Source organism: Apiospora marii (assembly GCF_038362585.1).
Source record: "Apiospora marii strain CBS 49790 chromosome Unknown utg000004l_segment0_segment1, whole genome shotgun sequence".
NCBI classification, from domain to species: Eukaryota; Fungi; Ascomycota; class Sordariomycetes; order Amphisphaeriales; family Apiosporaceae; genus Apiospora; species Apiospora marii.
The window spans coordinates 1,221,238-1,487,682 of record NW_027117376.1 but is presented as its reverse complement, the minus strand read 5'-3'; the positions used below and the strand labels follow the sequence as shown (position 1 = coordinate 1,487,682).

General features: G+C 54.1%; 90 protein-coding genes across 90 annotated transcripts in view, besides 7 other annotated features; 38 read left to right on the top strand and 52 right to left on the bottom strand.

Moving 5' to 3' along the window:
• PG985_007420 (uncharacterized protein) overlaps positions 1–2,385 on the top strand; it is a gene marked incomplete at both ends in the record, with an annotated part of 3,652 nt that extends 1,267 nt beyond the window's left edge. The window contains 4 exons of the mRNA XM_066827188.1: positions 1–733; positions 825–1,216; positions 1,267–1,989; positions 2,049–2,385. The exon at positions 1–733 is cut by the window's left edge and continues 339 nt beyond it. Of these exons, the coding sequence (XP_066684863.1) occupies positions 1–733; positions 825–1,216; positions 1,267–1,989; positions 2,049–2,385 (2,185 nt within the window). The remainder of the gene's footprint in view (positions 734–824; positions 1,217–1,266; positions 1,990–2,048) is intronic.
• Positions 2,386–4,431: 2,046 nt separating this feature from the next.
• PG985_007419 (autophagy protein 5) lies at positions 4,432–5,547 on the top strand (the record flags this gene model as incomplete). The annotated part of the gene is made up of 4 exons (XM_066827187.1): positions 4,432–4,770; positions 4,890–4,977; positions 5,087–5,272; positions 5,351–5,547. The coding sequence occupies 4 exons, from the start codon at positions 4,432–4,434 to the stop codon at positions 5,545–5,547; spliced, it is 810 nt and encodes a 269-aa protein (XP_066684862.1).
• A 2,334-nt stretch (positions 5,548–7,881) lies between these two features.
• PG985_007418 (uncharacterized protein) lies at positions 7,882–8,397 on the top strand (the record flags this gene model as incomplete). Its single annotated transcript, XM_066827186.1, has 3 exons — positions 7,882–8,004; positions 8,063–8,110; positions 8,176–8,397. The coding sequence occupies 3 exons, from the start codon at positions 7,882–7,884 to the stop codon at positions 8,395–8,397; spliced, it is 393 nt and encodes a 130-aa protein (XP_066684861.1).
• Positions 8,398–9,429: 1,032 nt separating this feature from the next.
• Positions 9,430–9,901, bottom strand: PG985_007417 (uncharacterized protein; the record flags this gene model as incomplete). Its single annotated transcript, XM_066827185.1, has 2 exons — positions 9,430–9,712; positions 9,813–9,901. 2 exons carry the CDS (start codon positions 9,899–9,901, stop codon positions 9,430–9,432), a joined length of 372 nt encoding a protein of 123 aa, XP_066684860.1.
• Positions 9,902–10,926: 1,025 nt separating this feature from the next.
• On the top strand, positions 10,927–11,769 carry PG985_007416 (Snf7-domain-containing protein; the record flags this gene model as incomplete). The annotated part of the gene is made up of 3 exons (XM_066827184.1): positions 10,927–11,110; positions 11,173–11,377; positions 11,439–11,769. The coding sequence occupies 3 exons, from the start codon at positions 10,927–10,929 to the stop codon at positions 11,767–11,769; spliced, it is 720 nt and encodes a 239-aa protein (XP_066684859.1).
• Positions 11,770–17,249: 5,480 nt separating this feature from the next.
• Positions 17,250–19,190, bottom strand: PG985_007415 (uncharacterized protein; the record flags this gene model as incomplete). The annotated part of the gene is made up of 1 exon (XM_066827183.1): positions 17,250–19,190. One exon carries the CDS (start codon positions 19,188–19,190, stop codon positions 17,250–17,252), a length of 1,941 nt encoding a protein of 646 aa, XP_066684858.1.
• Positions 19,191–19,268: 78 nt separating this feature from the next.
• Positions 19,269–20,669, bottom strand: PG985_007414 (uncharacterized protein; the record flags this gene model as incomplete). Its single annotated transcript, XM_066827182.1, has 1 exon — positions 19,269–20,669. The coding sequence occupies one exon, from the start codon at positions 20,667–20,669 to the stop codon at positions 19,269–19,271; it is 1,401 nt and encodes a 466-aa protein (XP_066684857.1).
• Positions 20,670–22,977: 2,308 nt separating this feature from the next.
• Positions 22,978–24,208, bottom strand: PG985_007413 (uncharacterized protein; the record flags this gene model as incomplete). Its single annotated transcript, XM_066827181.1, has 3 exons — positions 22,978–23,309; positions 23,364–23,651; positions 23,698–24,208. The coding sequence occupies 3 exons, from the start codon at positions 24,206–24,208 to the stop codon at positions 22,978–22,980; spliced, it is 1,131 nt and encodes a 376-aa protein (XP_066684856.1).
• A 724-nt stretch (positions 24,209–24,932) lies between these two features.
• On the top strand, positions 24,933–25,361 carry PG985_007412 (uncharacterized protein; the record flags this gene model as incomplete). The annotated part of the gene is made up of 1 exon (XM_066827180.1): positions 24,933–25,361. One exon carries the CDS (start codon positions 24,933–24,935, stop codon positions 25,359–25,361), a length of 429 nt encoding a protein of 142 aa, XP_066684855.1.
• A 547-nt stretch (positions 25,362–25,908) lies between these two features.
• On the bottom strand, positions 25,909–26,598 carry PG985_007411 (uncharacterized protein; the record flags this gene model as incomplete). The annotated part of the gene is made up of 1 exon (XM_066827179.1): positions 25,909–26,598. The coding sequence occupies one exon, from the start codon at positions 26,596–26,598 to the stop codon at positions 25,909–25,911; it is 690 nt and encodes a 229-aa protein (XP_066684854.1).
• Positions 26,599–27,617: 1,019 nt separating this feature from the next.
• PG985_007410 (uncharacterized protein) lies at positions 27,618–28,074 on the top strand (the record flags this gene model as incomplete). Its single annotated transcript, XM_066827178.1, has 2 exons — positions 27,618–27,808; positions 28,029–28,074. The coding sequence occupies 2 exons, from the start codon at positions 27,618–27,620 to the stop codon at positions 28,072–28,074; spliced, it is 237 nt and encodes a 78-aa protein (XP_066684853.1).
• Positions 28,075–33,006: 4,932 nt separating this feature from the next.
• Positions 33,007–33,360, bottom strand: PG985_007409 (uncharacterized protein; the record flags this gene model as incomplete). Its single annotated transcript, XM_066827177.1, has 1 exon — positions 33,007–33,360. One exon carries the CDS (start codon positions 33,358–33,360, stop codon positions 33,007–33,009), a length of 354 nt encoding a protein of 117 aa, XP_066684852.1.
• A 1,567-nt stretch (positions 33,361–34,927) lies between these two features.
• PG985_007408 (uncharacterized protein) lies at positions 34,928–35,544 on the top strand (the record flags this gene model as incomplete). The annotated part of the gene is made up of 2 exons (XM_066827176.1): positions 34,928–35,466; positions 35,529–35,544. The coding sequence occupies 2 exons, from the start codon at positions 34,928–34,930 to the stop codon at positions 35,542–35,544; spliced, it is 555 nt and encodes a 184-aa protein (XP_066684851.1).
• Positions 35,545–36,750: 1,206 nt separating this feature from the next.
• PG985_007407 (DNA-directed RNA polymerase I subunit RPA49) lies at positions 36,751–38,127 on the top strand (the record flags this gene model as incomplete). The annotated part of the gene is made up of 2 exons (XM_066827175.1): positions 36,751–37,206; positions 37,264–38,127. 2 exons carry the CDS (start codon positions 36,751–36,753, stop codon positions 38,125–38,127), a joined length of 1,320 nt encoding a protein of 439 aa, XP_066684850.1.
• Positions 38,128–39,694: 1,567 nt separating this feature from the next.
• PG985_007406 (40S ribosomal protein uS13) lies at positions 39,695–40,410 on the top strand (the record flags this gene model as incomplete). Its single annotated transcript, XM_066827174.1, has 3 exons — positions 39,695–39,733; positions 39,908–40,038; positions 40,110–40,410. The coding sequence occupies 3 exons, from the start codon at positions 39,695–39,697 to the stop codon at positions 40,408–40,410; spliced, it is 471 nt and encodes a 156-aa protein (XP_066684849.1).
• A 367-nt stretch (positions 40,411–40,777) lies between these two features.
• PG985_007405 (uncharacterized protein) lies at positions 40,778–41,710 on the bottom strand (the record flags this gene model as incomplete). Its single annotated transcript, XM_066827173.1, has 1 exon — positions 40,778–41,710. One exon carries the CDS (start codon positions 41,708–41,710, stop codon positions 40,778–40,780), a length of 933 nt encoding a protein of 310 aa, XP_066684848.1.
• A 1,347-nt stretch (positions 41,711–43,057) lies between these two features.
• On the top strand, positions 43,058–44,742 carry PG985_007404 (serine carboxypeptidase; the record flags this gene model as incomplete). The annotated part of the gene is made up of 2 exons (XM_066827172.1): positions 43,058–43,517; positions 43,583–44,742. The coding sequence occupies 2 exons, from the start codon at positions 43,058–43,060 to the stop codon at positions 44,740–44,742; spliced, it is 1,620 nt and encodes a 539-aa protein (XP_066684847.1).
• A 2,033-nt stretch (positions 44,743–46,775) lies between these two features.
• Positions 46,776–48,356, top strand: PG985_007403 (cystathionine beta-synthase; the record flags this gene model as incomplete). Its single annotated transcript, XM_066827171.1, has 1 exon — positions 46,776–48,356. One exon carries the CDS (start codon positions 46,776–46,778, stop codon positions 48,354–48,356), a length of 1,581 nt encoding a protein of 526 aa, XP_066684846.1.
• A 2,145-nt stretch (positions 48,357–50,501) lies between these two features.
• Positions 50,502–50,517: a sequence feature (Protein overlapping with rRNA (PG985_007402, KAK7923331.1) was converted to a misc_feature.).
• A 51-nt stretch (positions 50,518–50,568) lies between these two features.
• Positions 50,569–50,725: a sequence feature (Protein overlapping with rRNA (PG985_007402, KAK7923331.1) was converted to a misc_feature.).
• Positions 50,726–50,895: 170 nt separating this feature from the next.
• Positions 50,896–51,088: a sequence feature (Protein overlapping with rRNA (PG985_007402, KAK7923331.1) was converted to a misc_feature.).
• Positions 51,089–51,149: 61 nt separating this feature from the next.
• Positions 51,150–51,713: a sequence feature (Protein overlapping with rRNA (PG985_007402, KAK7923331.1) was converted to a misc_feature.).
• A 47-nt stretch (positions 51,714–51,760) lies between these two features.
• Positions 51,761–52,202: a sequence feature (Protein overlapping with rRNA (PG985_007402, KAK7923331.1) was converted to a misc_feature.).
• Positions 52,203–52,244: 42 nt separating this feature from the next.
• Positions 52,245–52,717: a sequence feature (Protein overlapping with rRNA (PG985_007402, KAK7923331.1) was converted to a misc_feature.).
• A 95-nt stretch (positions 52,718–52,812) lies between these two features.
• Positions 52,813–52,869: a sequence feature (Protein overlapping with rRNA (PG985_007402, KAK7923331.1) was converted to a misc_feature.).
• A 1,317-nt stretch (positions 52,870–54,186) lies between these two features.
• PG985_007401 (uncharacterized protein) lies at positions 54,187–55,637 on the bottom strand (the record flags this gene model as incomplete). Its single annotated transcript, XM_066827170.1, has 3 exons — positions 54,187–54,861; positions 54,902–55,574; positions 55,597–55,637. The coding sequence occupies 3 exons, from the start codon at positions 55,635–55,637 to the stop codon at positions 54,187–54,189; spliced, it is 1,389 nt and encodes a 462-aa protein (XP_066684845.1).
• Positions 55,638–57,729: 2,092 nt separating this feature from the next.
• On the bottom strand, positions 57,730–58,593 carry PG985_007400 (signal recognition particle receptor beta subunit; the record flags this gene model as incomplete). The annotated part of the gene is made up of 1 exon (XM_066827169.1): positions 57,730–58,593. The coding sequence occupies one exon, from the start codon at positions 58,591–58,593 to the stop codon at positions 57,730–57,732; it is 864 nt and encodes a 287-aa protein (XP_066684844.1).
• Positions 58,594–59,377: 784 nt separating this feature from the next.
• Positions 59,378–61,737, top strand: PG985_007399 (uncharacterized protein; the record flags this gene model as incomplete). Its single annotated transcript, XM_066827168.1, has 4 exons — positions 59,378–59,635; positions 59,694–60,503; positions 60,551–60,623; positions 60,674–61,737. The coding sequence occupies 4 exons, from the start codon at positions 59,378–59,380 to the stop codon at positions 61,735–61,737; spliced, it is 2,205 nt and encodes a 734-aa protein (XP_066684843.1).
• Positions 61,738–62,335: 598 nt separating this feature from the next.
• On the bottom strand, positions 62,336–63,474 carry PG985_007398 (uncharacterized protein; the record flags this gene model as incomplete). The annotated part of the gene is made up of 2 exons (XM_066827167.1): positions 62,336–63,124; positions 63,214–63,474. The coding sequence occupies 2 exons, from the start codon at positions 63,472–63,474 to the stop codon at positions 62,336–62,338; spliced, it is 1,050 nt and encodes a 349-aa protein (XP_066684842.1).
• Positions 63,475–64,633: 1,159 nt separating this feature from the next.
• Positions 64,634–66,421, bottom strand: PG985_007397 (uncharacterized protein; the record flags this gene model as incomplete). The annotated part of the gene is made up of 1 exon (XM_066827166.1): positions 64,634–66,421. The coding sequence occupies one exon, from the start codon at positions 66,419–66,421 to the stop codon at positions 64,634–64,636; it is 1,788 nt and encodes a 595-aa protein (XP_066684841.1).
• Positions 66,422–66,695: 274 nt separating this feature from the next.
• On the bottom strand, positions 66,696–67,958 carry PG985_007396 (uncharacterized protein; the record flags this gene model as incomplete). The annotated part of the gene is made up of 1 exon (XM_066827165.1): positions 66,696–67,958. One exon carries the CDS (start codon positions 67,956–67,958, stop codon positions 66,696–66,698), a length of 1,263 nt encoding a protein of 420 aa, XP_066684840.1.
• Positions 67,959–76,436: 8,478 nt separating this feature from the next.
• PG985_007395 (tyrosine-protein phosphatase pmp1) lies at positions 76,437–78,944 on the top strand (the record flags this gene model as incomplete). The annotated part of the gene is made up of 1 exon (XM_066827164.1): positions 76,437–78,944. One exon carries the CDS (start codon positions 76,437–76,439, stop codon positions 78,942–78,944), a length of 2,508 nt encoding a protein of 835 aa, XP_066684839.1.
• A 1,666-nt stretch (positions 78,945–80,610) lies between these two features.
• PG985_007394 (uncharacterized protein) lies at positions 80,611–82,036 on the bottom strand (the record flags this gene model as incomplete). The annotated part of the gene is made up of 3 exons (XM_066827163.1): positions 80,611–80,843; positions 80,913–81,724; positions 81,798–82,036. 3 exons carry the CDS (start codon positions 82,034–82,036, stop codon positions 80,611–80,613), a joined length of 1,284 nt encoding a protein of 427 aa, XP_066684838.1.
• A 1,673-nt stretch (positions 82,037–83,709) lies between these two features.
• Positions 83,710–84,988, bottom strand: PG985_007393 (uncharacterized protein; the record flags this gene model as incomplete). Its single annotated transcript, XM_066827162.1, has 3 exons — positions 83,710–83,847; positions 83,917–84,521; positions 84,589–84,988. 3 exons carry the CDS (start codon positions 84,986–84,988, stop codon positions 83,710–83,712), a joined length of 1,143 nt encoding a protein of 380 aa, XP_066684837.1.
• A 2,595-nt stretch (positions 84,989–87,583) lies between these two features.
• PG985_007392 (uncharacterized protein) lies at positions 87,584–87,763 on the top strand (the record flags this gene model as incomplete). The annotated part of the gene is made up of 1 exon (XM_066827161.1): positions 87,584–87,763. One exon carries the CDS (start codon positions 87,584–87,586, stop codon positions 87,761–87,763), a length of 180 nt encoding a protein of 59 aa, XP_066684836.1.
• Positions 87,764–90,396: 2,633 nt separating this feature from the next.
• On the bottom strand, positions 90,397–92,184 carry PG985_007391 (uncharacterized protein; the record flags this gene model as incomplete). Its single annotated transcript, XM_066827160.1, has 1 exon — positions 90,397–92,184. The coding sequence occupies one exon, from the start codon at positions 92,182–92,184 to the stop codon at positions 90,397–90,399; it is 1,788 nt and encodes a 595-aa protein (XP_066684835.1).
• An 811-nt stretch (positions 92,185–92,995) lies between these two features.
• On the top strand, positions 92,996–94,211 carry PG985_007390 (PQ loop repeat-domain-containing protein; the record flags this gene model as incomplete). The annotated part of the gene is made up of 2 exons (XM_066827159.1): positions 92,996–93,054; positions 93,185–94,211. 2 exons carry the CDS (start codon positions 92,996–92,998, stop codon positions 94,209–94,211), a joined length of 1,086 nt encoding a protein of 361 aa, XP_066684834.1.
• Positions 94,212–94,523: 312 nt separating this feature from the next.
• Positions 94,524–95,632, bottom strand: PG985_007389 (NADP-dependent oxidoreductase domain-containing protein; the record flags this gene model as incomplete). The annotated part of the gene is made up of 3 exons (XM_066827158.1): positions 94,524–95,340; positions 95,454–95,464; positions 95,558–95,632. The coding sequence occupies 3 exons, from the start codon at positions 95,630–95,632 to the stop codon at positions 94,524–94,526; spliced, it is 903 nt and encodes a 300-aa protein (XP_066684833.1).
• A 592-nt stretch (positions 95,633–96,224) lies between these two features.
• Positions 96,225–97,752, bottom strand: PG985_007388 (uncharacterized protein; the record flags this gene model as incomplete). The annotated part of the gene is given in 4 exon segments (XM_066827157.1): positions 96,225–96,489; positions 96,504–97,324; positions 97,407–97,504; positions 97,563–97,752. 4 exon segments carry the CDS (start codon positions 97,750–97,752, stop codon positions 96,225–96,227), a joined length of 1,374 nt encoding a protein of 457 aa, XP_066684832.1.
• Positions 97,753–98,665: 913 nt separating this feature from the next.
• On the top strand, positions 98,666–99,358 carry PG985_007387 (uncharacterized protein; the record flags this gene model as incomplete). Its single annotated transcript, XM_066827156.1, has 2 exons — positions 98,666–98,753; positions 98,817–99,358. The coding sequence occupies 2 exons, from the start codon at positions 98,666–98,668 to the stop codon at positions 99,356–99,358; spliced, it is 630 nt and encodes a 209-aa protein (XP_066684831.1).
• Positions 99,359–99,920: 562 nt separating this feature from the next.
• Positions 99,921–102,356, top strand: PG985_007386 (uncharacterized protein; the record flags this gene model as incomplete). Its single annotated transcript, XM_066827155.1, has 1 exon — positions 99,921–102,356. The coding sequence occupies one exon, from the start codon at positions 99,921–99,923 to the stop codon at positions 102,354–102,356; it is 2,436 nt and encodes an 811-aa protein (XP_066684830.1).
• Positions 102,357–102,499: 143 nt separating this feature from the next.
• PG985_007385 (isomerase protein) lies at positions 102,500–103,460 on the bottom strand (the record flags this gene model as incomplete). The annotated part of the gene is made up of 2 exons (XM_066827154.1): positions 102,500–103,139; positions 103,267–103,460. The coding sequence occupies 2 exons, from the start codon at positions 103,458–103,460 to the stop codon at positions 102,500–102,502; spliced, it is 834 nt and encodes a 277-aa protein (XP_066684829.1).
• Positions 103,461–105,377: 1,917 nt separating this feature from the next.
• On the top strand, positions 105,378–107,583 carry PG985_007384 (Carboxylic ester hydrolase; the record flags this gene model as incomplete). Its single annotated transcript, XM_066827153.1, has 3 exons — positions 105,378–106,066; positions 106,147–106,313; positions 106,409–107,583. The coding sequence occupies 3 exons, from the start codon at positions 105,378–105,380 to the stop codon at positions 107,581–107,583; spliced, it is 2,031 nt and encodes a 676-aa protein (XP_066684828.1).
• A 216-nt stretch (positions 107,584–107,799) lies between these two features.
• Positions 107,800–108,736, bottom strand: PG985_007383 (uncharacterized protein; the record flags this gene model as incomplete). Its single annotated transcript, XM_066827152.1, has 2 exons — positions 107,800–108,107; positions 108,217–108,736. 2 exons carry the CDS (start codon positions 108,734–108,736, stop codon positions 107,800–107,802), a joined length of 828 nt encoding a protein of 275 aa, XP_066684827.1.
• A 944-nt stretch (positions 108,737–109,680) lies between these two features.
• PG985_007382 (PHD-finger domain-containing protein) lies at positions 109,681–112,482 on the bottom strand (the record flags this gene model as incomplete). Its single annotated transcript, XM_066827151.1, has 1 exon — positions 109,681–112,482. One exon carries the CDS (start codon positions 112,480–112,482, stop codon positions 109,681–109,683), a length of 2,802 nt encoding a protein of 933 aa, XP_066684826.1.
• Positions 112,483–113,895: 1,413 nt separating this feature from the next.
• On the bottom strand, positions 113,896–115,127 carry PG985_007381 (uncharacterized protein; the record flags this gene model as incomplete). Its single annotated transcript, XM_066827150.1, has 3 exons — positions 113,896–114,555; positions 114,615–114,729; positions 114,787–115,127. The coding sequence occupies 3 exons, from the start codon at positions 115,125–115,127 to the stop codon at positions 113,896–113,898; spliced, it is 1,116 nt and encodes a 371-aa protein (XP_066684825.1).
• Positions 115,128–116,708: 1,581 nt separating this feature from the next.
• Positions 116,709–118,278, bottom strand: PG985_007380 (tat pathway signal sequence; the record flags this gene model as incomplete). The annotated part of the gene is made up of 2 exons (XM_066827149.1): positions 116,709–117,510; positions 117,683–118,278. 2 exons carry the CDS (start codon positions 118,276–118,278, stop codon positions 116,709–116,711), a joined length of 1,398 nt encoding a protein of 465 aa, XP_066684824.1.
• Positions 118,279–127,002: 8,724 nt separating this feature from the next.
• PG985_007379 (uncharacterized protein) lies at positions 127,003–127,629 on the top strand (the record flags this gene model as incomplete). Its single annotated transcript, XM_066827148.1, has 1 exon — positions 127,003–127,629. One exon carries the CDS (start codon positions 127,003–127,005, stop codon positions 127,627–127,629), a length of 627 nt encoding a protein of 208 aa, XP_066684823.1.
• Positions 127,630–128,592: 963 nt separating this feature from the next.
• PG985_007378 (ribosomal protein L24e) lies at positions 128,593–129,156 on the bottom strand (the record flags this gene model as incomplete). The annotated part of the gene is made up of 2 exons (XM_066827147.1): positions 128,593–128,992; positions 129,071–129,156. The coding sequence occupies 2 exons, from the start codon at positions 129,154–129,156 to the stop codon at positions 128,593–128,595; spliced, it is 486 nt and encodes a 161-aa protein (XP_066684822.1).
• A 422-nt stretch (positions 129,157–129,578) lies between these two features.
• On the bottom strand, positions 129,579–129,833 carry PG985_007377 (uncharacterized protein; the record flags this gene model as incomplete). Its single annotated transcript, XM_066827146.1, has 1 exon — positions 129,579–129,833. One exon carries the CDS (start codon positions 129,831–129,833, stop codon positions 129,579–129,581), a length of 255 nt encoding a protein of 84 aa, XP_066684821.1.
• A 1,062-nt stretch (positions 129,834–130,895) lies between these two features.
• On the top strand, positions 130,896–131,357 carry PG985_007376 (uncharacterized protein; the record flags this gene model as incomplete). The annotated part of the gene is made up of 3 exons (XM_066827145.1): positions 130,896–130,946; positions 131,029–131,156; positions 131,219–131,357. 3 exons carry the CDS (start codon positions 130,896–130,898, stop codon positions 131,355–131,357), a joined length of 318 nt encoding a protein of 105 aa, XP_066684820.1.
• A 237-nt stretch (positions 131,358–131,594) lies between these two features.
• On the bottom strand, positions 131,595–133,657 carry PG985_007375 (Good for full DBP5 activity protein 2; the record flags this gene model as incomplete). Its single annotated transcript, XM_066827144.1, has 8 exons — positions 131,595–131,695; positions 131,745–131,815; positions 131,869–132,261; positions 132,309–132,585; positions 132,641–133,092; positions 133,153–133,202; positions 133,252–133,406; positions 133,459–133,657. 8 exons carry the CDS (start codon positions 133,655–133,657, stop codon positions 131,595–131,597), a joined length of 1,698 nt encoding a protein of 565 aa, XP_066684819.1.
• An 807-nt stretch (positions 133,658–134,464) lies between these two features.
• On the bottom strand, positions 134,465–136,850 carry PG985_007374 (ATP-dependent DNA helicase II subunit 2; the record flags this gene model as incomplete). Its single annotated transcript, XM_066827143.1, has 5 exons — positions 134,465–134,479; positions 134,541–135,010; positions 135,064–135,278; positions 135,338–136,300; positions 136,357–136,850. 5 exons carry the CDS (start codon positions 136,848–136,850, stop codon positions 134,465–134,467), a joined length of 2,157 nt encoding a protein of 718 aa, XP_066684818.1.
• Positions 136,851–137,643: 793 nt separating this feature from the next.
• Positions 137,644–138,483, top strand: PG985_007373 (uncharacterized protein; the record flags this gene model as incomplete). Its single annotated transcript, XM_066827142.1, has 3 exons — positions 137,644–137,820; positions 137,948–138,239; positions 138,317–138,483. The coding sequence occupies 3 exons, from the start codon at positions 137,644–137,646 to the stop codon at positions 138,481–138,483; spliced, it is 636 nt and encodes a 211-aa protein (XP_066684817.1).
• A 366-nt stretch (positions 138,484–138,849) lies between these two features.
• Positions 138,850–139,311, bottom strand: PG985_007372 (uncharacterized protein; the record flags this gene model as incomplete). The annotated part of the gene is made up of 1 exon (XM_066827141.1): positions 138,850–139,311. The coding sequence occupies one exon, from the start codon at positions 139,309–139,311 to the stop codon at positions 138,850–138,852; it is 462 nt and encodes a 153-aa protein (XP_066684816.1).
• Positions 139,312–141,021: 1,710 nt separating this feature from the next.
• PG985_007371 (Protein of unknown function (DUF1295)) lies at positions 141,022–142,238 on the bottom strand (the record flags this gene model as incomplete). Its single annotated transcript, XM_066827140.1, has 4 exons — positions 141,022–141,428; positions 141,478–141,701; positions 141,760–141,824; positions 141,879–142,238. 4 exons carry the CDS (start codon positions 142,236–142,238, stop codon positions 141,022–141,024), a joined length of 1,056 nt encoding a protein of 351 aa, XP_066684815.1.
• A 695-nt stretch (positions 142,239–142,933) lies between these two features.
• PG985_007370 (DNA topoisomerase) lies at positions 142,934–145,519 on the top strand (the record flags this gene model as incomplete). Its single annotated transcript, XM_066827139.1, has 6 exons — positions 142,934–143,014; positions 143,075–143,188; positions 143,334–143,512; positions 143,564–143,733; positions 143,836–145,118; positions 145,439–145,519. The coding sequence occupies 6 exons, from the start codon at positions 142,934–142,936 to the stop codon at positions 145,517–145,519; spliced, it is 1,908 nt and encodes a 635-aa protein (XP_066684814.1).
• A 5,582-nt stretch (positions 145,520–151,101) lies between these two features.
• Positions 151,102–152,202, top strand: PG985_007369 (uncharacterized protein; the record flags this gene model as incomplete). The annotated part of the gene is made up of 1 exon (XM_066827138.1): positions 151,102–152,202. The coding sequence occupies one exon, from the start codon at positions 151,102–151,104 to the stop codon at positions 152,200–152,202; it is 1,101 nt and encodes a 366-aa protein (XP_066684813.1).
• A 3,213-nt stretch (positions 152,203–155,415) lies between these two features.
• On the bottom strand, positions 155,416–157,872 carry PG985_007368 (uncharacterized protein; the record flags this gene model as incomplete). Its single annotated transcript, XM_066827137.1, has 6 exons — positions 155,416–155,910; positions 156,022–156,608; positions 156,689–156,870; positions 156,992–157,050; positions 157,446–157,517; positions 157,786–157,872. 6 exons carry the CDS (start codon positions 157,870–157,872, stop codon positions 155,416–155,418), a joined length of 1,482 nt encoding a protein of 493 aa, XP_066684812.1.
• Positions 157,873–159,699: 1,827 nt separating this feature from the next.
• On the bottom strand, positions 159,700–161,330 carry PG985_007367 (cAMP-dependent protein kinase type 2; the record flags this gene model as incomplete). The annotated part of the gene is made up of 4 exons (XM_066827136.1): positions 159,700–160,078; positions 160,137–160,390; positions 160,478–160,863; positions 160,940–161,330. The coding sequence occupies 4 exons, from the start codon at positions 161,328–161,330 to the stop codon at positions 159,700–159,702; spliced, it is 1,410 nt and encodes a 469-aa protein (XP_066684811.1).
• Positions 161,331–164,150: 2,820 nt separating this feature from the next.
• Positions 164,151–165,252, bottom strand: PG985_007366 (uncharacterized protein; the record flags this gene model as incomplete). The annotated part of the gene is made up of 3 exons (XM_066827135.1): positions 164,151–164,922; positions 164,984–165,078; positions 165,154–165,252. The coding sequence occupies 3 exons, from the start codon at positions 165,250–165,252 to the stop codon at positions 164,151–164,153; spliced, it is 966 nt and encodes a 321-aa protein (XP_066684810.1).
• Positions 165,253–165,913: 661 nt separating this feature from the next.
• On the bottom strand, positions 165,914–167,272 carry PG985_007365 (uncharacterized protein; the record flags this gene model as incomplete). The annotated part of the gene is made up of 1 exon (XM_066827134.1): positions 165,914–167,272. The coding sequence occupies one exon, from the start codon at positions 167,270–167,272 to the stop codon at positions 165,914–165,916; it is 1,359 nt and encodes a 452-aa protein (XP_066684809.1).
• A 298-nt stretch (positions 167,273–167,570) lies between these two features.
• On the bottom strand, positions 167,571–168,290 carry PG985_007364 (uncharacterized protein; the record flags this gene model as incomplete). Its single annotated transcript, XM_066827133.1, has 1 exon — positions 167,571–168,290. One exon carries the CDS (start codon positions 168,288–168,290, stop codon positions 167,571–167,573), a length of 720 nt encoding a protein of 239 aa, XP_066684808.1.
• A 302-nt stretch (positions 168,291–168,592) lies between these two features.
• Positions 168,593–168,775, top strand: PG985_007363 (uncharacterized protein; the record flags this gene model as incomplete). The annotated part of the gene is made up of 1 exon (XM_066827132.1): positions 168,593–168,775. One exon carries the CDS (start codon positions 168,593–168,595, stop codon positions 168,773–168,775), a length of 183 nt encoding a protein of 60 aa, XP_066684807.1.
• Positions 168,776–169,259: 484 nt separating this feature from the next.
• Positions 169,260–169,573, top strand: PG985_007362 (Mitochondrial import inner membrane translocase subunit TIM13; the record flags this gene model as incomplete). The annotated part of the gene is made up of 2 exons (XM_066827131.1): positions 169,260–169,343; positions 169,409–169,573. 2 exons carry the CDS (start codon positions 169,260–169,262, stop codon positions 169,571–169,573), a joined length of 249 nt encoding a protein of 82 aa, XP_066684806.1.
• A 244-nt stretch (positions 169,574–169,817) lies between these two features.
• Positions 169,818–170,999, bottom strand: PG985_007361 (coiled-coil domain-containing protein 55-domain containing protein; the record flags this gene model as incomplete). The annotated part of the gene is made up of 1 exon (XM_066827130.1): positions 169,818–170,999. One exon carries the CDS (start codon positions 170,997–170,999, stop codon positions 169,818–169,820), a length of 1,182 nt encoding a protein of 393 aa, XP_066684805.1.
• A 336-nt stretch (positions 171,000–171,335) lies between these two features.
• PG985_007360 (uncharacterized protein) lies at positions 171,336–172,565 on the top strand (the record flags this gene model as incomplete). The annotated part of the gene is made up of 1 exon (XM_066827129.1): positions 171,336–172,565. One exon carries the CDS (start codon positions 171,336–171,338, stop codon positions 172,563–172,565), a length of 1,230 nt encoding a protein of 409 aa, XP_066684804.1.
• Positions 172,566–173,206: 641 nt separating this feature from the next.
• On the bottom strand, positions 173,207–174,868 carry PG985_007359 (uncharacterized protein; the record flags this gene model as incomplete). The annotated part of the gene is made up of 1 exon (XM_066827128.1): positions 173,207–174,868. One exon carries the CDS (start codon positions 174,866–174,868, stop codon positions 173,207–173,209), a length of 1,662 nt encoding a protein of 553 aa, XP_066684803.1.
• A 2,534-nt stretch (positions 174,869–177,402) lies between these two features.
• PG985_007358 (uncharacterized protein) lies at positions 177,403–177,776 on the bottom strand (the record flags this gene model as incomplete). The annotated part of the gene is made up of 2 exons (XM_066827127.1): positions 177,403–177,606; positions 177,696–177,776. The coding sequence occupies 2 exons, from the start codon at positions 177,774–177,776 to the stop codon at positions 177,403–177,405; spliced, it is 285 nt and encodes a 94-aa protein (XP_066684802.1).
• Positions 177,777–178,867: 1,091 nt separating this feature from the next.
• PG985_007357 (uncharacterized protein) lies at positions 178,868–179,395 on the top strand (the record flags this gene model as incomplete). The annotated part of the gene is made up of 1 exon (XM_066827126.1): positions 178,868–179,395. The coding sequence occupies one exon, from the start codon at positions 178,868–178,870 to the stop codon at positions 179,393–179,395; it is 528 nt and encodes a 175-aa protein (XP_066684801.1).
• Positions 179,396–180,098: 703 nt separating this feature from the next.
• On the top strand, positions 180,099–181,112 carry PG985_007356 (bucentaur or craniofacial development-domain-containing protein; the record flags this gene model as incomplete). Its single annotated transcript, XM_066827125.1, has 1 exon — positions 180,099–181,112. The coding sequence occupies one exon, from the start codon at positions 180,099–180,101 to the stop codon at positions 181,110–181,112; it is 1,014 nt and encodes a 337-aa protein (XP_066684800.1).
• A 1,177-nt stretch (positions 181,113–182,289) lies between these two features.
• On the top strand, positions 182,290–184,275 carry PG985_007355 (uncharacterized protein; the record flags this gene model as incomplete). Its single annotated transcript, XM_066827124.1, has 1 exon — positions 182,290–184,275. The coding sequence occupies one exon, from the start codon at positions 182,290–182,292 to the stop codon at positions 184,273–184,275; it is 1,986 nt and encodes a 661-aa protein (XP_066684799.1).
• Positions 184,276–185,081: 806 nt separating this feature from the next.
• Positions 185,082–186,120, top strand: PG985_007354 (TIP41-domain-containing protein; the record flags this gene model as incomplete). Its single annotated transcript, XM_066827123.1, has 2 exons — positions 185,082–185,927; positions 185,995–186,120. The coding sequence occupies 2 exons, from the start codon at positions 185,082–185,084 to the stop codon at positions 186,118–186,120; spliced, it is 972 nt and encodes a 323-aa protein (XP_066684798.1).
• Positions 186,121–186,779: 659 nt separating this feature from the next.
• PG985_007353 (uncharacterized protein) lies at positions 186,780–188,666 on the bottom strand (the record flags this gene model as incomplete). Its single annotated transcript, XM_066827122.1, has 1 exon — positions 186,780–188,666. One exon carries the CDS (start codon positions 188,664–188,666, stop codon positions 186,780–186,782), a length of 1,887 nt encoding a protein of 628 aa, XP_066684797.1.
• A 683-nt stretch (positions 188,667–189,349) lies between these two features.
• Positions 189,350–191,212, bottom strand: PG985_007352 (ATP-dependent RNA helicase; the record flags this gene model as incomplete). The annotated part of the gene is made up of 1 exon (XM_066827121.1): positions 189,350–191,212. One exon carries the CDS (start codon positions 191,210–191,212, stop codon positions 189,350–189,352), a length of 1,863 nt encoding a protein of 620 aa, XP_066684796.1.
• Positions 191,213–191,743: 531 nt separating this feature from the next.
• PG985_007351 (uncharacterized protein) lies at positions 191,744–192,304 on the top strand (the record flags this gene model as incomplete). Its single annotated transcript, XM_066827120.1, has 1 exon — positions 191,744–192,304. One exon carries the CDS (start codon positions 191,744–191,746, stop codon positions 192,302–192,304), a length of 561 nt encoding a protein of 186 aa, XP_066684795.1.
• A 948-nt stretch (positions 192,305–193,252) lies between these two features.
• On the bottom strand, positions 193,253–194,607 carry PG985_007350 (uncharacterized protein; the record flags this gene model as incomplete). The annotated part of the gene is made up of 3 exons (XM_066827119.1): positions 193,253–193,352; positions 193,416–194,292; positions 194,355–194,607. The coding sequence occupies 3 exons, from the start codon at positions 194,605–194,607 to the stop codon at positions 193,253–193,255; spliced, it is 1,230 nt and encodes a 409-aa protein (XP_066684794.1).
• A 2,209-nt stretch (positions 194,608–196,816) lies between these two features.
• On the top strand, positions 196,817–198,207 carry PG985_007349 (uncharacterized protein; the record flags this gene model as incomplete). Its single annotated transcript, XM_066827118.1, has 3 exons — positions 196,817–196,886; positions 196,951–197,946; positions 198,011–198,207. 3 exons carry the CDS (start codon positions 196,817–196,819, stop codon positions 198,205–198,207), a joined length of 1,263 nt encoding a protein of 420 aa, XP_066684793.1.
• A 280-nt stretch (positions 198,208–198,487) lies between these two features.
• Positions 198,488–198,703, top strand: PG985_007348 (uncharacterized protein; the record flags this gene model as incomplete). The annotated part of the gene is made up of 1 exon (XM_066827117.1): positions 198,488–198,703. The coding sequence occupies one exon, from the start codon at positions 198,488–198,490 to the stop codon at positions 198,701–198,703; it is 216 nt and encodes a 71-aa protein (XP_066684792.1).
• Positions 198,704–204,906: 6,203 nt separating this feature from the next.
• Positions 204,907–206,355, bottom strand: PG985_007347 (uncharacterized protein; the record flags this gene model as incomplete). Its single annotated transcript, XM_066827116.1, has 2 exons — positions 204,907–205,112; positions 205,170–206,355. 2 exons carry the CDS (start codon positions 206,353–206,355, stop codon positions 204,907–204,909), a joined length of 1,392 nt encoding a protein of 463 aa, XP_066684791.1.
• A 3,937-nt stretch (positions 206,356–210,292) lies between these two features.
• Positions 210,293–211,598, bottom strand: PG985_007346 (Transcription factor tau 55 kDa subunit; the record flags this gene model as incomplete). The annotated part of the gene is made up of 4 exons (XM_066827115.1): positions 210,293–210,449; positions 210,544–210,716; positions 210,838–211,276; positions 211,327–211,598. Coding segments are annotated over 4 exons (1,041 nt in total), but the record flags the coding sequence as incomplete, so codon positions are not given.
• A 1,228-nt stretch (positions 211,599–212,826) lies between these two features.
• Positions 212,827–214,854, bottom strand: PG985_007345 (F-box domain-containing protein; the record flags this gene model as incomplete). The annotated part of the gene is made up of 1 exon (XM_066827114.1): positions 212,827–214,854. One exon carries the CDS (start codon positions 214,852–214,854, stop codon positions 212,827–212,829), a length of 2,028 nt encoding a protein of 675 aa, XP_066684789.1.
• A 6,264-nt stretch (positions 214,855–221,118) lies between these two features.
• PG985_007344 (uncharacterized protein) lies at positions 221,119–225,328 on the top strand (the record flags this gene model as incomplete). Its single annotated transcript, XM_066827113.1, has 4 exons — positions 221,119–221,152; positions 221,294–221,555; positions 221,895–224,742; positions 225,107–225,328. The coding sequence occupies 4 exons, from the start codon at positions 221,119–221,121 to the stop codon at positions 225,326–225,328; spliced, it is 3,366 nt and encodes a 1,121-aa protein (XP_066684788.1).
• An 879-nt stretch (positions 225,329–226,207) lies between these two features.
• On the bottom strand, positions 226,208–227,593 carry PG985_007343 (uncharacterized protein; the record flags this gene model as incomplete). Its single annotated transcript, XM_066827112.1, has 2 exons — positions 226,208–227,277; positions 227,389–227,593. The coding sequence occupies 2 exons, from the start codon at positions 227,591–227,593 to the stop codon at positions 226,208–226,210; spliced, it is 1,275 nt and encodes a 424-aa protein (XP_066684787.1).
• Positions 227,594–228,526: 933 nt separating this feature from the next.
• On the bottom strand, positions 228,527–229,362 carry PG985_007342 (uncharacterized protein; the record flags this gene model as incomplete). The annotated part of the gene is made up of 2 exons (XM_066827111.1): positions 228,527–229,014; positions 229,071–229,362. 2 exons carry the CDS (start codon positions 229,360–229,362, stop codon positions 228,527–228,529), a joined length of 780 nt encoding a protein of 259 aa, XP_066684786.1.
• A 610-nt stretch (positions 229,363–229,972) lies between these two features.
• On the top strand, positions 229,973–233,221 carry PG985_007341 (uncharacterized protein; the record flags this gene model as incomplete). The annotated part of the gene is made up of 3 exons (XM_066827110.1): positions 229,973–230,552; positions 230,609–231,235; positions 231,288–233,221. 3 exons carry the CDS (start codon positions 229,973–229,975, stop codon positions 233,219–233,221), a joined length of 3,141 nt encoding a protein of 1,046 aa, XP_066684785.1.
• A 113-nt stretch (positions 233,222–233,334) lies between these two features.
• Positions 233,335–235,032, bottom strand: PG985_007340 (uncharacterized protein; the record flags this gene model as incomplete). The annotated part of the gene is made up of 2 exons (XM_066827109.1): positions 233,335–233,944; positions 234,032–235,032. The coding sequence occupies 2 exons, from the start codon at positions 235,030–235,032 to the stop codon at positions 233,335–233,337; spliced, it is 1,611 nt and encodes a 536-aa protein (XP_066684784.1).
• Positions 235,033–235,964: 932 nt separating this feature from the next.
• Positions 235,965–236,909, top strand: PG985_007339 (uncharacterized protein; the record flags this gene model as incomplete). Its single annotated transcript, XM_066827108.1, has 1 exon — positions 235,965–236,909. One exon carries the CDS (start codon positions 235,965–235,967, stop codon positions 236,907–236,909), a length of 945 nt encoding a protein of 314 aa, XP_066684783.1.
• Positions 236,910–238,070: 1,161 nt separating this feature from the next.
• PG985_007338 (uncharacterized protein) lies at positions 238,071–239,411 on the top strand (the record flags this gene model as incomplete). Its single annotated transcript, XM_066827107.1, has 1 exon — positions 238,071–239,411. One exon carries the CDS (start codon positions 238,071–238,073, stop codon positions 239,409–239,411), a length of 1,341 nt encoding a protein of 446 aa, XP_066684782.1.
• A 130-nt stretch (positions 239,412–239,541) lies between these two features.
• On the bottom strand, positions 239,542–242,906 carry PG985_007337 (uncharacterized protein; the record flags this gene model as incomplete). Its single annotated transcript, XM_066827106.1, has 4 exons — positions 239,542–239,918; positions 239,957–240,492; positions 240,568–242,506; positions 242,696–242,906. The coding sequence occupies 4 exons, from the start codon at positions 242,904–242,906 to the stop codon at positions 239,542–239,544; spliced, it is 3,063 nt and encodes a 1,020-aa protein (XP_066684781.1).
• A 792-nt stretch (positions 242,907–243,698) lies between these two features.
• Positions 243,699–244,237, bottom strand: PG985_007336 (uncharacterized protein; the record flags this gene model as incomplete). Its single annotated transcript, XM_066827105.1, has 2 exons — positions 243,699–243,916; positions 244,069–244,237. The coding sequence occupies 2 exons, from the start codon at positions 244,235–244,237 to the stop codon at positions 243,699–243,701; spliced, it is 387 nt and encodes a 128-aa protein (XP_066684780.1).
• A 772-nt stretch (positions 244,238–245,009) lies between these two features.
• PG985_007335 (Vacuolar ATP synthase 16 kDa proteolipid subunit) lies at positions 245,010–245,903 on the top strand (the record flags this gene model as incomplete). The annotated part of the gene is made up of 4 exons (XM_066827104.1): positions 245,010–245,044; positions 245,214–245,226; positions 245,378–245,507; positions 245,578–245,903. 4 exons carry the CDS (start codon positions 245,010–245,012, stop codon positions 245,901–245,903), a joined length of 504 nt encoding a protein of 167 aa, XP_066684779.1.
• A 1,258-nt stretch (positions 245,904–247,161) lies between these two features.
• Positions 247,162–249,290, bottom strand: PG985_007334 (Delta(24(24(1)))-sterol reductase; the record flags this gene model as incomplete). Its single annotated transcript, XM_066827103.1, has 3 exons — positions 247,162–247,173; positions 247,256–248,951; positions 249,256–249,290. The coding sequence occupies 3 exons, from the start codon at positions 249,288–249,290 to the stop codon at positions 247,162–247,164; spliced, it is 1,743 nt and encodes a 580-aa protein (XP_066684778.1).
• A 1,457-nt stretch (positions 249,291–250,747) lies between these two features.
• On the bottom strand, positions 250,748–251,440 carry PG985_007333 (uncharacterized protein; the record flags this gene model as incomplete). Its single annotated transcript, XM_066827102.1, has 3 exons — positions 250,748–250,867; positions 250,926–250,973; positions 251,012–251,440. The coding sequence occupies 3 exons, from the start codon at positions 251,438–251,440 to the stop codon at positions 250,748–250,750; spliced, it is 597 nt and encodes a 198-aa protein (XP_066684777.1).
• Positions 251,441–252,286: 846 nt separating this feature from the next.
• Positions 252,287–253,890, bottom strand: PG985_007332 (uncharacterized protein; the record flags this gene model as incomplete). The annotated part of the gene is made up of 3 exons (XM_066827101.1): positions 252,287–252,489; positions 252,533–253,485; positions 253,550–253,890. The coding sequence occupies 3 exons, from the start codon at positions 253,888–253,890 to the stop codon at positions 252,287–252,289; spliced, it is 1,497 nt and encodes a 498-aa protein (XP_066684776.1).
• A 2,334-nt stretch (positions 253,891–256,224) lies between these two features.
• Positions 256,225–258,447, bottom strand: PG985_007331 (uncharacterized protein; the record flags this gene model as incomplete). The annotated part of the gene is made up of 1 exon (XM_066827100.1): positions 256,225–258,447. One exon carries the CDS (start codon positions 258,445–258,447, stop codon positions 256,225–256,227), a length of 2,223 nt encoding a protein of 740 aa, XP_066684775.1.
• A 2,659-nt stretch (positions 258,448–261,106) lies between these two features.
• Positions 261,107–261,378, bottom strand: PG985_007330 (uncharacterized protein; the record flags this gene model as incomplete). Its single annotated transcript, XM_066827099.1, has 2 exons — positions 261,107–261,244; positions 261,325–261,378. The coding sequence occupies 2 exons, from the start codon at positions 261,376–261,378 to the stop codon at positions 261,107–261,109; spliced, it is 192 nt and encodes a 63-aa protein (XP_066684774.1).
• Positions 261,379–266,445: the final 5,067 nt, after the last annotated feature.

Sequence of the window (266,445 nt, the reverse complement as noted above, 5' to 3'; positions counted from 1 at the left end):
CGAGATCGAGATAGAGCAGGAACCAGAACCGCCTGTTGATCCCGGAAAGCCGTCAATGCCCGCCAACCACACGACTCTGGCCGGATTGCTCCTAAAATGGCCCTCAATCGCAAGATTGGTGGATTCCACTCTGCAAAACGAAAAGATCCAGCACGTCAACGAGTTTCCCATCCGGCAAGAGCAACAACGAGGCTTACTTCGTGTTCATGGCAAGGGCGAAGGAACTGATATGGAAGTCAAAAACGTCCTTAAGGAGCCTCACTACAACGACCTCATGACTGACGTGAACGACATGGATGGACAAGGCTCTGATGCCCCAACGCCACCACCCGGCGAGAACTGGGGACAGTGTGCACCTTTGAACGATCCCAACCTGAGCTTGTATAAGGGTGGCCCCTTGAACGTTGACGGCACTCCAGACTTCGACCATTCCAAGGTTAGGAAGTACGTTCAGAGCTTCAAGGATAACATCCTCTGCATGCACCCGATCATTGTCCCCAAAGAGCTGGATGCCCTCGTCGCAAGGTTTCTGTACAGTCTGCCCAGGGATAAGGAGAAGCAGGCTACCAGTGCACCACCGTCTGCAAAGTTTGTAGGATCCGGCAGTGGACCCAGCGCCGCCATGCCAGAGGCGGGCACAAAACGGAAACGGTCTCCCGCAATGGACGATCCAAATCAGCCAGTGTCGCTTCAGAAAGCAAACCTCCCGTTCCGGAGCATCCACAGTGCTCTTGTGCTCTCTGTGCTTGCCCCTTGGCAAGATCTGTCTGCACAAGGGTAAGCTTCCGGATGTTGTCAATGAGCATGACAACGCCCACACCCAGTCCCCATCTGTACGAAATGGCGTCCCCGTCTCGCCCATCCAGGGATCACAGGGGTCACCACCAGGAGCACCGCCTCATCCTCCTCAGTTGTCTGGTCTCCCATCTCCAAAAGAAAACGAGCGGATGCTGGGCAGCCGCCGCTCTTCGCTTCAGGGGGGTACTTCTATGCCCAAGGGTGCACCCACCCTGAAGCGCAACCTCGACGTGATACCGGGACTGGAGTACTTCGCATTGGCCACTGACATTGTGGGCAGCCATATCGGAGGGGCAAATCTAAAACATGTGTATACCTGGATATTCCTCGGTCTGTACCACGGACAGCTGGGCAGGGTTATGGAGAGTTGGGCCTACATCGCGCTTGCAGGCCGAACGCTCCTAGTTTGTCTGCGCCCGTACGTTTTCCATATCTTCCTGGAGAGAAATGCATACTAACTTCACGTAGGAGCATGTCACGGCTTAGCCGATATGCCACACGCGGCGAGAAGATCGGAAAGATGAGGGATAACCAGCTTGCATTTGCATTCTGGACTTGCCTTCAACTCGAAAGCGACATTCTGGCTGAGCTGCGGGTTCCGCAAACAGGAATTTTGCACTACGAAGAGCAAATGCCTTACCCGAATATTAACCTGGCCCTCCAAGGATACAGCAACGCGATCATGTCGAGCTACTCCGCCCAGCTATATCTTCGAAAACAACTGAACCTGATACATGAACTCTTTTACAACCCGACCGCGAGAAACGACAGAACGACGGAGGAAAAGATAGAATACCTACAAACGTCTTTGGAAAATAGCAGGCACCAGTGGGTGCCCGCAGAATTTACGTTCAGTGATACCGACCCCCCTGCCGGAGATATTCTCTCGGCGCGCCTACGGGCAAAATACTGGGGCTCCCAGAACATCCTCTATCGGCCATTTATCGACGCTATTCTACACCCAGAAAGGTCTTCGGAAGGCCTATTCGCCCCTCACCCGCGCCATTTACCTGATGCTCCCGATACCTCACCCTATCCTCTGCCACCTAACATGACAGTCGAGACATTCCCAAGAGCATTGGCATATGCTGCGCGCGGCATCAATGCTCTCATCGAGAGCACCCGCGCCTTCCACGGGCTAGATTCCAAACATCGCCTCCTGGTGACAAACGTGTTCACCACAGCTCATGCGTAAGTCTTTAGGTTTCTACTCTACGCTAGCAACAATATTAACGAGTTTTCTGTTTTAGGCAATGGGGCAACCTTCTCTGCTTAGCTGCCTGCTACCAGCATGATGTTCTCTCAAGTTTCATCCCGCGCGAATTACTCGCGGAGCTACTATCACGAACCGTCGAGTTTTTCCGGTTGACATCATCGCCATCCAGTCCCCTCCAAGCCGACCTCAACATGTTGGTGGCAATATCCGAGAAACTAGGGCTCACGAGAGAGGAGCTGGATCCAGGCACGAGTTCGAGCTTCTCGAGCATGACAAGCACTGGGCCTCAGCAGATGGCGCCACCCTATGGCGATTACTATTCTCCAGGGACCGGACCGCAGTCAATGCCGCCGCCTCATCCGGTTCAATGAGCCCGGTCCTGTTCCGATGGCATTACGTGTTACGACTCACCGGTACAGGAAGGGGCAGGCACTCGCCCAGATGAGGCGACTGTTCTGCCGCTTTCTGGACCTTGTACAAAACAAAACAAAATGTAGGGTTCGCCCACAAGACGCTTGGTATATATTCTCAGCAGGACATGACAGACCATTGAAGTTGGTATAACACGGAATTGTTTTTCTCAAATTTACTCTTCGCATTTGGAGACCATTATTCATTGGCGGCGTTGGTCGAGGAAGTGTTTTTTCATTTACAACAGGCTTTCTGATTAGAGATGGGCAGCGTGCATGCATCCCGCTTACTAGAGCGTGGACAAGTACTTACACATGGCATTGGTGCATTTTACTGGCAATACCCCGCGAGGAGGATTTGACGCCATTCATTTGATTCGGGTTGTTGGTTGCAAGCGAGTTGGTATGGCCTTGAATCGAACTTGACCCATATAGGGGTGTCGAAGACTCTGGAATTCATGGCGCAAGCCAGTCAAGGAGGGAGGGAAATTTTATATCTGGGCTCAGCCGCGAGGGGGTTCACGGATGCATGCGGCTCGATGCATTGGAGATGGGAAGGGAATTGGGTGGGAGCAGTGTCCACTCTACGGATGGGCACTATGGAATTTTGGATACGGTGGTAGGCACACACAGCCGAGTGGCAGGCAGCTTTGATGCTGTTGCAAACAGGGGAAGAGGTGTGTGTATGTGTGTGTGTGTGTGTTGACTGGTTGCTAAGGAGTCATAATGTGTGGACATGGACTTTCCCAGGCTCTGGGAGAAAGTGAGCACGAGTCAGCCAGTGGTTACTGTTAGTGAGTCTGAAAGACATTCAACACACGAGTGTACATAGTAAAACATATGTCTTCCTCCATGCGAGAGGTCCTAGTGCGGTGGTAATCAGAGAAAGAGGGGCCAGTCAGTTATCAGTGTCTCAGCATCCGGACCGAGACATGGTGAAGTGTGCGTTGTCAACGGTGCGTGCGTGCATGTGTCTTTGTCCACTACATAAGTAGTATAGTATAGTGTAGTATAGTCTAGTCTAGTATAGTATACCTAATGCCAGGGTCGTATAGGTCTTAAGCCCCTAGTGAGACGGAGATAGAGAGCTAGCTATACCTCGTCGCCAAGAAAAGGCGGAAGATGATGGCTGCGGAGAGACGAGATGAATCTTGCTGTTTCAGATGGTGTATGTCGTCTTGACAATGGCAGAATCAAGGGGTCCTGCCAGCCTGCCCTTTTTGCCCATTGACTCAAGCCATGGCCGGATTTCCTTTTTGGGCGGAAGCAAGCTTGGTTGCCTGCAGTGGAAGCAGGAAGCTCTCTGTTCCAGCCCCGCAACCCCCCATCCACCATCCCAGCCTCAGCTTGACTTTGCCCCGCAGTCGAATGCGTGGTGTGCATGTGGCATGTGTTGCGTGAGCTTGGGAGAATGTTCCGTTCAATTTCGATTTAAATGTTCTCTCCGGTTCAGGCAAGCAGTTCATCCAAAGTACCGGTACCTCCAACCCAGCTCTGGTACATTTAATACATCGGAGTTTAGACATCCAGTCCATCATTGATGCACCAAATAGCTGGATTGATCATTGCATGTGGCAGCTGCCGCTGATCTGGAGAAACGCCCTCAGCCAAGTTTAAATTACCTTACCTAAGATCAATGTACACGGCATCCATTTGCGGATGCACGCCCAGGCACTCATTTGTTCGATTCATCCACCACTGAAACAAACGTCACAGAGTTTTTCTTCCTTGTATGAGCAAGAAATAGAGAGAGAAGGAGCCAAGGAAAGATGCTTGCCTAGCGGCCGAGGTTGCGTCTGTCTTCTCCAGAAATAATCTGTTGTTGAGACAGGGCCAGGGCCAGACACAGTCCAGACCGACCGACCGCATCAGCAAGGGTTGCGCCTAACCTCCGCGTCTGTGTGTCCGCCGCGCCGCCCACCCACACCCCCTTGTATCATTGAAGATAGCCGCCGCCGCCGCCCACGCGCAACCGCCCGCTCGCCCGCGCGCGCCCGCCTGGCAGCCATGTCGACCACCACGCCGTCTTCTGCTTCTTCGTCCGCACTGATACCGCAGGCCCTCTGGGACCTGCAGATCCCCGTCTACATCACGCACGCCACGGCCCCCAACGCCCCCTTCGTGGCGGCCGTGCCGCGCTTCGGCTACCTGGCGCTGCTGCTGCCGCGCCTCGCCGCCTACTTCGGCCTGCCCTGCTCCAGCTTCCACTACGAGGACGTGCTGCTGCGCAACCTCGCCGCCGGGCTGCTCGTCGACCTCTACCAGCCCACCCTGCCCTGGCGCCTCACCGTCGGGGCGGGCGAGAGCTGGGATATCGGGGATACTTTTCTCAACAGCGCCAAAGAGGTTCGTTATGTCTTGTCTTGTATTGTCTAGCAGTCCATGCACGTGTGAACATAAGTGAAATCGAAGGAGACGAGAGAGAAGTTGCTAAAATGGGATGTGTATGTTACGTATCTATCTAGGCCGACTTTGTGCGGAATGGCAATGCGCAACAGATCATGTCCCTCTCCAAGGAGAACACGACGGCGCTCTGGAATTCCGTCAAGGACAGTACGTTGAAATTGCCCCCATCTCATGTCCTATAGCGATGACTTCTCTCCCCCGCTGCTTATGATCGATCATGTTGCCGATATGCTACTGACTTGGCTTCCCTGTTCAGACGATTACACCGCATTCAACAAAGTGAACACGCGCCTCCTGGACGCGTCACGGGGTCTGAAGAACGTGCCAATTCGCCTGTACATTCCGCAGTCTCCCGATAGCAGCACGATCCCCGAGAACAACACCATGGGAGCGGGCTCGTTCAAGGTCGTGCAGTCGCTCGTCTCGCCACGTGCCAACGAACGTAAGTTTGATGCCCCCCTTCCCCTGAGTGCAAACCCGCCCTTTAAAGATGTGCATTGTATTGACTAGACTCGAATAGGGGCACCTCAAATGCTGGGAGTCGCCCTCCGAACGCTCCTGCCGAAGCTGTTCCCCAGCAGTCGGGACCCCGTGCTGGCCAACGTGATCCTCCATGGCGCGCACGTGCCGTTCACGGCGCCGCTCGAGGAGTTGATGCGGGAGGCGGCCTACCCGGATGGTTGGCTCTGCTTCGTCGTTGTGCCGCTTGATGCGTAGAAGGGGATTGCGATCAGTTCTTCTTCTCACCATCTATAGTCCTGCAGTCTCGCCTTTCTCACCATACGGAAACTCGCAAGACTGGCGGCGCCATGATACATGTTAGGGACTTGGAGTCTTTCAGGGGCTGGATAGGGGCGATACGAAATTGGGGGCCATTGAGGAAACCCTTACGGATCATCGCAACACACGAAAGGGCCGTTTAGATGCCCATAGGAGCATCGTCACATTGCCTCAGGCGATGACAGTTCAAGACAACAAGAGTTGTATACACCATTGTGGCAAGGGGTGGCCACAGGATAGGGGGACTGAGCGTATCCGGCCTTGGTCCCAAGGAAGTCCGTTTTCTGGTTCGATCTGCGCAGTGAAGTGGACATTGGCTGGGCATGCCTGCGGAGATCATACGAGGATTGCAGAATCTAGTTCCTTCTTCATGCCTGCTTGGCGGAAACAATGCCGATGCTGCTGCTGCTGCTTCCCGATACCCGTCTACGCATCGGCAATATCGATATCTATCCCACTCAACCCCCCCTTCACGGTTTCATATTGATAGATCGGCGGCGGACTTCAATAGAGTTCACATGTGATGTGATTACTGACAAAGTTCTTTTGGTCTTTCGGCTAAATGGTTATGAATTATTGTATGTTACACGGTGCACCAGGACGGCTATGTTCCGGGGTCATTCTGGTGGCGGCATTGATGCTGTTACTATTGTCCCCGAACAGAGGATCCATCAGTGTCTGTCTGCCCACGTAGAATGTTTCTCTCCCACATCCGAACAGCAGATGGAGGGATGGATGTCAGTTTCCGGGACTACTGGAACTACATACAGGACCACACACCCTTACCACGAAAACCGCCAACGCGGTTCAACGATACACACACATGTCGTTGGGTATCAGCCAAGAAGATATATCGAAAAGAAAGCCAGAATTCAGATGCTTCAAAAGGTTCTTGCTAACCGGTCATCTCATTCGTGGGCGCGGGCGTGATGTCCACTTAGGTTCCAACGCGAACTTCCTGCCAGGAAGAAACGGCCCACAATGACAAGTGTTCCTGTCCTATGAGAGGCATATCGCTGAAGAAAGAGCCCGTTTAGATCCCGGGCGCAGGAGGCCATGGATGCCTTGGACGTCGCCTGCGCATTCGGACCTCTTCTCCTGGATTCGTGGTGGGGTGGTTGGTTCGACTTGCTGCGCATGTGTGTATGTGTTCTGGTCGCATACTAGCACCTCGACGCCTGTTCATCAAGAGAAAAATCAGGCAAGGCATGCTGATGCGGTGATAATAACCCGTGTGTTGTGATACCAGTGCGTCTCCGCCGGAACCGACTGGTGGGGAGAAATGACTCAACGCCAACACCAACGACAACGATGGTGTATAAACAATCATCTGGTTGGATGTGACATGAAACCCCGAGGTTTCTCGGGAGTTTCCATTTGACCACGACACTCCGGGTGTGGTGTGGCGTGTAAGCTGAACAGGCCGCGGTTACATCTTAAGCAGTGCGATATTGATAGTACATGTATATGACACTGCTGCTGACTGTACTCGTTCGGGAGATGCAGACCGCCGGCCCAGCCATCCGACGAAATTCACCTTACCCACGAACTACTTACTGCACTTGCTTTTTTTTTCTGTCTTCAAGCATTCATGCGACGGGACGAGCCGCAACGTCGCAAATTAATTAGGTGTTGTTGTCTGTCGTGAGGGAGCACAAGCCGTCACAAAGTGACATAGATCGTGCAATTCCGAGATAAAGTGTCACCGCACCTTCGCCCAGATTGGTGGTGGCGGGTTCTCATAAAGCGAGAGGACGAAAATAAAGATCCTTTTTTGCCCAATAGAACGCACCCAAAACGCTCAAAGGGGCGGTATGGTGATAATGAAGCTGGAGGGGAGTTTCCTGCTTGTAGGGAGTGAAGGGGGAGCTGGGCTGCCATTCGTCTTGGTTAAAACGGGGCGGCGTAAGTGAGGCGGACAAGGCAGATAGATACTGCAGTACCCGTACATACGCTTACCAGACCAGGGGGGCTTGTAGTATTCCCGGGGTACATCCTTAATAAACAAACTGACAGATGCAGCTGACCCATGCCCCGGTTGTCTTGGGTAGCAGACGCCCTCTGCAGAGGGAGGTATCTGTAGAAGAGTGGGCTGCATATATATGGTCCAGGCTGCGAGAAGAGGAAGTGTGTGTGTCTCTGTTGGCTCGCTTGTCCGAAAACAACGATATATATATGATAGATGGCCAAGCTGCTCTTCGAAACCACTGAATCAGTCTCCGCTGGTTCTCTTGCTGGATCTATCCACGGGCGATTCTGACGGGAGTGAACATGTCAAGTCCTGTGGTTAACAAGTACTGGATTCCCCGACACGACATCCACAAGAAGGTGATCACCCAGGAGTTGCAGTATTATCTGGGGCCAGATGCGACCGTCAGGACATACACCCGAGATGTACGCTGATCACTTGTCGATCTTCACGGCCCGTTTCCGCTTGCTAACACAAATCCAGGGAGAAGATGGGTTCCTCATCACGACAGCAGGCAACTGTTTGACAGATGTAAGCCTTTCTCCCCAATCATTGTCTCTTGCGTGCGCATCTTCATTGACGTCTTGCACACAAAGGAACAAATCGACGACATTTGTATCAAGTCGCGAGAGATCTGGGAGAAACAGGCTGCCGCCAAGTTGGACCCGGACAAACCGCTGAAGCGACCGTTGCACCAGCCCGTCCTGATATCGCAGACTCCCGCCGAAGGGTCCAAATGGAGAACCGGCGACCGAAAGACTCACGATTCGCAGAAGCCCTACACCGACAGACGGAGGGGTGAGGGACCTCGCAGATAAAGGCGCATATGGAGACGGAAACACCGCCCTATCATGAGGGCGGACAGAGACAGCGCCTCAAGCCACTCGATAGGTTGCGAGACATGGCGCCCTGCCCGAGCAGAAGAAGTGTCGGGGATTTGTCGAGGCCGGTGACACCTCCTCGAGTGTGCAAATTGCGAACGGAATTTGACCGTCCAGCGACGAGCTGCCATCTGGCAGTGCTGATACCCTGGTGGATACCTCGAAAGATGCGACGAGGTTAATGGCTGGATTGCACAAGCGCTGGACTCTCTGCAAAGGACTGGCAACTAAGCGGTTTTGGGGTGACACCTATTCCTCATTGGGCTTGCAGGGCATAGTTATCGATATTTTCCCTTGTCTGGCAAATTCGTAAATCCTCAATTGGACTCGATGCTCCGAAAACGGACATATTTGATTAGGGAAACGCAGATTAAGCCAAGATTCTGACCTGATTGTCCTTGCATGTCCAGCAAGGCAGCCCAAATACTGACCTGATCCGCGCGGAAGAGGTACCATTGATGCGCCCGTAGAGAAGTAAACTCCCACTGGCTCCTGGTCACCATGCATCGGTAACAATCACAGGCCAAGGATAAGCTTGCGGGTCCGTGAACTGCGATCGACATTGGGGAATGAACTCCATGGTAACTGTGTCCGCCTAGAATCATGCGTCTGTGACCGTGGCAGCCAGAGCCCCGGATATGTTCCCGAGTTCTTGCTTGGCGGATGAGGACCAGCAGTCGTGCCAGCGACAGTGCATAATCAAGATAATTCCCACCCCCAAAACCGTCACATCATCCGAGTGATCAAATAGATACGGTTCTTTTGTTACCATGGTGAAATGGAACCCAGTGGACGTTGAGATATGCGCAGGGTTGGTGAACTTCTGCGATGAGATGTATGGGCTGCTTCTCAGCCTAAGGATAGGCATGCTTCGGGCAGCGATGCCACCAATACATCCATAACAGTGGTGTGAAGCAAGGCTCACCGATAGCATGAGGCATGTAAGCCCCTGTGCCTGCATATAACATCTCAGAAGGATGCCTCATACGCTGCGAGATCCAATTCCTCGGCTTTCCATAAGACAAGAGCTTGGACGCCGACACTCCAACAACTAGGGCCTGGAGCTTTTCTGGATGGCTTTTGGACTGACGTGACATAGCCAATCACGTGGAGCCACTGGCCGACATCTGTCTGTTCGCAGTTGAGGCTTTGAAGAAGGAGCTTGACGTCCAGGTGCACTTTCACGTGACTGTCCTGGGGATACGAATGCTCTAGAGTGAGGGTCCCAGTAGTGGTTGAGTATGAGGTGATGCTTCTGATACGTCAGTAAAGGTGGTCGGACCAGTCAACCGCGTGGGTTGTTGTAATGGGAGGCTGCTGTGTAAACCAAAGCGAAACCGAGATCTACTTACCAGCCTAGGAATCTGACCTTGTCTCGAAGTTCATGTCGTGGCAGCTGTGAGAGGAGGCATCTTCGTGAAGGTACAGGGCCATACGACATGATTGAGGTGATTGCTTATCACAATCTGGAATCGGCGACTCTCCCTGATGAATCGTGGGTGGCTCCGGATAGGGGTGTCGGCGAGCCTACACACAAGAAGTGCAACTAGTTCTCAATCCACACATAAGCTATGGCATCCATTCCAAGCCAAAGATATAAGGATGCCTGTGTTAGATAAGCATCACGACCATGCTTAAGTAGGTAGGTTCCTTTGAACGTTCTCATGACTTGGTCACTGGCCTGGTAAGTTGGTTCGGGAAAACGCCGGATGGATTGGAAAGAGGTACATAGTCTGCTGATACCTTTTGGTTGGAGTCTAAAAACAGCGCCGATGCACTTTCCCCAGAGGTATCCTTCACCCATGGCTAATTCAGACAGCTCTTAAACCAGAAAAAAAAAATCCCTTTTTGCTACATTCCCCCAGAATAATATACTTCAACATTTATGGAAAGAAAGTAATTTGTGAATTGTTCTAAATAGCCTCTACCCTTTCGTTTTCTCAAAGGCAACTGCGTGCACATACGGGTATCAGTGCTTAAGTCTGGCATATGCCTACTACGTACAGGAGCAATTGATCGATAAGGCTGATAAGAAAACGCTCTTAGTCAGCTGGCCCCTCTGGTCACGCAGCTGTCCGATAAGGCCGCGACTAAGCTTGGCACCTGCTGTTGCATCATACCGAAACCACTGCGAATCTGGAGCGCCAGGCTTCTATTCTTTGACCCTCGATCGCAAAGATTGACTAGCTAATTTGCGCGCGCCCATTACGAACCCTCGATCCCATCCTCCGGAATCCTGTAGCCTAATTTTCCTATCTCAACACAGCGACCTTCATTTGCACTTTGATTCAGGCGCGATATTGCCTCGTCGATTGTACCCCGCCATCGTCATCGTGTCACTCAACCCTCAGTTGCGCCTCAAGTCGAAGCAAACGATAGCCGGGCCACCGAATCGGTCATTCTGCCGATAGCCCGATATACATCCCTCGTCATCTCTCCCGTGTTCGCCTCATCAAAACCATCACAATGTCGGGCGTATGGGGCTGGTTTGGTGGTGGAGCGGCCCAGAAGAAGAAGGACAGTCCCAAGAATGCCATCCTCGGCCTACGACAGCAGCTCGACATGCTGCAGAAGCGCGAGAAGCACCTGATGACACAGATGGACGACCAAGATGCCATTGCCCGGAAAAATGTGAACACAAATAAGAACGGTGGGTGGTCTAGTTGCTTATCTGTTCCGGGCAAGCAGGTACTGATACTACTGTCAAAACAGCGGCAAAGGCTGCCTTGAAGCGGAAGAAGGCGCACGAGAACAGCCTCGACCAAACGATAGCGCAGATCGGCACGTTAGAGCAACAAATCAACGCCATCGAGTCGGCCAATATCAACAGAGAGACCCTTGCAGCGATGCAGAAGGCTGGCGAGGCCATGAAACAAATCCATGGCAAGCTCACGCCAGAGAAGGTGGACGAGACTATGTGCGTCATGACTACTTCCATTCACTTGCCTCTTGGTCGTCTTATTAACTGTGCTATTCAGGGAGGAGATCCGAGTACAGAACGACCTCAGCAAAGAAATCGTCGACGCTATCACCGGAAACCAGATCGGAGATCCTATCGACGACGAGGAGCTGGAGGCTGAGCTGGAGAACATGCAACAAGAGCAACTGGATGAGCAGATGCTCAAGTCTGGAACAGTGCCCGTTGCAGATGAAATTCACAGGATGCCCAATGCACCAAAGAGTAAGATACCAGAATACCCGGTTCTGGAGAACATGGCTAATCCAATCTCTGCAGCCGAGAAGAAGGCACCAGTCGAGGACGACGAGGAAGAGGAGCTCAGGAAGTTGCAGGCCGAGATGGCGATGTAGGCGCTTCCTCACTGTGCACTCTCGCTCTTTAAGTGTGGACCAAGACATAGAATGGTCGGTTAAGGAAGTCAGACGTCGATACATGAGGATGGCATGTGAATACCATGGCGGTTATCTGACCCAAGCACGTTTCTTGGCGGCTGTCAGGGCTTGTACATGGGCTGCTAGGTGTCTTGGGAACCGAGCCCGCCGCTTAGCCCTATCTTTTCGTTGCTTTGGTCTTATTTGGTTTTCACCGGGGCGTAGGAGTTCGTGCATACGCCTGTTTGCAGAAGCAGTTCTGAGACTTCTTGTGATCTACGGAGGGTTATTGTCTAGGTTAGACGTTAGGTTAGGCCACCTGGGCTCACCGACAAATCATTGCTTAGTAAACTAGTCACCCGAGGAGGTGGTTGGGGGCGCCATAGTCCGATACTCTCCCCTCCATCTGCTAGATGATCTTGATTTGAGAGATCCGGCTCCAAAATGAACAGTGAAGAAGGCGTTACACCGCTTCCTCTGCCTCGAGAGTGGAGTCTTGGCTTGTATCATTCTCGAGACAAACCTTCGTAAGTCAAGGAATGCCAAGATGGTCCATGTATGCTCAAGACAAATGCAACGGCCATAACACATCAAATAAGAAAAAAAGATCACGTGGGAAGCAAAAACAAATTGTAGTTGCCGGGAGTGAACCTGAAATAGATTATAGATTTTCTGACAACGGTAGATTCTTTATTTCTAAATGCCATTGAGGACTATGCAAGTTACTATCGACGTCATCCCGTAATGTCTGCCTAGTATGTTTTATTTTATATTTGAAGGAGAGAAACAGCATAGCGTTCAGGCAAATTATCGAAGGTGACTATACCATTCTCATGAGGAAATGAGGTCTGTGTTAGCGTTTATGCGGGATAGCCGGGCCCTCAAAGTCCCTTATATCTCCTAAAAACCCAAACACTCTTGGCCAGGGCGCTAGTAAGAAAGGATGAGTTTGCTATAAATCAATAGACAGGCCATTAGCAAGTGTGCATATGGAACACAGTAAGTGCTAAGAAGAGCCGGTGACTTCGTCCATGTCTTTCGGTGAAAGACGACTTTTCGGGGCGTAAGGTAAGACAAGACAGGCAGCTCAAGACGGCAGCGGCGCTTCTGAGTTACCACAGCAGAATGACTCGTCTTCAAGAGGTATCCTGGAGGGTCGAGGGGTATTTGTAAGGCAAGCCATAGTTGTGTTACATTGCCAACGTAAACAACTCTCACAAAATTCCAGGGATGGGATGGGTTTGAAAAGCAATGTTCCCTGTTGTGGCATCAATATGTGATCGCCCCAATGGACCTGGAGCGAGGCACTTAGAATCCTCGAGGCCCTATGGGCGGAGTGCCTACAGACGACCCCTCTGGTAATCTTGGTCGATCGTTACCACCGGACACGTGCCGGACTCCACGATCCGGGCGGCTTATTACTGTGAGAATGGCCCGAGTGCTGGACCTTTGTGTGTTGTGCTTTGTGGCGAGTGCCCATAATACCATAAGCTATGTGTGTTGGCAGTTTCGACCGTATTAATCCATTAACAGTTCAAAGCCGTACATTTATTATTAGGGCGTTTTGAATTTCTGTACATGTCCCAATTAACCTGGTATTAATGCATCCGACATATGATAATTTCAGTATGAACAGCTTGATACTGGTATATGACATGGAAAGGTTTTGCAATACAACCTGGCGTCGACCATCTCGAGAATGGCTAGCGTCAAGCGTCTGGGCCAAATAGCTGCCCTACTACGAGATTGTTAGGCAGTTCAATTTGAGCTTCCAGGGCCCGGTCTTTCCCGCCGCTGCCCGGCCCACATGGGCATTCGCAGCAAGCAGTCAGGCATTGGGTGGCTGGCAATTCAAGGTTGCAAGGATAAGGATTGTTTCCGTCAAGCGAAGGAAACAAACTCGACCACGTAGCAGTCGTCAATCACAAGCAAAACAACCTCTCTTGTTGCGTCTTTTTCCTCGACATCTAATGTACTCTGTCGATCTCCAAGGGTCGGCTAGCGGTACGTTTCCGGCACAGTCCGGGCCAATCCACTGTGCGCGCATGACTGTAGTTCCTGCCATGTTCTTCTTCGGCTTGCCTTTATGCGCATTGGCGGTTGCGGCCTCACCCGGAAGCGCCCAATTCAGGAACCAATTGGCCTGGATTACTACTCCTGGCGAAAGCTCGTCGCTATGCGCATACAGTATACTAGGTCACTATCTCTCTTGAAACAAGACGGAGGGCAGATTGAGGCCCAATTATCCCCCCAACTTTTGGTTGCGTGGTTCGTCTCTTTACTCGTCCAAGTGAGTCTGTCCCTCCCTCTCGGAGGGGCAGGTAGAGGCAAGAGGGGTCGCTATCCAAACGAACTGCATGATTAGCCAGCATAACCCTCAATCAACGACCATTTCGTCCAACCGATCACTGTCAGCCCTCCATTCGCAACGCTTCGATGCGCGTGGGGCCCAGGCAGGGACCCATATTGTTTGGATCGGATGGCAGGGCTTACACACAGTCTACGTCTACCTACCGCAGAAAGAATTGGGCCGCTATTCCCAAGCTGCATTGCTTGTCTCTCGTCAGTGCCGTCTGGGAAAGCATGTATGTACCATACGGCGCTTGCCCCCCGTTGCGTTTCGTTTGCGACGTGGCGCCAGTCCTGCCCATCCCGGCCAATAATTCCCGCGCACGATAGTGATCACAAGAACTCCCACCTCGCGGAAACTTGACTTGGCCCAAGCCATGGGGCATCAGCGACGCTGCAAGGGTAGCTGATCTTGTTTACGTAGAAGAGATCGGACTGGGTGGAGCAAGCACGCAAGTATAGTCTCGACCAAAGCCGGCAACCAGATCCCAACCGCCGCTCACTCATGCTTTGTGTCATACCTTACAGATGGGAACCCTACCTTAACTGGAGAGGTACTGTGATACTTATTTTCTCCATATTGCCCAGTGATTTTCCAGTCAATCGGAATCTTTTCTTTATACAACTTTCCACGAGTCTCCAAGCGATCCATTGGCTGGAGTGACGTGCCCATATCTTTTCGTGTACGTCTGATTGTCAGGCAAACATACTTTTTTTTCTCCCTACTGCAACCGTCCCACGCGGCCACAACCTTGATACCCATATCGTGAGACCATCCCACACTCGGGGGGACCAATAGCCGTGCCAGACTACTGCACCCGTCCGCACGCCTAATCAGTCATCTTGCATATGGCGAAGAAGAATAAGAACAACGGCCGGAGCGCTTCTCAAGATCTGTCTTGGGAGGAAGAGCCAGCAGCGGTCCAGGACCAACAGGTCGAAGATCAGACAGTATGAACAGCCCAGAAGGCATCACCTATTGTCCCGCGCGGGTCGACCCCTACTCACACGTACAGGTCGCCGACTTCACCAAAGTCCAGTTCCTGGAGATCAACAACTCAGATGACGAGGCCGAGGATGGTAAGTCGCCGCCTAATAAATAAGAAAAGAAAAGCGGCTCTTCTGCAAGAGAAACGTGGCCGTACATGCTAACTCCCGTTATAGCCAAGGAGGCAGAGGCCACAGAGGGGCCTGTAGAGCCTCAGGCGGAGCCCGAGTCAGAAATACCACAGACGCCTTCGAAAAAGAGCAAAAAGAGTAAGAAGGGGAAGAAGGACAAGGCGCCTTCCGAACCCACTTCCCCGGCGCCTGTGGAAACCCCCATGTCCCCCCATGTCTCCTCTTTCGCCGAAATCTGGGGTAGAGGCCGATCCCGAAGAGGATTGGCCAGAAGACCCCAAGAAGAAGCGGAAAGCGAAGCAAAAGTCCAAGAAAAAGGCCGAAAAGGAAAAGGCCGAGAAGGACAAGGGTAAGGGAACCAAAGAGGCGCCTCAAGAAGCGACGTCCAGTAGATCAGTAAAGGAGGAGACACCAAGTGCCGCCCCGCCAGTTGTTGCGGCAGCGGCAGCGGCACCAGCAGCAGACGTGGCAGCTCCTCCACCGTCAACAGAAGAGGGGACTCCCCAAACGGAAACCCCGGAGACGAAAGAAGCGGAGTCAGAAGCTTCCCCGGAACAACCAGCCGCGCCAGCTGAGGCTGAAGCGGCGGCTGCGGCTGAGCCGGAAACGAAAGTCGAGCCCGCGGCTGAGGCAGAAAGTGCGGATGCGCCAGCTCCCGCTGAAGCAGCACCAGAAGCTCAGGAGGAAACAAAACCGGCAGAAGAGTCTGCTGCGCCTGCTCCGGAAACGAAGGAGGAGGAAACGGCGGCTAAAGCTGAAGATTCACCAGCTGAAGCCCCAACAGAAGCCTCAGCGCCCGAACCCCAACCTGATGCTGCAGACAACGCGGCAGAGGCTCAAGATCCACCTGCCGCTGAGGTTACGAGCGAGAGCGCGCCAGCAGAAGCTGCAGCGGAGGCGCCAGCTGAGCCAGCCGCTGAGCCCACCGAGACGCCAGAGTCAACAGCCGCCGGTGCCGCGGCAGTCCCCGCTGAAGATATCCCCGCAGAAGCAACCACAGAATCACCATCTTCGGTAGAAGATGCCCCCACAGAAACAGCCCCAGCAAAGGAAGCCCCTCAGGAAGCAGCACCTGCAGAGGAAACCGCTCCTGAAACATCAGCAGCGACTGAGCCTGTAGAACAAGATGCTAGTACCACTCCGGAAGCTGATGAGTCATCAGAAAAGCCGGCTGCGGAGGATGCACCTGCGAAAGAGGCTGAGGTTGTAGAGGAGGCTGCCAAGGACCCCGCCGAGGAGCCGGCAGCTGAGGCTAAGGAGGAGCTCAAGGAGGAGACCAAGGATGATGTCAAAGACTCCACCGCGGATGAAGCAGCTCCTTCCGAACCCCCGGTTGACTCGGGCAAAGCAGTAGAGGAAGTCGCCAAAGAACCTGAGACCTCATCCCAAGAACCCGAACCCGCTCAGGACGACGTCAAGGCGGAAGAAACTGCACCCGAGCAAGTAGCACCGGAAACCACGGAAGCCGTGGAACCGGCCAAAGAACCCGAAGAGGCCGCTCCCGCACCGACTGTCGAAGAACCGAAGGTCGAAGAATCAACGCCAGCCGAGGAAGCAACAAAGGAGGTCGCTTCTGAGGACACGACAGCACCTTCTGATGCTCAACCTGCTGATGCTAAACCTTCTGATGATGCCGCCGACGCCCCTGCTTCGACTGATGAGCCCGTCGAGGCTGCTGCAGCCCCGGCCGAGGCCAAGGAAGAGGCAATGTCGGACGTAGCTGCGAAGCCGGACGAGGAAGAACCAGCCGCAGCAGTCGACCCGAGCCCAGCTCCCGAGATCAAGGAAAGCGAGCCTGCAACAGCTGTTGAGGAGAGCAGTAGCAGCAAGGATGGTCCCGCCGGCGATGACAAGGTTGAAAAGGCGGCTCCGGTCGACCCAACGCCTGCTCCTGAGCCAGTCAAAGAGGACAAGGCTGCCGAAGAGAGTGCACCAGCTGCTGCTGACGAATCGACGCCAGAGGCCCCGGCTGAAGAAAAGGCTCCTGAAGCTCAGCAGGAAGAGACGCCAGCTGAAAGTGCTCCCGAGCCCGAGAAGGCTGTCGCAGACTCCACAAGTCCGGTCGAGGAACCCGCTCCCCAGCCTGCTAGTGAGAGCGTTGCTGCTGAACAGCCATCAGCTGATGAGGCGCCCACAGTCGACGAAAAGCCTGCTGTTGAGGATGCCCCTGCTGTCCAAGAGCCTGCTGCTGAACCTGCTGCTGAGCCTGCGGCTGAGCCCGTCGCCGAGAAGCCTGCTGCTAAGCCCGTCGTCGAACCCGTCGCCGAAGAGCCTGTGGCGCCTGTTGCTCCTGTGACCGAGGAGTCTGCAAAAGAGCCTGCTAAAGAGCCTGTTGCTAAGACTTCTGAGGAACCTGCCACTGAGCCTGTCGCAGAATCTACTCCTGAGCCTGCCGCTGAACCTACTCCTGAGCCCGCCGCTGAGCCTGCTGCTGAGCCCGCCGCTGAGCCTGCTGCCGAACCTGTCGCCGAGGAGTCTGTTGCCCCTGTTGCCGAGGAGTCTGCCAAAGAGCCTGCCGCTAAGACTTCTGAAGAGCCAGCTGCTGCTGAGCCGGTTACTGAGCCTACTACCGAGCCTGTTCCCGAGCCTGTTGCTGAGCCAGTGACCGAAGAGCCCGCTGCCTCCGTTGCCGAAGAGCCTGCCGCCACTGTTGTCGAAGAACCTGCTGCTTCTGTTGCTGCTGCTACCGAGGAGCCCGCTTCCGTCGAAGAGCCAGCAGCCGATGTAGCCAAAGCTGAAGAAGCCGCGCCTGCGGAAACTAAAGCCGAGGAACCTGTGGCCGAAGAGAAGCCTTCTGCGGAGGACTCGCCCGCTAAGGAAGAGGCACTGGCGGCCGAGGATAAGCCAGTTGCCGAAGATACCCCGGCTGATAAGGATTCCGCCGCTGCTGACGAACCTGCCGCCAGTGAGGCTCCTGTGGAAGAGCCTTCCTCTGACAAAGATGCCGCCGTTGTCGAGGAACCCACTGTAGAAAAGCCTGCCGTCGAGGAGCCTGCCGTTAAGGAAGCTGTTGCAGAGGACGCGGTTCCTGAAGACTCATCTGCCCCAGATGTTACTCCTGCAGAGCCGCCTGCTCCAGAAGCACCTGCTGAGGAGGTGCCCGCTGCCAAGGAGGCCGAGATTGCTCCCGCTGCCGAAGAGACTCCCATTGCCGAGGAGGTTCCTGCTGTCAAGGAGCCAGCTGTCGAGGAGGCTCCCGCCGCTCCTCCTGCTGCAGATGAGGTTGCTGCAGAAAAGGCCCCCGCCGTTGCTGAGGAACCCATTGTTGAGGAGCCCGCTATCAAGGAAGCAGTTGCGGAGGCACCAGCTTCGGAGACACCTGGTCCAGATACTACTGCTACGGATGTACCCCCAGCGGCGGAACCTGCCGAAGAGACACCCGCTGCCGAAGCTGCCGCTACAGAAGCGCCTGCTGCTGAGGCCACCCCCGCGGTCGAAGAAAAGCCTGCCAAAACCACAGAAAGCCCCGAGACCAAGGAGGTTCCTTCAGTGCCTGTCGAGGCTTCAGGAGACGCTGCAGACCCCACTGAGCAGAAACCTGCGGAGACTGAAGATTCCTCAGCACCTGCGGAAACCGTCGTGGATACTCCAGCTGAGACCAGCGACGTGAAGCCGAGCCAAGAACCTGAGGCAGCCCCTGAGACTACTGCCGAGTCGAAAGACGCCGAGACAAAGGAGGCTCCAGAAGCAACAGAGACGGCGCTTGCTGCTGAGGCCGCACCCGCAGAGTCAAGCGAGAGCGGTGAAACCAAGCCGACAGAGGAAGAGGCTGCACCTGCTGAAGCCGAAGCCCCTGTCGCCGAAGCTACCCCCGAGGAGCCCCAGGTTGCTACTGAAGAAGCCAAAGAGGAAGCTCCCAAGGAAGCTGCAACTGAAGCAGCTAAACCTGAGGTGGTTACTGAAGCCCCTGAAGAGGTAAGCAATATTTCCATGACGATTCCCGGACTTTCCTTCCGTATCACGTTTTACTGATCCGCTTCTTAGGCCAAGGGTGTAGCCGCAGCTGATAGTCAACCGGCCGAAGAGAATGCCCCGGCCACGGAAGCTGTACCAGCACCAATAGAAGAGGCCGACGTAGCTAAGGAGGCTTTTCCTGCTGCCGAAGAGCCGGCTGCTCCAGAGGAACCTGCCGCTTCTGAAGAGCCTGCTAACGCTGCCGCTGAGGAGCCTGTTCCGGCCCCTGCCGAAGAGCCTGTTTCGGTCCCTGCGGAGGAAACTGTTCCGGCTCCTGTTGAAGAACCTGCTCCTGTCGAAAAGCCGTCAGCAGCCCCTGCAGAGGAGCCAGCAGCTGTGACCGAGGAGGCTGCCGCTCCAGTTACCGAAGAGCCTACTCCCGCCGAGGAACCCGCCGCATCTGAAGCGCCTGCTGCGGTCGAAGAGCCCAGTGCTCCTGCTCCCGAAGAGGCTGCTCCTACTGAGGAGCCTGCCGCTTCTACCGAAGACGTTGCTGCTCCTGTTACGGAGGAGCCTGCTGCCGTTGTTACCGAAGAGCCGGTAGCTCCCGCCCCGGAGGAGCCGGCTGCTGCTGAAGAACCTGTCGCAGAGAAGGAGCCGCTTACTGCCGAAGAGCCTGCTGCTGCTGTTGTTGTCGAAGAAGCTGCTCCTGCTGAGGCTGCTCCTGCTGAGGCTACTCCTGTTGAGGAACCTGCCCCAGCTGCTACCGAGGAGCCCGCTCCCGCTGCTACCGAAGAAGCAGCTGTTCCTGCTGCTGAAGAAACTGCCGCCGAGGAACCTCCCGCACCAGAGGAAGCACCAGCGCCTAAGGAGGCTGAAGTAGTGGAGGAGCCTGCTGCCGAGTCTGTCGAGCCTAAGGAAGCTATTGTGACAGGGGAGGCTGTTGCCCCAGCCGAGGAGCCTGCCGCGCCCGAGGAGTCCGTTGCCACAGAAGAGCCTGCTGCACCTGAGGAACCTCCTGCGCCCAAGGAAGCCGATCCAGTAGAAGAGACTGCCGCCGCTGCCGTCGAGGAACCTGCTGCTCCTGTTGTTGAGGAAACTGCCGCTGAGGAGCCTCCAGCACCAAAAGAGGCTGCTGTCGAGGAGCCTGCCGCAGCAGAAGACGCTCCGGCACCTAAGGAAGCTGAAGTGGTAGAGGCGCCTGCTGCCGCTGAAGAACCTGCTGCCGCTGAAGAACCTGCTGCCGCTGAAGAACCTGCCGCAGTAGAGGAAGTTCCAGCGCCCAAGGAGACCGAGGTGGTAGAAGAGGCTGTTGCCGCTGTCGTCGAGGAACCTGCTGCTCCTGCTGCTCCTGCTGCCGATGAACCACCCGCTGAAGAGGTTCCCGCACCAAAGGAGGTTGTCGAAGAACCTGCTGTGGTAGAGGAGCCTGCAGCCGAGCATGCAGCCGAGCCTGAGCCAGCCCAGGAAGCAGAGGCTCCCGCAGTTGCCGAGGCGGAGACTACCAGAGAAGCCATAGTTGTTGGTGCAACCGAGGCATCACCTGCCGAGGAGCCCGCGAAGACAGCTGAGCCTGTAGTCGAGAAGGTAAAAGAGGAGGAAGAGAGCAAAGACACAGTCGGTCCCATCCCTGAGTCGAAGACTAGGGATCTGAAAGGTGAGTCCCCTCCCCCGAGTAGCCCTTTAGCCACCCCTGGTGCACTGGCTCTTGATATTGGTGGGAGCAGCCCTGAGATTGGTTTAGAGGAGGAAATCACCCCGGAAGATAGAGTAGTTCAGGAGGAAGGTATTGGAAATGCTGTTGAAGCCCAGGAGGATACAAAGCCGGAGGAGATTGCCGTGGCTGCCGAGCCCCCGACCAGCGTGGTCGCTGAAGAGACTGTTCCCGCCGCCGCCGCCGCCGCCGCCGATCCATCTGCACCCTCGTCCGATGACGTCAAGGAAGCTCAGCCGGAGGAGCCTCTTTCTGGCGCCCAGAAAGGTGGTTTGGCCGCCCTTGGGGTCGGATCCGTGGCTGCGGCTATCGCCAGGTATAACCGAGCCAGCCGCCCTAAGTCAAAGTCCAAGGCGGAACCAACCGCTGCTAAGCGGTCGCTGCCTCCTATCGTTGAGTCTGAGGCCGAACCTGTGAAAGACAAGCTTGCGCCGCCCGCCGAACAGGAACAAGCCTCCAAGCCTGAGCAAGCTGCCGCTGCACCCGAGGTTGAGCGCCAGAATGTCGTCGAAAAGGAACCTGTCACGGCATCCGCAGCCGAAGTGGCAGAGGTCCAAAATCGAGCAGCTCAGGAGGCCGAGGCTGAACCGATCGCAAAGGGGCCTGCTGTCATCGAGCGACCTGTCGCCGCTGATGAGTCCGTCGCCGTTCAAGAACCTGTTGCAGCAGCAGAGCCTCCTGTGTCCAGCGAGCCTGCTGTTGTCGAAAAGCCTGCCACGATCGAAGAGCCTGCCCCGGTAGAAGAACCTGTTTCAACTCAAGAGCCTGACGCCGATGAACCCGCTGCCACCAAAGAGCTTGCTACGGTCGAGGAGCCTGTCACGGTGGAGGCTGTCCCAGCTGAGGTATCTGCTCCGGCGGATGTGCCTGCTACCGCCGAGGCTACCGAAGAGCCTGTTGCCGAAGAGAAGCCAGCTGTTGCCGAAGAGCCTATTGTCGTTGAAGAGCCTGCCCCAGTTGAAGAGCCTGCCCCAGTTGAAGAGCCTACTCCGGTTGTCGAGCCTACTGTCACTGCAGTCGAAAAACCCATTCCTATCGAAGAACCCGTTGCATCAGATGAGCGTGTTGCAGTCAAAGAGCATATCTCGGTCGCACAGCCTACCGTCGTCGACGTCGAAAAGCCTGCTGCCGCTGAAGAGGCCGAAGCACCACAGGTCAAGGAAGAGCAGCAAGCTACACGCGATATCCCAGATGAGGTTGACAACTCAGACCTCATTGCTGGAGGTGCAGCTGGCTTAGCCGGGGTCGCTGCCGCCGGTGGTGCTGCGCTTTCTCACAAGCCTTCGATAACCAGTATCAAGTCGCTTCGACACCAATCTTCGCGGAGCTCTCTCCGGCATCAGTCATCCAAGAGCACACTTCGCCAACAGTCTTCAAGGAATCTTCTTCGCACCGTTGCGCATCAAAACTCACGACAAGCTTTGCGCGATTCTGTATATAGCACAGAGGGCGATCGTGGACCTTCGGGTGAAAGCTCAGCAGGGCCATCGGACTATGACTATGGCAGACCTTCATGGCCTTCCAAGGACCATCTGCGGCGGAGCTTACGAAGAGACAAGCTCTCCACCGAGAGTGCTTTCGAGAAAGCCCGACGTGACTTCATTAGTGAGTTGACCCAGGAATCGCAGCCTCATCGGGTGTGTCCATGCGAATTGCCATTATTAGAGCGGTTTACTAACTTTGAACAGAATCACGCAGCCAGGACAAACGTAGAGTCTACCAGTCCAACTTCGGATCCTTTTGGCACTCCAACAGAGGTCGACTTGTCAACAGCACATCCGCAGATGAATAAGTCCGATCCGTCTTCTTTACTGGACGCGCGAGCAGAAACCCCGGTAGTGGTCCTTCCAGATCTATCGGACCCCAAAGCAAAGGCATTGGGTCGTGCACGAAGTTTAAGAAGGCAACACAGGAAGAGGACCAAAAGGGCAGAGGAGGAAGTGGCTGCCGCAGTAGTTATATATGCCGCGGCGCGGGAACTGAGCCCGCGTCGGGACACCGACGAGCCGGGTAGTTCCCGTATCGCGACAGCACTGCACCACCACCAGTCTATAGCGTCTGACGAGAGTGTCACGGCACCCGGGGTGGCAGGGAATCACACCGTTGATTTTTCAAACGTTTCGGTGCCTGTTACTGACCTCCTCTCCACAGACGATGAAGGCAAGTCCCCTCACAGCAGTGACCGTCGCAGCTCCCGCCGCCACAGCCACCGCTCTTCCCGTTCGTCGGAGAGCAAGAGCGGCGAGAGCGGCGGCACTCAGCATCGCCACAGGCATAGCCGGTCTGGTAGCGATGGCGCTCCTCCGGAGTCTGAGCTGGTCGCCCAGCGCAGCACTCGGAAGAGACAGGACAGCGGTGTTTCGTTTGAGAACACCCGGGATCACCACTCTAGCAGAGATCATGCCAGCAGGGATCACACTACCAGAGATCGCACTAGCAAAGACTACTCCAGCAGAGACCACTCAAGCAAAGACCACTCCAGGAGAAAGGAGCGAACCCCTGAGGAGCAGGAGGCGCATGAGAAGCGTAAAGAGGAGCATGAGAAGCGAAAGGAGGAGCGGCGAGCTAGGGAAGCCGCCGCTCAGCGGGCTGCTGAAGAACAAACCGACCATGAAAGAAGCCGGGACGAACGGCGGAGCAGAAAGGAGCGAACCCCCGAAGAGCAAGAAGCCCACGAGCGACGCAAAAACGAGCGCCGCGCCAAGGAGAGGAGCAACAGGGAGCGAGATGCGAAGACCAACGACCCGGAAGCTCCCACGAGCGACCGGACCCATTCTCATCGCAGCTCGAGGAGACACAGTCACTCACACAGCCACTCCTCGAAGTCTGACCGCCCGCCAACCAGGGAAGATGCCGGCGCTGTTCCGGCCACTCCCCCCAGAAGAGTTTCTTCAGCAGATTAACAGGGGAGAGCAACGTGACGCCGCCCGCGGTCTCGCGTTCTGTCGACCCGGCGCCTCTTTCGCGCTCTTCGAAGGACTCGCCCCGCTCGGAACATTCAAAGCGGTCGAGCATGCCACCACGCGACAGCGCTCCGCCCAAGACGGACGGGGTTTCCCGTTCGAGATCCCATCGGCACCGTGAGCCTTCCTCGGGTTCGCCCCGGAGGCACCACCACCGCCGGTCCTCGCCGCCTGAAGAAGCTGCGGCAGCGCCGCCGCCACCACCCCCCGAGGACTCGCGGCCGACGCATGAAGAGCGACATCGGAGACGCGAGGCACCGCCACCGCAAGAGGACTCGCGGCCACCGCCGCCGCAAGAGGAGCGGCATCGGCGGCGCGAGGAACGCCTGAGGCACAGAGAGTCCGAGGCGAAGAAGAAGCAGGCCCCTGCGGGCGGCATCCGGGGTGTTTTCAAGAAGATTTTCGCTTGAGGGAGGACTAGTGGGCAGATTGGACTTGTGTCGGAATGACGAGGGGGGATACAAGGTTGAGGTGGATGGATACTGTTTATGATACTGGATGAAGCTTATGGAGGAACGGAAAGGACATGGAGGACGGCGATGTCTTGTACGAATTTTATGTCAGATTATTATGAGATCATGTAAACAATTTGCGGCTCTGATGGAATTGAAGAGTGTTCTGATTTGACTGGAATGGCTAAAGCGGTGGTGCTTCACTTGCGATATGCGTGCTCTTCGCCTTCTCTGCTGCCCCGGGCACAACCATGTCCATTTTTGGGTGTCTACAAATTCGTGTAAAATGAAGTCTCATTGTTAAAGTGTGCTTAGGTGTTGCCTTCACGTTGCGTGTGAGTGAGTGCCAGGCCTTTGTTGTGTATGATAATTCATTCGCAGTTTTACGTCATAGTCCAGTGTATGGCCTTGTCACGGTTTCCCTGTGATTAAGCCCCCCTTTGTAGAGTCAGCATCGATCCTTGATAACAATAATGAACCGTCGGACACAAATCATAACAATGAGACTATGCGAACAAGACGTTGTTCGGATCTATAAATTAGGAACGCCTGTTTGCTGTCACCCCTGTCTGAAACCCAAAAACCAAAAGCACATCGACTCTGCTTCACTCGGACACCTCCAAAGACTCTCGAAGACGCTGTACCGTGAATATGGCGTCTACCATCTCCGCCTTCAAAGCCGCCGGCTGCGACGTGCTCGTGGGCCACGTGGCCTACCCCTGCGACCACGAGTTCGGCTACGTCCGCGACTACACCCTCGACCGGACGGACGACGGGCGATGGGATTGCCCCAAATGTCCTGTTCAGGGCGAGGGAAAGGCAGAGACAGGAGGTAAGTGTCTGGTGTGTCTGCAGCCGTGGGATGCCAACGCCACGGCGAGCTGCCCTCATTGCGATTCCTTCTTTTGCAGCGGGCTGCTGGAGGAGCGGGTGGCGGCGATCGAGGCCAAGGGGCTCAAGTGGGCGAGGGACTCGGTGGGACACGTCGTCTCGCGGAGTATGCAGTTGAAGTGGAAGGAGACTCGGAAGGAGCGGCTGTTGGCCTTGTCGGCGGCTGCCAAATCGGAGACTGAGAAATAGGTAGGTTGATGGTTGTTTGGAGAGTGAGAATAGGTGCACATAAGGTGTTGGAGATGGTTTTGGTAAGTACTAGGTTATAGAGAGGTAGGTTCTCATAAAATAAAAGCCCCGGTGGCTTCTTAAATACGTACATTGTACGTGCTATCCCAAGTCATCCGTTACATAGTTATAGATATGATAATCGAATGAGGGAGGAAATATGAGATCTGTATCGGTAATGTTAAGGACCTAATATATATACTACCTTATCCATATACAGCATTATTCGTACATCATGTTTCCGAAGCAAGAGAACCACTAATCCTCTGTCGCCGGACGCTTCGCTTCCAGCGCCTCAGTCAGGTGAGTCCGTCGCATCTGGTAGTGCTTGAGCTTCGCCCTCAAGATGGCGCTTTCCGCCGTCTCTAGCTCCGGCTTCTCTTCCGGGGAGGGAGGCCGGAGGTCATGCGCTTCGAATTCGGCACAGAGCGCATCCCACTCGAGATCATGCTGAGCACGTTTAGCCGCGACAGTCTGTTGCAGTATCGGGATCTGGGTCTTACTCTTGTTAATCCGGGCGGGCAACACCTTCCCCCAGCTCTGGGCCGCGCTTTCGGCCCAGTCTCCCACATTTCTCTCCCCTGGGGGTTAGCTTCTTACGTCGTTCCTCGCGCTGTTTCCGCAGCTGCTCTCCGCTTGGCGGAGCAGCGGACGCTGGGTCTCCTTTCGTGGGCGTGACAGGCTCAGTCTCCTCCTCCGCTTCCGCCTTCTCCTCGAGCTTGTCGAACCGGGCAAACCGGTCGGCCTTGGGATGCGCCGGAAGGGCCCAGCCATGGACGTCCCTGGCCCGGATCGGAGTACCGCCGAACGTGGACTTCTGAGGGCCTTGCCACAAGTCGTCGATCATGGCGAGGACCTCCTCCCGGTCGTAGTCGCCGTCGCCGATCCGGGGGTCGATGTACATGGTGCGTCCTTCGCCGCACCCGGGCCGCGGGAGCCGCTGCTTGATGCAGAACTTGGCTCCGGCCCGCACGCAGCGCGAGCACATGGGGTCCAGGTCCTGCCCGACCGCGAACTTGGTGAAGCCGCACCTCATGCCCTTGGCCTCGCAGCGGAGGCAGGAGAACTCGGGGTTCGAGATCTGACGTCCACGTGCGGCTACGTCTGCGGCTGGCTGCTGGTCCTCACTGAACTCTTGCTCGAATTCCGCTCGAGTAGGTTCGGGCGAACCGGGGGTGGAGGAGGAGGCAATCGACATCCTGTTTTCGAACAACGACTTCTACGATGAAAATGATGCCTTTTTCGAACCCCAATCTCGACGAGGTTGGTTCTAGCTGCTTCGCCTACATCTTCTCGGGACAAGGGCTCACCGGGCGACGCAATATATGCGCAGTACGCAAGCAGTCCCGATGAATGGCGTCAAAGGGGGTACTGCTCACAAAGGACGCCATGACGGGCTAAGACAACAGCCGTTTTCGCGCATTTCGTGATGTGGCTGCATCGACAAAGACGGCAGTACCCTATGCACAATGGGTTCAAAGGCGGGCAAAGCTCTCAACAATTGCTCGGCCACCAACTTGAGGCCAGTACTAAGTACGTTTCCATTGGCAGCTCGGGAACCAAACGACCGGGAATCCCAGACTGGTCACTTATGGAATCCTACTCGGCCATGAAGATGCCGTGAAAGCTGGCAGACAATTGATGGTGTCCACTGGGAGACCACTCTGGCGTACACGGCTGTTAGCCGCCTAATCCATGTATCAAGCATACTAGGTATAAATTCAGAGGGCACCTGGGCTACCATGGAATTTGCAACATTGAACTTTGCGATGAATGTGTAACCCCTATTCGCAATATCATGAAAATGAATGTTGATTTCAGCGACTTGCTGGCAAGAGCGAGCTAGAGCTCCTAACCTACCTACCTAAAGCGCATGTAAGGCAGGAACGAGCGATGACGTTGATCAACAACGACCATTGCTGCCGCGACACTAATATGAAGCTTCTACACCACTTCCAATTGACCTGCCTGCCTCCTAAAAATTGGTAGTCGACGTAACTTACGTATGAAATGCGAAATACAGGTCACGAGCGCCTCGGGCCATTGGACTGGCCAATTATCCGACGATATGCCGTTTTGCATGAAACGTTGTGCTTGCCTAGGAGCTGCTTGACGTTTCGGCAGGTTGGCATGTACGTAATGCGCAGTACCTGTGCTACCTCAAGTTGCCTAAGATTGAGGTCATTGGGGTTGGTTTACAGGGAAGGAGCTCCCAGCATGCACAAAAGCCCCGCACGAAGTCCAGATTCGCAACCCTACCTGTGCCCGGCCAAAACTTTTGCCGGACCCCACCACCCACGAAAGCCCGGCGCATTTGGATTTTGGACCTACATAGGTAATTCTTGCCCGCTCTCGAAGCACGAAATTTGGTCTTTCCTCCTCATCACCAACCTTCATCGTAAACTACAGTAAGTACGATCCCTTCACCGGCCATTGGCCTATGGTCAATCCAATGCCCTCAATGCCTTTGCTGCATTGCATCCTCATCGCTACGGGAATTGGCCTCGCACAATTCCCTGGGTGATTGCAGCTTGCGCCCCTCCACAAACGCCAATTCCGCACTACACCAAAAACCCGACGTCATCTGTCCCGCCCAGAGCTCGAGCTAACCATCATCACCTTCTGCAGTCAAGTCGTTCACGATGAGAGCCAAGTGGAGAAAGAAGCGCGTTAGACGCCTCAAGCGTAAGAGAAGAAAGATGAGAGCCAGATCGTAAGTCACCAAAACAACCACGCCATCGCTTGCCTGTATCAGGCCGCTAACAACCTCCGCAGCAAGTAAACGCCTCGTCACTACTCGATCACAGTCGTCTCTCCCACCACAAATGAACGGCATCCATGATTGATCCATTTCCACAACATTCTCTCGCCAATTAGGTCTTGTCGACCAAACCACCAGTCAACGAATATGACGTCATCTTCACGCACCACAAGATCGATGCATCACCTGGAATGGGAAGCTGTCAGGACTTGGAATTGAGGGAAGGAATTGAAGCGATTATGGATAGAGCTTGTATGGAAGGGCAACTGGTCAAGCATCATCGGGCAGTCACCAGAGTGTTACGACACGATTCTCGGAAGCAATATCTGCTGAGATTTCACGACCATGACGGAACCGGAAAATGGAATGGGTTCTATTAAGCAGTCAATTGACAATGCTTGCTTCTGATGACAAACACAAAACCACTAGTCTTTTCTTCCTGCTCCCGTGATAATTATTGTTCGTGATTCGAAAATGTTGGTTTGGTGGTCGCGTGCCACAGAAGGCACGAGGCTCCCACCTAAAGCTTGTCTGGACGACATAACAGAACGAAAGTGCCACCGTTCTGGCCCCGGATTAACGCCATAAACGCCAAATAACGCTCGTACAACTCTAGAATAATCACTGAAATAATCATGAAGAGTGACATGATTTTATGGATGGCCGTCTCTGGACGTTGACGACTGTTGGGTAGAGGCTTGGCAATTGGCCTGTCCCGTGTGATGTCGATGTCTCTACATTGTATACCAAATCGCCAGTACTGACTGGCGACTGAATCATGCCCGGCCGACTTGCCTCACTCCGAATCAATTACTCTGGCCTTTGCCCTGTGATATTGGACTATTTTGCACACCCTCCACCTGCCAGTCCGGCAAAATGTCCCATTTGTGCATCATTATCAATCACCACCTACTCTCCACCTGCCCCTCCCCCTCCGTGGAGCATGGCGGATATACGTGCATGTAAATATGCAAACGGGGATGGGGAACGGACTGGGTTTATCTCAATTTGTGCAGATTACGGCAACCCATCAAATAGTCAAGCTTTTCCACATCTTGACTTGCTATGGAAGCTGTTCGCAATCCGTCCAGATTGGTTGGTTCTACCTGGAAATGGGGTTTGTTTCCCGTTAGCTATTATGGGATAATTCACGAGTACGAGCACTGTATGACTGCCATCAACATACCATTGCTAGGTTAATGATCTGAGGCTACGGAGAGGGATAGAACTTGTTGACATCTTTCCCTCGCCTAACAGTAGGCTCGCTTATTACAGTCGCAGTACGAGGAACATTAGATTTGGCATCTGATATTCTGGAAGGCAACAAATAGGATGAACATGAGCCCAGGCCAAGAACCACACGCTGTGGCTAGTAGTCCTGTCTGTCTTGTCGAGACGGTACCTATTGTTGACCGTCATAAGCCGAAGATTGCTCTCGAGTCGCATGGCCTGCGCAACGAAGCGCTCTCGGGCCGTTCTTGCAACTACCACCAGACAATGCATGTACTCGAGTTGCATGTGAACAGCAAAATCCCGGGCTGCTATCTATATCATCGGGTCCTGGTTCTTGGGCAGTCTGCCTGTACTTGGAACTTGTTTCATTTGATTGTATTAAAGCTAGGTAGGTAGCATGCCTAGAGAAAGGTAGCCCAAAATCCTCCATCACAACTTTGAAATTGCAACCCGTAACCGCCAATACCAAGAAAGACGCCGAGAAATGCTGAGATGCTCTAAGTGAGCCCAGAAGAAAATATGTATAATGAAGTAAATGGACGAAAAAAGCGTCCTTCAGAAGGGAAATGGCATGGGGTAGCCTGCGTGGGTGGAATATAGGGACGCTTCCATGCGTGCTGTGTTACGGAAAGTGGGAATGAGTGGCACTTGGAAGTAGGTGTGTTTCCTGGTGGTAGGCTTTTCTGGCCTCAGAAAGGGTCGGGACGATGGGAGCTTAAGCTCCTTATACGCCCGAAGAAGAATAGAAAGTGAGAGAGTGTGTGATACGTTGCATTTGGTTTCCCAACACCAGTCAAGTCGAAAAGACTTGAGTAACGAATGTGTTGACGATCCCCGATGGCCAGGATTTCCATGCTGGTTCGAAGATGAGCGAGCGTGGTTATTGTCCTGAAGAATAGGAGGCAGAAAAGAATGGATGGGACTGAGGTGCCAGTCCCGTAGCCGTGGGGGAAAAAAGGTAAATGAAGAATTGAAAGAATAAAGTAAGCTGCCATTGGTATGGCAGCGTGGAGAAGTGAAAGAGAGTGTTAGAACTGCGGTATGCTACAGTTCTAGGGCAGCGTGTGCTGGCTTTGTGTGGTGTCGAGCGAGAGAAACGTCCCCTAAGGAACTGGGAAAAGAAAGTAATGCCTGGGGACCAGACGGTTGAACGAAGGGCGTCTGGGCCTTTTGATATCCCGAAACGAGTCGAAGGATAGCGAATGTGGGTGTGTCCCTGTGAGGGAACAACAGTAAAGAACGTGGTGATCTCAGTCAGGCGAGATCGAAGTGGGGAGCGGATTGGCTTAATAGCAGGTAGCGAAAGTGGTGGCGATGCATAGGAACACCGTTTGGGGTAGTGAATGTGATGGTACTGGTCCCAAAGATCAGGTGACGTTTGGTAGAGAGCGTGATCTTTTCGAAAACGAGTGTAGTAGAGCGCCCCTCGTGATAGGGGCGAAAAAAGGAGTGGGCGACTGTACTGCCCGAAACGAGAGAGGCAGGCCATGTCGATGTGCAATAGCGACAGAAGGCCCAGATCGGGGCTGGAAGTTGGTGTTGTCTAGCGAGAGTGTGTGACCAGAGAGGTGGTCCGTTGGCATGAAAACGAATGTCGTTTGAAATGAGTGTTTTGAAAGCGAGTGTGTTGTTGAAACGAGTGTTGTTGAAGCGGGGTTGTGGAAGCGAAGGTGGTAGCACGAATGGCTGGGCTGTATAAGCGAATGTGATACTGAAGCGAATGACGTCGAGGTGAATGTTGTAGAAGTAAACTTCGTGGGAGCGAATGTAGCGTTAAAGGAGTGTCGAATAAGCGAGCGTATCAGTGAAGGCAATGTTGAAGAAACCAATATTCAAGAAGTGAGCGTTGCGAACTGGTTTGTACTTCGTGTAAGTGGGTGCCTTGTTGAAGCGAGTGTCATGATAGCAAGCGCTATAGGAGTAAGCTGGTGCATAAACGAGTGTATTGCGTAAGCGAGCGTGAGATTGAAGTGAGTGTGTGCTTGTAGCAAGTGCTTGGTTAAAGACGTGTAGTGAGTGTGTTGAAATGGCAAATGCGTTGAAGTAGCAAATGTCTGGTTGGTATGAATGAGCGTCGTCGTAGCAGGTCTGTTGATGTAGCGAATGTCTGTTGATGTAGCGAGTGTCTATTTCACAGCGAACGCATGTTGTGTAGCGAATGTGAGTCGGTAACGAATGTGAGTTGATGTAGCGAATGTGTATTGCATAGCGAATGCCTATCGTTGTAGCAAATGTGTGATGTAGCGAGTGTGTAGTAGCGAATGTGTGTCGTTGTAGCGAGTGTTATAGCGAGTGTCTGTTGATGTAACGAATGACTACTGATGTAGCGAGTGTGTGTTATAGCGAGCGTCTTTTATTGTAGCGAGTGTCGTAAGTGATTGTTGTAATGCCAGTGAGCATGGTGGAAGAGTGATTCCAGCATTGGATCTCACTGTAAACGAGCGTGGTTGAGCTTGACCCAGGGTCGGGAAGCTTCGAGGACGATAAAAAACGAGTGTCGGGTTGCTTCTGGCATATGGAGAACTCTGTAATGCATAGCCATGTTCAGAGGCCACGAATGAGAGTATGATAAACGGGTGGTGTATGCAAAATTGCATTAGAGAATGTGGTGCGCCTATGGTAGATCTGGCGGAGGAGAAAGTGGACATCCATGATGGAGTCGATGAGTGAGCGTAGGACAATAAATGATATCAGCCAGGCATAACATTGTAGCTATGCGACGATGTGACGAAATAGAAAGACCCCATCGCGAACAATACGATAGAAATCGGAGCTGTTGTGCTCCAGCAGGTGGCAGCAGTGGTATCTCTGGATAATCCGGAGACTCGAGCTATGTCCAAGTCCGATCCGAACCCCTAGGCGGCGGATGAGCTCGACGGGCAGAGATATTGCAGGTCCGTGAATGATTTGGGATTGATCCACCTCGGCTTTCTCATGGTGGTATTGCGGAAGGCCCAGGGTCTTCTTGATGATATGCCGGTCGACGGACAAGGTGGCCACCAGCCGCCCCCGGATAGACTAACGAGACCAGATTCAGCAAGACTAGGCTTGTATATGACGGTGGATGCCGGCATACACCGTCAGATAGAGCCTTTTGTTGGGGAGAGCACATAGTGTATGGTTGGCCTCAAGATCGACTGAGACGGTGTCAAAAGCAGAGAAGAAGTTGAGAGAGCACTGAGCTGTGAGCCTGATAGAATGGATGGAGTGAGATGTGATGCCGAGTAGAGATAATGTTTATTGGAGAGGCTGACTGCCCTGCATCTATATACCAGAAGAAAAGTGTCATGTAGAGCCGCGGCTGAACGTCAGAAGAGCGTTGCGATGATGCCTTCGGCCGCGTTAGATGCGTTCATCGGATGCCCAGTCGCCGTGAAGCAGCAGTGAACCACGGCTCTGAGTAGCAACACAAACCAAAAGCCGCTCCGTTTCCCTTTTGGTAGGCCCGCCGTGCCAAATGAAATACTTTCAAAACAGACTTGACGTTGCCGATGACTAGTATCCTTTGCCAAGCATGGCTCGGCGGACTTAAATCGTGCTGGCATAACAGTGTACCGGACGCAAAATTCCCCAGTCGCCGTTGACGTAGCCCACTATGCGTCTTCGGATGATTCAGTCTCCTTCCCATGTCATGTAAACAAGACGAACCTGGGCGCACGGCGCATACTCCCCGGCATATGCAGCCAGGCCGAGGAAACTCCAGCCAACCACAGCGGCAGAAGAGTGTTTGATTCGTGTCGAGGGACGACAAATACCGTTGGATGGTGTGACTCGAGCGAGACGAACTTGGTCTGAGAGCCACGAGGAGCCGTGTTCTTTGTTCTCTCGGGGGAAGAAACCCATCCAAACCATGCATAACGTCATCTGAGCGTGCTGGGCAGTGGCTATGACTATTGCTCGACTATTCGCCTTGGGAGAGCGCAGGTCTGCGTAGGGTGAGGCGGAAGCATGGGATGAATTTGGCATTGTTTAGTGCTGATACTCCCCTATCTCCTCAGCCGCCGAGGAACACTGCCGTAGCGTATCGGTGTGAGCGACGCGGTGCGGGCGCATTTTGCAACAGCTCGCGGGTGCTTCATACCCGCGTGGGCAAAAAGGACGTTCAAAGCCATGAGCATGTATCTATCTGCTCGACAGTTGCGAGAAAGGGGGCTGACCCGAGTAAGGACCGGGCGCCAACGGGCCATGGTTTGGCTTCTCTGTCGGGGGCTAGTCAACGTGATTGTCGCTGTACTACACCACGTGAAGGCATCTAACACCAGCCTAGACATGTATGGCGTTCAGCCCTACAATACAGTAGTTTTTTCTTGGTGGTGGTGAGGCGAATGACCGGCCAGTGACTATGGTGAGATTGGTCCGGCGTCGCAAAGGGCCCAAAGGGGGCAGAACCAGAACGAAGCAAGAAACCCGAAACTCCAAGCAGGTGCATAACGGTTCGAACCATATACCAACTAGCTTCGGAAAGTCAATATATCGTGTCTCCCCAGCGACGTACGTACAACTTTTTAGAGAAACTGTCACAGAAGTAACTTTAAGCCGGCCCATACTAACAACCTCAACAGCACGTACCCGAGTTGCCCAGACTCCCCCGTTGCGAGGTCAAGAAGATAGTTCAGACAAGTTCAACGGTCAGAAGCAATGACAATGATAATGACTTGTTGTTTTGGTGAACCGATCCCGTCCAAAATGATTACATGTGTTTAGAACAATCACGACGGTGATGTTCTGCTCCTTTCTGTAGGCGCCAAGTATCCATACTACGTACGGCCGAGTTATGGACCGGAATATGGGTTTGTCATCCGAAAACCCCCGAGGAAGTTCGCTTCATAGTTCAACGCCGTTCCATTCCAACACCTTGGGAAACCATTTACCGACAACGGAGACGCACTGGTGGGAACGGGCGGCCGTCGACCTCAGAACCGTACGTAATACTAGCACCACCACAACGCGATTCTACAGTAGTCACGCCAGCTCGGCTCTGGCAACCACCCCGACCCCTCGTTAGCATCTAGACTACAAGAACCTTGGCTGTTGGAGTGGCTGTCGGCCAACAGCTGACCGTAAGCGGACGGGGAAATGCTCGGTTGCTGATTCGCCCGGGCAGATAGGGCAATTGGGGGTCCAATAGGAGTGACGCCATCGTGCATGACTGTGACCCCGAACCCCCGTAAACCTTCCCCGCGACCTTACGTAGTACGGTAGTACGAACCCCATACACACTGGAAGTATGCTTGAAGAGAGCGCACACGTCTGGCAGATGTCAATCCCTCTGTTGCTGCTGCTGGGGAGGGAGTAAAACTTAACTTCTTCACTCTCCCCCCGTTTCGCTTTTAACAATCAATGTCTTCGACCTACACTCGCCTGCCGAGGCGTGCAACGGCTCGCAAACAAACATCACCAGACTGAACGTCGTTCTGTGAATCGAACATATCGAACCAAATTCGGCCTCGGTTTCGAACCAAAACCTTCCTCCATTACTCGTTGCTTTCGTCTCATCCTTTAACCAGCTACTTCTCTGCATATCTTCCCTATCATGGCCAAGAGCAAATGGTGGAGCCATGGACGGAAACCGTCCACGAGTTCCGGCGAGAATGAAACGTCAGCAGGCACAGGCACCGTCACCCCCGACAGCGAGGGCCAAGAGCCAGGCTCCAAGTCGCCGTCGCGCTTCATACGAACTCTAACGGGATTTCGGTCCTCCAAGAAGGACAAGACATCCTCCTCCAGGGGCGGTGGCGGCAACTACGCCCACCTGGACCGGCCCTTTACGCAGCAAAACCTGGAGCACCAGAAGATCCTCAACGCCTTCGCCTTCAGCTTTGGCAGCAGCAGGCGGCCGCGCCGGACGAGCCACGGCGCTCATAGCCATTTGAGCGGGATTAGCCCTTGCGCGTCGCGCAATACTAGCGTCGACGGCGCCTCCTTGTCTGCCACCCGCTCGCACGGCAGCGACCGCCGCGAGACGCATCCGCGCTTCAGCAGTTCGCTGACCCGTGATGCGCCGCGGGAGGTGCCTGGGAGGAGTCGGATCAGGAGGGAGGTCCTGTGCAGGCGCTCCCGAACGCCCCCAAGGTTGCTCGAGTGGTGTCAAACCATTTTTGAGAACATCTATCTCGCTTTAACCCTGGCCTTAGAAAAAAGGCGGGCTGACAAAAGCATACTACCTATCATATTGACTTGGAAATCGCATGGCGTTAGAGGGAAACGGGTTTGTTGTTGCGCAAGAGTTCTCACTGGCTGCTGATAAGCGCCGGAGTTTGGGGACTAGAGTGCTTGTCCCCTTCGTATCTGATATTGAGTGCAGAATTGTACGATCTTAGGAGCTCTGGATCCATTTACATGGCCTGAATGCTATATGGCATATTGCCGTCGAAACTGTATTTATAAGCGAGAAGAAATACTAGGCAGTGTAAGAGCGACAGAAACGGGCTATCTTCTTGACAGCAATGAATATGTATCATTACCAAGCTGTTTTCTCATGACCACTTAAACTTGTATACCGAATTGACGGCTGGAGCACTTATGAACTGACCATTGCGGCTTCGCCGTGACCGAGTTCACCGGCCTGAAGTCGAATATCAGTCCCAAGTCACCATTCTCCTTGGTCGGGAACCTCGAGTATGCCGCCCACTCGGATATCCCGGTCTTCATCAGTTCTGTTTTCTCCATCTGCGGGAGAATGCAATTCGCGAACTCACTCTCCTTCGGCGTAGACCATGGTTGCCTTAGGCGGTAGGATATTATATACAACTTCAACTGTACGATTAACGAGAAACCAAGCAGGCGTTTTGTTATTTTCAACGTTCGCTCGGGTATTCGATTCCTGGTGCACCGTCTGCTAGTACTGCTCCGCATGCTTCACTACTGGATATGGTTTTTGCAGGCCGTTCAGTTAACTCGTTGCCAACCATTGCATTGCCAGCTATTCCGCCGCAGCTAGAATGTCAACGCTGCGGGTGCCAGTAGCTACATACATGCAGTTATTCCAGCTGCCCTTGAGCCAGTTACTCTAGACTAAGCGAGATTACTCCAGGTTACACGGCGAAAAAATGTTTAAACGAATAATAACGCGTTCTCCCTAGGTGCCCATGAGGTACAGTGAGCAATACTGACATGACTGACCTAGAAGTTTTACAGCTCAAAGTAAAGAAAGCAATTGGCACATACATACTGCCCCACACATCCCACCATCTGCAGCCACCCCACAGAAGAACTCACCGCCGACAGGGGTGCATTGCCAATTGAAGGCGGCAGGCGGCAGAATTTGTTGCTCCAAAAATTATTTTTTGAAGTACAGTTACTGATTGACCTGACAATTCCGCATCCTAATACGACGACGTCAGTCAAACCGCCGACATGGGAAGCAAGCGCAAGATAGACGAGGGCGCTCCCTCCAGCAAAGAGAAGAAGGTGAAGAAGTCTCGTCAAGCACCAGCAGCAGCGCCGCAGATCGTCAAGGTCAACTCTGTACGAACTGCCCGCGAGTGCGCACCCGTTGTCGCATCGATCCCCGGCCTCACGAAATTGCCCAACCTCAGCTTCCAGGCATACACCAAACCCGCGCCGAGCCAGAAGAAGTCGAAGAAGGCATCGCCGCCGGAGTTAATGCTGCATGCAAGCACCGACCGGGTCGACTACACTGCGAAAGAAGATGGAGATGGTGGGGTTGACTCGCATCTTGCCCATTACATCGGCGTCTTCGATCCTGCTACAGGAAAGCTCGATGTGATTCAGGCGAAGAAAATGACGATGCGCGTAACGCCCAAGGCACAGAAGGCTCCAGAGGAGAGTGCGGAAGACGCTGCATTCAGGGTATGCTTCCCCCACGCCGGCCCCCTTCTCTCTTGCTGCTGACTAACCGCCTTGTAGACTATGACAGAGCAGCGAAACACCCTCGGCATGGAGTTCGGTACCAAGAAAGCGAAGAAAGCGATCGCCTCTATTACAGAAAATGCTATTGGACCGGGCAGATCGAATGTGGAAGGCGTCACTACGCTTGATTCTTCTTCCATGGCCCTTATGGATTCGATATCGGATGCCGCACGAGGTATTGCGTCAAGAGAGCAGCTCCAGGCAACCGCCGACCAGTCCAAACCGGTACCTCCCGGAAACTTCGACGCCACTGAGATTCAGGACGTCTACAAGCCCGAAGAGCTCATCGGTGCCGATCTTCTCTCCTCGATCCCTGTCAAAGATTGGCAAGATATTGCCAAGAAGCAGAGCCCCCTTACGAACCCGAACAAATATGTTTCCGAGAGCTTCTGGAATGTTGCCAGAAGTCTTCACCCAGTCCGGAATCTGCGTATACTGCGCTACCTGAGCTGTCTCCTTACCATTTCCAAGAACATGCGGAAAGGAAAAGACCGAGGCTCTTTCAAGCTCCCAGACCGAAAGAAGCTGCAGGAGCTCCTGGACCCGGCCCCGGTGCAGCTCATCGACAGTATCCGACGGAAATTCTCGGAGGGCGGCGAAGTACGCAAGTTTCACACGGATCTGTTGAAGACTTACTGCTGCGCTCTCGTCTCCATTCTGGAAAACTACGAATTCGATACTGAGGCTATCCGTTTCGATCTTAGTATGACCGAGAAGGAATTCACCCAGTACTTCAAGCAAATAGGCGGCAAAATGATGATTCGGAAGGATCCAGCTGGAGGCAAAGGAAAGGTGCAAGTGGCCAAATTGGCACTTCCCCTGGAATTTCCTACAATTCGCTTTGCCAGGGCCCGCCGATAGAAGTACTACCGAGGGGCGAGGGCATGAGACGACTGGCGCATGGATTGGGCATCCACGTGATTGATGATATTCCAACTGGCTTAAAAAATCATTGCTTAGGCGTTTAAGAGGATATCGCCATCAACGAGAGAACCGTTAGGTCAATAGTGATGGCAGGAGTAATGAATTTTAGCACTTGCATTTGATAACAGAGCCGCTGACTTTGTTACTATTGGTCATCCTATTGCCAGCTACTCCGTGTACGTTCCCACATGTGCTTTGTATCATGTTGCCATATATCCAATTGTCCATTCGCCATCTGATTGTACCAATTTATCCCGTTGCCAGTCATCCCACTGCCTGTCTCATTGCTGACTATTTCGTTGTGGACAGTCACCTAATACAGGGGGTGTACGGAAAGATGCCATGGTACTACGCTGGCAGTTCTGCAGACGGACTTACCTGTCGCTCTAGTAATGTGCGATCATCAAATGTAGCGATACTTTGCACTGCTACGGAAGACACTGATGGCTAGGTCCGACTCTGGCACCAATGACCAAATTCGCCATTCCATTAAGCCAGCTGTACGTTTGTAATTTCGAGTCTTCGTGACAACTGTACGTTGAATACTTGTTGAGGAGTGACACTGTACAATGTCTTCAACCTAGAGGCCGACTTGAACAACCTCAGTTTATATGGATGTATTCACCTACAGTACTCCAAATCATATCTACAGACACATATAATATAGGAGACTGGACACGGCCAGGAGTTCTTATTACAATATTCGTATTACTTCAAGAGCTAGCTTTCTATCAAGGTTCAGCGTGTTAAACACGATTTGAACAAACCCCCAGGTAGTCCAACAGGCCTCAGAATTTTCAGTGTATGAATCTCACATAGAATATAATCTAATCAAGAGTTTTGATTTCTTTCATCATAGGCCGCCCAGTGTTCGTCCGGGCTTGTCAAGAACTTTCTTGGAAGGGGTAAGGATACAAGGAAAGAAGAGCAAAGAAGAGCCAGCCCTCAGGTAGTTGGAGATCCATATCCGCCGATACAGGACCAAGAAACCCGGCTGGCTAGAAGCCTGGTATACCTACATGTACCACCTGCCTGGATGAAGCATCTGCTTTACAGGCAAGCGCATACTGCGCGGCATCATGATGCTTTCCACCGATCTCGTAGTAAGCAAGAAGCTTGTAGCAGATCCGGAGTGTGTTTTTCTTCAGCTTCTGGCGGGCGATGGCCCGACAATTGTAGCAACCATAGTACCGAAAATAGTGTTGATAGGGAGTAGAAGGCTCTGCACCTGCTAACAGAGAGAAGTTTGCAGGTGGTCGCAGCAAGGACCGGTTTAGTAGTCGACCCTAGGCAGGTTTTCGGTGGGTCTGGCTGCGGGCGGCCCCACCCAACTTTGGGCGCACAAAAATTGCGAAGGGTTTTTCCGGGGCCGGGGCAGCGCACCACACTTTCTGGCAATTGCGAAAATTAGACCCAGTCCGGATTTTAACACACCTTTTCTGTGACTTGTGATTCTCTCGACAGTCAAGAATCAAAGGCAACTCACCACCAACAGTTGCCCATCATGTCGCTCGTCTCGGGAGAGAAGACGAACTTCCAGTTCGTAAGTCTAGCCTCCATTCCATTGCCCGCAATCAGTTTCCCATCAGCGCCGCCTCGTGCGCGCTGGCGGCACTCGATGGAACTTTTTCTCGACACCCAATCCCAAGCACTTTACGCGGCCGAGCAATGCGAGATATCATGGAAGAAGTGGATTGGCTAACACGAACACCCACAGATCTTGCGTCTCCTCAACACCAATGTCAAGGGTGAAGAGAAGGTAATGTACGCCCTCACCCGCATCAAGGGTGTCGGTCGTCGTTACTCCAACTTGGTCTGCAAGAAGGCCGATGTCGACCTGAACAAGCGGTACGAATGAATCCAATCAACCGAGCAGCAGCAGCGGATTAGGAAATGCAGGGACTAATACAATTTCACAGCGCCGGTGAGCTCACCTCCGAAGAGCTCGAGCGTATCGTCACCATCATCCAGAACCCTACCCAGTACAAGATCCCCACCTGGTTCCTCAACAGACAGCGCGATATCGTCGATGGCAAGGACTACCAGGTCCTGGCCAACGGTGTCGACTCCAAGCTCCGTGAAGATCTCGAGCGCCTCAAGAAGATCCGCGCTCACCGTGGTCTCCGTCACTACTGGGGTCTCCGTGTCCGTGGTCAGCACACCAAGACGACTGGTCGTCGCGGCCGGACTGTCGGTGTCTCCAAGAAGAAGGGTGGTTAAACGGTTACGAATGCTATGGCAAAAAGGGTGGTTTCATGGTCTCTGGTCATTCATTGCGCAGAGAATATTGGCGTGAAGGCTGGACTGGAATTACACGTGCATCATTGGTGTCGTATGGTCATGAATTCATGCGACTTTGCTTTACGGAAAGGGTTCGGTCAGTGATGGATGTACTCTACAAAAATAAGAGACATCGTCTTCCCAAAAGCCATGATATAACGATGCACGTTTGTGATGTTGATAATCGATGAAACTGGATGGTGGTATCTAAGCCCTATGCCAAATAAATTCGTTAAGATCAAATAGTGTCTGCCATGAAGTCATTAAACGCCGAGCCATGCTATATCTACCGCAAAAGGATCCAGCTCTATTCGTCTTCGTGAGTTACTGCCATATCCAGCACCTCGACTCGCCCTTGGCCTCTTGTTTCGTTGCCCAAGAAGTCCGAGAGGGCCTTGAAGGCACCGGGCTCAACGAAACCAACTACTTCCCACTCTGACCCCATCACGTCTTGTGACTCGACCTGCTCGACGTAGCCCAATATCTTGTCCTTGACTGTCCCTGGTGCCACCTTTTGCTCTCCTTCTGCTGCCTCGGTCGCCTTGGGTGCTTTGACAGCCTGCTTTAATACGTTTGTGGAGCATGTGATTCTGAGTCGCATGCGCGCTCTCGAAACGGGGATGGGCTGGTTCGCAATTAGGGCCTTCATGGCTTCGAGAGCCTGACTCTTTGCGCTCTTGGTAGTGACAACGCCGGTCCACACATGTTCCTTGGCTCTCGGTTTCGCCTCGGCATCGTCGCCGGTGGCCGGTGTGCCCGTCCCGCTGGCCGTGGCGCTCTTGTCGCCGGTACCCTGATGCGCCTGCGAGCTGAGCATGTCGAGCGCCTTGTCGATCATGCCCGTGGTGTAGACCCGTTTGGTGCGCGGGTCGACGAGCTTGCTGGCGACGATGCTGATGACTTCGGTGTGGGTGCGCTCGAGCTGGGCGGCGCGCTCCTTCTCGCCGACCTGCAGCTCGCCCTTGTTGAGGATGTCGAGGATGATGTCGTCGACGGGCTTGTCCTTGCCGAAGGCCTTGGCCAGGTCCTCCTTGGGGGCCGTCTGGCCCTTGGACACGTTGAGGAAGACGTTGGGGATCTGCAGCACCTCGTCCAGGTCCGTCTCGATGCCCTGGCGCCACTCCATGACCTTGTTCTTGTAGCAGGCGATCTCGAAGCGCTTCTTGCCCTTCTTCAGGCGCACCAGGCTCACGTTGGTGAGCTTGATCTGGTTGCTGGGCTGGTTTATTTGGCGCGACATGGTGGCGGTTAGGAGTTGTTCTGCTCGCTAGGGTGCTGCTGGGTTGGCAGAGTGTCGCTCGTTGTCTCTGTCTGTCGCTTTTGTCTTCCTCTTTTTTTTTCCCTCCCTTGGGTCGCAGATAATGGATAGAATATCTGGGTTTTGAATGGAGGGGCAGGTTGGTATGGAGGGGTCTATCGGGCACGCACTGCACTAGACGCCGGGTTTCACTTCACATATTTTTATTCGAGGCAGCATACCTCATTGCGGGTCGAGACTGCACAGCCACATGTGGCTTGACCTACTTACGGGCTTTAGCTGCATCATCACGGACTCCCGGATTGCCTGGCCATCAAGGTAGTGCTGATCCTGCATGTCCCAGGCCAGTTCTGCCAGGCCATGGAGACCTGTAGGCATCGATGCGTGAGGTTTAAATGATGGAATTACTTTGCTAAAAAGGGGCAATTCGATTAGTGTTGGCTGCAGGGAAGGACGGATGCAACCGTTTATTATTGTTGTTGGTATCTGCTTTCCTCATTACGACCGACTGGGGGTTGCTATCGAAACGAACGATGATGACATGGCCCTGAAGCCAGGTCCAGCCCGTACCAGCCGTGAAACGTAAGAGGGCAAGGCTCTGAACTATTGGTGGGACTTTACCGCTAGCCACGTTGGTCGGGTGACAAGGCACCACGCAGGAGATAGGGAGGCGGGAGGCAGGCAGAAGCTGAGGTGGGTGTTTGTGGCACAGGCGTTGGTGCAGATCAATGATGTTGGGGTACCTGACTTATGTACCTCCTTAAGCTTGCATGCGACCTGCCTTGTAGAGAGCTTCCTCTCCTACGAGCTGGGCTTTCGTTTTTGAAGGGCTGTCTTTTGAATACATGTAGGCATCCATGCTTGCATATAGATGTGATATAGGTTGCGATACATATACTGCATAATTGCAAAGCGGATTCTTCAATGCGACTTGTGAGCATGTTTTGACACTGATTCGTCAAACAGCTGCTGCCTTCAAATGGATGATCGGTGGTCGGTAGATGGGAAGCAGCTAGGCGAGTCTCCGGATTTGTGATCCGCCCCCGTAGTGTATGGGCCTTGGCTGTTGTCACAAGATCCATCTCCTGGGCTTATCTCCAGGAACCTAGACGCTAGAGCTAAGGCAGGAGCTCCAGCACCCTCCCTCCGAAACGCGCAACCCACGTACTTAGTCAAGCATTCATTGATAAAACCCGCATTCCCATTCCCATTCCATCTCATCCAGTACTTCCGACTTTACATCTATCTATCTACCCATCCATCGTCTGTATTGGGTAGTCATCAAATCATCGTTTGCTTCTCCATTTCCCAATACGTCACGCGGCCAACATGGGGATCTCCAAGACCTTAGCCGCCGTGCTCGCCTCGTCGGCAGCACTTTCATCGGTGGCTGCCCAGGAGCAGCAAGTCCTCGGAGGCATCCAGGACACCATCCACCAGGTCGTCGACGATGTCCTTCAGATTCCCACCGAGGCCAAGGGCCTCTGGGATGAGCTGAGCCTGCTGGTTCCGGGCTTCATGGACAAGGCCCAGGACATGATCGCCCAGACGAAGCCCAAGCCTCACAAGCGCAAGCCCGACAGCGAGTGGGATCACGTCGTCAAGGGCGCTGATGTCCAGGGCATGTGGGTCGAGAAGAACGGCGTCAACCAACGCAAGGTTGATGGCAGTCTCGAGGCCTACAACCTCCGAGCCAAGAAGGTTGACCCCAAGGCTCTGGGCGTCGACAAGGTCAAGCAGTACAGTGGATACCTCGATGACGAGGCCAACGACAAGCACCTGTTCTACTGTAAGCCTCTCTTTCCGATGATGCCGCACGCTCTGATCGTATACTGACCATAAACTCGCAAACAGGGTTCTTCGAGTCCCGAAACGATCCCAAGAACGACCCCGTCGTCCTCTGGCTGAACGGCGGCCCCGGCTGCTCCTCCATGATGGGTCTTTTCATGGAGCTCGGCCCCTCCAGCGTCGACTCCAAGCTCAAGTTGGTGTACAACGACTACTCGTGGAACAGCAACGCCTCGGTCATCTTCATTGACCAGCCCGTCAACACTGGCTACTCATACAGCGGCGGTTCCGTCTCCAGCACCGTCGCTGCCAGCAAGGACATCTACGCCCTGCTGACCCTCTTCTTCCACAACTTCCCCGAATACGCTGAGCAGCCATTCCACATCACTGGTGAATCGTACGCTGGCCACTACATTCCCGTCTTTGCCTCCGAGATCCTGTCCCACAAGAACCGTAACATCAACCTCCAGAGCGTTGCCATCGGCAACGGTCTGACCGACCCCAAGACTCAATACGCGGAGTACCGACCCATGGCATGTGGTGACGACGGTAGCCATTACGGTCCTATCCTGGATGAGGGCGAATGCCAGTCCATGGACAACGCCCTGCCTCGATGCCAGTCTCTTATCCAGGGCTGCTACGATTCCCAGAGCGTCTGGAACTGCGTTCCCAGTGCCATCTACTGTAACAACGCCCTGATCGGACCCTTCCAGCGATCTGGATACAACGTTTACGATATCCGTGAGAAGTGCAAGGACCCCGAGAACCTCTGCTACAGCCAGTCTGCCTGGATCGCCTCGTACCTTAACCAGCCTGAGGTCATGAAGGCTCTTGGCGCCGAGGTTACTGGTTACGAGAGCTGCAACAGCGAGCTCAACCGCAACTTCCTCTTCAACGGTGACTGGTCCAAGCCATTCCACCTCCTCGTCCCCGATCTGCTCAAGCAAATTCCCGTCCTCATCTACGCCGGTGATGCTGATTACATCTGCAACTGGCTCGGCAACCAGGCTTGGACCGAGGCTCTTGTCTGGAACGGCAAGAAGGATTTCAACTCCGCCGAGATGTCCGACCTGACTGTTGATGACAAGGCCTACGGCCAGGTCAAGACCAGCGGCAACTTCACCTTTATGCGCATCTATGAAGCTGGGCACATGGTTCCTTTCAACCAGCCCAAGGGATCTCTGGATTTCTTCAACCGATGGATCGGTGGCGAGTGGAAGGCCTAAATCACATCTTCCCTAAGTGTTGGACACCCTGTATGAAGACGTAGAATTATTAAATTCACAACACACAATGATGATGGAAGAACCTCGAAGAGGTATAAGGGAACTCGAATTGCTGTTTTGATAGAACCCTACATAACCAATGTTGGAGGTAATTGATATTGATATTCTATATGTTTCAAGACTTTTGGATATATATTGTGAAATGTGACAACAGAATAATTGCGAATTCCTCGACGCTGGTGCCAGGAGGTTCCGCACTCAAAGAACGTTGCACGGGTTTGCTCTTGTCTTGTACACTCGAGATGAGGTATCCAGCTCAAGATCAGAAGTGGAAAACTAACACTGACCGAGCATGGCAGAAGACGGGTTGATTCATCGTATCACAGGCAATGTTTTGTCTTTACTAGGAGGGACCATAGTCAACGCCTCTCCTGGGCTGTGTTCTGTGCCTACCTTCGCGAAAGTCCATTGGCTTTACTGACTCGAGGATGGGATTAACAACAATCCTTTCCATCGCCAGCTAGGACTGTGTTCCTGAAGAGATATGTCCTCTGCAATAAGAGATGCACTCGGGGTCTGCGGGTTGCGCCATCGTAGCTTGTGAAAACATAGAGAATCCAATTGAGTAGGATGTTGGTCGGGATAAAAGAAATCGATTTGCGCGAGAAGGAAAACTCGGTGCAAGAAATGGAGTTGTGGCTTAGTGGGACCACCAGCCAGCCACTTTTCTTCCCAAGGCGAGAGAGGTCCACTCTACTGGGCTCGAGTCTGGATCAGTTGGCCTGTTGGGTTAGGTAATTGCCCATCTTCCAATATATTATGTACATCCCACATGTACGGTGGAACTTTCCCGGCCAAATGCAATGGCACGAAGCACAAGTCATTCACGAAAAGCATGTTTACCATGTGTTGCTGCTTGGTGTTGGTAACGCAGAGCCTGGCAACGCGGAGGTTTGGTAACACCTGCTTGGGTAGCTAGGTACTGTTAGATTCCTGTCCAGGTGATGCGTCAACCTGGAGGGAGCTTGAGCAAGAGCCTTACACCATCGTATTCGTATAGTCAATGACATACTTGATTCAGGCATTACAAACGGTTTGGTGAGTTGCATATTTGGATCGGTATTGTGCAGCTCACAAGAAATACTAAGCAGGTATGGAGGAAAAGGCCGCTCCCCCGTTTACATTTGTAAGTCTTACATAAATGACACCTCGGTACATCTTATAATGGTGTTGAGGAAGTGGCCCCGGCCTTACACCGACCGAATTGAAGCACATTGTAGCATGTTCATCGATGTATTTGGAAGATCACCCATGGGTGGTTGGTTATGGCGTGATATACCGTGAAAATGAGTTGGAGTAGGATTTGCGGTTGCTTGGAAGTCGGTCAGAGGGACGGCCCTTCTGCGAGGTAATACAGGTAGTTCGTGTTGGTGGTGTGTCTAAGTGTCGTTGTCAGGGTCTTCAGCGGAGTATGTGTTGGTCTTTAGCGCCCGATTTCACAAACACGTTTCTACCGAAGGCAAATAGGTGGGCTGCAATTATGCACGTGTATGAAGCCCGACCTCAGATTCCTGGCGATGATGGCTCTGTCGCCGGTTGAAAGGGTGAGGTATGTATGTCTTTGTTCGTTGGTAGACTTTGCCCGGCTTCTACGACTTTACAGCGGACGTCGGCTTTCATATCGGATTCGATCGGTTCCTGTGCAACGCTGACGGCCCAGCAGACTGGCCAGGAAGCATACGGGCTGAATTGGACAGGGATGACCCACCAAGTGGCATGTGTATACCCTTCTAGACCCTGGGTGATCACCTCCTCGCATAAAGTCGGCTTTGGCGGGGCGAAAAACAAAAAGTCGACTGATTCTCGATTCCTTTCTTCTTTGCTCCCCAGCTGTGCTCACCTCAGAGAATACCACCAACTGTCTGTCTGCCTTTTTACCACCTGCTCAACCACTTTGTCCTCTCTTTACTCGCCCGGAGAAAATAAGTAAAACAACCAACCAACTGTCCACGACTGTCCTCTCTCTTCTCACCATGGCCACCACCAACGGCGCCAACGGCGCAACCTCGCTCCCCCATCGCCCCCCTCCTCCCGCCACCGCTCTCTCGGCCACCGAACTCATTGGCAACACGCCGCTCGTCCGACTCAACAAGATCCCCCAGTCGCTGGGCCTCGAGTGCGAGGTCTACGCCAAGGTCGAGCTCTTCAATGCCGGCGGCTCCGTCAAGGACCGCATCGCCCTACGCATGATTGAGGAGGCCGAGCGCTCCGGCCGCATCAAGCCCGGCGACACCCTCATCGAGCCCACCAGCGGCAACACGGGCATCGGCCTGGCCCTCGTCGGCGCCATCAAGGGCTACAAGACCATCATCACCCTGCCCGAGAAGATGAGCGCCGAGAAGGTCAGCGTCCTGCGCGCCCTCGGCGCCACCATCATCCGCACCCCGACCCAGGCCGCCTGGGACGCCCCCGAGAGCCACATCGGCGTCGCCCGCCGCCTCGTCAAGGAGCTGCCCAACGCCCACATCCTCGACCAGTACTCGAACCAGGACAACCCGCTCGCCCACGAGCACGGCACCGCCGAGGAGATCTGGAAGCAGACGGGCGGCCGCGTCACCTGCTTGGTCGCCGGCGCCGGCACGGGAGGCACCATCACCGGTCTCTCCAAGGGCCTGAAGAAGCACAACAAGGACGTCAAGATCGTGGCGGCCGACCCTCAGGGCAGTATCCTGGCCCTGCCCGAGAGCCTGAACGAGGAGCACCGGGATCAGCCCTACAAGGTCGAGGGTATCGGCTACGACTTCCTTCCCGACGTCCTGGTGCGCGAGGCCGTCGACAAGTGGTACAAGACCGAGGACGTGGAGAGTTTCAAGTTGGCCCGCCGGCTCATTGCCGAGGAGGGTCTCCTGGTTGGAGGCAGCTCCGGCAGTGCCATGGCCGCCATGATCCAGGCCGCCAAGGACATGAAGCTCACCAAGGACGACGTCGTGGTCGTGGTCCTGCCCGATAGCATCCGGAGCTACCTCAGCAAGTTCGCCGACGACGACTGGCTGTCCGCCAACGACCTGCTCCCCGAGACCGACAAGGCCGCCAAGGAGACCGTGGCCAAGGAGAGCGTCGCCGACCAGAAGGACCCCTACGCCGGCGCCACCGTCAGCGCCCTGCGCCTCAAGCCCGTGACCTCGGTCATCTCGACCAGCCTCTGCTCCGAGGCCATCGAGACGATGCGCGAGAAGGGCTTCGATCAGCTGCCCGTGCTGGCGGGCCCCGGCGGCAAGCTGGTCGGCCTCGTCACCCTGGGCAACCTGCTGAGCTACATCTCGCGCGGCCGCGCCACCGGCCAGACCCCCGTCAAGGACGTCATGTTCGACTTTGGCCGCATGGACGAGGTCGTGACGGACCTCCGCGAGGGCAAGGGCGGCAAGCGCCGGAAGTTTGTCGAGATCACCATGAACACGCCCCTCACCGAGCTCAGCAAGTTCTTCGAGTGGAACAGCGCCGCCGTCGTGACGGAGCCCGCCAGCGCCAACGGCGCCGAGAAGGTCCTGAGCAAGCCCCTGGCCGTCGTCACCAAGGTGGATCTGCTTACCTGGATGGTGAAGCAGAAGGCATAGGTTATGAAAGTGAAACTAAAGACGAGAAGAGAGAATTCATGAGGATATCCATATACATATATACACGCATATGATTCACGGGCGTTTTTGGGGGGTGGTGGTGCGGTATCATGCCAGCTTTTGACGTAGATTAGATCAACTCGCGTATTCTAGACGAGAGGGCTTCTGAAAGCAGAGCGGATGGACTCAACGTCATCAGGGGTTAATGATGGTACGGGACCGGCTGAGCGCTGTAATGCATTTTATTGGATACTGACATGTATCAAACCCCTAGCTTGAGTCTTCTTTCTTGTGAAATGAGTGTCCAACCAGGAAGGATTGCCAGAATGACAAACCTGGGCGATTAGCATTTTGGCAACTCTTCATCCTTACATCTATTTGCTTCTTATTCCCTGACGATGCGTGTCACAGCCGAGCAAAGTTTGGACGTCACGTCTCCACCTCCAGCGCAATTTGCGTGTGCAAATGCCGGTATATGGGGAAGCGTACGTCGAGTGACCCAGCTTCGACGCCGCGGCGTCCGTGGAAGCCCTAGAGGTATGCATGCACCAGCTCGTGCAGAAGGGCCAAGAACAGAATGTCCAACGTGACGCCGCCGCCGGGCACAAGCTTCATATTCGAGAAGGGCTCGTCGTACTTGGTAGGGCGCCGCGGCGGCGGCTGCACCAACGTCGTGCCAGGACAGGCAGGGTGGCCGTTGGTTCGTGTTGTGCCTTCGGCTTATACGTGTGGGTTACGAGTGTTGACACTACGTCTCATGATTACATGGTGTTGGCTGCGGATGGAAGTGCGCCACAAGCCTGATTGAGTCTACGATGCTATACAGGTAGGCAGAGGACTACATTCAAAGCTGGTTTCCAACCGTGTGAGGTTGGGAAAGGTCGTGAGCTTGTGTATGTGCCTTTCCGGTCACACCATGACCATGATCTCTCAGCAGGCGCTTCGTTACGCATGAGGCTGATTTTATATATCAGTCTCTATTCCCTATATATACCGAGTTGGGTGCTTCATCATGACGTCGACGCCAAATCACCAATACGAATAGAAGTCATGACAAACAGTTGCTTATTTCCGCTAAGCACCGAGCGAGGCATATAAACAGAGAAGCTTATTCTGTAATGTCTCGTAAAGTATACTCAGTGCATGTATCCTGAGAACTGCGTCTACAGTTGATCAGGAGAAGTTTACACTAGGAGATCACATGAGCCTTCCAAAGGGTTGAGGATTCTTGATGGCGGGTAATCTCCTTCATATGTGTGTTGCAAGGAGCAAATAAATTGTGTGGTATATACTGGGGGCCATACGTAGAGATACGGAGGAACTGGTCTGGATAGTGAAGGGAGGAAAGGGGGAAGGGTGCAACACAGACAGACCCACAACAACCCCGTCTTGAGGTGGGCTGATTGGCCTAGAACTGACAGCTGCTACAGCCACAAAAATTGATTCCTTGGATGGGAAAACTCCAGGGCAAGATCTCACGATTTTGGAGTTGAATAAAGAACCAAAAAGAGCAAAATTAAACGGACATTGGTTCGAATTGCACTAGCCGCGAATCGAACGCGGGGCCCATCGATGGCAACGATGGATTTTACCACTAAACCACTAGTGCTTATGAGACCTTAATGCTTGGCGATATGAAGTTGTCGAATATTACAAACTATACGGATAAAACCTCATAAGCCAAAAACTGCATTGAGGAAAGCGGTGGTCACCGAGGTGGTGACATTATCGTGCTGTCCTTTGACTATACAACGTCTCCGGGACCGAGTGAGAGCGGCTGGAAGCATGGTCAAGGTTAAGGTCAAGGTACGAGAGGAACGACATTGCCGAGCATCTTATTTCACCTCAACACTTTTATTTAGACCAATACAAGACGATTGCCGGGGATGGTGCCCAAAGTATCTTCGATCAGGGTGGTCCCTTTCCTCTTCTGGGGAGTCGGGGTTGGTGTTTTTGTCAGACTACCTGCAGGAGTAACCTTAGCCTGATAGCAATACTTATAATGTTCCGTGCCAGTTCAGTTGACGAGATATCACAGAGATAGATAGCAGCACATGTTTAACGAAGTCCACGAGTAGTATCAGGGGCAGGTTGGTAACCAAATTGAGATGTACTGATCCTCCTTTCGTATGAATCAGATTTATTTCATCGCATTTCGCATCTGTCTAAATGCATGCGGTAGCACTGTATTGTTGCCGTCTCAACCACTTACTCCTCCGTAACCAGGCGGAAACTTGCGGTGTCTCGCTCAGCTGGCTTCATGCAGATAAAATCGCGAAAAAGAGTAACCAGCGATATAATCTCTTCCACGCACACGAGCCACAGCGGGAATAGCTTCTGAGGATCATTGATTGGGTCGCCCAGCGCGTCTGCTTTCGCAAGGAACTCGTGCAAAGCAGTAGGACAGGGTTCGAGCGCTCCCGCACAAGTCCGGCCATGTATGCCGACGAATTCGACCTTCGAGCGGTAGATAGTGGAAAGTTGAAACAGCGGCTAGCGGCTATTCTCCGAAGAGAATATGTATCCGTTTCGATCATACCATGCTCGCGTGCCAGGCGTTGGATCTCTGTCTTGTTTCCAGCCGAAACGAGGCCGTGTGTGCGAAGGTCCTCATCGACCGTGGCATCCATCATACCTTGCTCGCGCGCCAGACGTCTGATTGAGCGCTCGTCCGTTTCGGCAATCAAGCCCTTGGAAGTGAGATCTTCCTCGCATGAGCCATCGATCATGTTCTGCTCACGCGCCAAACGAACATTTCCAGCATGGTTCGTCTTCCACGTAGCCCTCCATTACCTCGGGGTAGAGGAAATAGTCTCCTTTGAGCGATGGCATAATCACTTGCGAGACGTCCTGGTAGTCTTGGACGGTATAGAAGACATCCGAAGCCTTGATTAGACCTTGTGTACGTGCGATCAGGTCGTCGAAGATCCCCTGTGCTCGACGTGCCACCTCCTCAGCCACTAGCTTGTGGATAAGATCAGACGAGATTCCAAAAGAGTCTGTCGAATGGCTGCGTGCGCTAGAGGCCGTACTGGACCCAGAGGGTGCGCGACGTTCCTTCGGTATGAGAGAAGGCAAGGCTGCGTGCTCGGGCACGAGGAGCTTGCGGCCGCCCCCGGATTCGAATTGCCGCTTGAGTGCGTGGATCTCAAGAGGATCATTGTATGTTTCCTCCACAATATCGAAAGGCCGCTTCACGGACACGGGCACGAGCTCAAAGATGATGTCTTTCCGTGGGGCATGGTCAAACCGTGCGCGCGTGGGGTAGATGTCGTCCAGTGTGCCCAGGATGGCCACAGTTTCGGAAACATTATTCGAATTGCATGGCCTTGCGCCGGCGAGGGTTCGTTCAAATTCCTGCCCTATCAACTTTCGATGGCAGGGTCTTGGCCTGCCATGGTGACAACGGGTAACGGAGGGTTAGGGCTTGATCCTGGAGGAGGAGCCTGAGAAACGGCTACTACATCCAAAGGAGCGCCTGCACGTTGTTCATGTGCGTTTTTTCCTTGGGCTATGAACCGGGGGTGCGTGTTCAATTTTGCAGCTTCGAAGGAAGGAGCGTCCCAACCTGGCAGATCCTGTGGCAGAAGCTCGCTTGTGGGCGTGGCCCAGGCCTGCATGATGGCAGCATGGGAAATGGGAGGAGAAGGTGTGGCTTCTTTATAGTCGGGATGGTTCATTTCGCCCGAAAGGTATGCACGGGCGTACACGGCTCGAAAAAGGTTGGGGAAGAACGCCAGATGATCTTCGGCAGCGCTGCGCAAGACCAGTGGGACGTATGCCAGGAACGTGATGACGTCTGGTTTCGGGACTTCCACTGGTTCATCCTCGAAGGTCTCGCGATATCTGGTTGGGTGCGCGTAGTACATGCAGTACTAGTGCACGTACAAGCGGCACTGCGCCCTCGTGAAGAAATCACATGGCATGTGTGTATATAAACGTGTGACGATGCGATCAAATTCAGGAGGGTATTTTCCCAGATTCTTGAGGGCTGGTACGCGGGCGTATGGCAGTTCTTGATCGAGGCGGAACTTGGGCAATTTGAGGCTGGGACCTTTACCCTCTTCAGCATGTCTCAGTAGCTGTTCGCGAATACCCCATGGACCACCGTTTTTGGCCCGTTGTATGCGCGACTCCTTGGTTTCGTCAGCAACATCTTCCTTGATGATGCCTTTTGTCTGGTCGCTCACGTGCATTTTGAACGCCTGAAGGACTCCGGGGATGCAGGTGTGGATGTAGGGAATCAGCATCCACTGGTTGCGATCGTGGGAGGTGCAAGAGAGGCCCTGTTTTGTGCCCAAACGCGGCCCTTCCAGCTGCTTGTTGTTGTCTCCGACGTTTAGGTAGATTTCGGAGCCAAGCTACTGATGGACCGCAAGCAGATCATTAAGTCAGCTCCCCAGTATGACTTGCAGTACAGAGCGAAGTACCGCGAAGATAAGATGCAATAACATACCATGGACATCTCTGGGAGTAGATGCCACATGCAGGACAGAGGGCCGTGTTGCTTCATTGGGCGCTGCCATGAAGGATAGGCCCAAGAGGGAGATCGAGAACCTAGACGAGCTTTGGTTGTTTCAAGAAAAAATGGATTAGGCAGGATGTTGAGAATAAAATACTGATGGACAGAGAGCGGTGCAGCCGTATCGAGCTTTTTGATGGAGAACAAGTACTCGGCGAGGTCTGAAATCGATTGTTCGGAAAAACAAACCCCACCAAATAAACGGCAACGCAACCTTGGGTCTGGGCCGTGGGAGCTGCTGGGTTATATCTCACGTTTTAGACACGGTGTAGTCACCTCTCCTTCACCTCTCCTACACCCCCCGAGATAGGACAGGCGGAAGCAGATGGATCTTGTAGATGGGCAGCACGGCTTCTTGCTGGGCAGGGGAGACTGTCTTCGGTGTACCAGGGACGAAGATCAAGACGCTTGTTCTTGCCGTTGGGTTCGGCGCCAGTCATCCCAGGGTAGTCCTGGGCGGCGTCATCTTGGTGAGAGGAGATCCGTCAGAGTCGTCGCCCATGCTATCATGAAAAAAGATGCTTTCAATGACACCACGATAACCGTCTCTGCCCGGAACATGGATAGGCAATACCATCCCTCTTGCAGCCAGACCTTGGCTAGGCTCTTAACCTTATCTTCCCTGCATGCTTTTAGACAGATGCGAAATGCGATGAAATAGATCTGATTCATACGAAACAATGCCATTTTACATGCCAGTGATGCGGTGTTTACCGAGGGCTCTAAGTCCTTCTTCTAGTAAACAGACAGAAATCTCGAGCGACCAAATGCAACAAGAGCAAGCAGTGCGAGCCCCTGGCTCAACGGAGTGGAGGATATTGTCCAGCGCTGGAGCAAGTTTTGCTATTACTTCCAATTACCTTTGAAACATTTATATAGGACGTGTTGGTTCATTGCACCGGGAGGTTGAGGCTAAGCGAAAGAGAGACTTGGAAAGGAGGATCAGGACATCTAGAATTGGTTTCTGACTTGCTCATGGTATTAGTTGTGGTCTTTGCGAAACATGTGCCATATATCTCTGTGATATCTCATCAGCCGAACTAGCACGCAACACTGTAACTATGCTGTTAGGTGAGCGTTACTCCAAGTAGTCCTAATAAATCTGAATATACAAGCTTGGTGAAATGGTGCCGCAGATAATACAACTCAAGTTCAGCATGACAACGAACCCTTCAACATATCTGTTCAGCTAACGACAAGCCATCGCGCATGAACCGCTGAAGAAACCGATGAGCTACGATCAAAACCATACGAGAGGTAAAGGATACACATACTCATAAATGACCACCCTTTCCCCCCCGCCGCCGCCTACGCCCCGCTGACGCCAGCCCGATACCTATCCCCAACCATCCAAAGCCCGCCCGCCTTCTCAAACGCCGCCGCGAACCCCGGCAGTATCTCCTCAACGTCCCGGGCAGGCTGGTTCTCAAAGTCGACGCAGTAGACCGGCATCTCCGTCCGGTTCGCACCCAGGGGCTCCGGGTCCGGGCCCGGCAGGACCTCGTACATGTACGAAGCGTTGAGCCAGGCGACGCGCACCGCGTGCTCGACCCGGCCCCAGTCCTCGTCGACGCCGGACCGTTTGTAGTACTTGTACACCAAGTTCTCGACCTTGCCCTTGTCCGTGATCCGCAGTCGCTGCAGCAGCGGCCCCCCGTAGCTCTTGAGCGCGCCGCCGTGCACAAAGGCCACCGCGCCCGTGTCCGGGTGGTGCTGGGCGAAGCTGTGCCCGCAGAACCGCTCGACGGGCGTGCGGTCCGTCTCCGAGCGCGGGCGGGGCAGCATGGTGCCGACCAGCGCGACCCATTTCCGGGGCCGGCCGTACTGCGTCCGGAGGGCGCCCCAGGCGAAGCGGAACGTGTCCTTGTCGCCGAGGAGGTACCGTCCGAACAGGGAAGGCTGCGCGAGGAACCAGTCGGCCAGCTGCAGGTGGTACCAGAAGCGGCGCTTGTCGACGAGGAGCTGGCCGCTCTCGAGCTCGTACTCATCGCGGCGGCAGGGCGTGTTAAGTCGCCGCGTAGACAGGGTTCTCGCGGTGGGCCCGCTGGATGTCGGGCCAGACGACGGTGCCGTACTCCCGGTAGGTCGCCGAGTCCCAGAGCGCAGCCGGGTCGGCGGCGGGGGCGGGCACGTTGTCCGAGTCCAGGAGCAGCGGCTCGGCGAACCGCGAGTTCAGGAGGGCCGCGATCTTGAGCTGGTAGTTGATCCGCGACATCTCGTTGTACTGCACTCGACTGTAGTAGAGGTTGTGGGGTCCGGACAGGTCGTTGATGGTGAAGTTCGCGCCGAGCTCTTCGATCAGACCCAGCTTGGTTGTCGCATTCATCTCGCCGGCCCAATGGTGCAGCTCGACAGGCAATGTACTGCCGAGGTTGCGCAGAGCGCGGACGAGGACCCTCACACGCTTCAGGCTCTGGGGATGGCCCCCAACAACCACGATACCACGTCCCCAGAAAGGGGCGTTGTTGGTGATACGGTAGGGCAAGAGGCTTTCTTTGACGAACGCCTGCCACCTCGAACGCATCAACTCGACCTCGTGGCCAGTCGGCGGGCTGACTATGCAGTCCTCAAGGCGGCCGTACGGATACTGGAGGAGCTCCTCGTCCGTCCAGCTGCAGTTCACTGCCGCTGAATGGAGGGTGAGGTTTTGGACGCCAGACACACCTCGAATCAGCGGCAGGAATGCGTCGGCCGACCTGTAACGATGTGGCGGCTCACTCACATTGGTCAAACTCGACAGGTCGCCGCCAGGTCTCCATGGTGTCGGAAACTGTACGACCGTATTCTGCTGGGTATCGGCGGACAGACGGCCGACGCTAAAGAAAATGAAGGTAGACAAGAGCGCTGCCACGCCTAATGCCGACCTCGGGGAATCTCTTATAGGGCCGATGATACTCATGGTACGGATTGTATGGAAACAGCACTCAAGCGTTAATAATTGCCATTGCAGTAGAGGCGATTTGTTGGATCAGAAGCAAATCAAGGGTCAACATGGAGACGTGAAGCGAGGGGAGTTACGGTATTGGCGTTTACATCGTCAGTCTCAGACTGGCATTTCCGCCAAATTAGAGATAAGAGCTGTGTTCTCCATTGGCATCGTTCGTTGACTTTGTGTTTAGATTTGGGCGGGGTTTCGCCTTCGACAAATAGTACGGGGTCATTGTGAATAGTGAAGACAAAATGGATGGTGTATCTGACGAGGCAGGATCTGATCACATCCACTAAGCTGTAAGTCAACAGGGGAGGTTACAAGCTTCGGAGATCTCCTCTCGGTAGAGATACGGGTTCGTAACCTGGGCCTGGCAAAGGAAAGTTGGTGTTTTGTTTCGTATGAGCGTCACGATAGGGGGTTAAATGCATCTACCGACAAGTTCGAGGTCCGTGTTCGCAACTCAAAAATCGTCTGAAAGCTTGAGGGGGGCAAGGCCCGATTGCATCCAGGGCCGAGACCGTTCGACGCATATTGCAATTTTTGAGCGAAGACTAGAAACTAGAAAGGGGTTGCGCATCGAGAGCACCATCGTTGAAGCTACTCGCACTTCCCTTGGATTCCTGTTGTATCTTAAGAAATTGATGCTTGCCGCACCTCAGACCGTCTCAGCGAAGCAGCTGAGATTCTCACGAGCCGTATAAACGGGAACTGGGTGAGATCACACGATATCTGGTCAGTTGCGTGACAGGAAAAGTGCGAGGCGAAAAAATAAAAAAGAATTGACCGCAGAGGGAATTGAACCCTCTTGCCTTTAAGTATAATATGATAAGAATACTACCGCTAGGCTACACCAGCCCGGTCAAGGGAGATCTGTGTCATTGCGGTATATGAGCCCAATGGTAAGGCGCTTTTGCGTGGGTTTCTTGTTGACTCCTTTCGGAGAGTTCTGGTTGAGGATAAACTCAAATACAGGGGGCCAAGATGGGCGCTGCAAGACGGTCCTGATTGCACCACATCGAATCTGCCATCTCGTGCAGGGCAAAATCACTATGACAACTATGTCCACCAGTGGTGCTCTCTTGTTGTCGAGAATTTCTCGACTTTTTTTGGTTCAAGTAAGGGGGATCCGGAGAAGCTTGCGCGCTGTCATGGCTAACTCCCCTGCGTGGTGTGAGACATCGTGTGAATTTCTTGGTGTATAAGAGGGCAAATAATTGTCGAAATCATCGTAACGCAAGCTCCCTCGAGTCAACCCGCTGCTTTTCAGCAAAACGCACTTCTCAACTATCTCGGCACTGCTAGCTGGCTTCCTAATTGGCCAGGCCACCGTTTGCACGCCTGAAAAGTGTCAATATGCTCCCTATGGCTAGCAAGACGATGATGCCTGATATTGATAACTAGTAAGCCCCTGGTTTTCTAATTTGATGAATCCCGCCGGATACCGGCATCTGAACACGAGACACTGGAAGTTCGTAATAATGGTGGGAACTGGCACAAGATGCACAACTGCCCCAGTCAGGAGTTCAGTATATGGTGCCATCAGTCGGGTGGCAGCTTCTGGTGCGGCTGAGATTCGATACTCGGCTTGTTACGTAGTTGAACCGGGCTGGCTGTAGCAATCGAGATAACTAGGCGGTTTCCACCGCTCTCCATATTTGATATTCTGTGATTGTCGAGTATAGTGTGTCACGAAGTCACGGTTGAAGTCAAATAACATTCCATCACAGGGTGGTCCAAGGCCGATAGCTAAACGGGACCGAAAAGCGTCGAAGAACACGTGCGAAGAGGGCATCGTTGGCGACACTAACACCTGGTCGGCAGTCCATTGCATTATGTATTAGGTAAGTTGATCGAGGCCGAGTCGACTGCGGTCCAGCGGCGAGAGCCCTGGTAGTTTGATGCATACGTATGCCCGAAAACTATAGGCGCTCGGAGACCCAGTGCCACCACTTGTCGACCTTGGCTTCCGCGACACTGCCGCCGACGATATCCACCTCGAGGTTGAACTCCTGCATCTGGCCGAACGTGAACTTCTCGGACCCATACTCGCCCAGCCAGTCGTCGTTCTCCTCGTTGTCCACATCGTCGATGCCGACGCCGGAGGCGAGCAGGCCCTTGCTCCGGCTCTTGCGTATCCGGCCCAGCTCGGCCTCCAAGTTGCTCTTGACCAGGGTGGAGGGCAGCGCCGTGAAGAGGTCCGACTTGTTGGCCGCGATCAGGACGTTGATGACGCTGGGCGTCTTGGACGTCTTCCCCTTCATCACGCGCTTCTGCAGGGCCAGCAGCACCTCGTACAGGTAGTTCGCCGTGGCGGCCAGGTTCTCGTCCAGCGTGGCGGCGTCGAGCATGAAGACGATTCCCTTGAGACCTTCTCGCGCGACCAGGCTGTCCATGGCGAAGTTGCGCAGCTTGCCGTGACCGGGGGTGTCGACGAGCAGGAATTTCTTGTGCTCACCGGGGGCGTCGTCTTTCACGGCCTCGCGGAAGGACAGGTGCTGGTCGACCGAGACGGTCAACTCGATCGACTGGGGAACCTGCGAGGTGTGGGTGGAGGTGGCGGCATCTCCGCGCTCGAGCAGGGTCAACAAGGACGTCTTGCCAGCACCGGGGGGTCCTACGAGGACGACAGAGGGGAGATTCGTGTAGGGTGTCGCTCGGGTCACAAGGATGTGAACAATAATGGGGACGAGAAAGACGATGAGGGTGCCAACGACGAAGACGGCGGTCGAAGGTGTCAAGATGTACTCGATGTACTCGACTAATTGGTCCATGGGGGACGACATGTCGGCGTGGCAAAGTGATCAATGCCTTTGAGGGAGAAGCAACAGTAACGGTTTTGCTTCTGTCGGTGCAGGTATTAAATAGGGCGACAAGGCCAAAGGCTAGAGAAGTACAGGTGGTGTTTCTCGAAAGATTGTGGCCTTATAGTCGGAGCCTTGCACTATGGCGATCCTTGCTACCAATGACGGTAATAGTTTGGCTTGGGCTGGCTCTTGCTCGCTGGCAGGTCGAGGCTCCCAATCCGACGATGTACACCATTCAAAGACCCTGGTCTGCCGGGGGGTTTTTTTGGGCCAATGGCGGGTCGCGATTCGGATGCCAGCGGCAAGCACTAGCCGTGGCTCAGACGCCCTGGATTCGTGGATTAAGTTAAGGGACTGGGCAACTTGTTGAAGAGCTGACCAACTCTCTCGCCTGCCTGTGGGAAAGCAGAAGAAGAAAAGTAGTAATTGAATACCCCTTCATGTATTGTACTGTCTGTTTCTTCATACGTGATACTCTTTGAGTCCTTTATTTTAGCCCGGCGCAGAACGACCCCCGATCTTCTTTATTCTGCAGCACGGATTCAGAGCTCCAGTGGGTGCGTGTGCTGTGTGTCATCCGATCTTGCTTGCTGCAGTAGCCACGCGACAGAGAGACTCCGTTTCAACGCCTTGCTGCTGGAACGGCTATCCCTAACACCGCCTCCCTCACTCTCGCCAACCACTTCTTTGCTGCCCGATCGGAAAGCCTGCGACCAATCCTGCCCATACAACACATCGAGGCACCAACAGACAGACGGCGCTCATGTCGCAATCCAAAGCCAATACGGCCGGTGGCATGCCGATACAGCCGGCGGCCAAGGCCACGGCCGCGACTCCCAAGGTCAACGCAGAAGGCGTCGAAATGGGGAGCATGCAGCAGGGCAATGCGAACACGCCCCCGTCAGAGCCCCAGATCATGCAATTAGCAAGAGTGGGAGACATACCTGCCATGGAGAAGCTGTTTGAGCAGAAGGATTTCGATGCTACCTTTACCGACGACGAAGGTATTACGCCGTTACACGTGAGCGCACCCAGAGCCGAGGAATTGAGGTAACAACGACATGCTGACTTCTACACAGTGGGCTGCCATCAACAACCAGTATGGAATGGTCAAGTTCCTCATCGACAAGGGAGCCGACATCAACAAGAAGGGCGGCGAATCCGTCGCAACACCCCTGCAATGGGCCGCCCAGCGCTCCAACTACTACACCGTGAACCTTCTCCTGCAGCATGGCGCCGACCCTCTCATCACCGATTCGCAAGGCTACAACACCCTCCATATCTCGACTTTTGGTGGAAACATATTATTGATCACGCTTCTGCTCCACCAGGGCATCCCCGTCGATGTCGTCGACAGCTATGGTCACACAGCGCTCATGTGGGCTGCATATAAGGGATTCCCCCTTTGCGTGGACCTGTTCCTCCGATGGGGCGCGAGCGTGCACGCGAAAGACGAGCAGGGATTCACGGCGCTACACTGGGCGCTGGTTAAGGGGTCGCCGCCCTGCATCCTCAAGATTATCGAGTACGGCGCCGATCGCTTTGCCAAGACCGACACGGGCAAGACGCCCGCGATTACGGCTCAGGACCTTAACACCGTCAACGCCTGGCATCGCGCCCTCAAGGAGTGCGGCTACACCGAAGACGGCCATGCCGCGATACCCTGGTGGCCCGGCGCATCCTACTTCCTCCAGGACAAGCGCAGCTTTATGAACCGGTTCCTCTTCGTACTACCCACTGCCATGCTCTGGTCCGAGTTGCTGGTGTTGTCCTACTTGCCCGTCATCTTGTCTATACCAATCGCAATTGCTGCGGGCTTTGGGTACCAATGGGTTACTAACCAGGTCATCGAATTTGGACCGCCAGATATGAGACATCTTCATAAGACAGTATGTGGTTCCCCCAGTCCTATATCAACGTTACTAACATGTCGCAGCCTTGGCTGGCGGGCATCTTTGCTGCGTCGCTCTTCTTGGTCGGCACCAGCTGGCTGTGGTCTGTACTGCCAAGTGAGTATCGCAGACCCGAATCCGTGGCGCTGCTGCTAACATCCCACCAGGCACATTCTCCGATAGCTTCTTCCTCAACGTCACGTTTGCCGCTTTCTTCGGCATGACTGTGTACTTCTACGCCCTGTGCATGGTATTCGATCCTGGCTATGTGCCGAAACTGAATGGGATCGCTGAGCAAAAGGCCGTAATCGACGAGCTTTTGAGCTTGTGGAAGTTTGACGAAGCCAACTTCTGCGTGTCTTGCATGATCCGGACACCTCTGCGTAGCAAGCATTGCAAGAAGTGCCAACGCTGTGTTGCTAAGCATGACCACCACTGCCCTTGGGTCAACAACTGCGTCGGCGTCAACAACCATCGACACTTCTTCCTCTACCTCGTGTGCTTGACCTTCGGCATCCTGTCGTTTGATTGGTTGCTGTACAGCTATTTCTCGACGTTGACCTCGTCCTCTTCGGACAAATGCACGTTCTTCTCGGAGAGCGTGTGCAAGGTCCTCAACGCTGATCCTTATCTGGTTTTGCTGGGGATCTGGGCCACTCTGCAGCTGACATGGGTCGGCATGCTCCTCTTTGTGCAGTTCGTGCAGGTCGCCCGCGCCATGACGACGTACGAGAACATGTACGGCATCAGCGACGGCGCCGCGGTCAACCAGGCCCAGGGCTTCACGTCGACGGGCGCGCCGCTGGACCCCAGCCACCCGGACGCCGCGGCGCCGCCCAGCGCGGCCGACGACCCGCTCGGCGCCCGCCCGCACGGCGCGCCGGGCCACCGCCACAAGCAGGGCTTCCTGAAGCAGTGGGGCCGCATCCTGGGCGTCGACACCTTCATCGAGACGGCGACGGGCCGGGGCGCCGCGACGGGCGCCGGCAAGAACAAGCGCAAGAACAAGAAGAACCCCTACTCCAAGGGCTACGTGCAGAACTGCAAGGACTTCTGGTGCGACCCGGCCCCCATGTTCGGCCGCCGCGAGACGGGCGAGGCCATGATTGGCGGCCGCCGCATCAACTGGACCGACGTCTACGAGAGCCCGGCCCTGATGGACTCGGGGATTGCCTCCTCCGGCAGGAGGCGCGGCGGGTACGAGTCCGTTGCTGGGGACGACCAGGTTTAGGTTTAGTTCGCATGAAATGATGATTACGGTGTGTGCCTTAGAAGGAACAGAATGGGGTACTCGGATTTTCTTTTAACATTTAGATAGAAAGATGGGGAAGCAGATCATGACTTCAACTAGCAGCGGCATCGGGGTTTTCCATCATGGACGACGACGGCGGGTTGGGAGAAACCAACGACAACAAGCGCTTCTTTAATGCTTTTCGGAGCCAGCGGGTATGATGTGTGTGTGTGTATCGAATTGCTGAACTGATTATCATCAAGTGGCAAGTGGTGTTATCTGGAGAGGCGGAACTGAGTTACGCCTGTATGAGTACTTTTATGTCTGACATTAGCCTGTACGTATTCGTTCATGTGGAAGGATGGAGACTAGACAGCCTGGCGTATAATGAGAACACAAATTTCTATATTCCTCTGGGTCCTCATGGTGTCTGCGTGTTTGGGCCATTCACATTGTTGATCAGGAGTTGACGCGTTCGTACAGCTTCTTGATTTAGCAATATCCGTCGGAAGTCAGCGACCTGACAGGGTAAAGAGAGCCCTCGGCAGACCTGGACAACACCAGTTATTCATCGTGAGATGTACAAGGCGGCAACATCTCACCTGCCCCGGCCCCGACCTCGACCTCCGCCTCTACCGCCCCGGCCACCACCGCCACCTTGACGGTCCTTGCCGTGCGGGGTCCGGATCGTGAGGCCCTCGGGCAGATCGGCGGCCTTTTCGCCGTCCTTCCACAGCAGTCCCACCCCCTGCCGCCGGCCGCGCACCTCCTTGAAGTACTTGAGCGGCACGCAGCCGTTCTCGTCGCCCTCGGTCAGCACGACGCCGTTGGAGCTCAGCCACCACTTCATGTCCCCGGCGCGCAGGCTGGCCTCGATATCGACGAACATGAGGATCTCGGCGTCGGCGCGCATGCCGCTGATCACCTTGGGCTTGCCGCCACCGCTTGCTGCTTTCTCCTCCTTTGCCGCTGCTTCGTCGCCGGCCTCGTGGACCTGCGGTTGCGGCTCTTTGCTGCTGCTGCTATTGTCGTTGGTGGTCGGGTTACCGTCCTCAGGCAGTCCGGTGCCAAAGTGGACGTGGGTGCGCCCCATCTTCCTGAGCCCGCCGCTCTCGACGATGACGGGCCAGAAGGCGAAGTAGGTGCCGTGGACGACGACGTCGGGCACGTTGCCGGCCTCGAGCGTGACGGGTGCGTGCAGGGCCTCGCTGGCCAGCTCGATGCTGTGGCCCTGGTTGGCGCGGATGAGCCAGTTGCGGGGCTCCGTCGAGTCGGCGTCCGCCTCCGTGGCCGGCTTTAAGGTGAAGCGCTTCTTGGCGTTGTCCCGCTCGACCTTTTGGATCTCGGCCAGGGTCGGCTTGAGGGAGCGGAGGCGCGGCCATTGGAACTGGGAAGTATCATGTCTCAGGTCAACAGCCCACAAACAAAATATGATATATGGATGAGCTTTCGGGCGTGAGGAAGAAAGGAACTTACCACTTGATCTAACCGGGCGTAGCCCTCCCCGTTCAGCTCAATGCCGGCCTCGCCAGCCTTGTGTCTCAGCAAAGTCGAGAGCGCCTTGCTGAGCAAGAACTCGCGATCCGCTTCCTGGCCACCTCCGCCTCCACCACCTCCTCGTTTGCCTCGCTTGCCTCCTTTGCCACCACCACCGCCGCCGCCACGTCGACCTCCTCCCACGGCGAGGTTTTCAAACCTCTCGGCAGCGGCATCGTCAATGTAACCGTCGTCAGCCATGGTCACCACGTGACTCCTCAAGCTGCTGCTGCTGCTGCTCCACTGACGGCTAAATAGTGATGATGAGCTTGAAAAGGACGAGACCCGCGCAATATCGCTGTTATAGCAGAGACCGGGGGCTGTGGGGGAGTTATTGCACAGTTGCTGTCGTGGTGGTGTTGAGTTGTTGCCGTAGTGGCTGCTGCTGCTGCCTCGGAGGTGGATGCTGCGTCCGGTGTTGTTGGTGATGATGCCCTTGCTAGACTGATGTGGACCGGGCAGAAATGCAACAGTCCTGGCACGATTGATGAGCGCCACTTTATTGGTTCTTATTTGGCCTGTCCTGACAACTGGTTTGGGAAAGAGAGGTGCTTTGGAAATCAACAAGCAGATGCACTTATGGAGGCTCACTTCGTGTGGTGTTGCTCAGAACTGGTGGGGCACTGGCAAGACTTCTGGAAGGTTAACTGACGTTCGGCCTGAGTCACTGGCGAAGGCCCGCTCACCATACTAGCTAATAGTAAGTAGGTACGTCCTAGGTGTTAGATATCAGCCACAAGACTCACAAGCAACAGACAGCAGTACTATTCTACCTGGACGATAACCATACAACACAAGCATTTAAAATAGCATCACATGGCATCAACAACCCCCGAAAAATTGTTGAGTCGGCTCACGAAAATCCAAATATTGATACATTATTGTCGGTCCTTAAGACACATATCTACATGGTACATTCGTGAATGTCCTTCCTCGGCTTCTGGCCGAGGTTATCCAGAGACGGATGAGTTGCTTCTTCCCCCTTCCCCCCTTTTTTTAGAAACGCCTTTTTTTGGTTTGCATGACTTGGTAGACAATCCATGGCCAACTTTTTTTTCCATGCCGAACCCCTTCCTTCCCCCCTAATGAATCAAAATCTTTCCTATGCCCTCGCTAAAATGATGTACAAGAGAAAATCGTGTGGTGCAGGCCAAAAATCCGCTTTGGCAAGTTCCTGTAAGGACAGGGTAATAACGCTCCGGTGACAATGTATGGGGGTATTATGAAGTGAAAAACGGGTTTCCAGCAAACCACTTCCCATGCCATGTCCTCGCGTAGAGCAAACGCCTTCGTCAGAATAATTCAAATGGCAGGTCTATAGGTACAAAGATCATGAGCGTAACATATCGTAGCAATCGTCTCACCGAGCCCCTCCATATTGCGCCGTCGTCGGGCTGTTCGCCGCCATGCTGTCCCGGCTGCGGCCCTTGGTGTGCAGGCTTCCAGCTCGGCCAATCCGCGAGATGGTGGATCCCAAAGAGAAGGGCCTCTGTCCGCGGTCTTCCGCCAGCTTGTCGGATAGGCTGTTCGTCGTCTCACGGTCAGGTGTCACCCGATCGTAATTATAGTATCGTCGGGTTGTCAACCCGCTCGCGCTCGACGGCTGCGAGAGCCGCGAACTGAGTGTTGCAGGTGTCGTTCGCTTCCTAGGCAAGGGTGTGGTGCCCAAGGGGCTTATCTCAGTTGAGGCCAACGGAATATTGGAGTTGTGATTTGTCTCGATCGAAGGTAGCGGAACGCTGGACCTATATTCTCGGCCCTCTCGGCCTTCCCGGCCCTCTCGACTGTCTCGGGCACCTCTCGAGACAGCGACTTCGGTAATAGCGCGAGACGGTGCTCTCATTCGAGGTGATTCATCCTCGTACTCCACATTACGCCGCGTCCGAAGTAACGAGGTGGACCGCATTGGTGTCTCCTCGGGCTCTTCTGTCCCTGCGCGACGCGTTCGGAGCAATGTCGACTTGCGTCCATTCTGCTCCTCGGGTTCCTCTGTCACAGCTCTACGAGTACGAGGAATCAGAAGCGATGTCCTGCGGCCGCTTGCCTCGTTGGCATTGGGCGTCGGCGGTATGTTTGTCGAAGAGTACCTGCTAGGGCTTGAAACATTGCTCGCTTGTAACATGGTGCTGCGTCTCTCTTCAAGGCGAGACATGGCTCTCGGGCTCGTGACCAGGGAATGAGGACTCCGGTCGGCAATGGGCCCACTCGGTCGACGCTGGGCGGAAACACCCGTAAATTTGGGGATGGAGGGGCTCGACATGCCGGTGAATCTAATGGTGGGACTCGAAGGGGGCTCGGGCTCCGCAGGTGGCGTGGTTGTGGGTGGTTGTGGTATTTGCAATTGCAATTGCTGTTTGGACGGTGCTTGCCCTTCGCTAAGAGCCAGGCACAGTTCTGTAAGGCTCCGGCAGATGCTGTCCGCTTTCCGCCTCAGCTGGCGATTGGTGACAGCCGTGCCAGCGCCCGTGTTGGACGCGCCGCTCGATATGGGGCCCGGTTGGCCAGCAGCGCCGATCATGGTCGACAGTAATAGCGCATCACTTGCGGCAGTCTCTAGGGCGCTGTAGACATCGAAATTCAGAAACGCCTTCGATTTGCCCAAGGCCGACTGAAGCAATGGGTGGCCTTCTCTTTGCGACGTGGAAATAGTGCTGGAAGCATCATTTTGCTGCACTCCGCTGGCCGAGCCGCGCTTGGGCGATGCGGACATGGTAGTTGCGTTTGTAGTGGCAGTCGGTGGCCTGTCGTCCGAGGTACGCGACATAGCTGCCCCGGATGTTGGAGGGATCTTGCCAGTCAGCTCGAGGCGGTGGATGCGGGACTTGAGCTCGTCAAGTTCGTCCCATACAGTTGACGGTGCTGCGGTTGATGTTGATGATTCGGTTTGGATATCGCCCGGTTGGGGTTCTTGCTTCTGAGGCACGAGCGGTGATGAGTTGTACGTACGGCCAGCACCGTAAGAGGACAAGCCAGGTTGTTTAAGAGAAGACGCGAGAGAAGACGAAGACGTGCGTGCAGGGTTGCCACCAGCAGCGGGCTCTGCTACGGACTGCCTCCTACGACCGTACGCAGAGCCGGCCTCCGAGACGAGGTCTTGGGTTGGTATTGTTCGTGGCGTTAGAGGCGGCCGCGACGTGGCGCCGTTCATTCTTGGCTTGGGGCTGTCTGAACTCTGATCCTGACGATATGTCAAAATCCGCTTTGGTGAAGCCCTCTCCACCATTTGGTCCATGCCATAAGCCCTATTCTTCGAACTCTCCTGCTCTGACATTCGCCTAGTGAACTGAGGGGGGGGAGAGAGGTAAATAGGAGGGAACAGCCGCGGATAGCGGCCGACGATGTGATCGTATGACTCGCGACTAAGAACAAGTTAGTAATGCGTGCTACACCCGGGGTTTCCAAAATCCATATATCACGCATAGTTATGAAAAGACTAGTGAAGGCATGCGTGCACTCACCACCGTGTTCGACTCTGGTTCCTCCCGTGCCATTTTAAGAAAGACGTCACCACTGTCGTCGTCGGTTTCTGCTGCGGAATCCCGCGGCGCCCAGCGAACCGTATCGTCGTCCTGCCGTCCCTCCAAAGCCCTGAGTGTTCTGTCGCGGTGATTAGAATCGGCCCCTTTGGCGTCTTCGTAGCGAGGTGATGTGAAATTCATGTCGATTCCGAAACTCCGCCTTGACCCTGATGACCGAAATGAACGAATGGGCGGGATGGATGTCGAGCCTCCCGGGGATGATTTGCTGGCTGAGCCCGGCGGCTTGTAGGATACAGGCGGTCGTCTGGAGTTAGACGTCCTCTTGTCGTCCGTCGATTTTCTCTTGACGGATTTGGGGAGTACGAGCTCCCTCTGGCCTTGCGCGCTGTCTTGCGCAAGGTCGCCCGCAGCACTCCGGCTGCCCTCTGCTGAATTAAATCGTTGGTGAGCGCCCAGCGCCTGGCGCGGTCCAGATGCGAAATCAAAGACGCTGGTGCTGCTGGACGTTGGCGCGCGACGTTTTGGCGGTTGGGAAGCCACGACAGTTTCGGTGGAGTCAGTAGTAGTAGTCAATGGTGATTTGATATCGTCGGTATTCGACGGCTGCAGTGTTGTGGTGGTGGTCAATTGGGCAGCATGTGCAGGTTCAGGCTCAGTTGGAGACACCGGATCCGGCAACTCAGTGTGTCGCGCGTCAGTGTTGGTTGTCGCGCCCTGTTCAGTGGAGTTGGTCCCAGGCGCCTGGAATGCTGAAGTCCGTGAATCTTCGGGATCCGCGTCTGGGGAAGCGGGCGATTGTTCGGGTGAGACAGGAGCGGTCACAGAAGGGTTGTCTCGTCCGCTATCAAACGCGTTGGAAGACGATTGAATCTGAGTCTCTGTCTCGGTATCGCCCGGAGTGACAGGTGACGGGATGCCGTGCAACAGGGATGGGTGACCCAGGTTTTCCTTTTTTAGGTCGGTGAAACGAAAAGCTGGCAACTTGGAAGAGCTGTGGCTTTGCCGATGATCATGATAGTTGTTGCGATTATTTGGCGCGTCCGACGAGGTCGTTGGTGATATGGCCAAGGTGGATTTGGTGGTGGTGGGCAATGATGAAAACGGGGGTTCTTCTTCGCTGTCCGCCGACGGATTGGCAGGAGTGGTATTGCTGCTGGGCGAGGGCGACGGAGCTGATGCTCTAGCGGTTACAGGTGTCTCTGCCATGATTCTGCGTGCACTGTTCCCCCAATTCGCCTTCTCAATGCAATGCACCCCTGGTCCTCTTTTTTTGCTGGCCTGTTGCCCTTTTGCCCTTCTCTTTTTCTGCTCATCCGAACCCTCTAATGAGCTCGAATTTACTGCGCGTGGATTCCTAATAACGTCCCCTAGGATTTTGATTATTATTCGGGGGATTAGTGGAGTTTGCGGTTCTCTGGCATTGCTCGAGCTTTGGGGATTTGGGTGGTTGCGGCCAGGCCATCCATGGAAAATGGGGGGGCTCAGGCCAGCCTCTGTGGTAAGTGCTTCCAGCAGATGGGTAATATAGGCGTTCTCGGTGTGGGTATTTGCACGGAGAAGCGGGCGACGAGATTTCAAGAGAGCAGAATAAGAAAGTTTGTCGACACTGTCACCACCCAATAACCATACACGGGAAGAGGGGAAGTGAGAAAAAAGAACAAATGACAAGACGGTTTACACACGTCTGGAAAGTAGTGGTTTTTTCTTCTTCTTCTGTTCGTCTTGTCGACGCGAGTAAAGATAGGTAGGAGATATTTGATCACACAAGCGAGCGTGCCTGATCAAATTATCCCATTCGACAGGAAAGCCCCGATATGCAGCAGTGTCGTAACGACTAGGTAGGATTGGGGGTCTGTTCGTTGACAAGGGCAGTCAAAATGTCACGGTCATGACATGGGGACGACGACGTGAAAGTGACAGGCTTTCTCTCTCCTTTGCTGCGCTGCGCTCAGGTCGTTCGATCAAAAAGAGGTTTTTTGAGGAATGATCTCGCCCTCTCTCCTCTCTGTCGGCGATCTACGATGTAGGTTGGACTGGCAAGAGAGAGAGGGAGGGGTTCTCTACAACCGTCGCATTTTCCCTTTCGGCTTCTCTTCTCGACTAAACTCTTTTTAACCTTTAGGCAAGGGCTATCTTGGCTACGAAGCTGGTGTGGGAGTGGTACGTTGAAAGTATGATGTATCTCTCTCGCGTCAAATGTACATTCATGCCTCTGTTTGATTGTGAGCATGCAAGGTTGGGTTTCCGACTCATGACGAGAGTTGACTGGACATCCCGTTAATCTCCCCCGGTCGACGGCTGCCACTCAGCATCTGCCAGTCTGGGTGCTATGGGGATGGCACCACTTAACTTGTAAGTAGGCGGGCAGCTACTCGTACCCAATTGAGCCTAAGAGGTGACTAAAAGAGCCTGGCCTCGATGAAGATGTCGCTTCACACTCCACTTGGCATCGGGACTGGGGAGCATGGCGTGGCCCGGATGGAGACTTTTTTGCGCACACGATCAATGCCTTTTGCGATGCAGTTGTGGTGTTATTATAGGCCGGCAATGCTGCATTGGTGACTTGTCGCCCAACCCTCTGTTTGTTGATCTCGGATTCTTATTAGGATATCGAGATAAACATCCCACCCCCCGTCCAGTGAGAGGCCTGTATGCCCCCCTGCTGGGCGGCTGCTTGCGTAATATCGGGCCTCTCGGGCAGTGCGCCGGACACACTCGTGCAGAGGCCGGTCCAAGTCAAACGCCTCGTTCAAGGTGCATCGTGCGAGTTGCACCGCTTCTAAGGGCAAGAGGGTCGGAAAAGCAAGTCGGAGGGCGCGCTGGCGTGGGGTTGAGCTCGGATATCGCCCTGCACATAGACATATGCACAGCATTGGCCAACCAGACAGCTGCTCACACACACCAAGCACAGTATGTAGGGCAAAAGGGTGCCACTACTCCGTACAAATCCTCATCTGCTCTCAGGAGGAGGCGGAGGGCGGGCAAGATTGGGTTTCCTCATGGGGATCTTGGGAAGGACGATCAGGTTTCAAACCCACTTCTTCCCACTAGCCACAATGCCATGTAAATAAGGATGCAAAAGATCTGCCACAGTAATAACTTAACCGACAATAAAGATGCAGCCCCGACAACCGAGAATATATATAGCCTTGTACGTGATAGAATACCAAGCACCCAACGTCAAAGGTTCCGGGGTATAGATGGGTTCCACTAATAAGAGATGAAGCGCATCCTCAGCCGAGACGCCACTGAGCCCGCGGCAGCAGAACCCAGGATTCAGCTGATAAGTCTATCTCTACGTCCACAACACCACGCTGAGCTCTGATTCGAGTTGCAAGCGTTTCTCGATACTGCTTGTACTCGTGGTACTTCTCGCGGGCCAAGGAAAATGCGTGCAGTCAACAGTGGACCGGCAGGTAGGCCGGTTTATCGGCATAAATCCCCGATCACCAACATCACACTGGACTCTGTCTGAACATCGCCTTTCGAGTTCGATGTACCCCTTGCAACCAAGTCAAGAGAATAGCAGAACCGCCGTACCGGTATTGGCTCCCCATGCAGCCATCATCCAGACAGTGCTAGCGCACGCGGCTTTAACTCCCCAGGGCCCTGAAGCAGCTCCGCAATCTTGGGTATACTCGACGTCTCCCTTCATTTAGATCAGCGCAAACGCATCAAGCGGCTACAGGAATAAACCGTTCTTCCTCCATTGATACACCTGTCTGAATTATTCCGCTTACTGCAGGCTTCAGCAGTGGAATAAACGGGTATACTACTGTAATAATATATAAGAGACTTGACCAGTTCGTTCTCGCAGGGGCTTGCCATCATCAGCCTGCCAGCCGCGCCGACTGCAGGGAGTCGTCTTCCTCGCTTTGAGTGGCTGCGCGCTACGGATCTGACCCCTACTGCCAGCAAGGAGTGACAGTTTCTGTCCAATTGCACGGCCTCGGGACTAGGCCTGGCCTGGCGAAGATCAAACGCCATCGCCATGCCGTTGGGAGCCTGGCAACCTGGATATCCCTTTTAATATAAAATATGTAGGACCCCTGAGGCGAGCAAGTTGTAATACCACCAGTTGGATGTGATAGGATCGAAACAGGCTAGTTCACCTGCACAATATCTGAATGTTTCGAAGGGAAGATGATGAGTATTTTTAGCTGTCAGTGTGACCTTGGAGTAACCAGTACATATGGGCGGCGAATATCGGACCTGTCATATTCAGTCCGCATAGGCAAGCACCAAGCGACGCGAACCCGTTTCCATCATTCCCGAGTTTCCTCGCCCGTCTACGTTCGAGTTGTCACCAATATGTAGATATTCATTCAGTTTCAGCGATCAGGGCTTCCGAAAAGTGACATTGGGTGTTGGAGAGGGAAGGAGTCGGCGGATTCTGCAACAGAAACAACTGGAAGAAACATGACTCGGGTGTCGTCGTCTATTTGTACCGCGTTACTCCGTACTGGTCAAGAGAAACCTGCTAGCTAGCGTGACCAAATCTCACGCGAATAGAATCCTCGGGTTTACATCGAATCTCTGTGATAGCAACGACGATGGGAAACCTGGCAGGAGTTGGTAAATGGTACCAAGTACTCGGAAGGGGCAGAGGAGCCGTGGGGTATTTACTACAAGAGCATCCAAGAACAGCATCGCCGAGAATCCAGATTAGTGGTCGGTTTGTCCCGAAAGCCGGCCATCACCGTCCGTGTCCAGGTTGGAGGCAGCTCGCAACCAAGATTTGATCCTAGACCACGGAGGAAAGACCGATACAGTTACAATCTTGCAACCAACGTAGCATTTCGCAGCAATTAAGTGAGGTTTATGCCTTGAACGTACGCCGGAACCGGCCATGGTCGCGAACACGATGTGACTTGGTTGCGATGTTACCCCGGAAGAGGCGGACTACCTGTTGCTAGTCAAGGCAAAAAAGCATGGAGGCCTTGGCCACCAACGGCGGCTCAGGTGGACCGGACTATGGCAAGTGGGAACCCAACCCGCCGTGCACGGAGCTCCGGTGCGTGAGACTTGTGGGTGTTCCGATTCTCGATCCACGAGCTAATGAAGCCGTTTCCTACTTCGGCCAAGTTTACAGTCAGTTCGTCGATGGCTACGACCTTTTCTCTCCAAGATCCGTTGCCCAAGCTGCCGGGTTGCGGTACGAATATTAGACCACGCGGAAGGCGGGACTGGCCACGCAGACGCAGTGGATGCCGAGCTGGAGGCAATAAAGCACACCAGCTTGAAAGACACGCGCCCCTAATGATACCTATTATGATCGGGTTGAGGGTTTCGACACCCTGTCACGAATTGCCCGTAAATATTTGCTGGCTGATCAGAACAATAATGTTGACTGGGTCACCAAAAGTTCGTAAGCTTAGGTCTGGCCAGCCCTAGGACACGTACGCCGCTGGATACGCTGAAAAGTCAACTCGACCCGATCAATGAAGCGCCCCTAGGCCTTGATTTGCTGCAGTGGTTGTTCGCGGTGAATGCTAAAAAGAGCTGTGATCGGTGATCGGCTCGCATAATCGAGGCAGATCCATCCTTTGATCAGCAGAATACGCGAAGATGAGTGCCCCTCAGCGTTATCATGCAAAAATGGGCAAGCTACAAATGTGCGGATGGTGGGCAGATCATCTGGGCCGGTGGCCGCATGAGCATTTCGTTTTTGGAGCATCGCCCACACCTGTTGTGATGCGCGAGTATTTCCATCACACGCATATGTGCGCTGTGGGTGTTTAGCTTATTCTCCTTTCCCGAGCATGGATGGACGTTGGAGCCATATTGCGGTCAGGGCCGCTCGAGAGTCGAGAGGAGGGAGGGGTTGCTGGGAGGGAGGGTGAAAAGTGAGTGTGCTGCAACTGCTGCTGGCTGCAGCTGCAAAGCCAACTCGCCAAGGGGGAGGGGATGAGCAACCAACTCCCTCGTCCGTGTTTCAGAATCCGCCAAGCACCGGCGCCAGAATAGCCTACGGCCCACTTCCAAACGACCATGTCATTTTGAATGCGACCGTACAGCACGAGTACAGACTTTCATCTCCACCTCGGAGGAATCGTCGAGTGGGTATTGTGTGGTAGGCCCCGAGTAGCAAGCCAACGAGGCTTAGCACCGCGCAAATTCGAGGAAGGCTCAATGCTCAAAGCCGTTGTTTTTCCCCATCAGTGGCATAGTTTACAGAGGCAGGCGGCTGACGTACTCAGTGCTGGTTGACAGTGCATCGCAAAAGGCTGTGTACGCTTGTGTCAAAACTTCAAAAGAGGAGAAGTGATTGTCAGGAGAAGGTTGACGTGGATTTGATGACAGGACCTGACGGGAAGCTGAAACATCCCGCACGCTGGTATTGCCCTGATAGGCAACAACAGACGGGCAGCGACGAAATGCTGGCGAGAAGCGTTTTTTCTTTCCTGCAGTGGCTTGCGGATACTGTTGACTGAACTGCATTTCGCAGATGGTTTGTTGTTGCTCAACAGGATATCAACGTAGTTTTGGTGCAGGGGGTTAAGTTGGAAATGCGGCTCCTACAATCTGAATTTGAGACACGACTGCCATGGAGGTAAAACAACCCAGTTGCCAGCCTACCTGACGATGTCACTTGAGCGACCAAGCGGATCTCCACGTGAACATTGTCCACGGGGCAACATCACCACTTTCGAAGCTGACGATATCGAGTAGCCACAATTAGACGCGGACAACAGGTTTAAGAGATCGTGCACCTAGCTGCCGGGAGGGTGGTTGGCGTCTATCGAGCCCGTAGAGTTGTTGCCGTTGCGCTCAATCAAGCATGCCCTCGCGGCTCATTGGAGAAACTGACTAGCGGCCGTTTCAAACAACCCACGCCGATGGCAATGGAACAATGAGGCTGAAAAGAAACGGAAGAGGATACGAGCCCGCCCTGATTGACCAAGAGGATCGATTCCTTGAACGGCTCCTGTTTGGTTTCACCCCATAGGCAGAGAGTGTGCCCAGAACGCCCTGAGTCGTGCCATTAGAGAAGCGCGTGTGCATATGTTGGTCGCTTGCGACCGTCCTGGGGTCCCTGGCCCGGCGCAAACGAGAGTTGGGCGGCCAGGAAGCAATAGGCTTGAGCTGACGTGAACATGCTTCGAGAATAAGGTAATAGCAGGATGCATATAGACAGCCAAACAAACAAATACCAATTGGCCGGGTGAACTGGGAACTGGGAAGACCAATCTGCGATGCGATGGGGAATCTGTAGCCAAACACGACAGCAACAGTTGCTCTTGCTACGTGTATATGTATGTAGTACGGAGTAGCGCACGACTACATCAGCGCACAGGACGAATAGCGACACCCAGCTGGTGCTGTTGACAAGTGTCGAGCCGGCTGCACGTTAAACAGTCCCCAAAGCCGACTTATTTGGCGGCGAGCAAGGAAGCTAGACGCACTGGCACTGCCTCCAACGGCGGCGATGGGCTGGGAGGCTGGCTGTACAATCATCTAGATGCGAGTGCGTGCTGGATTCGTACGCAGAAGTGTTCCATCTGGACAGCCGTACTTCCATACCACTTTAAGTTACCAACTGCTGGACTTTTCTGGATCATGAGGCTCAGCGAAGAGAATATTGCCACCAGCTTCGAGCCGAGGAGTTCAGGAGTCCATATCCGCATCCCAATACATCCAATTCGCCGCCCGCCGTACGAATACCAAGCCGGCGCATCCACGGCGGCGGCGAAGATGATTGGCATTTGCGAAATTATCAGCTGCAGAGTCCAAATTTGGGTGACGGGCTGTGATTCGTCAGCGGTAGCGCCGTCCTTTTTAAAAATAGAAACTTGCAGGTTTCGCAAAACGCAACCTGGGCTAGCGGACAGGGGGGAAGGGTTTATTCTTGCTTGCTGGGTGGCATCTGCCTGTACTTCCCATCCGCTAATTTAGTCTGGGTTGCAGCGGTACAGTTCATGTATCTCCATGAACAGCGGCAGCCCAAATTAGGCCTCCTCCAGTCTAGAGTCCTTGGTTGATTTCCTCCCAGGCCTTGGTGCCTGCTTACTTGTAGGGGAGAGGAGGATTTCCCCGGAGAGGCAAGACTTGCGTAATTGCCAGTAGCCCTTGTACCTCGAGGGTATGTCTCGTCCTAACGGCACTGGCCGTCGTCGTCTCTCTGGGAAGTAGGTAGGTATTCTGTCATTCGGCTCTGGCAGGTAACCAGGGCTGGCATTGCCGAGAGTGTTGAGATGAAGACAATCATAATCTGTAGAATCTTGGGAGAAAACCACTACCGGCTACCGCCTAATCAGATCCGCAAGAGCCAAGAAGCCCATTTGATCTTGTGGGCGTGCATACCCTGAAACCAGCGAAGTCATAGGTTGTGTACCGTTCGCACGTCCAGCCTGGCCAAACGGTGTCGAAGGCGACGGGTTACCTAAAGAACCAGCTAATACCTAACCTTGAAATCTGACCGAACTCTCTCTGTCTTTCTCTCTTCCCCCTTTGTAGAGTCTCGAATCTTGGGCGGATAGAGTTGGCAGGAGGAATCGTGTTGATCAGGAATGGGTAGGCGGTCGAGAATCTAATAATAATCGCCTTGAGCAGAAGGAATCCTTGGGTTGTCTTGCCAAAATGATTCAATACCGAACAGCAGTCATCAAACGGTGGGTGGCTGTACTCGAGGGGTACCTGAGACCCGCCATTGTCGCTAAGACGATCCTTGTACTTCTCCTTCTTACAAAGTGGTAGCAATGGGCCTAAATTCAATCCCATTCTTCTAGTTCCCTCGGTCTTTCATTGGAATACTACTAAAAGTGACTTGAAGCGCAGGACAATTGGTTGGACTGGATTGGATATCGTTGATTCGGTACCGCGACACCAAACTGGAAAAGCCGCCCGCCCGCTTTCCCTTCCTTGTTCCTCCCGCGCTGTTGTCTTCTTTTCCCAGACTTTACTTTCCTTACCCAGACACAGACACACACGCAGATACACTTCGCACAGAGATTGCCCTGTGTCAGGCCTGTACTGCACGTACTGTCACCGTCTGCCGGTTTTCTGTTTCTCTACCGCCTCCCCTACAAACCTCTCTTTCTTCCTGTCAAACCTGTCAGAACCCAAACGATCTTCCTTTCAATCCACCCGCATTTTACTTGTAAGCGACAAGACTCTCGGACGCTTCGTCTCGTCCATAACCGCCCGCACCCCCCTTCCTGAGTCTTCTTCATTACTTGTGCTGTATCTATTATGGTACTTGCGGTTTCTGGTTCAAGGTGCTGACAGCCAATTGCTGCCATGCGATAGTGGTTGCGTGGAAACGACAACAATCAACCCCCCGTCACGTCCGCCCCCCAACTTTGCAACCATCCATTCTCACTTCTATTTACGCCAACTTCTCGCCCTCTTCTCTTTCCTCCGCTTTTAGTAATTTTCATCAACGCCCGAGTCGAACGAGAGCGGGGCCACTCGAGAGGAAGAAGACGGACGAAAGAAGAACAACAAACACAGGATTCAGCAGCGCTGTCCACAGTCAGGCTATCGCCCTTGTCTAACCACCACTACATTCATTGGATAGCATTTCTTTTACAACACATTTAATCCAGGTTGCGAGGGCCTGCGCGCTTCGTCTGGCAGACAACGCCAGTTCAACAACAAGGTTCTAGCAAAAGAAACGATTTAGCGACCACCCGAGCGTGCAATCGCGGTGACCAACTGAGACCACTAATAGAGAGACCAAACATGCCGTCGGCTGCGGCTCGCAGAGTATACGAGGACCAAATCCCCTCATTCATGTCCATTCTGGACCCCGAAGCCGAAGCGTACGACGGAAGTGGAAGTGGAATGGTCACTATGGTGGACTCGAAGATGATGGACATGGAGCCGGCTTGTGCACCCCAGGTTCCAGCTCAGCTCCAACAACAACAACAGCAGCAGCAGCAGCATTTGCGACCGCTGGCAGATCACTTACAGCGTCAACATGACAGCACCTCCGCACAAAACTCAGAATCGGCCGACTCTTCGCCCACCACAACGCTGACGACGGATACGTCTTCTCTTTCTGACCCATCACCGTCTTCCTCACCTGATTCGCCTGTCAACTTAATACCCCTCAACTCTTTCCCGGCGACCACGTTTGGCGGGCTTTCTGGTATGTCATCGGGCCTATCATCTAACATGAACACCCTCACGGTTACCGACCGCGTCTCCGACCTGCCGCGGCCAATGACATCTCCGTCCCCAAGAAGAGCACGCAACATGAAGGGCCTGTCCATCCAGCCACCATTCCAGGCGCTATCCTCGAATCTGGTTTCCGAACCCTCTTCCCCTTCATTCATAAAGCCGGCCATCCCCGCTATGAAGCGTAAGCCAAGCCAGCTCAGCCTCAAGACGGATTCCCAAGGTTTAAATGCCGGGCTAAGCATCCGCCCTACCCTGCTCGAGGTGCCGGCCTCTCCTGCACTGCCCATGTTGCAGCGACGGGCACTCAAGCATTCGACGTCTTCGCCTCACATGCTCTCTGGCATGAAATCTGCTACCTTTGGTCCCGCTGGCGGTATGACTTTCCCTACAGTTTTAGAGAGAGGAGAGTCGGGCCTATCAGAATTGCTGCGCCCCTCGACCAAGCATTCCATCCCCAAAGCCACCTTTGACGAACCGATCCCAGAGGAAGAGTCTTCTTCGCCCATCAGATCTCAAGTTGCCAACCGTATGGACATGGAGCCATTCCGCGATGAGAGCGAAGGGAACGAGGACCAGAAATCCCCCGGCTACCCCGATGGTCCAATCGCCATCTATGATGATAACATTTATCTTTATCTGGAGCCGACTGCAACTGAGGCCGCCAAGTTCGACGTTGTGATCAACGTTGCACGTGAAGTAACCAACCCCTTCGCGGGATCGAAGTCAGCGAAGGAAGAGCCGAGGGCGGAGTCGCCAATTCCTGATACTGCTGTCTCGACCGCCAGTTTCGCAACCGCCTTTGAATACCCGATGGAGGATCGTATGGATACGCCCACTACCCCCAAAGCAACGGATGCGCCCAACGAGCCCGAATACATTCACATGCCATGGGACCACAACACCGATATCGCCACCGACCTAATGACGCTTTGCGAAATGATTGAGAAGCGGACAAAGGAGGGCAAGAAAGTGCTCATCCACTGCCAGCAAGGTGCCAGCCGCTCTGCCAGTCTCATTATTGCCTACGGTCTCTACCAGAACCCCGGCATGAGCGTCAATGATGCCTACTATGCTGCGCAGTCTAAAAGCCGATGGATCAGCCCCAACATGCGTCTCATGTACTGCTTGCAGGACTTCCAGAAGGAAGTTGCCAAGAAGAGGCTCCCGCCTCGGTCTGCAGCTGGGGTCAAGAATGGCCGGAGTCCGACCAAACACAGACTCACACTTTCGGCTGATGCTATCGAGATTACCCCCAAAGAGCCTCTCAGCGCACCTCTTCCAGATGAAAGCCCGGAGTCGGGGCGTCCCAAAAGCCCGGAGAAGAGCCCGGTTCATGGTCGGGTGAAGTCTACACCGACCTCCTTGGAAGCCATATCACCTGGCCCATCTTCGGCTCCATCCAGCTTCTCCTGGTCCGAGAAAGAAGACGAGAACGACCGCGGGAAGTTTGGGCGGTTCCCGGTGGACAACGAAAGGGTACTCAAGCCACCGAAGCTATTGGAGCCAGAGAGCGATTCCTCTTTCCCGCCACGAAATTCATCCTTCTTTCAGCCACCACCATCGCCAGGCTTTCCGCCCTCGAACGATGCCTTCAGACCGCCACCTTCTCCTGGCTTTCCACCTTCTGATGCATCGAAGCCTCCACCCTCTCCAGGTTTCGCAACGCACCGCTTTCCGCAAGGGATTCAAAGTTTCGGGTTCTCTCGTCTACATTTCGGTGAAAGTGAGGAACCCATGTCGCTGAACCGACATGGCGAAGCATCGACCGATGAAGACACGTACATGTCACAAGGTCTGCCTGACGATGATGCTCTGTTGTCGCCTAGAGCTGAGACAATGACGAACAATCCATTGCACGACTCGTTCGGTGAGATAGGAGGGATGAAGTTTGTGGAAGTACCGCCAACTCCCAAGGAGCCCAGCGACGGCCTCTTCTCCCCGAGGGCACAAACGTTTCCACGGGATCCATTCGACCCGTACTTGCGGCCTGCTGAAGCTGTCGACCCCAGAAGCCCTCCCACGAAGGGAGAAACGCCGATCGTGCGATCTATTGATGAGGTGTTATAGAGCAGGCCAATAGTGAACTCGACATCCAAAATCTAAGATCTGTATTCTATGTGGCACACATAATGATCGACGACTTACGACTCATACGTCCCGACATAACCGCGAGACGTGTAACTACCCAATACATTCAACCCAATTTGCCAAATCGATTTAGTTCGTTTTGCAAAGCGTCTGTTGTACGGCATACACTGGCGTTCTTACCACATCCTTAGCCTCGGCATATGAATAGGCAGCACCTAGTTCATGGATTCTTGGACATGGCTTGACCTAGCACCCAACGAATTTTTATAAACAGCATTGCCACGGAAATCCTACCGGGCAAACTGCAATCTTCTTTGTCATACACTTGCAACCCCAGTCATACCATACCATACGTTCGTTCGTTCCACAGCAGAATCAGGAGTTCTCTTATTTTCTTCATCATGCAAAAGGACGGCATAGCGCAGCAACTGGCGGTCATGGGCGAATCCCGGATATACCCGGAAACGCGTTATCATTTCATTTTTCTTGTTCACTACCAAAACCAGCCGGGCGGTGTCCTTGGGCCGTTTTGCGGTGACAGAGGCGTCTATGTGGTTGGGCCATGCGACCTGCTTTTTTTAGTCGCCAAGAGGGACTACTCCTCAACCAAATGCCCGTTCACTTTTGAGCGGCAAGGTCTAATCCAGGAGTTTGATGGGGGAGGTGTTGGTATGGACCGGATGGAAAGGCAAGGGGAAATCAAGGCGAAATACGCTGCGGCGGCTGATGGAAAAACGCGCGTGTGCCGAGGAGGGATTGTCGGGAAATACACACTCACACCCATTATACCTGCACACGCCGGCAAGGAGGGCAAGGGGTAGTAGCTCGCGAGGGAAAACGCACGCACGCAGGGAGGAGGGGGAGGAGAAGGGGAGAGGTTGTTGAGAGGGGGCGGTGGTGTTTGGGGAAACGGGAGGATTTTTTTCTTTCTCGCTTTCTCGGAATCCAGGCGATGACCGACGAGGACAAACCTGTTTGTGTCCGTTTATCGCCAAGGAGGCCGTTCTACCTACTTCTCTCCACAATCTGCTCTTCTTTTTTCTTCCTTTCTTTTCCTGTGGGCTTAGTCGCGTCTCGAGTGCTTCCTTTCCTTCAGCAGAATAAAGCCAAATCAATAATTGTATATAGTCTCCTCGTAGGACGAAACCAAATCTACGAAAAAAATTCAAACACATACCAAAACACTCTATTCTCTTCTGCAATATGTGACCAGCGGCCCTTGGGAAAGCGGTAGAAGTTTTGCTTTAAGTGACATGGATATCTTGTCCGTACTCAAATTTGAAGCTACGAGTTTGTCCCTAAAAGGACCAGGTCGGGTAAATATGTACTGTGTGAGTGGAAATATAAATCACGGGCTTCCCGTTACCAATTGTGTAAATAGTTATCACTGGCTCTATTTCTATGTACTGACCGGTGATCGACCGACCTTTGCAAGTTCGGTAGTATCGTCTGTATGAGGGTATCCATCTTAACTGAAAATCAAAAGCCCACCTACCCATCCGTCACGGCTTCTGATGTCGTCTCTCGTCTCTCCCCGTCTCTAAGAACTAATAACGCGTATGTCTTCATCGCGTCCTCGTTATACGTATACATGAGTATGCCTTCTCTCTATATGAAGCTTCGAGAAAAGGAAAGAAAGAAAAGATTATTGCGCCTTGGCCGCCTTGGCCTTGCGCTTGGCCTCCTCCTTAGCCATCTTCTCCTGGCGCGCAATGGCGGCCTCGACGCCGATGCCGCCAAAGACGAGGCCGACGCCCAGGACCTGCATCTGGGTCAGGCGGTGGCCGAAGGCGACGACGGACAGGATCATGGTGAACATTTTGCGCGTGACGGTGACGGTGACGAGCAGGACCGAGGAGAAGGTGGAAAGCGTATAGACTGTTTGGTTTGACCATTAGTAAGGGGGAGCCCAATGAAAAAAAGAAAAAGAGAAGAAAAGATACTCACAGATAAACACCTGTCCCACCGCGCCACAAGCCGCGAACCCCAGCACGTCGGCCCAGACGGACGGGTTGCGCGCCATGAACTGGAGGGCCTCGCCCAGCTCGCCGGCGCTGCCGGCCACGTCCATGCCGAGCCACTCGCCAACGCCGGTCTGGACGAGCCAGGGGCTGAGGACGAGGTACGAGGCGGTGACGGCGGTGCTCATGAGGTTGTTGGCGCACATCATCTGGGGCCCCGTGTAGGGCTGGAAGGCGCCGAAGATGTAGTCCTGGGTGCTGTTGGTGAGGCCGTCGAACAGCAGGTTGATGGACAGCAGCAGCAGGCCCCAGGGCATGTTGCGCTCCTCGTCCGACGTCGACGACGACGCGTGCTTCTTGCCGCCGCCCTTCTTGCCCGAGTGCAGCGTGAAGACGGCGACGCCCGCCGTCACGGCCGCCACCACCAGGTACTTGTACAGCGGGTAGCGCTTGCGGAAGACGGTGATGTGCAGGAACATGACGGGCAGCAGCTTGCACGACTTGGCGAGCAGGAAGGTGATGTAGTCGATGTGGGCGAGGCTGGCGTAGCCGAAGGGCGAGGCGAGGGAGCTGGTGATGGCGACGAGCAGCAGCGGCCACACGATGCGCTGCGACGGGAAGATGGCCGGCAGGGGCGCGCCCCGCGGGGTGCTGAAGTACAGGTAGATGGCGCCCGTGGTCGCGGCGAACAGGGACTGGATCGTGTTCAGGAAGACGGGGTATTTGAAGACCTCGGTCGCGCCCGGGGGCCCGTGGGGTGTCGTCGTGAGCTTCTCCTGCAGGTATGCCCATGTCAAGCTGCCGGGCGCAAAAAGGGGTAATGGTCAGTCACAGCAACTCTTCTCGATAAAACAGGGACAGGTGTTCGTACAAGGAACCGTAGATACCTGCAACGGCAATCACCAATTGCAGCACGCCAGCATCGGCTTGCTCAGCGGCGGCGGCGGCGACGGGGACGGCCCTGGTGGATGTGCTCAATGCGCCGTTGGACTTGCCGGAATGCGACATGGCCGGATCAACATGCTGCTTGCCCGAAGTCGAATTCTGTCCACCCACGTATTCGGAAGAGGGCTGGCGCTCAATGGGCTTGACTTGCTTGGTACGCGCCATTGTCGGTGGGTTGCGCGGCTCGTCCCCAAGCGGCCGACAATCTGGTGGATAAAAAAGATGTAAATAGAGAACGAGTGGAAGGGGCAACGACAAGGGTGAAGACGAGTCAGGCGCCCGGTTGCTTTGCACTCGCGGGAATAGTTGAAAGGGAAGGAATGGAGGAAACAATAAGACACAGTTCAGAAGATCAAATCATAAGACAGGCAGTTAACGAGAGAGAGAGAAAAAACCGAGCCTGGACCCTGAAATGGATCTGGGCTTGTGATAAAATTATCGGGCTCATCGTCCGTGAGTTGATGACAGATTGGCAGAATTAAGGGACAAGTGAGTGGAATACCCGTGGGTACATATTTTTAGCACCTGGTGCCTGCCCAAACGTGGGGTGCATAAGTACTGCTGGAGACAATCTAGGTACAGCCAGCGCCTAGCGGAGGGGTCCGTCCAGTGGAGGGGAGGCTCGGTCCGTCTTATTGTTGGCGGCATGGCAGTAAGCTTGGCATCAGAGCTCGAGACAAACATTCGACCTCACCTCACGGTTTCTTTTTGGCCCTCCAGAAATCGAATGGACCGGTCTTAGTTTGGTCACCTCGTGAACATTGTGACGTCTGTTGACACTTGTTGGCGATTCCATTGACTACAGCATAAGTCACAATATGCCTATCTACATGTAGTCACGTCTCACAACTGATTGATGCTTGATTTTTGGGCCGCCCCAGGGGCTATTTGTATTTTTTGGCGTACTTGACATCCCAATTTCCCACCTCATCGAAGGCTTAATCCTAGAGTGCTATTGCCCATGCCTCCAAAAGTGAACATAATATGCAACCCAGTGCGTCGAGGGGACCGCCACGAGGTCCGCTCTTGATTCTCTGATGCTGGAAACGGGGCAAGAGTTCCTAACCCAAGCCTCCGAAGGTGCGCATGGATGGGAAGTAGAAATGGTGATAGCGAGGGAGGGGGTCGCGGTGAAGGGATGTACGCGATATGACGAGATTGGGGCGATTCTCGTCCAGGACAAAACGGGAATCTTGGTACATGAGAGTGAGGTCGATTACGTAGGCGCATGCTCACCATCGTCGATTCATCTCCGCTGGCGTCAAAGCCTGTCCTCCAATCGAGATAGGGGACTGGCTGCTGGTTCCATGCCAAAGGCGCCTCGTAGATGATGGCCTAGAACTGCGCAAAGGAAAGTCGGGGGAAGTGGTGTTTATGTGAGACTCTCTCTGTTGGGTGTGAGGTGTGGGATATCAGAAATAAGAAGAAAGGAAAATAGACATGGAGAGTACAGCCGATCACATCGGCCGATTCGTCGAGGAGGAAATAGATGGGGGAAGTAGTTGTCGTTACGTCGTATCGTTATGACCCCCAGCATTGGTAGAGGTCAGCCTCGCGGCAAGTCAGATCTGGAATCGCCCCGCCTTACAACCAGGGTTCCTTCGCCAAATCCAACCAACATTAGAAATACTCCAGACAAATATATCAATCCGTGTCCTTGGCAAGGGCGGGCGTGCAAGGCACCCGCCAGTAAGCCTAAACCAGCGCCAGTGCTAGGCTTGATGTACAAGAACATGAGAAATCGCAACAATAAGCTCGAGGATCAGTCCTCGCAGAGGTCTCCATCCTTCTCATTTTGGTGGGTTGAAGAGAACTCTACCATCCATAGAGTCTCAGACTTATTCCTGGCCCTGCGTCTGACTCCGACGCATCTTCTCGGCCTCCAGGTTCTCATAGAGCAAGAACAGCGCCGTCTCGTTGGCCTTGGCGGTACCCATGATAGTGAACATCCTCTCACCAGTCTCGTCATGAGGTGCCTACCAGATACTGTTAGCACGTTACCCTCATACCGTGGAGAGGGTTGTAAATGGTGGACATTATCATACCTTGGCAATAGAAATGCGGGCACCGGACGTCTTCCGGATCTCACTGATCTTGGTTCCAGCCCGGCCAATGATGCAGCCCACCATGTCAGCAGGGATGCTGATGTTCTGGGTCTGGATCTCCTCGCCGTTCTCGTCGTGCGTAGGAGGGCCTTGGCGATCCCGGGTGCCTGCATCGGAATCGGAGCGGCGGTATGGGCGACCTCCACCGTTGCTGAAATCGGCACCATTGCCTGTTCTCGTCACACGGGGACCACCATAGTCTCTGGTGGGAGCAGCACCATAGCTGCCCACCCCGCTAACAGGTGCGCCAGCAGCATTGGGCAGAGACCCCGCACCGCCCGGTTGGGTACGGACCACAGGGTTATACAGCACGGTGCCAGTGCCACGCTGCCAATCATCAACCAGACATTTGCAGATTTCCCAGATGGCTTGCTGGATCCCCTCGGGAGTTCCCTGGACCTCCACAATTCGCTCGGTCGACTGAGGTAACATCTCCTTCTGTGCCACCATGCGAACGCCTGACACATCCTGAATATGTTTGATCTTCAAGCCCTGTCTACCGATGATGGTGCCCATCTGGTTGTGCGAGATGAGAAGCTTGATGGCTAGATTATGTCAGCAAATTCGACCGAAGCAGCGTAAGGTTTGGGGGTTCGGGGATAAGTCGCATACGATGTGTTCCATTGTTCTGGACAACGCCGCCCATGCCCATTGCTGGTGCACCCTCGAGCAGCGCGCGCGCAACTATCGAGTAGGCTCTAGAAATGGCATCGCAGCCTCCGGTAATCGTCAAAACGCGATCATGCACGCCTTGTACCACCTTGCTGACACCGGCCTTCACGCCAGTCTCGTCACGGAGATCGGCAACATTCTTGCCGCCTTTTCCAATGATGACGCCGGCCTCCTTGGAGGAGACAATGGCGCGCAGCGTGATGCTAGTAGCGGCATACTCCTCGTCGGTCTTGGGGGCAGGTTGGCCATCTGGGCCGAGATCTCCCTCAAGCTTCAGGCTGTCCATGCCTTGTTCCAGCATGTCGCCATTGGGCGGGATGACGTCTTGGGAGACAGACATGATGAAGAACGGCAAGCAACAAAAAGTAAATGAACTGCCGAGCTTGGAACCAGAAGAAAAAGCCTCAGGCTTCCCGTGTAGCGCGCGATGCAGGTATACAGAAGCAACGCACTATGCGAAACGGTGATGCTGGTTGCTGATGCTGATTTGCGCAAATGAGCTGCCCTTTTTACTGTTGGCGAATGGTGGGCAAAAGCAGAGCTCTGGGCCTAGCTAGTTGAGTCGCGGCGTTAGCTAGCTCTGATAAGCTCGCACTTTGCAGTAGACAAGATGTAGATCAGGTCGGGTGGTGGAGATGATGGTATGGGAAACGGGTTATTTCATGTGACATTCACAAATAAGGGTGAGCGGGTGTAGGGACAGGCTATGACCAAGGCGACTATATTTGACCAGCGGTGGGCTTTCTGTGCATCTGCGCTGCACGATCCAGCATGTGGTAGTAGAAAATAGAAACAGTGACAACGGCGGGCAGCAGTGGAGAGGGAGAGGGGAAGGGAAAGGCAGGGTGATTGAGTAGTGAGTGAGTGAGCGAGTGCGTGGGTGAGCGAGGGATCAAGACCAAAGCGGGGCATCGCCGGCCATTCCACCAACTTACCTTGTCCGTTGCTTGACGCAGAGTAAATCGCGGGAGTTTTTTTCGTGTCTTGCTTCTTTTCTTTCCCTTGGGGAAGAGAGTGGGATGGATTGGCAGTGGGGTTGACGATTGTTGCGTCTGGTTGGTCGCAGGAGTAAACGAACCGAGCTCAAGCTGTCTGCTGCTTGTTGTTGCTTTACGTACGTCCAGTAGTGTGCAAGGTAGTACGTGGGTGTGTGGTACCTTGGAGGTAGGTATTATGATGGAGACTAACCCGGAGGAGGACCTGGCAGGTATGGTATGTAGGTCGATGCAGACCACTAACTAGCCGCGTGGGCAAGCTTGAACAAGGGGGACTGACTGGCTGCGCCGCCGTTGGGGGACAGTGTGGGAAGATCGATCTCTGGATGTCGAGCAGATAGACAGATAGCTTCGCACGCCTTGCACCAGGTGGGTTATGCGGCCGTATGTGCGATCAAGCGGGCAGTGATGGCATCCAGCGTTGTAAGACGGTAGGAATGAAACCGATATGCCAGCAACAAGAAAGGCCGGATGCGGGAGAGAAGTGCGGGTCAACCTTAGGTGACAGGGGAGGTCTGAGTCTTGGTGGCGGGCGGCTGGGGGAGGGGTAGAGAGGGCGAGAGTGGTGAGTGAGGGAGAGATAGCGAGGAGGGGGGGAGAGTTAAAAGGGGGGAAGGGGCGCGGTTATTGGCGAAGAGCAGAGAAGAAAAAAAGGACGGTAGCGGTGGTGATGGAGGTGGTGAGGAGGAGGAAGAGGAAATAGAGGAGGTTGATGTGGCTCCCGTTCGTTTCTTTGTATTGTGTGCGCGCGCGTGTGTGTGTTGTGTTCTTGTGTTTCTTGTGTTCAAGTTCCCAAGCTCAATTGTGAGAGTCGAAGAATTGTGGGGGCGGAAAGCGTGGGAAAGCGTCTTGGTGGGAAAAGTCGATCGCCCGTTCGTTTCAATCAATCTGCGATTTGATTGTTTGTTCGCTCGTTCCAGCCCTCTGAATTTTGGGAGAAACAAGAACACCTGCTTGCATATGGACGCATGTGCTTGCAGAGTTCCAATTGGAGAAGGAGGTTGAGAGTTGGGAATGGCATGTACCTCCCGTGGACAATTGATATTTGTAGTCCTTCCTCGATGCCAGTTCTTCAGGGCCCGGGAGTAAGAGTAAGTAAGGTACGATCAAGCTGTCCTGGGATAGCTCAAGAGGTGCATCAACTACTCAACCGAGCACCTACGCTTTTCGACGACAAATCTAACCAGTCAATATGACTTGCCCTTGCGTGTTCGACGTGGAAACTGACTTCCATTTGGGCAGGAGGACTCTTGCATCGATGACAATCATGTACCTGCTCACTTGCAGTCAAACAACATCAATGGGAGTCGTGATAGATTCACAGTGACTAAATTGCCAAGAAGCATGGCGAAGAAACCGTAACAAACGGTAGCGAGTTCACGTGTAATACCTATATAAAATGAATGAACGTATTTACCAACATCGAATCAAACACATCCGTATGTATTTCCATACCTTGGAATGAAGTGCAGTATAATTAAATGGATGGGTACAGGCCTTCTTATATTTTGTCTGTGCTGTGTTGATTGCGGGTTGCTAGCAACCTCTTACATCATACTTCTGGGAGTACTGTGTGCCATATATCGGGACGTTTATTTGGCAATCAAGTGACGCCCATGCGTTATTACGCTCATTCGAATGCAGATATATTGTTCAATATTCAAAGTTCTTATTGCACCTAATATTTGGCACCGGACAGCTGGTCTGTTAAACGGGTACTCTCCAGGTTATTACCCGTCGTGTAGGGCCGTCTGCATTCTACCCATTCCGTTTTTCTATTCTTCCCTGCCTTATATCTAGAATACACCTGACCAGCCGGGAGTATGGTTGTGTCATGGGCGACGAGATAGATGGAGATCATATGAATCCGTTCCGAGACCATGTGTGTATACGCCAGGTTTTTGGCATGCTCGAAGAAGTGCTAGGTCGTCATCCCCGCCATGTGGTCCCGACGCAAAGTCTTCGAGGGCTGCTTTTTCTTCGACCGCGAAAGGACGCATATCATCATCGTCATCAGCGGCGGCTCGTCTCTGGTGCTCTGCCAAGGCCTTGTTGCGGACGCCGGGGTCGACCTGCCGCGGATCCGCGCCTTGCCTGATGAGATGGAAGGCGATATGTAGGGAGGCCATATACTGCTGCTGCTGTTCGTGGCTCTTCCCGCCGAGATCGACCGAAACGAAATGGTCAATGGCGTCGGGAGGCTCTTGGTGTTGTTCCAGTGGAAGGCGCGTAAGTTATTGCGTGTCTTAGGCTGGTCTTCTCGATTCATTAACAATGCGATATTGTCCATGTAGGTCTGCATCGGGCTGTTGTTTATCTGGCTAGAGAGGTCCTTGTAGCCCGATTCCATCAAACGAGCTTCCCCAAACACGCCGCTCTCCCGGCGTTGTCGTTGTGGGCCCGGGTTGCCCCCATACTACTCCCACCCTCTCCAGGAGCCACCCGAATAGAGCCGTGAAAAGATGAGCATCTCCGACAGCTTTGCATCATCGGGGATAGTTCGGTTGGCCGAGGAGTTGCTCCAAGATCCCGATGTTATCTCGTTCGTGGGCCAATGTCGCATACAGCATGTAGGCTCTTATCGTTTCGGGATGGCTGTCACCCATGAGGAACTTGCAACCTTCCTGGGTTCTGTATTCGCTCAGATCGTCGTTGGAGCTCTCGAGTCTGACTAACGCGTTGAAATAGTACTGGAAGATCGGTAGGCCTAGATCCGGGCTTTCTTCATCAAGGTCGAGTATCGCCGTGATGTATATGTCGTATCTGGCAAGGAATCTTCCAAAGATGCGATGGCTTGTGCTAGCCTCCTTGTCTATTACCAGGATATCCAGTTCGCACATTTTACTTTTAACAGTTTTATAGAGGAAGCCTCTCTCCAACTGACCGGTTGAGAGGTTTTCAATATTGTCCTCGCGAATCAAACGACAAAGTATGTCTTCCTGCCACTGATGAAGGTCATAGCAATTACTGTATTTCTTCGCACGGTTATATATTCCCCAGATTCTCGCTAATTTATCACCGGCAGGCGCAAGTACGATATACGCGGGTATCGGAGCCGCAACACTCCGGCAGTGGCCAGGAACGGGGATGGTGAACCTCGCCAGGCACCTTGTCATGGGTTGGCCCGTGGCATTGACTGGGATGTCCAGAGATTCCAGCTAACGGCGGGAGATCTGGGCCAAGCTCGTCGACGCCTCATGGGAAAAAGGTAGCGGCAACCACCCTTTCGACGAAGGGGGGTGTTCCACCCATCACCCGCCGGTTACGGAACCAGCAATTTCGAAGCCGAAAGGCCTTGTCCACAAAGAAAGAGGAATCAAGGGAGCGGAATACGTATATCCGCCTGCGTAATTCCGGCATAGCTGACATACGCGTCTTCAGCAAGAGTAATATACATATATTCGCATATTGGGAGACACTCCACGTACATGTGCTATATATTGGCGTCCAGGAAATTGACCCGTCCCCAAACCGGGGTTTGCCACCACCGGCCTGCTCTCCGATTGTCCGGATACCGAAATGATAGGTGCCCGGACAGCCAATTGTGGTCCCGGTAGTTGCTGTCCGCCGCCCCGTAAACCACTAGGCTACCAAAGTCGGTATGTGTGGCTCGTGTTGAGCCTGTCTGTGGGTTCTTCCCCCTTAAGCGGGAGATCCTATTACTGTACATATCGATGTTCTTCTCCAGGCCAGAACTTATGTAATTACGCCCTTCTTTGGGGATTACCCAACACTGCCCCATCTGCGTTTGTATGTACTGGTGGTTGAAGAAAGGTGATTTGGACTATGCACCTACCAACCACCCACCCCTCTTTAGGGATCCAAATGACGCCCACGGAGAAAGAAGGTCCAGCATATCTGCAAGGTCCGCGTCCGGGGAGCCCATTGGAGCGTTCCCGACCAATAAACACCTATACACCCTCTGATGTGCGGCATTTCTGGCAGTGCGGAGAGAGCTGTGCCCGTGAGGTAGTGACGGCGAGTATGTACAGCCATAGACCAAAGAGGTAGGAATACAGGCGGGCGTTCCGTGCCCATTGGCCACCACCAAAGACGAGGGCAAAATACAACAATCACACCACATGTTGGAACACCACGAGCTGCAGAGCTGATTGGCGACAGAGAGGCGGGTTTTCGCGGGACGATTGGGGAATACCCCTGTCCTCCCAGTGACACTTGGTCCCGACGGCACGAAACCTCGACGTGCCCAATCGGGAAAAACAAGAGCCCATATATGCAAGCCCAGTGTCATCCCTGACACTTATGTGCTCGAGACAATGGTAAGGGTAAATGTCTTGATTGGTTAAATTTTCTAGCAACTGGGCTGTATGAGAGAACGAATCACAGCGGGTATATCATGTGGGATGATGAATGATCCTTTACAAGTACGAGGACAATATGCACAAGAGAGGAGCCCACCCCATGCAGTAGTCTAGTTTTCGACACTTCGAATGCGGCCATTGGGCCAACGAGGCATCCATCTTTCGTTAGTAAGAGCTGTAAATTCACAGGCATGCAAGCTATCCATGTGACCGGAATGGAACGGGCGAATTGGCGACAATGGCGTCGGAAGCTACAACGGCTGCATCTTCACCGGAAAGGCTGATCCAGCCAATGGCCTGGCCCCTGCTTCGTGCCAAACTCTTCCGTCCTAAATCGGGGAGGCTGGCTGACTACGATCTATCTGTCCCGAAGGAGGAGTACGAAAAAGAATTCGGTGCTACACTTGAAATGGTAGCCCTCGAGATCGCTCTCACCGTTGGCGCAACGCGTTCTCATGCTTCAACCAAAACCGCTTGCAGGCCACATGACCCCAATGCTCTGCCCACCATTCGCCGAAGCTGTCCTCAACTTCAATATCAACTCTTGCCACTCGCTCGTCTCGCCGGAGTCCACAGATTATGCAGGCCTTGCTAGATGTAGGAACACCTTTGGCCGTCTGGACTTGCATATTGTCTCTTAACTCCGGTATCTTGAGATGCTGGTCCTTTAGTGCTGAATTCGCAGTAGCGATTGCCGAACGGAGGCGGCCAACATGCTCCTTCCACACATCCAAGATATCGCCTGCTTCGCGATCTTCGCGAGCGGCTTGGGTTTTGTCGATACCCGCAAGCTTCATCCCCTTGCTACCAGCCGCCGAAATAGACATGGATTGTGCTAAGAATTTGTCTCGGTGCCAACGCTGTTTCCGACCGGCTATGATACGGGCGCCAACCGTCGCAAGTGATAGATATCCCTTAAGAAACTCCAGCGTCCTTGGATCGGACATTACACGGTTCTTGATAGAAAATGGCTGCCCGCCGACGGGTTTGTAGAGTGATGTGTTGGCCATTCCGAGAAGCTGGGGAAATATCGATAATAAAACAGACGGAGGAGGGATATTGCTAGGAGGGATCTGAAAGCCGTCGTCCTTAGCGTCATCAATTATTGGGTCGGCATCACCCCAACCCCAGTCCGCAGCGGTATCTTGCGAAACCGTGTTGACTTTCTCAGGCTTCTTCGAGGTAGGCTTTGAGACAGGTTTCGATGCGGGCTTCCTCGAGGCAGGCTTTGGGGTAGGCTTCGTGACAGGCTTACTCCTGTCGAAAGAGTCCCAATCTCCCCAACCATCATCCATCGTATTGCTGCCCGCCGAATTCATCTTATCCAGCGTTGGCCAAGCGGTGATGGGCGACGTTATGGGGTCGTCCTTGGAAGCAGCGGGGGCTGGTGTAGGCTTCTTGAGAGCGAGCCCAGGAAAGGGGTTCCGTTCCTGGAAGGATGGAGATTTGGGGGCCTGCGGGTAGTTTGAGGCAGGTTCCTGCAAACTCAGAGTGGCCAACAGTTGTGAAGCGGATTCCTTGGGCTGCACATTCCGTGTCGCCGCTGGCGCCGGCGGCGGTGTGGAAAAGCTCTCAAAGTCTCCAAAGTCGTCATCGTCCTCATTGTCGCCGCCAAAATCATCCGCATCAAACAGAACATTAGGATCTGGTTTGGGTGGATTGCGCGTGCTCTTCTTCTGACTGATTGTTTCGAGCTTCGGCTTTGGCTTCGGTTGCTGGGCCGTTGGGGCTTTTCGCGACTGGTTGTTGTTGTTGCGACCTGGGATATCGATGAGGCTGTTCGACAGTAGATCTATCGTCGGCGCCCGCACTATCCTTGTCCTTGCAACAGTGTCTGGCGACGGCGATGGTTTTGGCGCGTTGGCCGCAGGAACAGGGGGCGGCGCGTTGGAGATTGACGTTGACCTTGTATTCTCCGCCACCTCAAAGTCACCCCAGCCTTCGTCGTCGTCATCGTCATCGATATTATTGCCTGCGGTATTCGTGCCAAGTGGCACTGGTGCCGTCGTTGTGCTGGTCGCGAATGTCGCCCACGGATCCGGGGTGGACTGGAATGCCGGCCATGGTTGGTTCTGCTGCGGTGGCGGCGCCGAGGCCGTCTGCCTGTTGGTTGTGAAACTGGAGAAGTCGAACGGGTCTGAGGAGGGTTTGGCAGGTTGGGGTGTTTGCGACGCCGGCGGCGGCGTCTCGACGAATTCGGCGAAGAGGTCGGCAGACATTATTACTACTTTGCCCGGCGAACCAGCCAGTCATGCCACCTTCGAACCAAAACTCTGTCCTGTCAACTGCGCTTTTCGCTTTGGGCACAAAGGCTATTGGGACCGGGCAGGACTCGTCAAAGAAAAGTATCAACGACGACCAAGCTTGTGTCAATCACGAACGAAGGGCGAAGCTATCGTTATCGCCGCGACGATCATCCGTCCCAAACCCCCTAATCCCGGAAGGTATGTCGTGGACGTTGGGTGTGGTGGATTGAGTGGCGGCTGAAAAGGATGGGCTTAAGGGCTTGGCGTGCCATACCGTCGCCCGTGCAAGCAGGCAAGCGGAAAGCCCCCTAACCCAGCGCATGGAGGGGCTAGCACGCACTAGCTCCTTGCTAAGCCCCCCTACAATTGGCCGTACCCCCCGCAAAACTGCTTCTAGCGTCATCGAGTCCATCCATCCTGCCGGACGTAAATCCTTCAAAGGCACGTGGGACTGCAGTGGTCCCGGCTGAGTTACGCGATGAAAACTGTGGATGAAATCCCAGTCAGAAAATTCCATTGATGCTCAATGACGACGGGCTTCTCATATTCTTCTTCGGTACTTGCCTTCGCTCATTATCAAGAACTGGGCCTCAATCTATTGGGTTTTCTATCAATCGCTCATTCAGCAGAGTTCTGTTGTATATTTCACCAATAGACATTTGACACTCGCTTGCGAATTACAAGCTAGCATTCGTATTGGCTGTCACTCTCGGGCAGTGTCTGACAGCATAGCCTATCTCTGGTGGCCGTTTTGTGCTACATCTGACACCACCCACCCACCACCATGGCCCCTCCGACTGGCCCATTGAATTTGGACATTGAAGCGATATCTGGGATCTGTGGGTAAGTTATTCTACCAAGCCCAGGCTTCAATCGCTTTGGGACTGTATTTCACAGATCCAAGATGAAGTCGTCACGGCTTTACTCATGAAGCACAGCCAAGAACACACCAGCTAACACTCTTACCCCAAAGGTCTATATCCATTGCAGCATGGATTGTCGTCTTCAGCCCGCAGATTGCGGAAAACTTCAGGCGCAGCTCCGCCGAAGGTCTTTCATTGCAGTTCATCATCATATGGCTAGTTGGTGATGTCTTCAACATCCTCGGCGCCATCCTGCAAGGCGTGCTGCCCACTATGCTCATTCTTGCTATTTACTACACCATAGCTGACATGGTCTTGCTGGGCCAATGTTTCTACTACAAGGGCTTCACCTGGAAGGACGAGGTCCCTCCGCCCAAGCCAAAGACCCCTCGCGTCAGAGCAACCGGCGAGGCCGACGAAAGGACAGGTCTGCTCGACGCACGCGTGGTCAACAGCAGGGAGCGCAGAGGCAGCACCCACAGCTGGCACAGCTGGGAGCATCTCTCCCCCGCCGTGCCCATGATCCCCGGAGCCCCCACCACGCCCCCACCGCCGCCTACGAAGCTGCGCACCCTCTTCACCCATACGACGGCCATCCTCATGGTATGCGTCGCTGGTGTGGCTGGTTGGTACTTGAGCCGCCACGCCGCAGGCGAGCATGGGCCTGAGCCCTCGGACGGAGGCCCCCAGTTCAACCTCTGGGGCCAGATCTTCGGCTGGATGTGCGCGCTGTTGTACCTCGGATCGCGCCTGCCGCAGCTGCTGCTCAACTGGCGGCGCAAGTCGGTCGAAGGCATCTCGATGCTCTTCTTCCTCTTCTCGTGCCTGGGCAACCTGACCTACGTCCTCTCCATCTTCGCCTACGAGCCGACCTGCGCTCACCCTGGACACTGCCAGCCCGGTGAGGCCGGCGATATTTACGGACGCTATATTCTGGTCAATGCCTCGTGGATCGCCGGTAGTCTCGGCACACTGTTCCTCGACCTGGGAATCTTCGTTCAGTTCTTCATCTACAGCGATGTCGATTCCGACGAGGATGACGACACGTACGTCGAGGATGCCGAGTTCAGCAGCGTCGACGAAGAACGCTGGGACCAGAGACCGGTTCTGGAGCGGGCCGGATCCGGAGCAGCTTAACTAGAACAAACTTGTATTTCTATACTGGATATATACTAAGTAGCGAAAAAAGAAGGGACACAGCGATAACAGAAAAGAGGGTCACTCTGGGTACAACCCGCGAGGGTAACGAGACCAGGAGCGCGTATAGTTGGAATGTTTTGCTTTTCAGTCGGGTCGGAGTTCTGGGAAAATGGAAAATTAAAACATCAGGCGGGCGTTTGATCAAACATGATAGTTTGCACCAAGAGTTCTGCAGTTTCTATGGATACATGCTTGTTGCTTCTTCGAAGTTTCCCTCCCCTGAATCTATTTCCCATACCTGCTCGTTCGCTACTTGCCATTGTCCAGAGGCGACGTCGTGGGATCCCAAGCGCACGGGCTGTACTCCTTGGTCTCCAGCCGCGCCATGTCCTCCGCGCTGATCTCGAAGTCGTACACGTCGGCGTTCTCGCGGATGCGCGACGGCGTCACGCTCTTGGGCAGCGGCACGTGGCCCTTCTGCAGGCTCCAGCGGATCAGCACCTGCGCCCACGTCTTGTGATACTTGGCCGCCAGCTCCTGTAGGATCGCCTCGCCCGCCCGCTCCCCGCGCACGACGGGGCAGTACGCCTCGACGGCGACGCCGCGCGCGCGGCACCAGTCGACGATGTCGAGGCGCGGCAGCCAGGGGTGCACCTCCCACTGGCCCACGGAAATCATACCGCCGTTGCCGCCGCGCTCGGCGGCGAGCTCGTGCGTGTACGCTTCCAGCTCGTCCAGGTGGTGCACGCCGTAGTTGCTGATGCCGATGGAGCGCACTTTGCCGGCGTCGACGGCTTCGACCAGCGCCTTCCAGGCGCCCTTGCGCGCGGCGGGGCCGCCGTAGGGGGCGTGGATCAGCATTAGGTCGATGTAGCCCAGGCCCGTCTCCGACAGGGTGGCGTCGACTTGGGTTTTGGCGCTTTCGTAGGAGAGGTTCAGGGGGCGGACCTTGGAGGTGAAGAAGATCTGCTCCCGCGGGGTGACATTACCACCTGCGGACGATGAGGCGAACTCCCGGATCGCCTTGCCGCAGGGGGCCTCGTTTCTGTATCCCACGGCCGAGTCGACGTGCCGGTAGCCCGTGGTGAGGGCCTCGCGGACGCAGGACTCGGCTTGGTCGATGGGGCTGGTGAAGGGGGGTGTTAGCGGACTGCTTCTTTTGATCGCGGTCTGTAGAAAATTTCCCCCAGTGTGGCGGTTGGTTAGCCTTATTGAAGAAATAAGAAAAAAGTCACTTACACCTGGTAGACCTGGTGTTTTTGATCCCGGGGTTAGCGGGTGGGCTCTCGAACCATTGACCCTTATATATGAAGTTGCAACGCGGAGGGTGTGGGACTACTTACGCCGAAGCCAAGGCGGGGGATTTCGTAGCCGCTGTTCAGCTTGACGGTCGACTGGATTGTCAAGTTTGACGTCATCTTGGTGGCCGCTCTGAGAATTCTCTGCATCAGGGTTCTTTGGTCTTGGTAATATGCAGATTGATACACCCAGAAAGAACGGGAGGTGCAACGTACCTATTTTATCTGCTGGCGGGCTGTTGAGGGAATCACGTCACAGCTGCTGCGCATATCTTAAAACCGAGCGGAGGCCGAAGACTCTGGGACCCACCTAGGAGGCCCGGTACGCAAGCCGTCGGCCACCCATGGTAGCAATATTCGACGAATGCGACGGACACTATTTAGGAGAAAGCCTAACAGTCAGAAAAGCCATATTGATGGGCCATGCTCGGCGATATGCCTACAGTGCGTCCGACTCTCGCGAATATGTTTCTGGGTAGCCAAGAGATGAAACTAGGCCACTTGGTGTTTACTTCTATCAGGGAGTTACCACCACAAATACAGCCTCAGACCGGCGCTGGGCGTCAACCTTCATTTCACATAGTTGATTACATTACCGACATGCTGACCTTCTTGTGGACGTTAAAATGAGCCTACCTTGGAAAAGAAAACGAAAAAGAAAACACACAGCAGGTTCAGCCTGCACAGGCGAGCCCTCAGAATAACGAGACTATCAAAGTATCCCCAAGCGCTTCCACACGAAGCTCGTCCCGCTCAAAAGCCCGGTCACGCCAGTGTAGACGATCAAGCTGCCATACCCACTGCCATAGCCCGCGCCCGCCAGACCCTGCCAAGGCATCCCCTTGAGCAAGGACTCGCTAAGCGGACCCGAGATGACGTTGCCGACGCCGCGGCCGACGCAGAGCCAGCCAAAGACCATGATGGGATCGACATTCCCCTGGCCCTGGCCCTCGCTGCTGGCGGCGCTCTCGGTCGCCCTCTGCGCCGCCACCTCGCGCATGATGCCCGGCCACATGGACGTCCACCCCCCGCGAACAGCCCGTACGCGACGCAGAACAGGTACAGCACCCCCAGCGACGACGAGAGCCCCCAGATCAGCAGCACCGCCGTCGTGCCGCCGAGCGCCGAGAAGACGACGCACGTCGTCACGTGCAGCCGGTCGGACAGCGAGCCCATCAGGACGGACCCGACGGTGGCCGCGATGTTGACGAGGAGGACCGTCAGGGCCGCGAGGAAGCCCGAGGCCCCGAACTGCGCGCGCGCGTACGCGGGCAGGTAGATGCCCGGGAGGAAGTAGCCGGTGGCCTGGATCACATTGGCGAGCTGGTGCAGCGCGAACAGCCTGGTCTTGACGTAGGCCAAGTCGAAAGTCCGGACGCGCGAGCTGGCGCTGGGCGAGTGCGGCAGCCGCGGCTTGATGAAGAGGGCCAGCGGCGCCGCGGCCGCGAACAGGATGCCCGACCAGATGCGCATGGCGGTCGCGAAGCCGAACCGGCCCAGCAGGCTTTCCAGCAACAAAGGGAGGACGACGCCGCCGAAGCCGCCGGCGCTCCACATGATGCCGTAGGCCATGCCCTTGCGGCGCACGAACCACTCGTCGATGTACAGGACGCAGGGCGAGTAGGCGAAGCAGCCGGCGGCGCCGAAGAGGACGCCCTGGACCCCGATCAGCTGCGGGACGGTGCGGCAGAGGGAGCTCAGGGCCATGGCGAGCGAGGCGACGGAGAGGCCCGCCAGGGTGAACCAGCGGGCCCGGCGCGGGAAGAGCCGGCAGAGCGCGATGACGACGGAAGTGCCGATATACATGACGCCCTGTGTTATTATGTCAACAGGGAGCCGCTCAGAGATTGATCATCGGTGGGGGGAAGCAGGGTTGGCGAAGTTTCCGACATACCATGGTACTCGTCCCAATGGAGGCGATGTTTCCAGAGCCACTGAACGGCTCATGGGAGCTGTAATAGTCCTGGAAGACTCCAAAGGAGAAGCTGAATCCTTTGTATTTGTATATGTGTAAGCCGACTGCAGGAGCATAGATGTCGCGCGAACTTACCCCAAACGAGTGCTTCAACGGCCCAGCAAGCTGCGAGGAAGCACCACGCATCTTTACCCGTATCCACTGGAGGCAGCGAGAACTCCTGCCTAGCATTCCCAGATTGTGTCCGACCAGATTGGATCTGCTGCATGGGTATGTCCAGCGTCGATCCTCTGTTAGTGTTGGGATCCTGTGAGTTTTCGTCCATGGCGCCACGAATTGCTCGGTTTATGCAACCCAGATGTTGCTAAATAAGACAAGCAGATTTAACCTGACAATACTCTACCATATTTACATGCACTTATACATCTAGATGACAACTCGCGCCCTGCGACTCCATTCCCCACTCAAGTCGCCGATGAAAGCCGAGCTCGGAGCTGTTGGTACCGGCGTATCAAATGATACATAGAGCCGACGGCTTAGCCCTAGTACTGGCTTGAGCCTAAATGATTGCGTATGTGTAGTAGGTAGTCATATCTTGGGATTTCCAAGGCAAAACCAGCATATAGCTGATTTCAGCTATCGAGTCGACAAGTACCCTCCCAGTAACTCGGAACCGGAAGAGTCCCGAGTGGTTTTGTTACGGACAGAGTCTAGGTCCTTGGCATACGGGGCCCCGTCAAGTGGCCCCCATCTCCAGGTATTCGGGATTGGACAAGCATCAGGAGACTGAGGGGTGTCCCGTACAATGCGAAGTGCCACGTTGCGATTCGATAATTGATGAGGCCCAGCTGTTCTAGTCGCGGATCACATTCACAGGCCGGACGGCTCATCATCGGGCTACCCGGGTCATCACCGGATCTCGAGGACTTGGCGGATGCATGGCCTTGGTCCTTTACGTCTTTCGGCAGCATCTGATTGGCCAGGGGCGAGGCGGGGTGGTTTATATAGCAGCGAGCAATACGACGCAATTCAGCCAGAAGCATCGCTGATCTTTGGACACCGTGACTAATACCAAAGATGCCAGATGAGCTTCTCGCTATCAGCTTGTTGCATAAAAGCCAGCTGATGCCTCGATCTAGAGTCACTGTCTGTCCGGTGTGATATCTACTCCTCGCGGCAGCTCCAAAGTCAAAACGTACCTCATCTTTTCCCTACCTTTCGTATATCGGATGAACAACATGGACACCACCAAAGACTCCTTCATCCTCGAAGCCGGCCCAGATACTGATATCTGGAGAAAGCCCCCGACCAAGGATGTCTGGAACGGTATGCATAAACCACCACCCGCTGACTTAGGCGAAGTCAACAACTAACAGGGTCGGACACCAGCCCCCATCTCGCGCACCTCGTCAGGCCAGCTCAAGAAGTTCCAGTCCGCCCGCGTGACCTTCTGGGCCGACTGGACGGAGCGCTACGACCAGGGCGGCCTGCTGCTGGCCCTGAAGCGCGTGTCGGCGCCGCCGGCCGCGCCGGGCCAGTCGTCCGAGAAGTGGATCAAGACGGGCGTCGAGTTCTACCAGGGCGCGCCGATGCTGAGCACCGTGGCCACGGACCGGTGGGCGGACTGGAGCGTCGGGCCCCTGGGCGCGCCCGCCGTCGACCCGGCCCGGGGCGTCACGCTGGAAATAATCCGCGAGGGCGACGAGAACGGCAAGAGCGCCTGGGTCTACCGGCTCGTGCTGGACGCGGCGGGCAACGTCCAGGAGAAGGTCCCGCTGAGGGAGATCTGCTGGATCTTTGCCGACGAGAATGACAAGGACGGCGAGGAGTGGCTTTTGGACGTTAGCCCGCTGGTGGCGAGACCGGCCAAGACGTCCCCGGATCCGTTGAAGGTCAACTTCTTTGAGTTTGAGGTCAAGTGGTCATCGTAGTTTTGTAAAAGTCGGGCTTGTTTTGCTCCATGTTGTCGATCAAGATGTTTTTAGCTGTATCAGAAAAGCCAGTCGTGCCGCCTCATCTTGAGCAATGGAAACAAATGGGCAAGTTTGTTGCACTGTATGACCTAGCTCTCTGCCCGAGCTTTAAAAAATAAATAAACAAATAAAGTCCATATCCAATTGCTTCTACAGTGGAAATGAATGAGTTGATATCGAGGGTGCTCTTCGTATAAGTGTGTTGGAAAGGAATCAAATATGCTTACTTGCATGTATCCCATTAGTGAATAATATCGTACCCGCTAGCCGTCAGTGCTGCCACATGTTATTTCCCAAGCAGCAACAATCCCGCCAATGCTCATCCAACCAAACTGCCATAATTGCATAAGCAATTGTGCATCGCAACGACTTGCCTACCTACCTAAGGTAGAGATGCGTGTGTTTCGTTATTAAAGCGCCTACATTCGTTTAGTCGTTGTTGTTGCTGTCGTCTTTTCCTGCATCTTTCGAAAACCAACCCGTTCGTCGGGCAAGACTCTCCCACCCGCTACCACCCACCATGGCGACCCCCGACACCTCGACCCTGACCTCGTCGACCCAGGTCTTCACCACCTACACGCTCCCGCAAATCCGCCAGATCCACAAGAGCCTCCATGCCCAGATCGACGACAAGGCCGCCCGCCTGCGCACCCAGGTCGGCAACAGCTACCGCGAGCTGCTCGGCACCGCCGACACCATCGTGCAGATGCGGCAGGACATGACCCGCACCCAGGCCATCCTGGGCGAGATGGGCGGCCGCTGCGGCCGCACCGTCGTCGGCGGCAAGATCACGGGACTCGCGCGGTTCCAGGGCCTCGACGACGCCGAGGCCGACATGGGCCGCGTCGCGCGCGTCAAGCTGCTCGAGGCCTGCGGGCTCGCCGTCGGCAAGCTCCTGCGCGGAGGGGCAGGAGGGGAGAAACGAGGTGAGCGGCTGGTCCTCGCGGCCAAGGTGCTGGTGCTGAGCCGCCTGCTCATCTCCAGCTTCGGCGACCTGTCGGGCGAGCAACTGAACGAGGAGCTCCGCGCCGCCGTCGAGGCGGCCAAGAAGAACCTGGGCAGCCTGCGGCGACGGCTCCTGCGCGGTGTCGAGAAGGTGCTGGGCCGGGTCCGCGGCGACGGACCCAACGAACAGGCGGACCTGCTCCAGGCGCTGTGCGCGTACAGCCTCGCGTCCAGCTCGGGCTCCCGCGACGCCCTGCGCCACTTCCTCAACGTCCGCGGCGAGGCCATGGCCTTCGAGTTCGACGTCGAGGAGTACGAGAAGACGCGCGGGACCGAGAACGTCCTCCAGGGCCTGGACCTGTACACCCGGACGCTGTTGGATGTGCAGGCCATCGTGCCGGCCAAGCTGGCGGACGCGCTGGCAGCCCTGAAGAAGAAGCCGCTTCTCGCGGACGAATCGCTGCGAACGCTGGAGGGCCTGAAGCTCGACATCTACGAGAGGTGGTGTGGCGACGAGGTCCAGTACTTCACACCGTTTATTCGACACGACGATCTGGACGGTAAACAGGCCAAGGAGATGTTGACCAACTGGGCCAGGAAAGGGGGCGAGGCTTTGTTGGAAGGCATGAAGAAGATCCTGGAGCACATGAACGAGTTCAAGGCCATTGTCGATCTACGGACCAACGTGCTGCAGCACTGGATCAAGGACGGCGGCAAAGCGCGAGGCTTCGACCCTTCTATCATGCTCGACGGGCTCCGCGACACCATCAACAACCGGCTCCTGGGCGTCCTCGACGTCAAGGTCTCCAAGCTCCGCCTCGTGGGCTCCGAAGTGGGCGCCACGCTGGACGGATGGCAGGCGGGCACGTCGGACCAGTACCACAGCCTCTGGTCCGACGAGATGCTGGAGCTGGACATGAGCGCCGGGTCGACGGCGCAGGTGACGCACGAGCTGCTTTCGCGCCTGCACGGCCAGAACAACACGGTCGCCAAGGCGGTCACGGGCTACGAGACGTGGTACCGCCTCATCGACGACGTCAACGAGGTGGTCGGCCAGCTGCAGCGCCAGCGCTGGGACAACGACGTCGACGAGATCGAGGACGAGGAGACGATCGAGGCCCGCCAGCAGCGGCTGAGCCGCGACGACCCGGCCAAGATCAACGCGCGCCTGCACACGGCGCTCGAGCAGTCGTTCCGCCACCTCGACGAGGAGCTCGGCGCGCTGTGGCGGAAGCACAGGGGCGGCGCCGACAGCGGCCCCATCGCCATGTACCTGCTCCGCGTGCTGCGCGCCATCCGCAGCCGGCTGCCGAAGCTGGACAGCACCAAGTCCTTTGGCCTGGCGAGCGTCCCGTCGCTGCAGGAGAAGCTCGCCGTCGAGGTCGGGCTTGCGCCGCTCGAGGAGTTTTCTTCGGGCGCGTTGGCGAGGACCCGGGTTACCGGCCGGAGCCTCTGGGAGGGTGAGCCTGCGTTGCCCACCCTGCCGTCGCCTGGCGTTTTCAAGCTGCTGCGGGACTTGGTCAAGTCTATGGGGGATGCCGGGTTGGACCTTTGGAGCCCCTCGGCTGTGAGCTTGTTGAAGAAGACGTTTGGCAAGCAGCTTGGCGATGCTTGGCGTGCCGCGTTGGAATCGGAAAGCGTCACACCGAGTGTCAAGGATGAGAAGGTGGAGAAGGATGAAGAGAAGAGTGAGGATGCTGAACAGAGTGATGGCGACAAACCTGCCGAAAAGGAGAATGAAGAAGGATCTGACGAATCGTCTTCTGGTGCTGCGACTAAGGAAACCTCTAGCGCGGACCAACGACGAGATCTGCTTATCCAGTGGTTGTATGACATATACATCCTCAAGATCTACCTGGGCACCAGCGAAAATCCAAATGAGGAGTTGAAGAAGCTCGCGGACGAGGTGTTCCAGAAAACCGGTCTGGACTCCGGAGCCAGGGAGAGACTCAGCAAGGGGACACAAGAGTACTGGAAGAGGACGAGCCTGCTATTTGGGCTTCTCGTATAAGATATATATTATTATACCCCAAGAGTCAATTGATTGAATTTCATACATGCGCTTGCTTGCAATTTTGCTGCTGCTGCTGCTATATTATCTGTACAAGATGAACCCATGGTGAACGACGCTTTCTCAATCATCCGTCCATCCACTCATAGCTTGTGACGCTTCTCGCCGGAAGCAAGCTTGGCGAATTCCGCCTGCGGGATCCCCGTCATGAACCGGTCCAGCCCGGCAAACACCTCGGCCACGTTCTGCCGGTCCAGGATCTCCGTCTCGGGCTTCCGGATGAGCGCCTTGATGCCGGTCAGGCTGTCGCCGACGAGGTGGGCGCCGAGGCGGTCGTCGATCTCCCGGAGCGCGGCGGCGCGGAACTTGGCGTCGGCGCCCTCACCGACACCGACATCGGTAAAGATCTTGTTGACGAAGCCCGTCTGCAGCAGCTCGTCGCTGGGGATGCGCCGGCTCATGAGCAGGGCCTCGTTGGCCTTGCTCTGGCCGAGGCGGGCGACGAGGGCGCGCGAGGCGCCGCCCTCGGCCACGAGGCCCAGCGACGAGAAGGGCGTCAGCAGGAAGGTCGAGGGCACGCAGTAGACGAAGTCGGCGAAGGCCACCAGGGCCGCCGAGAGGCCCACCACGGGCCCGTTGAGGCCCACGACTAGGACCTTGGGGTGCGTGTAGAAGGCCTGCGTCGTGTTGAGGTTGTTGGCGACGAAGCTGCGCAGCCAGAGCTGGTAGGCGTCCGAGGAGTCGTCTTCGGGCTTGGCGCGCGAGATGGACACGTCGGCGCCGCTTTTGGGGGTGGGTTAGTTGGGTGGTTATGTTTGGGGATGTGGGGGGTGATATTGCAAGCTAGCAGTAGTAGATAATGATTTTGATGAAGGTACAAGACACAGAGACTGGAAGAGTAAAAACTTACGCGGAGAAGAAGCGCCCCTTGGCTGTGAGAAAGGTAATGTAGACCTCGTCGTGCGTGGCAATCTCGCGCAGGATCTGGGAGAGCTCGTAGTACTGGCTCTGGTTCATGGCGTTGAGCTTCTTCTCGTTGCAGATGGTGACAATGGCGACACGGCCGGTGTATTCGACCGTGAAGAAGCCTGAACGTTCCGTCATGATGGCGGGTGGTGAGAGCCTGCGTATAAACGAATGCAATGGAGGTCTTCTTCGTCTTCAATGACTCTCGATAATAAATGGGGGGGGGGGGTTTTTTCTGAAGACTCAGATGGATTTCTATATGATTGATGAACTGAAGGGACGCCTCCAGTAAACGAGATGTACAGCAACGGCAGGTTACACGCCTAGGATCCATCTTCAATTGTGCCTCGGTTTCTCCATAGTGGGGTGCTACTAGTATTCCCTGCACCCCGCGATTGATCTGCCGAGAACTCCAGTCCTAACCAAGCATCATCCAGCGTATGTATGATTGTATTCCATGACCCGCGGCGGGGATAATATGGTTCCGATGAAAGTATTTGATGAAGGAGCAAGTCAAAGACTCGCGTATTCCTATGTCTCGACCACCGATTCATCAGTCTCGTCTGCCACTAGATATTTGAAGAGCCACCAGTTCAGGACTATTGCTGGATACACAAGAATACCCGTTGGTATCTCGGTACGTTCTTTTAGTAAGCCTGTATAACACGCGATGCCTCTGTACGTAGTCGGACAGCTTGACGACGGAGCTTTGCCCCCATTGGAATACCCATGATATTTTTGGCAATAGCTAGATTACTGTCCACGTCTCTGATCAGCCGGTCCTTGGGTATCTAAAAGGCCGCCATTTTTTCTCAGTCGGGCTAACGAACACCGCCCGTGTCCATCTATCTCTCCCCGTGGCAGATCTACAGATGCGCAGTCCTCTTTCCGGCATTCGGCCAATAGATTAGTATTGTGCTTCCGCAGCAGCTCAACCGTGCTGCAAGAACTAACGGCATGTACTACTGCAGAATTCATGACGTCAAGAGAAGAGGAGGGAGGCCATTGGTTCTTTTCACGGCTCAGGTAACAACTAGCCATGTAAGCCATGTAGATGTGAATCAGATAAGCTCCAATCAACAATGACACCCTTGGGACTTCTTCATCGCCAAGATTCGACCCGACTGGTGGAAGGGGAAAGATACCGAGGCGCAGCAGCCTACCTACCTTGTTATTTATAGACCTTCACTGCCCGCCTCCTCTCACGTGTAGATAGCAGCCAACGAGGAGGGTGTCCGAGTCCGGAGATCCGCTAGTTTTATTGCTTTTTGCAGCTGATTTAGTGGTGTTTGCTAGAGCTTGCAGATGTCAACTGCCAACAAGCAATTGCCAACAAGGGTATTATTGATGGATGCGAGGGATCGAGGTGGGAGCTTCTGGTGGGAGGTTCATCAGGGTGAAGGATCCGGGCCCAGCGAGTCGGTAAGTGTGCAAGCCCTAGAAACCTTCTAGACAGAGATTAGCTTTCATCCTACCACGCCAGCCACGGTCCCTGAGGAACCAAACCAGCGCACTTGGCAGAACTCAATCCCGCCGTTGATCAATCTGAAGGGCAATCAATGTTTGATTATCCACTCTGGCCCCGAAGTATACAGGCAAGAGGAGAAAACAGAGACCCTCACTTGCCGCCCCAAGCGATGCTGCCACCGTTCAATGATACGGAGGGGAGCAATATTCTGGATCGGCATACCGACATGCGGTTGGTTCTTGCAGAAAGAAGGCTGAAGCCCACCACCGACGCACCATCCGGGCCTTCTGTCTCCAAATCTCACCGCATGCAGCAGCGTCGAAAAATTTCCTGTTCTAGAAAAAGGTCCGACCAACCACAGAGCCTCAACGTATCGTTGGTGCGCCATGGCTGTTCAGCAGGCTAGCACCATCAACGGCAGGAAGGGGTCCAGGCCCCGGTCAGGATGATAGACTAGAGACTAGGTAGGTATGGACTATACACTTACATGTGTGTAAGTACATGTATATGAGCCTTACGGGTGCCAGCATGCTCGTGGAAAGTGCTCGTGGGACAAGCGTCTGTCTTTTCTTAGATATCTCTCCATTATGTCTTACGCGCCTATCCAAAACTTCAGCTACGAGAGCCAACTCTCGCCCAGAAATAGCGCCCCTGAGTATCAGGAGGAGCACCACTCCGCGGATGTGGGTGACGCATCCATCATACACCACCACCATTCAGAGGAGGGGACCCGCGCCAGTGATGACCGGGATACCACAGTAAGCATCGAGCTCGAGGAAGTGGAGCGCTCATGGAACGATGCGGCCTTACTGACTGCCAAGTCGTCCCCCAAGCCCCGCGTACACAGCGGCAGCACCCTGGGCAAGGGGGATAATACCACCAATCCCTTCATCGGGGTCTCGGCCCTCAACCTGACGCCGTCCCACGAAGAGAAACAGACGCCGCGGCCGTGGAACAAGGACGGCACGTGGACGGTCGAGATCGTCACCATGTTCGTCTCGCTGGCGGCGCTGGCGGCCATCATCGGGCTCATCGCGCACTACGACCGGCGGGCCCTGCACGAGTGGCCGTACCGCATCACGCTCAACGCCGTCATCGCGGTGCTGGCCACCATGTCGGTGACGACGCTGGGCATCTCGCTGCAGAACGGCCTGTCGCAGATGAAGTGGATCCGCTTCAAGGAGTCCAAGGTGCCGCTGGCCGACATGGAGACGTTCGACGAGGCGAGCCGCGGCGTCCTGGGCGCCATCAAGCTGCTCGCCTCTCGGCGGGGAGGGTGCGTCTCCTATGTTACCTACTTGCTGTTCCTGTCGAGATCCAGAAGTCTAGCTAACACGTGTGGGTGGTGTCTTTCAGATTACTCGGCTCCGTCGGCGCTGTCATCGCCATCCTGACTCTGGCGTTTAGCCCCTTTTCGCAGCAGATCGTGACCTATGAGACGAGGGCGGTCAACCACCCCCAAAACGCCACAATCCCCCGAGCCCTGAATTTCACCGGCGCCTTGCCCGGAACGACCTCACCGAGTGAGTTTTCTTTTGTCATTGCCTCCCTGTTCAAAGAGGATCCAGCTAGTAGACCACATATGACTAACCAAAACCCCCTTCTTTCTACCAACCAGCCGGCTACGTCCCCGTCCTCCCACTCAAGTCCGCCGTCTACAACGGCCTCTTCGCCGAGAACGGCCGGCCCGCCGCCTCGCTGAAGTTCGACTGCCCGACGGGCAACTGCACCTGGCCTGCCTTCGAGACGCTGGGCGTGTGCTACGAGTGCACCTCGCTGACCTCGGTGATGACCAAGTACTGCGGCGGCAACCCGTCCAACGCGAGCGACTGCGGCTGGCAGGTGCCCCAGGGCGCCAAGCTCAACACGAGCCACCAGGTCTTCAGCATGACCCCTTACATCCCCACGGCGGCGGGCGACATGCCCTACTCGACCATCCTGCGGCTCATCTTCCTGGGCAACGAGGCCGCCGACGGCCCCGCCGGCAACAACAACCCCTGGGCCAAGCAGTGCTCCCTCTCGGCCTGCCTGCAGACCATCAACGCCACCGTCGCCGTCGGCGCCCTGACCGAGAACGTGACGCACACCGTCGTGAACCAGACCGTCGTCGACACCACCACGCAGCCCAACAACACCGACCTGGGCGTCTACGTGACCGACACGAACAAAACTTCTTTACCCTCCTACTACCTGCTCGGCCAGGACTCCATGCTCAGCCTGCGCGGCTGGTTCGCCTCCCTCTTCGCCGCCGGCGGCGCCGTCCGCACGGCCAACAACTCGACCCTGACCATCAACGACCGGACCGTGGCCGTGAACCTGACGGTCGGCATCTCCAGCGGCAGCACCTTCTTCGACTCGGACATCGTGACGGCCTTCTACTGGAATTACTACGAGTACGCCGCGCCCAGCCAAGACGGCCTGGCCATGCTCATGGCCGACGTGGCGACCTCGGTCACGACGGCGTTCCGGTCGCTCTGGGGCGCCGAGCCCGTGGCCGGCCCCGCCGTCTCGACCGAGTCCTACATCCACGTGCGCTGGGGCTTCCTGGTGCTGCCCGTGCTCGTCGTGCTGGGCGCCGACCTGTTCCTCGTCGGCGCCATCTACCGCACCCACACGACGCGCACCCGGCCCCTCAAGAGCAGCGCCCTCGCCATGCTCTTCCACGGGCTCGAGGACGACACCCGCGCCCGCTTCGGCAGCACCGACAGCCTCCAGGAGAAGAAGCGGCAGGCTAAGACGGTTCGGGTGCAGCTCGATGAGAGCAACGATCGGGGGAGTCTACTCAGGGGTTGATAAGGGTAGAGTATATTCACGTCGTAAAGGGGCGCTGGAAGGGGAGGGAGCTCCTCTATTCTTTTTTAATTCGGCATTTAATATGTAAAACTGAATTTTGTATTGGCACAACCCTTAGGGGTTGGAATCTCGTTCCTGTACCTAGTTCTAGTATAATATTTTTCTTCTTCCAACCTCTCAGCGGGCACCTTGTACACCAGCCGATAGTGATAACAATCATTTCTTCGGTTCCTTACTGCCGTCATTGTCATCATCGTCATCCACTTTGATCGGTAAACCGTCATGACCCCCCGCCTGTACCCCCTTAGCGCTCTCGACCGCCTCCGGGCCGCCGCCTACTTCTTCGACCCTGTACAGCCAGTCAGCGTCCGGCTCCGGCTGTCCGATCCACATCGTGTGGACCTCCCGGATCAGGCAGTCGGGGTGCGTACACGCAAACCAGAACTCCTCCTTGAACGGCGCCAGCGCCGCGTGGTCCGGGTACTTGCGTCGCAGTCTCTGCAGCCACAGCATCTGGTCGAACCCTGGTGGGGGCGAAGAAGCGAGTGAGTGAGTGATTTAGTACAACAGGAAAGGAAAGGAAAAAGAGCTCGCTGGTTGGTTGATTGTTAATGATAGATATCTTGGGCTTACCAAAGGTCTCGGGCTGTGGGTGGGGGACCATCACGTCGAGGTCCTGCACGTTGACTGTAATGGTCTTGACCGCACACAGAGGGTCGTCCCGCTCGTCCATGGCGCGGATCCAGATCTTCCAGCTCGAGCCTGGGCGGGAGATGGCCAAGTCGGTCCAGACGGCGTAGCCGAACCCGTTGCCCTCCTCGTCGGCGTCGTAGTAGCGCTCGGACGGCGTGTCGTACCCATCCGGGATTGGGGTGGAGCGGACACCGACCTGCAACTGCTGAGGGTGCACCACGGGCCGGTTCTCGTTGTCGGTATTGGTCTGGAACAGCTCGGCCGTCTCGCCGGTTCGGGTGTCCACGGCATCCACGAGGTAGTAGGAAGCGTCGAGGGGGCCGAGAACGACGAGCGGCCGGTTGAACCACTCGCCGCAGATAATGTGCGTTGGGGGCTGGACCACGACGCGCATCTGGCGCACTGGCTCCGGAGTGTGAGCCCTGCTGCCTGTGCCGTTGGACAATCCGTTGGTGGCCATCTTGTCCTTGTTATCAGTGGCGGCAGGTGAAATAAGAGGTTCGTGACTGTCAGGTGCTGCAGTAACAGGAACGTCGTTCGGCGAAGATGAGGAAGCTGGATCGGTATCGACTGACGGAGAGTCAGCCGACGGGGCAGGTTCCAATCCATGTTCCATCTTCTGTCATCCATCCATGATCCCAGCATGCAAATGGAAGCAGCATAGGAGCTGAGGGGACAGAGATAGAGAGAGCACCTGCCACTTCCCATCGTGCGAATGGAATAACCTCGAGTCCATTGTGTCCGCCAGATTTTTTCCCTTCTTTGTTACCTGAAATGTGCAAGGCGTTGCTTCCTGGGTGCACAGATTGCAGCCAGGAATGGTCGGCTTTGTTTTATCGTGACTAGCTGGGCCAGCATACAGCATGGCTCTTACTTCAAAAGGGTCGACAGGTCTGCTTCCGGTCAGCAAGTCGCTCATGCCCAAAGCTGGCATCAACAACTAAACAGGCACATCCCGCATCATGTCTCCATAGCAGTCGCGTCTGGTGAAAGATCAAGATAAAAGACAGAAGGGGCCTGGAGCCCGGAGCCTTCGAGTGAACAAAACAAGGTAGAATAAGCTTCGTAATTTAGGCATAATTGTAGTTGCAATTCCCTATTGACCAGGGCGCTCGCTTGGTGTCGCGAATACCATCCGTCTTAATCCTACAAACCTTGGTTCTCTCATTGTTGCTGGGCTTACCACACTAGCTGGTATCTCGTTCCGATGCTGTCAAATGGAACCGCATTGCCACAATCACAGACCTCAGTTCTCCAGCTACCTGACCTCCCAAGTTCCAAAGTTGCTTTGCTCTCTTGCCATCGTAGTAAAATACATCCACTCGGGGAGTGGTCCCGATATGTTTAAGAAACCCTCATGTGATCGCTCTGAATCTCGTTTGTTGATACCTACCTACGCCTCCATCACAGCTTCACGCCTCTGGAAGTAACCTCGCCACGTCCGCCAATGTTCAGTGCTACCCGGCATTCGGGACAGTACCATTTCGTCGTGCGGGCCGGGATGGCGCTAAGTCCGACGCATTCAAGATGGAACCACTCTTGCTTGCAGTTCTGTGTACGGGGGCCTGTCAGTTTGTGACTCTTCTCATGCATGACTTTGCGACGCTTGTTGCTGCGAGTGCTGTGACTGTGACTTGCTGGGGCTGCAGTCGGGTTTGGAGATGTAGAATAAGAAGGATCACTCGAAGTGCTTTCGGTGCGGCTCACATCTACGTTATCGCACTGTATCATAGTGCCAAAGCTGACCCTGTTGCACAGGCAATACCTCGGCTCCTCGGGGTCGATGACATTACCATCTTCGTCCAACTCCACTTCGGCTTCCGCTTCGACTTGTTTATTCGAGGTTGTCTTGTTCGGTCCGCGAGGGCGCTTTTTCGGCGGCACCTTTCTGCTGCCAACAGCGCTCTTACCCCCTGAAGCCGAGGTAACAACGCCTGGTGCTGGTCGTTTCGTCCGCTTGCTTGGCTGCCGAGGTTCCGGGGGCACCGGCGTGTTGCGAGCCGTGCTTGCGCGTCGAGGTCGTTCTACTGTAAGAGTAACAGGCGGCTCTTGACTGCCCGCTTTTCCACGGGAGACCGGCCGGCGGCTGGACGCTGACTGCGGCTCAGGGACAGGCGTGGTGACTGGGGTGTTGCCACGAGATGACGGCTGCTTCGGTGTCGATGTAGTTGCGATGGGCTGCAGGCTCTTGTGGTCCTTTCTCGTCTCCCGCTTGCCCAGATCCCGAGCCGGCGGTAGGATAGGTGTAGTTGATGTTTTAGCGGGCGGCAGAATAGGCGTCTCTGCCGGCGGTTTCGTAGGCACTGTAGTGGTAGTGCTGGCAGGGGTGTTGCTGTTTGATGGGGTAGGGACATTCGTCGGGGCAGGGACAGGTGTAGCTGAGCGCATAGGCATAGACACAGGGGCCGGGCTGGTTCCCATGGTAGGCGAGATGGCGGGTTTGGCAACCGAGGCGGTCGGTGATGGCTGTACTGATGGCTGTACCGGGAGAGGCACAGGCGTTGTAGATACGACCGGGGTAGACTGCACGACCTGCGGTGGCGGCACGGGGGTTTCAACTGGAGGTGGTAGTGAAGTAGGCCTGGGAATCTGAGGCGGCGGGACTGGCGTTTCGGTCTTGGTGCGCTTCACCTGCGGCTTGATAGACTGCTGGACACCAGTGCCATTCTCAATGGCCTCGGCTTTGACCTTGGTAGGAAGTTCAGATTCGGAATCTCGCTTCCGTTTCTTTTCCCGCGGCTTCTTGGGTGCTTTGCCTTGTGATTGAGAGGATGACTGCGATGGACCGGCTTCGGAGCCTCTCTCTTGCATGCTTCCAGCAACAGAGGGGCTGGCCTCGTTGTTGAGGAGCTGGCGTGCGGCTTCAACCATCTTCCGGGTAGACTCTTCTGCGTCGTCGCCAGCTAACTTGGACATTGCCTCCCTCTTAAGCTTCTTTGCCTCGTTAAGCTTCATACCACGGTTGCTTAGTTGAACTTCCTCCGCGCCCAGAGCCTCTGCACTGATGGCACCTTCAGGGGGGTGCTGAACACCCGAGTCCGAATCTACAACAGGCGCGGGAAGGGAAGGCTCGAATGGCTTGCCCTCATCCTTGGCCTTCCTCTCAGCCGCTCTGTATGCCTCGATGCCACGACCCAGGTTCTTCAACTCCCGTGCTATCATGGTGTCGCTCGGGCTCCAGACGGCATTCTTCTTCATGCGCTTCCTGAGCCTGGCAAGCTCGTACGCAGTAAGCTGAAGCCATGGGGCATCGTGGGACCCTGGCACTGCGTTCTCTGGTGGGGGTTGCAGCTTTGCCAGTGCCGTGCTCGTAGAGAGCATTGGCATGCCTGATGCGCCATGTTGTCGGGGTTGACGCGGTGCTTTGGGGACTTTATCCTTGGGCACCTTGGGAGTCTTGACCAGCTTGATGCGAGGTGCGGGGCTTGCTCTGGCTGGCGACACCGAAATCTCGTCCTCATCAGAGCTTTCGTCACTAAACGACGAATAGTCGTTGAAGTCGACATCATACGGAGCCAGAACTTCGCCGGGGACCGTTATCCTAGGAGGTCCGCGCACCCTCTGGCCGTCTTTGTCTAAGCGGAGAGTGACCTTGGGCGTCCGGCTCATCTGAGGGGATCTTGTCTGCACAGGGCTTCTCTGTTCGTCCGTAGGATAGTTCTCTCGCATTGTCTGGAGCTTGGCGAGAATGGTTTTCGCACGGTTGACGTGTCGGTTAACATAGTCAGACATGCGACAAGCCTCCGCATAGGACGATGTGCGTGAGCTGACAGCGCGGTTCAGGTTCTCGGATATGTCAGCGCGAAGCTGAGCAGGCAGGGGCCGCTGGTCTGCAGGGAGCGTGGGGAGCTTGCTCCAGGTCGAGGTGAGCTTATTGACATTAACCGAGCTGTCGGCGTAGGTCTGATCGAGTTTTCCGATCAGCGTCAAAGAGCGACGGATGTCGGAAGGCAGGTGGTCGACAAAATCGATGTAGTCGGACACCGTGGCTTGCGCATCAGGATCGGCGCGCATGTTGAACGAGTCGAGTGCGTTGCTTGTGGCGCGGGTCTCGATGGGCTGGGCTGGCATTGCCGCCTCTGTCTTGTTTGTTGGCGACATCGGTTCTTCTTCGACAATGTCCATGTCGTCGCTATTGCGCTCGGCAGCAGCGGCAGGCACTGGGTCGGCCATGGAAGGACTGCTTGCTTCGACCACAGACGCCATGTTGCGGTGCAGCAGAAAAGTCAAGTTCTTGCGACAACTTTTATCAATTGTGAAATACCATCATTAAGAGAAAGGGCATGCGATCGAATGCGCGCGAAAAGAATGAAGTGAGCGCTTGGTGATGGCTCACAGGATGTGCGACAGCATGTAAACGATTGAAGTCAGCGTCGCAGTTGGTCAACTTAGGGAAGCTGTAACGCGAAGAAGCCCCCCGTCATTCAATCGCGTAAGTCGTGCCTGCAGCTAATAATCCTAGCTCAGCACCCATCGGTCGGCAAAATTTCGGGTCTTTGTAGGCGTGGGGCCCAAGCTTCCTGGGGGTGGGGGCCTAGGCAAGGTTCCAGCTTCTGCTTGAATGATCAAACCTGTGACACAAAGGTGAGTGAGGCATCAGCAACAATTGAACCACTGCGGCGAATCGTCAATCTTGCTGGCGCGAGATGGCTTGTGCTTTGCTAGAAGGTGCATATCTTGTTAATAGTGGGGCTGGATGATCTGAATTCTGTTAAAAGCGTCGGCAATTCTTCTAGAAACCTTCCATCTCATGTGCATTCGGAGATTCATTGGACAACCAAAAGAGGCATTCTGTTCACCATGGTTAATATGAACGGTAATGGCACCTTATTCTGTTAGTATAAAGGTAGCGGTAGGTGACTCGGTTATAACTTATATTGTCGCCTGTCATATGCTCTGGCTCCCATCAGAAAAACACTCTCTTCAAGAGGATCGTAAGATCTGCAAGATCCGATAGTGCGAAACGAGTGATAAAAAAAGAAGAAGAGGCTCGGAAAGTGGCTGATTGGAAGTTGGTCCGTAGCCCAGGCACTGTCTGCTAAATTGGACCTGCAATGCTTGGAATGATGTTAAATCTGATATTACCCCAGATTATGATCATGTAGCTATCCTCCCGCCGAGGTCCACCAGCTGCTACTATATTAAGACGTAGCTTGGGGGTGGAGCTCCTATATGCAATTGATGAGCTCACACCGTAGGGCTGAAAGGTGGGCTGGCCAGATGGGAACATGGAATGTAGAATATGTTGCAGGGAGTCTGGGTCACTTGTTCAATAGGCATTTCACATTTCTCTCCTAATCGCTCAACTGCTCGATCCATATTAAATATTCGGTTTTTGTCTTCCTCTTCTGAACCGGTGTCAGGTAAACCATAGACAGCCAACCAAATAGGCTCCCATACCGTAGGCACCCTATCATCAAGACCATCCTGGCATTCATCGAGCTACTCAGAGCCCTTCCAAGGAATTGCATATCGTATTTCCAATCATCCAGAATGTGGAAACCCAGTCAACCCATGGGCGAGAATCATACGAGTCAAACTTACCAATCTTGCCCATCCTTCTGTTAACTCCTTGACCAACGGTCACCAGGGAAGAACACACGATGTCCGAAAGCATCTCTACTCGCTTCCGACAGCACCCAGAGCCACACCAGTGACAGCAGAAGCGACAACCCAGACCGACGACCAAGCGAGCGCGCCAGGCACCTCAGCGCCTTCAACGGTGAGTGCAGTCTGGAGGGTAGTGTTGATGCCAGTCATCGCCATGAGCAAAGCAGTCCTCTTCATCACCATCTTGGTTCGGTTGCTCCATCCCCAGAAGTTGTATCGCACCGTCTCCTTCAATGATGCCTCCACGGGATCGAAGTTTCCACTCTCGGGTACCTTGGGCTCCTCCTCAGCCTCGGCGGGTGCGAAGATGAACGAGGTGGCGGCGAATCCGAGCGGCAGAGTGACGGGCAGCAGGTGGAGGTAATAGACCTCGTGCGCGGCAGTGATAGAAGGCAGGTTGTTCAAGTACACGACCATGAATCGGGGCAGGTAGGTCGCATACGCCGAAAACAAGCTGATGGTGAAAATGGCACCAGATAGCAGGCTAGTCAGCACCGCGATGGGCTTGTCGGTAAGAAGCTCAGCGTTGTGCACTTTCGAGGGGTCGGCATGCACAGGCGACAGCGCGCGGAGAAGACGGAATGGGAGATACGTCGAAAGCGTTTCGACGCCGAGTGCAATGAGCAGCGCCTGGGCCGGTGTGTTGTAGAACGCCGACAGCAGGTAGAGCTAGAGAAGCTTGGGTCAGCGAGAAATACCATCAGGGGCTTGCGATTTCGGATTCTTACCGGAGGACCATGGGACAGCAAAGTCAACGATACCAGGTCGTTGCTATCGTACTCGCCATACCAGCCTAAAGCGAGTTCGAAACTGAGCCGCGCGGTGGTTAGCAATGCTGAGCTCCTAACACGAGATGTATGCCGAACGCGCGCGCTCGGCGCGCGATTGGCGTAGACTTACATTCTCCAGCCGGTAAGAAGCGCGACCTCGCTCCAGGAGTCTAGAACACGCGCATGCTGGGCCAATACGCCCTTGGTCCAAGGGTAGACGAGCGAATAGCCCACGGACGAGAAGGCGAGACTCAGGATGACCACCAGGGGAAACTGGAGAGCCTTGGGCAGCTTGGACTCGCGGCGCGTCGTCATCTCGGCCATCGGAGCCTGGACGGGGCTGTCAATTTTGGCGATGGTGTCAACAGTGGGCGAAGCCGGTGCCGATGATGAGGTTTCTGGCTCTGAAGCTGAAGGGTACTCCGCAGCGGCGGCGGCCATCTTGTTCTGTGCTTGTCGTCGCGTGCGCATGGTGGTGGGCTGGGGCTTGGATTCCTTGCTAAGGTACGGGCGGGATGCTGTTTTCCGATGGGGGGAAGTAGGAAAAGATGGGCGCTGTGATCAATCAAGCGAGATTGGCTGACTGGTTGGAGAAGTGAAGAAGACAAGGAAGGGTTAATTCTGGTGATCGTCAGATTTGCAAGCTCAGCATCGAGATGGAGATGCGGAAATTGTGGGGAGAAGAAGAGCAGTTCGCCAGTGTCGTTGGATGACGTCGAGCCAGAGATAGCTTAGCTTGGCTATTTTTTTTCTCTTCCTCCTCCCGCTTCCAGTGACAAGAGTCCCTCGTTCGTCAGTCGCCCGGTCGGTCGCTACGCCAACTAACCTAGCGGTTCTGATTGACCCAACCACTGCTAAAAATTGATTGCAAGGAAAAGGAAAGTCTTCAACCTCAGGCCCGCTGCCTCTCGATCTGCGATCGCCAACACTTACTACCAACACTAGAAGGTCGTCTATTGATGTGCACTCAGCCCTTCCATCCAGGGTGCCAGCTGCTTCCTTCATATATATTTCCATGGCCCCCCATCAATACCAACCCTTTGATTCTTTGATGTTGTTTGTTGCAAGGTCCAGCAAATTTTCTCCCTTTACCTGGTGTCCAAGACTATACCAAACCAACAACAAATACATCCATCCACCAATGCCTGGCACCTCTTTTTGGCGCCCTTCATCCAACCTTGTCTGTTTCTGCCTGCTGACTGACATCTGACAGTGCTGGATGCTCCAATCCAAGCCTGCTTTGAGTCCAGGAAAGTTCGGCTGCAGCCTTGAGTGGCGTAGATGAGCAAGTATGATGGCTCATCCAAACAACCCTATATCAACAGCCTCCAAGAGGTGCTGTACATACATACATAACCAGTGCCCTCAAGGTCCATTCGCATCTATGCCATGTCCCAACCTCTCTCCTACAATAAAGCTGGTGAACTGCGAACGACGATTTGCATAAAGTCCCCTATCCTCTTCCCAGTGGAACAAAGCATTAGAACATGGCATCCCGCCGTTGACTTCCATCGCAGGGCTTCTGGGCCTCACGTTTGTAGATACCGCAAGTATCCCATCCCTTTCTCCAACTATACACTGCCTGCATCTCTTTTTTCTGTTTTGCGACACCCGTTTCGCAACCTCAGCCCCTAGAAATCACTTCCGTTGCATTTCACGTGGTGCATGGAAGTCGGATGCTTTCATTTGACTTTATTGTTTGATACAGAGAACATTCGAGTTTGTCTTGGTCCTGGTATTAGACATTCTACTCTCTGCCTCGAGAGATCCTCCAAGGATCTGTTTAGGTCGAATATGTTATTCGGTGTTCACTCGACGCACCTCCCGATCCTCACTTTAACCTCGTGGAGTGTACCGCGAAGGGCCCTCCTCTCTTCGGTGCTGAGGTTCGGTGGCGGAGCGAACCACCACTTTTACAACATGTGGTGAATATACGTTTATGTGGTACACAAAGGAAACAACAAAAGCCATAATGGTGTCATGTCATCCCCACAGGAGTCAGCGTACTGCGCCGGTTTCTCCAGGGTGCTGCATGTGCAGGCTTTCCTTCTCTTATTCCTCCATGCGCCCGAAGACTCCCTCGTCGTCTTCCTCGCTGTTGCGAGCCCTGGAGCGACGGTCGTCTTCGTCATCCATGCTGCCGCCATCGCTGTCTTCCATCTTCACATCTTCGTCATGACGAGTGAAGCGGGATTCGCCACGCGTGAAGCTCTCGGGCATCTGCCGGGCCGAATAGCTGTTGGCGAATGGGGAAAAGCTGTCCAGGAAACTTGAGCTCGTGGTCGCCCGGTCGAGGTATTGGGCCGGCAACGGTGGCACGGGGGGAGCATCGCTGGGCAACCTGCTGTCCCGACCTCCATTGCTGTTGAAGCTGCAACTCAGCAGCTCCACGGCGGCAGCAAGGTCGCGGTCCTCTTGACCAGTGTTGTTCATACCCGAAGACGGAGGGCGACGGTCCGTGCTGCCCTGGCGGTTGTGTCCGAACCCGGATCCACTTGGGATACTTCCAGAGAGGAATCCATTCGAGGTGGTCGACTGGTAGGACCGCGCATACCCGCTGCCGCTGCTGTACCTCTTGGACAAGCTTCGGAACGGGTCGGCTTGGGGCGGGGGTGTGGTGTCGGCTGAGCTATGGCCGTCGTGTTGCTCGGAATAGCCAGAGGCGGTAGGGGATGCAGACCCGGCCTCGCTGCCAAAGTCCCTAGCCGAGTCGGGTGGGGTGGTCGCGTCCATGTCGTTGCCCATGACGGTGTTCATCTGCACGAGCACCGAGGCGGCCTCGAGAAGCTGGACTTGTTGGTGTTTGGAAATGAGAAGCTTCGATGTGTATGACCACTCGGGAGTGTGCTCCCACCTAGCCAGGGAAATTGTCAACACATTTGTCCATCAATCATAGTCCGGGACTCAGGGGAGGAGGGCATATCCGGTAGCGGGTCCTTGACCTCAACTTTCTGACACGACTCTAGCCGGCAACCGTAACAGGGGACTGCGGGGAGGAGAATACGGGCAAGAAAATGGGCACGAACAAATGCTTGGTCAGGCAACTGCTATGCTTGTATCCTTTGCCGCACTTTTCGCAGCGGAGGTCAGGGCGGCTGCTCTTCTTGCCATCTTTGGACAGTGGCTGGCCGTCACTAGCACGCCGAACCTTGCCCGCCTGCGATCCGTTTTCTCCGAGGTCCTCGCCCGACATATCGTTGGAGTCATCGTCGATGGCACTCTCTTGACCCTCGGGCTTTCCAGACATCATGAATTTGTGGGTGGGGAGGCTGCCGGGCGGAGACGGAAGGCTGCTGGGCATGGTCGACCGGACGAGGGCGGGCTTCGAGACGGTACCGCGGCGGGAGGAGTTGGAGTTAATGGGAAGAGCAGTCATCATGTCACCGGCCTCGCTGAGAGCGGCTGCTACTGCCGCCACGTTGGCTCCTGAGCTGGTCATGCTCTTGCGGCGTGTCACACGATGGGCAGCGTTGAAGGCACCGGAGAGGGCCGAGTGGGCGTGGGTGTGGGAGCCGTTGCGTGAGTGGGAGGGTAATCGGGTGTTGGCTAGAGGGTTCGTAGAGCCCGACGTCAGCGACTGACGGTGTTGGTTCAATGGCCTCGTTACTGTTGCTGTCGACATATCCTGTTGTGGCACACAAAGGTGATCAGCATCGGGTCACCTGTTCCGGGCAGGCCAGCTCCCCTTTGGATAAGTGGGATTGTGTATATATACCTTAGAGGAGGCCATTGCCGCGTAATAGGAGTAGTTATCACTTCAGATCGACAAGAGAAGTAGCATAGATACAGGACTTATGCGGTCGTTGTAGAGTGCGAGTGAGCAAAAGCAAAGAAGTAAGGTGAGCAAGCAAGAAGATCAACTTGTGGTGGTGAGATTCAAGGGCGAGGGTTGGGTGGATGCATTGGTTGGAGAGGGTGGTAGCAGCAAGTGGTCTGGTGCGAGTGCGGTTTGGATGATTGGACGTAGGTAAGTAAGGTATTGTTGTGTGTGTGTGTGGGTGGGAATGAAGGCAAGCCAGTAAGTCGAAGCCAAGAAGAAGTGGTGGAATAAAGCCAGGCCTAATTTGTCCTTTGCTGGATAGAAATAATTGTCGTAGTAATAATTTAATTATTTTTTTTTGTCGGAGAGGGAGAGAGGGAGACAAAGGTCAGGCTCGAGTGGTAAGTTAGTGGTGGTGGTAGTGGTGGTGGTGGTTGAAGGGCATGGACAAGTTCCAGGACCGGACTACGCCTTGGTAATAATGGTATGCCTTGGAAGCGTGGAATGGGAATGAGGGAGAGGGAGGTACTGAATGTGTACAAAGCGGCAGCTGCCATGCGCCGGGCTTTGGGCGCGCTTCTCAGAGTAGCGATAGTGCCCGTCTGTCCCTCCAACACACACACACGTATCGATGGGTGGTTGATTGATGTACATCCCTCCCGGTACATACGTACCTAACGTACATAATCAACCCATCGCTACCTGGATTACTTATTGTTATTACCCCAAAGCCCAATGCTGGCCCAGGCAGAGGGGAGAAGGGGGGAGGGGGGTGGGCAGGACGAGAGAGGGGGGGAAATCCACCCGACAGACGGACGTATCAGTCCATCACTGATCGGTACGCAACAAGCGCCGCCGTTGTCTGCAGTAATCAACTGTGAGCGAAAGAGAGCCCGTGTCTAGCCTGAGCTAACTACTACCTACCTGGACTAGGCAGGTAGGCTGCAAGTACCTTCCCCCCAGCACACATCTACCTACCTACACTGAAGTAGGCATGGCATGATTACTGTGTCTGTAGTAGGTCGGGGAAGAGGGGGGACTCAGAGGGAGGTAGGTTACTGAACACCTGAGCATGCGCAGCCCAGCAGACGCAGCAGCAGCAGCACAGTGTATGGAGCTAACTTCACCACTTCTATTTCCGTTTCTGAAGGGGGAAGGGAGAAGGGGGTGTGCGGTAAATGATTTGGTTGCGTGTCCTTAGCTATCCCATCCATACCTAGCCCAAACTTTCGGTCCGGGTTCAGTTGTTCAGTTCAGGTCCTCTGGCTGCCCCACCCTTTTCCACAGCCCTCTTTCAGACTCCACCGGACACTTGGAAGCTCGCTGGGCAGGTACTTTAATCTTGTCAGGATTATCTCAGCGCGAGCCCATACCGTAACTGTGCCTTGGAATTTGGAACTCATGTAAGATAGCTCTACGGTACGTGCTCAAAAAGGAGAAGGAGCGACAAAAGGGGAGTGAGTGCGGGAATGGTTCTGGAAGGAAATCGGGCCAGGTTGTATCTCGTGTCTTGGCTTGTGTGCATGTGCGTACTATATTTATATACTCGTATATATGCCTACATAAACGCATATGTAGTATAGTGCTGTGCTTACCTATGTCAAGCTGTTGGCATTGTGCGATAGGTAGGTAGGTACTACTATGCATCATTGCAGCGCGCGCTGGGACTCTTGGACCGGCGAAACCCCTCCAAGATTGAAACGGTTCGTTCACTGGACTCCAGGTAGCGGCACTGCTACCTCAGCATAGAATTACCGCTCGAGACGCCGAATGTTTTGCACCGGATAGGCAAGGAATGGCTCCCGGAAACAAAACATCGAGATAAGATAGGGTTTAACACGATATTTCAAATTTTATTTTTCCCAGGCTCATCCGTTTCGAATGATTTCAAGTTCCAAGGAGGTAAATAAATGTGGGCTCGAATGAGATCGTGATTCGATTCGACTTTCTCAGTGCTATGCATGGATAAGGTACAGCAGTGATCGAGACCATTCGATTCGATTGGCAGCCATGCTGTGCCTGGCTCACAATTACCAATTACATACTCGTAGACCTACCCACTGGATTCGGAACATTATTCCCAAGTGTTACACGTATGGCCGGCGTTATGATTGGAGGGTGCCCGGCGCTGTACAACAAGGGCAGGGCATTATCAAAGTCTCGCCCTTTTGACCTAATTAGTTGTTATTAATGCTCGCACACTCTGTCTGGGTTGGAGACAAGACCTCGAACTTGACCAGGAATGAACACTAAGCAATGCGTCGGCTGGCCGGGAAAGGACAAGCTTCCTTCGTCCACTTGACTACCTACCTACATACTTACGCATACACGTCGGCGATTCATATTACCGAGGCTGGCTTTCGTACGAGGCGGGACACGGGGAGAAGCTACATGCTAGACTGGTGAGTATATCTCTCCCTGTGCAGCAACTAGCTAGTCCTCCTGATGCATCATGTAAGTATTCCACTCCATGTCGTGATAGGCGAGAGAAAGTGCTCTTCCGCTTTTCGGGATGCCAGCTCACCTTTCTGCTCGCGGGCTTATGGATTCTGATTCACCTGTCTGTATCTCCCTTGAATCCTTGCTTTTAGCACTTTCTACATCAGCTCAGTGTCTCGCCTAATCGCGGTTAGCCCAGGTACGTGAGCAACCACGTAATGTCGGGCGCCATAAGCCAGAGACAATCCGTAGCGATGGCGATGCGATGCGAGCAATTGCTTAGCGATGCCACGCCTTCGCCTGGTGGCTATGATTGGTGGGCGCTTGAAATAGATAGAAGGTAGGGGGTCGGCTTAGGGGGCGGGCGGGGGTGAAGCGAATAAAGTAACTGGCCATGGAAGGATGGCCCCGCCCTCGAGAGATTCCGGGCACTGTTATTTGATAAGGGCAAGCAAGCAAGCTCAAGCTGCCCGGAACATCAGCCCTTTGTTTTAGCCATCTTCCCTGATCGGATATGTAGATAGCGCTTCCATTATATATTGGCTCTGCTCTTTCCATGTTTGATCTGCAGCGATAGTGTAAAGACGATTCCCTACTACTCCGGGGAACAACGCCTTATGATATGTAGATATGATATGGCCGTGGTGACGAGAGCTCCAAAAAGTTGTCCGCACGAGATTCCTCCTGTAACCGGCCCAAGTCAGAAACTCCGATCAAAAGTATCGATCGTGCTGCCATTCCAAGATTACACACGGCTACCAGTACAGTACATACAGGATTGGACTCAGAAACCGACCATGGAAACCCTGTCCATGCCACGGGTGACGCTGATCCTTACCATGCCAGTCAGCGACCTGGGACAACAACAACAAAAAAAAAGTTTCCAAGAATCAACTGCGCAAGATTCAACAACGCAAAATCAAAACGCTTGCGACTGGGACTTTCCTTCCATCGTCAACCAATTCCTACATACGCAACTTGTCGAGTTTCGCAACGCGCATATATATCTAGCCCCGTATCACAGCCTCCTCTCCGTGCTCGCAGATAGGTGGTTGCGCGCAATCTAGGACGGTACATCCGATTCGGGTCAAAAGATCACGACTAGGATAATGCGCACTAGGACTAGGATACTTGAATCTCAAGGAGGGGTAGTGCGGCTTTCAGATGCAACTTGAGGACTTGGGTGCAACGATATCTCTCCACATTTCGGAGGTCGAGTCGTTACGAGCTGTGGAGCGTCCCTCAGCAATCAGCTGGCAATTCCGGGGCCGAGCGAGCCATGGGACCTGAATGATCGCCGCTATCGTGACTGAGCTTCTTCCGAGCCCTGGTAATTTGGAAACATGGAACGGGACGAACGACTAATGAGCCCTCCCACGAGGGAGGGGCTTTTCATGTCATGGCTCAGGAAGATGTTTTGACGAGGTCAGAATAATGAATAAAGCTGACGCAGAACTGCCAGACCGGCGTCGATCGTCGCGAATATGCCTCGACAGCCAGCTCTCAACTCTGCAGGTGCAACAACGCGACCAGGGGGTGGGAAGTGATCAGCAAGCGGATTTGACTCTTTGGGACGCAGGTACTATTTAAACGTGGCCTCCCTCTCTCAAAGTGTCCGAACCTTTTTATCATGCATGGGGAACTAGACCCATGATCCATCCATACATACAGCCATCCCCTCCGATGCTATCAACACGGACAGACACTCTTTCCACTCATTGGCTGCTGGCCATCCCGGAAGCCATCAAACTGCTGCTGGTAATGCTCCAGTTTCCATATGTGCGAGCCATTGCTTCTGTCAGGAACCGCATACGAGCCCGTCTTCTTGAGACAAAAAGCAGCATACTCACGGTGCTCAAAAGTTCTTGGCTACGTCGGCACAATTCGCATCTGACGTTTGAGGAAAAGAAAGGAAGCAGAAAGAACGAAAAATGCCCAGAAACCAGGGCTGGTGAATCCAAAAGCAAAACTTCTTTCCTACTGGGCGACTACATAATCGATACATGATCTAAGAGGATGACAGCTAGTGTGGTAAGTAAACTGAATACGGACAAGGTGATGTACGGCTTTCACACCACCCAGAAGTTCCAACATTGGCACCCATCTCTCTACCCAGTAGTCGGTCATGGGGCTTTTCCATAATTTTCGCGATTGGCTTGCTGTCCAGGAGGGGGATGGATTCTAGGCCTCGGGTAGTAGTAGGGTTGGAAAGCTGCCCACGGGGTTGGCGGCGGCGCTCAACTTCTATCGAGTAATAATTACCCTCATCGGCCTTGCGCTAAGCATCCGTTTTTCTGGCCCGTTGGGGAGGAGACTTGAAAACTTTATTGTATCCTGCGCTGAGAGGTCATGACTTGCCTCTCTTTTCTGTCCCGTACTGGCCCCAGTAATAGCAGTGTTCAATATGGGAGTTGTCACAGTAGAAAGAGACAATGCAGCAGGTTGGCAATTTTACAGCGCTGCATCAGAAATGGAACATGCCCTAAAACTAAGACCGCCGTTCGCTGCCACATTGTTGACAGTCGGGTGATCCCGCAGCCTAGGTGCTGATCAGATACCTGTGTGAGTATAGCATGCACATGTAGCTCAACACTACAGATTCTATAGACACCACAGGACTATTCAATCGTGAAAATGGATTACATTGACAATATTCGGACTCAAGTTACATACAAATTGCCATGAAACAGACACGCAATACAATACGTAAAACGTTGGGCAATAGCAGGCCGCCGTGGCTATACTGACGAAGTTGCGCCGTTTCAGTTGTATACTTGTTGGAAATTTTTCCCAATGGCGCTTGCAGCCCAAATTCCAAGATCGCGATCGTAGATCAGGTTTATTGTGGGCTGTGTGGTGAATGGGACCACAAGAATTACCGTTAGTGACGGTAGGGAGGCTAATAAGCAGAAGGTGAAGTCCGTCAGTAGTCATAAGATCAGTTCAGGTCATCAGTCGAGGCTGGCCAGACTTGGATCAAGTGACACACACTCTCGCAACTCTCTCCACCGAGCCTGGAACCTGCACAGTACGTATGTACGTGCGGGAAACACCAAACACTCCCACCTCCTACCGTAATTATTCTTGGCAACAAGCAAGTGCTGCATCTCTGGCTTGCCTGCCCAGAAATCAGCCAGACAGGTACATCATACATCCATCCATCAGTAAAATGTACATCTCATCACTCGTTGAGCCGGCTGCTTGCTGCTTTCCAATGCTGCTCTTTGCTGCTCCGCTGCTTGATTCACACCCCAAATTGACCGACACAGCCGGATTGTCACTAAAACCTTCCCGTCCTGATAGTTGACAGCCTGTCACATCTCCACCACGGTCTGTCTCATTGGCATCTCGGACAATATATTTTTCTGGACTTGGTAGTCTCGCAGTTCCCCCAGCTTGCCAGCCAGCCATATTACCAGCCTATCTGTACAAGTACCCCTTCCGTCCGTCGCGCAGAACGGTCGCATGTGTACAGTACTGTGTGTGCGGGTTAATATAACACTTTACCCAAGTGAGCTTTGTTCGGGTTCCTGGCAGCGAGCGAACGAACACTTGACGCCCCGAAATAGTCAAAGGATCAGCGTTGGCCCTATGTTGCTACCCGCTCGATCCAATCCGTTCTATCGTTCGTCAATATCCGGGCGCAAGCAACCATTAGCCTAACCAAAGGGTCGGGAAAAGCAAGCCTACTGTACCTATGAAACGCACACCTCGGTATGTTATTTAGTTCTGTACCTGCTTTTTTGCCCACCACCTTTTCCGATATGTAGTGCAAGGTGTAGTATGTAGAGTGAAGGTAAGATCTATTGAAGTAGATGACTGCGTGGCATGCTGATGGAAGTGGCGGTGGTGGTGGTGGTGATGATGACGATGATGATGTTGTTGTTAGCGGTGATACGCTGACTGCTTCACGCAGGTCAAAGATCTGACTGACTGACTGGTGGTCTTGGCCCGCCACCATCGCGAGTCGTCTCTTTTGGCTGCTTTTCCAGTGCGACAATAGATCTTCCCAACATACATTCCTACCACAGATCTCTATCTTTCTGTGTGTGTCGGGGCCTTTGTTGGGAATGGCTGACCTGGCCATCGGGCCCTTCGGAGAGTTCACGTCGTTCGAGATGCTGCAGGTACACACCAAAAGTCGGACGACGGACCCCTACTCGCTCTCCCACCATCGCGAGATTACCATGCGCTGTACGCTATTGAATGGGAAAGTTGCGCGACTCCCATGTGAGAAATCCCACACACACAGACACACGCACACACGACATTTCTTTTCTCAAGGAGCCCACTACGCTATATGCTTTGCTCGATCCGAACTCGATCATCTTTACCGTCTATCCCGAGATCTGCTTGACCCCTAACCTAGTGGCTAGGCCAGCAGTCTACTACTACTAAGATCTTACAAGTGCTGATGAATACATAGTGAAGTGAGTGAACAACGCTGCAATGCTGCAGCCAACACTACGAACTACGCATAAGAGCGTTCATGCATTAGTGAATAGCTTCTTATGCTCTCTGCTCCATTTACTCCGCTCCCGTCAATTCCAATACGGAATTTCGAATTTGTCTAAATACGATGGCTGGTATTGAGAGCTTCAATCGAAAGTGTGACTCACGACCATCTTCACCGTTATTTGCGAGGTGGATCTTGGCCAAAGTAGGCCCCAAAACCAATTTCCCCTCAATGACGTCGCTCTTCCAACAGATAACGGCCAAAAAAAAAAAAAAAAAAAAAAGTTAAGCAACCAGTCATTATTTCGGTCTTCTTGGTCGCACGCTGAGCGGCGCTGTCCGAAGAATTACTTGCTTGCTGGAATAGCGCGGGAGACTATTTTCCCCCTCCTGTTAGCAAGGTCAACCTTGCCTCTTCCGTCGGGATCAACAGGTACAAACATTTCAGTTACGTTTCCCGCATCCAAAAATTATTATTATGACTATCGTCGTCGTCGTCCTTCTTTCGTGGCTCCTTAGGCCCCCCGGTGTCATCATCACGCCTGACGAATTATTGAAATGTGTTGCAGATAGCCCCATCCGCCCATCCGCACCCACAGTCGAAAGAGGGTCCCTTACCAAAATATCCCCCTTGGACGCGGCCGCGTATAGTGACAACCCGTACCCGATGCCTGCCACGCGTGCGAAGCCAATTCCCATCCGGACCCATACATCCACGGCATGAACGCTGTTTCGAATTGGACGATGGCTTCCATGAGTTCCATTCAGGGGGGCAGCTCCAGCACTAAGAATAAAATGTACCTGACCCGAACCAAACGAAGGGGGCTGGATGGTGGAAATCAAGCAGTCAATAGTTCATGAATGCTTGGAACCATTAACCATCCATTATTAGCAGCCCATGGCCACGATGTTTTGTGCAGCTGCAGCAGCAACATTGGCTGCCCCGCACACCGCCCACGCCTGTAACGCAAGTCAGGAACCGAGCTGACTGCTCAAGCCTTTGATTGAAACAACCTAATAAATCCAGAAGTGCAACCTTGGTGCTTGGAAAAATGCCACCTCATACATGATACTTTTATTACAGTCCCGTGGGCTGCTTGCGTTGATGTTTCGTAGTGTTATGTAATGCACAAACTCGCTCAACCACACAACCCACCCCTGCACACTGCCTACTGTACATTAGGAAACGAAACCACGGGCGAGCAGATTATATGTACATACATACATTATTTCCCCAACTGCCGAAGAAATCCCTACCCACCCATGAGCACACCACCTACCCACAAACATCCCACAATCTTCCGCCTCGGGACAGGTCCGCGCCCAACCGTTTGCGATACGTTCGTTTCCACATCCCCTTCTTTTCCGGGTGCAGTAGTCTGTCTGGTTACATACCGCTGAATAGGAGGCGGCCGAGGCCCTACGCCCAGAACCCAATCCAATCCAATCGTCCATCCGAAGCGGAGCGTGTACCTCCATAGTACGGATTGAAGAAATACGATACAGTACAAAATACGAGGGTAGAGGCAGACGGAGGGAAATAAAGGGGAAGAAGAAGAAGGAAGGAAGGAAAGGAAAGGAGAGTGTGAGAGGGGCGCCCCCCAAAAAGAAGAACAAAAAGAACAAAAGAAAGGGGCCACCTACCCTTACTGTAAGGCTACTCCGCCAAGCCAAGCGCAACCAGGAAAGAAAATGGACGCCTACAAACGTGCCGGCCGAGGCGGCGCCGGCAACTACTACAGCCCCCAGCAGATCGAGGAGGCGACCAGCAAGGGGAACAAGGGGGGACCAGAGCAGCAGGAGGACCTCGAAGCCCAAAACCCCGCTGTCGACGTCGACCCGCCTCCCTCCGATCCCGCCGCCGCCGCGGTTTCTGCTCCTCCCCCCTCCTCCGCCGGTGGATATGCGCGATCGGGCCGAGGCGGCGCCGGGAACTTCGTCACCAACGCCGAGGCCGCCGACGCCGAGCACCACCAAGCCCAAGCCGCGATGGCCTCTTCGCGAGCGGCCTCCTACGCCAACGCCCACGCGCCCTCGCCGTCCCATCAGCATCAGCAGCAGCAGCAGCAGCAGTTAAGGTACTCGGGCCGCGGCGGGGCGGGCAACTGGACCTCGGACCCGGCCCAGGTAGAGTACGACGAGGAGAACCGGCGGAAGCGCCAGGCCGCGCTCGACGCCAAGGTGTTCGACGAGGTGAACACGGTCCTCGCGGAGCCCAAGAAGGCCTACCAGCTCCATCCGGCGGGCCACATCGGGCGGGGCCGGGTCGGGGTGGCAGGCCAAGGGGGCGGGGGTGATGTGGATGGCACAGATATATGAGCATATATATATAAAAGAAACCTTTAACTTTACCTTACCTAACCCAGGTAGTCAGAGAAATAGACAGACAGACAGACCTTCATGGCATGACTTTGAACGGCGTTTAGGGGGGGCAGAGGGAATGGGGATGGGGGACCAAAGGGAAAGGGGTTGACTATGCCGCGCAGCCATGGTCCTCTGCAAACACATACGCATACAGATATATACAAGCACTGCTCAGAGCAATACATGGGATTGGGGAAATCATATATACGGGGCGTTTTTGACCAATAAGGCTACCTAGCAGGCATAGATTTAGTCCGATCAGGTTGATTTGGAAGGAAGACTTGAGAAACTTAGAGTACGAGGCAGGTCCTTTTTACCATATAAGTAGAGCATTCATTCATTGTGTTTATAGACCAAAGATACCCCTTTTCCATTGTACTTTTCTGGTGGTTCATTTCTGGGCAAAACGTGGGAGTCATATACTTGCATTTAGGTTATATAACCCATATCACTGGCGTTGCTCCTGTGCTATAAGATCTTCACGTCCGCCGGATGAGTTTCGCATCTGCAAGGAGTGCCACGGGTATCGCTAATACGATCTGGGAGAGGCGAGCACTCAGCGACCCTAACACCACAAGCATTTGCCCCGATGCGTGGTTACTGGATTGAGCTCGCCATCTCACACCAAATATTCCCAAGTATGATTTCACCATGAAGGACACTAACGGAATTGAGCATGTTTTTCGCTCAACATGGAGTATCATCGCAGGGAAATCAATCGTCCATGAATTTTGGTTCCAGCAGGGAAGCCCACCAACGCCTTGACACATGCCCGGGAAGATACGAAAGCAGCAATCGCAGTAAACGCCATGGTGAATAATACCGTTATTCTTGGCAGCCAGTCCTCCACATTTCTGTGCAAAGTCATAAGCACCCCCGGTTTCTTTGGCCAATAACACCCGGTCCAGCACAAACGCTCTATTCGGAATCGATGTCCATGTCGTTGTCCGGAGCCTCCTCCTCCACTCCACCGTCGATGCGAACCTTCTGGCGAATCTTCTCCTTGCCGAAGGGCTTGTTGGTCTTGACGGGCAACACGTTCTCCTCTTCGAGTCGGTTGATCTCTTCTTGGGCCAGACCCTGTTCGATAGCGAGGCGACGCTTCTCGCTGCCGCGCATGCGGGGCAGCAGGTGGGAGTGCGTCTGAACGAGCTTGCGGTCCCGTGCCAACTCTCTCTCGCGCTTGCCGGCCATACGCTTCTTGTAGAATACCCTCTCGCGCTTGCTGCGAATCTCGTTGATGCGGGACATGGCCTGCATCGTCTTCTGCCACAGGTCGCGGTTGTAGCGGACAGGTACGTTGCGGCGTGCGGCGAATCTGTAACAAAGAGGAGCCTGTCAGCAACGCGTCTTGATACAGAATGAGTCCACGGGGTTGGTGTTTTCTGAAACTTACTGAAGTGTAGAATCGACCGTCATCTCCTTGCCAGCAGCCTTGCGATACGCTTTAGTCCACTGAAGCTTGCGCGGGTTACGCTTCATCTTGAACTATTTTTGGTGTTTTTGTCAGCGATTTATACGAAAATCGTGAACCTCGTCGTCGCGGGTGGAATCAAGATGCATGTGCATTCCTTTCACTCAAGCACGCCAAGCCCAGCCATTCGAGGTGCCTTGCGGCCGCTGGTCTTATCGCGAACCGACTCTCCAGGTATATGCATCTTAATTCGACTCGCGCGAGCTGCGCCGGGGGATGTTCCTAACTTACGTTCTTATGGCACTGTAAGAAACGACTCAATTGTTAGCAAATGGACGCCTCTCTTAGGGAAGGGGCCAGTCAAGTTCGTAGCCATCTAGGGGGGGCTGACCTTGGATCGACAAAATCGGAACTGTTTCGCGTCATTCCGAACAAAGGCTGCGAAATTGAGTGTCAGTCAGCCAGTGTTATGGAGGCAAAATGTTGTGATTTAACGTTCGCCGTCATCGCAGGCGACGTTCACCTCTGTCGGGATAAACGAAGTGTCGAGCCCTGCCCCCGCATGCCAACCTTCGTCGAATGCCTTGAGAAAGGCAGCCTCGTTGTATACACCGCCAAGCGCAAGATTCAAGACTCGAGCAGTCTTCTTCATCTTCATCAACTCTTCCTCGACCAACAGATCCAGCGTGCTGGCGAGCAGTGGCGTGTGGATGGTCAAGACCACCTTGCCCTCGGGCAGGATCATCGCGGGGCAAGCTACCTTCCTTCACCGAGTCTTCTTCCTGCTCATGTGGGATGCTGCCTTCCAAGCAAGCACCGTCGCCTGCACGCTGGTCTGCTCCATCGCCATTGTGTCGTACAACGAGGGCGGCCTGACCGAGTTCGCGGTGCCATAGTCTGCTACCGAGTCCACTGGAGCACGTTGGCCTAGTGTACGCTCGACCGGGGCAATATCGTTTCTTCTTCTTCTTCTTCGAAAGGGCTCGACTCCTTCCATCCACCCTTCTTGGTGATATGAAGGCAAAGTGACCGAAAAGAACAACTTACTGATTCCCTTGCTGGGATAAGCCTATCGCGATAAACAAGTCAGTCATCGTATCCTATGCGATGCAGCACGCATAACAGCTGGAGGATCACTTACAGGTCTGCTGCAAAAATGGCATGTCTCCACCCTGGTTACTAGTTAGTGAGAGATCTCAAGACGGCGAAACTGAGACGAAATCGAAGCAGGTGATCCGGTGTCATGGTGTTTCTCCAGGACGGTAGCGTGGGGTGCCGTGTGCCGTGTGCCGTGTGCCGTAGGCGAGGACAGCGGGAACGCTCATGAGCACCGGGCTGGGCTTGGCGCTAATGGACATACCTCATGTTTGCGATTGACCACGCGTCGTGGTACTGTCGTGGAAGGGTGTTATGGTATGGTAATTGCGATTCGGATCTGGAGTTGTAGATGTTCACGATGGGAGCCGCCGAACTTTTTTACTGCCAAAAGCATTTGATAAGGAATAAGCGGGTCATGTTAGTTTTTATCGAGGGGTCCAATTGGCTGGGCGGGAAAAAAGCGTGCTGGGAGAGGCTAATTTTTGACAGGGGTCGTCCCCGTCGGAGCGGGGCGGGCGCCAAGCAAAACCATCAAAACCTGAGCGTCTAAACTCCGGCGGCGACAGCTTTGCGACGACGGCACATAATCTACCACCACCACTCCTCCCGTCCAGCAGGAAAACGAAGACCATCTTCTCTTCTCTCCCAGCTCCCATCGAGAGTCCGCACGAATTGTTTTTCATCCGAATCAAACACACCGACAGACACCATGGCTTCTATGCTTGCCCTCGGAGGCGGCGTCGCCGTCGCGGCTTTTCTGGTACGTGCTGAACACCGTCATCGCCCCGGAGCCGACTGAGCAAACGACGATCCCGAGCTAACATACTTCTTTTTCTTTACAGGGACGCGCAGGACTTGTCGCATGGAGGCGATCGCGAGGCGGTGTCGGGGCTATGGGCAAGGCTTTCTACAAGGGCGGCTTCGAGTCGCGGATGACGAAGCGGGAGGCATCCTTGATCCTCTCTCTCAAGTAAGACTGATCTCTGCGGACGGAAAGGAAGACTCCAATGATCATGAACTAACACTATATAGCGAGCGTGCCGTGACAAAAGACAAGGTCCGAAAAGCACACCGAACTCTTATGCTGCTCAACCACCCCGACAGAGGTGGCAGTCCCTACCTTGCCACCAAGGTCAACGAGGCCAAGGAGTTCCTCGAGAAGAACCCCTAATGTGGATTGGAACGACACATGTATAGAAATAATGTACAAAATCACCACGGCATGTACAAAGCGACGGCGTTTGGGAATAGGTTTTGGCATTTTCGGTAGGCCATGGCATTCGGTTGGTTCGGGGCCTGTGTTCTATGAAATACAGCCACGAACGGCCCCTAGAGGGCTCATCTCTCCTCTGATCCGAGTTGACGTAGAAGAAGAAAAAAGCAATATGTTACAGAGAGGAACATCTCCTCAATCGACCGTATGTTGGTGAACATGCACACACCCACGGCCGGCATCACCACAGTGGCTGCCGCTTCGCTGCCGGTACCGGAGGGGCTCGTCGTTCTGGTCTTGATTAGAAGAGTCATTGTCATACAAGATTCGAGTCGATTCACTTACCGTCTTCGGGCTCCACTGTTCTGCACCAGGAACCACCATCTGCGCCTTCCCCGTCGGTCCATTCGGATTCGCTATATGGCATCAGTATTGGGAGACCCGCCGTTCACATTGTGTGGAACCGTACCTTGGGATTTCTCGTGGATTGTCCGTGGTCGAGACGACCTCAGGATATCCCGTCTTTCTCAGCACAGCCATGGTTATCATTGCTCTGAGGGTGTATACCGCATCGTTCCCGGCATTGTGGAAATTGCGGCCCGGGATCCCCAACTCATTGCATATGACTGTTAACTTGCGGCCGCTGGTGTCTCTCCGAACTCGCTGGAACATTTCCTTGGTGTCTGCTTCGTCGAGGAACAGAGGGGAATTCCAGAGGTTGAAACCAAGGTCCCTAAGGTATTTCAGGTCGGCAAAAAGTTCATGACCAACCATGACAACGGAACTTTCGTTGTTTCTACCAGTGCCGATGATGCTCTCGATTCTGCTGACAATGTGCTTGCGAGGAATGATCTCACTCTTACTACAATGATGTTAGCTGGTATAGATTTGGCTTCCCGGAGACCTTACCCAAAGTTGAAGTCGCCAGGACAGCCCTGCACGAACCGAGTGTTCACCACATGAGCCACCTCTGCTACACGGAGGTGATGCGCTTGGATCTCGTCGAACCAGTTTCTTCCGCTTTCACCGGGAGCCAGGTCGACTGTATCCTGCGTATCCAGTATGGCAATGCCGACCTCTGTGACCGTTTTGTTGTCTGCTTCGTGAGCTTCCGCATCGATGCATACGAACCGCACATCAAACTCGGTCCGGAATGGGGGCGGCATTGATGTGTTCCAGTCCTTATCTGTTTGAAACCACAATCAGTTCAGGAAACTATTCTGAGAAGAGGGTATCCTCACCTTGGCCAACCGAATACGCAGTACGGGTACGCAGACCAAGATAACGCTGCACGCGCTTCGTAGTTTGACCAAATCTCTTCTGCTTTGCCATGATCTTGGCTCGCTGGACTGCGGGATCCTTCTTTTTTGGCTTCTTGACGGATTCATAGATCTTGTCTATCTCGTCCTTGAAGGAACCCAGAGCTGCAGGGTGGAGGTTGGAGTAGTTGGGGCTGGACTGGGCGAGCTTGCTCTTCAGAGCATCGTATGCATCTTTGCTTCCTACTTTGCCCGCAAACTGCGGGCGCGTGCAACCCGGAAACCGAAGGCTGAAGTTCTCGGAATCTTTCCCAGTAGGTACCGTGAGCAGAACACGAAGTTCTCGATTCACGTACTGGAGGAACTCCTCGAACTCAGCGGTAGGCACCAGCAACAGAGGTGCCCGACTGGAGGAGGGATCGTGAAGGTAAAACCTTGGAACACATGTGTAAGTGACTATAGCTCAACAACGGCAAGCAAATGAGTTAACCCACATGTTCCACTCTTCACTCTCGAAGACGCACTCCATGAAGAAGTCTTGCACCTAGTAGCCGGGTCAGAGAATTAGCATCAATGTTGATCAACATACATACCTTCTGTCGGTTTATAGATCCAACATGTTTGTATGGGAACTGCCTGACGAGCTTGAAGGGGCATAGGAGCAGGCCCTCTGGAGCAATGTCATCTGTCTTCAGAGTTGAGGTCGCCGAAAATGCTTGAACCAAGGCAGTTGCAGCTTGGGCGGAAGCTACTACAGTTAGCAGTTGATAGGGTGCAGTGAGTTCGGGACCATTTTGTACCTGGTTCTTGGCGACGACGCTTCGGTCTCTTCTTCTTTGGCTTCTGCTGCTGCTGAGGCTTGCAAATGAAGATCCTGTCATCCTCGTCGTCGCTGTTCATGTATGCAAGCTGACCAGAAAATTGCGCTGCGTCTGAGCTAGTAGGCCAGGTGATACTGGCACCACCTGCATGGACGACGGGAGGCTCAGGGGAGTCCATGATGTTGACCTCATGAGACTCGGAAGTTGAACTCAAGTTGGTACCGCCTTTTGGAATTATCGCCGATGGAAACGAAATTTAACGTTGGCTGCAGCACTGGCTGATTCGATGTGCATTCAATGTGTAACGAATTGAATTGTGGCACAACGTCGTGACTGCCATTAGTCGAGAAAATCCATTCAATGTTCGGCGAAATGCAAACGGGAAGTTGTGTATGGAAATTTTCAGACTTCATTTTGCAGGAGCCAGAGTGCCACATTTCTTGCCGAAAATCCACCCGGACCAGTTCAATCTTCACTTCCGGCCTTGATCTGGACTTGCCATTCAGAAAACTGGTCTAAATATTATTGTGCAGTTGTTTATAACACCATTCAGCAAGCCGTGGAAGTGTTAGTAAATCCAACTATTCACCTCAGTAACTACTCGTTAAACCCTTTTTGCTGTATATTTGATCACCATCACGGGTGTTCTGGGACAAGGAACATAACTCAGGGTGACTATGCAAGCGGTAAAAGAATATACTTGCATCATTTGGTGCGCTGCTACACTTGGCCATATATTATGGCCTGTCGTATTACACCGGCCCTGCTTACATTGCATGGGCTCTAGCCGACAGTGACTTCGATGTGGCACCTATTCCTAAACTACTCATACACCGAGTACCCGGGGAGCAGGTATAATGAACAATGATCCAGTGATGGGGTTTGGTTGCTAAACCGCTTCATGACGAGGTCTATCCAGCACTCCAGGTGCTACCAGTTCTATTGCCTTCGAATGGAGTGCAGGCAGTGGTTTCTACTCGAAACGCTACTTCTTGTAGAACTGTAAAGGGGGTCAGCTAGAGCCAGCATATCAGGCAGGGTTAAAATAGGGTATTGCTCACCTCAGCAGCCTCTTCAGGCGTCACGTTGGACGATTCGACAGCAACGTTATCGATCAAACCAAGACCCTTTCCTTTCAACATCCACCACAACTCGCGCCGGTCACCGCCCAGTTCACCAGAGAGGATTTTCTTCTTCAGGTCGAGCAGGAAGGTGTTAAACAAGGCTGCAAACTCGAAGTCTACCATGCCTTCGCGGAGCACGCCAAGGTCCTCTATGGCACGTTCATAGTTGAGATCACCCATACTGTCGCTAATGAGATCTCGTATGATCTGGCCCATCTGCTTCGCAGCGTCCTTAACAACATCTTCATCGTCACTCATGTTGAAGATCTGGCGGAATTCTGGGATGGCGTTATTGGGGTCGATCTTAGCGCGTTTGTGCTCCGGTTGCTTGAGCAGCGCGTCGATATCAAGTCCAGAACGTGGCATGACTTTGTCCCTCTGTCGTTTACCAGTCGCTTTGGGTGGCACTAGCATAATCAAGTTAGTATAACGCAGGTTAGGATAGGTGAAGACAACCCACCTTTCTTGACCTCTGCAGTTTCAATCAGGTCGTCGAGTCTTGTCTTGGCCGCCTCCTCTAACTTCTCATCCGGCTTTGCATATTTGACGAGGATGGGGGGAATGGGCGGCACTGGCTGATCGGGATAGATAGCACGATGACGAACAGCTTGGTTTATGCGATGCAATGTCGGGCAGTATAAGTCGTCCACGGAGGCATATTCTTGTGTGCGCTCCCTACACCATTGTTAGCATTTCGATTGCAGAGATGTAGCATAGTCAGACAAATCTCATACCCGTTGTCATCCACTTCGTACGTCGATATGTCCATTGCATCCACATACTCGCTCATGGTCTCCAAGAGATCATGCGATGGTAGCTGCCGATGCTCGTTCAAGACCTTGCCTGTCAACGTGACAACTTTGTCCAAAGGAGGGAATCTATAGCTGCGAACATCTTCCGCAAATGGCAAGGGGACATCGTACAGACATTCGAACTCCAAGTCGATATGAGGTGCCAAAATGACAAGGAGAGGCTCTTTGCCGTCTTTCATGACCAGCCGCGCAATGGCGTAGGACTCAAGTTCATGAAGGGAGTGAATAAAGGAGGATAGTTTTATCGCAGCCTCGTCGTTGAACTTCTGAGGTACGATCATGCAGCTATCCCCCATGTTGACGAATGGTTCAAAATTTTCTTGGGGAATAAAACCAACGATTGCAAAGCCCTTTGTAGTTTCGATTTTGGTGATGTTGTGCTCGGAGTCGCTGATGTGGACAGCAGTTCGCCCATATTCGTAGCCTTTGGCTAGTTCTTCGTAGAGAACTTCCCGTTTGCCTTTTGGTTTCGTGGGATCATTGACTGTGTATGTTCGCTCATTACTCACTGCAGCGAAGTTCCCACCGCTCGATTGAATTTCTTCCAACCCATTGCCATCCCCAGATCGTTTAGCGTGGTTCTGTTGCAGGACCACATTGCTTGCTGGTGGGATGGTGGCTTTGTGCGTCTTGAAGTATCTTTCGACATCAATACTCATGGCACCCTGCTGAGGGTCTCCGAGGGTCAATGGGCCCTCGTATGTCTTGTAGGGCTTGACTGGTTTCAGGCGTGGGAAGCTGAGCTCTGCGATAGCCTCAGCAATGGTCCCAAATTGGCCGTCGCATGCATCGGTGAGCTGCTTGAGCAAACCCTCGTTGGTAGCCTTCTGCTCCGTCTTGTCCTCTTCCTTAAAGCCGAACTCAGAATCGTCGAAGTCTACACCCCTGTAATTTCATTAGCTTTGCTTTTTCCAGGAAGGGGCGTGTACCATGTCACCCACAGCACTGTCAGTTCGATGCCTAGCTCTTTAATCCGTGTGGCAATCTCAGAAACGGCCTCTTCATCATCGTCAATGTGAGATTCTCCATTTGTGATGAGAAAGATCCTGCGATTGTACTTGAGCTTCTTGGTGAACGTCTGGATCATCTCCATCGCAATGACAATAGCAGACAAGCAATCCCCCACATCTGTCGAACTTGGTTGGATCTTCTCTTGCAGGGTTCGAAGTCCGGCCATGCCCATGGGGCCAAGTTCTCGCAGGACAGATATGTTGCTATAGCCATCCTCCTCGGCCATGGGGTTATCTGTCCCATCCGTTTTTAGGCCAACGACACCTATATTCCATGTTTTCCTGTTGGCAGCAACGGTGGTAGATATCCGGTCCCACACATATTGCATGCTCCAGTTCATGTCGGGCTCAATCCGGCCATTGTGGCAGTCGGCCATGGATGACCCAAGGTCAACAATGTAGACGGTAGCCTCCTTGTCCGCCATGTTGTGTCCAGTGCCGTGCAGTTGCAGGATCTAAGGGGTGGCTGATGTCAAGAGGTCTCTGTGATGATTACTGGAGAGGATTAAACTGGGCAGGCATTGGGCGAGCTCCCAAAGTCCAGTCAGTGTCTTTGCCTTTTATTTTGTAAGTGATGTGCCTTAGAAACAGGCAAGGAATGATTAGGCAGTCGCGGCACGGTTCACGTCCATAGGCGCGACTAGACGTCAAGGGAGGCAGCTAGAGTGGGTCCACTCTACGCGAACTACGATCGGAATCACGGGCTATGAGCCTGGCACCTGGAGCTCTGCAGAGGAGCCAGGGCTGTCAGTAGACGCCAAGTCATGCACCTACATACTTCAAATAGGACATAGGTATCAAGAGACATATCGCCACTTATAACTAATGGACCTATTATACGCAGTAGTTACATCTTTTACACTGGCTGAAGCCCTTAAATATCCGACCATTGCAGGATTGGCACTCGCCCTACCCCACCAAAATCAGACCACAGCACTATCGAGCTGCATGAAGCTAGTAACGCCTGCGAATGAATGGGGAAGCTTCAAAGATGGGGGGCCCAAGCTCCCACGGCCCATCGTAGCGTCATGGAGATCAAGAATTGATGCGACTTACAAGTGCATACCTAGGTATCCTAGGGGTCCAGTATTGATGTTCAAAGAGGCATATATCAACAGCCAAGGACCCGCTCAATCCTGCGTCTAATCCAACTTCCTCTCTTCCTTCCAACCCGATAACAACACCTACGTAGCGAATACAGTCACTGCACAACCAAACATGGCGTCTCCTCTGTGGCAGCCAGGCCCGTATCATATCATATCGTACGTTTCACGCTTCTCCAAGTTCTTGGAGCCTACTTCCACTCAGGAAAAGGAGATCTTGGATATTGTATATACTGACTACTCTGTCTTACTTATTAGCTATGGAACCCTCCTAGGAACAACCGTATTTCACGTAAGCCATCCTCACTCTATACCTACCTATCCGCTAAACAATGGCCTACGATAAACCCCTCGTTGCCACTACTCACTGGACCCGACATATGTACTGACTAACATGCGCTGTTTTCAACCATGCGCAGTCCTTTATCAACGCCACAGCCTCGTTCAAGGTCCTCGAGCGCCCGCAGTTCGCCATCCTGCAGCGCGCCTTGTTCCCCGCCTACTTCGGCATCCAGACCATCTTCCCCGCCGTGCTGGCCCTGACGTACCCGGGCAGCCGGGTCTGCGCGAGCGGCCTGCGCGGCGTGCTGGACGAGTACAACCGCTGGGGCGTGCTGGCGCCGCTGGCTACTGCGTGTGCGACAGGGTTGGTGAACTGGGCCTACTACCTGCCGGCGACAAATGCGGTGACCGCGAAGCGTCGGGACCAGGGTAAGTTCCAGGAGAACCACCCATTTAGCCACAAGCTACTTGGTGATTGGCTCGCTAATCCAGAGACCAAAACACAGAGACAAAGGACGGCAAGAGAAGCTGGGACGCCCCGCCGCACTCCCAGGAGATGGCCGCCTTGAACAAGCAGTTCGGCCAGCTGCACGGCATCTCCTCCCTTCTCAACATGATCACATTCGGCGCGATCCTCGCATACGGTTTCAACCTGGGCTCGAGGATCCAGTAAGGATCGGATAAGACATGGAAACGGCAAATGCGACTGGAGGCTGCAAGAACGAAGCAAGGTGGACATGGTGTATCAATTTTCGATGAACGAAGAGAACAGCTGCAGCCAGAGCCGTATGGTGAGGAATTATACAAAGATACTACCCCAAACCCCGATAATCAAACAAGTCAAAACGCCGTTCTACCGTCTATGTGTCAAAAGAGCACCGAATCGCTCCTCTTTTGTATTGTCAGTGACGAAACTCCAATGCGCCCGCCAATTTTTGCCCAGTTCGCCCGCTTCCCATGGGTATAGTGCCGGGGCCCTCAAGTTGAACCCCTAGGGTGCTGTTCTTCCAGATATGGGTTATGTGTTTTTTGTTTTGTCCTAGTGGTGTCCGGCCAAAGCCAGCATGTCCCGCTTGGCCGCCGCGAGCTTCCGGGCCTTGGTCGCGGCGCTGTCGGCTCTGGGCCGGCGCGGCTCCACGGTCGCGGCGCGGCGCAGGGAGTCGTGGAGCGAGCGCTTGGGGGGCGCGCGCGCCAGCTGCGACGCGATGTCGAGGTCCTCCTTGGGCGCGGGGAAGTCCTGCAGCGAGGGCGGGAGCGGGTTGGTGCCCGTGTAGGAGCGCGCCAGGGCCGGCGGCTGCGGCGGCGCTGGGGACGAGTCGGCGCTCGTCTGGGTCGAGGTCGACGAGATGGACGAGCGCCGCGAGGAAAGGGCGGACTTGGGGAAGTAGCTCGTGCCCTCCTCCGTGGGCTGCTTGGGCGCGGCGCCAGTAGAGGGAGAAGCGACGAAGGGGGAGGCCAGGAGGCCGGTTATGTAGGTGAGGGCGTCGCCGATGTAAGACATTGTGCTTTATTTGTGGGTGCAATAGTATAAGGGAATGAGAAATCGGCTCCGACGCTGTCGTGATCCAGGAGGAATTCTTCGTGATATGGGGTACTTTTAATGGGTATATTGAGATGAATGAAGTGAAAGTATGTACGTGTGAGTTAACGACAAAACGGCCGGCAGCCACTTAAGAGAATGGTAGACTTAAAAGAAAAAGGTCAGGTGTATGTTCCCGTGTTTCGGAGAAAGGATGAGGACTTCTTCTCCGACTTTGGTCCAGTATTATCAGAAAGTCAGAAAGGCAAAGTTGAGTGGAAGTGAATAAATGGAACTGATGAGTGGAGACGGGTATCGGACAAGCATGAAATGAGAAAAGGTCTAGAAGGTCTTGTAGCCCCAGGGGGAAATGGAGAGAGAGACGGGAAAGGGTGGTCGAGAGGGTATTTATTAATTTCTCACGATAGCCTCAACGCATTGGGACAGGTGGGACTGGCAAACTAGGGACGGAGCGCTTTGCGTTACGAACTGCGGCTATTTACAGGCCCAGGACCCCACTCAACTGATTGATTACCCGTCTGGCAATTCAAGAGGATCAACAGATGCAACTCAGAAGCATCCATCCTGCATAAGCTTCCGTCGTCCAGACGTAATAAGTGTAATAGTGTAAGCAAGTCTTGTTCCGAGTCGCACAGGACCGGCTGGTTTGTCTGTTGTTGAGTGAAGCGGTTGTTGAGACGGACGCAGGACGGGCAAGTTCGCATGGTAGGGAGACAGGCAGAGAGGTAGAGGTAGGGTTTGGGATCTGCACATGCTAGCTAGCAATGCGGCTGCAGGTAGGGTCCTGGGTCCTCGAGTCCTGCTTGTCCCCTTGTCTTGTCCTGTTTGGTGAACGGACCACCGACATCGCAACTTGGTACAGGCGGCACATCTGTGAGATGGTTGCTCTCTCACCAATCGGATATCTGTACCCCATGTCCCGTTCGCCCAAGTCCAGGGGCCGCGACATCAAATTAAAGCGAGCTTTAATATGACAGTCCACAAAGGGCAATAGTCCAACCTCGCGTGCTCACGGCTTCCAGCATCAATCAAGGCGACAGACAGCCCCAGGTGGTGTTGAAACGAAAATATGTCTATGTGGTATTCGTAAACGACCATTGATCGGCGAGGGGTCATGCAAAACGCCTAGTGAATGACAGACGCATACATTTGACGTCTTCGTTAGCATAGGAAGCCACAGCAAGCCATAGGCCTCACCCAAATATGCTCTCTAATCTAATGCTATGCCGGCCAAACCCATAACGTTGTACAAAGGCTTGTCAAAGGTCGGTTAACGTTGTTCGACTCGGATAACACACCCTCTGTTACATCCTATAAGCCCAGCATCACGAAACACAACACACGCCTCTTCCGTCTTTCGTTCGTCACCGGTTTCTGTTCCGCAACCAATCGAGTCATTGAGTTCGTTCGTTTGTATATCCATCCGAGATAAGGCGAATCTGTTTTCACTTCAAGCGGCTCAAAAGTCATTTAAACCAGTTTTCCTTGGAATCAGATCTCGTTTGGATCGGGCAACTAGAGCATCTTTGTGATCGCCCGCCAGGTCGGTCAACTAGGCTCACTCCGCATCAGGGTATGCGTGAAATGCACAACTGCGTCATTGCGCATTGCGATCACGAATACCTTCCCAAGATGAGCGCTGACATTCTGGCCACTTCGTGGGCATCATTGCTACTTCTCTTTCGCCGTCTGCTTCTTGGCCAGCTCGCTAGTCCGGATAACCTTGGGCGGGGGTGACTTGTACCCAGTCAAGCTGGGAATATGTGCGCCGACTTGTCGCTGATAATGTTTGTACTCGGGGTACTTGCCCGCCGAGATGAGCTCGGTGAGCCACGTCGATCCTTGGAAAAGCATGACCAAGAACAGGGCACCTAGCCCAGTCCAGTTGTAAAGCGTCTTGCTTGCGTAGCAGCTCCACTGGTAAAGCATGAACCAAATAGTCTGCTCTGCCGCGAAATTTGGGTGACGTGAGTACGCCCAAAGGCCAGATGTGATGAAGCCTCTTTCGAGCTCTTGTTGTGTGTATCCCTGAGACACCACACCCGACTCCTTATACTCCTGCTTCGCTGATTGGAAGTCTGGAATTGTTAGCCCAATTTCTGAACCAAGGTGGGCGGGTAGGCTTACCCCATTGCTGTTGATCACTAAACCACTCAGATATCACGAGAAGTAGCTGCACAGACGTGAAGAACTTGTCCGCGGTGGTCAGGTCGGGCTCATGCTGAGTCGCCAACAGGATGACATAGGTTGGAGCCGCCAGCATGAATAGTAAGACACTCTGTATGAAGGAAATGAACGTCACGTTGAAGATGAAGAACAATGCAGGGTGAACCTGCTTTCGAATGATCTCCCTATTCCGAGCGTCAGCCAAGTTTCGGTGAGGTGCTGCTGTGACAAGGGCAACCTTACCATCTATAATCCTCGGAACCAACAGTATAGCCGCCTTTTCTCCAGTAATTGAAGGTCAAACGTGCCTAGATACCAACTTTTAGTACGCAAGTCTCGACTATTGATGGGGCCCGGCTTACACTCCATATGGCGCTCCAAAGCAGGATAATGTCGACGCGTTGAGTGGGCAACTTGTTCAGATGAGCCCACGCGGCAAAGTGGGCGTTGTAGATGGTCGGCAGCAAACTCCATAGGCGATCTACTTGGGAGTAGTTCCTGTTGAATTCTGACACGGCAAGGAAGATACAGCCCAAGAAGATGGAGAACGCAAAGCCCGAGACAAGAGGATTCGTGTTCTTGTAGATTGCAAGCAGAGCATCTGGATTAGTTGCGCTCTGGGCCACTTTGGCTGGCAACTCATACAGCTGAGAAAGATATGGCTCGACTGTTTTTGAGTAGTCGGCGCACTCTTCAAGTGTCCGGAGAAGAGGAACACCCATTGTCAAGCCAGTAGCTCTGTAGGAAACCAAATGAAAGATCGTTGTTCTATCTTGAAAGGGGTAGCCAGACCGTCTTCATGCGCAATATGATGTTGTCGTGAGAGTTATGTATGGTTGCGACTGATTGTAGGACGTCATTGATACGTCGGGACACGGGTTCCCGTCTAGACCCTGGGCTAATTCATTTCAAGTAAGAGGTGCACAGGCCCCATTGCCTAGCCGCGTCGCAATTCAATATTGACTTTACAACGGGCAGGAGCCACTAAAAATCACCATTTTAGGTGCCTGCCACCTGCCTGGCTACTAAATCCATTTGATATCACCGCCGAGCTTCATCTGCGCGTAGTGGAAACGTTGAAGGTGGCCTTATAGCAAATGCTGCCTTGTAGGAAACAGGACGTTTTTCAGAATAACCAGGAAAATCGCGGGGTAGAGACCACTGGAAACACTCTTGCACACGGTCGTCAAGCTTTAAAGCAGATTTTGGCCATCATCATCTCAATTCGGATCAATGCCCGGCTTGCCTTGACAGACATGGGCTGCAAGACCTCTTTTCACTTTCGCCGCTCTATACGACCCTTCAAGCTACCTTTCCTTCAATGACCAGATTTGTCTTTTTTCTGTCTCCCACGCGACAGCACGTTGCGATAGCCCGACAGGGATTGTACACGGCCCAGCGGCGTTTCATTTCCAAGATGAAGATTCTTTGTGTGGCTGAGAAGCCGTCCATTGCCAAAGCTGTTGCTGAACATCTTTCTGGCGGTCGTTCAGAAACGGTAAGTTTGTATCCCAGGTCTGCATGGTCTATCTGAAACCCCTTGCTGAGAGCTGGCTAGCGCAACACGCGGAACAAGTATATAAAAAACTATGTCTTCGACTACGATTTCGGCGGGCAGCCCTGGGGCAACTGCCAAGTCACCATGACCTCGGTCCTTGGGCATATCACCGCGGTCGAGTTCCCTTCCGAGTACAAAGACTGGAGGCACCCACCCCGGAACGCCTATTTGACGCCCCTGTCAATACTGTCATCGCCGATGTAAGCTACCAGTGCCACTGTCTTGTTGCAATCATTGTGGCTTACCTGACCCCCCTTAGGACAAGAAAGACATCGCGCAAAATATCGAGACGCAAGCTCGGTACTCTCAGGGCTTGTGTATCTGGACCGATTGTGATAGAGAAGGCGAGCATATTGGGCATGAGATCCGCGAGGCTGCCCGGAAGGGGAATGCTGCTCTTACCGTGAAGAGGGCCAGATTTAGCAACATTGAGCGGGCGTAAGTGAAAGATAGATATTCTCTATGGAACGGCCTGCTAACCCCTTATAGGCACATATTACAGGCAGCTCGACACCTGATCATGCTTGACGACAAGCAGGTCAATGCCGTTGCTGCAAGAATCGAATTGGACCTGAGGATAGGCTATGCCTTGACACGCTTCTTATCTAACAACCTCAAAAGCCTGGGTGGCCCCTTGGCAAATCTGGTCATCAGCTATGGTAGGTACAAATCTGACCCTAGATCTATAAGGCATGAGTCTGACGAAACAGGATCTTGCCAATTTCCCACCTTGGGATTCGTTGTTGACCGATACTTCCGAGTCAAAAACTTCAAACCAGAAACCTTTTGGAGTATCAAGGTGAAACACAAAAAGGACGGTATTGACGTTAACTTTTCATGGGCGCGCAACCGACTTTTTGACCGGGCCTCGGTCATCGTCTTGTACGAGCGGTGCCTGGCGGCGAAGACGGCTGTGGTTACCAAAGTGCAGGAGAAGCCTACCAAAAAGTGGAAGCCCCTGCCATTGACTACGGTAGAGTTGCAGAAGATGTCAACACGCTTTCTTCGCATGACTGGTCAGCAGGCTATGACTGCCGCCGAGAGTCTCTACAACAAGGGTTTCATAAGCTATCCTAGAACAGAAACGGACAGATTCGACAAAGGGATGAACTTGCGGGCTTTGGTTCAAAAACAGGGCCAAGACAACCGATGGGGAGCATTTGCCCAGAACTTGATAAACGGCGGGTTTCAGCAGCCAAGGGACGGCCGACACGACGATAAGGCCCATCCTCCCATCCATCCCATCACATACGCTGCGCCTTCGGCAGCGCTGAACGAGAATGAGAGGAAGATCTACGAATTTGTGGTCCGACGGTTCCTGGCGTGCTGCTCCGAGGATGCAAAAGGAGTGGCTACGGATGTAGACATACAATACGGCGAAGAGAGCTTCCATGCTCATGGCGTCATTGTCCTTGAACGCAACTACTTGGATGTTTATGTCTATGAGAAGTGGACAGGGACTGCGGAACTGCCAAAGTTCACATTGGGTGAGCGCTTCGAGCCTCATGAGGCCATGATGACAGAAGGAAAGACAGCTGCCCCAAGTTATCTAACTGAAGCTGACCTGATCGCCTTAATGGACGCGAACGGTATCGGTACGGACGCTACTATGGCGGAGCATATTCAAAAGATACAAGACCGTGACTATGTGCGCACAGTACCGCGGTCTGGCCGGCAGGGGGGCGGAGATGACGATGCAGAGGATGCCGATGAGGTGCCAGCGGCTCGAGGGGGCCGTGGCGGTCGCGGCAGCCGCGGTGGTGCCCGTGGGCGCGGAGGTCGTGGAGGGGGTGCAGCACCGCAAGCGAGGGGAGGGGTAATGGAGTTCATCCCAACTCGCCTGGGGGTGGCCCTAATCGAAGGCTTCGACCGGATGAACTTCGAGACCAGTCTGGGCAAGCCTTTCCTGAGGAAAGAAATGGAACTCAAGATGAAGGCCATATGTGACGGGCAGACCACCAAGCAGGTTGTATTGCAGGAGAGCATCGGCCAGTACCGACGTGTCTACCACCAATCACAAGAGAACCTCCATGTTCTCAAAGCAGTAAGAGCGCATTCCCATCACAACCTCACCCTGTTGTATGACCTACGAGAGACTAACTGTTTGCTTAAGGCCTGTAGACAATACATATTCGATAACGCTGCTGGTTGATCCTGAGCCTCGTACGGATCATCCTTTCCGTTTCGAAAAGGTCGTGCAGCAGGAAAGCTACGAGAAATCACGCGATTGGTGCTTCGCGAAGGGGGCGTTGCTTCAGGTCCTGTTGGGCTAGATCCCACCACTGATAACAGGTGTGTATGAACAGAAGCCGCGGTCTCGGCCTCGTCTTTAGCAGCCACATGGCAGCAGCTAACTTGGGGGAGTCCAACAACATCCGCCGGGGCGTGTACCAGTATGAGAAGCATTCGACACATTGTCTCCTTGGCATCCGCTGTACGGTGTAGTTGCAGGATGATTGATGTCTTAGGACTCGCCGTAACATTAGGGCAAGCCCTACTGGGATGCAGTATACGGCACTATTCTGGTTTACTCGGCAGGCACATTCTTCTTACGGTAAAACTCGGGCTGACTGAAATTCACATCATGACGACGCATCCTTTCAAATGAGGGATTAAGCACATCTTGAGGCAGCTGGTTGGGCGTGCTATGCTAGAGGCCGACCAGGCTCCCGAACGGAAAGAAACGGGAGCCGTTGAGCCGCCATCGGGGTTAGTTATCTACGCTATCTTGGCAGAGGGCACATGCGGAGCTGCCATGCCGTGAACATGGCTGGGGATTTCGGACCAATCGCGAGAAATACGACGCAACCGGGTGTTATCACATCGCATGGTTGGGCAACGTGGGGGATCCGGTAGGCGATAGGGTGTCGCCCAGCAGCAGCGGGGTAGATAGTCGAGCCGCGCCTTGAGTTTCGGGCTTATGTACGGGAAAGCTGGGGATGGAGACGCGAAACCCCTCAATGTGGCACCCCAGCCTAGCAGCTTTATACTACATGCTACGGCTAGTACCACTCGGTACAACGGGATGATGTTTCTTTCTCTGGTAATTCGTGATGGGGCACACATTTCAGGTCCACCAAGCACAAGGTCGCATACACAGCCCGGCTGCGGCTTCTCAGCAACACAGTATCACATACTGGGACTGATCATGTCCTCTCGGCCTTCCGTATTGGGCTGCAAGTGTCGGGCGACAACATGGGCATTGGTTCCCTAGTGTATCCGAGGGCATGTTTGTCGGCGTGGTCGCAAAATGCCTATATATAAAACCCCACATCTCTATAGTACTCGGTTGCTACGTCATACGATACTTGGCAGGTAGCCTGCTTGCTTATTAAAGCAGAGAGCACTTCATCTCGGCGAAATGTATTGGCAATAAGGCTAAGCGAGGCTGTTTCAAGTGCTCGAGTATACTGGACACATGGTGTGTGTACAAGCTGTGGGACGATGCTCGTTGTTCTAGGCACCTCGAGGATCGGCACACATCGAGGAGAACCCGGTATAACTGCGGGCTGGAGTTTGTTGCCCAGACAGATATCACGAACATGCGCCTGGAGCTCTACGTGTCGCACAGCCATGGCAAAGGTGTTGGCCATTCCATATGCCAACTTAGGGCAATGCCCTCCATGTTGGAAAGGTGCAAGTCAAGGATGGGATGCCTTCAATATTCTGCCAAGTGGGAATCTCGAGATGTGTGAATACCGATATCCCAGTAACCACCGGCCCCCGGTGGAGCTAGTGAGTTTGGCAGCCAAACGGTCATCCGCAGATCCGGGTGATCTAGGTAGTTGAGTAAGTAACCTACATATGTACAGGCACACGCGTGCGTATACGCCAAACATGAGTGGATAGGCGTCTCCCCAGGACCCGACCCTGTATTATTTCCTTGTCCGAGCCAAAGGGATAGACCACTAAACACTCTAACGAAGCTGCGTATAAGTCGCACCCGAAGCTGTCTGTGCCTGTCTCCTTACTACCTGTTGCTACTTTTACCCACTGGTTCAAACAAGGTTGTCGTGTGCCCCCAGACCGGCCGCTGATTGGCTCGCTCGCTCGACTATCTGAGTTTCGAGGAGACCTGAGACGAGACCGTCTCAATCCACTTGGACGGAAACTCAAGCAAGCTGAACTCTATTCTCCCTCCTCAGCGATTGCCTTGCCCATCATCCCACGCACTACGCTCCACGCTCCACGCTCCACGCAACCACGCGCCAACTCTAGCAGGAGAGGCGAGAAAAGGTTAGGTAATTATAGCAGGTCGCGGGATCAACTCCCAGCGTATGGTCGAGGCCACATGTTCACCCTTCCGCTGTTTTTGCCTTTCAGTATGTAATTACTCTACAACGCGGGGGTCTTTGGCTTCCAAGCTCTTGCATGATCCAGTATGTCGCATGTGCATACGTTATGCACTTAGATTTCTGCAATTAGTCTTTTCTTGGATCTGCAGTGGATGATGGCTGGCAGCAACAGCGACCAACGACGCGCGACCAATCAGACCGGCGCGTTCCCCAAACGTGCAAGTTGCTTCTTCAATCCGACCGAACACGCAGACACCACGCGCGCATCGGCCGAGAAAGCATATCGCGCTGACAGGTACCCAGCTACGTCGTACTTACACGCCTAGCTCGACTAGCACCTCGACCTGTGCATGCGACGAGCGATCGGCATGAAGCAAGGTACGAGTAAGTCCCAATGCAGCGAAACAAGATAATAATCTGTAAGAGGCGCAATTAAATATATCGCAATTCAATTAGGGTAGCGAAGTTGTGCGACGCAGCCCAGGGATAGATAACGTGTCCCCTTCTGGCTACCTGACTGTGAGTCGATGAGGCTGCCCGGTTGCGACATCGGCATCCTCTATACGATATCGTATCGTGGAGTCTGACCACACGTCTGGCCCCTGAATCAATATGCCGCGCTATCTAGAGTTCAGGTGGTTTGAGGGTGATGTGAGATCACCTAGCTTGCCTCGCCATGCCTAATGCTGCTGATGCCACGCCTGACTCTTTCACTACCCACGCACTATCAGACACAGGCCGTCATGGTAAAAATAATAATAAGGTACGAGCAAAACCGTTTTTTTTTGTTTTGGTTTGGTGCGGCCCATGGTAAACCCTAGATATCAACGACGGTGTCGCGTCGTGGGGGCATACTTTCGCCTGGCCATAGCACTCGCTCCCTAACCTAGTAAGGAGAAGGCTTAATACTAACCACTTCCTGGACGCTGATATACCCTCTAATACACTTACACGCACCAAAGGGGCAAGACCGAAATTGGCTGGGTGGATATTCGCACTTATTTTCATTTCACACAACGGCGCAAACAGCAAAAAAAAAGAAAAACAAAAAGAATTTCGCGAAATTCACCCCTCCTCCCACGGCCCTGATGGCGGGCAATGGGTATGTTGTCTCGTGGTGCAACGACGATGAGTCTTTGTTGTTCGTTCCGATGCGCTGTTGTACAGTAATCCAAGTCAGTCGGATCCTCCAAAATGGAGAATGACTACCCTGCAAGTACATGAACTGAGGGTCATGGGATTCCAGTCGGAAGACAGTTCCAAACACACTGTACGGTACGGTGAGTCGCTTAGTAGACTCGCGCCCCTTGGCGCATTAGATGCACGCCAGCCAGCCCTTCGGGTTGGTTCATGTTGGTAGGCAGCGTGTGAGAGTACATTGTAGCTTCAAGTTGGGATTTAGGATTGGGGATTGTAGTGCTGCTGCCGCTTGCGGGAATGTGTGGGAAAGTGTGCGGCCGAAACAAGTCCAACACCTTACATGCCTGCACGTGTAGGATCTCTAGCTCTCAAACAAACCGGCAGCAAGCTGTCTGTCTGGTGTTTGGACGTCTTTGACGCAGTAGACTACAATGCGAATGGAGACGCGCGTACGTCATAAAAGTCCACTTGCCGCAGTTACCATTAGTAGCTACATGTACATACATACTTGCACATACACACACAATCGAGAGCTGCCAGCCATGGACCAACCAGCTATACACAGAGAGCCACAGTCTGGGGAAACGTACGATTCCTATTGACTGGAGGGAAGGGAGAGAGAGCGCCGCAGCGAGACAGAAAGAGGAGTCATTTCCTAGCAAGCCAATTGTTGGTTGTAACAGCCTACATGCTTATCTCGCAACCATGACGCAATCCAATGCTGCCAGTGCAAGTGTCATCCCGTAGAGAAGGGACAGGCAATGAAAGGGTTGCTTGACGATGGATGAGGCTTGCTTGCTGAAGAAGAGGGGTTGCGGCGACGGAAACAGATTACATATCAACAAAAAGGTTGGCAGCGACACACACAAGCGCGGGCGCGCACACACACATACGCATACAAGTGGCTCAGGCAATTGTAATTGTCATACATATGAGGGACGGTATTGGCGAAAGGTTGTGTGTGGCCCTCCCTGTGGCCTTAGCTGGCAGCGGACGCACTCCCGGTTTCTCCCTAACCAAACTCCGGCCGTCTCGCTCTGTAGGATTGGATTGCGACAGAGGCTGAGAAGATCAATCCCAGGTCCGCCATCCGCCGTCCCGACTGATTAAAGGGATACCAAACGCACAGTGTGCACTGTACAGACCGCCTACGGCTGCTATTCCCAGCGCATCAATCCATTACCCATCTCAGCTCCATCCATCTCGCCGGCCCCCCATTCCTCTGGCCCGTCGCGCAGAATCGAGGGAATCTGCCAGGGCCAGTCGAGCCCGTGGGATTGGTCCATGTGCGCCCGCTGCCACTCCAACCCATTATTCGTCCATTCATGGCGCACCACACGGCCTTTGCTAGGCCAACGCCCCGGTTTTCCTCTAATTGGGAATCTGGCCAGGCTCCGTGTAAGTGCTTCAGAAGCTCCTGCGCACAGCGACCTCAGCGACCTCTGCGCCCGAAGAGGAGCAGCAAAGAAGGAAAGAAGGAAAAGAAGCCACCGCCCTTTACAACGCACACACACAAGGGCTCCTCCTTTTTCGTTGTTACCCAATACCGGTACCTACACTGTGAAAATTCTGACCGATAGTCTTTTTGCGCGTCTTTGTTGAGTTTCGACGGGATAATATGCTGGAAATGGTTCGTACTGTGCTCGCCATGGACAGAAATGGTGTGTGTGTTGGGTGTTGATTGGGTGTGGTGTGGTGTGAGGTGCATCAGCGCAGTCACAAACCACTTCCGAGCCAGAAACATAAGTCCAGTAGCGGGACTCGCATACTGTACGGTATGCAGATTGATCAAATGCAGGTGTGTGTGTGTGTGTACATGGCAATTATGTACAGGCATCCATTATACCAGCACAATGTGTGTTGCAGGCATGGAGCATGGAAGGCATCTAAGTAGCAGCAGCCAGGCCGCTTAGTTCCCAGGTAGGTACCTCCCACTGGGTTCTGGGATCGCCTTCTTCCACAGTGACAATAGCACCACCCCGGGCTATTATTACCTACTCTACTACGACGCACTACCTACCCCAAGTACCTCCCTGGATGTACCTCGCTCTCCCTCCTACCAGACTTATCTCACACCTGGGCTTGGGTTCGGGCTTGGGCTTGCACAGTCAGGCAGGCAGTCCGTCATTCAGTCCATCCCGTCCATCCAGTCAGTCAGTCCAGTCACACATGCAATACATTAGACCCGACTGTCGCTCACTTCCACCTTCGGGCTGATCCCTCCTTCCCCCTTCCTCAAGCACAACCACCAACTACTAACAACACCACGCATTTCTTTGCAAATCAAGAGTCATCTTCTTGTCACGGCCAAGATAATCGCGCCAGCGCTGAACATCTCGCCATAATCTCGTTCTTTTGTTTTCCTTCACCAGAAAGCAAAGACAGCCCACGTCGCTCATCTGCCTGTATACTTCCGGACCTGTCGCTTTGTAAGTCGTATCGCTCCTTCGCCTCTCTCTGACTCAACCCAACCCAACCCTCCCTCCACGCGTCGCACACAACAGCAAACCTCCCCTCTGCATCGCCCAAACATGCTAATTTCGTGTCGCGACACCATCTAGACTCGTCTCGAAGCACGTATACATTCCCAACATGGCGTCCCCGGCATCAGCTGCTGCTCGCGATATCCCCAAGACCTCCGCCCCCCGAGACAACTTAACTGCTGTAGCGGCTGGACGGAGTGTCCCTGTGACACGAAACCATCCTCTCCCGACTCCCCCCAACTCCATATCCCCTGCGCTGCCCCCCCATGGGCTCAAGGCTCAGCTGCAGACGGCCCACAAACATCACCAGCCCCTCGAGCCCATCGACTCAGATCTGGATCTGCACGATGGAACCGAGACCGACTCTGTAGGCTCTTCCCCAACCTTCGAGTCGGCCGGCGCCATCACTCCGGCTCTGCTCTCCAAGTACCATCTCCCCGAGATTGTGCTGAACCACGGCCCGCTGGCCATCCGTCACATCATGGGCTACCTGACAACATCAGTACCTGGCTTTGCTGGCATCCCGCCACCCAAGGCCCGGAGGCTGGTGGTCGCGGCGCTGGAGGGACGAGGACATGGACATGGGCACGGAGCCCCAGGAGGAGGAGGTGTGAACGGTGACGTGATATTTGAGAAGGTCGGTTGGGGGCGATGGAACGCGAGACGACGAGGTCAGCCTTGCCGGTCTCGCATGTCCCCCGAAGTTAGCGGCCCGACCTCTTACCCTGCTGCGGGGATTCCCATCCACAAGGCACCTCGACGCAACGACCGGGCTAGATTGAACGCTCGTGCCACTAGTGTTGGCAACTCGGCAATCTTCTCGCACGATGATCATGACGCCAACATGATGGAGAACGAGGCGGACAAGATGTCCCTCGACTCCATGGGTAGTCCCGCCTCGGCCTCTTGCTCCGAAGCTGGCGACGACGACATGACCATGAACGACGACCCGGAAGATGCCACTGATGACGAAGACTGGGCCGCGGTGGGAGCCGCTGCGTTGCGCGCAAACTCCTACAAGAGCCCAGCCGACGCTCATCGCGACTTTGCATCCCGTATGAACACCACTGGAGCCTACCGCAGCTTCTCTGGGACTGGCATGCTCCGCGAGCCACGACTGGATAACATCGACTTGGCTGCATTGGCCGCCTCGCCCAACACGCAGGAGCGGGAGGCCATTCAAGCACTTTTGCAACTTGGTTCTGTATAATTCTGCATTGCATCGGCGGCGTTTTATTTTGAGGCGGGGATAACCTCCGGCTTGGACGGTTGGTTTGGTTTTTCGGTTTCGGTTGGCTGGCTGGCTGGAATGGTTTTGCGCGGCAAGGGGCATGATCGAGGCGGCGTTCCTCTTGATCGGCATTCTATTTGGTGTTCTCATTCGACACATGGCGTCTTGTGGTTCTTCTAGCGGAAGCCCTTCTCCGATTTTCTTCGTTGCGGCAATCTCCCCTTTTTGCGACAACAACACGGCATTGCATATGCCCACGGCCCTGGAGGTTTCTGGTCAACCAAAGCCGCTTCCCCGGGCAGCGGGCCTCTTTGGACTTTTAGCGACATTTTTCTTTTTCTTTTTCTCATCATCACCACACGACATTACGAGGTTGCACGTTGAACGGATCCATACGGGACTCCTGCTATGGACAGAGAGGGTTTTTGGCGACTTTGAGCCGGTAGTCCTAATGCTACTGCATGCGCTCGGTCTCTGGACAGTCTCGGCCAGCAGTTTTTCTTTCAACTTTATACCCCTTTGCAACATACCCCCACCCATACTTTGCAGCAAACCACGTTCTGCTGTAGGTAGGGTTGATCTCCACTTCAACATCCTGGAGGAACACTATACTTTTTTTTGGTTTTAAACATGCTACATACAACCTGCTCAGATCGGAGAGATCTCGATGGGCTTAGCAACCGTTTGGCAGCCACCACCCAATATACAACAAACCTAATAGGCACGTCTTGGACGAAAGAGCTAGGACCTGACAAAGAAACAAACAAATCAAACAAACAAAGAGAAATGGCAATCAAGATTGGCATTCTGAAATACTACCGACCTACCTACACTGTGCTGGATATGATAGGCAGACACCCACGATATACACATGGTATACCTAGGTTCTAAAGACCAGTAGCGGAATGGATCGGCAAGGCACGCGTTGATGTCACTGTACATGCATGGGCATCAATGGGGGAACTAACAGCTAGGTTATCTGGCTGTATCGTCCACAACCAAGATCCACCCTCGGCACTGGGAATAAAGAAATAAGGGAAAAAAAGACCAAATACTTCTTTTTTTTGTTCGGACTTTAGATAGTTTTGTTCTTAGTTGTGTGCGGCTCGAGAGCAGTCTCATTCACCCCCCACGCTGGAGAATAATATATATCACTTGGTTGTTCGACAAGCATGTTTCGTTTCTTCTTCGCACGTTGTGCCTGCATGCGTATTGCATGAACGGCTAGCTGGAGGTGCTCTCCGGTAGTTCATGATAGATGATAAGAGACTATACCTTATTACTGATACTGTACTGTAGGTCCCACCCAACTAACAAGCTCATCGGGCTGTTTTTCCTGCTTTGGACTATCCACATGAGCTTAATGCCTGAGCTGTCGTCCAGAAGTCGTCGTCCCCAGCCGGGCTCATCCTAGTCGATGCCCCATCTTCTTTGTTCCCTCTATTCTCCCCGGCAGCTGCCGTGATTTGTAAACATTTCCACCCCTCTCCTCTGCCCCCTCCACCCCTCGTGTTGTTGTGCTGTGTGTGGGTAAAAAGTAAATAAATATACAAAATGGGAAAAGTTCTGGTTTGCCAAAGTGGGTGCGTGTGGATGTAGGGTTTCGCGTCACGGAAACCCTATATTTACGATCGTCCTCGTTGTTTCCGATGCAGACTACCTACTATTGAGGTATCGTGAGGAGGGGCAAGGGGGGCATGGCATTTGCTTCGTGTTCCGGAATATGGAAATAGATGAGGCTTGCGTGGGTGTGCGTGCGTGGCCCTCCTGGCTGGGTTTGGTCAGGGATACGATGGATGGAAGCCCTAACTCTCAAGGAGAGGGAGAGGGATAGATAGAGGGAAGGGGAAAACACATGGGGACTTCACTTTGCGTTTCGATGGTAGTATGTGAATGTGTATGATATGGCTCCAATCCGCACACAGGTCATATGTGAGCGCCGACGTGGGCAGACGACATCTACTATTAGCAGCAGGATGGATGATCGACAGGTACATACGGGGAGACCAGGTGACCGATAGTAACGTAAGTATGTAGTAGTCGCTCGCGCGTTAACGACTACCTACCTCCAAGCTCCTGTCGTGGCCAACAAACAACATCTACCTAATGAAACACCTACCTCATTAGGTAGGTGGGCTACCAAAAGAACTTCTTGGAATGTTCTCTGGAATACCCATCTTCGTGATCACGATCCTGTCGGCCTGCTCTCTTGCCTGTTGTTCGTCGTCGTTCGTCGTCGTCGTTGCCGCCAAGAAAAGCAAGGAAGAAAGTGGCATGCATATATGCACGAGTTGTTCGTGGGTTCGTTCCATAACCCACCACCAACTAAGTATGCAGATGCAGATGCAGGGGAACCTGCCCAGCCAGCCAGCCAGCTTCCGTGAGGTGGGTGGGTGGCACCGTTCGTGCCAAACCGTCAAACCTGCATGTGCCACATGTGCCACAGACTTACACACAAGGGACCACCACGCTGCTCAACGACCCTCTCTCCTGTCAAGCCAGGAGAGGCGGTCAGCAGGCCAGGAGGGGGTTTTCTTGGTGATATGGAAACACGACCGCTTGCTTGGCCCTCCGCCTGTGTTGGCCAAGCTCATGTCCAAGTCTACCACAACCACTAACGGCTTCCCATGGACTCGGCGGTTATATACCCTTATTCAAAGCCAACAAGAACGTAGTCACTAAACGGAAAGACAGATAAATGGTAGTACCGTAAGTATATTGTCACTATATCCAAGCAAATCCGTATTACAAATATTTCGTCGCGACCAAGTGTCTTTCCTCTCTCTCTATGTCGATAATATGTTCGATGTCGATGATTCTTTCTTGGTTTCGTACCAGTCGTTCGTGAGGGTCGTAAGTGTCGTTAAGATCTTACCCAGATTTAACGGAGATCTGGTTTTCGTCTCTCTCCTTTCCCCTCCTCTTTTAGAGTTCCCCGTGCTGGCAAGTAGGTCTCTTGCGGGGTTATGCCTTTTTTTCTTCTTCTCCTTTTCTTGACTGGTTTTATCTTCTCGTAGCATTCCGTAGCGTTCTCATCCCAATCATTGAGGCGCAAAAAGCATAGCATCCCTTCTTCCGGGCCAGCAGTCCTCCCCTATGCCTATCACCAGCAAACGGGGTCTTAAACCAGCCCGGCTTCCCCCCTCTCCCTGATGTATGAGAGAGAGAGAAAGATAGATGGAAGTCAAGTCATCACGACTCAGCCTTCTTGATCAGCTGAATCGCCGGCGACGTCCCCGAGTTCCACGTCGTCGCCTTGCTCATCGTCTTCTTGCGCATGACGGCCATGATCTCCGTCTCCATGCGGCCGATCCCTTCCTCGATGTCGATGTCCTCGAGGGCGTACATCTTCTGCCGCCGGTGGTCGAGGTACCACCAGGCGCCGACAATGGCCAGCGTGAGCGGGATCGTCACGACAAAGTACAGCCACAGGTACTCGGACACCTGCGCGCCCTTGCCCGAGTAGTCGTCCGGGTCCATGCCGGGGAACTCGGGGCCGACGTTGAAGTCGAAGAAGCTCATGCTGAAGAGCGACGCCAGGAAGGTCCCCGGCAGGAACAGGGCACCGAGCAGGGAGAGCGTCTTCATGGCCGTGCTGTCGCGCTTGCTGGCGTGGGCCAGGCGTCGCTGCTGGGCGGCCATCTCCAAGTTCAACTTGGACTCTTTCTGTGCAATAATATTGTACAGCTACAATGAGTCGGTCAGGTCAGCATGGTTTTCTACAGCGCATCGGTACAGTGACCAAGCTGCACGTGTACATCGCAGAGAGGCGATGGTGGGGAAAGGGGCACAACTCACAGCTTGCCGCTGAATGTTCAACCTCTCGAGGGTCGTGTGCACGTAGTGCTCGATGCCCGTCAGCTTGATGCGGTAAAAGTCGAGCCGGCTGATGAGGCTGTCGTGGAGGGCCGAGATGTCGGGCCGGTTGTGGTCCGTCATCTGCCAGTACTTGTCCATGCCGGCGTGGACCTCCTTGATGATCTCCTGGTAGGCCTGCGGCCGCCGCCACAGCACCTGCGAGTGGCACTCGACCAGGTCCCGGTTGATGGCGTCGAGGTCGAAGTCCATGTAGCCCTCCTTCTCGTCGATCTCGTTGCGCATCGTCACGGCGTTCTCGAGCCGCCGCAGCCAGGCCCGCGCCTCGCGCTGCTTCTGGTCTGAGCGCGACGACAGGTCGTGCGACAGGATGATGATGGGCAGGAGCATTGGGTGCGCCACCTGGGCGGCGCACGACTTGAGGTGGTCGATGGCATCGTTGATGTCCGACGAGGGCGTTCCCTTGACATATCCAGTGGTGATGTTGGTGTGGAAGGAATGGGAGAGCATGAGCTCCCAGCCACGGGTCTTGCCCTTCTTACGCACATCCGACTTTCGATGGATGATTTCTAGACGCTAAGGTTAGCCGACTGTGTTCAACGCTGTTTGATAGGGACGCATAGAAGAACGCAAAGGGGCAAAATCTTACGTAGATGAGGGTCGTTCGCATCATGGTCATACGAAGCCCAGAAGAAGGGTCCAACCACACTGGTGCCCTCTATGGCACGGAAGGGCAGACGCAAGGTCCTCGCCATGGAGGCATATTCGTGTTGCTCCAGGGAGATGTGATGAGGAGAGAATGTCTCGGGATGCTTGGCATTCTTCTGGAGTCTGTTGGCGCACGTCTCGGTCAGTCTTTGGTGACGTCTTTTATATGCATTCTACACAGAGAGGCGGTGGCATGGTATACGTATATATATGTATATATAGTATGACAGCTGATCTCACTTACATTAAACGGATTCCGCTGAGAAGTTTAGAGTCGTGTTTCTTGGGTGGCGCAAAGGCGCCCTATACATGGAGGAAAGCATGTGTCAATTTCAGTCAGGCCTTCTTTGGGTGTATGTCATCGAACTCATGGTGTCTTAGCCGTAGACAGAAGGCCTCTGGAATACTGGATCTAGATCTCAGACATGGCTGGGCTGGGGGCTAGGCTAGGCTAGGGCGAGATGAAATGAGAGATGAGATGAGATGCGATGGGATGAGATGAGATGTGGTGTGAATAAGGGTGTGGAAGGGGAAGCTCCACTGCCGGCAATCCGGCACCGGTTCGATTTGCGCAGAGCCAACGAACGTCCAAACAAGATTTGGACCGGTCCCGTAGCGATCGAGAGCCAAGACCAAGAGACCGGGTCGATGGGACGGACGGACGGACGGGGGAAGACGGAGAAGCACACACTACTTACATTGCGATTTAGGAAGTTCTCAAACTCGGTTGTCTCCAGCGGGTGTTCCTCTATCGTGTTCTTGGTCGGATCCTGTACATGGCGAATCTCGTGGTCAGTACGTAATAAGCCCAGTCCAGTCCAGTCTGTCAGTTGTCGTCGTCATGGCTTTTGTTCCCAAACAAATACTCACTCCCCTGGCCATTGCCAAAACGAGAAGCGGTGTGAGAACGAAAAGCACAACGATGGCCCCGAAGCTTGCTGCAGAAGAACGAGGCAAGGAACGCTGCGCCACCACCACCAGATTATAGTCGAAGGCAAGACAGGGCAAAAAAGGAGAGAGGGGAACGAATGGGCGTACAGTATAGTTGTAGATTTCCAGGTAGCTCGTCGCCTCGCTGACAACCTTGGTCTGGTTGACATGGGCGGTGAACATATAATCATCCATCTTGGGCGGCTTGGCTTTGACTTTTTCCTTTCTTCTTGCTCCGTGCCAAACAAAAAGGAGGCGTCGTTGATACAAAAAATATCAAAAAGCAGGCGGATTATATGTATACCCAAACAGTGACAAATAAGTCCCAGTAGGAAAACGCGGATCAATTGGAACCAATTGAGGGCCAAGAAAGCTTGGGGAGTCCAGCAAGCAGATCAAGCAATCATTCGCTCTAGTACGACCACCAAACGCTCCGCTTCTTCGAGATCCAAGTGTATATGCAAATGTATGTATACCGCCGATGGACTGGGGAATGGATCAATGGATGCTATGCAGATTTTGGACGAATGGGCAAAAGCAACGAAGAAAATCAGTATAGTATAAAAAAGCTTGAACAACTTTCCAGCGGACCAAAAAAGAAAAGGACTCAGTTATTCGCTTTGCCAAGAGCAGCAGTTGTGAGGATCAAAGGTTTGATGGGAAAGGTTGAAACGAGGATTTCTTCTGCTTTCGCTTCCCTCCTTTCGCCCTTCCCAGTTCCCAGTCCAGTCCAGTCCAGTCCCCCGTCCCAAGAAAGCAGAATAAGCGGGAAGCCAATAATGCACGAGGCGGGTCGACGAGTTGGAAGCGAAAAGAGCCACCCCCAGTGGCATGGGTAAGAGTGGGGACCGAGGGAGACGAGCGAGAGAGAGCCGCCGTTTGGCCCCTTCGGTATATTCCTTTTGTCATGTACGGTAACGGTATGTACAAACTACTGTATGAATGTATGTATGCACGTACTTTAGTAGCCCGTTTCTGCAAGCAAGCCAGCAAGCCAGCAAGTGAGAGGTGAGCGAGTGACAAGTGACAAGTGACAAGCGAGGGGGTGGCCCTGGGCGGTCGGTAAGCAAGTCGGTCAGTCGGTGACGGACATGATACAGGACTGGAACGAACCGGCCGCCGCGCTGCAAGCAATACCTACCTAATAACTCGATCGAGGCCAGCCCCCCAAGCCCCCAGTGGCCGGCCCTAGTTGACGTGTTTACACCACCCCAATCTCGTTATACTTCGATTCGATCCAGTAAGCAAACGATCGCAACGCACCTCCTAATATAAAACCGCACGATGCAGAGATGGCTCGCATCCTCGGCCCCCGACCCGTCCATCGGAATTGGCTGCTGCGGAAAACGTTGGTCCACTGCCCATGTGGGGGGCAAACCGACCCTGATTAACATAACAAGCCTATGCAACGTAACCTCGCTTGCTTTTACCTGAAGCTTCTTTCGACCGTTCCAATTTAAACACGTCCCTTAACTCCCTTCCGTCCGTCCAATTCAATCACATTAGGGGCTTCGTTTCGTTTCATTAAACAAGACAATGAACGGATGGCCTGGTCCAATCCACAACGTGAGTAACGAAACCAGCAGAGGCATAGACATGTATTGAACAATTGCCTTCATTATTTGCTATTCGAAAGCAAACACTTGCAAGGTAAAGCGCTATCCATAGTCGTAGCAGCCAAATACCCCCCTCGTACGGATACCTAGCGTATGTTTGAACTCCGTCCCATAATAGAGCATAAGAGTATAATGCAGCCTCCGATGAAAACTCACCCTTTGGTCCTTTTTGTACCTGCCGGGCCAAACTGACCTTCCAGAATCTCTATTCCTAGTCCACGTCGCTTTTGCTCTCGTATACTCCGTCGCCATCCATCCTACACTACACCATACCACACCACACCACACCGCCTCCCCTTCACCACCCAGGATACCGACTTAGAAGTCGGGGAACAAGTGACCGAATCTACAATGGATTGGTTAGCGCACGCCACTCTGCTGGTCGAGCCATCATGAGTCTCCAAACTTACTCGTCGTTGCCATCCTGGCCATACTTCTCCTGCTCTTCGGGATACCGATCGAACTGGCTTGCGTCTCCTGCCCCGGCCTTGACCGGCGGCGTGTAAGGAGCATCTATATCCTTCCTGAGCAGCCGGTCCCACGTGACTTCAGCAAACCATGGGTGGTTCTTGACGTCCTGCGGCCCACCGTACAGGTTGCCGAGGCGCTTCGTCAAGTCGGGCGTGATGAGACTCTGAAGCAGGTTGTGCGCATCCGGGTTGATGTATTGTGGGTATTTGACCTTGCCCCTCAAAATGTTCTCGTAAATCTTCATGGGTGACCCACTGTCCCAGAAAGGGGTGTAACCACAGAGCATTTCGTAGATGAGAATGCCCAAAGACCACCTGCCAACCCGGTCATTAGCTGCGCGCCATCCACGGAACCACCGATCTCTCGACTTACCAATCGACCGATTTGTTGTAACCCTTGTTGCTAACCACTTCAGGAGCCAGGTAGTCAGGCGTACCACACAACGTCCACGTCTTGTCTGGAACCCGCTTGGCAAATCCGAAATCCGTTATTTTCAGATGCCCGTGTCGGTCCAGCAGCAAGTTCTCAGGCTTCAGATCACGGTAGATAATGTTCTTCGCGTGCAGGTACTCGAGCGCCAGAGTCACCTCGGCCGCATAGAACTTGGCCACCGGGTTGGGGAATCGCTTTGGACGGATTTAGTCAGCCATACAGCCTAGCCAGCGCTTGACCAGAGCCAATCAACGAGGATGAGGAGGAGGGGGGCAACTCACGCCAGACTTCCTCAATAATGAGAATAGCTCGCCGCCTTCGACAAAGTCCATGACCATGTAGATGTTCTTGCAGTCAAAAAACGTGCCCCACAACGTGATTAGGAAAGGATGTTTAACCTCGCTCAGCATTCTCCGCTCATCGTTGGTGTGTTCGACTTGCTTCATCTTGACAACCTGGGCCTTCTTCAAGACCTTGATGGCGTAATACCGCTGGTTATGCTTCGACTGCACCAAGTGGACGCGCCCAAAGCTACCAGTGCCCAATGTCCGTAGCATGTCGAAGTCGCCCAAGGAGTATTTACCCTTTGTTACTCTCGCTTCCGACAGCGTAGACTGGTGATGCGGTACGCGTGGGGCCGGACCATGAGGCGCGCCATTGTTATTACCTGGGCCTTTTTGGCTCATTTGTTAGCACGATTGATGCCCTCGGGAATTGGGGAGCCTGGTATACTCAGTTCGTACCATCAGTCTGGTGATTAGGATGTATCAGGTTGTTGATGCTAGGCAGGCTCTGTGGTGTCCCGGCATGGCCAGGGCTTGGGGTGTGCTGAATCCCAAAGGGAGTTTGCTGTTGCTGACCTGATATGGAGGAATTCATCGGCGACCCTACCCCAGCCGAAGCTGGAGATTGTGTTTCGTTGAGCCCTGAATAGCTCCCGGACGTGGATTTGGTGTGCGAGTGGGAGAGGGAGCTGCTCGTAGTCGTGCGGGTAGAGGTGTGCGAGAGCGAATTATCGAACGGCCTCGCAGATGTTGGCGTGATGGGAGTGACCGGACTTGTGGGTTGGCTGGTGGAGGGTTCTGACTTGTCCTCCCTCGTCCGTTTCTTCTTAAGAAATCCTAGACTCGGCATGTGTTTTGCTGGCAAAGGTAACAGAGGGTCAGAACCTCGGTGTATATGGTCGGTGGAGACGACTGCCAAGCTAAGCAGCTATGTACGCAAAGGCAACCGTGTCGGGTCAATGTCAATTGGGAAGCTGGGCGGGCAGCGTCGTGGGAGTGGCTGGCAGGAAGCAGGAATTGGCGCCCAGGTTGTGGTTGGAAGGTGACGTTCGCAAGCGACAGTGTGGGTAAGAGCGGTGGGTTCGACTCGGGTAAGAGGCACTACATATGTCGCCAATGTGCCAATGTGACAGATCGTAGCTCCGATCAAGAACCAGCCGGGCGGATGCGCTGGGAGCCGAGGGCAGGCGCGGGAGTCAAGTAAGCAGTCTAGATCTGGCGGGCGACCGCTGCGACCGAGATGTCACAGTCTAGAGTTTTTGTAATGGCTATGGGCACGCCCCGATATACTTGGCGAAGATGTTCGACGGCAGGTATGTTTTTTTTTTTTTCGATGCTGAGTGAGTAGGCAGGTAGAGTCGAGCTATGGTACAGCTGCTGCTTTAGCCTTTGGGTGCAGCGGTAAGAAGCTTCAACGGCCCGGAAGGCGAGAATGTGGCGCAGGTTGGTTGTTTTCAGCAGCAAGAGCGGATGGTCCAAGAAAGAAGTTGGAATACAGAGACAAAGAGGTGTCGCAGATTCGGTATATAGGGAAGGTAGGTAGGTGGTAGGTGGTTGTGTGGGCTGCTAATGAGGTAGGTCCAAAGGTTGTGCTCCTTGTTCGTACAAAGCCTTTCCCCGCAGAGTACCTAAGTGGGCGGGCGGTTGCCAGTGCAATTGGAATCCAGAGTTATATTTGGAGAACTAAAAAGGAGTCCGTCCAGGAGGGGAGATTGGGAGTAGGTAAGTATATAGCGGCTCCTGTTGTTTACTTGGTCGACTGAGGACGAACACGCTCCAGGGTATAGAGGCAGTATAATGCTCGATATGTGTTTGCAATTGGATCTGATGGAGGCAGTCAAGCAGAAGCGGCCGGGACTGGTGGAAAGAAGAAAGAAGCGAGCAATTGGCAAGGTGTCTTGAAACGACGCAACTCCCGGATTCTGACAGGCTTTTCCCTTGTCTGCCGATCGGTATAGGCAGACAGACCAATAGGCTCTGACGACAGAGACTCTTAAGGTTAAGAAAGGCAGTAATCAACTAGTCAGCTCAACCCAATTAAGGTTTCATGGTTGAAGAGAAGCCTCAAAGACGGCGAGCATGGGCTACGAGAGTGACGAGATGGTTAGAGAATTGGCTGAGTGGACAGGCAAGGTCAAGGTGGGGTTTTTCGGGGGGCGGGGGGGGGGGTGAGCAGCTGCTAGCTAGAGTCTCAGCTCTCGGCCAAGTGATTGAGCTAGCATACATCAATACAGTAACACGGATAATACTGATCGAAAACAACTCTCATATTTCAGCTTATCCATCGGCCATTGGCCATTGAGGATAGAGAGAGGGGGCGGAGGAGAAGAAAGAGGAGAGAAGGGAGGCTGAAAGAAAATTGAATTGGCGTAAATGGAAGGAAGGGAAAGAAAGAAACCGCAAGAAGAGGTAGAGAAAGGCCGCCCAATGACCTAACCTGTACGAGCCTCTTCTGACCAGTAGTTCTGACCAAATGCCTGCCTACACAACAACAACAACCAGATCCTGCCAATATCCTATCGTAGATTGGCATGCAGTCAAGATAGGATACGGAAGCGAATGCTCGCTTGATAGGCGCGGAAATATAGCGCTGATAGGAACCAACGGACATGCAGACGGATGAGCAGCGATCTTGCCTCCAAATCGACCTCGTGGGCTTGCTAATCCCGCATCGGCTTGCTTGCTCTACTTATCCCCGGGCTGCTGCTGCTGCCACTGCAACCTCACCTCGCCGTAACCTCGGGTCAGTGCCCCGTCTACCTGGGCAATTGCCCATCCACGTTAAGTATGCACAGCAGCAGGGATGCAATCCGCTGCACCCTCCATAATAAACTGAACCATCGACATGGTCCATCATCATGGCAATGCTTGGACCGGAATGGTACGCATGACTGACTGAAGAAGATGTGGGTGAATGTGGGGTACAGAAGATGTAGGTACCATATAGCCGTTTTGCCTTGTAACCCTCAACCCTGCGTCATTGGGAAGTTGGAGGTTGGGGTTAGCCGAATGTGTTCTATATTAAGGATTCGACATCTGCAGCATAGCGATCCAGGCGGGCCTATAGCCAAAACACCCATGCGAATAATTACGCATGGCAGCAATACCGCAAGGCTTTCTTGCAAACCGTCTAACATCGCAGAAGAAGTCACGTACATATTCAATGCGTTTCCATAGTGTTGAACGAGACTCGGGTGAATATACCTGATGTTTGGGGTTGGCCATTTTGTTTCATGGTCATCTGAAATCTAGAGCGCAATACGACGCTCTCACGTTGAAACTTGAGCCAGCGAAAGGAGGTACCAAATTCAATCAGCTACGATATTCAAAACTTTACATCAGCCGAGTTCTGAAGTAACCCTGTTTCGTTTCATTCACCATTTCGATGGCCAATTTCTGGCAATGGTCTCCAGTGTGTGTGTGTGTGCACTAGCAAGCTTTCGATTTTGATTCATCCCGGTGGCCTGGTCCAGGTTACATACGGTTGAGTCTGTACCCAATGCCCTACAACACATAGGATACACAGACTGCATCTTCACTACATCTCGAGACCCATAACTTGAATGATGTGGAATGGTATATACGATACGTCTCGTGTAGTAACAACTGAAGAAAAGCCTCCCCTTTTTCGTCGTAACTCGTTTTCGCCTTGTCCCGTCATATCCAGAATCTAGAAACGATGAGACCGGCTCTTGGTTCGGTAAACAGTGTAGCCAACGTAGCCGCCTCCGAGCACCACACCGACCATGACAATCTTGAACAGGAACCAGCCCCAGCCGCCGCCCTCCTTCTCGGCCTTGTTGGTGTGCTTGCCCTTGCGGCCTCCAGCTCCGGGAGACGACTTGCTGCCGGTTTGCCCGCCGGACGTGTACAGGTTCCTGGCGTTGACCGCGATGATGTCATGGTTGTCGCTGAGTTCGCCAGTCTCGGCACTGAAGCCAAGGTAGGTGACCGAGGGGATGGCCGGGGGCTCGGCCGTCTCGAAGCACAGGGTCCACTCATCCTCCGACTTGTACTGCAGCTCGAGTTTCAGCTGTTTGTCCTGGAAGTAGGTCAACTTGAGCTTGGTCGGGACGCTGGCATGTCGAATGCCACGGGCCGAGCAGCCGGCGAATTCCTGGTCCTTTCCGTCGTTATCCTTGTTGTAGCTTGTCTTGCCGTCGCCGTACATGGCCATCACGTAGGGGAAGACGACACCGGGGCGGTTGTTCTTGTAGGTATCGACGAAGAGGCCGAGACCCTCGAAGTTGTCGGAATGTCCAAACACGGAGCCCATCTTTCCGCGCTCCTTGGTAAGCCACATGGCGAATCCATCGCCGTAGAGCTGGTGCTGTCCATGAATCTTGAACTCGACTTCGATTTCCCAGTTCGTGGCCGTCAGGGGTACGCGGGAGAACAGCCAGCCGTTTTGCGAGGGACGGTCTGACACCAAGCGAACGTATCTAGCCTTGGGTTAGCCTTGCGTCGGAATATTCGGTGTGCAATCGGAACCGGGTTGCATACGAATCTGTCCTGATGATGGTGTCACCTCCGAACTCATACCACCGACTGGCCATATCCGAGTCGAGGTACGGTTGTACTAGTGTGTGCGTTCGCAGCTGTGCGGGGAGCAAGCCATGTTAGCTCGATGCTACTAAAGGTGTCAGAGGTTGCAGATGGGCAACAGAACTGACCGAAATGCTGCGAATGTTTCCATCTTCATCGTGGCTCACTGCACCGCGAGCAGTTGCAGCCAGCCCCAAGGCCGACGACAACCAAGTGAGCCACCTCATTGTGGACTGAGCCGAGGGAGAGAGCTGGTAAGGAGGAGCCGTAAGCAAGGAGGAACAAGAGGACGGGAAAGAATGGTGAGCAGAGGTGAGAATGCTGTTACGCGTCTGCCGCACAAGAAGGCCCCAAGGAGAAATGTGCTATGCGACGATGGGCAGCTTGGTGTCGTGGTCGTGTGCGGACTGGAAACAAAACCAATTCGACCAATTCTATCAATCGTTAGCTGGCCTCTTTCTTGCCCATCCTCCATCAAAGCAGCAGTAGCTGCAAATAAAATTGGGTCTTTGGAAAGAACGTGCGACTGTCAATGGTCAGAAGTCCAAGCTTGTCTCAAACTCTCCCGTATTCCGTACCCCGTCCCCTAATGCCTAACCGTGCTGGGTACAGCTGTACTTGCTTGAGCGCCGAGGCACCTGAAGTCGGCTGCTAACTGAAGCTCAAACTGGAGCCCAACAGGGTCCAACTGAGCTCTTTGGTCTACCTTAGTGTGGCTTAAGTGGCGTCTAGCCCCTGCACCTTATACTATCCAGGTAGGCCAGCTATTTATATATTCAATGTTGATAGAGGGGGTCAATTGAGCACACTTATTATATACTGGTAGCGGAAAGAGGTAATCGTTTACATATATTATGAAGCTGTATAATGCCTAACCTGGCTCTGCTATTATATAGTCTCCCTGTCCAGTAATACTTCCCACAAATTCGGCACCTCTCCCCGTTCCCAGCCGACATACCCACAACTATTGATAACCAGCTGCACCAACTCCCTATCCACCTCATCCATCTCGCCTTCCGATCCGTCAAGCATGCGCTCGGCAACAATCTGGTACGCCAGCTTCTGAGCGCGGTGCTTAATGGTGTTCCGGACCTCAAAGTACATCCAGCCACGAGACGCCGCCAGGTACCGGATCCTGTCCGCGGCGCCGCCCATCGCCTCGAGCACATCCCTCTCGTCGTCCGCCGGCCCGCCGCGCGTCATCACCCGCTGCTCGATCTCCGACGCCGTCAGCTCGTAGGCCTTGTTCTGGACGAGCACCGCGAGCTGCTCGGGCGTGATGGGGTCTTCCATCATGAGCAGGGCGCCGGTGGTGCCGTGCCGCAGCGCGCGCCGCTGCAGTAGGTAGTCCGCCAGCGACTCGGCGAGGCGGTTGGTCAGCGAGGCGTAGGTATGCTGCGTTTCTTGCTGTCGTCCCCCGGCGATGATGACGGCGCCCCCCACCTCGTCCTCGAACAAGGGTGTTAGCAATTCGCTGAAGATCACGCCGTCGGAGCAGAGGGGTTTCGGCTTGGCCGTATTCATGGCACGGCTTCGTATGAGGGCCGTGAGTCGGGGAGGAAGGTCGATCAGGTGGGAGAAGTACTTGCTGCCGTACAGGACCGGCGACAGGGCGGCGGCGACATGATGTGCAAAGTCGTGGAGGTCCCAGAGCGCCTCGCTCGCGCCGAGCAAGCTCACGCTGTCGCCTTCCACGTCCTGGGATCTGACAGCAATATGATGGAGGTCAATGGAAGAAATGGCGTAAGCCGGCACCAGCATGCCCGGACGTTCCACCTTCGAGTTCTTCGTTGTAATCCAGCGGTGGACGCCATAGTTGATGACGCGAATCGCGTTTCGTTCTGAGCATAAGAATGAGTCAACTGCGGCAAAAAGTTCCTCGTTCGATTCTAGCACGGGCAAAAAGTCGTATCGGCAGTCTGTTCTACTTCCTAAGTAGACGACGCCAAACTTGTGCATCGATACGGCTGCACGCCAGACCTGGGTGTCATGTTCAAACGTCTGAAGCAGATTTTGGGCGTCGTGGCGCTGAAGTAGGATCCGGCATCCTTCAAAGATGCAATCTAATAGATCCCCTTTGATGGCCCCTACAAGGTCCTGGATTCTCTCTGCCTCGTTGAAGTGTGGGTGCTGCGGTGAGTCTCCATCGAGCCATTGTGTCGATGGGTCGAAATCCAAGGGCAGGTCTTGAAAGACCATCAAGGAATTTCCCTCGTAAGCCTCGCACGATACAGTTTCTGGCGCCATTTCGCTAATGGATCAATGCGTGATCACAAACAGAGACTGAGCTAACTCGATATCCCATAAAGTAGCCAAGGTATACATATATAAGCAATATTCATGCTGGAGCGAGCAAATGTGGCTTACATACAAGAAAACAATCCCCTTTATATTGCAAGATACCTTTATATTGCGAGAAGAATGCATTGTCAATGTAGCTTTCAGGTCATCAAAGCGAACGGGCGATTGCACAAAGATGACCGTATATGACAGACGTTGTAAGGACGTGAATAGTCAACACCTGCATCAGCAACCGTCCAGCCTGTCACGACAGACGATTGACGATCCCCTCTATCTCCCCCAGAGAATTCACCGTGAACCCCGGCCCCAGCTTCTCACACGCAGCCTTGTCACCGTATCCATACCGACACCAGACCGACACGGCGGCTGCGCCGATATTGGCCGCAAACCGGATATCCGCCTCCGTATCGCCAACGACCAGCACACTCGACCCATCATCGCTAGCCTCGGCCCACCCAAGCGCCGGGAGCAGCACGTCAGTATAGCTGCCCGGGTCCGGCTTCCTCGTAGCGCCGGGCGTCTTGTCCCCCACAATCAACTCCTCCCTCACGCACTCGCCCAGTCCGTTATTCCGGAGCGCCGTCACGACGGCCGCCACGCCCTTGTTGCTGACGATAGCCGCCGGGATACCGCGAGCCCGCAGCGCGGCCAGAAGCTCCGCGGCCCCGGGGAACGGGGTGATGAGGGGTTGGCCGTGCTCCGCGTACAGCGAGCGGTAGGTGGCCGTCCATCTCTCTTCGTCGAAGGAGTCATCATGGCTTGCGTCAGTGGTGGCGGACGGATGCAGTGCCTTGAACGTGTCCTGTAGTCCGGCGCCGCTGGAGATCAGCCGGTGCACCTCGGCCTCGGACGGTGCCTGGGCCGGAAGCAGCGCGTCGAAGGTCAGCTTGATGCAGTGGGAGATGGAACGATGTGTGTCGAACAACGTTCCGTCAAAATCAAAGATAACGAGTTTGATCGGCATGTCGGCTTTGGGATTGGTATTGCTGTATGGCAAAGCCTCCTCAGCGGCTTTACTATGGTTATGTGGTGTGTGGGACGAAGTTTTTCTGTCTAGCTGCAGGTTGCGGCAATACTTCAAGTGTCTGTCTATGAGTGAGAAGGTTTCACGAGAGAGTTTCTCGTCGTTTAACGCCGCCCATCCAGCCTGCCAGAAAACACCAGTCAATTGACTTACACAAACGGGCAGTCAACCATGAACAGGCCAGCCAGGTCATCCACATCATGATGGCTGAAACGACAGATTTCAATCAATTATACCACACCATGAATGGAATAATCATGTCTTACTACGCTGCACCAGCTGCCTCGCAGAGGCTCGCGTCGCATCCAGTCGTCGAATACATAGTTGTGGCAAAGGAGGCCGAGCGGTGCGATGACAGTGGTTACCTGATCCCTTCCACCAACGGAGACATCAGAGACAACATCTACGGAAGCCGCCAAAGGTGAGAAGAAGTGACATACGAAAGAACCAACGTCCACAACTTGTCGGACGTGTGCAATATTTACCTGCGGATGGTTGCGGCATACCCCAGCTCCCTACAAGACAAGAGAAAGCTTCAGCCACCTCCCCCACTATAGCTGGAACGCAAAGCCACATTTTAGCTTGCTTCTGGGTTACAGTGGGACGGTTAGGTACATCAGCTCGACGGCTCATTCACTCGGGACCTGCCTGCCTGGCTTGGCCGCTTGGCCCTGCGGATGCCGCTAAGAGGAATAAATATCTTAGCCCCGAAGATGCATCATTGATAGCCGCAACTACTCTAAAATACCGTCACATTTTGAGCCCTCCAATTGCATCAATTGCTTCTAGGCTTCGTTCCCGTCGACCCCAATCCCTCCTTTTAGACTTGCTTGGAGAAAGTACAAAAAGAACCCGAAGAATTCGGCCGTTATAGAATATCACCACAACAAACCCCCAACGTCCGCCACCATGGATTCCGAGAGCGTCAAGCAAGAAGTCATCAAGCAGGTTCAGACGCAATATGCCATGAACAATGCGCGCGAGCTGATTGAGGTATGTGGCTGTCATGCCGGCCGGTTCCCAGGTGTACCAGAGACTAATTGGGCCACCTTGCGTAGAAAATCAACGAGCACTGCTTCCAGAAGTGCGTCCCGAAGCCCGGTTCTTCCCTATCGAGCGGCGAGCAGGCCTGCTTCACCCAGTGCATGGAAAAGTACATGTCGGCATGGAACCAGGTCAGCACCACATACATCACCCGATTAAGGCGGGAGGGAGGACAATAGAGGCCGAAATCGAGAACAACAATACCATTGGGTGCGCCGCGCTATACTGTATATTATGGCTGCAGTTCTTGCAGTGCAAGGGGAGGTTATCGGCTGGGTATCAGGACTTGCCATTGAGCATTTCCGGGCATCGGACTCCCCACACATAGATCGCCATGTACTATCACATTCGTCTCGGGCGGCAACATGAATAATATGGCATTGCCTGGGTAACGGCTTCTGAGTATCTTGATTTGGTGCACGTTTACGTCTCCTTCGCAGCCGCGGCGGCGGCAGCTTTTCGAGCAAGGTATCTCTCCTTTGCGCTCGAGATCTCGCCTTCCGTTTTCCTGCTCTTGGCAGCACGCTCGACCTTCTCCCTCTCTTCGGCCTCGTGCTCCCTGGACCGTTTGAGCGACTCCTCGAGCTGCGCCTCCATCATGCGTGATTGTCGCTCGCGCATGCTCTGTTTGCCCCCCGCGCCGACGAAACCACTAGATGCGCGGTCTTGTCTGCGTTCGGGTTCACGCTGGTCTCTGCGAACTTCGGGTTTCTTCACTGTGCCCAGGTTGAGCCCGCCCTTGAGCAATTCGCGCTTGTCGACGACCTGGCCATCATCGTTGATAGCCACGGAGCCTCCCTTCGAATTGAGTTCCCTTGCCATATCGGCCTCGGTCTTTGCTTTTTCTTGGTCTTTGGATTGGTCCTCGGCAGCTTGCGGGCCCAACTTCGCCTTGTCTTCCGCCGCCTTCATGACTTCGGCATGTCGTTGGTCGCCTCGATTTAAGAGGTCCTTGTAAAACGCCGTCATGCCGCCGCCCTTGTTCTTTTTGGCCTCCTCTTCCTCTTTCACGCGCTCCTCAGCTTCTATGCGCCGATTCTCCTCTTGCTGCTTCTTATAGGCTTCCGTGACGAACTTCTCCTTGTCCGCGTACTCCTCGCCCTCCTCCTCCCTCTCCCGGGCGACCTTCTTCTCCTCGGCAATCAGCGCATCCCTCTTGCGCACCGCAGCCGATTGCAGAAGGCTCTTCATGTACTTGGGCCGCCGGTCGACATCCTCGGGCGCGACCACCTTCTCCGGCTTGAGCGAATCGTAGACGCCATCGTAGTCGTAGATTGAGGGATCCAACTCTTCGGCAGCCTCTTGGTGTTTGCGCGACTCCAGTGAGCTCGACAAATCGCCAAACATGGAGTTCGGCTGCGGCTTCTTCTTGAGCGTTGGTTTGCTCAAAATTTTGGAACCCTTTTTGTTCGACGCCGATGGCTTGGACGAAAAGTCGTCATCGTCCAGTTCGGTGATTTTGGTGGCCTGGGGGCCATTGCTGTTGGCACCATCGTCGTCTGAATCGTCATCGCCTCCAAAGATGGGTTTCCTCTTGGGTGGCGCAGGTTTGCCGTTTGTTGCTTTTTTGAGATTTAAACCGTATGATAAACCCGGTTTACTCATTTTGGCGAGAGGGAAACAAGACGGTGGGAATAAAACGTGCGACAGTGGCTGCGATGTGATGCAGATGATGTAGAGGAGGGTAGGGTCAAGTTACTTGCTGCTTGCCGTGGTATTGTTTAACCTGGGTGCTGGGAGCGCCAAAAAAAGAGACCCACAGCCATGACAGGCAGTGACAGGGGTGGTTTGGCCTGATAAAGCTTATCGGAGTTACTGCTAGCAGGGGTCCCGCCATCCGTTTAACAACATTTCGATACTTGTTTTACGTACCTACGTACGCCTCCGGTCGTCGCATTGCCAAATAATATCCGGCAAAAGACCCAGAATGAACGAACCGCGATGACCACCGAACCGTCGTCTCCCAGGAGGCGACACATCCTGTCGTCCATCAATCCGGATCTACCTCGTTTGTCGCCCGAACAGGAGGATCGCGCCGATAGCCACACTGCCCCGCCAAAAAGCGACTTGCATCACGTTCCAGTTGATGCCAGCGACGAAAGAGCGCACTCCAAAGACCCCGAGAGCGGCAACAACGACAGCAAGAGACATGGCGATCGCAAAACCACCAAATTCCGCTTCAAGTCAAAACACTCTAGTTCACATCGCTCGTCGCGCCGCCGCGAACGAGACTACGATAACGACGATGATCGCCGCCACCGGGACCGGGGACGCTCTGAGCGAAGCAAAGACCATGTAGAGGGAGGTGAAGTGAAAGACGACGACGACGCAGACCGCGAGTCAAGACGAAGTCACCGCAGGAGCCACCACAGCGAACACCACAAACACCGGCGGCGGCGACACCGCCACCGCACCCGCACCCGCACCCGCTCGCCCACCCCGCCGAACCCGCACGAGCCGCCGCCCCTGGACCCCGAAGCCGCGTTCCGCGAGTCGCTTTTCGACGCCATGGCGGACGACGAGGGCGCGGCGTACTGGGAGGGGGTGTACGGGCAGCCGATCCACGTGTACGCCAACGCGCGGAACACCGGCGGCGGCGGCGAGGGCGGCGAGCTGGAGCAGATGACGGACGACGAGTACGCCGCGTACGTGCGGCAGAAGATGTGGGAGAAGACGCACCAGGGCCTGCTGGAGGAGCGCGCGCGGCGCGAGGAGGCCAAGCGGGCCAAGGACGACAAGGAGGCCGAGGCACGCCGGCTCACCCGCCAGATGGAGGAGAGCCTGCGGCGCGGCGAGGAGAGGCGGCGCCGGCGGACCTGGCGGGACAAGTATGAAGAGTACGCTGCGGCCTGGGCCGACTGGGACGGCACTCTCGAGGGCATGAGCTGGCCGGTTGCCAGAAGCAGCGGCGACAACAGTGGAGACCGAGCCGAGATCAGTTCCGAGACCGTACGAGACTTCTTCGTTAACGGCCTAGACCCGATCGAGATTGGCGAGTCGGTCTTCCTCGCAAAGCTGAAGGAGGAGCGGGTCCGATGGCATCCGGACAAGATCCAGCAAAGGCTCGGGCCCGGGTTCGACGAGGCCGTGCGACGAGATGTCACGGCCGTCTTCCAAATCATCGACAAGTTGTGGTCAGATATCCGCGCGAAGGCAAAAGCAAAGGCATAATCATGATACCCCTCAGAATAGACAATCATAGATCAAATTCCATGTAATGTGGCACCAGCAGGCAACAATAGCTCGTCTTGATCTCTCTAGTGATGACCCTGCATGCGATGCATGCACAATATAAGTGTTGACGCCCAGTAGGGTGCAAACACCAACAAAAAGGTCTGTAACTGGTAATCAAAAGCCTACCTTACCGAGAACATCATCCTCCATTTCTTCACAGGCATAGGATGGAATAGCTTACGAATTGCCAAGATTGATACCGATCTCTTATCACAAGATCAAATCCCGCGATCGGAACGACATCTAGTGATATTGCGTGATGTTTGTTGTTGTTACTATCTTTGTTGCTAATGCATTTCTTTCGGCGAGATGGTGTTAATATCTGCCGCGTTTCCTGGGTCTCGTCTCGTATATGCCTCTGCTTTACAGCGTCACCCGCATATCAAAAAGCCTATGTAAAGATTGGGTATCGTGTACGGAAGGAAATTTGGCTTGGTGAATAAATCGGAGCGCTGTCCTCCAAACGCTTCCTCATTGCGTCCTTCTCCTGCATGGGCCTACTGCGGATACAGTCCTTGCATGCGTATGGGCTCTGCAACCTTGCCGATGCCACAAGGGGGGGTGGGCAGTGGTATAGTTTATTGTGAGACGAGACCGTTAGAAATGGTTTCGGCCGCCTCTCTTCTACACCGTTCACACATGCACCAGCCCCCTAGACTACCAGAGGCCCACTCCCTACGGTCGCGAACGGGGAGTGTGACATCACAGTAGTGGTTCAGAATCTCCTCGCCGCGCTTGATTCCGCCTGGGCGATCACCGACTACGCGCTCTTCTCTGGCAGAGAGCACCATGCGCCCGCCCCACTCCCAAGTAACATTCGGGTCGCAATCATGGTTGGCTAAACACCAGAATGGGTGCACGGCTGCAACATCCGGTCGGCCGTCGCGGGGGTTCTTGCGGGCTGAAGCGGTTCCACGAGTCTTACTGTAGAGCGTATTTAAAACCCACAGATCGTGTTCTGCCAGGGTGGAGTAGATGTCAATATCCATCTTCTCGAGGATGTGTAGAGGTGTCTCGATGTTGAAGCTAAATGAAAATGGCAGAGTCCAGTCTGGCGGTGGACCAGCATTCGGCGACAGATCGATCTCATTCCATTTAGTGGGAACAAAGTCGCCCCAGATGTACTTTATTTGGCTGACTTCCAGAGGGTGGATTTCTTGATGGGCAGCCATGGCGAGCACTCTGGCAAGAAGCAACAAATGGAGAGACTCGTCGGCGTCTTTGGCATCGGTGTCCTTTGCAATGGCATCCACATCCTTTTCGCATACCGCGGGGTGGTACAGCTCTTGTGCTTGATCGAAACAGTATTGACTGCAAAAAACCGTGTCATAGCATTCGGGGCAGTTTACGGCCTCCGAGTCGCAGCCAAGTGGAGGAAGTTCTCCACTGCATGCATCACAGACAGTGTCTTTCAGACGGTTGTTTGCAGTGATAAGAGAATATTCCTCAAGCACCGTCTCCCCCGGAGCAATGTCCTCTGTAGCGAAAACGCCGAGCTGCTTACAAGTTGGAATTACTTCGTAGCCGTCCGTGTTGCTGGCGTTCTCGAGCAACACGGGAAGAGTTGCAACCCGCACCGCACATTTAGGGGCCATGGCCGATAGTCTTTCATTTAGAAAGCTCAAGGAGTCCTGGGAGTGGCGGTCGGGCTCGTAGTTGTTCCAGGGATATACTTCTCTTCGGACCATGCCCCAGTCGGGCAGGTCGTGCACGCTGTTGATGTCGCGGCGTATCCTCCGCTTGGCAACAGTTTCTATGTAGCCGTGGATGTGGCGGAGCTCCGAATTTGTGGGCGCAGCTTCGAGGCCGCGCTCGCAGAACTTGTAGGCGCTCTGCAGACTACCACAGAGCAGCAGACCCATCGCCAGGATTTGATAACTCCGAACCGCACCTAGGTTGGCCAGCAGCGTCGGGCCGTGCGCAACATCCTGGGCCAGATCCAACAGCAGGCCGTGGTCGAAGACTTCGGGCAGCTTTTCTGTGCCATATTTTTGCAGAGCCTCGAGGACTTGCTCATGGTACTCAAAACTCTCATCGCGCGCCTCGTCCGTCAGCATCAATGCCCTATAAGCATCGCCAGCTGCCAGATCTGGGTAAGCCAGGTTCGTGTAGCAAACCGCGCGTTTAAGATAGAGGATGAAATCATAGGGTTCGCGCACAAGTTCGTCAGTCAACTGCTGGCGTTCCTCAAGCAGCAACTCAATTCGGGAGTCGCTTTCCTGAATGCTTTCGCTATCCATCATGCAGGGGTCTGATTCGGGTGGGCTGGTGCTATGACTGGGGACATCGACCGTATTGAATGGAGCCTCTGCCGTATGGACTGGTCGGTTCCTTTGGTGGGGGTCGGAAACACGCGAGCACGAAATCTTCCTCCCCAAGGGAATATTATAATGTTAGTTTTGCTGAGTTGTTGTAGAAGCTCGGGAAACCCCGATTGGGACAAGTTTTTCTTCGTACCGGAGTGGTTTGAGTGCCCGCAGACATGGAAACCAAACAAGTGAAAATCCCAAGGCGCCTAGAAGCGGACGAAGTCTTGATGTAGCATTCAAGGGGTCCTGTTGTCCTCCCCGCAAAAGGAGGGGCTAAGTATCGCCGTGTGTGTCGAGGAGCGTTTCGTGGAACAGGCGAGCCTGGAACAGAGCGAATGAACTCGCCCTGCGCGCCGGGAATGGTCTGATGTTGATCACAGAGGTGGTAGGGTGCTATAAGAAAGCGTAGGATAAGACACCATGGCAAAAATAGGGCATCGAAATTGGAGGGAGAGAGAGCGGCTCTCCGAGGGTTGATAAACTAGAGCAGGAGCTAAAAATGTCTAGAGCCTATGACGTGCGCCAGAAAAAGGGTATTCATCCAACTAGCAGGTAGTGCAGGCATGTAAGTACATGTAGTATTGGGGAGTTGGTAGTGTGCAGAGGGATCAGGAGAGTGACTGGGTAGTTGTTAGGCGGCGTTCGGACGCCCAGGATGGGATTTCAAGGAAGGGGGGGCGTGCAAGATATGGGGGGCGGCCACAAGAAGGGGGGTGATGGGATGGGATGGGATATGCGGGTTTGAAAATCGCAGTGTCGTGTTGCCCGCACCTGCCCATCCCAGCATCGGATTTTTCTTTAGGGGTCTTCTGGGAAAAAAAGACCCTTGTGCGGGCGACCCTGAAATCCGACTCCCCACGTGACGAGCAGGAGGGGCCCAAAAGAGGCTACCAGCTACTTTTTACCAGGTCCCAGTCGTCCCGGGGGGGTCTTTTCTGGTCCTGACAGGTATTGTCGGCGCGCCTTTACTGGGTAAATGCCATGAAACTCATGATGATGACGTTGTTGTCGTCGCGGATAGCTCTGCGCATTCCACTCCATTGCAGCAGCCCAGAGAGACAAACTTTGCACCCGACCTGTTTTTTGTGGCTATCGTATCTCTCGTAGCATAGCAACTACCTCATTTGTGTCATTGCTTTTCTTTTGGTTTCTTCTTCCAGCGGCAACGTGGCTCTTGTAGACACAGCTATCGCTGATCGCTGCTGCTTGTGTTTGGAGCGAGCAAGGGCACACTAGATCTGCCTAGCGCCATCTGCCACTAAGAAAGGCGAGGTGGTGATCCGATATAATCAAGCACGCTCCTACCGTAACAGACGGGAGAGAGACATGCACCGGCCACATGGATCCGAGTAGTAGCACTCCGCATATGGGAAGGAAAAGCCGATCCCTCTTGACTATCTGACTTGCTGACCTGTCAGCTAGCCTTTACACCAGCCGAATGGCTGAAGTCTGAAGAGCCAGCCGCGGTCTGCACTGGTCCTACAGTACTGTAGGACTGCGCTCCTTTGTCCATAGTAATTACACCAGCAAGTGAGCTATCTAACGGGTACTGCATTGACTTGATGACTCGGCTAGGTTCAAGTTGTTGTTTTCAGCCAGCCCGCGGATTTGTCGTAGTCTATGCCAGAGATTCCATCGAGAATTGAGTTCAGCTAACGGAAAGCTTGGCGGTACCGTCTGCGGGTCATCACAGCCATTGCCTACTAGGAGGTCAATGGTTGTGTCCACTGGGCCATGAAAACTACGTGGTACTGGGATCTTCTTTTTTTCTGGGACTTTTCCGACTTCTCGATTCGGTATCTGCTTCCCATCACGAATCAGGGTTCTGATTATTAACGAGTGCCAGAATCATAGTCCACCCAGTCACGATACCTTCTTCGGCCTTCTCAAACCCGCATCGAGGTTGGGAAATGTTCCGCGTTGCCGTGACCTGTGACCATGGCGTTGCATGTGGTGGGCTAAAATGCGAACTTTGCAGTGCATGTAGGTCAGTGACTGGCAAGCCGGCATCGTGTATTTGGGTAAACCCTTTGTGCCTCTTGGCAGTGGGTAACACCCCCATACCAGTACGTAAGTCGTCCCTGTTGTGTGTATTGGCCAGCACGGGTCCGAATCTCCAGTGGCACCTGACAGTACAGGCCATCCATGCCATGCGACAGGGCAGCCTGGATGTTTGATATTGAGACTTGGCCGCAATAAGTTTGTATCGGAATGCGTCCGATTTCAATGATACCCACTGGGCGTGCTTGTGGTTGTATTGAAGAGGAAAAAAAAAATTAAAATTTCCTATCTCGTGGCTCATTAAAATATCCGCCCGTAGTAAATACATACACTGTCTTGAACTCTTGGACACGCTGACGAGTCAGTCAGTCTCTCCGGGACCGCAACCGCAGTCACAAGGACAAGGTGCGGCATAGCATTTCCGATGTCGTCGAGGTCCATTCCGAGGGCCATTGAGGAGGCACTTATTCCGGTTTCTTGCTCGCCGCGCCCTCCTGTTGCATGCCCTCGCATCCTGTGACCTTGCCCGCTGTTTCCTCGACTTTGCCGTAGCCCTGCGTCGGATCGCGACCCTCGCTCGCTGCTTTCATGACGCCGACCGCGTGGGCCTTGGCCTGTTCACCTGAGCTCTGCCAGGCGGTGGAGCCGGTCGCGCTCCCAATGGTGGACTGTTCGTCAGGGCCCGTCAGCAAACTGAGTTTGGATGTATATCACCCCAGGTTTTTTTCTGGATGTTGCCGAAGAGTGGCGGACTTACTTCGGCGGCGCCCTTGACGTACTCGGCATGGCCAGCGACAAGGCCGGGTTGCGCGTTGTTGGTGTTCTCGTTGGAAGACATGACGTTCAGGTTACCTGATTGATGTGAAGTTGTTTTGGTTTAGATGTTGGGCAATTCAAGCCAATGCTACTGGGAATCTGGGTCTGTACGAGTCGTTTGATGGTCGGACGGTTGGGGTAATGCAATACGACTCCGGGGCAAGCGACTCGTTGTCGAGTTGCTTTGCGACTCCCAAGGGGTCATGACGTAGGTATATACGCTGACGTCATATACTGGCCGCATATGCTGACGGTAACTCAGCGGGGTCGATTTCAGAAACAGATGAGCGGGAGTCGCTCGGCATCCTACTCGCCTAGTGACAGGCTGCAGTCCAAGATCCTTATTTCTATCTTTAGCACTGCAGTGATACCATCAAATCGCTTGAGTCAATCGTAATACTGCTCTTTTGGTGTCATTCATTGGATGTTGCTGCTGCTACGTGCTACATCGACAGGCAATGTTATTCGCTACAAGTCGCTCTCCGAACGGAGTAAATATATATATATATATATATATATATACTGCGGATATTGACTGTGTAAAGCTGTCACATGCGCGACCAGTGGCATCCGTCAATGAATGTATGCATGTAGTATTCGGAATGACTACAAGGACGATCTCATTCGGAAGCTTCCATTAGTTCCAGCAATTGGTCGATCTCGAAGTTGGTCGATCTCGGAGGAGGCTCTACCAGCCTCTCTGACTTGATCTACTACCTAATATCGGGTCTCAATGTCATAGCTTCCCAAATGTCATAGCTTAAGCCACGACACGCTGCAGGGGGACTGTAGGTCTTCAGAATGATGTCAGGTTGGATGTTCGTTAGGCATCGTTTTCCGAATTCGTGAGGGAAGCAAGCTCATGTGGATTCCTCGACGTTCTAGTGTCATCATCGCGGCTCTCGACCGTATGATGAAATTCATGGCGGCCCAAAAGGCGGGAACAATATTGTGCCGACAGAGGACCACATTTGGAAGCATGGACGTTTCCAGGACTTGCTCACCGCGTAATCTAAGGTCTACCACAATAAACAAAGATCAATTGACAGTCTCAGCACAGCTACCAATCAATCGTACCATACTCCAGACATACTCCAGAGAAATCATTACATCATGTCTTTCAAGTTCGGCCTCAACAACCCGGTCCTCGTGCCGCTGCTGCCGATCACCGGCAGCTTCGCCGTGCCCTTCACGGCCTACTTCACCTTCCTGAGCGCCCGCGTGGTCAAGCACCGCCTCGACGGCAAGCAGCCGCTGGGCGACGGCTCCCAGAAGAGCAAGAGCTCCTCTTCCTCGAGCAGCTCCAGAAGCTCCACCTCCTCGAGGGGCTCCTCGCGGGGCGAGCAGCTGTCCGACAGCAAGCTCTTCGTGGCCTCGCGGGCCCACCAGAACTTCGCCGAGAACGTCCCGCTGGCCTTTGCCCTCGCCGCCGTCGTCGAGCTCAACGGCGGCAACCGCAAGATCCTCACCGGCGCCATGGGCGCCCTCTTCGCCTTCCGCGTCCTCCACGCCGAGCTCGGCATGCAGCGCGAGGACGCCCTCGGTGTCGGCCGCCCCGTCGGCTACTACGGCACCCTGGCCTCCATGCTCGGCCTCGCCGGCTACGCCGCCTTCCTCGTCAAGGGCTTCTGGGGATTCTAAACAAAAAGTCGCGCACAACAACAACAACGCCAGCAGAAGGCCTGCGCCGCTTGAGGCTGCATTTAAAAGCCTCACGAAGTCTACGAAGAAAATGAGAATTGAGCAATAGACAGCCCCCGAGCGACCGGAGTTACTCGGGGTGCTATCCCCGAGAAGCAATGTCAATCAATTGGAAGCTATATAAAGATACTCGGCACCGTGGTCCTCTCGAACTGTAATTTATGTCACCACTATGTATATGTTGCAGAAATATCCAGCCTGAGCTCCGACCGATGGGGGATATTGCAATTGGGAAATAACGAAAGGCCATAAAACCGTTAGAAATGAAATTACGTCGTCTAAGAGAAAGATTTTCCCTATCAGCTGTTATCGCCAGCCTCACTTGACTTGTCTTCGTAATGTCTCCCCGCCGTACCACCATTGGGCGAGCGGGAGTAAGCAGTAAGCAGTAAGCTCGGAGGTTTTTTGAAGCCCCCGACCTTGATTGGATGGGTCTCATCCAAGCTTGCTGCCCGTCGTCTTAAGGTGCTGGGCCTGTTCTTGGGCCTGCCCATCAGTGTTCCCCAAGGAGCCGCTAAGCACTAAAAGCACCTGTAGATTGATCCCTGCATCAATTTGATTGTCGCATTCCAACGTCCCGAATGCTAGCGAAAGCTCATATTTTATTTTGCTAGCCCATCCATTCTTCAATAAATACAAAGTCATGTCTGCAGAGCCATTTTTAGACGAGGACTACGCCTCCGAGGAGGATTCGGACTTCTCCCCCGATGCTGTGGCGGCAGACGAGAAGGAAGAAGGCGAGGAAGCCTCAGAGTCCGAAGACGACAGCACGGAACCCGCTGCGACAACGAAGCGGAAGCGCGACGCGACTGAGCCCGACAATGGAGAGGGCGACTACGAAAACTCCGGCGACGAACTCATCATATCGAAGGGGAAGAAACGGCATAAGAAGCACAAGGCAAAAGATGGAGCTGCGAACGATGACGAAGGTGGTGAGGGCGGCCTCATCAAGACCCGGAGCATGCGAGCCACCGAGAAGGCGGAGCGCAAATCCCACGCCGTGACAGGCCCCGTTACTGTGGACGTCAATGATCTATGGGCGCAGATGATGGCCGGCCCGGTCGTGCCTTCGAAGACTGCCGCCGAGGAGGCCACCAACGACAAACAACTGGGCGACAGCGCCAAAGAGACCGCCGAGCCCACCGAGGCCTCGAAGAGCGCGGCTGAGTCGGAGGCTCCAACAATGATCAAAATCAAGAGAACCTACAACTTCGCCGGCAAGGTGCACACGGAAGAGAAGATGGTGCCGCGAGATTCGGCGGAAGCCAAGGTCTACCTCGACTCGCTAGGGCCCGGTGCCGACGAGGCTCTCGCTCTCAATGAGGACGAGGACGAGCCGTCGAAGCGGCAGCCACGGAAAGCGTTCCGATCCGTCTTCGAGCCGGTCATTGAAGGCCTAACGGCGCGGGGCGACTTGAACCTCGGCGTGGCAGCTCGCTTGCAGCTGCGCGAGCAGGCCAAGGCCAAGAAGCTCAACGTGGTCGAGAAGAGCCGCATGGACTGGGCCGGCTTCGTCGACAAGGCCGGTATCAAGGACGAGCTCCAGCTGGCGGGGAAGTCGAAACAGTCGTATACTTCGCGGCAAGACTTCTTGGCCAGAGTCGATGCCAAGAGAGACGACGACGCGCGCAAGGCGCGCATGGCCCAACGTGTGTGAGAGTGTTAAGGATATCCAATCACCATCACATCCGTTCATTTTGGGGATTTGGTCGGAGTCCACCAAATTTGCATGGCCGGTCATCTGGGGATGTCACATTGCCTAGCAGCCGAAAGCAAGTCTTTCTATGGCATCCTTCGGCATGCCTACCCGACAAACGCAGCGTGAGATGCTCATCCGCTGGAACTCGCAACTTTGCCGTTCAGCAAAGCATGCTACAAGTTGCACTATCTCTGACTGCTTGCCGAAAGTACCAAGCAGCAAGTCGCTGCAAAACATGGAAAGGGGACGCGATCAATCCAATCGTTACCTGCCTGTACCAACTGAATCAAGGTATACCCTAACCGATTAGTTTAAGATTCGGCGATATGATGTTTTTAGGGATGCAAGACATTACGCCTGGTTTGCCAACGCCAACGCTCGATAGATTATCATGCCCATTGGGACTCGGTCTTAGGTTGCGTATGACTGGATGGCGTCTACATGAAGCACCGAGCCAACCACGTGGTCGAGGATCTTGTAATAGATCGAAGTCTTGATCGCCAGTATTGCTATGCCACTCAACAAACCGGCTCCTGCCCCTTGGTCCTCGAGGAATTTTCCTCGGACTAACACTGGGAGCTTCAGGTATACCAACGCAACAATACGCTCGCCAACACAGCATTACAAGCGTCAAGTTATGCATAGCTATTTGGCGTCTATGGCAATATATGTTGTTACCATGAAAGTTACAGCGTGCCGTGGACCTGGATGTGGGCATTGTAGAGTCTATTCTCCATGCTTTTTGAATTATCTGCACAAGACCTTTGGCAGCTGTGACCAGGCATACTTGCTTCCTACTTAATCCACCGAGCAACTTCCTATATTTTTATTTTCCGTATGGGAAGGAACCTCCGATACCATTTCGCCGTGATACCATTTCCCGCATCCAGGTCGAGACGGCCACGCATCTCCGAAACCATGGCCTCCTCTAATCAGTAGAACTCACCGGAGACGAGACCCAACTTCACAGCTATATATTCTACCAGAACGACGCCGACACAGTACCTAAATAATTACAATACACATCGCTCCTGTCAATACCGAGCTTCACCCACCTTCATTAATCACTTCCTTGGAATACACCCTTTTTGTTTTTCAATAGACGTAAATCGAGCGTCACTCGGTTACCAATACAATGGCATTATTTGGAGCGGGTTGCCTAGCAGGCGCAAGCACCACAAACCCCGTATCGAGTTTCCAGCTACAACTTCACAGCACAGAGGCATCAACGAGCTCTTCTAATCGCCCAACACTATATGGTAGGGAACGGCAGTGGAGAGACTTGACTGCTCCTTGGAGATATGTACCTGAGACCCAGCAAGACAAACCAGAGAGCGCAGGCAACTCCCCACCACAGAGCTCAGGGGTCGGGGTCCGGTCGACGCCGAAGATCGAAGACAAGTTGCCGGAGACGCTGAAGATCGCCACTCGGCTTGGCCGTCTGGATGCAGGGCGACGGTTCGCGCCATTACGCAACGCGAGAGGCGCACGATGGGATATCGTACGACACCACCTCGAGACGACCTTCGACGTGCGGCTCCCGCCCAACCGCAAAGTCGCCTGGGTCGCTGTGCAAGCTGCCATGGGCCTCAAAGGGTTGCGATTCTTACACAACAACATCAACGTCCAATACCAACACCTAACCACCCAAGAAGCCCTCGGCCTCGGGAGACTGGACTGCGGCATGGAACGGTCCTTTGAGTCTGCCAAGAAAGCGCGATTCTCGATCAATTTTCTGTACCAGCCCGATGACAACTACCCGCAAGACATTACATCGCTGTTCCGCTTTCTCATCCAACGATGCGCCACACCCGGCCCTCCGGACTTGAATCCGAGGTTACTGGTGAATTGGCGTCAGTGGCAGCCGATATTCTGGCCCACCGGCGTCGTCAATTTCGTCGATAGGGGGAGACTGGTGCAAATGCTCGAAGCCTATCGAGTCATGTCGGAAAGGGAGAACAAGGGGGTTGCTTTGATGCTGCCCATCCTACAATTCGTATCGGAGATACTGTGGCGCTGCTGCTACATCTTCGAGAGCTTCCGAGCCATGGCGCCCAGTGGAGGACTGGGACTGAACCTGCTGGGCGAGCCCGTGGAAGGTCTGATCGACTTTGCCCGGAAGGGTCGTTGCTACTGGCCCTGGCTGGGCCCCAACATCGCGCTGGACGCTTTTATATTCGAACAAGGCATACTGCGCGAGAACGAACCGTTCGACCCGCAGGCTAGCTATCTGGTGCGCATGTATGGTATGGGAATTCGCGACCTGCGATTTCTTCAGAGGAACCCGAACGAGCTGGAGCGGAGGGAACAGCTCGACACCCTCCACCGCTGCCACTTGCTCAGGTCCTGGCTCGGCCAGGAGAGCTCAGCAGACTTGACGGAGCAACTCGAGTTCTGCTACTTCTCCATGGCCGCCTCGATGAAGTACCATATCGATGGACCGCAACGGTTGTTCCCGCCGGGGATGGAGGACCACACGCAGAGGGTCAAGGCGCGCCAGCGCGAGTTCAAAATCCTCAAGATCATGGTCGACCGGATCTGGCAGGAAACCGAGCGCAACGAGGGCCGCCGCCGTACCCCCATCTTGCTGCGGCGGAAATGCTACGCCGGCACCGGCGAGGTGATCCGCGAGGGCGACTGGCACCTGCTCGAGACGGAGGAGAAGCGCCTCCTCCTGGGAGGGCGATCCCAATACCATGCCCAGCACCCGGAGCACACCCGGCTTCTGCGCCAATGGCTCCCAACATCAGTCGGCTCGAACCCCAACTGCCTCCTCAAATCCGATAAAAACCTCTACTATGACCTTCCGCTGGCGCCGGCTACCCCACCACCACCATGCTGTGGCTCCTGCACTTGCCGCGGGAGCGGGAAAAACACTGCGCCAGACTCGGCTCTGACCACATGGATGCGCGTGGAGCCGTTCATCAACAGCAAGTGCAGTGGCGCGATCTACCATGCCCCGAATGGCCTGGAGGAATTCATGGAGGTTTGCAATCCTTCGGTGCTGGAGAAGAAGGACCCTTCCCCGGCCGAGGTGCAGCAGGCCGAGCTTTTTTCACCGAGGCCAAAAACGGCTTTCGACAAATTGGTGGAGCAGGAAAAACAACAGATGGGCCTGTGAATCGCTTTGGAAAGACCTTGTGGGAGCAGGAGTGCAGTGATGGATCAGGGGGGATACCCGGTGGACGGAGGGGGAAAGCGGACTGACTAGGGGGCTTTTCAGCGCGATACATATTTTCTTCAGTACCAACTATTCACAAAACTAGAGGAAATATTAATTGAAGCGATTCAGACTTTAACCAATCTCCCGCAAGCGACCGCAGGAACGAACAAAGCAACTGCAGGAATAAACCTCCACCGACACTCTTGATTATTCCGTTTATTCCATATTGCGACAGTGGAATAAACGAGCACTGCAGTAATGATCTTCTGTTGGAATTATAATTATAGAAAAGACTTAGCCAGTTTATTCTTATAAGGACTGGCCCAGTGACTTAATGTGCAGGCAGGCATTCACAGATTGTGACAAGAAAGTGAGACCGTAAAAGAAAGAATATTAATCAAAATACGGAGCTACTGTCCCAGATCAGTAGTCCCCCAATATCCGGTGCTTGACACGCAAATAGATCAACAGATGGGCCAGTGGGCCGAACTTTTCGGTGGGCCCGGCCTAAAAACGGAGCCCAGCTACCCCTCCGCCCTCCACATCAGCTTTCTTGGAGCTCCGGTTGCCGGTTTCCAACTTCATCCCACTTTCAACTCTTTGCGGCCTTCCTCCGGATCACAACAAACAAACCTCCGATCCTTCTTTTCCATCCCATCCCATACCGCCGCATCACTCTAACAACGGCATCTCCTTCCATCTCGTCACGGCCCAAAGTCCATAGACCCTCACCCTCACCCGTACCCTAACGCACACCAAACACCATGTCCGAGAACCCAGCCTCCACCACCGTTCCCGCCTCCGGCATGGGTCCGCCCGGCCACGTCACGTCGGCCCAGGAGCCGTACCCGTCCGCCGCGCACCTGGACGCCGCGACGAGCAGCCACACCCAGGGCAACTTCACCATCACGACCCGCAAGCTGCCCATCTCCAAGGCCGGCCCCATCTCTGCCATGGAGCTCCGGCTCGGCATCCCCGTCCCCGAGATGATCTTTGGCGACAACGTCGTGGCCGTCGCGCACCGGCCCACGGGCTGGCGCATCGAGTTCAACGCCTACGACGCCCTCGACGCCGTCGATAAGACCGACAAGAACATGCTCCAGGTCGCCTACGCCCAGTCGTGGAGCGCCAGCCGCGAGCAGACGAGCGCCGGCATCAAGGAGGTCGTCAAGCCCTACGACTGGTCCTACAGCACTATGTACAAGGGCAGCACCCAGGACGACCCGGCTCCCGCCCCCCACTCGTCCTCGCCCGAGGCCAACGCCGCGGCCCAGCTGGTCCCGAAGCTGGCCATGGTAGGTCCCCACCCCGACGACGAGACCCGCCCCGCCGCTTCGATTCCGATCGAGCTGCTTAAGCGCCGCGATCCGATCCTGTTCTTTGACGACGTGGTCCTCTACGAGTCGGAGCTGGATGACAATGGCATTAGCATGCTCAGCGTTAAGACCCGCGTTCATGAAAAGCGCATGCTGCTTCTCTGCCGTCTCTTCATGCGCCTCGACCACGTCATTGCCCGCGTTCGTGACACACGCATCTACGTGGACTTTGAGACGGACGAGGTCATTCGCGAGTACACCATGAAGGAGGACAGCTACGAGGAGCTGAAGAAGGTGATTTTTGTTCTTCTTCGTCCTCTTTATCACTGCGCTGCTGGCCGCTAACCATGATCTCCAATAGGCCTTCCTCATGTCCGGCGAGACTCCCGATGGCGTCACCGTAGCCCTGCGCGACGGTAACAAGGTCGCCGAGGTCCTGCCCATCATCGACCAGACCATCGAGAGCGTCAACCTGAAGCAGCCATGAACGAGTGGTGACTGACTGCGAAACCGAAACCGAAAACAAGCCCTTACCCAGAAACCAAAGGCCGCCCTGGATTTAGTGGCTATGGTCCCTCTATGGTATAGAACGGCGAACTTGCATGTATGATACAGAGGACGGCACCTGATGTTGCCATTTACAGTGGGCGATCATGACGCATAAGTGGATGCGTGATATCAAGAAGACTTGCTATGGGGATCAACAGGAAGGATAAGAGGGGAAAAGGATATCAGAGGCCCAGGGGAGGGGGGGCCTCAATTTGTCAAGACGCCGTATTGTAGCTTTTGCATTGAACATGGCACAGGCATGCAAATGCATGACCAGGTTAAACCATAAGAAGGTATGTTGAACTCCCCCAACTCCGCGACACCCCCCTCCGTGCATACCGTATCATAATGCTAACCAGAGAACAGAACTGAACAGGAGACTGGTTGATTTGACCGAAGGGACTACTAGATAGACCCAGGAATCATACATGAGGAAATTTTGGCACTCCCAGGAAACAAAGGATAACAAGAAGGACATGAATCATCAAAAACTGTGCCCAACCTTCCGACCAACTGTGTATGCCGCTGTGGTTTGTTTTGCTCGTGAACACCTTTTTCGCCACCAGAGAAGAGTATAGAGACACCGTCGGACGTAGATCACCGACCACCGCCCGGAGAGCTACTCATTGTCATCTCCTCGTAAGCCAGCTCCCACTTGTCCACCTCCTTGAACTTGCGGGACGCGTCCTTCAGCTCTGGTCCCACGCGCGCCAACAACTCGTCGCTATTCTCCGTAGTCTGCTCCTCCCGGAACGGGTCTTCGCTCTCGTTTTCGTTCTCGTTTTCCTCTTGATCTTCTCCCTCGTTCTCCTTGTCCGAATTCCTTCCGTACGTCCGCCGCCTCGTCTGCCTCTTGTTGGTGGGCTCAGCCGGCTGCTTGCCCTTGCGCTGAGCCGCCGCCGCCGTCTTGGCTTTGCTAGCGGCTGCCGCCTTCTCGTTCTGGCTCTTGCTGGCGGCACGAGCTAAGGGCTGTGCAGGGCGCCGCCGCGAGGACCGAACCGCCAGGTGAAGCTCGTCATTATCGACGCCCAGTCCTGTGGTATCGATCTCCTCTTCAGTGTCGCCGACCGCAAAGGGGTCGGCTCTGTTGCTCCTGTGACGACGACGTGGCAGAAGTCCGGTGAGGTCCGCAGTCGTGAGCTTGGCTTCCGCCTTCGCAGCCTTGCGCGTCTTGACAGTAGGCTGCGGTGGCGGCGGTGACGGCTCGTCGTAGTTGGGAGAATAGGTGAGAGAGGGGGGCGATGACATGTCAGACAGATTGTCGCCGCCAATGTCCCGTACGGGAGTCCTCCGCTGGGCAGAGGGGGCTCGTCTCGTGCGTCCTTTAGCCAGAGATTTCAATGGCGGCCATATTTCAGCCTCTTCCTCTGAAGAACTGCTTAGTGGCGGAGCAACCTCTTCTTCGTCCATAATAGGGGTTGATGGTCGGACATCCAGTGGCGGCAGGCTGCGAGGCTGTGATTCGGTCTCATCCTCAGACTCTTCCGCAGCCAGAGGATTGTCCGCGTAGGGAGAAGATCGAGGCCTGTGCTCGTGCAACTCAGTAGACTTGCGCTTACGCGGATTCACGCTCGACGAGACCTCAGGGGAGGATTCTTGGGCCTGTGCAAGTGCCGCAGAGCGCCTCGAGGAGCGCCTCCGGGGAGGCGTTGCGTCCAGCTCGGGCATTTGCAGGCCCTCGTCATCCTCACTCTGCAAGTCGTCGTCCTCATCATCAGGCTTCTCACCACTGTCGCTCTCAGGCTCCGGTCTCTGCGGACGTTCCTTTTGGGCCGTGCCCAGAATACTGGGCTCCCGCACGCGTCTCTTGAAGTTGGTGATGTCGAAAGTTGAGTTGAAAGCCGGCGTGTTGGGACCAGCGCGACTGCTGGGCCGGATAGGCCCGTCGTTTCTGCTCAAGAAGCTGTTGCCGCGCGGGCGTCGCTTGTAGTGACTGGCCGTCAGCGTCGACATGTCCAGCGATCGCTGCGCACTAGCAGGACCCGCCGTGTTGATCGTCGTGTTCAGGTCGTCGAACATGCTATCGTCCAGATCCAAGCCCGAGAAGTCGGCGGTCCGCCGTCCGCCACCGACAGCGCGAGGAGGCGTCGCATCGGCACGCCGGCCCACCTCGACCTCGATATCGGCCGAGATCTCCAAGTCTACCGCTTCCACCTCATCTTCTGTGCTGCTCGTCGTCCCCGTGGCGGTCGAGGTGATGTTTTCCAGGCGGTGCATGGCGGAGTCGCGGTTCTTTCTCGAAGCGTTGAGAGCGGCCGTCTGTCGCGGGTTAGACGGTGCAACAACACTGGTCCTGGTCGCCGCCGCTGCGCTGGAACGCGTTGATCGCCTCCCCTGCTTCTCGCGGTCGCTTACGTCGTAGATGTCGGTGCTGGAGCTGGAAGGCGGCTGCGCGACGGGAAGCGGTGCAGGGCTTGGTTCTTTCTGGGCGACGGGCGCGGCGCTGCGCGTCGACGCGACCCGAGTGCGTTTCGGACGCGGCATTGTGTTTGGTGTATGTGATAGATGGTCGTGGTAGGTCTCTCTTTCGCCCTCTCTCAATTGACAAAAACAACAAGATTGCAAAATTTATTTGACCAGAATATACTGCGATGGCGCAAGGCTACGCATGCATCTAGATAGGACCCGAGCTGTATGTACTGTAAGTCGCAGGATTATTATTGTTGCTCGGTCGGGGTTTAGGGCGGGTGGGCTGTCGAGACACAAAAAGGTGGGAGAAACACGCAAAGGAAGTGCAAGCAAGTCGCGTCACGCGTGCCAGGAACCTCCAAGCTACTGAGGAGTTGAGACCGCTACCACCCCCAAGCTAAGCTACTGGCTGGCTACCCTGGCCCTGGCTAGGCCCCCCACATTTAAGCTATGATCCCCAACGATCGACGATACCTTCATGTTTGATGAAGTCACCACCATGTCAACGCCATCAAAAACCCTAAATAGATTGCGCCGTGACAAAACAAATCTGCTGATTGGTCTTATTTCACGATTACTTCTGGCGGTTGGAGGAGTGAAAGTGGTGTGGTTTGTGGTAGTACAATCATCATAAGGTACATATCTACATAGCTGGAGGGTGGTATCGCATTTCTCGTACACTTTTCGTACAAACATACAGTACAGGAGAGGCATCAAACACCTCAATCTCTCTCACTTCTGTCTCTCTCTCTTTTGTTCTAAATCAGCGCTTGTCCCATGTACATGCTCTCACGGACTTCGGCAACAATGTCCCGTCTATCGTCCTTTCCAACAAGCACAACGCCTCGTCCACGGCGGCCCATACGGCCAGCACGCCCGAGACGGTGGATGAAATCAATAGTGGTGTGAGGCACATCGTACAAGATGACGTGTCGGACGGCCAAGGTGTCGATACCTCGCGACGCCAAGTCCGTTGCGACCATGACTTTGGTGTTGGGCAGAGAGCGTTTTCCTAGACCAGCCGATGTCGACAGCGGCTTGGCGTCCGTCTTGAGCGGGTCCTTGGTGGTGAAAGAGTCCATCATCTCGGATTGACGTTGCTCGGAAGTGTCGCGATGCATAGCTACCGCGTCAATGCCCTTGGTGACCAGGTAGTCGGCGACTTCCTGTGTCTTTTCTCGCTCGTTCACGAAGACCATGATGCGCTTGACGTCCATCTCCCCTGCGACAGCACCCTCGTGGCGTGCGGCGTCCTTGCCGATAGACCAGATCGCATCGGCACAGGCGAGGTTCTTGTTGTTTCTGTAGGGGTCCTTAGACACATCCACAACACCGAGCTGAACACGACGTGGGATGGCATGCAAGTTGGGTGTCGTAATGCGGACCATGTCGGGGAACTGGGTCGCCATGTAGTTGTCTAGTCGCTTCGGGATCGTGGCGGAGCAAAGGATCAGCTGCTTGATAGATGGCAAAGCACGATCTAAGATAGACGTAGTCACTGGCGAAAAGCTGCGGTCCAGAAGAGAATCCGCCTCGTCGATGACCAAGTGCGTAACTCGAGACAAGATATTGGGGTCCTGGTCGGCCATCGATGACAGTAAATGCGGTGTCGAGACGATCAAATCGATGCCTCCGGGCGAATACATGTTCCTCTGGATGATCCTGGCCGCCACGTTGGCTGAGAAGAGATCCGTCTTGAACTTGACTGTGTGCGACAGCTTCTTGGCCACCACGCCGACCTGATCGACCAGCTCCGCCGTAGGAACCAACACAATAACTCGGGGACGGGCAGCGGTCGGGTGAGGGTCAAACTCTCGCGGCCCTGTGTAGTCCGGCTCCTGCATAGCTGCTTTTTGCTTGTCAAAGTACGCACGATACTTCTGGATCGCTGGGTCGGCAGCTTCTGCCTCCTTCATAGCGTTCACGATGGGAACGAGGTAGGCCAGAGTCTTGCCGGAACCTGTTTCAGCCGCCAGCAGGAACTCCTCCCGCCCACCCGTCGTGTTCTTCTTCTTGGTCCGCCCGATCTCCTGCCCTATCAAGGCAGGGATGGCAAGCCGCTGCACCGGCGTGGGCTTGATGTCCACCATACCCTGGAGCACCTCGTCGGTAATGGCCGTCTTGACGGACGGGAGAAGGTCCAGTTGGTCAAACGACTCGATCCCGCTGATGTTCTCCTTCATTCGCGTCCGGTGGCCGTACGAGACCGGGGTCAACGAGCTCTGCATCTTCATGGCTTTCGTCCTGCGATCCTGCTTCTTGCCGCTACCACTGCTACTATTCCCCCACGACGGTCTGCTCGAGTTCGGCAATGCGCCCTCCCTGCTGCCGCGGAAGCTGGTCTGGTTCATGGCGGCAAAGGGCCCGTCGATCTTGCGCCGGGGCTTTTCGCTGTCGCGCCCGCGCCCGAAGCGCGAGCTCGGGGATCTCGATACGTCGTCGGAAAGGACCATGCGGGACGGGCTCGAGGACCGCCGGCTATTACTTCGTCCTCCTCCGCCGCTCATGGCTTTGTAGGACCTCGCCGGCGCCAGCCAGGGTCGGCCCAGAGCTTGCGCGGACCTCGCGGCCGTGCTGAACATGCATAGCGGGCATATCCGCGCTGTGGCGATAGACTGCATCCTGTATAAAAAATGAATGGACTGTGAAGTTGTCACAAAATATATAAAAATCGATTCCTTTCCCGTCGCCCGCAGCCCGCAGAACGGCTAAGAAAAAAAAGTTGGGGGAGCCATATGACGTTACGGGGGCGCTTGTGGGTCTGTGCAAGGATTATTTGCGCCGCCGTTCTCTTCAAGTACATAGATTTCTACCTATATGTATCTACCCGCCAGTGGCGTACTCAGTTCTTCAATGTTGACTTTTCTAGATCGCTTCTGTTTCTTCGTGTAATCTTTATTCGATTTAACGTAAGTCATGTACTCGTTACTATGATGCTTGTTGCTGGTAAGCGTGGTGACACAGCAAGATGTGACGTATGGTGGCGTCTGAAGAGACGGTGAGGAGAGTCTGGCCGTCCACAAGCTCAACTTGGATGAGCAGTAGTCGCAGCTGCAGTTGCCGTTGCAATAGGGGCAGTGGGAGGAATTCCGTGGGCTTCCCAGACTCGTACATCTTCAACTGCCCCGTTCATTGGATATGACGCAGGCAATATGATCCAGCAGCCCGTCGTCGGCTTCCGCAAACGAAGTCGGCAGCAGGCTCAAGAGCGTGACCTCGAGCCCGTACTCCGTGATGCCCTTCTCCATCAGCGCGTCCCGGACCGCCTCAAAGATCTCCGTCAGCGACTGGTGGTTGGCCAGGTAGGCGCTGTACTTGCTGCCGGACGGCACGCTGTCGAATCCCACCCCGATGACCACCGTGGGTATCATGACCTCCGTCCTGCTGCTGCCGAACCGCGCGCCTCCTCCTCCCCGGCTGCGGCGCCAGACCACCCGCGCCACCGCCTTGCAGCCCAAGATCAAGACGTTCCCGCGTCGGGGCTGCGGCGGGCGCTTTTGCCGGCGTTGCTGGAAGACCGGCCTCAGCCGTTTCAAGTGCACCGCACCCTCGACAGGCCGCAAGGTCTCGGAGCTCTTCACGGGCCTGATGTCCGGCCAGTATACGCGGCAGCGCGAGGTGTACACGTTGCAGCGGTCAGCGAACACCAGGCCGCCGAGGCCTGTCTGGTTTGTCGGGCACCGGGAGGGGTCATTCGCAGGAACCCGTCTTAAGAACATTCTGGAATTGGGGGTTCAGGTGATAAGTATAAAATATGGACACTCGCATTAAGTAGAGTAACCCGAAAGCTATTACACACTGACCTGGAAGTGGAAATACTGAGGTAGGCGCCGTGATACTCGCGGGGCAAACAGATATATTACCACGAAAGGCTCATGGATCAGATTTCATATGATTTTTGTCTAGTCATATCTCTCACAAAGAGGAGCGGCGAAGGACCAAATGACGAGCAGTCGTTCGTCGGCTGTGGCGTCAAGAGAACAAAGAAATCACGATACACCAGGTGAACGAACCCCTATGCATCCAGAGTTAGACATATGCCAAAACATACCGACACAGGTGCTTAGTGCTATGAAAACTCCTCCAGAGATGCACGGCACCTTCCTAAGAGCGACGAACGCGAGAAGAATTCGACGGTCAAGCGGTGGGCTCAGAAGCATGGACTATATGTCGTGCATATCCCCTCAAAAAAGGGCAAAACCTCAAGACATACCGCTTCAATCACAATTTGGCTCGATACTCAAAACCTCAAAATCGTGGAAAATGCATAAAATGTTACTCATACTAGGTAGGTCGTATGCTTTTGTACTAATACAGTGTAGGTGGCTTTATACAGTCAAGCAACACTACGCCGCCGGCGCGACGGTGACCATCCATTCCGCGCGCGTTCCCGTAGCAACATGATCAGGAAAACAAGAAGAGAAGCGATCGAGTGTAGGTATGGAAAGTTACATTGAGCTCTTCAACCGATGCCACCACGAACCAGCCAATTTCAGTATGCGCTCCTTCGATAGCGTCCCTACAAGTAACCCAGCCGTGCCAACAGCCAGCACGCTGCGATATCAAAGTTAACCACCAACCCGGACTTATTTTCTGCATGTGACTAAGGGACACAGGGCAGGACGCAGGGCAGGATGCAGTTGTTCGCACTGGGCTTTTCCTTACGTCTGTCCTGTCTTTCCGCGCAAGAATCGGTTCCAGAAATGGATAAAGAAACCTCCCACCCAATCCACGAAAACCACGTGGAGGAATGTTTGTAGCCTGGGTAAAGATCGTAGCAATCAGTCACGGCCCTGTACATCGTTTGTGAAACTCTTCACGTACCAGTTACCGTTGTTGTTGTTGTTGTTTTTGCTGCTGGCTCCGTGCATAGAGTGTACACTAGAAGGCGCCTTAGACCGACTGTTGGTGGGAGTCTCCGCTTTGTTCCGGTGTCGCAGACCAGTCGTGTCGTTCTCCTTGGTCTCCTTGCGGGTCGGTGCCATTGAAATACCCTCATCCTCACTGCTGGCAGAATCACGAGACTCAAGTGGGGCTGGGGCCACTACTGGGCCTTTGATCGTCTGGGTGCCTCCCAAGCTTGGCGACACATTGTCGCTTTGACGCCTGTCCTGCAGCACGGATTCCTCGGGGCCGTTTCCAGCTATCCTGCCCTCGATAGTGTCGCTTGGCTCTTCTTCGAGGGTCTCCTCTATCGACTGAAGAGAAGCCATCGAACGTGGTGAGCGCGGAATATCCAGTGTGTGGTCACTTGGCGGGTCCAACCTATAGCTCCGCCGTTGGCTCTTAGGCGATGAGGACGGGTCTGGGGTCATTGGGGAGATCTGCGGCGAAAGTGGATGGCCGTGGGAAGCCAAGTCATCCGTGATAGAAGTGCCATCCTCTGACACGCTGCCCTCTATCTTTCTTAGAGCGGCGATGATCGAGTGGCGGTTCTCAGAGGGGAAATGCTCAAAGCGTGGGTCATTTTGGTCGATCTCCTCTTCGCCTTTCCGCGAACTGCCGAACACTTCCTGATCAGTAGTCGGAAAGTTGATGGGCCATTCCTCGATGTCGTCAGGCTTGTAGCTCTCATGAGACAGCATGGGGGGATCTGCTGTGTCCTCATCGGCGAGATCATCTAACTCATCGTCAACGTTTCCACCGCCGTTTGAAGCAGGGGCCGTCATGACGTTGTTCAAATTCCCAAGATTATCCGATACTGCGAGTTTATATATCAGATGTTGCCGACATTGAGTAGGGTGCATTGTTTGCTCAACTGACCTGTGTTTGCTGTCTCGTCCAGAACCCACCAGTCACCGGGGCCGAGTCTGAACTTATACTCAACCTTGGACCCTGCAGGAACAGATGTCTTCAGTTGGAATATGTGGTTGCTGTCGTTATCAACCACACATGACATCTCTTGAGGCTGCCATGGGGGGTCGCTGAAAGTGCCTGATATAAAGACAGGCGGGTTGGTGCCGGGCTTGCGGTACGTGATGGTGACTGGGACTTGCGTTGAAGCCATGGCGGACATCTTGATCAAATCGCGATTACTACGCACTCATGACAGATGGAACAGGTGCTTCGACAAGGTTTCCGCCCTGCCAACTCGAAGGTAGGCTTTCAAGGTTTTGAGCACTTGACTGAGTTGGAGAAAGTGGCAGTAGTCGTACGTTGGCGGTTGCTCGAGGACTGCATGTGAACCTTCTTCAAAAGGTCCCCCAAAGCAGGTGGATATGGGATGACGAAAGGATACAGACGTGTTGTTGAAAGAAGTAGACTTTCAGCGGACGAGGCGGGTTCGCCGGGAAAACTAGTCCGTCGTCTGGAATTCGGAAGATGCGACTAACGGTTGACTTCGGGTAGCCTGGTTTCCAGGGCAAATGACGAGATCGAATGAAATGAGCCAAAGATACCAGGTGTGTTTCAGGAGAGTGTATTAAATAAGTGCGGGCAATCTACTCCTTCCGCCCAAAAAAGTATTGGCGATCTGGTTCCTACTTGGTATGTGCTTCGGACTGCGTACCGAAGATGTAAGCTACGAGGAAGAGCGTGTTGGGAAATGTCGGCGGGAGCTTCCCTTTTATTACAGTACGACTGGGCATGGAAGGCCTGCGGCTAGAGACAAATCGAGATTGAGTGAATAAAATCTACACCCGGGTATCTACGAGCAAGACAGGGTTATGAATGTAGATATATGTCACGTCTGCAGCAGTTCCCCAACTAGCTTACGTTTAGAGCTCCAGTACATAACGCCACTATGAAACGACGGCGGGGCCCGAGGATGACGGCATGGGACCATTTCTAGCCTGTATGATTCCGGAGCTTTTTGAGCCTCTTCAGTGGTACTGAGTCCAGGTTATTGGAATCCGTGAATCAGTCGAGCGACGTCTGGAAGCTATATAGTCTTGTCCCATCAGATACTACTTGTCACGACACGTCCTCCCCCTGAAGATTGTACGAAAAGATCGGCCACGAAATGGACAGTTCCTGGGGATCCTGATGGACAGCCAGCGTGCAATCCTTCCCCACATACCTATGAACTTCCGGCCAGCCGGGGGTTGTTGAGTTGCAAAAAAAGAAGTGGCCCAGAGTCCACACACCCCGCGTCCTGGCTCCCTGGCAAACCTGGGCACTGAAGCCTGTCCACCAGTACCCGCCTTTTCCCAGCCAGTATCTCGCGCTGTTCGACTGTTCAAGATGCATGCTGCATGCTCTAGCCAAAGTTAGATATGAACATTGACGTTTAGTGGAAACGCCCACTCCGACCACCACGCAATTGCAGCTATCGGCCGCTGCAGTAGAGAGCTGGCAACTGTTCAGGCATCTGTGAAAAATCCATCAAGACTATGGCGACCTTTGCGCAACTATCGCGGTTGAAACCCGATATACTGTTGCTTGCTCTGTTCCATTGCCTGTCGAACTTGCAGTTACACTGCTTCGGCTCAAATCGGATCTCTGCAGGGAGGATCATCAGCTCCAACGTTCCCCCGCACGACGCTTCCTCTACCCCACAGTTAGCCTTAGGTAGGTACCCGGGGTGCACAACGGCCCAAACACGTTGGGAGATGCATAAGCCGATGATAGACGATCAACGTCGGTTATTAATAGCACAAGGACTCGCCTGATTCAATCTGCACAGAATATATAGTCTCGAGATGATGCTACGTATTACAACTTCCTAGATACGTCCCTATCTACTTCTTTATCTACTGAAAACTGAGCAAGGTCTCATGAGATGCTGGCAGCCAACGACTGGCGTACACATTAAGTTCCAACCCCACCAAACTGGATGCTGGGGTCTAGGCGGTGCTCAACGGCAAAATTCATTATTATCCAGGGAGGGACAGGAACTGCAAGGGCTTCGATAAGCGCAAAGGCGCTATCAAGCGAACTGTTGATTCAACTCCGTCCCTATGGCACCAGTCAAACTTTGGAATAACCAGGTTAACAGTTAGGAATATAAGTTATTATCTCCAGTGGTATCACGGAGTAATCAAATGTTTATTCTACACAAGTCCATAATAGAAATAAAATGCTGGCTCGCGCCAGGGTGGTTATTCGACTGAACAACCGTTGGCTCGTGCGTGGATAATTAATTGATCTACCTAGCCTATTGGCATAGTGCCTACCATTGAACGATTGCATCACTCTAATAAACCTCCATTCAGGCCAGTCAGTCACATTGTTTCCAGTTAACCTGATAACCTCAATCATTCACTGTGCAGCCGCATACAACCACCATGTCGGTCCCTCCACAGACGATTCGCGTGAAGCGAAAGGCTACTGAAAATGAGCCAGTCTCGTACCTACGTAAGTTCACCTGTCGTATGGACTAATAGACAATCCAAATTACTGACAAATATCCATTGATCAGGCCTTCAAGATACCAAGCGACACAGGAGCGAGAGTTACGTCTACCAGCGCCAACGCCAGGAGCCAGTGTTCGCCGAGATCCCCGCGGCCTTGCAGAAACCCGTCATCCACAGCTCGAAGCCAGCAAACGATGCCGCATTCCAGCGAGGAGCGTCAAACAACAAGCGCAAGAATGGACAAGATGAGGACCTGCCTGCCCCCGATACGGCACCCAACGACGCTGTTGGTGCCTCGCCCAGCTCCGAACCTCGACGCTTTCATATGTCAAAGCGAGAGATGATGCTGGCTGCTTCGCAATACCCTTCTTCCCGCAACAATGGCGGGAGCTCAAGAAAGCGCCCTGCGCCGCCCGCCCTCTTCGTCGAGCGTAGAATCAAGCGGTTGCCGTCTAAGAGTCTTGCTTCCACGATCCAACAACCGATCAACCAAGCCCCGGCGGACGTGGACATGGACATGGACACGGATGAGGCAGAACCCCGGAAGTTCAAGAAGCCCGGGGTGAACAAGCTCGCACAGAAGACGGGGAATCAGAAGGTTGGGAGCGTGACCACCAAGCCTGAACTGCCGCCCTCGATGCTGGACAGGCGGAATGTCGAATTCGACAAGTTCACCGACGACATGAATGCCTGGACAATGCAACAAATCGGCCTAAATCTCCAGCAAGCCGAGCAAGAAAAGGCAGCGACGGCGAAACGGTCTCAACAACTCAAATATAAGCCCAAGGTGCCCGCGAAGCGCTACACGGAACGGCATCCAGAAACAGCAGTGAAGGACGAGGCCATGCCGGACGCCAAGACCGAATACAGCGATACGGACGACGACGACTACATTATTGAGACGTATATCCGCGTCCCGCTCAGCTCTATGGAGAAACAGAACGTGGCCCCAGGAAGCATTGGCCTTCTAGTGTTCGACGATGAGCCCGACTCCGAGCTGTTCTACGGCGAGGGCTCCGATAGCGAGAACGAGTGGGCGGAGGACGACGAGGACGAGAATGGTGAGTTAAACCCCCATCTCCGAGGATACCAGCACTCGGGGAACTACTGCTGACTGATGATTAGCGGAAAACTACTATACGGCAGACTACCCTGATGATGAGGTAGCTTCGGACGACGAGTTCGGCCTGAATCCGTATTCGTTCAGAAACAACGCCTCGGACGTTGAGGAGTATGACCTGGATGATGATGAGTCCGAAGCCGACAAGGATGGCTTCAAGGCGTTCAGGGGTCCAGATGGTCTGTTGTCAAAGCATTTGTAAGTTGAAGGGCAGGAGCCACGTTGATGGTCTTACAGCGTACATGATACTCTAACGTGCTACTCTACATGAGGTCACTACCTAAATATTAATAATACATGATGCCAGTTGCTGCATCATTAAGTAAGCAACAGCTATCCCACCATTGCCATCCTGTATGCCATGACTGTTTATCCCGTTGCCGAAATACATGTTATCAGTTATGCCGCCAGCTATTACAATGGACCCGTCACCAGCTGCCTACTCTGTCAAGTCTATCCTCTCGTTGTTTCTCGTCTAGGCGATGCCCGAGGGCCAAACGCCGGACAGACGCCCGCCTGTTGCAGAACCGGATTTGCAGCCGCCGACCCTCGCCGCCTCGCCGCAACAGCCCAACTCTACCGACTGCGGCGTGTATGCCATCCGGACCGCCTTCTACTTAGTCGCCGAGGTCGAGGTCATGCTGTACCATCAGGCCGGAGAGTCACCTGCCTCTTCCTCGTCGTCATCGTCGCACTAGCAGATTGACGGCATGCTCTGGCGAAGAATACCGCCTCGCTTTGCATCGCTTACTCTTGACGCGATGCGGTCCGAGCGGACAGCAATGCCAAAGGTGCTGCTCAAAGTAAAGGAGGGGCAAGACCATGGCGGCGGAGCTTCGACCCGTGACGGGGAAACGAATACAAAGGCCCGCGGCGCATCCTTTACCGAGAATCAGAACACCGAGATGGCATTATGCGTACGGCTTAGTTATGGCATCTCAGACTAGTACCATACCAGCCCAGTGAGGCTCTGGTCTATACTTGGGCATTCCCAGACTGTCCCGAGGTTCTTTAGAGCGTTGTTGTGTGGCTCCTTGTCCCAGTCTTGGCTCACGACGGTCATGACTACAATAAGGCATCACTTGACATTTCTCTTCTACGATGGCGACGTTGGAACTAGAACATTTTGTTCAAGTCATGGGCACGGGCACAGGCGACGGACGAGCGCCAAGGAGTCTAAACCATGTCCCCCAGTTCCCCCGCCGGAGGGTCTCGTTAGCAGCCCCCCTGGCTGGCGACGATGATTCTGTACGTGGCCTCCTTCCTTCGGGCTCAGGGGTCAACCAACCCATCGGTAAAGGGCACGCACGGTCTGGGGGCACATGAAGAGGCAAGTTGGTTCTTCAAAAGAGACGAGGGGGGCTCGGTAGAGGTAGGCCTGGGGTTTTTTTGTTCCCGGCCCGACCACAAATTTCGATCGAGGTCACGGGGACGAAAACGCATGCGGTTGGTTTGGGGTTTGAGACGATACCCCCATCTATTTCTTGCATGGAAATCTATCTGCCATTCACTTGTGATCCTTGGTGGGCGAAGCTGCTGATGTCGCATTTTAGGTGTGTGTATGGGTGTTGATGCATTGGAAAAGCTTGAGGTCAGGGGTGAGTTGGTTGGCGGAGTTCATAGATGGTAAAGCAGATGTGTATTTTCCCATCTGTCCCTTGCGGGATCTTTCAAATGCAATGACGATCCTAATGGTAACAGCAAGGTCACGGATTCCTTTAGTTTGATCTGAAGATGGTATGGGCCAATAGATAGGTAGGTATGTTGGTCTTTCGTCGAAGGACAAAATAGATGTAATGTGCCTCGTCAGTGTTGGAAGTATGCCCCCGGGGGGCTTTGCTCATTCGATATTAGAGTACGCGAGATTGGGACAACGGCGGTAGCACCGCGTCTCTCGTCGTGCCATCCTTCCCAGTCGGTTAGCCTTACGGGAGTATTATTGATTGGCGAGAGTGCCGCGGTTGTTCATGTGTGTCTTCAACAAGGCTCATCGACTTCTCCCCATTGGAGGTTGCCTCTTCTTTCCACCCTCCTCTCCTATCCCTTGCTTGCTTCGACCACTATTGGAGCGCCTGTGTCCATGCGCCAGATTGCCCGTATCCCTGGCTGGGCTGCCTGCTCTATGGTGCCCCCCCCCCCCCCCTATGGTATCTGTCACCCCTTTCTCTCTTTCTGTGTGTGTATGTCCTCCTCACCGATGTCTGCTTTTACGAACTCCTTATGACTACATACACTTTCAGCCTAAAGATGCATTTGGTGGCACCTACCTGTAGAAGAACAGCGTAGGTGAAAGATGACATCTAGACAGCTGGACGCAGTGTCAGCGATGCGGTTGTCCTGCCTCGGTTGGCGGCGTCACGGGCCGACTTCTCGCTGTCTTAGTTGCCACTGTGCCCGGATAGTCTCAGCACCTGATACACATCACCCAGGGTCCCGGATGGCGATGAGGGGATCGTCGCCACATGATTGCCTGTGCCCCAAAACAACGCGACATGGTGTATGCGTGCGTGATGAAGGAGGCAGAAACAACAAAATGAGCTTTTGCTTTTCTTTTCCAGCTTCTCGGATAGGGATTGGCAAGTCACTTTCATGTTTTGGATGCAAGAACAACACTCTCGGCAGGCAAACACATACACACATACCTTGTAAGCCGAAGGACTTGGGTACTTATGTATGTATGCCCACCGATATTTCGGGAGAGGAGAGTAAGGAGAACAGGTGAGCGGGCTAATTAACAGCGCGCTGCCACCGTATTGTGCCAATTTCTATTTGCCCGAGTATTTAGTCTACTACTCTCCATCCCGAAGGACCCCCTTGTCTAGCGTAAAGCTCGAACAGAGGATGGAAGATGCCACCGAGGCGACGAAGGGTCCCTTGAAGAAGCACAAGTACCGGGTAAAACGACGTGCCATCTTCGGGAGCTAATGTCCATATCGAACCATTTTTCGGCTGGGCCTGAATGACATGACGAGGCATAGGTAGTTGGAGGAGAAAGCTTTATAGCAGCGACATCGTCACCGCACTTGTTGCATACATATATGCATGACCTGTCTAGATATAAATGGCTTATGCTAGAGCATTAAGTCGAAGAACAAGCAATATGTCGGGAAAAGGCCGTTCTACATCTCGCATGGCGCTATGCAGTTCCGGGACGGCAGTGCAGGATCGCGGGCTAATCGATACGTGGAAGCAGCCAAAAGCAATCATATGTCGTAAGTCCTCTCTTTTCTTCTTTTCCGCCAGCCAGGGAGCGGACCGGAAACTAGGTAATTGGCAAACCACACTACATGACAATCCCCGGATTCCAAGACCCCCCAATGCCCCCGCCCCCCAACCTTGGACATCGAGGAGGATTGGTCGAGAGACCCTTGACTCTGCCTTGCCCATCATTGACACACTGGTTTCTTCTTCCCACTCAATACTGACCTGTCTATTTGTTGCGTGATCCTCCCGGGATGCCTGGCAGATCGGACCAATGAGCAGGCGTTTCTCATAGAAGCCATCCTATACGCCTGAGCGAATGGAATTGCAAAGAGTGTCGGTGCTACGCAAACATGCTTCACTCCCTCTGACTCTCCTCCGCCAAGCCGAAATTCAAAGAGGCACAGGCGGTAGTTTTTTTTTTTTTTTTTTTTTTTTTCACTTTGCTGCTTTTTTCCTTTCTTCTTCGTCTTCCAACTCTTGTTACTCGCTCGTATGGACGGTAGGGGTTTCCGTGTTATTTATTACTGATCATGCTTACTTACCTCTTAACCCCCATCCAACAACAATAAACCAGAAGCGGTGAAGCCTGTATTTGCTGTATTGGGGAGGCACGACAGGCTGAGTGAGCGAGAGAAGAGAGAGATAGAGAGAGGCTGCTTCGCCCCCTCCACCACCTCGGCCACCAAAAATAACTCGATATGTTTTATGTTTTGTAGAGACGCCGCCGTACCTGCGTTGGTCCTGTCGCTTGTTATGGCGGCTGTAAGACTGTGCAAGTACGTAGTTTGCTCCTTAGGCTTGCTTACCCTCTCGCGCACAACACAGCCCAGCCTGCCTACCGGCTAGCCAGCCAGCCAGCCACAGCCTTGGTGGTGATGGACGTTGTTGTTGTTGTTGTCATTTTGGCATGATCTGCAAAAGCCTGCCGCGAACGTGGAAAACAAGGTACGCGCATGCATAAGCATTACGTACTATAGGTGTGTAGGACGAAAAGAAATATTACATCCAGCCTGCATCTTTCTGTATGACCAATACTGAGGATAGCCGATATTGTCGTTGGTTCTGTTGCGAAACTCCTATTTCGTTACTGTGTTTGGTGAAGGAGGAGGAAGGCAAATTTGGCTAACAAAGTCAGTCATGAGAAGAAGTCTTGGGGTGGTGGCCCCCCTCCCCTCCCCGACGGGCCGCATGGGGCAGCACACGAGAGAAAGAAGGATCAGAAACGGATGGCGAAACAAGCGAGCGGGTGGGAGAAGGAGACAGCGCTTGCGCAAGCAAATGGGAAGCCGTCTGTGGTCATATCATACCAGACGCCTTTGGAGAAAATGGATCTCGTTCCATAGGGCCTCGCCAGGCCACGACCGCCTGCATTGTGTACATATGCATTCTTACGGGTTGAAGTCAAGTCATGTCATATCATGTCATGCGGCCCCGTTGGCGGCCGAAAAGACGACGGCAGCGACGACCGTTCGCTGTATTCCGTAGCAGTGCAGCAGAAACAGAAGCAGAAGACACAAATTTGTATGCGCGCGTGAGTGTGGATGAATGTATGCGCGTGCTCTACTCTGAGAGTGCCAGAGAGCCGGCCTCTTGGGGTTGCATTGAGAGGGGGTGTCGCATGGTACATAGCCCCAGCATTGCATTTCCGAACCACGACGGTGGAACAACTCTGTTGTCTTCTTCTTCTGTGATGAACCTGTGACGAAAAATGCCATCTAACTTCGCTTCCATGCATTGACTCGGGTCGATGGGTTGGATGGGGAGCCTTGGATGGCGGTGCGTGAGCCCGGGCCGAAGGCGAGCCCAGACGGACGGGCCAACTCCCTCTTTCACAATGCACAATGCGCAGCAGTTTGCGAATGGGCAATTTGCCCCGAAGAAGGGTTGCTCCGGGCGCGGCCCTATGGGAGCGTCGTGTTGGTTCTGGTTCGAAGCCTGTGCTTGCAGAAGGATGGGTGGATGGGCTGCTTCGCTCGCTTCTGACTTACCTACTTTTCATAGTTCCCAGGGGGGTGTTTCTCCATCGGGTCAAATCAAATTCAAAGGAATTGGATCTTTTTTTCTTTCGTGCTTGGTTGGGCGTGTGTGGTCAGTCGGTCGGTCACGTCCTGGCATCAATGCCATGGGATCGTTGAAAAAGTCCAGAGGTAGTCACTGGGAGACTGGTAGGCAGGCAGGCATAGGGCAGGACAGGGGTACGTGATAGGTAGCGATAGGCAGGTGAAGAAAGGGAGCTGCAACCTCACATCCTTGCTCATCCTTTTGTCTGCTGTCTGTCTATGGGTAGGGCAGTACAGGCAGAGTTGAGCATAGTTTGCTATAATCATCCTTCGACCCAGCTGCAAGGATGAAGGATGCGCATGTGTCGCAAATGTCAAGTTGGTTTTCCCGTTTGGCAGTGGAAGGGGGGCGCGGACAGACGATTGTATCTGCATTTCTTCTACCTATTTGCCCTCCTTCACTCCGCTCGGGGTCTATGCCTATCTGGGCGTGGGACCCTCAGGCCCAGAGGACTTGGCGGTGCTCTATTCGCCTATTATTTGCTTTGAGGAATAACTCCCCCAGCGGTGGAGAAAACTGGAGGAAACTCCTTGCTTCAGGAAAACGGTCCAACAGCTTGCTCCCGTTCACCCATATATCGGCACTCCTTTATGGGGTCCTCCAGGTTTCCCTGGATCGTCTCAAGGCTCGACACGAACCAGGGGGGGCGGGGCGTAGGGCAGAACATACCCCCCGGGAAGGGTCAGGACTGGCGATTTGCCGCCTGCTCACTTACTCATGAGTGACTGCTTTGTTTGCTGACTCTCTGCCATGCCATGCCCTGCCCGTGCGTTCTGGGACCAGCTAAGGTAGGTAGGCATGGTCGACTGGATTGCTAACCGCTGCAGAGGCGCTCGTGCGGGCAGTAATGCGGGTAAGATTTTGGTTCTCTTGGTACACACGTTCACAGTGCGTGCCCTCTACTGGCTGGGATGTGTTGAAGGTTTTGTTTGCCAGTCTTCTCGCTAGCTAGCCTAGCTCGTGGAGGAGACGATCCATGTACGTTGGCTGTTGTTTTCTTGTGATGGTAATATTTCCACGTATTTTGATTGAATATGACAAGTCAACTATATGTTCCTTTCACACACACAATCACCATTTTTCCCCGTGTCAACTAGTTCGTAAATTTGAAGGGGGCCGGCCGTGATTTCCCTGTTCCCCTGGACCAACGACGCCATGCTAGAAACCACACGAGAAATACCCGTTTGCTCTTTGACGTTTTCTTCCTCACGCATTCGAGTCAATATCTTGCTGTAAAGACTCCAGACTGAAAACCGGACAAAAAATCAAATGAAGAAGACATGTACCCGTAAAACCAATAAATAGCCAACCCCAATAATACCCAAGCGCTTGCCATAATCCAGCCCCCGAGTCTCTACCTAGTAGTACAAGAAGTTCATCATTATCCATGAGAAATAAATTCCAAGTTCCGTTCATAAGCTCGGGTTCGTCGTTGTGATAAAATGTAATAGTGTGTGAGAGAAAGCAGCCATCTCTGTCCTGGACAGGGCGGACGGATGTCTGCGGTGGTGTAATTATATATAGACTCGAGTGTGCTTAGCAACAGCCATATATGGTAGTAGAATCGAATAAGAATAAGTAGTGAAGAAGAGTAATATTGGAACGGGTGTGATTCCGATGGTGTGATGATGGACTCCTAGAGACTTTGTCGACGAGTAGGAGTGACAGATTGCGTTCGATGGTGCGACTCGTCCTTGGACAGCCACTTCATTGGAGCGCAGCAGGAGCATTCGTCCTTGCCCAGGTTCTCGACGTATAGGCCAGCGTCCACGGCCTTCTGCTTGATCGTTTCGCGGTCGCGCGTCCTCTGGTCCACTGGAGAAATAACCCAGGTTAGTTCAGCTGGCCCGGATGTCATAACCCGACAATGACGCTAAAAAGGGGAGTGAAAATACTTACGAAGCCGCAATGCATCTTGCCGGTGCTCCTCAGATACCCAAGGATAGACCACAGCCCACTCGGGATACAAGTTGACAAAGTTGAAGAACCCTTCCCTCCGGTGCTTCTGCTCCCGCTTCTTGACGACCTCGAGCGCGACGTGCCCATTTGGCATGCCGATGTACCGCTCCGTCTCTTGGTCGAGGTGCGGCAACATCTTGTTCTGGCGGTAAAAGGAGCCCTGCAGCCCTTGTCTAGTGCGGTCAAAGTCCGGGTCGGGAAAGGTGATGTCGAAGAGTTCCTCGATCACGTTCCAAGGCTTCCTCAGGTCTTCGAACTGGTAGCGTATCCAGCACGTCTGTTCCCATGGGTACGGCTTGTTGCAGTGGCCCTGGTTCTTCGACTTTCGTCCGCCGCAGCTGCCGCCCCCTCGTTGAGGCGATAATGGCGCGAGTCTCTCCTTTTTGATGTGCCCGCCAACTACGTGTCGTAGCACATGGTAGCGGCCATACTCAGAGGGATAGCTGCTGTAGCTCTCCCTCTTGATAAAGCGGGATGGATGATGTTCTATCGAGCTCAAGGCCAAACTGCGGCGGCCGAAGAGCCCACGGTTGTATACACGATGCCTGGGCTTCTGATGAAGAGTGCCGCTTAGTGAAAGCCTCGACAAGGCCTCAGCTGCGATGGGGTCCGCAGACTGGTCCGGGGTGGAAGTTCCAGTGGCATTCTCGGCTACCGACACATCTGTTGAGCTCCTGCGCCGGTCAAGCTGGGCTTCCAACCCGGGCGACGAACAGGGCGTCGGTCTCGCAGATGAACTGAGGAGCTGGGCCGGGCCAGGCAGGGAGGTCCTCCGTTGCTCCGAGGAAACCGGCTGTAGTAGCCCTAACGGCCCGGGACTGGAATACATCTGGCCGGACGGCGGTGATGACTTGTGGTGGGCAGGCTCTAATGGCAGGGCGTAGAAGTTCAACTCCGGGAGTTCTGACCTTCGGCGTGGTGTGCGAGGCGACGAGGGCGCTGTCGATGCGGCGTCCGATTCTGTGTAGCACGACTGTGCCGAGCCTGGGGTGGTGGACGAGCTATCCGAGAAGTCGTGGGAGAGCGTGGAGTCACGCCTGTACTTCCATTCCTGCACGGCGCTGGATTCGTCGACCTTCTGCATAGCCTGGAGAGCCAGCGGGCGAAGAGAGGAAGCTGAGTGCATTGGCAAGCTCTGTATATGCGGCTCCGTGCTCATCTTTGCTGAGCTGCTGTGGCGCACAATCCCCATGTCGCAGGGATATGGGTAGGAAAACTGGCAAAGGGGACAATGCAATATGAGAAAAGGCTTGGATAGCAAAACGACATCAACACCGATGGTTGAGGTGATGGATGACGAGGAATCGGGGGATCTTATAAACGAACTAGTGTGGTATGGCACGGAAGAGGGACAGAAGCGGAACAAATGGGGTTGGCAGACCCCAGTGTCTAATATAGACTGCCAACAGTGTTACCGACAGGAAGGTTCGCCTATAGAGGGTGTGTGTGTGTGTGAGTGACTCGATTTGGAGGGCAATGTCTGTCGAATCCGACCAGGCCCCAGGGAAATAAAAGATGGACGCCCCGGGGGGTGCTGACAGCGCAAATGACAGCGGCATTGTCTCTCCGCACTCTCAGGTCCAAGTTCGAACCAGGAAGAAAAGAAAAAGAAAAGGCACATAGGCCTCACCTGTTTTTCCTAATACTTGGAAACATATAGCTAGCCATGATCCAGAAATGTCGCAGCCTCTTTTCTGGATAGGTTGAGCCACTTTCTGCACCAGCACCCAAAGATGGGAGGATGGCGCTGGAGAGCGAAGTTGCTGCGCGGAGGAATTGCAAGTAAAAGCAGCCCGCTGTCGTGGATACACCCCAGTATAGAGGAAGCGAGTAAGCATGTGCCAGATCCATGTATCTTTACGCAAGGGGGGAAGACTTGGGCCGAAGGAGACCCTTGTCTCTGAATGGTACCGGTAGACATGATACATCCCACCCCATGCAAGATATCGATAGCAGCGCACATTTGGGGCATGCTTATCAACGACGCCTCCCCATGTACGTGACAGCCATGAGCATGGGCAAGTACGGTTATTGTTGTTTGCATGATCCTTACCTTACCGTTGTCCGTAGCGTGTGCCACTGCGGCCACGATACCTACCTGGCACGGCTCCCCCCTCGTTTTTGTTTTCTTTCTTTCTTTCGCAGCCAAATGCGTGCGAGAGAAGACGAGGTCGTTGCAGCATTGTTATGCCATGGCCGATCATGCCATGTCCGCATTTTGACTGTCAGACAGGAACAGCTTACACTGTGCAGATGTGTCCTGGCACCTGCGATGTGATGGGCGAGGATGGGCCTGTAGAAATCCTGCCCGTGTTGGCGGTAACCAATGAGGTTGCGCGTGAGCACGGCGCAGCCCTGGAAACATGTCCCAAAGGGGGAGCAGTCGTATGCGGGTTATATGTGTGCGCGTCTTTAATGAGTAAAAAAAAAAGACGGGCCGGAGTTTCTCTGCGACCTTGCAACTTGCACTTGGGGTTGCAAGAAAATATGCAGTTGGTTCGAAGCCCGAGCACGAGATAGGGCAGCCAGCTCACGGGTCCCTGACGAGCCTTGCTGCCAGCCCCCGCGACGAAGCGACCCGGGCGGCAAGTCATTCCAAACCGGACCGTGGCTCATTTGGCAAATCTCTTGCTGGCCGAACAGGCGTCTAAGTCTAAGCCCTGAAGGATGAATGCGCAAAACCAACAGCAACAACAACAAACTGAACCCCCAACGTCGTTCGACCACGTAGGTCAGGTTCAAAGGCGCGCGGCAAAGGCGCCCGTAAGCGCAGCCGACGGCAGCCCATTGGCCAGCCGAAGTGAGGAGGTCTGGACTGGGTCGAGACTCGGCCCGGGCTGGCGGGAGGTGACGGGAGGTTGGACAATTTCGGTTCATCCCCCCGTCCCTCGACCTCGACCCCCATGTCGCCCTTTTTTTCTTTTCTGTTGTCGCGCTCATGCACTCCCCCCTCCTCTGGCACACCCTACCCCATTCCAATGAAGATTACCTAGGTATCTGCAGCCAAGCAGGATCTGGTTAGGCATGATTTGCCCGGGCTGTGACGCCCACTGACCAATTTCTGACAAGTCGTAGAATTTTAATCACCCATCATCGCCTTCTCCCCCCGCCAAGTACAAGAGGGAATGTACCTGACCAAGGCACTTACTTACATTGTGCTCGTGACGATGCGTCGATCGTCCAAATCCCGCCAGAGCCCAGCGGGGAAAAGCAATGATCAATGTTCCCAAGATCGTGACGGACCAGCGACCGGTGAATGCATCCCCACGCCTTTGTAGTCTAGATGCGGAGACTTGGACCCAAGCCATGTGTGCATCAATATTGGGGTAAGCATAATACTTCGTGCATCTATCGTGGACGGACTTTTAGCAAAGCGCGAGGCCAACAGCAACGTGGCGCGGATCGTGGATCTTGAATTGTGTAACTTAACCAGTGTAAGCACTTCCCACTGATCGGGTAGTCGGCAAAGGCCAAAGAAGCCGTTTGTTGCTCACTCTGAGAAAAGGTGGGCAAAATAGAAGACCGAGAAAAGGAAGGAACGGGTGGACAAAAAGCCCCCAATTTCCCAGATCTCCCGTTTGACAAGCTATCAATAGACATAATGGGGTAGCACTAGGACACAAAGTTTAACTGACGAAACGCTGCTGCACGTTATACAAAACGTTGCCGCCACCGAGAGCCCAGAGGTCCACCCCGAGCCTCATCCATCTCCCATCATCATCTCCACAAAGATCTCGATGTGTATCTCTGGTGTTCAACGTCTCCAGATAGCTGGATACTTTTTCAGCTAGTCAAGTGTAGCTTCTTCCATGGCATTCACCCATACGACCTTAGATCCCCAACCCGTTAAATCTTGTCACCACAAGACTATTGCCCGGTGGCAACCAAGTTGCAGAGGGGAACAAATAGAAGAAAAGAAAAACGCCGTCGATGGATCAGTATTAGTAGTTAGTAATCGCTATTCAAGTCCTCAGTATGCCTATCGGACCAGAAACCAGGTAGTCAATGACAGCCTTGGCTTGCGGCCCATGGTTGCTTTTTCCCACCAGATCTCATTAGATCGACAAATCGACGCCCTCTTCTCACCTTAGCACACCGAAAAAGGCCCCTGCTCTGGGCCTTTGCCTGCCCCTCGACAAGAGAGCTGAAACAAAGCCGTCAAGGATGGGGGATTGGTGCCTCAGCAAGAAAAGCCGAGACAGCCTGCGTGTACTACGCAAGGCAGCTTCTTGGTAATGGTGAAATGACCTGCAGCTGGGAGTGCCGGATCGACAGCCACACACGCGCTGTTTCCCACGCAATCGGTCAAGCCAGTCACTTACCCCCCGACTAGCGTCATGCCACGAGAGAAGAAAAAAAGGAGACCGACCGACCGCCTCCTGTACATGTGGGGGGAAACCAGGCTGAGGTCGTCAACTGTGTCGTCGCCGGCGACGGCACATCGATGGTATCATATGATTTCATCCACCGATGTGTGAGAGGAAACAAAAACAAAAGCGAGAAACCAGACAGATGATCTGATGAAGCCCATCACTGACAACGGCTATTGCAGTATCGGACTTAAGGAAAACTACCTGCTGCTTTATGACCTTACCATTTAGTCCCCCTGGGTTCTAGTGCTTTGTCTGTCTCATCCTTAGCTTCGAAAAGCAGGCCGGGATGCTGCTGTATGCATAAGGATTGAAGAAGATATCCTTCAGCTGAGACTAGCCTCTGCTGGCTGCCCCATCTGCGACATGTCATATACACATAACATGATCGAATATTGTGGCAAGCTATCGATCGACGACTAGATTCGCGAGATCTTGGATCTTGGGGATCTGACAATGAAACCAGCAAGAAGAGGGGCGCATGTATTACGCACTTCTACTCCTACAGATCCCAGAAAATCGGCCATACGTCCGCCGCCCAAGCTACGGATGGATTGGGAAGGCCGCTCGGAGACTTCTCTTGATCTCCATCTTCCTCTCCTCTCTGTGGTGGCGCCACCTAGAAGCCGGGGGCAGGCAGGAACCAGGTGACATGACAGGCCTCTCTCCCCATGCCATCATTTTAGCAGCACTCTAAAGCTTGTATTTGCCCGTATTCCCTGCAGCACCACCGCTCTGCGGCTGGCTGTGACTATCCCCTTTCTCGACAACAACGCCGAGTCCTGCACGGGCGTCCTCAAGCGTCCCGCTGCCCAGCGACGATACAAAGTCCTCGTCGCCGGAGAAGCGCCTGGGGGGTGGAATCAGTGGATGGACGGTATGAGTGGCAGAATAAGCAAGGAAAAAGAAAACCGAAAGATGAGTAAACAATAAATCACACTTACCATCCCCTCTCCTCGCCGCCTCGCAGAAAGGAGCAGTCCGAATTTGCCTCACAGTCCCAGCCACCGCACACGCCGGATCCATCTGCCCAAGTGCTCTGGGCTGTTTCGGGTAAAGCTACATCGCGAACGTGAGATGCTTGCGAATCTGCTGCTGCTGCTTCGGTCATTGCTGTCTACACAAGCATGTTAGCCAAGACGTTCCCCAGATCCCCCCATGTAGTAGTAAGCATTAGAGCAGCGTGTGTATATTTGTTTTTGCTGTGTGTTTTGTTTCTTTTGGCTCGTTAAACATACCTCTCCCCGTCCACTACGACGACGACGACGGTAAACGCTCAACCCGCAAGTAAAAGCCCCAAAGTCCTCCTCGTCGACGCGGGCCGGCATGCGCCCCGTCAGGACCCGCCCCAGCGCGATCACGACGGCGGCGTGGGTGTTGAGCACGACGGCCCTGTGGCCCTCGGTGTCGCTCTGCGCGACGATGGCCGCGACGGCCGCCGCGACCCGCTCGTGCAGCTGCGCGATGGACTCGCCGCGCCGCGCGGGCGTCACGCGCGAGACGTAGGTCGGGTCCAGGGGCGACTGGGGGAACAGCGCGGCCAGCTCCGCCAGGGGCGCGGACGTAGGGTGCTCCCACGGCGCGAGGCCGTACCATTCGCTGATGCCTGCCTCGACGCGGATTGTTCCCCTTCCCCCCTCCTTCTCCCCCTCCTCCACCTGTCTTTTCCCCCTGAGCCTGGTCCTGATTCCAAGCCTAAGCCTGGGGAGGAGGAGGCGGGGGCCGACGGTTGGGGGCGGCGCCCGTCACCTGCAGCTGCTGCACCACCCCCCTCCTTTAGCTTTGCCACAAAGGGGGAAATCGTCTGCAGGCAGCGATAGTAGGGGCTAGAGTAAACCTGATCTATTGGCGGATCGACCTGGAGTAGGTGTCGCGCCAGGTCATTGGCCTGATCGACGCCATGCGCCGTTAGGGGAGGATCGGTGGGTAGGCCAGTAGGCGACCGTATCGCCAACGAGTACGTCCCAGTGGCCGGGTCAACATTGAAGGCCGGACGAAACTAGGGGAATGAATCGTCAGCTTCTTCTTCTTCTTTTCTTTCTTTCTTCTCCATTCCCAAAATGACAGACGATCGGCCAAATATTTTCTTGGTAATGGTGATGGTGGCTCCGTGTGTCAGCATGTAGGGTGAGGCTCGCATTAGTCTCAGCCCGGGGCATCTTCTACAGGCAATATCTAGCAGCAGTGAAGCAACGGATTGAGACATTGGGGAGATTATAGGGTGGTGAAAGGGGGCATGCTGCAGCATCTCTTCTGCGGCTGAACGAACGGGTTCATCCAAACTGAAGTCGAAATAACTGCAAACATCGTCGTACCTACCCCATGCCGGGTCACGTAGATAACCTCTAGAGACATTCGAGAAGCGAACTAGTCAAGTTGCTCCGCAAATAGAAGAAGACGCCGGAGAACCCCTCAATCAAGGCCGCTGGAACTTGATTGCCAATGTCAGTTTCGAGAAGCCAAGGTGGAATACGCGTGGTGGGAGTAGACGGCTTGCGGCAAGTCTGGAAGTCGTTGTGGTGGTTGCGCTATGGACTCGACTAACATCGTCAGGGATAAGTTACTAGGTAAATAGTGGCACCTCGCTATTCTAAGCAGGCAAGAGAGCCCCGGTTCTTTATGTGGTAGTAGTCAGCTGGTAGAAAACGGCGACTGCCTCTGACGATTACAGTGACAAGTGATGAAAATCGAGATCAAGCAAAAAGACAACGCCCTGTTCATCGGGCACCGACATGAGCGGAGCGGCCTCCATCACGGGAATGATCAAGGTACTGGAGAAGTGCATTTAGAAGTGGATCACGTGGCCGAATACAGGGAATCGGACCTCGGCTCCGCTCAACCAATCAACTTGCCTCTCAAAGTCCGCATGTAGTAAGTCGTATAGAATCCTCTCTTCCCCGTTTTAGCAGGACACACCAGTAAATTGTGACAAGTTGATCGATACCCAAGTGTTGCGAACGATGATGGTAACGGTCATATAAGAACAATCTAATTCTTCATAGCTAGTACCTAGAACATGCAACCCTGAGAAGACCATCAGATAGCCTCGAGAGAGAATGAGTAATGCCTAAATCAGCCCCCTATACATGATAACTCCTTGCGTAACGCTCATCAAAGAAACCCCACGACTCCGAGGACCTTCCCTTCCCATGTATCATGTTCTCCCTGTTGCGCCATGGATAAAACCTAGAAAAACAAACCAAAAACTGCCACCCAGCTTATCCAGTTTACATGATAGCACAAGACGATGCCATTGTCCTGGCGCGCCGCCGACCAGCACCGACGCCTTCTTCGTCCGCATGCAACTGCTGAGCCTCCCGAGCTCTGCGCCTCCTGCGTCGGATGCCGGCACCGCCTGCACCGGCCTCCTCAATGGCCTGCATGTAGTCGGCCCATTTCCGCTCCAGCCTGCCCGCAGCGAGGAAATCGCCTTTCAGGACTCTCTTCGTATGCTGGTCCACAGTTTGTTGCCAGCTGTACAGGCACTTTAATCCGACAATCTCCGTTGGGTAGGTTGGCGTCGCACCCGGCTGACGGATCTCGGCATTCCAGGAGAGCACCTCACGAATGCCAGTCCAAGACACCATGGAACAGTCGTACACAACCAAGCGCAAGCCAACAGACGGTCGCGCCCCGCAGGTTGACGAGCGGGCGGCGCGAGATCGAACCATGGCGGAAGCTTCTGCCAGTACAAGATCGCCGATGCGAGTATTGTCCATCTCGATGTTCTTGAGGCTGGTACAATTCTTGATGACCGGTATCATGCCCGTGTCACTGATGTTCTCGCAATAGCCAACAGACAAGTGCTCGAGTTTCGGCGCGCATGGAGCTTTAGCAAGATGTCTGGAGAGAAAGCCGTTCGTGAGATCGGTCAGGTCCTCCAACTCAAGGTGGGTAAGATGCGGAGTGCTGGCCACAATAGGCTCCAGTGCGGAGTCTGTTATGGCACTACAGCCGCTGAGCCGCAGCCCTTCGAGTTCTGGCAGCAGATGGGCCAGAGCCTCGACACCATGATTGGTCAAGCTCTTGCAGCGACTCAGGTCCAAGTGACGCAACTTTCTCGCAGGCACAATTGGCCTGTCTGTGAGTATATCTACAGAGGGTCTGATGCCATGGAGCATGGTTCGAAGCGCCTCGTCATTCAACTCTGTGCAGCCGCTCAAGACTAGGCGCTCGAGGTTGTTTGTTTCAAAGATGGCCTTGGCGACTTCCAGGTTGTCGAAACCCCTAATCTCTCCAGCCCGCAGATCCCGAAGTTTGGGGCAGCCAAGAACCACCATCCTGATGCCCTTGGCATCCATTGATTTGCACCAGGAGACGTTGAAGGTCTCCAACTGCGGGCAGTGCTGAGAGACGATCTTGCAGGTGCTGTTGCTCACTGCAGGCAGACCAGTAAGATTGAGGTTTGTGAGTCGTTGGTTGGTCTTGATCAGAGAATGCAAAGTGGCTCCTGGGAGGTTGCGGCAGCCTTCCAGAGTTGCGTTGATTAGGTTCTGGCATGCCTTGACGACGACCTCGGTCTTTCTCTCGTGCTCGACTTGGACACAGCCCCTCAAGTTGAGGTCTTTGATAAACGGTCCGGCGGCAGTGATGATTTTAGCCAGGGATTCAGCAGGGATGTCTTGGTAGAACTCCGAGGCGTCGAAGTTGGTCCACAACTGGCCATCAAAGCAATAACTGTGGAACTCCTTGTTGAGTATTGATATGCGAACAAGCTCTTTGGGTTCCAAGTATGACAATATCTGCACCCGTATCTCGTCGGGCATATTGGCCCAGAAGTCGTAGAGAGGCTTTCGCGTGGTGCCGGAGCGGGAGCGGGTCACAACGTATTCGGGAGGCAATGCGATTGAGCTCGGTGCCAGGCATGGCGAAGACCCATTGGCAAGTTTTCGCACGGCAAGCCGTGTCTCGTATTCCCCAAAGTTGGGGAATTCGGTCGTCGGTGTGCCGGGAGAGGTATGGGCAAGGTATCCAGGAGATGACGTGCCCGATGGATACTGAGCAAACGGCGAGTTGCCCGAGAGACTAACGCAGGACAAGCTGCCCCGAGTAGCATAGGGCGATCGAGACGAGCCGGAGCGTTTCAGCTGGCGTAGCGAAGACGAAGAAGAGATACGCTGAATCTCTTGCAGAAGCCGTTGGCGACGCTTTCCTCTGATGGGACCCTCTGGTTGGGTTATACCTGGTGCTTCCTCAATCACCATCTCTTCAACCAGGCTCGGAGGGGCCTGTGTATCCGCCGTGATGTCTGCCATGGCTGTAGTGATGAGCAGGTATGTGTGTGTACGGTAACTCGGCAAAAGCAAGGCGCGCAGCACAAATGCTAAAGACAGAATCGATCAGGTAAGCAAGCCCCTTCACAGCAGCATTCCCTCCTAATATCAGCAGTAGATGCTGCTGTTGGTAGGACAGAACCGGAAGAGATGGGTTGGAAGCGGGGCGAGCAAGTGATTTGGAGAGCGAACGAGTCTAAAAGTGAATGATTGACGTTTACAAAAGAGTTAAAAGCGGACAGTGTCTCCCAGCGCTGTCCCAGTTAGGTTTCTAGATGCAGGAACAATTCCCTGGAATATCTAGACGGAGGGAGAATGAACGAGGGGGGCCTTCTTTAAGAGAAGATAGGATGGAGCAAGTCGGGGTGCCTGAGACTTGTATAAACTAGAGGCTGAGAATTCCGACGAGGCGAGGTGCAGGTGGAGCGTGGAGCGTGGAGCGTCGGAAGAGACAGCTCCTGCTAGTAGCAGCAGATGGATATATAGGTAGCCTGTAGCCAAAAACCGTTTGAAAAGACCTCAAAACAGATCCACCGATGGAGAGGTGTGAATGGTCGAGTTTCTTGGCTAGGCCCGGGGAAACGACGTGCCTGTCTCCTGTTCTTGGCTCGTGTTGAGTCTGGCGTGGCAGCTACTGGGCTCTAGCAGTTGACTCGGTCGGATCGAACACGAAGGACGGCACTTTTTCAGCTGACTCGCCCGGTTATATAAACGAGTGGGTGAGCATATTAGGTGCGCGCATATGAGGGATGGATTTGAGATAAGCCTCCCCCGTCTACCCCGTAGATGCACCTTGTTGAAGCTCTGGAGAAGCAAAGCAAAGTTAGGCAAGGGTTGTGTATCAGTGATTGACCCTCGAGATGCAATGGGCTTATCACGAGAAGCCTACAATCAACATGGCAATATTTGGTGGAACACACCAGGTAACGGCTCCATTACTGCCCATCTGACCATTCCCAGTGCAATTCGGACGGGAAACATCCAACCATCCAGAACCTCGGGCGTTATCGTGGAGAAAACAAACACAAGGGATCCAATAGAGGGGCAGCAGAAAGGAGGGACGCCAATGGTGGGGGAGGGGGATGCAGGCCGACAGGGGCAAGCCTACTGGAGGGCCTGGAGGGCCCGGAGGGGCAGGAATGCTCTTGTTCCATGCATGGCGTGTCTTGGCGCTCCTCCTCCTCCACACCTCCATCGTTCCAATGTGATGCCCGACTGTGCGCTTGACTTTGTCCAGCGCCCCGGCTGCTTTATTCTAACCCCCATCCAGCTACTGTGCTTGTCCAGCTGAGAAACGGGTGGTAGTGGTTCAGATGGTCAGAGGTATGCAGTATGTATGTCCAGGAGAGGCCGGGTTGGATCATGCGTGTTGCCCCGGATGGCCATCGGCTGTCCTTATCTTGCTCTCTTATCAAATCACTTGCACGAGACCTTGTCATCAGGACATCTGCCAAAGTAACGTCGATTTGAAATTGTCTCGCCATTCGAAACAGGCTCATTCCTTTTTGACTTCCCCATGGGCATAAATAAATCGGCTGGTTGGAATTTGTTGCGACGGAAGAAAGTGTACGGCAAGAAGCATGGCCCGCCATACTGATCTGAGGTGATATGCTTGCTGATCTTGCAGGCTCGCATCCGGAACCCCGACTTTTCTTACGTTCAGTAATACATATGTAGGTAAATAGACCTAGAGCCACAACCCATATGGACTGGAAGTCTGGCCGTCGTGCCGGTCCAGCGACGGCCTGGCCTGGCTGGGCCCCCGGATCACGACGCTCAACAAGACCGTCCGTCACCTTCCCATAATGGCCTGGGTGCCGCAGCCATCTTTTTCCGATAGCACCTGAGCTCCAAGCACTAGAGTTGATTTGTGGGACTCTCATGCAGGAGTTGGCTGCAGAAAGGCCTTCAACGGGGTCCCTTCGTACAGATGCGCTACCGTAGGTTAAGGGGTTCAAGCCTATGAGACCTACTTCTCGAGCAAGCCACATCTGCTTCGCTCTGCCCAAGACAGCCTCCCGCATTTGGTTCTGCCACGGAATATCATGCCTGCAAACCACTATACCAACTCCGTAAAGCCAAACGTTGCTGGAGATATCGTGGAAGCCAACCACATACATTTTCTGTTAGTATTCAATCTCGAGGAACGCTGAGCCGCTAGACTGAAGCATCTTCGAAGACGGCGCGCAATCGGTGAGGACCCGAAAGCTGGGGCAGCAAAAAGCCCCACCTGCCTCTCCAATTTCTTTCTGCTAGCTCCATCCCAGCCGGCTGGCAGGGTCCCTCTGCCTGCTCACATGAAGAGCATTTTGAGGGGGTTAGAAAAGGCCGGCTCAAGTCCAATATTTGATCTTTGGCGATGAAGGAAACAGTGTAGCTTATATGGTTTCCAGTAATTATGAATAAATGACACTGGCTGAAGTAGTGACAGTGCTGCATTGTTCGGTACGAGTGTTCAAGGTGCGAAACCACTGGTGGCTATATCGTAGAGCCGCCTATCTCAATGCTATCTATGACTGCTTCCCGCAATTACTGGCACATACCAAACGGCAGAGTTCATTCACTCTAAAGGAGATTGTATATGTACCCCAACTTCCATGTTGAGGCAATGCATTGTTCACGAACACTTGTGCACCAAGCCCCAGACTAAGCAGTGTACCGGCAGGCATTCCGCTAACAGACGCTTGGGGGCCAGAAACAGTATACCTACTTACATAACTAATCGCCCAGCGCATGATGATTGTCTTTTCGGTGCTTGTAGCACTTTGTGAACGTACATGACTCGTGACAATTGCTTGACCGCTCGGGTGGCTCTCAGTATACAGCTTTTCATCAAGAGAACCCCGACCTATAGGGTTGTAAGACGAGGCTGGCTCAAGCGACCTTGACTCGCGACGAGCAGAAGCTTGAAACGGGTGCTGCGAAGACGCGGGTGTCCTTGTATACGGCAGCTTCTGCCAGAGGATGAACAGAAGTTCGAATATCTGACGTCGGATAGTCACGAGCGTCCACCCACGCCCGTCTTCAGGGTACAAGGTTGTCAAGACTTTATCTCCGTAGTGACATGACATAGGACACAGTTGGGGTATTGGGCAAGCTCATTCTCTGATTGACCATATGTGATTCGATCGAGACAAGCATATAGTACTGGCTACTAATTCACTGAGTCAAACAATACCGATATACATTAAGCACTCGACCCGAAGTCCATATGTGTGACCTTGGACGGCATCGAAATGCCGATTGTCTCCTAGTATTATAACCCGCTCACGGATGCAGTGCGCGACTAGGTTCCCGAAATCGGTCTTTCCTATATAATATTCATAGTCACTTGCTTCTACATATTCCTTTCGATGCCACTTACAACCAGAAGTGCTCAAGGCAGTGATGCTAGCTACCTAGATATGCGTATCCCGGAATCATTTCTCCCAAGCTTGTTCCTATTTGTCTATGATGTCTGTTCAACGAGTCTATAGTCTATAAGTTTCCCTCCATTTCCCAGTGGGTGTGTATCGACCTGGTTCAATCAGGAGACTTGCGAAAATCCATTACTCGAAGTAAGTAGGTCGACTTCATACTGATACACACCGGGACAACCCCACATCAAGACCTGCTCGGGTAAAAGCGCATATTGCAGATGCCATTTGGTACGAAGAAAAGAACACTACTAAGTTATGGATCTCGATTGTTTCTATGTTGAGGTCTTCGCGCGCATCAAAGATTACTCGAGTTTTAGTTGCGTCATCTCTTAACGAAAGTGAAGTTGTTTCTTACGGCTGGAGAACACTTGATAAGCGTACCATCTGAGGTCTAGCAGTATAGGAAACATTTGGATTGAGCTTGGCATTGTATTTCCCTCGAGGAGGGCGAGCCGTGCCCCCACACTCCCCGACTATGATGCTCACTTGCACAACCAACTTGACGGAAACTGGAGGGTTGTATCTGATCTGTGTCTGAAAGTGTTTGCCGCCTATCAGATTGGATTGAACAACATACTGCAGCTGCAAAGGCAAACTTCCGCGGTCAAATCAGAGCGGCTCTGTACCACGACGATGATGTACTGCTGCATTCTCCTAGCACCAAAATAGCTTGACCTGCCCTATCGACTCCATATTCTCCCCCCGAAAGCCGCCTGTGGCGCGCTTCTTGGCACGTTTTCGAGAAGGGTTCTCAGTGGGGAATCGACCCCTACTCACTTAGCATCAACTCGCGAAGCGGGTCCAGCAGAAGACGATACGGAAGAGTAGAAAGACCTCTAGCCCTTTGCAGTTGTACCATCCCGCGAAAGGCGTGCAGGGTGACATCATAACACACGATGACGGCTTTCGGTTCTCGGTTGGATGCTGCTGTCGGTGAACCAGCAAGAGGGATCTATGGTGAGAATGGATTGGTATATCTACCAAGGCATCTGTCTGTTTTGCTTGCTGTCTCAAAACAACTGCAAGCATACACGACCCGTTTGACCTAAATATAAGTATTTTGGGGCATATAGCAGATCCATCCTATCAGAAAAATCGGGTTGTTGTGCCTGGTTGCTGGCTCCTCTACCTATTCCACTCTGGACTGCAAAGCCATTCACCATTGATTCCACAGCTTATCATTTCGGTTCTTTTTTTTCTCTTTTTCTCTTCTACCAGCCTCACTTTTTCCCCACCGAGGCGGGAGACTACCAAATATTACGACAGGCAAGACCTTGACCCAAGGGTCTAGCAAAGAAGGAAGGAAGCAAGCAAGCAGCATCTCGCTCTGATTCGCGGGCCAGTTACCGGATCAGCTGTCGCGCCAGGTCCACGTTGCGCTGGATGCCTCCTGTATGTAGGCCGCCTCATGTTGGCCTCCTCTTGTTGCAAGAGACCGAGACCACATAAAACTCACCGACCAGCAGATTTTCTGGTTCAGTGACCGGGGATTTTAAAGACGGAATCACTCTCGGTTCTCATTGGGCTTATGGTTTCCGTGATACAAGGTGCGGCTCTAGCCGTGTTGTTCAACCCGAGAGTTTTGACAAGTGGACTAATACCCATTGCTACACGTGCAGCAGCGTACCCAACCAACGGCTTGCTTGTTGTGTGTGTTAGACGGAAAACCCGGCACCTGCAATCTTCTTACTTTGCGAAGTAAAGCGAATAGCCCTACTGCTACGTTGTACGTGCAAGCAAGCGGACGCAAAAAAAAAAAAAAAAAAAAAGAAGAAGAAGAAGAAGAAGAAGCCAAGCCCACCATTGAAGAACAGGATCCCCTACCTTAGTGCATCTGCTTGGTTAGCCATTGGGACCGGAAAACCCTGACCTAGTGACAAGCGAGTGAGTTTGAGGAATCGGTTCCGCACGTTACCCTGCTGTTGGTAAAGCAACAGGCATCGTGAAGCAGTTTTAAGCACCTGACTAACATGACGAGGGCCCAATCATAGATCCGACAGGATTTCTTAACTCCCCGAGACTGCTCATGAGACGAAGAAACGAAGCCCAGTCAACAACCTCGGAACGCATCGTTCAATATCGCTTCATCGCATTCGTGGAAATCCAGTACAAGTATATATAAAGTATACATACATACCGATTGAAGGTACATGCTTGAGCGCCTACAAGACTTTTCTACTTCATATACCCTCAACAAGTGATCATCGTCGGGGATCCATTTGCCTTTACGAGGGTCCCCGCTGTTATTGCCCTTCCCTTTTCTCTCGCTCGCCTCTCTCTCTCTCTCTCTCTCTCATGAGTATGAAAAGAGAGCAAGCACCTTTTTTCTTTCTTTTCAATCACCTGGCTGGACCTCGGACTGACTCCATTCTTGGCCTACTTTCTTTTAGCTCCAGTCCCAGCTCATTTAAACTTGTACGACAACCAGCCCATTCCTCAAGGCTTCCGTCGCTGGCACCCGACCACTAAAAGAAAGGCTACCTGCCTAGCCTGCGAACCTAAGCACCTAACCTACTGGACTTTATTACCCCGCGCATTGCAATTTGACGCCCATCACCTGGTAGCCGCCATTCTCGTCAGTGCTGCATCCGCCTGACTGACTGTCTTTGCAGTGCACTGACTGGGCCCAACCCGCCTGCCTGCCACGCCCGCCACGCCTGCCCGCTCATTGTCGTTTTCGTGAGGCTTGGTTGGATTGGTTCGATTCCTACCCTAATCCTCATCGACCATTCCTCCTCCTCGGAACAGACGACTTGGCCCCCCCGCTTGCTCTTCCTCTGAGCTTCCACGCGGCCTCCTTGTATAATACCTCGACTTGCGATCAACTATGAAACATTTTCATGGGGGGAACCAGGGACACGGTGAGTTTTAGAATCGTTGCGACTCTAGACCTACAAACTCCCTACACCACTTTCGACCTTCCCCTCGGCGACTGCAAAATTTCCACACTGGTCCCAGCACCCCTCCTAAGAAACATTGCCTTGGAACCTCGCAGCTTTTAGGAATGGGCACTGATGGACATGGTTCGATAAAAGGCGCCGACTTCGACGACAAGCCTCATGATGGAGAGCCACAACGCGGCCGCGGCCGGAACAAGCTCTCGCCCACGCTGCAGATTCCCAAAAACCGAAGCACCGGCAACCTCGCCGTCGTTACCGAAGATACAGAGTCCCTCGACAGGCAGCAGCAGGAGTCGACATCGAGAGTGCGCTTTTCGTTTGACGCGGGATCAGGGCTTGGTGCAGACTATGACTCGGTCACAAGGTGCGAATACGTCCCCATTCCCCCTCCAACTCCTTCACTACTGCCGCCCATCCGAACGGTTATGCCCCGAGCTCGACTCTCCCCGAAGCACACCGTACATTGTACTCTGGAGCAGCAGACATGTGCCTGCTGGCTCAGCTGTGTTAGCCGTCTGTCCACCGTCCTTCCACCACCTGGGCTACATCACATGCACCAGGTGCCTTGCCTGCACTTGCTTACGCTGGTCACACTCGGCGTCTTGCACAGCCATTGCCTTACGCACCTGGCCATGCCAATGCCACATAGACAGAAATAAATATATCTTTTCACGAATATTGTATTGATGATTTGCGAGTACAGGTCTTCCCTCATAACAGACCACGATCATGGCCTCGGTCTATCTGGCCTGCGACGCATCCGCCAGCACCAGCCCATGCGTACTCCCACCTTACCATCCTCTGCTGCATCTTCACGAAGCCCCTCTGCCGGCATTCCGAGGTCGTCGTCCATGATCTCCATGATGCCTTCAGGCCTATCATCCGGCCCGGCCTCTCCTAGCTTCACCGAGGATCTTACGCGCTTCCCATCCGAATCGCTGCACTCTTTTTCGTTTGCACACCAGTCCGAAGACTTCATTCATAATCGCCAGAATGTCCTGAAGCGGTCGATAGAGTTTATGAGGGACAAAATGGGATGGGCCGCAGCCTCGAATGCGGCTATGGCGAGCGCACAGGCTAGATTAACCGGTGATTTAGAAACGCAGAGCATGCTCGATCTGCTGGCCAGGGCACAGCTGGTAGGTGCCGGTAACCCATCGAGTTCGGAGTCGGCGTTCGTATCCGGGGCGTTGACCGGCCCTGCTGAAGTGTCCGGGGACAACGTGTTTGACAAGGACTTCATTCCCAGAACGAGTAGTCCAGACTCATTCTTGACTCCCATGGTGTCCCCTGCCGAATCAAGAGCTCGCGTGGAGGAACCGGCAGCGGAAACACTTGCCAAGGCCAACAGGGAACAGGATTCGAAACCACAGGACACGGCAAAGGATCAGACAGATTCCGAAGCTTCATCTCGCACTCCTACAAACGAAAGTGCCGCCACCGCGACCACCGCCAAGACTTCGCCGCCATGCTCCAGAAAGCCTAGCCTGAAACGAACCTACACAGACGTGTCTCCTGTCTCCATGCAACAGAAGCTGATGGACGCCATGGCCCAGCCTTTCGTACATGGTCAAGCTGGGTCGACAATATCAGCCTATCCCGAGGCGCTACTATCTCCGGCGCTGTCGTCACAGCCTGCTTTCAATGGCCCTCCAGGCCTTGGCTCTGCGGTGCATGGGCACTCTACGAGATGGGTTCCTGCTGCGCAGGCCATTTTCACCACAGAATCGAAGCCCCCATGGACGATTGTAGCTGCCAATGATCTAGCTTGTCTTGTCTTCGGTGTCACCAAAGCCGAGGTTCGGAAGATGGGCATCTTGGAAGTCGTGCAAGAGGAGAGGCGTGCCTGGCTGGAGAGCAAACTATCGCATGCCGAACCTGAGTTGACTAAAGTCTCGACTCAAGAAACTCCCACATCACCACCGCCTACAAGTGGATCCAGTCTGTTAGGGGGTCGTGGAGGCATAACTGCACAATTACTAAGCAAGCCCAATTCGAGAGCGCAACCGCCAAAAGCCCCGCCTCGCCGAGCACAAACCGTCCACAGCGGAGATACGACGCCATCCAAGCCGCGCGTTGACAATAGTCATGGCTCGTCAAAATCGAGAGGTGTTCTGTTGTGTGGCGATGTGGTGCCAATCCAAAAACGAAATGGTGCAACCGGATCAGCAAGTCTCTGGGTGAAAGAGAAAAGGATAGGTCTGATATGGGTTCTCGAAGAGATCCACGAAGATGTCGCCTTTCTGACTCTGGATGAAGAGGGCACTGTTGTCAAGATTAAGGGCGAAACAGGGCCTCTGTTTGGCGATGAGATGCTGCAACCCGGCATGGATGTGGGTAGGCTTATACCTCGGATACCCCGCCAAGGGATCGATCCTCGCTACGGTGCTATCGACTATGCGCAAATCGAAAGACGTAGATATTTCACTTGCCGCAATAGCGGTATGGCCAACATTCCGGCCACCATTCACCAGACTCAAGGCGAGCCGGAGCTGCGTGTGTCAAGCTTTCCGCACATTGCGGGTATCGTGGTTGTGGACCCAGATGAGATGAAGATCAAGAGCTCCAATTCGGTCTTTTGTGGTGCTCTCTTCGGGTACGAAAAATCGGAGGGCCTCCCCATCAACACATTGATTCCCGATTTCGACAGAATCGTCAGAATTCTTATTGAGCAGGAAGGTGTCGACTTACACGACGGCATCGTCATACCAGAGCATAGTTTTCGAAAAGCCGCCGCATTCCACGCTGTCAGAGATGGGCGGCCTGATGCCGCAACCAATTTCCTCAACCCGGAAGGGCTGCCAGCCAAGCACAGGGATGGGACATCACTCAAGATCGACGTCCAGATGCGAGTCGTCAAAAGCGAAAGGCAATCTGGCAATGACAGTGGCGCGAGTGACGACGAGTCTTCTCCGGTAGAGGAAGCCATAACCACACACGGTCCGGAGATAGTGTATGCATTATGGATCACTTATTCCAGACACCTCCACGCGCCGAGAACGACCGCCACCGCAACTGGCTCACCGTATGTATCTGGCTCAGCAACACCACTGCACCAGCCCTCTCCCGGACAGACGACGGCACCAACACCACAGGACGTAGGGTCTGATTCCGACGAACCTCGCAAATCCTCTGCAGCTACAGTCTTGGCTCAACAACTCAAGGACGTTGCGAAGAGCGCTGCAGCTAAAATCACGGGCACGACGAAGCCCGAGCCGCCGGCGATGCCTGTTTCCGTGCCACAAGTCGTTGAGCCACACACAGGCAAGAAATCAATCGACGACTTTGTCATACTGGAGGAAATGGGCCAGGGCGCTTATGGCCAAGTCAAATTGGCCCGCTACAAGTATGGGGACGGTCGAAAAGTTGTTCTCAAATATGTCACCAAGCGGCGCATTTTGGTCGACACCTGGACTAGGGACCGACGCTTGGGTACAGTACCTTTGGAAATTCACGTCTTGGATTATCTTGGGAGGGACGGACTTAAACATCCCAACATCCAGGAAATGGAAGACTTCTTTGAGGACGACATCAACTACTACATCGAAATGGTACCTCACGGGCTGCCGGGAATGGATCTCTTCGACTACATCGAGCTGCGCGCCAACATGGAAGAAGACGAATGTCGCAGCATCTTCACCCAGGTGGCCAAGGCTATACACCACCTCCACATCAAGGCCAAGGTTGTGCATCGGGATATTAAAGACGAGAATGTGATTTTGGACGGTGAGGGCCATATCAAGCTCATCGATTTCGGCAGCGCAGCATACATTAAGAGTGGACCATTCGATGTTTTCGTAGGCACCATAGGTACGTCAACCCCATGCTATACACATTGTTACCGCGACGTGTGCTAACCGGCTCGCAGATTATGCGGCACCCGAAGTCTTGGCAGGCAAACCCTATGGTGGCAAGGAGCAAGACGTGTGGGCTCTGGGTATTCTTCTTTACACAATCGTCTACAAGGAGAACCCCTTTTACAGCATTGACGAGATTATGGACCGTGATCTGCGGGTCCCCTACACCATCAGCGATGAGAGTATTGATCTCATACGATGCATGCTCAACCGAGACGTATCACAACGTTACGATATTACGCAGGTACTTGACCACCCTTGGTGTCAAATGAACAAATAGGCAACGAGCACTAGAGCAGGGCGAAGCCTGGTATGACGACGCAGAGGGGGTTTGGAGGCTGGAGGAAACTTGGTAGGAAAGGACAACAAAGGTGCGCAAGGGCCCAGGGCGCGCGAGGTGCTTGATTTGACGATGATACCCCTGAAAGACCGCATTTAGGTTTTCAGTGCTTTGGCGCGATGGACGGTTCTCCAGATTTTATGAGTTACAGCATATTACGCAGCGCCAGTGAGTTGGAAGATCGGCATGGGAAAGAAGAAGAAGCAGGCAAACTGAGCATTTTGACGACGGCACAGATGCTTATGCGAGAAGGAACAAGTCATATACGTTCGAAACAACCTCCAGAGCGTCAAACGAATTTGCAGGAATCCCCGGTAGAATAGACTGTTTTGGTTCCCTGTTTCTTTGTTTGGTTATTTTTGCATAAGATACTGGAAAGCTTGCCGGCAGACAATACATAGGTGAGGAGTCGGCGGTAAAACTTCTTCTTCGTTGGCAACTGCATGAGATCAGGATTACACGGTCATGGCCAGATTCACATCAGATCAGAACCAAATAGCTTTAATGCTACATCATCAATACCATCGTCAGCTGTGCTCGCAACGTCGCGTGTGATCATTAATTGGTTACCTAGCTAAACCACCCACCTGGTACGAGACCAAAGTCGTAGCTAGCCAGCCACCCCTGAGTAGACCTTAAAACGCCTCTGGAATTCATCATATTCATATTCATCGTAGCTTCGTGAAAGACCCGATATAACTGCAAAGGAAACTAACCTCTTATCAGTTTAGATATAAGAGACCGTATTAATATCGCATGTTCTTTTCCCAGGCTACCTCGCTTTTTCCGTCTTTGTTTGTTCTTCTCCTTTTTCTTCTCCTAGCCAACTGTCGGGCCCAAGTCGGCCAGCAACTCCCTTTTGACGTCGTCGCGCCGCTGCTTGATCTTGCGCAGCTCCGCCAGCACGCGCTTCGCGACCTCCTCCTTGGCGTTGGTCTTGCCGAAGACGTTGGCGACGTGGCCGGTGCCGTGGGGGAAGTGGCCTTGCTCCAGGATCGAGTGAAAGACGGGGCGGCCCGAGAAGTAACTCGGGTTCTCGGGGTCCGGCGTCACCTCGTAGCGGGGGGCGCCGATGCCCAGCGCGGCGGAGAGCTCGGCTACTTGCGCGGTGGCCTTCTTCTCGCCGACGTTGTTGTTTTCTTCGGGGGCGTGGGCGTTGATGTTGATGTTGGCTATGGTGGAGGCCGGGGGCGAGGTGCGCGGCTCTGAGGGGGGGACGATGGGGGTCCCGCCGCTGCTGTTGCTGGCGCTGGTGTCGGTGGAGGAGGTGGTCAAGAGGTTTATCAACGGGGGCTGGGGCTGTGAATGGTGGTTCTGGGGGTGCTTGGCCACGGCGTCGGTTTCTATGAGGGAGGACCGGGGCGGCATGGTGCCGATGGACGATCCTCCCGACATGTTGGTGTCATCGTCCTCGTTCGATGCAGTAGGTCTGCCACTTTCCTCCTCCGTTTTGATCATCGAAGTCGACGACGTTGACGATGACGACGACTCAGCCGGATCCGATGCCGTCATCTTCTGTCTCTTGGCCTCGGGCGAAGACGGAGATGACGACACCGGCAACGGCCGCGTCGTCGCCGTCGGTGACGACGAGGCCCCCATTCTCAGAGCGGCGGCGTCTGGGACTTCCACCGCCAGCTTGTGCGGCATGAGACCCTGCTGCACGAGCCACTCGACGGCGCACCGGGCGGCGTAGTGCTTCGCGGTCTGCTTCTTGGCAAAGGACGGCGGCAGGCCCGTGTCCGGATCGACGCCCCGCGCGGCGCTCGGGAAGGGCTCCCGGTGCTCAGCGATCTGGCAGAAGCAGTGCCAGCGCAGGGGCGCCGGGGGGTCCTCGACGGGCTCGTCGGTGAACTGGACCCTGTGCGAGTCGGGGTTGGCTTGGCGGTAGCCTGGGGGGAGCTTGTAAGTATATGGGCATGATATAAGCATGTACAGATACAAATGCAGTCAGATAGGCCCAAGAAGTAGGAATAAAAGCAAAAGAAATTGATTTGGCTCACGCATAAGTAATCCGATCCAGTCCTGTCTTCCCAGCTCGGGCTCCGCGATGAGGCCTCGTGGCTTGATGAGCTGGTGCAGGTCCTTGACGGCCTTGCGCTGGGCGGCCGTCATGGTGGAGGCCTGGCCCGAGATCTCGAGCTGCTGCTGCATGTTGACCCATTGCAGGATGTCGTTGTAGACAGTGGCGCCGAGCGAAGAAGACATCTTGGCGCGCGCTCTCTGTTTGCGTCTCTACCTCTCTTCGCACGATGAAGATGGAGATGGCAAGAGACCCATCCGGGTTCTTATACTATGTATGTATCTTCAGTGAATGAGGCACTGCTAAGATCGAAGTTTGATCAACAGAGCGCGGGAGGTGTGATATAAGCGCGGGTTGATGGTGGGGTTGGTCAAGTTAAAGTACCTTGAGAAACTGAGATGCGGCAGCTTCTTATTGCAACGAGGCGATCAGGCTGCATATGTCGCCGCGAAGTAAAAAAATTTGTCTATAGAGAATTTGAGAAGGTTTTGTAAAGGAATAAAGAAGACGAAATCATGGACGAAGGGGAAACGAGTTTAGTTGCAAATAGTTGCTATGGGAGCAGGTTGCATTTTATATATCAATTGGATTTGAGTGCAAATAACAGGCACTCGATGTATATAATTACATGTACATACATGCTGCAGGAGGCCCACCACTTCTCACCCTCGACTCCTTCTTTGAGCGGCCACCAACTCGAAGCAATGCGAATGAAGATAATAGGCAGCTAGGCATATTTTCTCAACTTCTGCCGGGCCAGCCCAAATCTGGCCATCTAAGGACTGACATAAGGTCGCTTTTCATCGACTGGGCCGTGCTTGGCTACATGCATGGATATTCTAACAGCTTCTTACATTTTCTTTCGTCCACCATCCGAGAGACGGCTGGGAAGAACATACTGGTACTCTCAATGAAGACCATTATCACCAATGTTGTCGTATTCGCAGGACTCACTCTTTCCCTTTAGTGCTGAATATTGGAGTTGTCACCCCGCGTCTGCTCAATCATACTCAGAGACTACTGCAACTGCAGGCTGCCTCTTTTGGGCGCTTGGGGTATCAATTGATCTTCATGCATACACATATCGTCTTGGGGGATTTTTCCTTCTCCGCGCTTTTTTACGCCCCCTCGAAGAACCCACCGTCGCTCTCATCGCCGCTGTCGTTGTCGGCCTGTGTTGTGGAATTTGAGTCCTTCATCTTCACGTCCTTTTTCTTGCTGTCTGTCGAGGAAGATGTAGCGTCCTGGGCCTTAACCTTCTTCCCAGCACGGCTATGTATGTCGCGTTCTCGGATCGCAATTAGTGCGTGTGTGCCCTCTGCTACTGCTTGCTCTATCGTGTGCCACATCGGTGGTCTTTCGTTTCTCAGAGCTTGCGCTGCCGCGCTCGGGGTTTCTGGTTTTTCGCCGTCCTGTGTCGTGGCGCTTGAAGATTTGACCGGATAAAGACTGACGTAGGCCTCGAGAAAGGGGAAGTTCCTGGCATATTGGCCGTCGATTTCGGCGACGTGAAGATCCCTTTCCAGTTGTTTTCGCTCCTCTGCATCCTCGCATGCGCGTAGTTGCTTCGTAAGTTGCTTGGCGAGTTTGTCGGCCTTCTTGCGCTCTATGGATAGAATTAGCCCCATGTTTTCGGACAGACAACTGAAGGGCGTGGCTTACCGAAGAACCGCACCATGTGGTACTTCTTGATCATCTGACCCCTGTACTTTCCGCCGCTCGCCTCCTGGATCTTTTGCTTGTAATGACCGAGTTCGCGCTCGAGGTCATTCCTCTTGTCCGCAGGCAAATTCTGGCCGATCCTGAAGCGACGTTCGATGGTTCTGGCGCGCTTCTTCATCCAGTTGAGGTTGTCTGGCCGGGCCTTGGTTATTCTGCCGTTCGTGTTCTTGCGTCGCTTCGGTGCCTGCGAGCCGGCATCGCCATCGGAATGCTTTCTCTTGAAGTCGCCCATGGCTACTTGTCTGATATGGGGTCGTTTCTTGGCTTGATCTGGCAGCACGTTTTTTTTCTCCAGAAGCAAAAGTCGTCGTTGTTTGTTTGCGACCTCTGCTGCAACTTTTATGGCGATAATACTTAAGTTTGGAGGGGTCTCTTTCAGCAGCATGTAAATCGCACTTGCCCATGGCCATTGAACTTTTGGGAAGTTTTTGGCGGGCCCGGAGAAAAGTAGCGTTTACTTCCGCTGATGACCCACATAACCCCAGCTCTACTTGGCCAATGAGAGAGAGCTTGTATCGCCATCCGTAAACTTATCCATCATGTACATGCACCCAGCAGCCCAGCTTGCCAGGTACCCGCTGCACGGTGGGTGATTGATCAATGGTAAGGTTCCCCTACCAGGCATATCTCCAGCTCAATTGACGTGCTCAATATATTCGCACTGCTTGGTGCTCCATGAGGTTCGCTTCTCACTTGTAGCCAGAGAAACATGCTAGTCAAATCGATATATCAGTTCCGGGGCCATATGAATTTCATCGTATAGGCAATCGAGACGCTGTTGAACGTGTTGGGAATCACAGCAGCTGCATGACCCTATAGACAGGGTTCGGAAGACCAGAACCATGGATCGCCCTGAGCCAGGACTGATCAAATGGTCGCCCAACTCGGCATACGACAGCTTCCTTCACGTCAATCTGCAACATCGTATTGTTCAGTTCTATGAAGCTACCGGCCATGCTCAGCGCGGCCATTTCGACTTCAAGAAACGCACCAAGCATGATGACTTCCCTCCCTTGACCACATATGACTGGTCGCCGTCCATACCAGGCCTCGTGGCGGTCGGCACTTCGTCTGGCGTCGTCAACTTGCTTCGGGTGGATGATGACTCGAACGCTTACATGGAACTAAACCTTCGTGTATCTCGGTTGTGCCATGCGGTAGCCTTCAATACGGGCAGTTTGTTGGCCGTCGGCCTTGAGCGTGTCCGAAATGACCAATGTCTTCATATATGGGACGTCAGCCGCGTGTCTCCTATCGATGCGAACATCCCCGGCTTCGCCCTGGACAACTCCAGCATCCTTGATCCTGTCCATCGGCTAGAGCCAAGTGTGGCCGTCTCCAGTGTGAAGTTCTTCGAGGATTCGCCTCAGACACTTGCCGCGGGAATAAAGAATCAAGGCATTCGTATTTACGATCTTCGTGGTGCGTTTCTTTTCTTGAGCGCCCAAAGGCTATACTGAATACTAAAGCTCTTCTAGATCCCACCGGCGCCGTCATCACTTATCCAACCAAGATGAACAACAACTTGTCTATTGACTATAAGGATCCCAACTACTTTGCTTCAACGGCTTTGGATCAGCCGAGTGTCGTTGTCTGGGATCGACGGGCGACTTCTCGACCATCTTCATCTCCGGCGTATCTGGAAGCCGTGGATAACGATGATCTGCCTTGGGGTGCTGCTTTGAAGTTAGAACAGGCTATCGACGTTCAGCCAGAACAGTTTGCAGATAAGCACTCGTTGATTCGTTCTTTGCGCTTTTGTCGAGATCAAAGGGGCTTGCTCGGCGTGCTATCTCGCACTGGTCAGCTCAAGGTTTTGGACTTGCACAGGGAATTCACGACGCCTGATATGGAATATGAAGGTAGCCCTGAACTGCTGCAGGTGCGAAGGTCCTTCGAGCTTGATCTAGGATACTCGAGCCACGACAAGAGGAATGATCGTATAGTGTCTTTCGACTGGGTAACCGTCGATTCTCCGGCTCTAACGCCAAGGGCTATCGTCCTACGTGCCAACGGTGCTTTTGACATCCTTGAAAAACCACCGCACACCACTGATCATGTGTATGATATGGTCCCTTGGCAGCCGCCGTACAGAGGCGTTGAAGGTCAGTGTCATTATGTCCAACTGTGTGAACAAGCACCGCTGACGTAAAACAGAGCCTGGGTCGTATCATGATCTCATGCAGTTCGATGCATCACAGTTCCCGGAGATGGTTGGCCCACTCCTCGTGAATGAGGCACTATCCGACGTACCCATTTTCGGAGACACGCCTGCCGATATTGACGCGATAGTAAACCATACTCTATCGTCGCAACCTTCGGAGTACCACAAAACACATGATGTAGAAGCAGATGACAAGAGCTTGCCTGAAACGTACACGAATGGCTCGTCTACAGCAGAGAAACTACGCGCTTTGAGGCAGTTCTCCAAAGAGATTTCGAGAGAAAACAAGCCTAACGGCAAGAGCGGTAAACGGCATTCTACTGTGGAAGATATAACCCAGGATATGGACGATTTGTCGACAGATCGCCCTGGGCCGCCCTCTAATCGACAATTGCACGAGCGACTGCTTAGTCTAACACAAGAGACCGCAGGCTTCCCCAAAGATGCACAGGCTCTCTTGGATCACGTAGCTTTGCTACGAGCAAGCGACAAGTACTTGTTCAACTTCGCAGCGAATAGAGATCTAGTGTCGGACGATCCTTGGATCCGAGATGTGTGGGACTGGATTACTGGTGCTGAGCAAGATGCAGAGGATGACGGTATGACGGCTCTGGGGATAGATCTAAGTTACATGGGAACCCGCACTATCTGGGCTAATGATCTCGGGCAACGAAACGAGAGGAGACTAGCCGAAGGAATGGCCATCCCCGATAGGGCGGCCTGGGAACGATGCCTCCAGTCTATCATCAAGCCATTCAGACTTCCGAAATACGAGGGTGCTGAGACGAAGTGGCCAGCCCATCGACAAGTCTGCATGCGCGTCTGCGGCTGGGGCAGATCCAACCAGACCGATTTTACTGATTTTGCCAAGACGCCCGTATCTGAGCGTACGTCCTCCTGGCACACCATGGCGACTGCCCATGCCTTGTTCAGGGGTGATACGAAGGAGGCCATTCAGATTCTGAAGCGTGCCAGCACGGAGTTCCCAGAGCTGTTGTTTGTGTCACTTGCACTACAGCTCATTGGGCGTGGAGACGTGGATTTGGCCAAGGAACAGCTCGATTTTGACGATGCCGTTGCCTCGAAAACGGACCCGTATCTTCGGGCTATATCATCTCTCATTGCTACGAATGACTGGGAGATGATTGCCAACCAGGATTCACTGCCGCTGAGAGAGCGCACCTTCGTGGCCTTCCGATACTTCGATGACGACACCCTCTCCAGATGGCTCGACAAACAAGTTGCCAGAGCAGTGCACACAGGCGATGTCGAGGGTATTGTGTTGACGGGAATCACGGAGAGACTAGTGGATATTCTGGCCAAGTACGTGGAGAAGTTCAACGATGTTCAGACCGCAACCTTGATTACGTCGATCTGCGCGCCTCGGTACATTGATGACTATCGCTGCCACGCATGGCGCAATGCCTATAGAGCGTACCTGCAGCGTCACAAGGCCTTCTACCACCGTACCAAATTCGAGGTCGAGAGCACCAAGAAGAGCAAGCGTGACGGTGTTCCCACCGTAAAGCCGCCCTCGCGGCAGATCGCGCTTCGCTGCGTCTACTGTGACGCCGAGTACGAGCTCTCCGAGACAGGAGCTAGCCAGCCTCCAGTCACCGGACTCAGGAACCCTCTGATGACGACTAGCATGAAATCCGGCGTGGCGTGTCCAAACTGCGGCCGTCACCTACCCCGTTGCGTCGTCTGTCTCGAGGTCGTGGGTGTTTCCCGTAGCGACAAGCCCGAGGCTGCGACAGATCCTGAAAAGAAGGTGGCGGCTAGGTTCCCTACCTTCTGCCTCAAATGCGAGCACGTATTGCATCTGGATCACGCACGGCAGTGGTTTGCACGTCACGTTGAATGCCCGGTACCGGAGTGCCGATGCCGATGCAATCTCAGGGCTAATCCGGAGTTGAACTACCACTAAAAGGGAAACGAACGGGCGAATACCATACTATTATAAGTTCATCTAGAATATTTCGAATGGAGTTTTATTCTTGGGTTTCGACCCAGATCTCATTACATGATAACTATATAATCTTACGCCGAGGTCCCGGATCCCTCTGGTGTAGTTCCAGCGGGAGGACTTGTGTCTGATTCCGTTTTTTTGTGCTCGCGGCCAAGCCAGAAGAACACGACGACAGCGCCCGATGCAGCCCAGATAGCAATGGCCCAGGTCATGGTGCCCCAGCCGGGCCCCGCGTGCACGTAGCCCGCGAACAAGGGGCCGATAGTACCGCCGAGGGCAAAGGCCATGGTGAAGAGCCCGTAGCCGATGCCGTAGACGCCCTTTTCGCCGAAGATGCCGGGGAACTCGGCCTCCTTCTCGTCGATGACGTAGGTGATCTCGGCCATGAGGGGCGTGTTGGAGAAGACGAGGGCGGAGCCGAGGAGCGCCAGCAGGACGCAGAGGAGGACCTTGTGGCCCGTAGTGTCGTCGGTCACGAAGCGCAGGCAGGCGAGCAAGGGGACGCAGGCGACGAAGCCGCCGAAGGAGGGCCACTTGGCCCCGTATCGGTCCGCGAGCCAGCCGACGCCCGGGGCGATGAAGCCCGGCAGGAAGATGGCGAGGAACATGAGTCCGGCGGCGGTGGAGTTCCAGTTGAAGGTCTCTTTGACGAAGAGGGCTAGGACGGCGTCGAAGCCCATCCTATGTGGCGGAGAGGTTGGTAAGTAGCTATTTTGAGGAGGGAGAGGGAGAGAGGGAGCTGTCTCGGTCTGTAATGTGGGAACTTACATGATGCCGGCTTGGGCGAATAAACCGTACAGGGCTGCGAGTAGCCGTGGGGATTTGACCAGGACCAGGACTGGACGCAGCTTGGACCGCTTGGAGGATGGGGGTGCTGCGACGGTTTGGTCTTGGGCTTCTGGGGTTTGTTCCCCCTTTCGTGGCCCCTTTTGCTGAGTACCGTCGTCGTTTACTGGAGGTTCCGTTGTCTTCGCACCCGTGCTGACTGCCCCCGCCTCTGTTTTCGGGGGCTCGGTGCCAACATTGTCGGCTGATTCTGGTTGCTTCTCAACATCCCCGTTACTCCTAGCGGCAGATGCCGGCTTCTCATCTTTTATCCACTGCCGCGCCACCTTCTTCTCGATCATGAACAGCCGCATCACGATATCAAGGGCCACAACACCGAAAGCAATATAGTATACGGCATAGTAGCCGGCAGCGTGATATACAGCGCCTCCCACCACTGGCGCCACGATCAAGCCCACAGACATAGCGATGCCGACGTAACCCATGGCAACACCGACGGCAGTATCCAAGGTATCTACTAGGAGGGCACAGCCCACGCTCCAGACGATGGCAGCGGCGACACCCTGCAACAGACGTCCGAGCACGAGGAGGCCGATGACATGGCCAAAGCAAAGCAGCAGCGTCGAGGCGGCCAGGGCTATGAGGCCGAGGAGCAGCGGCCACCGCCGCGACGAGGTGTGGTCGGCATACAGACCGGCCAGAGGGCTGGCGACGAAGAGGGCGCCGCTGTAGCAGGCGAGCAGGATCGCCGTCCACTCCTGGACCTGGTCCTCGCCCAGGCCGACCTGGACGGTCAGGGAGAAGGGCACGACGGGCACGATCAGGGCGTAGAAGAAGATGTCGGTGAAGATGGCCAGGCACACGGTCAGGATGATGGTGAAGGACGAGGAGCGCTGCTTGAGCAGGAAGGGCGGCTTGGAGGCGGCGCCCGCCTGGGGCGCGCCGGACAGGAAGTGCCAGATGGTGGCGAGAACGGCACGCATCGTGTTAGTAGTATCCTGAAAACCCGTGACTTATTGTTTTCATAGAGCAGCCATCAGAAGAACTTGAATCAGCTGTTCTCTCTTCCTCAAATTATGGTCACATACGCCCGCAAGCATACACTCTCATCTGTTTGAGCAGTGCAACTTTTTAGTTATGAAATGTATGATGTAAAGATAATGTTAATATATAAATCAAAACTGAACCAAGTTACCAACTCCAACCGTTTTCAACTTAGTGACCTGCTTGGTTGATATAAGCATACATCGGCCCCGCGGGGCCCGCCCGATTGTGGGCAACCATCAGCGGTAAGTATGTTCCCCCAAGGAACTCGGTGCTCGGAGTGCTCATCAAGCTCTTCAACATGGTAGTGCCGGTGGAGTTTTAGCTCTAACAGCTAAAGTGCTAGGTATAGCCTTGGCAAGTAGCTGGAAGCGGGATTCTTTCACCAGGGGTCCTAGTGCACAGATTTTCGTCGCGTTTGAGATGGAATACATGACCTACGCGTCCACGGTCACATCGCGAGGCCCTTGAAGAAGGTTGGTGATTTTTGAATGGGCGACATGGGATGAATATATAGTTGCGACCAAGACGGCCCAGACGTCGGGGCGGGAGGTTAATCGGCTCCAGATCGCTTCCATTTACTGAATGTAGCACAAGCGGAAGCTTGACTGAACTGATGCACAAGCTTAGCCTTTCCACTGTACATACAACTGCACTGCGTACGCCAGAACTCCACTGACGTACTTGAGAAGACCGGCCCAATCTACCTATCTTATCGGGCGCCCCACTCGGAGCTTCAAAAAACCTTTGGCCCATGTCCGAACTTTTTTTTTTGCTCTTCTAACCTTTTCCTATTGCAACGTCCCGTTCCAATCGTCTCACAAACACAACATGCTCGCGTTGTCGTAATCTTCAACTCCCCTAATCAACCATGGCTGAGCAGCCAGTTTCTTCACAGGATGAGTTCCTGACTCTTCCCATTTCGATCCCTCCATTGCCTTCTTTCCCCGTCCCTACGACACATCACATCTACCTGCGCCGAAATGCAAAGGTTCTCACCAGGGACGACAAGCGGAGTCTGTACATCGTAAATGCCCCCGTGGACAGCACCGAGCCACACTTCCGCTCCCTCTTCAATTCTCTGGTTGGCGCTGGAAAGTTCGAGGCCATCACCTTCGAGTGCGATGCAAAGGCTGCAAAGACATCCATCGAGCCCGCCCAGGCTCTGCGATTAGCTTCGCTCCAGAAGAAGAGGAAGCGTGAAGAGGAAGAAGAAGCCCAGCGGGTAAGAGATGAGGTGGCCGCAGAGATGCCCTCCACCTGGAGTCGGCCACTTCACCGAAGCGGCGGCTCAGCGGTCGTCCTGCTCGCCGACGAACGCAGCGTCGATATCGTCCTGAAGGCCGTCAAGAAGCTTCAGAAGACGAAGAAGTACCCTGCCTGGGGCGAAGGCGTCGGCGAAAAGGCACCGGCTCTTGGCTCCAACTGGCTCAAGGCCCACAACAAGCTCGTGTATCCAGGCAACGCCGCTATGCAAGACGTCGTGGATGCCTTCTTCACTGTCTACAACAGGAAGGAGGCCGACGCCGAGCGACTGGCCAGGGAGATGCGCAACGAGCCCGACGAGGATGGCTTCGTCACAGTCACTCGTGGTGGTCGTGTGGCACCGGCACGCCAGGATGAGGCTGAAGAGGCCAAGCGGAAGATGCTTGAGAGACAGGAGAAGAGGAAGGATGAGACCCAGAACTTCTACCGCTGGCAGCTGCGGGAGAAGAAGAAGGCCCAGCAGGCTGCCTTCTTGCAAGAGTTTGAGGAAGACAAGAACAAGCTGAGAGCCATGCGCGAAAAGAGGCGCAAGGTTGAGCCTGATACTTGAGGTGTCATGGACCTTCCACCCAACACCCAAGCACAACATACCACCGCGTCGGACGTATCGTCCACCAACGCAAGACCATGCCACTCCAGAAGGTTGAGACTGTCTGAAAGGTATGTCAACTCGTATGCCTTGCTCCGACTTGCATGATGAGATACGCGGGGGCCAGCTTAGTGCGCCAAACCTAGCTTGCTAGTGTCTTGAGTGCCGATGCCGATAACACCCGCATATCAAATAATCTTCTCACTTCTCTCTGAAAGTCTGTCCTCCTTTACCAAATTCAGAGATACCAATCAAAAGAGCCATCGCTGACCTGGTAACAGATGACATTATTGGATCATTCGTTGCTTTAGGCAACTGTGAAAACTCGGGGCATTGCTGAGAGCGTTCCCCAAAGGGCATATCCAAACCCTATGGTGCTTGGTCGAGTCGACCCTGTATGCACTACCTATTGGTTGTCATCATCCAGACCGAGATGGCCGGCTCTGGAGCCAGTTGCGACAGACGTGTATCGCTGTTGCAGGCAGCTCGGTCCATCCAAGATGGCCGAGATCAGTAGAACTCCAGGTAGTATCAAAGGGAATTAGAGTTCCCTAATACTGACAAGAAGCAGTTTCTGCTGCCCCCTTTTGGGCTCCCACTGTCTAGGATGCTTCGTGATTTTGATGATGACTTGTGTCTTTTGTGTTCTTTGAACATGCCAAACCACGCTTCGGCGTAACATGGCACTCGCAACCTTTTCTCCATGGTGCGAGTGTCCCGGTTATTGGCAGAGATTGATTATATTGACCCGTTTTACTGGGCGCCTGCACTCGAGAGATCGTTTTGTATTTCAACGAGAGTACAGGAATCAGTAGTGGTTACATCTTATTATTATAAAAAATCTTTAGATAGCGACTATCATCTCGTTTACAATACAATACAATACATCCATGACAAAACCACAAGAAATCTTTTTGCCTTACACTTGATTCCCATTTTTGACGTACCTCTACTCATTTTTGCCGGGCCCCACCGCCACTAAACTTATGTCGAGGTTGTCAGTGAAATTCCAGCATCATCCTAAACTCTTTCAATTTGTAAAGAACTGATTTGAAAAACTCGTACATAATCTTGCGGGTCTATTCTCTTCTCTTCGCTTCTTGATATCTCATCAAATCAAATATGGCGAGAGAACACAACAAATTGCCAGACAGGGCGCCGGCGGCCAAAAAGAACGCCCCGCCCAAAGCCTCCAAAGCACAGAAAAATAAGACCAAGAAAGCGAGTGCTAAGAAGGAGGAGGATGAATTGTCGGCCTCGGAAGCTCCCGGGCCAGCCCCCAAAGCCCCGAAGATCTCGCCCGCAGAACTGAAGCAGCAGCAGTCCCTGCTCAACATCTTCAGCGACACCTTCGCCGACGTGCTGGGCCTGGACAACTTCACGTCGGTCCTCCAGGAGGTCAAGTCGGCGCTCTACAACCGGGACTTCGAGAAGGCGTTTGGCAACGAGCAGTACCTCGAGGTCTACGCCGCGCGCTGGAGCCCCACGCGCGCGCTGTGCTACGCCAAGGTCCTCGAGGGCATCCGGGAGCAGCTCGAGGACCTCGTCGTCGATGGGGATCGGATCCGTCGCCTTCGCGCCAAGGGCGAGGATGTGGATGTGGCTTCTACTAAGGAGGCCAGCCGCCGGCCCCTCCGCATGCTGTCCATTGGCGGTGGTGCGGCTGAGATCGTGGCCTTTGCGTCGTTGTTGCGAGATGCTGTCGGAAACGAGAGCAATAAAGACGGCGCTGAGGGCAACAGTGAGGAACCTCTGCAAGCCAATGTCCACCTCGTAGACACGGGCCCCTGGGGATCGGTAGTATCGAAACTGCAAGAAAGCCTGACCACGCCGCCGCGCCTGTCCATCCACGCCAGCGACGCCGCCCGAAAGGCGAACCGGGCCCTGGTTGCGCCGGCCACACGGCTCTCGTGCAACTTTAAGCAACAGGACGCGCTGACCATGACGGCGGAGCAGCTCAGCGAGGCGGTCCGAGGCAAGGAGGAGAACAACAAGCCCGGGCCCGTCCTCGTGACGCTCCTGTTCACGCTCAACGAGCTGTACACGGGCGGCGGCATCGCCCGCACCACGGCGTTCCTGCGCAACCTGACGGCCTGCGTGCCCGAGGGCTCGCTGCTGCTCGTGGTCGACAGCCCGGGCAGCTACTCCGAGGCCGCCGTGGGCAAGGGTGACGACGCCCAGAAGAAGAAGTACCCGATGCAGTGGCTGATGGACCACACGCTGCTCACGGTCGACAAGAAGCAGCAGCCAGGCAGCACTTCCGCTCCTGCTCGTCGCTGCCGCTGGGAGAAGCTGGAGTCACACGATTCGATCTGGTTCCGCATGGTGCCGGAGCTGCGGTACCCGTTCCAGTTGGAGAACATGCGGTATCAAATGCATCTATACAAGGCTATTGCTATTACTACTACTGCTACTGCTACTGCTACTCCCCAGGAGGGTAATAGCACCACCGCAACCGGCTGAAACCTCCAGGTATCCATGCGTATTGATGCTCCTAGCCTCTAGTATATGTACGCCGCCTTCTGCATGCCATGCTTGCTATTAATGCCCCTTCTATTTTCAAAATCGGCCCCGTCTGTAAAGAGATGGCCGATCACGCCCAAACCAGCTTCTTGATCGAATGGCCCAGCTGCTCTAACAACCCCGTGTTCCGCTTCGCCTCCGCCAGCGAAATGATGTCCTTCCTCTCGACAATGCTCTTGCGCTCCGCCTCGCCCCCCTCGACTCGGCCGAGCGGCTGGTTGACAAAGGCCAGCCTCTCGATTTCGGCCGCGATCATGTCGACCTGCTGCGACTCCGTCAACACCTTGGAATCTCTATTGTTGTTGGCCATTGCCTTGGTTCTTGCCGCGTCCTGGAAGGACGACTGTGCGTACAAGGCCTTCAGCGCGATCCTCTTGGGCGGTTGCCTCGGCTCCTGCTGCTGCTGCTGCTTGCGCCCTCCGCCGAAGATCGGGCCGAGGATCCCTCCTCCAGGGGAGAAGAATGGGAAGTAGTGACCGGCGCACCACCGGCATCGTCATTGCCTTCGTGTGGCCGCGGCCCGGAGACACTGGACAGCGATCGCGTGTTGACGCGGCGGATGTCCTTCTCCCCCGGCTCGTATGTAACCACCAACCCCATGTTTTTCGCCTCGTCCGCCTGCGCAGGCGAGATGGTCGTGGTGATGTAGGTGCCGACCTGGATGCCCAGGACGTGGGACATGTCGACCCTCTCGAAGGAGGAGACCTTGTCGAGCTTCCAGTCGAAACGACACAGGTAGAGCGCGGTGCCCGTCAAAAGTAGCACGACCTCCTCGAACGGCAGGCTCTTGATGGTATCCGATTGGTGAGGGCTCAGGATGGTCCAGCCCCCGATGAAGTCTTCCTTGTCCTCTTCGACCACGATTTTCCGGGACGTCTCGATCGCCTGGTCGCGCATCTTGGACATGGAGACCGCGGGGTCCTTGGTCATCATCGTGGCTTCAAACTCCTCGAAGACCAGCGCAGTGACATTCCCAAGGAAGAAGTCGATGGCGGCCTGGCTGAAGTAGTCATTCACCATACTATGACAACAAATATTAGCATCCCACACTCATGTATCTCAGTGACTTCCCCAACCAGAAAAGATGATGCCTTACCCATTGTAGAACCGAGTGAGCGACAGGCCCAGATCGTTGACCATGCCCCTGTAATCGCGCTTCCGCGTCCTCGTGTAGTCGCCCTTCATGGCGGCCGTCGAGGCGTACTGCTTCGAGATGGCGTCGCCGTTGTCGGCCCAGAGCGTGTTGAACCACGTCGTCTGCTGGTCCAGCTGGGCGCCCATGTCGAAGCCTTCCGCCTTGAACTGCTGCTCGAGCATGTACTTGCCGAACGAGCTCTGGCAGACGTTGGTGCGGTCCAGGCAGTCCATGCAGTTGGTCCGCAGCACGCCCTTTTGCGTCTGGACGACACCGCCGTCGTCGCCGTCGCCCTTGTCGGCCGCCAACACGGTGCTGCCCCATTCCTCGAGGCGCGGGCCGAGGATGTCAAGCAGCAAGCTCACGTTCTCGAACTTCATGCCGCGGCAGGCCGAGTGGAAATCGAACCACTCAAACGCCAGCTCTTCTCCCTTCTTCTCCTGGTTATACATCTCCACGTTCTTCTCGTAGGCGTTCCCGATAAGGGACTCGACCCCGTGCTTCTCGACCAGGTTCACGAGCTGCAACTTGCCGTACCGCGCGCCGAGCTGCTCGAAATGCCGGCTGAAGGCGCGGAAGTTGGTCGCCTCCGAGTGCTGCAGCTCGGGCACGGGCTTGAGGCTGTAAGGCGACTGCGTGAAGAAGAGCGGGATGCTGCCGCGGGTCTGGACGAAGCTGTGCACCCGGCCGCTGCCGTCGGCGGCCCAGTCGGCGGCGGACAGGATCTGCTCCGTCTCGACGCCGTTGGCCGTGTTGCCCTCGTCGTCGATGCCGCGGCGCAGGTAGCGCAGGCCGGCGCGCTCGGTGCTGCGGCGCGAGACGACAGTGAGCAGGAACTTTTCCTCGCTCGGCCGCAGGTCCCCGTCCGCGGGCGGGTCGTCCGGGTCCAGCGACGAGTCCTGGCGGGGTTTCCACGCGCTCAGCTCGACCGAGTGGGGCGCGGCGTCGCTGTCGTCGATCTGGGGCGGGTCGCGGTCCATGACGAACAGGCGCTGGCCCACGAACCCTTGCATCAGCGGCAAGAGCAGGGCGCTCTCGTTGGCCTCCTCGAACGGTTGCAGGAGGTTGCGGTTCCAGAAGAATAGGGGGTCGGCCGTATGGTGCAGCGGCGCATCGGCCACGCGGGCCCCCTTTTTCTCGACGCTCCGCGTGATGTCGACGTCGTAGGAGAAGTAGAAGCTTTTGCTCTCTCCGAACCAGATATGCGCCATGCGCAAGAGCTTGGGCAGCAAGCTCTCTGCTGTAGACACGGCCGTCGCCACGCCCTTGTCGGCTGTCTCGGCCACGACGGCCTGGCCGAGCTCCTTGTCCGACTTGACTTCCTTGCCCTCTTTCTGGCCGTCCGCCTCGCCGGCACGACTTGTGACATCCTGCTGCTGCGGCGGTTGTTGTCCATCCGAAGCAGTAGGAGGGGTGACAGATGCATTGTCGCTAACGCCCAAGCTGCGCTGCTGCTCTTGCATCCAGCCGGCCTGGCTGAACCACCGCTGCGCGAAGCGGCCGTACGTACCGCGCCGCTTGATCACGTCCTGGGCGATCGAGCTCTTGCGCCCGGAGGCCCCGTCGGATGACGAATTGCCAGCGCCACTGCCGCTGGCGATGTCTTTGTCCTCCTTGTCGCTCTGCACGTCGTCCGTCTCCCCCGCGTCCAGCATGGAGGCCGCATCGGTGTCCGAGTCGTCCGTCGTGCCGTCGCCCTCCTGGCGGCCCTCGCGCGCGCGGTTCGCCCGCCGGATCTGGACGCTGGTGTGGCGGATGGCGGACTCGGCCTCCGTCTGCGTGGTGCAGGGCGTCAGCGCGACGTCGGTGACGACGTAGACCGGGTATCCGCGGATTTGCGCGACCTGCTGGCGGCCGGTGATGGTGATGAGGTACGAGAGTCGCGAGACCGTGAAGAGCCCTGCGACAAGTTCTAGTCAGTTACCAGCCAACATAGCCATGAATAATAAGCCTCCTATAGGAAGAAGCGCATTCCCTCCCACACCCTATGCGCCAGAAGCCAGAAATAGCTGGGTATTATTCTTGGTGGCTTGAACGACTATACAACATCCACTCTTTCCCCGCAACGACGGGGGACGGGGTCTCGTACCGATAACGCCAAAAGCCTCAAACGAGGAGTTGGGCCGCGTGATGTCGGGCAGCTGGTCTCGCGGCAGCGACGACAGCGTCGCCGCCTCGCCGTAGCGGATTTTCACGGCCGGCGAGGGCGCTCGCTGGCCCTTTTGCTGCGCGAGCGGCTGTATGACTAGGCCGTCGACGGCGGCGCATATCAAGAGTTTTCGCGCCAAGGGGGCGGGCATTTTTACGGTGTATGCGACTGGCTGGTTTCTTGAACCACCAGGAGGTTGCGTCTTCTAGAATTTCTAATCTCGGTTGGGGGAGGGTTGGTGTTTCATCGGCCTGGTCATGGTATGATGTTTTCGTAATAGAGGTGGGTAGGTAGCAAGTTGGGCCAGTTGGTTATACTAAGGTATGCGGACTGCACAAAATGACATACGGCCTCGAAGGGTAAATCGAGGGGGGCACGAGGAGGTCGCAGCGTTATATATGTTAAAGAAACCCAATTGGAGGTCAGAAGACAAGTTGGGGAGAGGGAGTGGTGGTGTCGAGTAGGAGGTAATTATGTCTTGGACGGTGTGCTACTACAGAGCGCCAGATGACATAACGATCGATCTTTAGCGATGGTGGGGCAGATGCTCAGCTCGTCAACGTACTTGGTACTCTGCGTGGCGTGCATGGTGGGGGGTTTGGGGTTTTCAATAGATCGCTGGACAGCATCAGGCATCCGGCTTGCAGACCACCACCCAATCACATGTAACACATGGACCTTGTGCCGCTATAAATGGCATCCTCAGCACTATCCATATACCTCCCTTACCTTTCATACACAGCAAAGCAAAGATCGTCACAAAAATACGGTTTCAGGTTCAGGGCAATTTCCTAGTCCATTGCAGCTATCAACTGATGTCTAAAGATGCAGATATAACCCACAAGTCCTGTATAGACTGTCCATACATGTATTGTAATGTAACCAGCTCCTCCTCCTAAGTCGACACAAAGTATATGCCTATTACCAGTCATAAATTGGCGACTTAGATCATGAGGCGCTCGATCTTGTCCTTCATGGAGCGGATCTGGTTGTTGAGATCGGACGCTTCGTTGGAGGTGATCGAGGCGGCAATGACAGCTCGGGAGACACCGCAGGCGCGGCCAAGGGCGATCTTGCTGGGAACGTAGACGTAGACGACGTTCTTATCCTCAGCGAGCAGAGGAAGGTGCAGCAGGATGGCCAGGGGGCTGGTGTCAGCGGCTGCATTGCAAGTTAGCTTGTTGTTCGAAAGAGAGGATATTGTATTGTCTCCGTCATGAGCCAAGATGGAAGGAAGAGGCTACTGCTTAAATCTTCTATCGTGGCCCAGGACATCGAGACGCAAGGAATATGCGCAAGGAATATGGACTTACCAAGCAAGACGATCTCGGCAATACCACGGTTCAGGGTCTTGGTGACCTCGTTGGCACCCTTCTTGAGCTGGCGGTAGTGGCTGGCCTGCTGGGTGAGGTCGAGCAGCTCCTGGGCGAGCTGGGGCGAGGCCAAGGGCCAGGCGGCAGAGGTGTTCTGGTCGGCCGACATGTTGATGAAAGTTGAATTCGGATGAGACGAATAGACCGAAGCGCTGGACAAGTATATCGTCAGGGTTCCTTGCGATTGCTCGCCCTGTAGGAATTGCACGGGAAAAAAAGAAGGGGTTGAGAGACGTGGAAATGTTCGTTGGAGACGAGGAATCGCAACTTTTTCTTCGCGACAGGGAAAAAAAAAATTATTTACGCCAAATGATAAAGCTTCCAGCAATCGGAGGTGGAGCCTGCCGTATCTTTGTGGCTGTGCGCTGTGCTGTCGCGAGGCTGACTAGTACTGGGGCTGGTGACAGGTGCGTGGAGAATGCCACTAGTGCTGCATCAAGTTGCTGGCTTGGCTCTTGGGCCTTGCAGAGGACTCCCGCTAAGAGCGCTGCTTGAGTCGGTCTAGTATTTCTCCGGGCCACCGAAAAGCTCCACGGGCTCCACGGGCTGACATAATGACTCGAGCGAAAGCCCCCTTCGGCCCAATCAAAGCTGCAGACTGACCCTGCCCGGGGGCCTTGGAACAGAGCAAAGCAGTGCCAGTGCCAGTGGCTAGCCAGAGCAACAGCATTTGGAACACTTGACCTCTGCTCTCCAGCACAAGCCGCAACTCGCCTTCAGTCGAAGCTACCTACAACAACAAAAACTCCCCATCAACCAACCAAACCACTCATCTCTTCCACCTCCCCGGTTTACTTGTTGTCGCGAAGCCAGTCCTTCTCTTTTCCATTCCTCTTCTTCCATTTCTTCATCCAATTCACACAACCGCCGCACTCCTCAAGATGTCGTCGGGAGCCGTAACCTTCTCTGAGGCATGGTACGTAATCGATCTATTCGCGCCTTTTTTCGCCCATGGCTGGCCCTGCTGCCGAGCTTCGAGCTCCATTCCCTCGAGCTCCCAGTATCGCCATGCGGCCTGCAAACGCCCTTTCCATCTCCCTATTCATCACCTCTGAGCTTATTTGCTAACTATGGCCGCCCTTTAGCCCTGTCTACGCGGTTAGTATTCGCTCGCTCTTCACGACACGTCCCGAGTCATCGAAGCTCCTTCTCCCAACGACGCCTCATCGATCAGGAAAAAGCCTCGGGGCTCACAGGGGCTCGCAGCATCAACACGAAACTTGACTGGCTAACATGTTGTTTCATATAGCCGTTCTTCGGTGCGATGGGTTGCACGGCCGCTATCGTCTTCACCTGCCTGGGTGCCGCCTACGGTACCGCCAAGTCTGGTGTCGGAATCGCCGCCATGGGTGTTCTCCGACCTGACCTGATCGTCAAGAGTACGAAATCCCTCGTCCCGGAATCCATTTAGCTTCGTGCTTCGTTTCATCGCTGACTTTCAACCTCCAGACATTGTTCCCGTCATTATGGCTGGTATCATTGGTATCTACGGTCTGGTCGTCTCCGTCCTGATCTCGGACGGTCTTAAGCAGGAGCTTTCCCTCTACACTGGTTTCGTCCAACTCGGCGCCGGTCTCGCCGTCGGTCTCTCCGGTATGGCTGCGGGTTTCGCCATTGGTATTGTTGGTGATGCTGGTGTCCGCGGAACCGCTCAGCAGCCCCGTCTCTTCGTCGGCATGATCTTGATTCTCATTTTCGCCGAAGTCCTGGGTCTTTACGGTCTCATTGTTGCCCTTCTCATGAACTCCAAGGCCACCCTCGACGCCAGCTGCTAAGCGCGACGAGGACTTGCCTCAACAATGTCGGGAGTGTAATCTAAGTTGCACCGCGGCAAGCACGATGTCTCGAGAGGAAAGAAGCGCTTGATCCCGACAAGTTGTGCCTACGATGACAAAGAGCTTTCAACGCCCTCGAGGAAATCGATGCGAACAGCAAAAAAGGAAATCTGGGACTGAATCATCCCGGAAACGGATTTCCAGAATATATTACGATAAAGGGGGTGGAAGGTTAGGAGCGGCTGTCAAGCCGTCTCTTAAGTGTGCGATGCTGCGGGAAAGATGGAAGGGTGTTTAGGTGTGCCGTGGTGATGAGTAAAAGCTCATATGTATTACTGTTGTTGCTGCATATTGTGTTACCACTTCGGATCGGTTTCTCATCATAGAACGCTTGGATGGGGAAAGGTTTGTACGTTAGGCTGGTAATTGAACTGTTTCCCTTGAAGTTTACGCTGTCTCAGGTCCGCCTCAATCTTTGTGATACCCTAGATGTACAGCTGAAGGTTCTCAAAGACCAACTTGATGCAGTGATCCAATATGCTTCGTTACTTTAAGAGCTCATTGAAAGTATGAGCTCCGCCAATCATGTCTTTGTACGACATAGACGTATACAGGAAATACGTCAGGTAGGCAGCCGTGGACATACTTCTAACGTTCCTACAAATACCTACTCTTCTCGGCAAAGACCATGATGGCTCTACATGGATCTTTGAAATGCAGACACATTGCAGACGAGATTGTTTGTTTGAATTTCTTTTGTATTAATTACGTTCATCGTATGCCGCATCAACTGACTGCCTAACTGATTAGGTCGGCCAGCACGTTCTCCCAGGACCACAGATAACAATAAGATGTCATCCGTTCCATGTGTACCCAACGCGGGCCTCCCGGTCATTATTACTACCCCTTTTATTTTGTCTTTTTCCTCTCACGCCCGTCCGGTCGTCTTGGGACTATTAAAGGGGTTTGTAAATTGCGGACAAATTATGTTCTGTTCCAAGTATAGACAATGAAGCGAAGTGATGAATTTTGTTGTTTTGCTTTTGGAGGGAAAGAGAATTTTCGTTCCTCTTTCCCCCTCTCCCGCGGGCAAGTAATAATAGCTGGGGTCCTCATTGACTCGCTACTTACTACCTGCCGATGGGTGTTGCTCCTAGAGAAAGAAGCCAGTATACATACGTATCCTAAAACATGACATGTTTGAAGTCGTCATAGCAACTGCTCAGGTGCTTGTCGTCTCCCTTTTTCTCTTTCGAGCTTAGAAGACGTACTGTGAAATTATGGTTAGTTCTAGTTGTTCTTCCTTTATGCGAGAAACCGTAAGTGAAGAGGGGGCTGGTTTGTAAACTTACGGGAATGAACAGGTACGGGACCTGTCGCTCGTACTCCTCCCAAGCGGCGCCGTACTTGGTGCGGCAGCGCTGGATGTCGCGCATGGCGCGGTGGGCGATCATGCCGCAGAAGAAGACGGGGTAGAACCAGGGGAAGGGGCTGCTGAAGCCGGTGACGAGGCCCCAGGTGATGGCGAAGTAGGCGTCGCAGGTGTAGTGGACCTTGCGGGCGAGGCCGTACCAGCCGTCGCACAGGAGGCGGTCGCCGCAGTCCGTCTCGATGACGCGGGGGTTCTTGATCTCCTGCCAGGGCAGCTGGGGGAAGGTGCTGCGCTTGACGAAGGTGCCGCGCTCCATCATGCGGAACGAGTTCTTCTGGCCGTTGCACGTGTCCCAGACGTAGTAGACGGCCAGGTACGAGACGAAGAGGAAGGCGAGGGCGTACTTGTTCCAGGCGTACTCGGCCGGCGGGTGGTTGGCCAGGTAGAGGGTGCAGTGGCAGTACGACAGGGGCACGCCGGCCATGTTCCAGAAGATGAGCATGAAGCCCCACTTCTCGTAGTACATGTCCCAGGTCGTCACGATCAGGTGCTCGCCCTTGCCGCACGCGTTGGCGTAGAGGTAGTGCGCCATGACCAGGAACAGCACCTCGCCCGACACGTAGCCGTACTGCTCGTACTGGCGGCCGGCGGCGGCGACGCTGAGGCCGAACAGGATGAACCAGGGGATGCGGACCTCGTAGAACATCTTGAAGTCGAGGATGCCGAACATGCGCGGGTTCAGCTCGGCGCCCATGAAGAAGTCGTAGATGGGGGAGCCCGTCATGCGGTGCTGGGCGCCGCGCCAGAGGGCGGAGAAGTAGGCGACGAAGGAGCAGAGGAAGCCGGACAGAATGGCCACCGACATGATGGGGCCGAACTCGTCAAGGAACGTGTAGATGCGGAAGTAGCCAGAGAAGTGCAGAGCGCCCATGACCAGGATGGTGAAGTAGAAGCTGGTGTAGGCCGAGCAGTAGTAGGGGAGCTGCTTGCCGCCCTCGTGGGGGAGGGGCTTGCCGTAGGCCCAGAAGCCGGGCATCCACAGGTAGCAGGCCGCCTCGAAAACGTAGTATGTCCAGTAGATCTGCCAGGCCCGGAAGTGAGGGAAGGCACCGGTGTAGATGAGGTCGCCCATGTGCTTGAAGAAGTCGACCACGGACTCGCCCTCGGCAGGCAAAGGCAGCTTGCCGTCGTAGTATGTAGAACCGATCCACATGTAGTACATGAGCGCAGGGAAACCGATCATGAGGCACAGGGTACCCAGGCTGCCGCCAAACTCCTTCTCGCCCGAGTAGTCGACCTTGGGGTCCTGGCCCTCGGCCCATCCGTCGACAACCTTAGCGCCGGCGTGGCCATTGCCGTTTTGGGGTTTCTCGCTGCTGGCCTTGCCGTTGCCGTTGCCGTTCAGCATGCTGGACAGCTTGTCGTCCGGCACGGGGCTGAACTCCTCCATCAACCTCGACGGCTCGTCGTCCTCGCTCAGGTTCTCGGCGAACTTGCTGGTACCGCGGCGTCGTACCGGCCTCTTGCTGGCGGTGGCGGCGGCCGTGGACTTGGTGGTTTCGGCGGCGGAGCTGGAGTCGCCATCGTCGGATTCGACCGAGGGGAACTTGTTGGACTTGCGCCCCGAGACCCGGCGGCCGGGGGTTTGGACCATGCCTTCGAACAACTCCTTCTTGCTATTCATTGTATTTCCCGTCAGCCGCTGCACGTCTTGAATCCTCTGTGCGACAAGAACCCGGTGTTTGGTTTATGGCCCGGTGCCGTGGGTTTTGCCCCATAGCTTGGCTGCTTCAAGGCCATAATGGAGCCACATCACCGCAACTTCGGGAAAAGTTAGGTTTGCACGAAACGAGAGCCCGCTGCACTACAGCTGCAACGGTTCGAAAGCTATCGTCTCAATTGATATTTTCCGTGCACAATTAAGCGTTTTTCGTATTCGTGCCAACCCAGAAGTCAAATCCAAAAGGTTGTGTTACATACCGAGGGGTCTCGCGCAGGGAGTATCTGCCCGACATTTTTTTGACTGTTTTTTCTCCCGTGTAAAAAGCCAAGTGGCGCAATGCTCCGAAAAGATGCAAGGAGAAGGAATGGACGACGGGCAACCCAATGCGCGTCTGACGAAAAAAGGGATTCCGCACCGAGGTCTATAGTATTATGTACAATTGGAGCCTTGGTGAAATGGGGAAGCAGAGGAAGGGGAGAGCAAGAGCTGGAGTATTAGCGGAAAGCCGCAATGAAAAAAGGACAATAATAAACAACAAATATACAACAATTTCCAATCCGCCCCCCGGCTGATAGGCTATCGAGGCCCCAAATTTCCCTAATTGGATGGGCCGGGCCAGGGGCTGATAAAGATTACTTGCAGAGAAGAGAAAGCCAATTGACCTCGGCGTGCAGCGGGGACAGGGATCAACCAGAGGTGTTATATTATTATTAGTGAAGTAGCGGCGGTTCGCTACGCTATTCGAGATTTGCCAGGTGCCGCTAAGGCTTCATTGGATGGTCGCCGGCATGAATTGGGGACCTGACAGCACAAGCACTACACTTGCTGTGCTGTCAGTTCCATAATGATTCATACCGCCACATTAAAACAGAGCTTACTGCTTAGAGGCATTTTGAATATCTAATGGCAAAGCTCCCTACATTTTGGATACGTGCGTACCCTTAAGGCATTGAAGGGTAGGGTTGGGATTCCAGTGGCTATTTTATAGACCGGTACAAATTAATGCCGGCCATGATCTGGTAATCGATCAGTTGCTCGTTGGTACCCCCTTAAATCCGTGAATCCGTCGGCAATTGAAATGAAGCCAATGAGCCAGCCCATGCTCGTTCAATCATTTTCGGATTGTCCCCCAAGCAAGGGAGCTCAATCACTACTATCCGACGCATAGAAGTCGAATGAGCTATGAGACTTGTTTACTTTTTGAGACTGTCTTTGACGGAAGGGCCAATTGGTGCGCAGACGCGAGGGCCGCTGTCTCGAATCCCGATTTACAGCCGATGTAACTGATGTTGTCCTCGCGGCGCTGCTGAGAGACGCGTCGGAGTCCAAGGAGCTCGTGGATTCCGATGGTGACCTCGTCACCCGAGGCTTGCGCCGGCTCTGGCTGCCGTGAATTGCATTTCTCAGTCGGCTAGCCAGACTCGACTGGCCTTCTGGTGGGCTTTGCCGAGGGCCATCTTCGTCGGCTGAAGACTCGAGGGAGCTCGACGCGCTAGTGCTGAGGGCGGACGAACTGGGTGGAGGAATTGAACAGTCAGCCTCGATAAAAGGGGTAGCAGCCTTATGTGGACGACATACCTGTCCCTATACCGGCCGTGACTTCGATTCCATACACTGTCATCATTGGACTCTTCATCTTCCCCTTTTTTGTCGTCTTGCTGCTGCATCCCCAGCCAACCCAGTATATGCTTCCGTGTAGATCTTTTGACTGCTTCGGATTTCTCTATTTTCGCTGTAGAATCATGACGATCATCGTCGGTTGCCGAATCCGTTTCCGACACATGTCCAGTATCTGCAGGTAACAGATGCACCGCCGAGGGACTGATTTGTGGCCGTGGTCGATTCTCTGACAGGACTCTTTGCCTGTTTCTACAGACACACAGGTTAGCAGATAGTGGTTTTGGTACTGGACTGCCCTTTCACTTACAGACTCCGCGGGAGCTGGTTTGGTCTCATTATTGTTTGCAAAGCCGGACTATTCCTCTGGCTCAAGTCGTAATTGAACATGCTTACCAGCAGCTGAGCAGTCCCTTTGGCTTCTGCTAGGCATCGTCTTAGATGTGCGACTTCTGACTTCTTCGAATACAATTTCAACCGCGTCATAAAGTTGGTCGAAGACAAGTTCTTATCGCTGTGCACAGCTTCGAATATCGGGATGATAACTTCGACCCCCTTCATCACGACTGTGGCCTGATCAACAACATGCTCAACCAGCTCCTGTCGTTCAGCGTCTTCGTCGGGTTGGAGACTAGGGCCTGATTCATGCATCGTGTTGTGAAATCTTTCAAGGAATTTCGAATAGAATATCATTTCGTTCATGAACTGATGAACATCGTCAGGGGCATTGCGGAGTTCTCGAAGAAACCCCTTTAGCTTATGACTTGCATTAAACAGCATAAGGGCAATGGGTACGAGGGCAGTCACGCCGGAGAAGGGATCCATTATGCCAAAGAACTTGTTGACTCTATTAGGAAAACCAGAGGACCGGACATGCGGTTCGCCCCAACCCGCAAACAATTGTAATCACCTCACGCAGGTTTTGTATCTTCCTCAACTAGCGACCTAAACAGCAAACGTACCCCGTTACGGCCTAAGAAGAACGCCTTGCAAAACGCCATGGCGATGTGGGCAACATTGGCATCTACCTTCGACAGCCGGAATGCAACGTTCTTGCGAGGCGGCAACCAACTGCTGTCACCATGCAGTCGAATACGTGCTCATTGGCTACACCAATGTAGTATTGTGGCAGAGCATCTCTCACGATTTGCTCGTTGCGGCACGCTGCATTCATTATGAAGTGCTGGGAATGCGGGGGGCCTTCTTGCTTGTTACCAAAAGAGAGAAGCTTCGAGTGCTATCCTGCATGGTTCGATTGGGGAAGTCCAATGGGGACGTGGACTGTGACCGAGCTGCATTTACATGCTTCTGTGACCAGAAATACATTGCATTTGACTTAGCAATCGGGGAGCATATTGAAATCAGAAATACTGGGTGTTGTATTGTATGATGAAAAGGGGTTATTTCATGAAATTCACCGTGTCCTATATCTGCTTTGACTGAATCAGCACTATTTACTGTCTGACAACTTGAGCTGGCATTATGATCTATTCATCTTGGTGACGATGACCTTGATCAAAGCCTACATGCCATTTGACCGTTGCTCTTGTAGAACATGCCACTTAGTTGAAAGCCGACGTTGGCACCGGCCCCAAATAGCAACGTTGGTATATGTCTTGTCATCACCACCAACTGCTCCCAGTATTGCCATCGCGACGAGGTTTCCGCTCCTCATCTCCATTCGTTTGGCCATCCCGACCAGTCCTCCCGTTCTTGGGAGGCGATGACGAAGACGCCCCCTTTCGCCCCCTGCGACCTCTTGAGCTCCGTGGCCGGTCCTCCTTCAAAGCTGGCCCCCAACTCGTTTCTTCCTGCGGCGGACTCGGGGGCGCATCCTCCACATGGGCCTGCCACATCCCCTTCTTCCCACGTGTCTGGGATGCCCACAGTCTCTGATCTCTGGCTAGTCTCATTGACCTCCCCTGTGATTGCTGCTGTTGCTCCTCCTCTCTTTTGGTTGGGTCCTCGGTGGTGAGACGTTGCGTGCCGTGGTGTTCGTAGTGTAGTTCTTGGCATCCGTGGGCCGGTGACCCCTTTCTTCCGAGATCAAGGCTCGGCGGGGTCTCCTGCGGCCTGAGGTTGCTGGTGGGGGAGGTGGAGGTGGAGGTGACGGTACAGGCGATTTACGTCGTTTCACTTCGAGCGCATCAATCGAGGAGGGTTCCGGCGGCCGCGCCTCTTCCACTCGCTGATCCCGAATTAGGTCATTGGCCAGTTGGATGGCAATAGATGGTGGCGCAGGCGAGCGCTGCCGTACTTCAGGTGGAGGGGTTGGGGGTCCTCGAGGTTGCGACTCTTCAACTAAATCGGCCTGAAACCCATCGTTGCCCGGCGGGCCTGTAGGAGGAGACGGCGGTGGTAGAGGCGAACGGGTTTGCACTTCCTGTGATATGCGTGAAGCATTTCGAGGTTCTGCCTCTTCAACCGACTCATGTGGAAGTACATCATCGGCTGCTGGTGGAACGTATAGAGGGTTATGGCCGACTATGTAAGCACCCTCTCCATATTCCCATAGAGGAGGCCCTGGGCTAGGATTCTCAGGCCCCGGAGATCTGATGCCAAGTTCGCTTGGGGCATCTGGCGGAGGAGATGGCGGTTGCCAGCCAGGCGCTCCCAGGCCTTGCCCGATCACTATCCGCTGCGGCGACGTCCTTTCCTCTTCTCGGCGTGCGCGTTTCTGGCGCCGATCCTCTGTCCTCAAGGCATGGGAAATGTGCTTTTCAATCGCCTTGGTGCTGACTATGAGGTCGTCAAGTTTCTGTTGCGTTGCATTGTTGAAATTGATGTGCTTTTCGCAATACTCTCGCAGTTCCCTCCGGGCTTGCTTGCAGGACTCGTTGGCCTCCCGAATCAGCATCTCGAGCTCTCGACTGGAATGGTAATGATCGGAGTAGTTAGTTATCATAGAGATAATACTGAAAGATGAAGGCATACATTTTATCATCGTTGTTTGGTTGCCGCCTTGCCTCCTCCAACATGAGAAAGCCGGTGAGCAGGGATAAGTTCTGCTTGGTCTGATTCATCTTGAGTTGCAGTTCCTCCATGTCGGGTCTCCTGATGACCCAGAGCACGCGCGTCCATATTGTCACGATCCTTATGTCGCTGCGACCTCTGCCGTACGTCTCCACAAACTTATAGATCAGCTCACCCACGCCGTCTTGGACAGCAGTGCAATTCTTCATGGTATAAGCCAGTAATCGCTTGCGTTCCTTTCGCTCGCTCTCCTCTTCCAATTCAGGCGCTTTTTCTGCGAGTCGATAAAATGTGCTGATCATAATGGTCAGGCACATCGTCTCGTTACAAAGAGACCTTAGCTCTCTAGGAGCCGCTTTGGCCTGCTTGATGCTTCGACGCAGCTGTTGGGTGGAAGAGACCAGACTGTTGGCGATCTGGAGTATAGCCGATAAAGCACCCACAACCCCCAGCGCAGCTTCTGCCATCAGCCCGATATGGATTTTCCGACTGGCGCGCCTTTGGATACAGTAGAGAGCGAGGAATATGGAGGGGAGTCAAGTTTGTATGCCACCCTCGGGGCCGAGAGATGGGCTTCCACGGCCATCTTCTTTCGAAGGGAGATAGAGAACCTGGTGGTGGTGGTGTGCCGACCCCTCCGATTTGACTCTTTCGCCTTGTACATGAAAGCGAGTCTGTGGTTGCTTCCGGACAACGGTCACTGCAGACGCCATGCATTCTCTAGCTTCTGATTTGTCCAAGCTGCACGTCTCATGCATGATTGTATGTATAGGTGCCATCCCATTTCCCCGCACGGGATTACTTACATCTATCAATTATAATGAGGAAATAACGCCTAACATAAAGGCAGCCGGGCTTCCTGTCAAAACCAAACTGCCAATTCACAAGTCGGCAAGTTGATTTGGTTCCTGCAGCCACCATGGTGGAAATAGGGGGCTTCCTCCACCACATCTAAGACACTACTGCAGTAGACGCAACGTTATTTGCCTGCTTACTTCCCACTCCTGCTAGTTACATGTAACTAACATGCATTTACTACTGATAGTTTTGACGGCCCTGCTCATCCCTAGTCACAGCCTCATCGGCGTGAATAGCTCGAACGTCAAAAGTCAATACCAACGTAGTCCCTTCGCTCAACCAGACCGCACCATCTTCCCGATGCTCACCCCTTGTCCCCTCTCCTTTTCTCGGCAAGCTTGCCGCTGCGCCTGAGTACTTACTTCTCAAGAGTCAGTATCCTATGACATGATGGAGGCCGTCGCTGGGATCACATCGGCCTAGGCCAGGATGATTTGTATTCACCCAAAGAATGGCATCTCGAGCCGGTGTCCCAAATCAGGTTACTTATTCGTAGCGGGGAAAGTCTTCATCACATACCTACATCACCGACAAGGGATATAAACACACCACCCAAGAGCTGACGCAGATGATATCATCATATCACAAGGTCTTGTCGTGGCAAGAGAAACGGAAGGGACCAAGAAAGAAGACCAGATGACCGCACAGCCCGACGACGAGGTTCGGGATCTGCCGTGCGCATCCCAGCTTTCCCCCGCGCCGGTTGGACCAGACCTTCTTCGTCTCATCCTTGGCAAGACGAACTTACTGTGCTGTACCTGCCAAGAGATGAAACCCCCTCCCTCCAGGGTCCATTAAGCATAACCCCCCATATTTCTTCTTTTGAATCAACGTCATGCCATTACTGTGACCACCACCCGCGACAAAGGAATTGGAGAAAAAAACAAAACAACCAAAGCATGTCTCAACGCTTGACAATTATCATACGCGACATATATCTCGACTTGTCAGGATGCAGGATCTTGAAGATTGGTGAGATTTGACCGCGTAGTGAAACAGCCTAGCCCACCGCTAGAGCCCAATGGCCCAAGTTTCACCCACGCGCTTATAGGGTCGCGTGGTCCGCATGAACTGGGCAGCACAGCCCCCGAGCCTTCATATGAACTGATCCACGGCAAAGCGGCTGATCAATGCCCAGACGAACTGGCCTGTTGGCAAACTGGCAAACCAAGCACTTCCCAAGAATGAGGCTTGGTGAAATCTGCACAAAGCACTCACGGACTATGCAGGGAGTATCTAGAACTTCAAGACGTCATGTTTACAGGTGTTACCTTTGCAAAGGGCGTCACAAGTCACGACAAACACTGAATGGAAAGAAGTATTTTTGCATGGGTATCGATAATTTGAATTCATGAAGAAACAAGACGAGTGGTCGACACCCGATGATGCCTCCCGTTCCCGCATTCCTGGCCCGCCCCTGGCGAAGCCCAATGACTGGACCAGTTTCCTGAATCCTCCTCCCCCATATGACTCGTGTGTTCTGGATTGCTCCCAGTATAATGTACAATGAATCGCGCAACTTGCACATCGTATTTTTCACAATGTCAAGCAAAGACCGTGTATATCAAACGCCAAAAATTTCCCGTGAAAAAGGTTTTCATCAAAGAGAGTCGTGAAAGTGAGAATGTCGTAACGAACGTGTTTTGACCTTGTCAATTCTCCAACCCTAGCGTATACCGTAGTACCCCCAGTGAATGTAGAAATGAAAGAATGTGACAGCAAAGAGATAAAAAGATACAGAGAGCTAGAACCCTTTAGATATTTGCTATGTGACTAGCTTAAGCGGCGTACGCCATGCGGTGGTGGGCGAACGAGCGGCGGACCATAGGTCGGGGAGGCTGCTTGCCAGGGGCAGGAGGACCGGCAGGAGGGCCTGCAAGCTTCTCCAGCGCGGCGGAACCAGGAGTTTCAGGAATGCAAGTGCACACGGCGGCGCCACCTGCTTGTTGGCTTACAGTGACTGTGCTTACTTGTGTGACTGTTTGAGCGGGGGCGGTGACAGTTACGACGGCTCCCGATCCAGCAGCACCGGAGGCAGTGACCGTCACGACCTTTCCAGCTCCTGCGGCACCCGAGGCAGTGACGGTGACAGTCGCGCCAGGGCCGCCAGGAGCAGTAACAGTGACAGCCGGGATAGGAGCACCGCCGGGGGCGGTCATGTAGACAGTGCTAGCAACGGCGGCAGGAGGGGCCGGCGCTGTGATGTAGACAGTAGAAGGTGCCGCGGGAGGCTGGGCCTGACCAGCTCCTCCGTTAGAGCCGCCGTTGGAGCCGCCGTTGGAACCGCCGTTGGAACCGCCAGTAGATCCTCCGTTACCTCCAGCAGGAGCAGTAGGAGCAGGGTTCTGGCCAATAGCGTCGTTTGCCGACGTGCTTGCGACGTGACTGGCGGTAACAGTAAGAGTGACCTTCTGGCCCTTGCCGTCGGTAGCGGTGGCAGTCACAACGCCCGTCTTGGTCATGGCTTCAGTGACAGTGACGATGACCTGGGCTCCGCCGGCAACGGTGGTCGTAACGACAGCAGGCGCGCCAGGGGCAACAACACCACCGTTTGAGCCGTTTCCAACGCCAGGAGCACCAGGAGCACCAGGAGCACCAGGAGCACCAGGAGCACCAGGAGCACCAGGAGCACCAGGAGCACCAGGAGCACCTGGGCCCTTGGGAGTACCGGCGCCAGGAACACCAGGGGTACCGGCACCAGGAGCACCGGGAGCACCGGGAGCACCAGGGGCACCAGGGGCAGGAGTAGCAGCAGGTCCACCGGGCAGACCGCCCATACCGGGAGTAACAGTGACAGTTACCTGAGAACCATCCTTGGCAGTAGTGGTAACAACAGGGTGGTTGCTGGCAATGCTGGAGATAACAGCCGAAGAGATAGACGCGGCGTTGGAGACGGGGCAGACGGTGGTGGTCAGGTCAATAACGTTGGTGATGACGACGCTGGAAATGGCACCCTTGGGCAGGCTGGCGAAAGCGCTAGACACGGCCGCGGATTGGGTAGCAGCAGGGCAGTTGGTGACAGTGGGCGCGCAAGAGATCACAGTGTGGACTTGAGTGACACCAACAACCATGGTGGTAGTTCCAGCAGGAGCGACAGCAGTAGCGTTGGGGAACAAAGGTGCGGTGCCGTTGGCGAAGGGAGCACCGGCAGCAGGGGGAGGCGTCGGAACTCCAGCAGAGGGCTTAGCAGACAACAACCCAGAGCTGGTGGCAGCCGGAGCAACCGCCGAGGTCTTGTTGGCAGCACCGTTAACAGCCGCCGGGGGAGGAGGCAGAGGAGCAGTGCCGTTCTTCGCAGCGGCAGGAGGAGGAGGGGGCGTAGCAGTGCCATTTTTCACAGCACCCTCGGCGGCAGGAGGGGGGACGACAGCAGCTGGCGGCGGGGTCGCTGTGCCGTTCTTCGCAGCGGCAGGGGGAGGGACAGCAGCAGCTGGCGGCGGGGGAGCGGTTCCGTTCTTGGCGGCACCCTCAGCAGCAGCAGGAGGAGGCACGGGTGCGCTAGCGCTAGCCTTGGGGGCCGCGACGACCGGGTAAGAGGCGCTCGCCGGGGCAGTCGCGTTCTTTGCGGCGGCCGATGAGGAGAGCACAGCTGCCGACGAGGAAGCCACGGCGGCCTTGGACTGAGTGGTGGCGGCTACGGAGGCGGATGAGGACTTCGAGACCGAGACGGAGAGAGATGCCGCAGCAGAGGTCAGGGCCGCCTTGGAGGACGAGGCAGAGACGGCAGCGGCAGAAGACAGGGCTGCCTTCGAGGATGACAGCGAAGCGGCGGCGGCAGAAGTCAGAGCGACTGACGACGACAGAGAGGCGGCGGCGGCAGATGTGAGCGCTACTGACGATGAGAGCGAAGTAGGAGCCGCGGCGGCGGGCGGGGGAGCTGCCACAGGGTATCCGCCGGCGGGGGCGGCAGCCTGGGTCTGGTTTCCTCCGGCGACGGCAGCATGAGCCTCGTGGGAAAGAACGAAAAGGGCAGCGTAAACGCTGCGAGTGTTGAACAACATTGTGAAGGTGAGGGTGGAAAAGGTCCGAAAAGATCAAGCTAGTTGATGAAGAAGAGAAAGAGAGAAATGGGTGACTGAGCACACCAGATATAGAAACAGAAAACCCGAATCAAGAAAGAGTGGTATAGAAACAAGAGGCGATGATGAGAGGAAAGAAGTGAATGTGATGAGGTCAAGCTGCATCTTTTAATACTTCTGACCTCATTGCCTACCATCAACCTGTCTCGCCTTGATAGTCGGAGTTGCAGAGAACCTCCATTACCCCTGTAATCATCTCCAGCCCGTACTAGGCGGCTTAGTCGTGCCAAAGCCCTATAGTGGAGCCTGGTATATAGTGCTCCGGCTAGCCTCTCGGCCAGGGTGTTTCCCAAAAGGCTCTTGCCAGGGGTTACGATCAGGAGAAGGTGTGTAAGAGATCGCCTATATCCTGGCCACCGATCCAGGTACCAGATAGTGTGGAGCCATGGCTGCGCCTTCGTCCGACCAGGTTCCTGAGCAAGCGCAGCCGTCGATAGAGTGAGAACGGCGTGGTGTGATTACCCAGGCCGGGCAGAGATATCCAAGGACCAAGCACTAACGGACATGCAGCAACGATCAGCAGTTGTGCGGCGTCATTAATAAGCTTCCGTTTATGACATGATGGGCTCAGGACGTGCTGAGAGGCTTTGGTTGACACCAAGCTGTCGTTTGCACCGGCACGCCTTACTGTATTGCCTGTCCCAAGACGCCAGACTCGGACAGATTAAGGTCAGTCAGTAAGCTTTTTCCAAACCAGATGTGGTTTGAATCAAGAAACACTGCGGGCGGATTCCACTCGAAGTCGACGATAGCGATGCTACATCGAGACGGCTGTCCAATTGGCCGCCGGCGGCCAGGACGATGATCATACCCATTTGCAAACGCGCAAGGGCAATATCGAGGTTCGGAAACCTGGTGCTGAGCGCCCTTCTAGAACGCCAGCATGGTCCTTGTTGCTTGTTTACCCCTGCCAAGGATTGATTGGAAGTGGATAGGACACTTCTCAGGTTACATTGCAGTTGGGCGCTGGCAGAGTCAGTCACAGAGCAGAGTCTCTCGCGACCTAGCCAGGACTGGACAGAGGTCCGGAAAAGCTGCCGTGAGTAGATAGATGGACCAGGGTTGGTTTGGGCGGATTCATGCGAGCGTGCGCGGAAACTACGATCTGATCATGGGTTCCTGAGTCCAAGCTGGTTTAGGTTGCGGCACTTGACGCTGGGCCCAAGCGGGTGGGGCTGTCGATACAGAGGAAGCAGCCAATGAGCGACTAGCTGGCGCCTCGGAAAGTAAACCCTGAACAGGCCCTGTAGAGGCCCTGAAGCGGCCCTGAGAGATCCACACTATCTCCCCTTAGCCTCAGTTCTCGCATTGTAAAACATCCGCCGCCCAAAGGAGCCCACAGCCGTCGCGTCTAGCTGGATGGACTATCGCTACTCGCTGTCAGACTGCAAGAGCGGGGGAAATTAGACTCAATGCTACAACATGTCAAATCCTTAACTGCCCAGCCGGACGCGGCGGCGCCTACCTGGAGCTGATCACTCAATGGTGCCAGTGGCTATGTGTAGGTTCATCCTCATGATACCGTTCTACATCGGTTAGGTGGAACATCTATTGTGTGTAGCTGTGACTGCCCTATCACGCCAGTATCCTCATCAATATCGCCGACGGCAATCTGTCCCGAAGGTGACCATCGCGGCTAGTACTAGTACTTGAACCATGGTGTTGCTCATCATCGGGTGGACACACTGGACGGCGATACGCTAATGATATGACTCGGGAACTAGCTACAGAGAAGGATCGCATGCTGACTACTTACTCCTCAACTGGCCGTGTGTAGGAGCACGCACTCTGCTGGCTTTCCACCCTGATATCTAATAATAAAGTCGGCCAGCCCAAGTCGGTGGTTGGGATTGGACACCTGCTGCACTGACGACGCCGATGAGGGCGTTCCCATTTACTGTACAACAGTAACTCATAAGAGTGGGTCTCTATACCACCAATATGGACGAGAATCAAGATACAGAGTCAGCTGCTGACGATTCCTCGGGCACGCACGCATCAGTCCCCGAACAATGTTCTGCCTTCCTTTTTCTTCCGTCTCCGTCGTCCCATGCCAGCCCACGGAGAATTTCTTGTCGGTGCGTAGCAATATCTGTATATCTGAGGTCGGATCCCTGCACCCGCTGAGCCTCGTTTCAACCCCTGTCCCCAGCTAGGAGGCGGCTGAGCAACATCCATACCCACAAAACCACCAGCTCTGGACAGTCTGGATTCCTTGAGAGCGGACCTCCTGCCCGCTTCCTCAGCGCAGAACCTGGCAAGTTCTGGCAAGTTCTGGCAAGCCGAACCTGGAGAGAGGCATAAGTTGCAGCATGAACAAAAGGAAAAATCCTTTAAAGCGTTGGGACGAACAGTCCGAAGTTTAATAGCCGCAAAAGGGGCCGATCCCATCGACAACGGGATGTTGCCTGCAAATCATCGACTGATCTATCTGACGACAGCGTATGGCGGGATAGGCTGCGCTCTGTTGACAAATGCATCACGCTGGGTGCTTCCAGATGGTCAACGCTCACTTCATCGTCGTCGCCAACACACGTCCTTCAAGGAGGGGGGTTTGTCCTGACTCGATTCCCCCCATATTTCAATTTCGGCCGATGAGGCCCAGGATGCCGACCAGACCAAGATCTGGGACGGGGCGCATCGCCGCCAAGGCCCCACCGAGAGGAGTCCCGTCAATCAGGAAGTCGTAAGCTCGATCCCGGGAGCGCGGTCGGCGCAACTGCTCAAAAGGGCTACAGACTTGGCGAGTCATCACACCATATCACTCACGTCAAGTTTGGGATAGATATCAACCCTCACCGTCGCGGTCCCGCCGTGCCCGGTAGTTGTCGAATCCAGGTCGTTCACGATCATGGATGGCGGACATCACCAAAAGGGTGCTCGGATGGACACAGAATGTTTATCTGCTTATCTGAAACGCAGACGTATGCGCTACCTACTCGATGGGGCCTTTTTCCTTTGGGAGCCCATCCTCTACCAATCTGGTCTACTACTAGGAATCGCAATCACCGGCACTCGACTCGGCTGGGCGCTTAGAATTGATTGATTCATTTCACTTGCCGGGTTGCCCGTTCCTGCGCCAAGCCAAAGAACGAGGCCACACTCTACCTGCGAAATAGTAGTTTCGTCTCATGACATCTCATACAGGTATGTTCTCGCTCACTCGCAATGCGCTACGCGCGTGATGTGGTTTCATGTAGAACCATACCGACGCGATGGTTCTGCGATGCCAAATGGTAATGTCCGACTTCCCCGTCAGGGGCTGCCATCGTTCGCCAGCACAGAGCAAGCCCTACGCTCTACAAGCCGGGCTGTCTCACCAAGAACTCATTCACGTCATCTGGTTGATTGGTCTCCTCCTGTCAGAAAGCTAATTTAGCATTTTGACGTTCGGTTGTGGAGAGAGATTTGCTGTCAGGGATATGACTTATATCTGACTTTACATCGCATCTTGCGGCTGTTCGAAGTTTGATTACGGCCGCATTGGCGTCGTCTTCGGTAAATTGGCAGGCCATATTCTCAAATACGTCAGTCACAGCCCTGAGGGCTGAGAAAAGCGGTATGATGAGTACTACCTGTGGCTGGGTGTAAAACGTCTTCTTCACTCTTCACAGATTCAACAAACGCCAACCGGTGCTTCTTGAGGCCGAAACGGGGCTCGAAATGCCAATAATCATTGATCTTTAATGATCTTCCCATGGTATGTCGAGGAAGTGAGGTCGGCATAAAGTGCATCACAACGTGTGTGCAGATCTGCAGATCCGGATATCTGAGACAAACACCCCCAAATGTCAAGATGTCAACCCCAAGGTAGCACAGTATTTGGAACTACATGATCTTCATCTTCCGGATAAACACTGTTCTCGGCTCATACTACCCAACGTGCAGCAGACGTTTCTTCAACATTTCCGCAGCTGCAATAGTTGTGGTGCGCTTGGCACCGGAGCTGCCCGCATATCATACAACTTTTCGGCCGAGTTGTGGTCACGATGAATACCATATCAACAGAACAACGCCTTGACCTCGATTTTCAAATGAACACTCGGACAGATGGCAGTGGAAAGAGGCGGTATCTGACACCAAACCAATCTTCCAGGATAATGGGGCCATGAGGTCTAAGGAAACCTCGCAATTTCGGTCATCTCGAAGATACCGAGACGAGTAGCTGAAGTGCCGAGGCTATGCTCACCATTAAGCAGCCTTTCTCTCTCTGGGTGCAGTCCTGTGAGAGACTATGGGTGTGGTTACAACATGCGATGGCAAGCTAGCAATGCCTGACTCCTGCAGCATTGGTATAAGCTCGATAGGGCTACAGGCGAATGCAACTTGATCATTAGTTGCCAAAGTTGGGTGTGTTCATCTATAGTCGCCGGTCGCGCGACTCGCTGGGAAATATGCATGCGGTCAGCTGAGTAAAGTATGCAGCATCCTTCATTCGAAGTCGGGCGTTCGGCCGGAGACCCGAGACCTCCTGCCGGGTACTTGCTTCTCCTCCCAGCATGTCCCAAAAATAGACCCGAGCAGACGGTGAGAGTTGCGGCGAGGCTGTGGAGAAAGAGGAAGAGAGAGGACGATCCTCTATAGCGGAAAATTGCACGTCGAAATCTTTCTTGTCACGCTGGCACAATTGTGCAGTCGAGTATGCCTCTCGTTGGCCCCATTAAGCGAACCCGGCATATCGGAGCCGGCCAACCACACTCGAAAGATGAGCATTTTGTTTGCTAACGTATGGAACTGGAACCGAAGAGTCCCGGCGCTTTGGGATCTAAGTAGGGCTGTCTGGATGATCGTCATTCCCCGCAGCAGGCTGCCGACCCAGTGACCTGCCTGGACATACCGCTTGACAGCTCTCGGGCGTGTTCGCCTTCCTAATCCGGAACCCGTCGACAAATGAGAATTTGAGTAGCTCGGAGATGCACTCCTCACATGTTGTTAAGAATGGACTTGCCCAAACTTGATCGATGGTCACGTAACACCATATTCCTTGGGATAGCGAACTTCGAGCAATGAAATGCGACTCTAACTTGGAAGCTACATACTCGAAATGGAACCCCGAGTTGCCCAGAAGAAACATGCCAGGAAATAGGTCAATCAGACTGGGTTTCCGGGGGCTTGGCGGTTTGGTGGCTGCTTTCACACGCCCAGCCGGCAATCATTTTGGGAAGCTGCTTGGCTCACCGTCTTGACTGAGCTTGTCAAATTGCTCCCGTCACTTTTGGCCATTGCTTAGTGGTGGTGAGTGCCGCGGCGACCGGCGGTGCGGCTTTCAACGTCTTGTCACGGAATTGAGCCCGCGAAAATGGAGCTACGCAACGTGCCCGTGATCCCACTAGTTCCCGGCAGGTGACCGAGTAGAAGATGCTTGATAGGTAAGAAGGCAGGGGAGGGCAGGGGGAACTAGCTGTATCATATCATTTGTCATTTGAAAGAGAACGTTCGTGCGGAGAAGTCCATTTGAATCTAGCCCATCTGCTTCGGCCTTGGCTTACGGAGAAACTGTCCCATGCGTTTCGATCGTTGGTTGAGCGGCTAGCTGGCGATCTGGTTGCCGATCACAAATGGCCAAGCAAAGATGCCAGCCACCTGGTATTGCACCGGGTAAGGTGAACAGGAAAGCCAGCGGCAGGCTGGATGGATACCGGGTACCAGGGCCTTGACGAGAAACATGTTGCGATCGGCGAGAGGTAGACGCACGTTGCCCGCAACATCAGAAATACAAATATATCAGGACACAATTGCAACGAGGCGACTTCGTGTCTGCGTAATAAGGAGGGGGCCATTTGGACATTGCATTTTGGGCTGTGCTGTGTGTGGCATGCGCACACGGGCTGTATGTAGCCAATTGCCGAAGCCTGGACGGGCGCTATTTCTTCAACGCCTCCACCGAGATCGTGGTGAAAGTGCCCCCACCTAGATGGACCCCACAAGCTTAAACTAGGGTTCCCCAGGATCTTCAGGCCGGCCCTGATGAGCATCTTCCACTTTCCAACAGGCCTACCTACCTAAAAGCTCGCCCAAGGGCATGTGGTAAGCAGTAGTGTACGCCTAACCAATATCGATAGCCGGCCGGGGTATAGGTTAGGTAGGTATAGCATCCCCCGATGTCATTCGCTAACCGCCTGCATACTGTATATGCACGCCGCCACAGCCGTAGCGCAGGCAGGGTCACAACTGGCGGCGGCAGCTTCAGACATGGACAAAACCGCCGCTTGAGCCGTCTCGTGGGCTCCCTGGTCGATTCTTGGCGAGGCGTGTTGGTGGTGTGTCAGTCCCGATGTACCCCCGGCCGAAAAAATCAAGGAAGAAAAGAGGGAATTACCTCATCCCCACAAGAGACGGCCCGGCATGGCATGATTAGGTGCAACTCGTTTTAGCTGAACGTCTAGTCCCTGGGTGAGGTAGTAGTCGAGAAGAGGGGTGCTCGGTTCAAACGACGGGGAGTCATGGATGGGCATGAAAACAAGGACGCCATATCATTACAACTTCCATTGCGATGACGATATACCTAAGGCTGGCGGGGGAGGGTGTGGTTTTTTTTCTCCTCGTTCATGCAATCTCTTACAATGCGCCAGCCGCGAACGTCTCGATGCGAGTAAGCCACGCTGCATTGCGGATGCTGAAACGGGAAACGCTGACAATGACGCCCCTCGAATTACAGGGTCATCGCGTTAAGGCAATGCTGCTTGCTGGTGGTGGTGGTCCTGGTGGCGGCGGGCTGACCTTGGATTTTGGACAAATCACAGAGCTGCGGGACCTTGTTGCTTTTGCCTACTTGCCTACGGACTTACGGAGGTCGCCAGTCGTGTTGACCACATCCCAGGGTGATCTAGATATGCACCTAATCATGCGCTCTCATGAATCAGGTAGTACATGAAATACAAAACAGGCGGTCAGGTCATATCCATCAGGTATCCCGCTAGTCGCGAACTCGTCCAGGAAGAAACTGCGGGTGCGAAACGTCCTGTACGTGAATTCTTTGATCGGACGAACAGCACCTGGAGGAGATGTGCCTTACTTGCCAAGTAACTAACTATATTGCTTAGTTGGTTATGAGCTATTGAGCTTAGAGATCACCTAGGCACCGGTCAATGACGCCGTTGCAATTGGGTGTACCTACCCACCAAGGCTTATTTTCTTGTGTTCGTCCGGAAAGCGGCCGACACCCGTGCCCGTTTTCGCCGGCTCGTACCATGGAAATACTGGACAATAAGTAGGCGAGCAGGCTAGTAGCATCGGGGCCTTTTACACTTCCTGGCTGAACAAAATACAGTATTCGTTTCCGTTCACTTTGTTTCACTGCGACCTCGATTCAGTTAGTTGCCATGGTCGGGTGGTGGCTGACACCCTTCGGAACGCATTTTGTCGTGTCGAGTGACCGACGCTGGGGTTGTCTTTGATTGTAATGATGCTACCTCTCTTCCTTTTCCTCCCCGTGACTTGGCAGATCACTTTCCTAACCCGGCCACGTATCGAACTCTACCACCCTACGGTTGCACGCATTAGACAGACAGATGCGCGTAGTCTAATTTTCGTTACACCACTTACAGGGCCCCGTTCGGGATGTTTCTCAGACCTGCAATGTCCACCATTCGACCCAATAGCGAGGCCGGTGGAGGAGGGTCTTATTACCGCGTGTCCAGATATCCAAACTCAACCCACATACCTGGGTCCCGTCTGGCTCTCCCGGCCGACCATACCTCAAGGTACTCGTTAGTGGATGAGTTGTTGACTCTCGTGTCATCCATCATGGTCTTGGCGGCCCCCCGCTAGGCTGCCTTCCCACATACCATGAGGGAGCGCATGGGCAGATCTCGCAGACGAGGCGAACCCGCCTAGTTACCATGTACTCTACACCGCGAGTAATCCTCCTGTCCTCGCATTCTAGATGTCCCTTCTGACATGCGAGATGAGTCCATTCCT